The 288,358-nt window shown below is 52.6% G+C and overlaps 1 pseudogene across 1 annotated transcript; it reads right to left on the minus strand.

Annotated features, from left to right (window-relative positions):
* Window positions 1–78,089: 78,089 nt before the first annotated feature.
* On the minus strand, window positions 78,090–196,208 carry LOC147119896 (uncharacterized; annotated as a pseudogene). Its single transcript, XR_015078094.1, has 2 exons — window positions 196,108–196,208; window positions 78,090–81,089 (listed from the first exon to the last, which is right to left on the minus strand). The product of XR_015078094.1 is annotated as an uncharacterized LOC147119896 (transcript).
* Window positions 196,209–288,358: the final 92,150 nt, after the last annotated feature.

Genomic DNA, 288,358 nt, shown 5'->3' on the forward strand with positions numbered 1-288,358 from the left:
CACCAGCTTGGTTCGCGCACTCGGAGGCCCAATTCACCCTTCGCAGGGTTCAAGATGATGAAGAAAGGTACCTCCACGTAGTCTCAGCACTAGCAAGCTCTACCGCTGCCGAAGTTCTCGACCTGCTGGGGAACCCACCACAGACCGGCAAGTACTCAACCATTAAGGGCCGCTTGCTGCAGGCTTACGGCCTGTCCAGGGAGGTGAGGGCCCGCAGGCTTCTCTCACTACCAGGCCTCGGCGATTCTACCCCGACTCAGTTGATGAGCCGGATGCTTGCGCTCCTGGGCTCTGAACCGCAGTGCTTCTTGTTTCGGGCCCTTTTCCTCAGCCTGCTTCCTCAGCAGGTACAGACTGCCCTCGCGGGGTCCCCGATCACGGATTGCGTACAACTGGCAGCCGCCGCGGACAAAGTCTTCGCCGTCGCCCAACTCGACTGTGCAGCCGTGAGGCTCCCCGACACCACCGAGTGCGCGCCGCCACGCCAGGCCGCAGAACTATGCTACTACCATGCACGTTTCGGCCACAAGGCCCAACGCTGCAGAGCACCCTGCTCTTTCGATCAAACCAAGATGGCTGCCCGGCCCAACGCACCAGGCCCGCGCCGCCGCCTAGGCCTGCTCGACCGCACCCCCGCCGCCACGATGGCCATCGGCACCGCAGGTAAACTGCTGTACATAACCGACTCTCTTTCAGGGCGCAGATTCCTTTGCGACACCGGAGCCCAATGCAGCATAATTCCTGCCTCCCAGCTCGACATCCAGGCAGGCCGCAGCAGCCCACCCCTCGTGGCAGCAAATGGTGCAGCCATCGCTGCTTTCGGAAAGCGACGGGCCGAGGTTTGTTTCAACAGCCAGCGATTTACGTGGGATTTCGTGACGGCCTCGGTGGCACATCCCTTGCTGGGCGCCGATTTTCGTTGCGCCCACGGACTCCTGGTCGACGTCCGCGACAGGCGCCTGATCGACGCAGCAACTTTCGCTTCACTGGCCTGCCAGCAGAGCAACAGCCCGGCCCTCGTCGGGTCCTGCTCCGCCCTGGTGCATGACGACTACGCCCGCCTTCTCGCAGATTTCCCGAGGCTCACACAACCGACCTTCTCAGCTGCGGCAGCCAAGCATGGGGTCGAGCACCACATCACCACTACGGGACCACCAGTGTTCGCTCGAGCCAGACGCCTGGACCCAGCCAAGATGGTGGTGGCCAAGGAAGAATTCGCCACGATGGAAAAACTGGGCATCATCCGCCGCTCAAACAGCCCTTGGTCGTCCCCCCTCCACATTGTGCCCAAGCCGGGCGGTGGCTGGCGCCTCTGCGGCGACTACAGACAGCTCAACGATGCCACCACGCCCGATAGATACCCCATTCCGCACATCCAAGACTTCTCGGCACACCCAGCAGGAAAGTCTGTCTTTTCCAAGGTCGACCTGATTCGCGGCTACCATCAGGTCCCCGTCCACCACGCAGACGTCCAGAAGACGGCGGTCATCACCCCCTTCGGACTGTTCGAGTTCCTGCGCATGCCCTTCGGGCTTAAGAATGCCGCACAGGCCTTCCAACGGCTCATGGACTCCGTCCTACGGGACCTGAGCTTCCTGTTCGTCTATCTGGACGATATCCTCGTGGCCAGCACCAGCAAGGCCGAGCAAATCGCGCATTTGCACTCCCTTTTCCAGCGCCTCAGCCAACACGGGTTAATCGTCAACCCAGCCAAATGCCAGTTCGGAGCAGCCCAAATTGACTTTCTCGGCCACAGAATCTCGCCAAGGGGAGCCATTCCCCTACCATCCAAGGTGCAGGCGGTGGCGGACTTTCCCCAGCCCACCTCGATCAAGGCGCTGCAGGAATTTTTGGGGATGGTCAATTTCTATCACCGGTTCGTGCCCAAGGCCGCCGCACTCATGCGCCCCCTCTACGAAGCCACCAGGGGCAAAACGGGCAAAGAGCAACTCACTTGGTCCAGCGAGATGGCGACAGCCTTCCACCAGACCAAAAGCGCCTTGGCCAATGCCACACTACTGGCCCACCCCACCCCGGGCGCCAAGACCGCCCTCACCACGGACGCCTCGGATTACGCCGTCGGCGCCGTCCAGCAACAGTGGGTCGAAGGCGCATGGCAGCCACTGGCATTTTTCAGCCGACAGCTGCGCAAGAACGAGTAGGCCTACAGCACATTCGACAGAGTGCTCCTGGCCCTGTTCCTGGCAATCCGGCACTTCCATTTCCTCCTGGAAGGCTGGCCGTTCACCGCATTCGTGGACCACAAGCCGCTCACTTTCGCCATGGCCAAAGTAACCGAACCCTGGTCCGCGCGCCAACAGCGCCAACTCAACTTCATCTCGGAGTTCACCACGGACATCCGCCACGTCGCCGGCAAGGACAATTTGGTGGCCGACTGCCTCTCAAGACCCTCGATCCACGCAGTGTACCTGGGCGTCGACTACGCCAGCATGGCGAGAGACCAGGCTGCCGACGCGGAGATCCAGGCCCTCAGGACGTCAACTACCAGCCTCACCCTGGCCGACATCCACTTCCACGCAGCCGGCACAACCCTCTTGTGCGACGTCTCAGTCCCCTCGCCTAGGCCGGTCGTCCCATCCACCTGGCGCAAGCGAGTTTTCGACATCATCCACGGCCTCTCACATCCAGGGATGCGTGCGTCTCAGAAACTTATGTCCGCCAAGTTCGTCTGGCCTGGACTCCACAAGGATGTGAGAGACTGGACCAACACATGCGTGGCGTGTCAGTGCGCTAAGGTCCAGCAGCACACCAAGGCGCCATTGGAGTGTTTCCCGGTGCCCGAGAGGCATTTCGACCACGCCCACGTCGATCTGGTAGGCCCCTTGCCGCCGTCGCATGGTTTTACACACCTGCTCACGATCATCGACCGCACCACCAGATGGCCCGAGGTGGTTCCCCTCGCCTCCACCACCACGACCGACGTCGCGCCGACCAACATATCCTCGGACAGAGGCCCCCAGTTCACCTCCCACTTGTGGAATGCCATCATCGCCGGCCTCGGCACCAAGTTGCACAGGACAACAGCCTACCACCCGCAGGCCAACGGGCTCTGCGAGCGCTTTCATCGTTCTTTGAAAGCCTCCCTCCACGCCAGCCTGGCCGACACCAGCTGGATCGACAAACTACCCTGGCTTCTCCTGGGATTGCACACCGTGCCCAAAGAGGACCTCCGCGCCTCCGCGGCCGAGATGGTCTACGGCCAACCGCTCAGAGTACCAGGCGACTTCCTCCCCCTGACAACGGAGCCATGGTCGGCCGCCAGACAGCTTTCCCTGCACCAGGACGCAGCCCAGCAATTCCGTCCAGTGCCCACTTCGCAACACGGCCCGCAGCCGTCCTACGTGCCTCGAGACTCACGACATGCGGAGTTCATCTTCTTGCGCTGGGACGCGCACAGAGGCCCGCTGCAGGCACCATACACCGGCCCCTTCCCAGTATTGGAGACGGGGGACAAAGCTTTTCTTATCGACGTCGGCGGGAAGCCGGACCTTATTTCAGTAGACCGCCTCAAACCGGCGCACCTGGACCTCAGCTTCCCGTTTCGGCCAGCTCTTCCCCCACGGCGGGGCAGACCTCCTGCGTTGGCGGCGGCCTCACAAGAGGACCAAGACACGCCAGAACCTTACTTCCCGGCCGCCGCCCCACCTTCGCTGGCAGCCCGTCCAGCCAGCCCACCGCCAGACCAGCCACCAGACCAGCCGACGAACCAACCGGCCGACCTCCCAGACAGCCCTCCTCACACGCCAGATGGCTACTACAGCCGCTACGGCCGCTTGGTCAAACCTCCGCAGAGACTGACTTTTACAGTTAACGAAGATTCTGGGGGGGCGTATGTGGCGTTGCTGCATTGGGGAAACACTGTGTGTATGTAGATAAACCTGTATAATCCCCTTTTAACTGCTGTATTCCCCTCCCCCCGCAAGACAGTTGCAAGCTGAGAGGAATAAGGCACATTCAGACTTGCCTGCTGCTTAGAGAAGGAAAACCAATCAGGTTCCAGCAGGTGACCAATCCGTGAGTCATCACAGGTTCGCGGGCTTCACGAATTCAGTACTGTATTGTGAGAGTTGGAGTAAAGACCTATTTCTTGTAGCTCGCTGTGTTGCCTATTTCTTTACGCGGGAGACCGTAGTCCCCCACAGTACCACCAATGCTGCCTCTGCAAGATCCTGCAAATCCATTGGCAGGATAGGCGCACCAACGTCAGTGTTCTTGCTCAGGCCAACATCCCCAACATTGAAGCTTTGACCACGCTCGATCAGCTCCGATGGACGGGTCACATTGTCCGCATGCCCGATACGTGACTCCCAAAACAAGTGCTCTACTCGGAGCTCCGGCACGGCAAGAGAGCCCCATGTCGGCAGAGGAAATGCTTCAAGGACACCCTCAAAGGCTCCTTGAAAAAGTGTAACATCCCCACTGACACCTGGAAATCCCTGGCCCAAGACCACACAAAGTGGAGGAGAAGCATCCGGGAAAGCACCGAACACCTCGAGTCTCTTCGCTGGGAGCAAGCGGAAGCCAAGCGCAGGCAGCGCAAGGAGCACACGTCAACCCAAGCACCCCACCCACCTGCCCCTTCAACCACCGTCTGCCCCACCTGTGACAGTGACTGTAGGTCCCGCATTGGACTCATCAGTCACCTGCGAACTCATTTTTAATGTGGGAGCAAGTCATCCTCGGTTCCGAGGGACTGCCTAAGAAGCCTCTCATGGACAAGTCCCAGCTCCCCATACATTCCAGAGGGCCTCTCCTAGCCTTGGTATCCAGGGAAGGTCATAGAGTCATAGTCGGTAACCGAAGGTCTCGGTAACACGCCCGGGATCACTAAACACAAAACCCAGTCTGTTAATCACTTTCAGCTACTGGACTTAGCGTGTGTCCCACAGCATCTCTATCATCTTCGATGAGTGAATAGAGCATCACGCCTGCAAACCTGCTTTCAATTTAAATTTGAATCCACTCAGCAAGTGTATTTAAAAAAAATACGTACAAGCAAACAGATCACATCAAATAATTGGCAAAGGTTTAGAGTCAACAAGATGAACAAGTGAACACATCACGGACCAATACCCCAGCTCTATATTCACAGGAGAAAGTCTGTTATCGAACTCCTCGAGTGGACAGAATAGAGAAAGATCCTGACTCTAAGAACATCTAGAATCTGTTGTAAATATCTTTCAAATCCTGACTGGCCCAATCTGTCGGTTTCCTTTCAATTGAAGTGAATGGAAGATGAGAGGGGTGTTGGCATATGGACCTCGGTTAATTCAGCTTCTGAAAGGTGTTCATGTTTAGTTCATTCGATATCGGGGAAAATGTGGTTGGTATCGTTAGAGAGAGAGAGATTTCACTGAGCAACAGCTGGTGTTTGCAACCAACTGGCCTTGGATATTTTCATCACAGAATGTTTCGATCAGAAATATGATGTTTGGATAAGGAAAGTCGAGACTAGGGGCTGGATTTTCATTGAGGAGGTGGGTAGGAGGCGGGACTACAACTTTCGGGGTTGTAGTCCCGCCTCCATCGAGTTCTAGCCAACCCACGTGATTTTGACTTGATTGACCTTGTTGAGCTTGCCCAGCGGGCTCAGCAGGCCAATTAAGGGCCACCCGGCAACATGTGACATCACAGGTTGATATTTCATCTGTCAAGAGCTTTTGACAGATGAAATATCAGCCTTTGACAGCTGTTTGAAGCTGTCAAACACTGACAATCTGTACTCCAGGTTAATTCCTTCCTCTCAAGCTGATTTAGAGATCTCCCCGGAACAGAAAGCTGAATGCTGCGACTTTTGACAGCTCGTGGCCATTCTGCTTTCTGTGCTGGTGAGATGAGGGACTCCCGAGACCTGAAGGAAGGAAGGCTGTAAAGGTAAGTACATGTAAGTAAAACTTCTTTAAACACTTTACACACACCAAACACACTTACCTCTGCACTCATGCACCCATCACTCACCTGAACACCGGGCATCTCGACCCTTCCAAGCCCTTCATCCCGACGGCCCGCCTCGCTAACTTGGCGTGGTTTGGAGCTGTCGGGAATCCCACATTTCACCAAGAAAATAGGGATTAGACTAAAAACTGCCTGTTTACAGGCAGTTAATTGGCACTAATCCCCTTCCCGCCTCGGGGAGGCGGGTCCCAGTGCGGATCGGATACCCGTCTCCTTTGAAACTGGCATGGAGGCGGGTTGGGGGCGGGATGGGTTCGTGCCCCCTGATTTTGGGATTTTAAACCCCCACATGCCTCCAATCCTGCCTCCACGGCCCAATGAAAATCCTGCCCTCGTGGTTTGTGCTGCCCCAGGAAGGCCACAGTATTTTTACATGCTTCTAACGTTGTTGATGTGTGTTGAAGAAAATGCAGACTTGTGTCTCTGGACTGTGCAGTAGCCAGAGACGACCATATTAGGCAATGCCAGCTCCAGTTTGATAAGAGGTTGATGGCAGAGCAAGAGATCCAGCAGTTTTAAGAATTTATCTCCCGTTATCTACAGATATCGAATGTCGCAGCATGCTGACAAAATTGGACTTAGACTTTAACCTATTGGGTTAAATTATTGGGATTGATTGTTATAGAATTGAATTGTTATAGAATGGAAAAGTAGTGAAGTTATGCTAAACTTGTATCGAACCTTGGTTAGACCACACTTGGAGTACTGCGTACAATTCTGGTCACCATATTATAAAAAGGCTATAGAGGCACTGGAGAGGGTGCAGAGAAGATTTTCAAGGATGCTACCAGAAATGAGAGGGTAAACCTATCAGGAAAGGATGGACAGGCTGGGTCTCTTTTGAAAAAAGCAGGCTGAGTGGTGACCTAATAGAGGTCTTTTAAAATTATGAAAGGTTTTGATAGAGTAGATACAGAGAGAATGTTTCCACTTGTAGGGAAGAGCATAACTAGAGGCCATCAATATAAGATAGTCACCAAGAAATCAAACAGGGAATTCAGGAGAAACTTCTTTACCCAGAGAGTGGTGAGAACGTGGAACTCACTACCACAGGGAGTGGTTGAAGCGAATAGTATAGATACATTTAAGGGGAGGCTAGACAAGCATATGAGGGAGACGGGAATAGAGGGTTATGCTGATAGAGTTAGATGAGGAAAGATGGGAGGAGGCTCGAGTGGAGCATAAACGCCGGCATGGACTGGTTGGGCCGAATGGTGTGTTTCTGTGCCGTATATCCTGTGTAATCTTATTTTCCAAGACACATTGCTCGAAGAGGAGGATAAATGATTCACATCCAAATGCAATTGTTACTTTTGTCTTCTTTGTAAAATCACAAAGTCTGAGCATAATTTGTGAAATTAAAATTGATTATATGGACCAGAAGTAATTGAATCAGGAAATGTATTTTATAATGATGTGCGTTTTGAAATTGTACTTGGAACATCTCCTCCTTAAAGATCACCCATTGTTCCGTTACAGTTATTCCTGTCAGTCTTTGGTTCCATTTGACCCTGGCTAGATCCTTTCGCATCCCATTGATGTTACATAAGAACATAAGAAATAGGAGCAGGAGTAGGCCAATCGGCCCCTCGAGCCTGCTCCGCCATTCAATAAGATCATGGCTGATCTGATCCTATCCTCAAACCTCTCCATCCCACCCGAACCCATGTGATCTCCCGGGAGAGGCGAAAAACCAGATAAAAAACCCAATGGCCAATTTGGGAGAAAAAATCTGGGAAATTCCTCTCCGACCCATCTAGGTGATCGAAACTCGTCCAGGAGATCACTCTGTCCCTGTATTTCCTGCAGTACTTACCTTCTGTAAGAGGTGATCTCCACCCCAGCCAGGAACAGGCCCAGTTTACTCTTGAAGGACTCCTAGCTGGCAGCCTGTTCCCGAGGTCTCCACTAATCCCTGTGAATAGAACCATCTCCTGAAATCTAACACAGAATTAGAACACAAGAAGTAGGAGCAGGACCAGGCTACACGACCCCTGGGCCCGCTCCACCACCCACAGGGCCATGACCGATCCGAACCTAGACTCATGTCCAATTTCCTGCCCGCTCCCCGTAACCCCTAATTCCCTTTACTTCTAGGAAACTGTCTATTTCTGTTTTAAATTTATTTAATGATGTAGCTTCCACAGCTTTCTGGGGCAGCAAATTCCACAGACCTACAACCCTCTGAGTGAAGAAGTTTCTCCTCATCTCAGTTTTGAAAGAGCAGCCCCTTATTCTAAGATTATGCCTTAATCCAGTTTAGAAGTTCCACTCTAGATTGTTCCTTGCTCCTCTCCATTGCTAATCTAAATTTTATGATACGATGATCACTCATTGTGGTAAACCACTTTATCGTTACACTATAGTTATCACTGTTGTATTGTTATCACCGTTGTATCACGATACGAGGTCGCCTCTTGTCGCGCTGTTATACCTGGGCTGACCACCTCCGACTCCGCCCATGGCTCCACCTACCTGCCCAGGTATAAAGGTAGTCGACTGGCTGGTATTCCTCCTTGTTGGACCCGATCACCCACGAGGGTGGGCTCTGTTATTTAGTCAATAAAAACCTTTAGTTACGTTCCTAACTCGTCGCCTTTTATTGGACGAATTGATAGGTATATCAATTTTATTGACTAAATTTTAAAGATGTCTACTACTGGCCAGCCAGAAGCCCTCCCAGAAGCACAGCCACACCAGCCGGCTTGGCTGTAAGCCCTCAAACCACCGTACCTGGATCTAAACCCACAGGCAGCAAACGCAGCCCTCAACTTCAAACACTGGCTGGACTGCTTCGAATCCTACCTGGAAGAATCCGGCGCCCCGCAGAGATCCAAACTAAGACTTCTGAACGCCCAAGCGAGCCCGAGAGTATACGCACTCATACAGGACACGACTACGTACGAGGCCGCTATCAACCTACTGAAACAGCAGTACCGCAGCCCGGTAAATTACATGTACACCAGGCACCTCCTAAGATCCCGCCCGCAACAGCCAGGAGAGTCTGTAGCTGAATTTTTACGGGCGCTAAGAGCACTCGGCAGGAACTGTGACTTTAAAGCGGTGACGGCTGTTGAAAATACGGAAGATAATATCCGCGATGCCTTTGTGAAAGGCCTACGGTCCGACTACTCACGGCAAAGACTGCTTGAAGCTAAAGACCTCGACCTGGACAAAGCTGAAGCCCTCGCTCTCTCCCTGGAGGTGGCCCATCAGGACCAGGAGGCATTTTCCAGGTACTGCTCGCGACCCTGGGACTCGGGCCCGACCCCTACCGCAATACCCTTCGCAGCGCCGCCCCCGGGACCTACCTCAGCGTCGGCGTCCCGGACCCGACCGGGCCCGCCACCCCCGGTACCGGCTCCGACATCGGGCACCCGCGATCGGGCCGCCGGCTGCTTCTTTTGCGGCCAGGAGAAGCACCCGAGGTCGCGCTGCCCAGCCAGGAACTCTACCTGCACAACCTGCAGGAAGAAAGGCCATTTCTCTAAGGCCTGCAGGAGCGGATCTTCAGAGGCCAGCAGTGCCTCATGCGAACTGTGGGGGCGGCCATCTTCTTTCACGGCAACTGAGGCCAGTATCCCCACACGTGAGTCATGGGGCGGCCATCTTTGATCAAGGCAACCGACCCCAATAGTGCCTCATGTGAGTTATGGGGGCAGCCATCTTCTCCGCCATTTTGTCCTACCTCGTGGGAGACGCCATTTTACCCACCACGCCCGACTGCCACCGGGCCCCCGGACCCGACGACCGCCTCGCCCGCAGACGACAACGACTCGCTTACCTACACGCTAGCCTCCGTCACTCTGGATCAAGCCCGCCCACACCACCTGTCCAAGTCGATGATGGACATCAAAGTAAACGGCCACGCCACGACCTGCCTGTTCGACAGCGGAAGCACGGAGAGCTTCATCCACCCAGACACGGTGAGCCACTACTCCCTCCCTGTCCTGCCAACGCGCAACCGAATCTCGATGGCATCGAGGTCCCACGCCACGGACATTAGCGGCTACTGTGCTGTGACCTTGTCGGTTAAGGGTACAGAGTATAAAAACTTTAAACTCCTCGTCCTCCCCCAGCTCTGCGCTGCCGTCCTACTAGGGCTGGACTTCCAATCCCACCTCCAAAGTGTAACCCTAGCATACGGTGGACCCCTCCCCCCACTCACAGTCGACAACCAGCGAAGGTTAAACCGCCCACCGCGTAACACCTGCAGCCTATCCACCCTCAAGGTGCCGCCACCTTCCCTGTTCGCTAACCTCACCCCCGACTGCAAACCCGTCGCTACCAAGAGCAGGCGGTACAGCGCTGGGGACAGAGCTTTCATTTGCTCTGAGGTGCAGCGTCTCCTGAAGGAGGGCATCATCGAGGGGAGCAACAGCCCCTGGCGTGCCCAGGTCGTGGTCGTTAAGACCGGCGATAAAAATCGCCTGGTCATCGACTACAGCCAGACCATAAACAGATACACCCAGCTGGACGCATACCCCCTTCCCCGCATATCTGACATGGTCAATCAGATTGCACAATACCGCATATTCTCGACCATCGACCTTAAGTCGGCCTACCACCAACTCCCTATCCACCCCGAGGACCGCCAGTACACCGCCTTCGAGGCGAATGGGCGCCTATACCACTTCCTTAGGGTCCCCTTCGGTGTCACCAACGGGGTCTCGGTCTTCCAAAGGGAGATGGACCGGATGGTTGACCAGAACGGACTGCAGGCCACATTCCCCTACCTAGATAACGTCACCATCTGCGGCCGCGACCGGCAGGACCACGACGTGAATCTGGAGAAATTCCTCCGTACAGCCCAACGGCTGAACCTCACCTACAATAAGGAAAAATGTGTGTTTAACACCTCGCGCCTTGCCATCCTTGGCTGTGTAGTAGAGAACGGACTCATCGGCCCCGACCCCGAAAGAATGCGCCCCCTCATGGAGCTACCCCTCCCCCACTGCCCTAAGGCACTTAAGAGAACCCTGGGGCTCTTCGCCTACTATGCCCAATGGGTGCCCAATTATGCGGACAAAGCCAGACCCCTCATGAAGTCCACATCCTTCCCCCTTACGGAGGAAGCGTGCGCAGCCTTCTCCCTCATTAAGGGAGACATTGCCAAGGCCACTATGCACGCAGTGGATGAGTCCATCCCCTTCCAAGTCGAGAGCGATGCATCCGACTTCGCCCTAGCCGCCACCCTTAACCAGGAGGGGAGACCGGTGGCCTTCTTCTCAAGGACCCTACAGGGCCCTGAGATCCGACACTCGTCGGTCGAGAAGGAGGCCCAGGCGATTGTGGAGGCGGTACGACGCTGGAGGCACTACCTGGCAGGCAAACGATTTACCCTCCTTACCGACCAACGTTCGGTCGCTTTTATGTTTAATAACAAGCTGAGGGGCAAAATCAAGAATGACAAGATCTTGAGGTGGAGAATCGAGCTCTCCACCTACGATTATGATATCTTGTACCGGCCAGGTAAGCTGAACGAACCCCCCGATGCTCTGTCACGAATTACATGCGCCAGCGCGCAAAGTGATAGACTTCAGACCCTCCACAACGACCTCTGCCACCCCGGGGTCACCAGACTTTACCACTTCATTAAGGCCCGCAACCTGCCCTACTCCATCGAGGAGGTCAGGACCATAACCAGGAACTGCCAGACCTGCGCCGAGTGCAAACCGCACTTCTTTAGGCCGGACAGAGCAAGCCTGATCAAGGCCACCCGCCCCTTCGAGCGCCTGAGCATCGACTTTAAGGGGCCCCTCCCGTCCTCTGACCGTAATGTGTACTTCCTCAACATTGTTGATGAGTACTCCCGTTTCCCCTTTGCCTTCCCCTGCCCAGACATGACCAGTACCACGGTCATTAAATGCCTGAACGACCTCTTCGCCTTGTTCGGGTTCCCAAACTATATACATAGTGACCGGGGCTCCTCTTTCATGAGCGAGGAACTCCGTCAGTTCCTACTAGCGAGAGGTATTGCAGCAAGTAGGACCACCAGCTACAACCCCCAAGGGAACGGCCAGGTGGAAAGAGAGAATGCGACGGTATGGAAGGCCGTCCTCTTAGCCTTAAAGTCTAAGGGCCTCCCAACCTCCCGCTGGCAGGAAGTCCTCCCGACAGCGCTGCACTCCATCCGGTCACTACTTTGCACTGCCGTTAACGCCACCCCCCATGAACGAATGTTTGTTTTCCCCAGGAAGTCGACTACGGGAACCACTCTACCAACCTGGCTGACCTCTCCGGGGCCCGTCTTGCTGCGAAAGCACGTGAGGGCCCATAAAACAGACCCCCTGGTCGAAAGGGTGAACCTCCTGCACGCCAACCCCCAGTACGCCTACGTGGCTTACCCAGACGGGCGGGAGGACACTGTCTCCTTACGAGACCTCGCACCCTCGGGCACTCCGGAGACACCACCTTTACCCCCCCCCACCACCCCCCCAATTCCAGCCCAGGTAGACGGCATGCCGGAACCCCACGAGCCTTCGCCGACCACGCAGACACCAGCACTAACACCGGATAATGCAGCACCGCCGCTGCGACGATCGGAGAGGCTTACGAGGCCTCCGGACAGACTGACATACCAGAACTGGTAGTACACTTCACCCCGCCGGACTCAAATCTAAACAAGGGGTGAATGTGGTAAACCACTTTATCGTTACACTATAGTTATCACTGTTGTATTGTTATCACCGTTGTATCACGATACGAGGTCGCCTCTTGTCGCGCTGTTATACCTGGGCTGACCACCTCCGACTCCGCCCATGGCTCCACCTACCTGCCCAGGTATAAAGGTAGTCGACTGGCTGGTATTCCTCCTTGTTGGACCCGATCACCCACGAGGGTGGGCTCTGTTATTTAGTCAATAAAAACCTTTAGTTACGTTCCTAACTCGTCGCCTTTTATTGGACGAATTGATAGGTATATCACTCATACCCAAGTGTTCTCCCACAGACACTCGTTCGACCTGGCCCACCACATTCCCCAGCACCAGATCCAGCAATGCCTCCTTCCTAGTTAGGCCAAGAAAATACTGGTCAAGGAAATTCTCCTGAACACATTTCAGAAATTCCTCCCCCTCCTTTCCCTTTACCCTAGCATTATCCCAATCGATATTTGGTAATTAAAGTCCCCCAATATCACCACTCTTTAGCTCTTGCACATCTCTGCGATTTCCCTGCAGATTTGCTCCTCCACTTCCCTCTCACTATTTGGAGGCCTTTGGAATACCCCCAATAGCGTGATCGTACCCTTTTTGATCCTCAACTCTAACCAAATGGATTCTGTCCTTTTCCCCTTAAGAACATCCTCCCTTTCCAACACTACAATGTCTTCCTTAATCAGCACTGCCACCCCACCTCCCCTTTTTTCCTTCTCTATCCTTTCTGAACACCTTGTACCCTTGAATATTAAGTGCCCAGTCCTCACCGTTTTTAAGCCACGTTTCCGTTATTGCCACAACATCATATTGCCGCATGGCTAATTGTGCTTGTAGCTCACCAAACTTATTCACCACACTTTGTGCGTTTACGTACATGCATTCTAAACCCATTTTTGAATTTTTCAGTCTTTCTTAGTCTGCTCCTATCTAATATGGTACTACTTCCGCCTCTAGTACACAGGGTGTGTTTTTGCTGATCTTAGTATCCCCTATACCTGGGCTGGAGATTAATATTCTGTATCAATATTGAATAAAGCAGCTTTGTTTCAAACACAGTATATTGAATATTTGATTTCTCCATGATCAGAGGAGACTAATTGATGTCCTGTTACCGACTCTTCCATTTTTGGGCTTTTCTTACTCTTGATTATATCACTTCTCACCTAGGTCACCTTCTACCACATCTAACCCCAAGCTGGTTCCATTTGACTACATGGCTTGTGGGTGTCATAGACTGAACTACAGTGTCTCACTTTATACACATCTGAAATTCCTTTCAACCAACCCTTGAAAGAACTCTCTTGCTTCAGATTTGAAATCAGTTATTGTGTGCATGGTTTAACACTTCTTGGATGTGGTTAGTCCAACTCCTCCACAGGTCCTGCGTGTGACAGCCTTTGGAATGTTCTGATCTTTGTCATTGTCTTTGCTGATTGTGATGGTGTCCTTGATTTAATCTCCTGGAGCTAACATACCGTGCACTATTTCCTGCATCGAGATCATTGTTTCAAATACTGAGCTTGAGCACAGAGCTTGGAGACAGAGCCGGGAGATTCACAAACACAGTGATTCACAAGCAGAGTGGGCACAGGAATTGGTGGAGAGGGAGAAGGCGGTGGAGATGTCTGAGTGAAAAGGAGGAGTGGAGCCACAGAACCCAAGTTAATAGGCACGAGAGCGGAGCTGTGGGACAGTGAGAGGAGCGGCCGCAGATAAAGAAAGGCCCAAGAGCCCGGAGAGAGCGCCAGTGTCAGGGAGCGAGGTAAGTGACCTCAGCACAAGGGAAGGAGCAGATTGGGGAGGGATTGTTTTTAATCTCGAGTTTATTTCTGTTGTTTAACTTCTTTTTTTCAAGTAACTTAATAGTCGAATAATTAAAGGCACAGCAGGTCAACTGGGTCCAGCGGATGCACTTCCTGTGCCTTTCCACCATCTACAAGGCAGTGTGCAGTTTTGGTCACCTTACCTGAGGAAGGACGTTCTTGCCATGGAAGGAGTGCAGCGAAGATTCACCAGGCTGATACCTGGGATGGCAGGAATGACGTATGAGGAGAGATTGTGTCGATTGGGCTTATACTCACTGGAGTTTAGAAGATTGAGAGGGGATCTCATCGAAACCTATAAAATTCTGTCAGGTCTGGACAGACTAGATGCAGGAAGGATGTTTCGGATGGCCGGGGAGTCCAGAACCAGGGGTCATAGTCAAAGGATAAGGGGTAAGCCATTTAGGACTGAAATGAGGAGGAATTTCTTCACCCAGAGAGTGGTGAACCTGTGGAATTCTCTGCCACAGAGGGCGGTGGAGGCCAGTTCATTAAATATATTCAAGAAAGAGTTGGATATATTTCTTGAGGCTAAAGGGATCATGGGATATGGGGAGAAGGCAGGGACAGGGTACTGAATTTGGATGATCAGCCATGATCTCATTGAATGGCGGAGCAGGCTCGAAGGGCCGAATGGCCTACTCCTGCTCCTATCTTCTATGTTTCTATGTTTCTAGTCAGGAGTGTGATGGAATACTCTCCACTTGCCTGGATGAGTGCAGCTCCAACAACACTCAAGAAGCTCGACACTGTTGAATCCGTGAATCTTTTGGTAGTGTGTCCTTCAAATAATCGACAGAGACTGCAGAGGAACAATCAACAGGTGTTTACTGGATGAGGGTTGCTCTAAAACTAAACAGTACAGATCCCTACTCAGGGTTATATACAGGTGTGGTCACTGCCGGTACTACAATATACAGGAGCTGTAAAAAGTAGTTCTCCCCTTAAAGGCACATACACTACAGACACCATCCAGGACAAAGCAGCCCACTTGATTGGCACCCCATCCACCACCTTAAGCATTCACTCCCTCTACCACCGATGTACCGTGGCTGCAGTGTGTACCATCTACAAGATGCACTGCAGCAACTCACCAAGGCTTCTTCGGCAGCACCTCCCAAACCCATGACCTCGACCAGCTAGAAGGACAAGGGCAGCAGGCGCATGAGAACAGCACCACCTCCAAGTTCCCCTCCAAGTCACACACCATCCTGACTTAGAATTATATCACTATTCCTTCATCGTCGCTGGGTCAAAATCCTGGAACTCCCTCCCTAACAGCACTGTGGGAGTACCTTCACCACACGGACTGCAGCGGTTCAAGAAGGCAGCTCACCGCCACCTTCTCAAGGGCAATTAGGGATGGGCAATAAATGCTGGCCTTGCCAGCGCCGCCCAGATCCCATGAACGAATAAAAAAAATAGTGGGAACTCCAGGACGCTTCCCGTGTCCTGGACAACCACGTGTGCAGGAGGTGTCGTCAGCTGGAGGAGCTCGAGCTCCGGGTTTCAGAGCTTGAGCAGCAGCTGGTGTCACTGCGGTGCATCCGTGAGGCTGAGAGCTACGTGGATAGCACGTTTCAGGAGGTGGTCACCCTGCAGCTAATGAGTGCGCAGGCAGAGAGGGAATGGGTGACTGCCAGACAGAAGAGGAGGACCAGGCAGGTAGTGCAGGAGTCCCCGGAGTGCATCTCGCTCTCCAGCCAGTATTCTGTGCTGAGTACTGGTGAGGGTGATGGTTCCTCTGGGGAGTACAGCCAGAGCCAAGTCCATGGCACCACGGGTGGCTCAGCTGCACAGGGGTGGAGGAGGAAGACAGGGAAAGCAATAGTGGGAGGGGATTCAATAGCTAGGGGAGCAGACAGGTGTTTCTGCAGCTGCAGACCTGACTCCAGGATGGTATGTTGCCTCCCTGGTGCCAGGGTTAAGGATGTCACTGAGTGGCTGCAGAATATTCTGAGGGGGGGAGTGTGAACAGCCAGAGGCCATTGTCCATATCGGTACCAACACGGTAGGTAGAAAGAGAGATGAGGTCCTGCAGATAGATTTTAGGGAGCTGGGAAAGAGATTAAAAAGCAGGACCTCAAAGGTAGTAATCTCTGGATTACTCCTGGTGCCACGTGAGAGTGAGTATAGAAGTAGGAGGATAGAGCAGATGAATGTGTGGCTGGAGAGATGGTGCAGGAGGGAGGGCTTCAGATTCCTGGGGAATTGGGGCCAGTTCTGCGGGAGGTGGGACCTGTACAGGCCGGACGGGTTGCACCTCAACTGGGACTGCACATGGGGATTTGGACCCTGGGATTGTATATGGGGATTCCATATCTTCGCGGGGAGGTTTGCTCGTGCTGTTGGGGAGGGTTTAAACTAAGTTGGCAGGGGGATGGGCACCAGGATGTAACATTAGAAAGGGGAAATAAAGTGCTCAAAGGATTGGGAGAGGCAGAGAGCACTAAAGTAAGAAATAGTAATGTATTAGGTGGGGTCAAACTAAGAGAGAATACAGGATGGTCTAAGATAAGTTTACAGTGTATGTATGTGAATGCACGAAGCGTAGTAAACAAGGTAAGTGAGCTGCAGGCACAAATAGCCACATGGGAATATGATGTTGTGGCAATAACTGAAACCTGGCTCAAAAAATGGCAGGATTGGGTATTAAATATTCCTGGTTATAAAGTGTTCAGGAAAGGTAGGGAAGAAAAGATAGGAGGTGGTGTGGCAGTATTGGTTAAGGAGAATGTTACAGTGCTGGAGAGGGAGGATGTCCTGGAGGGGTCAAGGACAGAATCTATATGGCTAGAGTTAAGAAATAATAGAGGTGCCATTACACTACTGGGTGTATTCTATAGACCACCAAATAGTGGGAAAGATATGGAGGAGCAAATTTGCAGAGAAATTACAGAGAGGTGCAAGAACTATAGAGTAGTGATAATGGGGGACTTCAACTGTTCTAATGTAGACTGGGATAGTAATAGTGTTAAGGGCAGAGAAGGGGAAGAATTTCTGAAGTGTGTTCAGGAGAACTTTCTTGATCAGTACGTTTCTGGCCCAACGAGGGAGGAGGCATTGCTGGATCTGGTTCTGGGGAATGAGGTAGGTCAAGTGGAGCAAGTGTCAGTAGGTGAACATTTAGGGAACAGTGATCATAGCATCATAAGGTTTAGATTAGCTATGGAAAAGGACAGGGAGCGATCTAGAGTAATAATGTTTAGCTGGGGGAAGGCCGATTTCAGTGGGATGAGAACGGATCTGGCCCGGGTAAACTGGAATCAAAGATTAGCAGCAAAACTGTAATGGAACAATGGGCTGCCTTTAAAGAGGAAATAGTTCAGGTGCAGTTGAGGTACATTCCCACTAGGGGAAAGACAGGGCAACTAAAGTCAGGGCTCCCTGGATGATGAAAGAGATAGAGAATATGATGAAGCAGAAAAAGAGTGCGTATGACAGATGTCAGGTTGCAAATACATCTGAGAATCAGGCTAAATATAGAAAGGTCAGAGGAGGTGAAAAAGAAACTAAGAGGGGCAAAGAGAGGGAATGAGAATAGAATGGCAGACAACATAAAAGGTCATCCAAAAGTCTTCTATAGGCATATAAATAGTAAAAGGGTAGTAAGAGGAGGGGTGGGGCCGATTAGGGACCATAAAGGAGACCTACACATGGAGGTAGAGGGTATGGCTGGGGTACTAAACAAGTACTTTGCAACTGTCTTCACCAAGGAAGAAGATCCTGCCATAGACATAGTAAAGGAGGAGGTAGTGGAGATACTAGATAGGATAAAAATTGATGAAGAGAAAGTATTAGCAAGGCTGGCTGTACCTAAAGTAGATAAATCACCAGGAGTGGATGGGATGCACCCTAGGAAGCTGAGGGAATTGAGGGAGGAAATCGCGGAGGTACTGGCCATAATATTCCAGTCCTCCATAGATACAGGGGTGGTGCCAGAGGACTGGAGAATTGCAAATGTTACACCATGGTTCAAAAAATGTGTCAGGATAAATCCAGCAACTACAGGCCTGTCAGTTTAACCTCGGGCGTGGGGAAGCTTTTAGAAACAATAATCAGGGACAAAATTAAACCTGGATAGGTGTGGATTAATTTAGGAAAGCCAGCACAGATTTGTTAAAGGCAAATCATGTTTAACCAACTTGATCAAGTGTTTTGGAGAGGTAACAGAGAGGTTGATGAGGACAATGTGGTTGATGTGATGTACATGGATTTCCAAAAGGCATTTGACAAAGTGCCACATAATAGGCTTGCCAGCAAAGTTGAAGCCCATGGAATAAAAGGAACAGTGGCAGCATGGATACAAAATTGGCCAAGTGACAGGAAACAGAGAGTAGTGGTGAACGGTTGTTTTTCGGACTGGAGGAAGGTATAAAGTGGTGTTTCCCAGGGGTTGGTTCTAGGACCACTGCTTTTCTTGATATATATTAATGACTTGGACTTGGGTGTACAGAGCACAATTTCAAAATTTGCAGATGACACAAAACTTGGAAGTATAGTGAACAGTGAGGATAGTGATAGACTTCAGGATGACATAGACAGGCTGGTGAAATGGGCGGACACGTGGCAGATGAAATTTAATGCAGAAAAGTGTGAAGTGATTCATTTTGGTGGAAAGAATGAGGAGAGGACACGTAAACTAAATGGTACAATCCTAAAGTGGGTGCACGAACAGAGAGACCTGGGGGTATGTGTGCACAAATCCTTGAAGGTGGCAGGGCAGGTGAGAAAGCAGTTAAAAAGGCTTACGGGACCCTGGTCTTAATAAATAGAGGTATAGAGTACAAAAGTGTTGAATTTATGATGAAAAACTGGTTCGGCCCCAACTGGGTACTGTGTCCAATTCTGGGCACCACACCTCAGGACGGATGTGAAAGCCTTAGAGAAGGTGCAGAAAAGATTTACGAGAATGATTCCAGGAATGAGGGACTTCAGTTACATGGATAGACTGGAGAAGCTGGGGCTGTTCTCCTGGGAGCAGAGAAGATTGAGAGGAGATTTGATAGAGGTGTTCAAAATCATGAGGGGTCTGTACAGAGTAGATAGAAACTGTTCCCATTGGCGGAAGGGTCGAGAACCAGAGGACACAGATTTAAGGTGATTGGCAGAAGAAACAAAGGTGATATGGGGAAAGACTTTTCACGCAGTGAGTGGTTAGGATCGGGAATACACTGCCTGAAAGGGTGGTGGAGGCAGATTCACTCGTGGCTTTCAAAAGGGAATTGGATGAGTACCTGAAGGACAAAAATTTGCAGGTCTATGAGGGAAGGGTGGGGGAGTAGGACTAGCTGAAGTGTTCTTGCAGAGAGCCGGCATGGACTCACTGGGCCAAAAGGCCACCTTCTGTGCTGTAACCATTCTATGATTCTACGAACACGTTAAACCTTCATAGAATAATTACCAGCCATTTTTTAGACTGGAATCTTAACCCTGCCGTTTCACTTTCAGTCAGGTACAGATCGCAGTTTGACACCAATCTCTGATTTGACAGCACGTTTCCAGCATTCACCATTGTTCTTCCTGACTCTAAACACAGTTGTAAAGGAGCCTTCTGTTCCGTGCCCAGGAGCTCTGACCCATGGGAGAGCGCGGCTGGGACACATTCCTTACAGGCCTCAAGATTAACCTGCACGGGGACATTGCTGTCAGTGAAGAGAGGCGAGAAAGACCAAAGTGCCATTTGCCCCTCTCAGTGTGGCCCTGAAGGACTGTGTCCAGGCTGTAGTTCTGTTCCCGCCGTACGATCCTCCCCCCAGATTGTCCTTTCTGAGCTCCAGCCAGGTGATGCTAAACACTCAGGTGGGAACGACAAAAATCCACTACAATGTGTTTAAAGCAAACTTGTAGGGTTCTCAAAATTCCCACATTCCCCAATGTTATTAATAAAGGGACCCTGAAGAACAAGTTATTAGTAAGGGTACCTAAAGGAAATGGCTTCTGGACCTTGTGGCAGAAACCTGCAAGATTGAAAGCAGGACCCTGCAAAACAGCAGGTCAAATTCAAAAGGGCTTTGAAAAACCTGACATGCCCAGGCCTGTGGGAGACTTGTTATTTCTGAAGCCAGACAACTAGATGATGCAGAATACGCTTTCTTCATTTTGAAACAAATCAACTCAGGAAAGACTTAATCTTGAACCCATCAAACCGTTGCATAAATAATCGCTTACAGTTTAAACTGGCTACCAAGCCAGGAAGATACCGATTCACATTATGCATAACAAACACTGAGACATTAAAGGCCATTTAGCAACGGGGAAACCAGCCAAAAAACAGTTAAGGTGAACGACTATAATCACCTTAGACGAGCCCACCAAAATTAGACAAAGAACTAACCCTGATTTGGTGCGCAGATAACCACCTCCAAAAGAGTATAATTGTAGGCCCACCGATAAGCAGGCAAGCAAGGCGAGCAGAAGACAAACAGCAAGGAGACAAGCAAGCAGAGAAGGGCAGTGTGGTGAAGCATTGGGGACAAGCAGGCACACGCTCAGGTCCAGGTTACTCAAAACTCAAAGAAGCAGACAGGCACGGTGGGGCAGGCTTGACCAAAGACGACTAGGCCGCAGCCGCAGCCTTATGCAGAGACTGACCACGAGCACCACGGTAACAAAGGGCCAGGTAAACCATACCTTCAGATCATTACCACTGCACAGGTAGTGATCTAGGCCACCGCGACCGAGCTGACACCGAAGACCGCCAGCCAAACCCCACCCGCAACGAAACTCGATGACCAGACCACCACCAGAAGAACGAAACCCAAAGTTTTCCACTCTACAAGATAAAGTACCCAACAAAGACTTTACTCCCTATCTCTAACGGAGAAAAGAGGGTATTTTTACTCAGACAAATCCACCACCGCGCCCTGGGACCATGTGGCGATGGCAGGCCCCAAAGGACACAAAGAGCGAACCCCAAAACGCAACCGGCTTGATTGACAGCATTTGAACTGTAAAGAAACCCCTATTGGTGAGCATAATCCCTGGCTTTTGTAGTGCAATTTAGTTAGGTATTGGGGGTGGGACAAGGGTAGGGGGATAATTAATGTGATTTTCCCTCATTGTGCCGTGTGTTCCCCATTCTTAATTAAGTGTACTTTTATATGCCTGTAACTATTCCAGTAATTTTCAGTGTTGTAATTTTATTGTGCCTTTAATAAAATACAGTTTTCTTGCACCAAACCAGTTGTCTACTCCAATTTGTATCGCAGCCTGTATCTAAGTCCAGAGTCTAGAACCACAGGGGTGTGGGAGTGATTCGAACCACTCAAAACCAGTCAGGGGCAAGCTGACTGCGGACACCAAAACCCCCTACAGAAATGGCGACCGTGGCAGTACTCTGGCAACAGGGGTGCAATACAGTAGACACTGATTCAGAAGAGCAAACTGTAATGGAAGAGAGGATTTCTAATTATGTATTCAGTAAGGTGAATATCACTAAGAAGTGGATCACCAATCTGTTAAAAGCTGGGCGTCCGGTAGATGCTGCAGCTAAATGGACAGAAGGGAACGATCATAGGAAATCCATAGAAAAGGCAGTCTGGCTGATGTGCTTCAAGAAACAGATCCAGCTTTTGGACTGGCTTGTTGAAGCACAGGCAGCTGAGATACGGGAGTCAGCCCTGGAAATCCAAGACAGGACTCTAGCAGGGGAGAAGTTGCTGGTAGCATTGCAGGCTCTGAACCAAGAAAGGGTACAGTTAATGGGGGAGCATAAGGCCAGGCTGGAATATCTACAGTGTCAGGTCACCGAGGCCAAGAGCTGAGGTTGCGGGAAAAGAAAGCCCGCCTAGCGAGACAAGTAAGGGAGCAGGAGGAGAAAGTAACAGTCTATAAGTTAGCGAGCGAGCAGGGGTTTGAAGATGCTGATCATGGCCCCTGCCAGGAACAGATAGAGAATCTGAGCCTGGCCCTAAGGAAGGCAAATGGCATGTGTGTCTCATAAACCCGAAGGCAGCACAGGTGGATTTTACAGGGAACGAGGGGAGAACGGTTCAGACACCAGTGGTAGTGCCAGGGGACGACCCGGTTGAGGAACAGGAGGTCCCATGACCACCACCCGTAGCGCCAGGTTTCAGCGAGGTCTGGCAGCAGGGGTGGGTGGAGTTAGGGGTAGAAGCTGAGGTGGAAAACCCCCCGTGAGAGAGGCTGGGACCGGGGCCAATGTGCCCGGCCCGGCAGCGAAGGTTTGGCCCACCCGCTGAGGACGGAGAAGATGGACCCCTCCAAAACCAGTTCATAGTTCCCTACGGCACCCAACAGCTTAGGGCCATGGTAAGCCATATACAAAAGTTCACAGAGAAAGGGGACCCTCTCGGTCCACTTCAGGGAAGTGGAACAGGCAGCCAGCATCAACGAGTGCGATGATGCTGAACAGGCCAAAATGCTGCTATTTTCCCTGGAGAGTAAGCTCCTCCAGTCCCTCTCTGACCAGTGTAAGAAGGGACAGTGCGAGTACGGGGAGCTCAAGGAGGAAGTTCTGGAGGCCATGGGGATGAATCAGGGAAGTCCTTTCTCCCGGGTGGAGAAAACAGTGCAGCTCGCAGGAGAAACCCCACAGGCTTTCGCGGACAGGTTGTGGCCGGTGTATAGGAGTGCCTGTACTGGGGCACCTAACCGGGCTCACCTGGACCAGGATCAGCTGGCCCACCGGCTCCGTTGCCTGGTGGCAAACAGCTTGCCACAGGTCAGGGCCAAGGCAGAAATGTGGTTTGACCCAAAGCATCACCTGACTACCGAACTGACGGTGATCAGACAATTGACCCTAGCCTACAGGAATAGTAGGGGAACTGATGCACACCCACCTAAGGGGAAGGTGCATGAGGTAAAACCCGGCCAGGGTAGGAAGGGGTGGCATCAGGAAGGGAATAACCCTTCCAGCACAAAGCTTAACTGTTACGGGTGTGGGAAGGATGGTCACTGGAGGAAGGAGTGTAGAAATCCCTGGAAGGATAACAAGGGAAATAATTCCTCAGCCCCAGCCCAAAAGACAGAGACAGGAATTCCTCCCGCCACGGTCGAGTCATTTCTGGATGCGATGAGGACCCTATTGACTGGTCAAGGGAGGGTAGCAGCCACTACCGGTGCTCTGACCCCATCAGCCCCATCCAACCCACAGCTCTGACTAGAGCCAGCGCAGCCTGTTTACCTGTGTTCCCTCAAGTACGACTTATGGAAGAGACCCCTCGTGGAGATGGAGGTAGAAAAGGTGAAGGGGACCTATCTGTTGGACACGGGGGCATCATGCACCGTGATCCATTCAGCTAACCCCACCACCTCACCGCTATCTAACGGGGTCCCATACAGTCTGTCGGGATTCACAGGTAAAGAACAGGCTGGCTCATTTTCCATCCCGCTGTCCATTCATTTGGGAACACTCCGCTCTAAGTGGACCTGTGTCCTAATGAAGTGGGAATCGGAGGGTGGAAAAGGGATTCTGGGAGCCGACATTATTGTAGGCCATGGGGTCCTGGGGGATTTAAGGAATCGTTGCCTATGGGGGGCAAATACAGGAAAGGAAGGCAGAGTAGTAGTCATCCCAGCGAAACAGGGGAAGGGGACCCTGTGCACCATGAAGCCTAAAGAGGGTTATAACCTCGAGCTCATGGTCAGTAATACCCCAAGGGAGTTCCAGGCATTTGTGCGAGCCCAACTAGCCACATTTGCCACAAACAAGCACGATTGTGGGAGGGTCAACGGGTTCGAGGTCATTGTAGATGGGGACCCTATGGCCCGACCACAAAAGCAATACAACTTCCCCAGGGAAGCGGAGCCAGACGTGGAAGCAGCCATAATAACAACAGAAAATGCTGGAAAAACTCAGCAGGCCAGGCAACATCCATGAAGAGAAATTAGAGTTAACGTTTCAGGTCAAAACCCTTTTTCAAAACTGGAAAGGAAATAAAATAGATCGAAAGCAGGGCTGCGATAGAACAAAAGTAGTAAAAGAGACATTAAGAGGTATTCAAAACCAGACGAGATGGTAATAGGACAGTGGAGACAAAAGGCGGCTGAGATTTGGTGTGAAGTGTACTGGCAGGATGAGAGACAGCTGCCATGTGGGAGAGAGAAAAAAAAGGAAAGGGGGGGGAAGGGAAGACCTAAAACAAAGGGGTGGAAAAAAATATAAGTAAAAATGTAATAGGGGCCGAGGTTATGATCTGAAATTGTTGAACTCGATATTGAGTCCGAAAGGCTGCAAAGTGCCTAATCGGAAGATGAGGTGCTGTTCCTTGAGTTTACATTGAGCTTCCGTGGAACAATGCAAGAGGCCAAGGACGGTGAGGTCCAAGTGGGAATGGAGCGGTGAATTAAAATGACAGGCGACCGGAAGCTCGGGGTCACCCTTACAGACTGAACGGAGGTGTTCCGCAAAGCGGTCACCCAATCTGGGTTTGGTCTCCCCAATGTAGAGGAGACCGCATCGTGGCAGCGAATACAGTATACTAGATTGCAAGAAGTACAAGTAAATCGCTGTTTCACCTGGAAGGGGTGTTTGGTGCCCTGGACAGTGGGAAGGGGGGAGGTATAGGGGCAGGTGTTACATCTCCTGCGCTTGCACGGGAAGGTGCCAGGCTAAGGGGAAGGGCTGTTGGGGGTGATAGAGGAGTGGACTAGGGTGTCTTGGAGGGAGCGGTCCCTACGGAATGCTGAAAGGGGAGGGGGGGAAGATGTGTTTGGTGGTGGGATCACTTTGGAGGTAGCGGAAATGGCGGAGAATGATCCGTTGAATGTGGAGGCTGGTGGGGTGAAAGGTGAGGACAAGTGGAACCCTGTCGTGGTTCTGGGAGGGAGGGGCAGGGGTGAGGGCAGAAGTGCGGGAGATAGAACGGACACGGTCGAGGGCCGTGTCAACCACAGTAGAGGGGAATCCTCAGTTGCGGAAAAAGGAAGACATGTCGGAAGCACTGGTGTGGCAGGTGGCATCGTCGAAGCAGATACGGCGGAGACGGAGAAACTGGGAGAATGGAATAGAGTCCTTATAAGAGGCGGGGTGGGAGGAAGTGTAGTCCAGGTAGCTGTGGGAGTCAATGGGCTTGTAGTGAATATTGGTTGATAACCTATCCCCAGAGATGGAGACGGAGAAGTCGAGGAAGGGAAGGGAAGAGTCAGAGATGGACCATGTGAAGGTGAGGGAAGGGTGGTAATTGGAGGCAAAGTGAATGAAATTGTCTAGTTCGGGGCGAGAGCAGGAAACGGCACCGATACAGTCATCAATGTATCAGAAAAAGAGTTGAGGGAGGGGACCTGAGTAGGACTGGAACAAAGAGTGTTCCACATATCCCACAAAAAGGCAGGCATAGCTGGGAGCCATGCGGGTACCCATAGCAACCCCTTTGATTTGGAGGAAATGAGTGGAGTTAAAGGAAAAGTTGTTCAATGTGAGGACAAGTTCAGCCAGGTGGAGGAGGGTCGTGGTGGATGGGGACTGGTCGGGCCTCTGTTCAAGGAAGAAGTGGAGTGCCCTCAGGCCATCCGGGTGGGGGATGGAGGTGTAGAGGGATTGTACGTCCATGGTGAAAAGGAAGCGGTTGGGGCCAGGAAACTGGAAACTGTTAAAGTGGCGGAGGGCGTCCGAAGAGTCACGGATGTAGGTGGGAAGAGACTGGACAAGGGGAGAAAAGATAGAGTCGAGATAGGAAGAGATAAGTTCCATGGGGCAAGAACAGGCTGAAACGATGGGTCTACCAGGGCAGTCCTGTTTGTGGATCTTGGGAAGGAGGTAGAAGCGGGCTGTGCGGGGTTGGAGAACTATGAGGTTGGTGGCCGCGGGGGGAAGATCTCTAGAGGAGATGAGGTCAGTGACAGTCTTGGAAACGCTGCTTTGATGTTCGGTAGTGGGGTCATGGTCCAGGTGGAGGTAGGAGGAGGTGTCGGAGAGTTGGCGTTCAGCTTCCGCTAGGTAGAGGTCAGTTCGCCAAACAACAACAGCACCACCCTTGTCAGCGGGTTTAATGAAAATGTCAGGGTTGGATCTTAGAGAATGGAGTGCTGCAAGTTCAGAGGGAGGTCGGTTGGAGTGAGTGAGGGGAGCAGAGAAATGGAGACGGCCGATGTCACGGCGGCAGTTAGCGATGAAAAGATCTAGAGAGGGTAAGAGGCCAGAGGGAGGGGTCCAGGTAGAACGGGAATTCTGAAAGCGGGAGAAAGGGCCAGTCATGCGGGGGGAAGACTCCTGGCCAAAGAAGTGGGCACGGAGATGAAGGCGGCAGAAAAAGAGCTCAACATCGTGCCGAGCTCGAAATTCATTGAGGTGGGGGCGTAAGGGGATGAAGCTCAGGCATTTGCTGAGGACTGATCGTTCGGGGTCAGAGAATGGAAGGTCAGAGGGGAAAGTGAAAATGCGGCAGGGGGTGAGATTGGGAGAAGGGGGGTCAGAGGAAAGTGAAGGGGAAGAAGGTTCCGGAGGGGCATTGGTGTCCAAGAGTTGATGAAGCTTGCGATCCTTGACATCGGAAAGGATGGAAAAAAGTTTTTTGTTGAAGCGTCGGATGAGTCGAAGGATGAAATGGAACTGTGGACCCCGACAGCTTTGAGATAGAGTGCACCAGTGTTGCTGAAGAGAGAGGTCGAGAGTGTTCATGTGGCGCCGCATGGCGTTGAGCGTGGATCTCAAGATGCGGCGAGAGCAGTAGTTCGAGGAACGATGAATATCTTGGAGATATTTGTAATTTGGATATTTGGAGATACTGCTTTGTTCCAGTCCTACTCAGGTCCCCTCCCTCACCTCTTTTTCTGATACATTGATGACTGTATCGGTGCCGTTTCCTGCTCTCGCCCCGAACTAGACAATTTCATTCACTTTGCCTCTAATTTCCACCCTTCCCTCACCTTCACATGTTCCATTTCTGACTCTTCCCTTCCCTTCCTCGACTTCTCCGTCTCCATCTCTGGGGATAGGTTATCGACCAATATTCACTACAAGCCCACTGACTCCCTCAGCTACCTGGACTACACTTCCTCCCACCCCGCCTCCTGTAAGGACTCTATTCCATTCTCCCAGTTTCTCCGTCTCCGCCGTATCTGCTCCGACGATGCCACCTTCCACACCAGTGCTTCTGACATGTCTTCCTTTTTCCGCAACCGAGGATTCCCCTCTACCGTGGTTGACACGGCCCTCGACCGTGTCCGTTCTATCTCCCGCACTTCTGCCCTCACCCTTGCCCCTCCCTCCCGGAACCACAACAGTGTTCCCCTTGTCCTCACCTTTCACCCCACCAGCCTCCACATTCAACGGATCATCCTCCGCCATTTCCGCTACCTCCAACGTGATCCCACCACCAAACACATCTTCCCCCCCTCCCCTTTCAGCATTCCGTAGGGATCGCTCCCTCCAAGATACCCTAGTCCACTCCTCTATCACCCCCAACAGCCCTTCCCCTTCGCCTGGCACCTTCCCGTGCAAGCGCAGGAGATGTAACACCTGCCCCTATACCTCCCCCCTTCCCACTATCCAGGGCCCCAAACACCCCTTCCAGGTGAAACAGCGATTTACTTGTACTTCTTGCAATCTAGTATACTGTATTCACTGCTCACGATGCGGTCTCCTCTACATTGGGGAGACCAAAGGCAGATTGGGTGACCGCTTTGCAGGACACCTCCATTCAGCCTGTAAGGGTGACCCCGAGCTTCCGGTCGCCTGTCATTTTAATTCACCGCTACATTCCCACTCGGACCTCACCGTCCTTGGCCTCTTGCATTGTTCCGCGGAAGCTCAACGTAAACTCGAGGAACAGCACCTCATCTTCCGATTAGGCACTTTGCAGCCTTCCGGACTCAATATCGAGTTTAACAATTTCAGATCATAACCTCGGCCCCTATTACATTTTTACTTATATTTTTATCCACCCCTTTGTTTTGGGTCTTCCCTTCCCCCCCCCTTTCCTTTTTTTTCTCTCTCCCACATGGCAGCTGTCTCTCATCCTGCCAGTACATTTCACACCTAATCTCAGCCGCCTTTTGTCTCCACTGTCCTATTACCATCTCGTCTGGTTTTGAATACCTCTTAATGTCTCTTTTACTTCTTTTGTTCTATCGCAGCCCTGCCTTCGATCTATTATATTTCCTTTCCAGTTTTGAAAAAGGGTTTTGACCCGAAACGTCAACTCTAATTTCTCTCCACGGATGTTGCCTGGCCTGCTGAGTTTTTCCAGCATTTTCTGTTGTTATTTTGGATTTCCAGCATCTGCAGTATTTTGCTATTGATGGAAGCAGCCATGTCCTCCTTAGTGCAACAGGGGGTCCTGAGACCGATAGCCACCCATGTGAACTCTCCACTATGGCCGGTTAGAAAACCGGACAACTCCTGGAGGCCCACAGTGGACTATCGGGTGCTCAACAGTAACATCCCAGCCTGGGCACCCACAGTAGCAGCAGTTGCCGACCTGATAAGAAGTATCCCAGCATCCGCGACCACTTTCACGGTGCTGGATATTTCCAACGGGTTTTGGTCCATCCCTTTAAGGAGAGAGGATCAGTACAAGTTTGCCTTTACTTTTAAAGGGCAACAGAACACCTGGAACTGTTTGCCTCAGGGCTTCCACAATAGCCCTAGCATTTTCCATCAGTGCATGGCAAACAGTTTAAAGGGCTTCAGCCAGCCCAGGCAGCTGGTACAGTATGTGGGTGACCTGCTCCTATTCACGGATTCAAGAGAGGAGCACGGCCCACTGCTGGCCGAACTGCTGGAACTGCTCAGGCAGGAGGGTTTTAAAGTAAACCCAAAGAAAGTGCAGGTCGGCCAGCAGGAGGTGAAATTCCTGGGCCTGACCGTACCCGCTGGGGAAAGGGCCATAGACAAAGCGAGAAGGGAAGCGGTACAGGAGTTACCAGTCCCCAACACAGTCACGGGAGTGCGATCTTTTCTAGGGCTAACCGGGTACTGCAGAGACATTATTGAAGACTATGCAGCCACAGCAGCCCCTCTGCTCCGACTCCTACACAAGGGAGTGCAGTGGGTTTGGGATGAAGGTTGCCAGGCAGCATTTGTCAAGCTCAAGGAAGACCTGCAGACCGCACCAGCCCTAGGGGCCATAGATGGGGGGAAAGAGTTCTTCCTGGAGGTAGCAGCCAGCGGGGACAGCCTGAGTGCTGTGCTGCTCCAAGAGCGGCATGGCAGGCTGAGGCCGGTGGTCTACTCCTCCAGGATACTCACGGATGTGGAGAAGAGCTACTACAGTTGTGAGAGGCACCTCTTGGCCACACATTGGGCTGTGAAAAGATAGCTGATCTTCACAGGCACCTCTCCCATCACCCTCCTCACCCATCACACGCCCACCCAGATGCTCCTGGATGGGAGAATCAAGGATGGGACAGTGAGCAGTGCCCGCATTGCTCGCTGGACCCTGTTTCTCTCACAGATGGACCTGAAAGTAAAAGGGCTCTGCGAGCCAAAGCTCACAGCTAACTTGGTATATCCTGGAACAACCCACCGGTGTTCCATAGAAGGGGTTTGGGAAGTGAACGTAGGTTTGTGGGCTGGGATACACTCCACAGGCCGCGAAATCTATGTGGACGGCTCCAGCACAGTATCTGCTGGTGAGCGACTCACAGGGTGTGGAGTTTATGACCCAGCGGCAAACATTGCCCTGGCAATTAAGCTCCCCAGCACCATGAGCGCCCAGCAGGTGAACTGTCCGCGGTAGTATACGTTGTTACACACCCCGAGATCTTCCCCACCCCATACATGATTTGCTTGGACAGCATGTTCACGTGCAATTCGTGTACAGAGTACCTGGCCATCTGGTCCTGCCGCGGATACAGCTCCGCTGACGGGAGACCCCTCACAGTGAAACCCCTGCTGGAGAAAATCTTGGCAGCAGTGGGGGAGGAAGGGGAGGTTTTCATCCATAAGGTGAAAGCCCATTCCTCCACAGAACCCCGTGGTAAGGGCAACCAGCAGGCCGACGTGCTAGAATTATAGACCAGTAAGCCTGACATCGGTAGTGGGGAAAATGCTAGAGTCTATTATAAAAGATGTAATAGCAGAGCACTTGGAAAGCAGTGACAGGATCAGACAAAGTCAACATGGATTTACAAAAGGTAAATCATGCTTGACTAATCTACTGGAATTTTTTGAGGATGTAACTGGTAAAATAGATAAAGGAGAACCAGTGAATGTGGTGTATTTGGACTTTCAGAAGGCTTTCGATAAGGTCCCACATAAGAGATTAGCGTGCAAAGTTAAGGCACATGTGATTAGGGGCAAGGTATTGATTTGGATAGAGAACTGGTTGGCGGACAGAAAGCAAAGAGTTGGAATAAACGGGTCATTTTCTGAGTGGCAGGCAGTGGCTAGTGGGGTACCGCAAGGGTCGGTCCTAGGACCCCAGCTGTTCACAATATATATTAATGATCTGGACGAGGGAATTGGATGTAATATCTCCAAATTTGCAGATGACACAAAGCTGGGTGGGAGGGTAAACTGTGAGGAGGATGTCGTGAAACTCCAATATGATTTGGACAGGTTGGGTGATTGGGCAGAAACATGGCAAATGCACTATAATGTGGATAAATGTGAGGTTATCCACTTTGGTGGCAAAAACAGGAAGGCAGATTATTATTTGAATGGCAATAGATTGGGAGAAGGGGAAGTGCAAAGAGACCTGGGTGTTATTGTGCACCAGTCGCTGAAGGTAAGCATGCAGGTGCAGCAGGCGGTTAAGAAGGCAAATGGTATGTTGGCCTTCGTAGCAAGAGGGTTCGAGTACAGGAACAAGGATGTCTTGCTACAGCCTTGGTGAGACCGCACCTTGAGTATTGTGTGCAGTTTTGGTCACCTTACCTGAGGAAGGACATTCTTGCCATGGAGAGAGTGCAGCGAAGATTCACCAGGCTGATACCTGGGATGGCAGGAATGACGTATGAGGAGAGATTGTGTCGATTGGGCTTATACTCACTGGAGTTTAGAAGATTGAGAGGGGATCTCATCGAAACCTATAAAATTCTGACAGGTCTGGACAGACTAGATGCAGGAAGGATGTTTCTGATGGCCGGGGAGTCCAGAACCAGGGGTCATAGTCTAAGGATAAGGGGTAAGCCATTTAGGACTGAAATGAGGAGGAATTTCTTCACCCAGAGAGTGGTGAACCTGTGGAATTCTCTGCCACAGAGGGCGGTGGAGGCCGGTTCATTAAATATATTCAAAGAAGAATTGGACATATTTCTTGAGGCTAAAGGGATCAAGGGATATGGGGAGAAGGCAGGGACAGGGTACTGAATTTGGATGATCAGCCATGATCTCATTGAATGGCGGAGCAGGCTCGAAGGGCCAAATGGCCTACTCCTGCTCCTATCTTCTATGTTTCTATGTTTCTATGTTTCCAAGGAGGGTGCCCGCACACGCACTTTCTGGGACCCATATGGGCCCAGTCCTATAGCAGCAGTCAGGGGTAGGAATGGGACACAATGTATTGCAGGGGTAGCTTTAGCCCCGGACCTTAAGATGGTCCAAACCCACGACCGCATCCTCAAGGCAGTCCTCAGTGCAGTGACTGAGGGAAAAAGGGTAGAGGGCCCTTACGGCACTGCAGCCATCTCTGTGAAGGAAGGCATGCTGTTTAGGGGAGAACAATGGGTGGTACCACCGCAGCACAAGAGGGAATTCCTTCAACTGGCCCATGAGGGTCCAGGAGTGGGGCATCCCGGGCCTGAGACCACCTGGCAGCAGGTGGGATGGTGGCCAGGACTCAGGCAGAATGTCCGCGAGTTCTGTGCCAGCTGTCTGGTGTGTGCTGCTAACAACCCTGACCCCCACAAAGGAAGGTACCTATGGGACACATCAGGAGGGTAGAGGGACCATGGCAGTCGATCCAGGTCGACTACATCGGGCCCCTACCCACCGCTCAGGGAGGCTATAAGTACTGCCTAGTTTTGGTGGATGTGTTCATTAAGTCGGTAGAAGCCTTCCCCTGCTGAACAGCCACAGCTCTGGGTACAGCCAGGATCCTGGTCAGGGAGGTGTTCCCGCGATGGGGCTACCACAGTATCTGGAGTCCGACCAAGGGAGTCATTTTACTGGGCATGTAATGCAGAATACCCTTATGGTGCTCGGCATTGTGGGGAAGTGGCACGTTGCACACAACCCACAGTCCTCAGGGATTGTGGAGAGGATGAACAGGACCTTGAAGGAAAGGCTGAGGAAAGAGACGGTGGACTCACCTGGAAAATGGGCAGAGGTCCTACTGTTGGTCCTGATGGGGATCCGAGGCATCCAGTCAAAAAGCACGGGGTACTCCCCGCACGAGCTGATGACTGGCAGAGTTATGCGGAACCCCACCCATGTACTAGCCCCGGTGCTCACAGAAGGTCAGCTCAGGGACGTAAACCGGGACAGTTTTGCCAGGAACCTATTTGAGCACCTTAAACAGGTCCACGGGCAGGCGGCTGGGAACATGGGGAAGCAGCATCGTAGTAACCGATTGCTGTTAGAACCCCGAAAACACCACGAGTGGGAGATAGGGGATCAGGTTATGGTGAGGTATTTTGCTCGGGTAGGAAGTCTAGAACCGTTATACATGGGGCCCTACAGCATTGTAGACAAGGCAAGCCCCATGGTATATGCCATAAAGATGTCTCGGCACATCAAATGGTTCCATATTAACCAATGCAAATTGTTTAAGCCCGAGAAAAGAGTGCAGCCAGTTGGGGCAAGGTCTGAGGATAGAAATCTTCAGCCTGCAGCAGGAGCAAACTCAGACTGCACAGGCAGGTGCAGTGGCTTGTTTTAGGGGAGGGGCCATCCCACCCACCGTTTGGGACACACCCCCACTCCTCTGGGATTTAGATGAGGTGGGATGTGAGGGCGAAGACCCTGCCCTAGATTTAGACAAGGTGGGACCTGAGGGTGAGGACACTCAGCCTGCAGCACCAGGCTGCGAAGAGTTACCTGCCCCTAGCACAGGTTTAGGAGAGGTAAAGCCTGAGGATGAAAATCCCCAGCCAGCGGCAGTGGAAAGTTCACAGACCACACAGGAGGGGGCAGTGGCTCGTGTTAAAGACCCACCAGCCAGAAAACCCCCACCAGCCAAAGTCCCTAGAAGGTCCCCACGAATGCCGCAGCCAAAGAAACCGTGGTCACCAGCTCCCCAGTTTAAACGGGCAGCCTCTCAAGTCAGGGATTGGTCTGAGGACAGAGGTTCCCAGCCAGCAGCCGTAGGCTGCAAGGGACCAAAGGAACAGGACAGAGCAGCCCCACTGAAGGGAGTAGTGTGCTGCAGCCCGAACAGGGATTAGGCTGGCTGCCCGGAGATGGACGGCGGATGTACATAGTTTCTATTACTTAAGTTTGGGTGTTTTAGTTTAATTTTAAATAAGGTGATTGGTAGTTTAAATGTTATTGTTTCAAGAGTGTTTGTATTGAGTCGAGGTCGCAAGACTCAACTATGCTTTACCCAAGCCAGAGAATCTTCTCGGGACCTGGCTACGTGCTCTTGTGTCTCTTCACAGAAGGGATTTCGAGGTGAAGGGGGGCATACTCCTACTCGCCCTGATAGGAATGAACACTGGGAAGCGAGGTGATGTGAAGGACTCCCACATCTATGGGTGCTCAGGAGAGAGAGCACCGGTTGTGACTTCTGGGGGCGGCGAATAAGGCGTGGAGGAGCTCGCTATCTATTCCCATGAGGGAAGATGGCCAGGGTGGCTGGGATCTAACTCCACCCGGTACTCCAGCCAGGCCGGGTTCACCTACGGGGAGGCCTCCCTCCCCTGCCCCAGCATACAGGTGGTGGCCACACGGTTTGGGGTCACTGAGGGGCAGAGGACAGATTCCCCTGGGAAGGTGGTGGTGGCTCAGAAAGCTGAGCAGAGACATGGGGGACCGTACAGCTGATTGGGAATGAATGGGGAATGACACATACCAGACGGTCACAGGGACCCAAGGGGGAACTAGAGTGTGCTGGGATAAGTGGTGGGAGTCGGAACAGGGAATTTATGTCTGCATGTGGGGGTCACAAAGGGCCTGCCCCACAGGCATATCCATCATCTTCTCCGCATCATGGCAGGATAAGGGGAAGGGGTGGAATGGGATTCCCACCTACACACTTGCATAGTCCCACGCACCCCAGCCCCAGTTAAAGCCACTGAACTAGTGGCACATGCCTGAAAGCCCCTGCCCATGACCCAGGCAGCAAGGACACACAGGGAGGGGTGCCCTGCCACCACCAAGGGACCAGGGAATGGGCTGGTACTAGTGCCGACGGAAAAGGTGCTATACCAGGGGGTACATTACACGGTAGCTTCTGTGATTCTGAACCTTACTGAGGTACACTTATCTGAGTGGTGCCCCAAAGAGACAGAACAGCTATACCAGGCCCTGTTAAAAGAAATGTTTAGGAAATTCTACGAGTTCGATTTTGCCAATGTAGAACTGTACACTGCACACACTGAGTATTTTGGTAATGCGGGGAGACAAAGAAGGGGAACCTGGAATTATGTTTTCACAGCGTATAACTCTGTTATAAAGAGCCTGGATGACATAGAATTGCAGACACAGATAAACAGTTTGAAAGCACAATTGCGAAAAATCTTAATGGATGAAAATACAGTAGTAGGCTCAGAGTTACACGAGGACCAAGCTATGATGGTCCATTTAAAAGAGATCATTGCTGAGCTGGAGAAGCATGCAAAGACTGCAAATGCCCTTATAAGAGAGGACAGGAATGCTTCAGATCAGGCTGCACAGAATGAGGAGTGCGTACTGTACGGGGCATGGTTGCTAGGCGAGGGCCGCAGTAATCTGGAGGATTTAAAACAGGGTTTGGTCCCCTCCTGGATCAGCAACAAGCACCTCACAGCCCTCCACCCATTCGAGAATGCATTAAGCCCGTGTCAACTCTGTGGCTAGCTTCTGAGGCCTACCCTGTCCCAGTAGATTCACAGAAATCACAGAAACCCCACAGTGCAGATAGAGGCCATTTTGGCCCATCGAGCCTGCACCAACACATATCCCACCCAATCCCCGTCACCCCACGTATTTAATCCCCCTAACACTAAGGGTCAATTTATCATAGCCAATCAACCTAACCCGCACATCTTTGGACTGTGGGAGGAAACCGGAGCACCCGGAGGAAACCCACGCAAACACGGGGAGAATGTGCAAACTCCACACAGACAGTCGGCCGAGGCCGGATTCGAACCCGGGTCCCTGGCGCTGTGAGGCAACAGTGCTAACCACTATGCCACCGTGCTGCCCCTATGCCACCGTTCCAACCACACTATCATGGGGATAGTCAAGAGGATGCTGGTCATGGGTGGGACAGCCTGACCCGCACCAGTATACAGGGTAGAGAACATTGGAGTCATTCAAGGGGGTGCACACATCCATTTCACAGCGGTCCCACCTTATGTCAAAAAGTGGGAGCACGCTATGACAGGTACTGACCTCTCGGGGTGCCGGAGCCAGGGAGCACACATAATACTATGTCCCCAGCACTTGAATGCCTATTCAAAACCACAGTGTGGGTTTAAAGCTGCTGACGCAAAACCTATAAACTGTACCATGGAGGTAATGGCACAAGACCATGTTCCCACCACAGGTAGCATATATAGGAGGTGGGACATATTGTGTCACCACAGGTGCACCCCACTACCAGCATGGACAGCATAGCTGGTGTCCGGTAAGTGACAGCAGTTTCTGCTTTAAACCCGAGGCAGAAGTTCAAGTGGCCCAGGAACGAATTGGCCCCATTCCTGAACCCTCCACTGTTCACCTCACTGTAAAAGAGAATTTTACCAACCGGCTATGAAATACCCCCCCTCCCCACCAGAACATCTTACCAAGTTACTAAAAGCAGTAACCGTCTCACAAAAACATTTCTACACGTTAGAGCAGAAGACAGTAGAGATAGGGGCCAAGATATTGGACATTGTAGTTCCACCCTGGTGGGACATTTTTGAAAACATAGAGGTCCCTTCATGGGTTAGACTGGCTTCCCACATCCTCATGGTTTGCCAGCTGGGAATAGTACTGTACCTAGTGTGCACTCAGTGCAAGGGAAAAGGCCAAATACTAGAATTCCGAAACCAAAGGACTTGGAAGGAGCATTATGTTAAGGTGGAGGGCGATACACCTGTTTGAATCTTTTAATTTTATTTCTGAATAAAGATTGTTTTTTTGTGTTTTTGTCATTTTTAATAAAGATGTGTGTGTACCAAGCGGTGCAGGGGTGTTGGACTGCCTCCATGCTTGGAGGTGTGTATAAATTGTATTTTTCCTATGTATACTTATGTACACTACATCCTTAAAGAATGGGAAATGTGTGTGTCATGGGATTTTAGATAGGTAATTACAGGGAAGATTGGCTATGGAGGGTCGGGAATTTTGTTCACCTTTGTAAGTATGATACTTAAAGTGAGTTTTAGTATCAACAGAGGGGAGTGTAGGGTTCTCAAAATTCCCACATTCCCCAAAATTATTAATAAAGGGACCCTGAAGGACAAGTTATTAATAAGGGTACCCTAAAGGAAATGGCTTCTGAACCTTGTGACAGAAACCTGCAAGATTGAAAGCAGGACTCTGCAAAACAGCAGGTTAAATTCAAAAGGGCTTTGAAAAACCTGACATGCCTGGGCCTGTGGGAGACTTGTTATTTCTGAAGCCAGACAACTAGATGATGCAGAATACGCATTCTTCATTTTGAAACAAATCAACTCAGGAAAGACTTAATCTTGAACCCATCAAACCTTTGCATAAATAATCGCTTACAGTTTAAACTGGCTACCAAGCCAGGAAGATACCGATTCACATTATGCATAAACACTGAGGCATTAAAGACCATTTAGCAATGGGGCAACCACCCAAAAAACAGTTAAGGTGAACGACTATAATCACCTTAGACGAGCCCGCCAAAATGAGTCAAAGAACGAACCCTGATTTGGCACGCAGATAACAACCTCCAAAAGAGTATAATTGTAGGCCCACCGATAAGCAGGCAAGCATGGCGTGAAGAAGATGAATGGCAAGGAGACAAGCAAGCAGAGAAGGGCAGTGTGGTGAAGCACTGGGGACAAGCAGGCACACGCTCAGGTCCAGGTTACTCGAAATGCAAAGAAGCGTTGGGGGACAAGCAGGCACATGCTCAGGTCCAGGTTACTCAAAACTCAAAGAAGCGTTGGGGGATGAGCAGGCACACGCTCAGGTCCAGGTTACTCGAAACTCAAAGAAGCAGAAAGGCATGGTGGGGCAGGCTCGACCAAAGATGACTAGGCCGCAACCACAGCCTTACGCAGAGACCGACCATGAGCACGGGTAAACCACAGGTAGTGATCTAGGCCACCGTGGCCAAGCTGACACCGAAGACCGCCAGCCGAGCCCCAACTGCAACGAAACTCGACGACCAGACCACCACCAGAAGAACGAAACCCAAAGTTTTCCACTCTACAAGATAAAGTACCCAACAAAGACTTTACTCCCTATTTCTAATGGAGAAAAGAGGGTATTTCTACTCAGACAAATCCACCACTGCACCCTGGGACCACGTGGCAATGGCAGGCCCCAAAGGACACAAAGAGCGAACCCCAAAACACAACCGGCTTGATTGACAGCATTTGAACTGTCAAGAAACCCCTATTGATGAGCATAATCCCTGGCTCTTGTAGTGCAATTTAGTTAGGTATTGGGGGTGGGACAAGGGTAGGAGGATTATTAATGTGATTTTCCCACGTTGTGCCGTGTGTTCCCCATTCTTAATTAAGTGTACTTTTATATGCCTGTAACTATTCCAGTAATTTTCAGTGTTGTAATTTTATTGTGCCTTTAATAAAATACAGTTTTCTTGCACCAAACCAGTTGTCTACTCCAATTTGTATCGCAGCCTGTACCTAAGTCCGGAGTCTAGAACCACAGTGGTGTGGGAGCGATTCAAACCACTCAAAACCAGTCATGGGCAAGCTGACTGCGGACACCAAAACCCCCTATAAACTGGTTTATTTGACATGTATCCAGAATATTAAAGTCCAGCCCAGTTACAGGGGTTATTAACATCAGCAGAAACAAACCCGAACCATCAGAATGAACACGATTCAGTCCGGGATGTGATTAACAGCTGCAAAAACACCCAAATCCAACCTTTGCAGTCACGTGAACTCGCTGGTGTGTCAGCAGGCTGGATGACTGAGTGAATCCCTTCCCACACACGGAGCAGATGAACAGCCTCTCCCCAGTGTGAACTCGCTGGTGAAACAGCAGGCTGGATGACTAAGTGAATCCCTTCCCACACTTAGTGCAGGTGAACGGCCTCTCCCCGGTGTGAGTGTGCTGGTGTACAGTGAGTTCATATGATTGCCTGAACCCAGTCCTGCAGTGAGAGCACCTGAATGGCCTCTCGTCAGTGTGAACATGTTGATGGTACATCAGTTCCCGGAACATATAAAGCACTTCCCACAGTCCGGGCATTTAAAAGGTTTGTCGTCACGGTGAACTTGCTGGTGCTGCAGCAGATTGCATGACTGAGTGAATCCCTTCCCACACTCGGAGCAGGTGAACGGCCCCCTCCCCGGTGTGAACTCACTGGTGTGTCAGCAGTTTTGATGACTGAGTGAATCCCTTCCGACACTCGGAGCAGGTGAACAGCCTCTCCCCAGTGTGAACTCGCTGGTGTTCCAGCAGGTTGGATGAATACTTGAATCCCTTCCCACACTCGGAGCAGGTGAACGACTTCTCCCCGGTGTGAACTCGCTGGTGTGTCAGCACGTTGGCTGAAAGTGAATCCCTTCCCACACTCGGAGCAGGTGAACGGGCTCTCCCCAGTCTGAACTCGCTGGTGCGTCAGCAGGTGGGATGAATGAGTGAATGCCTTCCCACACTCGGAGCAGGTGAATGGCCTCTCCCCAGTGTGAACTCGCTGGTGTGTCAGCAGGTGGGATGAACGAGAACATGTGTACGGTTTCTCCCCGCTCTGAACGGTGCTTTCTGCTTCCATGCTCAAAGGTCCTGATGAATTGAGTGACTCTGTCAGATGTTGAAGTGATGTTTGGTTTGAGCTTCCTGTCTGCAAATCCTCCCCTTCTAATACCGTGCAAAATTAATTTAAAACAGGAAAAATCGAGGGTGAGTAAAGGGGTTAACAGGGTCAGTGCGAAATTGCTCTGCTTAAGAAAAACAACTGCGAAAAGGTCCGATGATTGAATTATGTGGAAGTGGTGACATGTGACCTCTGCAGTTTTGCAGATGATTGAACAATAACATGTCAAAGGGCTCACTTGATTGATACTGGCCATTAGGAGATAAGGAAAGTCACAAGATGAGCACCTGGTGGCTCCATTGTATAAACTTTGATGTAATTTAAAGAAAGGTCATGCGAAAGCATGACAAGATGAGCACCTGGTGGCTCCATTGTATAAACTTTGATGTAATTTGAAGAAAGGTCATGCGAAAGTATGAATCATTGTGGTTTGGAGTCATAAATACTGAGATTTGTAAGCATTCAGAGAGACAGCCAGGGACCAACTGCTGGAGCTCTAGCTGTTCTCCCTGATCAGCCATTAGATATCTCCGCAGACTGTTTGTATTGTACTGTTAAACAATTTTGTGTTTTAAATTGTACTGTTGAACAATTTTGTGTTTTAAATAAACTGCTCGGCTTTTCACCATTTACAGGCTAGTGTGCGGATTTAATTAATTTTATTTTCGCCACAACAGTGAGAACCCACAAAAACACAAAGGCAGTTTGTAAAATTGAGCTGAATGAATCTGGGAATTTGTGGGGACGGCACTAGATTAAAGTGACCATGAAAGCTGCCGCATTGTCGTAAAAACCCAGCTGGTTCACTAATGTCCTTCAGGGAAGGGAACCCGCCACCCAGTCTGGGCCTACACAAGACTCTGGCCTCTATGGGTGGAGAGAGAGTGAGGTGGGAGGGGGAGGAGTGAAGGAGTGACTTTATACATCTGCAACTCGACTAGAACTTTGACAGCACCTCCCAAACATGCGACCTCCACCACCTAGAAGGACAAGGACAGCAGATGCATGGGAACACCATCACCTCCCAGTTCCCCTCCAAGTCACACACTATCCTGACTTGGGCATATATCACCGTTCCTACATTGTCGCTGGGTGAAAATCCTGGACCTCCTCACCTAACAGCATTCTGAGAGTACCTTCACCACATGGACTGCAGAGGTTCAAGAAGAAGGCCCAGCATCACCTTCTCAACAGGCAACTGGGGACTGGCAATATAAGCTGGCTCTGCTAGTGACACCCACATCGAATGAATTTAAAAAATCTGTATATATAAAATGGATTGAAACCTTCTACAGGAATACTTGCTCCTAAAATGATAATCTATTACACTGTATGGACAGTGTCTGTTTAGTAACTTAATCTCCCCTAGAATCCACCTCCCTTCACAGACCCACATTGGAAATTGTTGGGTCCCACTGGGCTCAGAAGTATTGGGGGTTAAACCCAGCAGCTTCTCCCACTCTCCACTCCAGCTCAAACTGATGCAACAAGAAAGACCAACACAGGAGGCCAGGGACCGAGTTCCACATCCACCGCCCACCCTGATGCTAACCGGCTCTGAATTGCTGCCTCTGCTGTATAAATGCAAGTTGTTGTGTTTCTTGACTGGGGGAGGTGCTGCACCCTGGGGTTAATGGTGCCATCGTCCTGGCCACACGTCCGCCGGCTCTGACTCGGGGCCTGAAACCCACACTCGGTGTTGTCATCATCCGAGCGAGGGACCACAAGGACGTCCATATCACCCGCGCCATGACAGGAGTTGATGACTGCTGGACAGACCACCGCCTAATCCGCTCTGTCATCTCCATCAATGTAGCCCCAAAACAGCGGTGGCAACAGAAACAATGCCGCAGGAAAATTAACGCTGGAGCACTCAAAGACCTCGCTAAGAAAGCCCTATTCAGCCTGCACCTCACGAACAACCTGACGACTCCCAGTGATGCAGAGACACAGAGTGCCCACAGCGTCTGGTCTGCACTCAAGGCCTCCATAATCAGCACCTGTGAAGAGACGCTCAGTCACTCAACCAGGAAACACCAAGGTTGGTTCGACGAGAATGACCAGGAGATCCAGGAGCTAATAAGCCGCAAGTGCAAGGCATTTCTGATCTGGAAACAGCAACAGAACTCGAGAGCAAGAAAGCAGCTCTACAGAAGCCTGAAGGCTGAGGTCCAACAAAAACTTGCGACCTAAAGAGCAGATGGTGGGTGGAGAAAGCGCAGGAGATCCAGCAGCTAGCCGACAACCATGACGTGCGTGGATTCTTTAGCACAGTCAAGACCATCTACAGCCCAAGCACCCAAGGCCCTTCCCCACTGCGGGCCAAGAACGGAGAGGTACTCATCAAGGACAGGGAAGCAGTCAGTGCCCACTGGAAGGAGCACTTCGAAGATCTCCTTAACCACGACTCTGTCTTTGACACGATTATCCTCAACTCCATCCCACAGCATGCTACCCGCCACCATCTCAGCACAACCCCAGCCCGGCATGAGGTTGAAAAGGCCATCCGATAACTGAAGAACAACAAGGCCTCAGGAGCAGATGGAATCCCCGCTGAGGCACTAAAGCATGGCAGAGAAGCACTACTGGTGCGAATTCCTGAACTCATTTCTCTTATCTGGAAGGAGGAGAGCATGCCAGGGGATCTCAGAGATGCCGTAATTGTGACCATCTCCAAGAAAGGTGACAAGTCCGATTGCGGTAATTACAGAGGAGTTTCCCTGCTATCTGCCACAGGGAAAGCCATCGCAAGAATCCTCCTCAATCGCCTTCTCCCAGTGGCCGAAGAGCTCCTCCCAGAGTCGCAATGCAGATTCCACCCACTAAGGGGCACAAAGGACATGATCTTCACTGCACATCAATTACAAGAGAAATGCAGGGAACAGCACCAACCACTGTACATGGCCTTCTTTGATCTCACAAAGGCCTTTGACACTGTCAACCATGAGGGATTATGGCGTGTCCTCCTCAAATTCGGCTGCCCTCAAAAGTTTGTCTCTATCCTCCGCCTGCTTCACGACGACATGCAAGCTGTGATCCTGACCAACAGTTCCACCACAGACCCAATTCACATACGAACCGGGGTCAAGCAAGGCTGTGTCATCGCACCAACGCTCTTCTCAATCTTCCTTGCTGCAATGCTCCATCTCACCCTCAGTAAGCTCCCCACTGGAGTGGAGCTAATTTACAGGACAAATGGGAAACTGTTCAACCTCCGTCACCTCCAGTCCAGATCCAAGGTTGTCCCATCCTCTGTCATAGAATTACTGTATGCAGACGATGCTTGCGTCTGCGCTCACTCGGAGGTCGAACTCCAAACCATCGTAAACACCTTCACCGAAGCGTACAAGAGCATGGGCCTTACAATAAACATCCATAAGACAAAGGTCCTCTACCAACCTGCCCCTGCCCCCGCCACACAGTGCTGCCCCCGATTAGCAAAATCCAAGACAAGGCCTTGGACAACGTGGACCACTTTCCATACCTCGGGAGCCTACCGTCAACAAGGGCAGACGTCGACGACGAAGTCCAACACCGCCTTCAGTATGCCAGTGCAGCCTTTGGTCATCTGAGGAAGAGTGTGTTTGAAGACCAGGACCTCAAACCCGGCACTAGGCTCGTGGTCCACAGAGCAGCAGTGATACCTGCCCTGCTGTATGCCTCAGAGACATGGACCATGTACAGCAGGCACCTCAAAGCACTGGAGAGGTAGCACCAATGCTGCCTCCGCAAGATTCTGCAAATCCATTGGCAGGATAGGCATACCAACGTCAGTGTTCTTGCTTAGGCCAACATCCCCAGCATCGAAGCTCTGACCATGCTCAATCAACTCTGATGGACGGCTCACATTGTCTGCATGCCCGATACGAGACTCCCAAGAAAAGCGCTCTACTCGGAGCTCCGGCACGGCAAGAGAGCCCCAGGTGGGCAGAGGAAACGCTTCAAGGACACCCTCAAAGCCTCCTTGAAAAAGTGTAACATCCCCACTGACACCTGGGAATCCCTGGCCCAAGACCGCACAAAGTGAAGGAGAAGCATCCGGGAAGGCGACGAACACCTCGAGTCTCTTCACCGGGAGCAAACAGAAGCCAAGCGCAGGCAGCGCATGTCAACCCAAGCACCCCACCCACCCGTCCCCTCAGCCACCGTCTGCCCCACCTGTGACAGAGACTGTAGGTCCCGCATTGGACTCATCAGTCACCTGCGAACTCATTTTTAATGTGGAAGCAAGTCATCCTCAGTTCCGAGGGACTGCCTAAGAAGAAGATTTTTCTGTGGCAAATGTAGAGATGTGAAAGAAGGGAGGAAATCAGGCTTGGCACCAGAAAGAAGGTTCCTTGAATGAACAATTCATGAGGCTGTTTTCTGACTCATCTGCATGATGTTAAAACACCATGAAATGAAAGAGTACATGTCTAGTGACACTGGCATTGTCAATCGTGGTTTATATCCCGAATCACTATTTCATAGCCTAACATCCTAACCTGAACCCCAGCACCCTAACCAAGGATTACTGACAGGGATCAATGGAGGAGCTAAAGACCTGATAAAGGAAATATTAGGACAATTATCTTGCTTAAAGAAGTAGTGCAAGGTATGTTAATAACAAAAGATTATATCAAAGAGACCATCAAAATCAGCAATGACAATTACGAAGATCAGAACATGTCAAAGGATCACATGCAGTATGTGTGGAGGAGTTTTTACTAAATCTGATCCAAAAAGGGCTAACTGATACAGAAAATAGCAGACTTCAAATCTCATGCAAGATAGTTCTTTTAAGGGGTGGTTCAAAGAAATTTCAGATGAGTGTACCCTTTTGTATGGACCATAAACAAATAAACTGTAACATAAAAAACCATTAAATGAAACTTAACAATTAAATGAAAATTTGGTTGTCCAGGGTGATGATGCACTCCAATCCCTGCAGTACCCACCGGTCGCAGAAGGCCTCAAGCGTGCCGGCGAACAGAAGATTTGTCTCCTCTGATCATGGAGAAATCAAATATTCAATACACTGTGTGTTTGAAACAAAGTCGATTTATTCAATACTAGCAGGGGAGCCCGGCGTTGCCAGGGCAATTTTGGGGCGCGCGGTCTCCGTGCCCGTGTGTCCCCCCTCTCTGTCCCTCTCCCTGCCTCCCTCCCTCCCCCTCCCCTCACCTCCCCCTACCCCCCTCCCCCTCACCTCACCCTCCCCCCCTCCCCCTCCCCCTCACCTCCCCTCCCCCCCTCCCTCCCCTCACCTCCCCCTCCCCCTCCCCCTCACCTCCCACCATCCCCCCTCCGCCCCTCCCCCCCACCTCCCCTCCCCCTCCCCTCACCTCCCCCCAACCCACTCCCCTCACCTCCCCCACCCCCCTCCCCTCACCTCCCCCCACCCCCCTCCCCTCACCTCCCCCCACCTCCCCTCCCCCCCAACTCCCCCTCCCCCCCCTCCCCCCCAACTCCCCCTCCCCCCCAACTCCCCCCACCTCCCCCTCCCCCCCCTCCCCTCCCCTTCCCCTCCCCCCCTCCCCTCCCCTTCTGATAGCGGCCGTGCGGGGCCTAGCGCTTGAGGCGCGGCCGGGCTGTCGGGCGGAGACGGACCCGAGCTGAGCTCCCTCACGGATCGCGCGGCTGACGGGCGGCCGCTGCTGCTCCCCCGACCGCTGTGTGTGTCGGGCCGAGCGGTTGCGAGGCAAGGCCCGAGTGAGCCCAACTTACCTGCCGGTGCGGCGGGGCAGGAGCGGGATCAGGAGCCGCAATGTGAGGGTTGCTGTGGGGATGGAGCTCCCCCGCGGGCGGTGCGGTTGACGGTCGGCCGCTGCCGATGACCCGCCCGCTGCGTGGAAACTCACCTGCCGCTGCCGGAGTCAGAATGTGAGGGTTTGCTTGGCTGGTGGTGTCCCTGTGGGGATGAAAAAAATGGCGGCGAAGTTTAGGGAGACTGGAGCATTAGGTCCCGCCTGTGACACACCGATTGGTCAACCATCAGGTGAGTGAACTGTAGGATTGGTCAAGCAGCACTTCACTCAACGCTAATGAGAGGTAGGATTGGTCAAGCGCTAATGAGTGGAATTTTGAGTATTTTTGAACATTTTTTGTACACTGTGCAAACAATTTTTGTGTGACCAAAAAGTAAATACGCCTATAAGAGTCCTCTAATGATAAGATTTCTTTTGATATAACATATGTGTAGGTACGCTCTATAACTTTTGATTGTATAGCCGGAGAGACAGAAAGACAGACAGAGAGACATAGGCTTTTGCACCACTGGCCACACCTACCACGATATTTAGCGGGGCGCTAATGGCGGCGTTAGCCTGTAGCGCTGCGTCACCACCGATGACATCATCGGTGTGCGCAGCGGCCCGCTATCACCCCGATGACCATATTTGGTCACGCCCGCCTCTTCAGCGCCGGCCGCAAATAGCGACCGGTATACAGGGGCCTGTGGCGGTAGTGGCGCTAGTTAAAGTGGAGGTGTGGCCGGCCGCATTTTCGGCGGCCGCCTGGCCGCACCTCCATCTCTGGCCTCCTACACCACCCCCCCGCGGCATTGCCGGCTGTTTCCCGAGAGCCCGGCACTTCTCCTTGGTGCCGGGCTCATTTGCCGACACTCGCGCGCGGGGATCGCGCTGTAGCAGGCACTTCCCCCTTAACAGTGGGAGGAAGGCCTGCAGTACCACAGTGTGCCGTGCCGCAGCATGTGGCGCTGCGGCCCTTAGCGCGCCGATATTCAGTTTCAGCGCCCCAAGTGGGGCGCGGGAAGCCTCGTTTAACGGCCCGCTTCCATTTGGGGCGCAGAAACTGAATATCCAGATGGAGCAAGTGGCTCCGCTCGCAGCGGTAATTCCGGCGCCCAGGCGAGCTTGGCGCCCCAAACTGAATTTTTAGCCCATACTGTTTTATATATATAGATTTATACAGAATATTAATCTCCAGGGGTTATTAAGATCAACAAAAAGACACTCTAACTGCTAGAATGAACATGATTCAGTGTTCAATGCAATCCCAGTAATTCCTGTTCTATTCACGAATGTGGACTTTCAAAAGCGGGGCTTTTACCCAGCATTCCCCGCGGGGGAGAATGTGCCGAACCCATACTACAGGAGCCCAGTGCGTCGGCGCGGGACCGCCAGGATTTGGAGCATGCGCGGTGCGTGTAACAACGGAGGCACGTGATACAAACGGGTTCCGCACAGGATGTAAGAGACGAGCGGGCAGATGGGAGCTACGGTTCGGCGGGTGAGCGGGGAAGCTTCATAAGAAACTGGTGTAGGCCGTAAACTCCGAATAATAACCTGAAGGTCCCGCGTTTGTCACAGGCCCAGGAAAATGGCCGCCATTTTTGTGCAGGAGTAGCAAGGCGCATGCATAGCCATCTTCGTACAGGACCAAAGAGTGGGCGGGGCTTTAGTGTCTTCGCTCCCGGGTCCTGGTACCCGGGAGAGTAAATCATTCACTCAGTTATCTCCACATTTCGGATTTCTCAACATCCCTCCTGTAGTCACTGGTAAAAGCAAGAGCATACGGTTAACATCCCACACAATTGTAGCAGAAGAGCCCCAGAGCTGGGCCCCCCATGTACAGTCCCAGGGTTGGAATCCCCATGTACAGTCCCAGGGTTGGAATCCCCATGTACAGTCCCAGGGTTAGAATCCCCATGTACAGTTCCAGGGTTAGAATCCCCATGTACAGTCCCACGGTTAGAATCCCCATGCACAGTCCCAGGGTTGGAATCCCCATGTACAGTCCCAGGGTTGGAATCCCCATGTACAGACCCAGGGTCAGCATTCCCATGTACAATCCCAGGGTTAGAATCCCCGTGTACAGTCCCAGGTTTGGAATCCCCATGTACAGTCCCAGGGTTGGAATCCCCATGTACAGTCCCAGGGTTAGAATCCCCATGTACAGACCCATGGTTGGAATCCCCATGTACAGTCCCAGGGTTGGAATCCCCATGTACGGTCCCAGGGTTAGAATCCCCATGTAGAGTCCCAGGGTTGGAATCCCCATGTACAGTCCCGGGGTTAGAATCCCCATGTACAGTCCCAGGGTTAGAATCCCCATGTACGGTCCAAGGGTTGGAATCCCCATGTACAGTCCCAGGGTTAGACTCCCCATGTACGGTCCCAGGGTTGGAATCCACATGTACGGCCCAAGGTTGGAATCCCCATGTACGGTCCCAGGTTTGGAATCCCCATGTACAGTCCCAGCGTTGGAATCCCCATGCACAGTCCCAGGGTTTGAATCCCAATGTATGGTCCCAGGGCTGGAATCCCTCAGCAACGCCGAGTGCGGGTCTCAGGGTCGAGTCAGAGCCGGTGGACGTGCGGCCAGGACCCTGGCACCATTAACCCCAGGGTGCAGCACCTCCCCCAGTCAAAAAACACAACAACTTGCATTGACACAGCATAAGGACAAATTCAGAGCCGGTTAGCATCAGGGTAAGAGTTGGATGTGGAACTCGGTCCCTGGACTCCTGTGTTTTTCTTTCTTGTTGCATCAGTTTGAGCTGGAGTGGAGAGGGGGGAGAAGCTGCTGGGTTTAACCCCCAGTACTTCTGAGCCCAGTGGGACCCAGCAATTTCCAATGTGGGACTGTGAAGGGAGATGGATTCTAGGGGAGATTAAGTTACTAAACAGACACTGTCCGTACAGTGTAAAAGATTATCGTTTTAGGAACAAGTATTTCTGTCGAGGCTTTCAGTCCATTTTATATATACAGATTTTTAAAATTCATTTGATGTGGGTGTCACTAGCAATGCCAACAGATATTGGCAGTCCCCAGTTGCCCATTGAGAAGGTGGTGCTGGCCTTCTTCTTGAACCTCTGCAGTCCGTGTGGTGAAGGTACTCTCAGAATGCTGTTAGGTGAGGAGGTCCAGGATTTTCACCCAGCGACGATGTAGAAACTGTGATATATGCTCAAGTCAGGATAATGTGTGACTTGGAGGGGAACTGGGAGGTGATGGTTTTCCCATGCACCTGCTGCCCTTGTCCTTCTAGGTGGTGAAGGTCGCGTGTTTGGGAGGTGCTGTCAAAGTTCTAGTCGAGTTCCGGATGTATAAAGTCGCTCTCCTTCACCCCTCCCCCTCCTGTATTATATGTACCTTTAAGAAGAAGTATGTTTTTGAAGCCCCTGTATACTGTAGTACCAGTAGTGACCACTCAGGCATATAAGCCTGTGTAGCGTCTTGTGTAGTTAGTTCAACTCCAGACTTTGTTCAGTAAACACTTGTTAAATCAACTCCTGCATTCCGTGTCTCCATTAACACACGGATCTAACAGTGGCGACGAGTTAGAAACGAACTTACCTGCAATTCGGCAGCATCTCAAGGGGATCGATTCCTCAGACGAAGGTCGAAGCCAGAAGCAAGAAAAAAAAACAAAATTGTGGTTTCACCAGCTAAACAGGCTGGTGGCAGGTAGTGCACTGATCCTTCCTGGGCTGCGGTGGGCTAGAGCTCGATCGGGTGGCTCTGCAACGGGGCCGGGCAGCGAGTCAGGAAGCAGAAGCAAAGAGAGAGAGTGGGTGGAGCACTCAGAGCACGGCCAGTGCTGCAAAGCAGGTCGGCGTTCAGACCGAGCAGAGGGAGGGGAAAGTCCCAGAGGGTCCGCTCCACGACGGGAACGGTTCTCCAAGTAACGGAGAAACTATTGAAGAGATATACATTAAAAAAAAAATTTTTTTAAACAGAAATACTGCGAAAAGCTGCAGGTCGCAACGGGAACCGCGGAGAACAGCGTTGGCAGCAGCGGCAGCGGCGGGAAAGCGCAGGAGGCACCATCTTAACTTGGCGGGGAAGAAAGAAAAGCACGGGAGGCACCATTTTGATCTATCGGGGATGGAGGAAAAGCGCGGGAAGCGCCATTTTAGATTTTCAAGATGCCGAAGACTGGCAATATTACTGCTTTCGATAGTGATATAGAAGATTGGACCACATATGTGGAATGAGTGGAGGAATATTGCAAGGCGAATGAAGTAGTGGATGATAAAAAGGCATTGGTACTTCTAAATCTGATGGGCGCAAGGACATACGGGCTGTTACGAAACTTGATCACTCCAGCCAAACCGATGGACAAGAATTTTAAGGAGATTGTTGATACCTTACAGAAGCACTTAAACCCAACACCGCTGCTGATAGCGGAACGATTCAAATTCTTCAGGAGGAATCAGCACAAGAATGAAAGTAACGCTGATTACCTCACCGAATTAGGAAAGCTGTCAAAGCACTGCCAACTTGGGGCAGGACTGGCAGATTCTCTATGAGACAAATTCGTCTGCGGTCTCCTAAGCGAAGGAACACAGAAAAGACTACTTTCTGAGAAAGATTTGACACTGGACAAGGCTTTCAGTGTGGCTGTATCATACGAAGCAGCAGCAAGAGGAGCTGCAGAGATACAGCAAAAGCCACAGGACTTCGGCACCCATGAAATGACACGGGGTTTCGAGAGATGTTATCGCTGCGGCAGATCCACCCATGACCAGAAGGACTGCTGGTTCAAGGACAAAGCATGCAGGCAATGCGGAAAGATGGGACACATTGCACGTGTATGCAGATCTGGAAAAAAATCCGCTGACAGTAAAAAGGTCAATAAGGAAAAGTACAGAAAGGTACAAATGATGACGGACAGTAGCTCTGAAGACCAGAAGAGCGATAGCGACTCCGGAAACAAGAGACTAAGCTGTCTCAAATTACATAATGTAATTGCCAAAGAAGATTACCAGACCATTTGGGTTACCCTCACGATAGCGGTGTCCCCAGTCAAAATAGAGCTTGATACAGGATCAGCTCTGACCATCATGAGTCGATGGGATTCCGAGCGGCTATTTCTGCATATACCTTTGAAAGACACATCCATTATCTTGAAGACATATACGGGGCAGAAAGTATACCCCAGAGGGAAAATAAGGGTGCCTGTTGTATACAACGGCAAGGAAATACAGAAGTTGTATTTATACGTTCTGCAAGATGGTGGTCCACCGTTGTTGGGACGTGAATGGATCAGAAAGATACGTTTAGACTGGCACTCCATTCAGGCACTGACGGTGACCAGTAAGAAAAAAAATGATGATGACGTCATACCTGGACGATTAAAAGAAATCTTGGCTAACGCCAAAGAGGTGTTTCAACAGGAACTAGGAACCCTGAAAGGCGCCACCGCCTCAATTAAAGTGGAAGATGCGGCAATTCCCAAGTTTTTAAGGCAAGGCCGGTGCCATACGCAATTCGTCCAGCCATCGAGGCAGGGCTGGAGAATTTGGAAAAAGCAGGCGTGTTATCCAAGGTAGATTGGAGCGAGTGCACAACACCCATCGTCCCAGTCATGAAGAAAACATTGAATAATGATAAATCTGAAGAACAGAGAAAAATTCGCATCTGTGGGGACTTCAAGGTGACTGTAAACCCGGTTCTTCACACGGCACAGTATCCTCTTCCGAGGATAGAAGATATTTTCGCCTCACTATCCAGAGGGAAACGTTTCACCAAAATTGACTTAGCACAGGCATATCTACAGATGGAAGTTGAGGAGGCCTCTAAAAAGTATCTCATGATAAACACACACAAAGGCCTGTACCAGTACAATCGAATGGTTTTCGGACTGGCATCAGCTCCGACTATCTGGCAAAGAGCTATGGAGCAAGTCCTGCAAGGGATTCCGGGGACTCAATGCTACCTAGACGACATCCTTGTAACAGGAGAAAATGACAACGAGCACCTTGCCAACTTGGAGCAGGTGCTCACGAGGCTGAGAGAACGGGGCCTACGAGCAAATCGCCCCAATTGCGAATTTTTTCAGAAACAAATATCATATTGTGGCCATGTCATTAACGAAGAAGGGTTGCATAAGTCACCTGAAAAAATTGAAGCGGTCGTAAAGGCCCCAGCACCTGAAAATGTCTCACAATTACAGCCGTTCCTGGGATTAATAAATTACTATCATAAATTTTTACCAAACTTGTCGACGGTTCTGCACCCTCTTAACGCACTGCTACAAACGGGAGTAGTTTGGAAATGGAGCGAAGACTGTAAACGTGTCTTCCATAAATGCAAAGGCTTGATCACGTCCAGGGAAGTGTTGGCTCATTACAACCCATCACTGCCAATCAGACTGGCGTGCGATGCATCCCCTTACGGCGTGGGAGCAGTATTATCGCATAAATTCCCTGATGGCTCAGAGCGGCCGATAGCTTTTGCGTCACGCTCATTGAACTCAGCTGAGCGTAACTATGCCCAGATCGACAGGGAGGCACTCAGCCTGGTGTGGGGGGTGAAGAAATTCAACCATTACCTACATGGTCAAAAATTGACCTTGTTAACTGACCATCAACCCCTCGTCTCCATATTCAACCCTAAAAAGGGTGTTCCCATTATGACAGCGCAAAGGCTACAGAGGTGGTCCCTTTTCCTTGGGGCACACCAATATGACATAGAATACAAAGGAACAAAACAGCATGGGAATGCTGACAGGTTATCGTGCCTACCGTTGCCAACGGTAGAAGAGGCGCCTACAGTGGACCCAGTGGAGATGTTCCACTCGACCATAGTGGAATGTCTACCGGTGACAAATTCTACCATTGAAAAGGAAACGAGAAATGACCCGACTCTCTCACGAGTCTACGATTTAACGGTGAAGGGATGGCCAGCACATGGCGAACCACTGTTGCCAGCATTCTCGCAAAGAAGAGAACAGCTGTCAGTGTGCTGAGGAACCTTGATGTGTGGATCCAGAGTGGTGATTCCACCCAAACTCCAGGATAAAGTGCTAAAGGAGCTTCACGAGGGGCATCTGGGTGCAGTGAAAATGAAGAACTTAGCCAGAGCGTTTGTGTGGTGGCCAGGTATCGATGGAGACATCGAAGAAATGACCAAGAGCTGTCTAGGATGCCAGAAGGTCCAAAACGCCCCACCACAAGCCCCTCTACATCCATGGGAGTGGCCCTCATCTCCATGGCAAAGAGTACATATTGACTTTGCTGGTCCATTTATGGACTCAATGTTCTTAATCGCGGTGGATGCACACTCCAAGTGGCCGGAGGTAATAAAGATGTCCTCCATCACCACGGAAAAAACCATCACAGTATTAAGGACCATATTCGCCAGGAATGGGCTGCCTGAACAGATCTGTTCTGATAATGGACCGCAATTTGTATCCAAAGAATTCAGGAAGTTCTTAAAAAACAATGGGGTTAAGCACTACACATCCGCCCCATACCATCCCGCCACCAATGGATTAGCTGAAAGGTTTGTCCAGACCTTCAAGAAGGCCATAAAGGCCATGGGTAATGAAGACATAAATCTGCAACATAAGGTAGATAACATCTTGTTCGCGTATAGGAATGCAACACATGTGGTTACAAACCAAACCCCCGCCATGATGTTTTTCAATAGAAGACTAAGATGCCGGCTGGATTTGGTCAAGCCAAACGTCAGGAGGGACATAGAGAACTGGCAATTTCAAAGCATGAATGAAAGGCCAACTAGAACCTTTCAGATAGGTCAACCAGTTTTGGCCCGGGACTACCGTACCGAGAAATGGCAGCCTGGAACTATTTGCACACGACTAGGACTGCTGATGTATACTGTGGACATTGGAGAAAGCATAATAAGGCGCCATGCTGACCAGACCATAGAGTCATCCGAAAAAGGACAAACTACACCACAACTCTATACGCCTAGTGATGAAGCAGAGATACCCATTGTTGTGTCTGTGTGTTGATAGAGACACTGAAGACAGGAGTTGGTTTGATAGGTGTTTACTAAACAAAGTCTGGAGGGGAACTAACGGATACAACACAATACTCAGGCTTATATAGCCAAGTGGCCATTACCGGCATAACAGTACACATGGGGCTCTTAAAGGCACATGCACTACAATTCCTCCCCTTTTAGCTAACCCGTACATAATATTTTAAGTAATTATTAATTACATGTTAAAGAAAAATAATCTATACATTGCTGCAGTTAATTAATTATAAGTCAGTCTCTCTGGAGGCTTCCTGACTCGGTCCGGATAATGCCTCGGTGGCGTAGTAGTTTCTGGTGGTGTAGTAGGTTCTTTTGGCAAGGCTGATTCGGCTTGAATGCCAGTGTTGGGTTCATCGGGTTCCAGTATCACTGGATCGGAGGTAGATATGGGTATCACTACTTCATCGTTAGGCATATAGAGTTGTGGTGTAGGTTGTCCCTTTTTGGATGACTCTATGATTTGGTCAGCATGGCGCCTTATTATGCTTTCTCCGATGTCCACGGTATACATCAGCGGTCCTAGTTGTGTGCAGATAGTTCCAGGCTGCCATTTCTCGGTACGGTAGTCCCGGGCCAAAACTTGTTGACCTATCTGGAAGGTTCTAGTTGGCCTTTCATTCATGCCTTGAAATTGCCGGTTCTCCACGTCCCTTCTGATGTTGGGCTTGATCAAATCCAGCCGGCATCTTAGGCTTCTATTGAAGAACATCATGGCGGGAGTTTGGTTTGTAACCATATGTGTTGCATTCCAGTATGCGAACAAGAAGTTATCCACCTTGTGCTGAAGTTTTATGTCTTCATTACGCATGGCCTTTATGGCCTTCTTGAAGGTCTGGACAAACCTTTCAGCCAATCCATTGGTGGCGGGATGGTATGGGGCGGACGTGTAGTGCTTAACCCCATTGTTTTTTAAGAACTTCCTGAATTCTTCGGACACAAATTGCGGTCCATTATCAGAACAGATCTGATCCGGCAGCCCATTCCTGGCAAATATGGTCCTTAATACTGTGATGGTTTTTTCCGTGGTGGTGGAGGACATCTTTATTACCTCCGGCCACTTGGAGTGTGCATCAACTGCGATTAAGAACATTGAGTCCATAAATGGACCAGCAAAGTCGATGTGTACCTTTTGCCAAGGAGATGAGGGCCACTCCCATGGATGTAGAGGGGCTTGGGGTGGAGCGTTTTGGACCTTCTGGCATCCTAGGCAGCTCTTGGTCATTTCTTCGATGTCTCCATCGATACCTGGCCACCATACAAACGCTCTGGCTAGGTTCTTCATTTTCACTCCACCCAGATGCCCCTCGTGAAGCTCCTTTAGCACTTTATCCTGGAGTTTGGGTGCAATCACCACTCTGGATCCACACATCAAGGTTCCTCGGCACACTGACAGCTGTTCTCTTCTTTGCGAGAATGCTGGCAACAGTGGTTCACGATGTGCTGGCCATCCCTTCACCGTTAAGTCGTAGACTCGTGAGAGAGTCGGGTCATTTCTCGTTTCCTTTTCAATGGCAGAATTTGTTACTGGTAGACATTCCACTATGGTTGAGTGGAACATCTCCACTGGGTCTACTGTAGGTGCCTCTTCTACCATTGGCAACGGTAGGCGCGATAAACCATCAGCATTCCCATGCTGTTTTGACCCTTTGTATTCTATGTTGTATTGGTGTGCCCCTAGAAAAAGGGACCACCTCTGTAGCCTTTGCGCTGTCATAATGGGGACACCCTTTTTAGGGTTGAATATGGAGATGAGGGGTTAATGGTCAGTCAACAAGGTAAATTTTTGTCCGTGTAGGTAATGGTTGAATTTCTTCACTCCCCATATCAGGCCGAGTGCTCCCCTGTCGATTTGGGCATAGTTACGCTCAGCTGAGTTCAATGAGCGTGACGCAAAAGCCACCGGCCGTTCCGAGCCAGCAGGGAATTTATGTGATAATACTGCTCCTATGCCGTAAGGGGATGCATCGCACGCCAGTCTGATTGGCAGTGATGGGTTGTAATGAGCCAAAACTTCTTTGGACGTGATTAAGTCTTTGCATTTATGGAAGGCACGTTTACAGTCTTCGCTCCATTTCCAAATTACTCGTGTTTGTAGCAGTTCATTAAGAGGGTGTAGAAGAGTTGATAAGTTTGGTAAAAATTTATGATAGTAATTTATTAATCCCAGGAACGACCTTAATTGTGAAACATTTTCAGGTGCTGGGGCTTTTATGACCGCTTCAATTTTTTCAGGTGACTTATACAACCCTTCCTTATTAATTATGTGGCCACAATATATTTGATTTTGGAAAAATTCGCACTTGGGGCGATTTGCTCGTAGGCCCCGTTCTCTCAGCCTAGTGAGCACCTGCTCCAAATTGGCAAGGTGCTCGTTGTCGTTTTCTCCTGTTACAAGGATGTCATCTAGGTAGCATTGAGTCCCCGGAATCCCTTGCAGGACTTGCTCCATAGCTCTTTGCCAGATAGCTGGAGCGGATGCTACTCTGAAAACCAGTCGATTGTACTGGTACAGACCTTTGTGTGTATTTATCGTGAGATATTTTTTAGAGGCCTCTTCAACCTCCATCTGTAGATATGCCTGTGCCAAGTCAATTTTGGTGAAACGTTTCCCTCTGGATAGTGAGGCGAAAATATCTTCTATCCTCGGAAGAGGATACTGTACCATGTGAAGGACTGGGTTTACAGTCACATTGAAGTCTCCGCAGATGCAAATTTTTCTCATTCTTCAGATTTATCATTATTCAATGCTTTCTTCATGACTGGGATGATGGGTGTTGCCCACTCGCTCCAATCTATTTTAGATAATACGCCTGCCTTTTCCAAATTCTCCAGCTCTGCCTCGACTGCTGGACGAATTGCGTATGGCACCGGTCTTGCCTTAAAAAACTTGGGAATTGCTGCACCTTCCACTTTTATTGAGGCGCTGATGCCTTTCAAGGTTCCTAGTTTCTCTTGAAACACTTCCTTGGCGTTGGCCAAGATGTCTTTTAATCGTTCAGGTATGACGTCATCATAATTTTTTTCCTTACTGGTCACCGTCAGTGCCTGAATGGAGTGCCAGTCTAAACGTATTTTCCTGATCCATTCACGTCCCAACAGCAGTGGACCACCATCTTGTAGAATGTATAAATACAACTTCTGTATTTCCTTGCCGTTGTATACAACAGGCACCCTTATTTTTCCTTTGGGGTATACTTTCTGCCCCGTATATGTTTTCAAGATAATGGATGTGTCTTTTAAAGGTATAAGCGGAAATAGCCGCTTGTAATCCCGTCGATTTATGCTGGTCAGAGCTGATCCTGTATCTAGCTCCATTTTAACTGGGGACCCTGCTATTGTGAGGGTAACCCAAATGACCTGGTAATCTTCTTTGGCAATTACATTATGTAATTTGAGAGAGCTTAGTCTCTTGTTCCCGGAGTCGCTATCGCTCTTCTGGTCTTCGGAGCTACTGTCCGTCATCATTTGTACCTTTCTGTGCTTTTCCTTATTGACTTTTTTCCTGTTAGTGGACTTTTTGTTTCCAGATCGGCATACACGTGTAATGTGTCCCATCTTTCCACACTGCCTGCATGCTTTGTCCTTGAACCAGCAGTCCCTCTGGTCATGGGTGGATCTGCCACAGCGATAACATCTCTCGAAACCCCGTGTCATTTCATGGGTGCCGAAGTCTTGTGGCTTTTGCTGTATCTCTGCAGCTCCTCTTGCACTGAAAGCCTTGTCCAGTGTTAAATCTTTCTCAGAAAGTAGCCTTTTTTGTGTTCCTACACTTAGGAGACCGCAGACGAATTTGTCTCGTAGAGAATCTGACAGTCCTGCCTCGAATTGGCAGTGTAGGGTATCAACAATCTCCTTAAAATTCTTGTCCATCGGTTTGGCTGGAGTGATTAAGTTTTGTAACAGCTTGTATGTCTTTGCGCCCATTAGATTTAGAAGTACGGAAGCTTTTTTTTCATCTTCTATTCCATTTGCAGTGCAATATACCTCCACTCTTTCCACATATGTGGTCCAATCCTCTATCTTGTTATCAAAAGCATCAATATTGCCAGAATTAGGCATCTTAGAAAAGATATGGCGCTTCCCGCGCTTTCCCGCCGCTGCTGCCGATGACAACGCTGTTTCCCACGGTTTCCGTTCTTTTTTATTTATTTACAGTTGGAGACTCGTTCCCGCCGGACTCTCTCTCTAGGTCTGAACGCCGACCTGCTTGCAGCGCCGGCCATCTCCCGAGTGCTCCCTCCCTGTCTGTTACTGCTTGCCTCCGCTTTCGCTGCTTGGCCCAGCTGTAGAGCCAGCCGCTGGAGCCCCATCCTGATGCCCAGGAAGGATTACCACAGTACCTGCCACCAGCTTGGCCAGCTGGTGAAACAACAGCTTCTTTCACTTCTTGATTCTTCTGGACGCCAGAGGAATCGATGTCCTTGAGGTCCTGCTGAATTGCAGGTAAGTCCGTTTCCACTTCGTCGCCACTGTTGTGTCTGTGTGTTGCTAGAGACACTGAAGACAGGAGTTGGTTTGATAGGTGTTTACTAAACAAAGTCTGGAGGTGAACTAACCGATACAACACAATACTCAGGCTTATATAGCCGAGTGGCCATTACCGGCATTACAGTACACATGGGGCTCTTAAAGGCACATACACTACACCCGTAGTATCTACCTCCAATCCAGTGATACTGGAACCAGATGAACTCGACACTGGCATTGAAGCCGAATCGACCTTGCCAAAAGAACCTACTACACCACCGAAACCTACTACACCACCGAGGCGTTATCGGACCGAGTCAGGAAGCCTCCAGAGAGACTGAATTTGTAATTGATTAACTTCAGCAAATGTGTAGATTATTGTTCTTGTAAAAATGTTATTTAATGATTACTTAAAATGTTATGTACTATTTATCTAAAAGGGGAGGAATTGTAGTGTATGTACCTTTAAGAGGAACTATGTTTTGAAGCCCCTGTATACTGTAGTACCAGTAGTGACCACTCGGGTATATAAGCCTGTGTAGCGTCTTGTGTAGTTAGTTCACCTCCAGACTTTGTTCAGTAAACACTTGTTAAATCAACTCCTGCATTCTGTGTCTCCATAAACACATGGATCTAACACCTCCCACCTCGCTCTCTCTCCTCCCATAGAGGCCAGAGTCTTGTGTAGGCCCAGACTGTGTGGAGGATTCCCTTCCTTGAAGGACATAAGTGAACCAGTAGGGTTTTTACGACAATCCGGCAGCTTTCATGGTCACTTTTTTCTAGTGCCAGCCCGACAAATTCCCAGATTCATTCAGCTCAATTTCACAACCTGCCTTTGTGTTTTTGTGGGTTCTCTCTCACCTCCCCCTTCTTCCTGTTTTAAATTCATTTTGCAGGGTGTTTGAAGGGGAGGATCTGCAAACGGGAAGCTCAAATCAAACATCACTTCAAGATCTGACAGTCACTCAATTCATCAGGACCTTTGAGCATGGAAGCAGAAAGCACCGTTCAGAGCGGGGAGAAACCATACACGTGTTGTGTGTGGACGAGGCTTCAGCCGATCCTCTGACCTGTCATGTCATAAGCGCAGTCACACTGGGGAGAGGCCATTCTCCTGCACCGAGTGTGGGAAGGGATTCACTCAGTCTTGCAATCTGCTGCAGCACCAGCGAGTTCACACCGGGGAGAGGCCATTCACCTGCACTTAGTGTGGGAAGAGATACAAGTGTTCATCCCACCTGCTGGAACACACCGGGGAGAGGCCGTTCACCTGCTCTGAGTGTGGGAAGAGCTTCAGGTGTTCAGCCCACCTGCTGACACACCAGCGAGTTCACACCGGTGAGAGTTTGTTCACCTACTCCGAGTGTGGGAAGGGATTCACTCAGCCATCAAACCTGCTGACACACCAGCGAGTTGACACTGGGGAGAGGCCATTCACCTGCTCTGAGTGTGGGAAGGGATTCACGTGTTCATCCGACCTTCTGACACACCAGCGAGCTCACACCGGTGAGAGAACATTCACCTGCTCCAAGTGTGGGAAGGGATTCACTCAGTCATCAAACCTGCTGACACACCAGCGAGCTGACACCGGGGAGAGGCTGGTCACCTGCTCTGAGTGTGGAAAGGAACTATTTCCTCTTTAAAGGCAGCCCATTGTTCCATTACAGTTTTGCCCGCTAATCTTTGATTCCAGTTTACCCGGGCCAGATCTGTTCTCATCCCACTGAAATTGGCCTTCCCCCAGTTAAACATTTTTACTGTAGATTGCTCCCCATCCTTTTCCATAGCTAATCTAAACCTTATGATACTATGATTGCTATTCCCTAAATGTTCACCAACTGACACTTGCTCCACTTGACCCACCTCATTCCCCAGAATCAGATCCAGCAATGCCTCCTTCCTCGTTGGGCCAGAAATGTACTCCACCTAATACATTACTATTTCTTACTTTAGTGCTCTCTGCCTCTCCCAATCCTTTGAGCACATTATTTCCCCTTTCTAATGTTACATCCTGGTGCCCATCCACCTGCCAACTTAGTTTAAACCCTCCCCAACAGCACTAGCAAACCTCCCCGTGAGGATATTGGTCCCGGCTCTGTTGAGGTGCAACCCGTCCGGTCTGTACAGGTCCCATCTCCCCCAGAACCGGCCCCAATTCCCCAGGAATCAGAAGCCCTCCCTCCTGCACCATCTCTCCAGGACACAGTTATCTGCTCTATCCTACTATTTCTATATTCACTCATGCATGGCACCAGGAGTAATCCAGAGATTACTACCATTGAGGTCCTGCTTTGTATTCTCTTTCCTAGCTCCCTAAAATCTGTCTACAGGACCTCATCCCTCTTTCTGCCTATGTTGTTGGTACTGATATGGACAAGGACCTCTGGCTGCTCACACTCCCCCCATAGAATATTCTGCAGCCACTCAGTGACATCCTTAACCCTGGCACCAGGGAGGCAACATACCATCCTGGAGTCAGGTCTGCAGCTGCAGAAACGCGTCTGCTCCCCTAACTATTGAATCCCCTACCACTATTGCTTTCCCTGTCTTCCTCCTCCACCCCTATACAGCTGAGCCACCCGTGGTGCCATGGCCTTAGCTCTGGCTGTACTCCCCAGAGGAACCATCACCCTCACCAGTACTCAGCACAGAATACTGGTTGGCGAGTGAGATGCACTCCGGGGTCTCCTGCACTATCTGCCTGGTCCTCCTCTTCTGTCTGGCAGTCACCCATTCCCTTTCTGCCTGCGCACTCATTAGCTGCGGGGTGACCACCTCCTGAAACATGCTATCCACGTAGCTCTCAGCCTCACGGATGCACCGCAGTGACACCAGCTGCTGCTCAATCTCCAAAACCTGGAGCTCGAGCTCCTCCAGCTGATGACACCTCCTGTACACGTGGTTGTCCAGGACACGGGAAGCGTCCTGGAGTTCCCACAATTTTTAAAAATTCATTCATGGGATGTGTGTGTCGCTGGCAAGGCTAGCATTTATTGCCCATCCCTAATTGCCCTTCAGAAGGTGGTGGTGAGCCGCCTTCCTGAACCACTGCAGTCTGTGTGGTGAAGGTACTCCCACAGAGCTGTTAGGGATGGAGTTCTAGGATTTTGACCCAGCGACGATGAAGGATTGGCGATATACTTCTGAGTCAGGATAGTGTATGACTTGGAGGGGAACTTGGAGGTGGTGGAGTTCCCATGCGTCTGCTGCCCTTGCCCTTCTAGGTAGAAGAGGTCATGGGTTTGGGAGATGCTGCCAAAGAAGCCTTGGCGAGTTGCTGTGGTGCCTCTTGTAGATGGTACACACTGCAGCCACGGTACGCTGGTGGTGGAGGGAGTGAATGTTTAAGGTGGTGGATGGGGTGCCAGTCAAGCGGGCTGCTTTGTCCTGGATGGTGTCGAGCTTCTTGAGTGTTGTTGGAGCAGCACTCATCCAGGCAAGTGGAGAGTATTCCATCACACTCCTGACTTGTGCCTTGTAGATGGTGGAAAGGCACAGGATGTCCCTTTAATTATTCGACTATTAACTGACTTCTATGTTTTAAATGACTTAACAGAAATAAACTCGAGACTTAAAAACAACCCCTCCCCAATCTGCTCCTTCCCTTGTGCTGAGGTCACTTACCTCGCTCCCTGACACTGGCGCTCCCTCCGGGCTCTTGGGCCTGTCATTATCTGCGGCCGCTCCTCTCACTGTCCCACAGCTCCGCTCTCGTGCCTATTAATTTGGGTTCTGTGGCTCCACTCCTCCTTTTCACTCAGACGTCTCCACCGCCTTCTCCCTCTCCACCAATTCCTGCGTCCACTCTGCTTGTGAATCACTGTGTTTGTGAATCTCCCAGCTCTGTCTCCAAGCTCTGTGCTCAAGCTCAGTATTTGAAACAATGATCTCGATGCAGGAAATAGTGCACGGTGTGTTAGTTCCAGGAGATTAAATCAAGGACACCATCACAATCAGCAAAGACAATGACAAAGATCAGAACATTCCAAAGGCTGTCACACGCAGGACCTGTGGAGGAGTTGGACTAACCACATCCAAGAAGTGTTAAACCATGCACACAATAACTGATTTCAAATCTGAAGCAAGAGAGTTCTTTCAAGGGTTGGTTGAAAGGAATTTCAGATGAGTATAAAGTGAGAAACTGTAGTTCAGTCTATGACACCCACAAGCCATGTAGTCAACCGGAACCAGCTTGGGGTTAGATGTGGTAGACGGTGAACTAGGTGAGAAGTGATATAATCAAGAGTAAGAAAAGCCCAAAAATGGAACAGTCGGTAACAGGACATCAATTAGTTTCCTCTGATCATGCAGAAATCAAATATTCAATATACTGTGTTTGAAACAAAGCTGCTTTATTCACTATTTATACAGAATATTAATCTCCAGCCCAGGTATAGGGGTTATTAAGATCAGCAAAAACACACTCAGTCTGAGTGAGCGGACTTTCTGCGAGGGAGACAGTCGGCAAGAGACACAACAAAGGAGTGATGTCAGAATTCAAAGGTGTCGCTGGGACAAGGGAGCTGAGGGGTGAGTATCGGCTGAGTATTTGTGGTCAGTTTGTTTTTGTTCTGTTTTGAGTATATTTCTGCTATGTAGTTCATAGCCTATCTAATAGAGGGAAGTGCTGATTGGTGGGTATCTGTTGAGTGTTTCTTGTTAAGTTTATTTCTGTTAAATGACCTCCATAGCCTGGTAAATAGGGGCATGGCAGGGCAGCTCAGTCCTGTGATTTGCACATCTTGTGCCATGTGGGAAATCCCGGACACTTCTTGCGGCCTGGACGACCACGTGTGCTGGAAGTGTCGCCAACTACAGCAACTCGAGCTCCGGGTTTTGGAGCTTGAGCAGCAGCTGGAGCCAATACAGTGCATCCGCGAGGTTGAGAAATACTTGGAAAGCACTTTTCTAGAAGTGGTCACCCCGCAGCCTCAGAATATGCAGGCAGAGAGGGAATGGGTGAGTGCCAGACAGAGGAGGATGACCAGGCAGGTAGGGCAGGAATCCCCAGAGTACATCTCGCTCGCTAACCGGTTCACGGCTCTGGAAACTGGTGGGGGTGATGGTTCCTCTGGGAGAGCAGCCAGGGCCAAGGCCACAGCACCATGGGTGGCTCAGCTGCATAGGAGGTGAGGAAGAAGAGTGGAAGAGCAATAGTGATAGGGGACTCATTGGTTAGGGGAACAGGTAGGTGTTTCTGTGGATGCAGATGTGACTCCAGGATGGTATGTTGCCTCCCAGGTGCCAGGGTCAAGGATGTCACTGAGCGGCTGCATGACACTCTGAGGGGGGAGCGTGAACAGCCAGAGGTCATTGTCCATATTGGTACCAATGACACAGGCAGAAAGAGGGATGAGGTCCTGCAGCCAGACTATAGGGAGCTAGGAAAGAGATTAAAAAGCAGAACCGCAAAAGGTAGTAATCTCTGGATTACTCCCGGTGCCACGTGCTAGCGAGTACAGGAATAGGAGGATTGAACAGAGATGGTTCAGGAGGGAGGGATTTAGATTCCTGAGGCACTGGGACCATTTCTATGGAAGGTGAGACCTGTACAAGCTGGACGGGTTACACCTCAACAGAGCCGAGACCAATATTCTCGTGAGGAGGTTTGCTAGTGCTGTTGGGGAAGGTTTAAACCAGCTTGGCAGGGGGATGGGCATCAGCACAGGGAGTAGAAAAGAAGAATAAGGTGCATAAAAGAGTGAGTGTGTTGGATAGTACTCGAGAAGAAAGTAGTACTAGAGGCGGAAGTTGTACCATATTAGATCGGAGCAAACTAAGAAAGACTACGAAAATTCAAAAATGGGTTAAGAATGCATGTACATAAACGCACAAAGCGTGGTGAATAAGGTTGGTGAGCTACAAGCACAATTAACCGTGCGGCAATATGATGTGGCAACAACGGAAACGTGGCTTAAAAACAGTGAGGACTGGGCACTTAATATTCAAGGGTATAAGGTGTTCAGAAATCATAGGGAAGGGAAAAAGGGAGGTGGGGTGGCAGTGCTGATTAAAGAAGACATTGTAGTGTTGGAAAGGGAGGATGTTCTTGAGGGGACAAGGACAGAATCCATTTGGTTAGAGTTGAGGAGCAAAAAGGGTAAGATCATGCTATTGGAGGCCCCCAAATAGTGAGAGGGAGGTAGAGGAGCAAATCTGCAGGGAAATCACAGAGATATGCAAGAGCTATAGAGTGGTGATATTGGGCAACTTTAATTACCCAAATATCGATTGGAATAATGCTAGGGTAAAGGCAAAGGAGGGGGAGGAATTTCTGAAATGTGTTCAGGATAATTTCCTTGACCAGTATGTTCTTGGCCCAACTAGGAAGGAGGCATTGCTGGATCTGGTGCTGGGGAATGAGGTGGGTCAGATCGACCAAGTGTCTGTGGGAGAACACTTGGGTAAGAGTGATCATCATATCATAAGATTTAGATTAGCAATGGGGAGGAGCAAGGGACAATCTAGAGTGGAACTTCTAAACTGGAATAGGGCTAACTTCAATGGGATGTGAAAGGTTCTAGCCAGGGTAAAATGGAACCAAAGACTGACAGGAAAAACTGTAGTGGAACAATGGGTGATCTTTAAGGAGGAGATGTTCCAAGTACAGGCTAGGTACATTCCAACAAGAGGGAAGAGTAAGGGAACCAAAGCAAGGGCTCCTTGGATGATGAGGAAGATAGAGAAGATGTTGAAACAAAAAAAGAGGGTGTATGATGAATGTCAGGTGAATTCTTCAAGGGAGAACCAGACCAAATACAATAAGTTGAGAGGGGAAGTGAAGAGGAAAATAAGGTTGGCAAAGAGAGAATATGAAACTAGAATGGCATTAAAAGGGAACCCAAAAATCTTCTACTGGCATGTAAACAGTAAGTGGGTAGTAAGAGGTGGGGTGGGGCCTATTAGAGACAAAGAAGGTGATACATGCTTCGAAGCATAGGGAAAGGCTTGAATACTCAGTGAGTACTTTGTATCGGTGCTTACTAAGGAGCTGGATGCTGACAAAATATCGGTAGAAGTGGAAAAGGTAAAAGCAATGGAAGGGGTGAAAATTGATAGACAGGATGTACTAGAAAGGATGGGTATGCTTAGAGTGGACAAGTCGCCTGGTCAAGATGACTTGCATCCCCGGTTGCTAAGGGAATTGTGGGAGGAGACAGCAGAAGGGCTTGCCAATAATTTCCCAATCTTCCCCAGATGCGGGGGAGGTGCCTGAGGATTGGAAAGTGGCAAATGTGACACCATTGTTCAAGAAAGGGTGTAAGGACAATCCTAGTAACTACAGGCCAGTCAGTTTAACATCAGTGGTGGGTAAAGTTTTAGAAACAATAATCAAAGAAAAAATTAATGGGCACTTGGAGAGGTTTAAGCTAATTAAGGAGAGCGAACACAGATTTGTAAAAGGCAGATCGTGTTTGACTAATCTAATTGAATTTTTCGATGAAGTAACAGGGAGGATTGATGAAGGGAATGTTGTCTGCATGGATTTTCAGAAGACGTTTGACAAAGTATCACATAGAAGGCTGGTTAACAAAATTGAGGCTCATGGAATAGGTGGGTCAGTGGCAGCTTGGATAAGGAATTGGCTTAAGGACAGAAAACAGCGAGTTGTGGTAAATGGCTGTTTTTCAGACTGGAGGATGGTAGACAGTGGTGTTCCCCAAGGGTCAGTGCTGGGGCCACTGCTTTTTTAATATATATAAATGACCTGGATATTGGAATACAAAGTAGAATTTCTAAATTTGCCAATGACACCAAACTTGGGGGTGTGGCAAACAGTGAGGATGATACCAATCGACTGCAACAGGACATAGAAAGGCTAGCAGAATGGGCAGACAAGTGGCAGATGGAATTTAATACAGAGAAGTGTGAGGTGACGTATTTTGGTAGAAGGAACAGGGAGAGACAATATACTCTTAATGGCAAGTTTTAAAGAGTGTGCAGGGACAGAGGGACCTGGGAGTTAATGTGCATAGGTCCCTGAAGGTGGCAGGACATATTGAGAGAGTAGTTAGCAAAGCATGTGGGATCTTGGGCTTCATAAATAGAGGTATTGAGTACAAAAGTAGAGAAGTTATGCTCAACCTTTATAAAGTGCTGGTTAGGCCACAACTGGAGTATTGTGTCCAGTTCTGGTCACCTCACTTTAGAAAGGATGTGAATGCCCTTGAGAGGGAGCAGAGGAGATTTACCAGAATGGTTTCGGGGATGGGGGATCTTAGCAACAAGGGCAGGTTGGAGAAGCTGGATTTGTTTTCAATACAGCAAAGGAGGCTGAGGGTGATTTGATAGAGGTGTACAAGATTATGACGGGTTTGGATGGGCTAGATGGGGAAAGGCTGTTCCCACTAGTGGATGGTACAAGGACTAGGCAACATAGATTTAAGGTTTTGGGCAAGAGAAACAGGGGGGATGTGAGGAAAAACTTTTTTATGCAGCGAGTGGTGAGGACCTTGAACTCGCTGCTGATGGAAGTGGTGGAAGAGGACTCACTCATTGTTTTCAATTGGAGACTGGATAGGCACTTGAGGGAAATAAACTTGCAGGGCTACGGAGATAGAGCGGGGGAATGGGACTGACTGGATTGCTGTACAGAGAGCCGGCACGGACTCGATGGGCTGAATGGCCTCCTGTGTGCCGTCATGACTCTGGCTGGGTTCAATTCTACACTCACTGGTTCCCCTCCCTCTCCTCCCCTGAAGGTGCTGACTCTGGCTGGGTTCAGTTCTACACTCACTGGTTCCCTTCCCTCTCCTCCCCTGATGGTGCTGACTCTGGCTGGGTTCAGTTCTACACTCACTGGATCCCCTCCCTCTCCTCCCCTGAAGGTGCTGACTCTGGCTGGGTTCAGTTCTACACTCACTGGTTCCCCTCCCTCTCCTCCCCTGATGGTGCTGACTCTGGCTGGGTTCAGTTCTACACTCACTGGTTCCCCTCCCTCTCCTCCCCTGAAGGTGCTGACTCTGGCTGGGTTCAGTTCTACACTCACTGGTTCCCCTCCCTCTCCTCCCCTGATGGTGCTGACTCTGGCTGGGTTCAGTTCTACACTCACTGGTTCCCCTCCCTCTCCTCCCCTGCAGGTGCCGACTCTGGCTGGGTTCAGTTCTACACTCACTGGTTCCCCTCCCTCTCCTCCCCTGATGGTGCTGACTCTGGCTGGGTTCAGTTCTACACTCACTGGTTCCCCTCCCTCTCCTCCCCTGAAGGTGCTGACTCTGGCTGGGTTCAGTTCTACACTCACTGGTTCCCCTCTCTCTCCTCCCCTGCAGGTGCTGACTCTGGCTGGGTTCAGTTCTACACTCACTGGTTCCCCTCCCTCTCCTCCCCTGAAGGTGCTGACTCTGGCTGGGTTCAGTTCACTCACTGGTTCCCCTCCCTCTCCTCCCCTGAAGGTGCTGACTCTGGCTGGGTTCAGTTCTACACTCACTGGTTCCTCTCCCTCTCCTCCCCTGAAGGTGCTGACTCTGGCTGGGTTCAGTTCTACACTCACTGGTTCCCCTCCCTCTCCTCCCCAAAAGGTGCTGACTCTGGCTGGGTTCAGTTCCACACACACTGGTTCCCCTCTCTCTCCTCCCCTGAAGGTGCTGACTCTGGCTGGGTTCAGTTCTACACTCACTGGTTCCCCTCCCTCTCATCCTCGGAAGGTGCTGACTCTGGCTGGGTTCAGTTCACTCACTGGTTCCCCTCCCTCTCCTCCCTTGAAGGTGCTGACTCTGGCTGGGTTCAGGTCTACACTCACTGGTTCCGCTCCCTCTCCTCCCCTGAAGATGCTGACTCTGGCTGGGTTCAGTTCTACACTCACTGGTTCCCCCTCCCTCTCCTCCCCTGAAGGTACTGATTCTGGCTGGGTTCAGTTCTACACTCACTGGTTCCCCTCCCTCTCATCCTCGGAAGGTGCTAACTCTGTCTGGGCTCAGTTCACTCACTGGGATCCTGAAGCACCACCCACTATTGGTTCCTCTACAAAGATGGCCGCGCATTCGTTCTACAGCTCGCTGAAGCAAATTTTCAACACACACCTGCAGCTTTTCTTTACAAAAATGGCGGCCATTAACCTGGGCCTGTTACCGGGAAAAAGCCTCGGAGCTCCAAACCCGGAATCTGAGGTTCTCATTCGGGTCTTGCGACCTACACCAGGTGTTTATGAAGCTCACCCGCTGGCGGCGTTACCTCCCTGTGCCCCGCTGATTCGTAATCACCGCAAAAATCACTTTGCCCACCTTTGTCCGCTCTCTGCACTCACCTGGCTCAGATCACAGTGACACTGCGCATGCTCCAAATACTGGCGGGCACTGCGCCTGCGTACTGGGCTCCTCCAGTGTGAAGAGGGCACATTCTCCCCCGCGGGGCATGCTGGGGAACAACACCGCCATTGAAAGCCCCAATCAGTGAATTAAGAATGAGTTTCTGTGACCCCCATTGAGAGAGACTTCATCAATAATTCACATGCAAGTGCACGGGCACTCTGCCATGCTTCAGTCCTGAATGTTCCAGGGTACTCAACATTTAGGAAGGACAGACAAAAAGGAAAAGGAGGTGACGTAGCGCTGTTAATAAGGGATCATAATATGATAGAATTCTTCATTAAGATGCATAGTGAAGTAGTTGACTCAGAGACTAGGGTCCTGAATTTAAATAAAGGAAACTACGATGGTATGAGGCGTGAGTTGGGTAGGATTCATTGGGGAATGATACTTAAAGGGTTGATGGTGGATAGGGAATGGCAAACATTTAAAGATCACGTGGATGAACTACAGAATTTGTTCATCCCTGTTTGGCATAAAAATAAAACAGAAAAGGTGACTCAACCGTGGCTAACAAGGGGAATTAGGGATAGCATAAGATCCAAGGAGAGGACATATAAATTGGCCAGAAAATGCAGTAAACCTGAGGATTGGGAGCAGTTTAGGATTCAGCAAAGGACGACAAAGGGATTAATTAAGAGGGGGAAAATAGAGTATGAGAGTAAGCTTGCAGGGAACATAAAAACTGACTGTAAAAGCTTCTATAGATATGTGAAGAGAAAATGATTGGTGAAGTCAAGAGTAGGTCCCTTGCAGTCAGAATCAGGGGAATTTATAATGGGGAACAAAGAAATGCCAGACCAATTAAATACATACTTTGGTTCTGTTTTCACAAAGGAGGACACGAATAACCTTTCAGAGATGTCGGGGAACATAGGGTATAATGAGAGGGAGGAACTGAATGAAATCAGTATTTGTAGGGAAATGGTGTTAGGGAAATTGACGGGATTGAAGGCCAATAAATCCCCAGGGCCTGATAATCTACATCCTAGGGTACTTAAGGAAATGGTCCTAGAAATAATAGATGCATTGCTGGTCATCTTCCAAAATTCTATAGACTCTGGAACAGTTCCCATGGATTGGAGGGTAGCTAATGTTACCCCACTATTCAAAATAGGTGGTAGAGAGAAAACGGGTAGGTGGTAGAGAAAAAGCCTGACATCAGTAGTGGGGAAAATGCTAGAGTCCATTATAAAAGATGTAATAGCAGAGCACTTGGAAAACAGTGACAGGATCGGACAAAGCCAACATGGATTTACAAAAGGTAAATCGTGCCTGACTAATCTACTGGAATTTTTTGAGGATGTAACTGGTAGAATAGATAAGGGAGAACCAGTGGATGTGGTGTATTTGGACTTTCAGAAGGCTTTCGATAAGGTCCCTGTAGGGGTTCACAAACTCCCCTCAACCCCCGAAGATCAGGAAATATTGGTCCACATCATGGACGAAGACCTGTGTGATTTAAATTGTCTCTGGGTTGGACAATGTTTTAAAGCACACCCAGAACTGCAAAAAGGCTGCATCGAAAAGCTTATAGGCAGAGCGGCACTTGGACACTGGAATCAAAGAACTGTGTGAAAATCGCACACTTTGAGAGGAAAATCATTTTATTAAAAGATGGAGTTTTGGACTGTATTAATATTCCAGGGCTTAAAATGGCCATTGGACCGCATGGCAGGGGACAATAGCAGCTTGTCAGTGTGTCTGTGAAAAAGACCTGCCAATCAAAGGGGAGTTTCTGTTAGCATTTGAATGGAGCCGGGCTGTCAGCCACCCTTTAACATGGGCGGGTCCGGTCAGGGGGGGGGGGGGGGGGAGTTCCCCCGCCCTGCCAATACAATCGATGTGTTTGCAGAAACTGATCAAACCACTTGGAGCTGTCAATCAATTGTGGTTTCAGCCGACCACAGGAAATGGCTTTGTTTACTATTGCCTCCCAAGCTGTTTACATAATAATACAACTCCATTCAAAGCCATTCACAGACAAGGGGAATTGTTTAAAGGAATGGATAATTCATCCAAACCCATTCCAGACAATGGGAGCAGCTGGCCACTGGGAAATAGCCCATTTGAATCAGCCAATCATGGCTTTTCTCTTGTGTATTCAAACTTTTCGGCGCGAATTTGCACACAGACCTTTTCAGCGCCAAAACAGCAGGAGCTCCCAGGATATGAAGATAGCTTCTGAGAAGCATATCTCTCTCTCTCTTATGCCTTGGACTGCAGGTGAGCTCTTCTCTCTCTCACTCTTTGGACCACCGGTGAGCAGGTTTCTGACTCCTCAGCAAGGCAATGTAGTAAGGAGTTAGAGCGGTGGTAATTTAAGGGAAATTGCTAAGATTGTAAGACTTACATTGTAGCCATTTATCCCTCATTTTTGCCATCTGTCCTCCCCTATTGAAGTAATTTACTGTAATTACTGTGTTCGTGCGGTATAGTTTCTTTAGTTTAATAAAGTTTGACTTTCTTGCATTCAGATCATTTGTCCGTTTTTAATATACCATTAATTATAAGTTCCTCCAGTCAGAACTGGAAGGTGGGGTTTAGCGATTTGAAACTGCTGTTTAGAAATTGGTCAGAGTGCAGGCAAAAGCTGCTGACCAGGTAAATGACCGTAAACCAGGTAAAAGATGCCCCCCTACATCCCGCATAAGTGATTCGCATGTAAATTTAAGGCACATGGGATTGGTGGCCAGGTACTGACTTGGATAGAGAACTGGTTGGCAGATAGGGAGCAAAGAGTTGGAATAAATGGGTCTTTTTCTGAGTGGCAGGCAGTGACTAGTGGGGTACCGCAGGGATCAGTCCTAGGACCCCAGCTTTTCACAATATATATCAATGATTTAGACGAGGGAACTAGATGTAGTATCTCCAAGTTTGCAGATGACACAAAGCTGGGTGGGCGTGTGTGCTGTGAGGAGGATGCCGAGAAACTCCAGTATGATTTGAACAGGTTGGGTGATTGGGCAGATGCATGGCAGATGCAGTATAATGTGGATAAATGCGAGGTTATCCACTTTGGTGGCAAAAACAGAAAGGCAGATTATTATCTGAACGGCAATAGATTGGGAGCAGGGGAAGTGCAATGAGACCTGGGTGTCCTTGTGCACCAGCCGCTGAACGTAAGCATGCAGGTGCAGCAGGCGGTTAAGCTAAGCGATCTCACAACCATCGGATCAAATCAAAGCTCTGCAGTCCTGCCAGATCCAGTTGTGAGTGGTGGTGGACAATTAAACAGTTAACAGGAGGACGAGGCTCCAAAAATATCCCCATCCTCAATGATGGTGGAGCCCAGCATGTGAGTGCAAAAGACAAGGCTGAAGCATTTGCAACTATCTTCAGCCAGAAGTGCCGAGTGGATGATCCATCTCGGCCTCCTCCTGAGGTCCCCAGCATCACAGATGCTAGTCTTCAGCCCATTCAATTCACTCCACGTGATGTCAAGAAATGGCTGAAGACACTGGATACTGCAAAGGCTATGGGCCCTGACAACATTCTGGCAATAGTACTGAAGACTTGTGCTCCAGAACTAGCTGCGCCCCTAGCCAAGCTGTTCCAGTACAGCTACAACACTGGCATCTACCCGGCAATGTGGAAAATTGCCCAAGTATGTCCTGTCTACAAAAAGCAGGACAAATCCGACCTGGCCAATTACCATCCCATCAGTCTACTCTGAATCATCAGCAAAGTGATAGAAGGTGTCGTCGACAGTGCTAACAAGTGGCACTTACTCAGCAATAACCTGCTAACTGACGCCCAGTTTGGGTTCCGCCAGGGCCACTCAGCTCCTGACCTCATTACAGCCTTGGTCCAAACATGGACAAAAGAGCTGAACTCAAGAGGTGAGTGAGAGTGACTGCCCTTGACATCAAGGCAGCATTTGATCGAGTGTGGCATCAAGGAGCCCTAGCAAAACTGAAGTCAACGGGAATCAAGGGGAAAACTCTCCATTGGTTGGAATCATACCTAGCACAAAGGAAGTTGGCTGTGGTTGTTGGAGCTCATTCATCTCAATCACATGACATCACTGCAGGAGTTCCTCAGGGCAGTGTCCTAGGCCCAACCATCTTCAGCTGCTTCATCAATGACCTTCCCGCCATCATAAGGTCAGAAGTGGGGATGTTCACTGATGATTGCACACTGTTCAGCACCATTCAAGACTCGTCAGATACTGACGCAGTCCGTGTCCATATGCAGCAAGACCTGGACAACATTCAGACTTGGGCTGACAAGTGGCAAGTAACATTCGCACCACACAAGTGCCAGGCAATGATCATCTCCAACAAGCGAGACTCTAACCATCTCCCCTTGACATTCAATGGCATTACCATCGCTGAATCCCCCACTATCAACATCCTGGGGTTTACCATTGATCAGAAACTGAACTGGACCAGCCATATAAATACTGTGGCTACAAGAGCAGGCCAGAGGCTGGGAATTCTGCGGTGAGTGTCTCACCTCCTGACTCCCTAAAGCCTTTCCACCATCTACAAGGCACAAGTCAGGAGTGTGATGGAATACTCTCCACTTGCCTGGATGAGTGCAGCTCCAACAACACTCAAGAAGCTCGACACCATTCAGGATAAAGCAACCCGCTTGATTGGCACTCCATCCACCACCTTAAACATTCACTCCTTCCACCATTGGCGCACTGTGGCTGCAGTGTATACCATCTACAAGATGCACTGCAGCAACTCGCCAAAGCTCCTTCAACAGCACCTTCCAAACCCGCGACCTCTACCACTTAGAAGGACAAGGGCAGCAGACGCATGGGAACATCACCACCTACAAGTTCCCCTCCAAGCCACACACCATCCTGACTTGGACCTGTATCGCCGTTCCTTCACTGTCGCTGGGCCAAAATCCTGGAACTCCCTTCCTAACAGCATTGTGGGTGTACCTACACCATATGGACTGCAGCGGTTCAAGAAAGTGGCTCACCACCATCTTCTCAAGGGCAATTAGGGATGGGCACTAAATGCAGGCCTAGCCAGCCAGCGACACTCACATCCCATCAATGAATTAAAAAAAAAGGCAAATGGTATGTTGGCCTTCGTAGTGAGAGGGTTCGAGTACAGGAACAAGGATGTCTTGCTGCAGTTGTACAGGGCCTTGGTGAGACCACACCTTCAGTATTGTGTGCAGTTTTGGTCACCTTATCTGAGGAAGGATGTTCTTGCCATGGAAGGAGTGCAGCGAAGATTCACCAGACTAATACCTGGGATGGCAGGAATGATGTATGAGGAGAGATTGGGTCGATTGGGCTTATACTCGCTGGAGTTTAGAAGAATGAGAGGGGATCTCATTGAAACTTATAAAATTCTAACAGGACTAGACAGACTAGATGCAGTTAGGATGTTCCCGATGGCAGGGGAGTCCAGAACCAGGGGTCACAGTCTAAAGATAAGGGGTAAGCCAATTAGGACCGAGATGAGGAGGAATTTCTCCAACCAGAGAGTGGTGAACCTGTGGATTGAGGCCAATTCATTATATATATTCAAGAAGGAGTTAGATATATGTCTTAAGGCTAAAGGGGTCAAGGGATATGGGGAGAAGACAGGGACAGGGTACTGAGTTTGGATGATCAGCCATGATCTCATTGAATGGTGGAGTCGGCTCGAGGGGCCGAATGGCATACTCCTGCTCCTATCTGCTATGTTTCTATGTTTCTATCGTAGAGACAAAAGATCTTGGCTTGGCAGATCGTGATGCAGAACTGGAATCAGTTTGGGTGAAGCTAAGAAACAGCAAAGGGCAGAAAACATTGGTGGGAGTTGTATATAGGCCACCAAACAGTAGTGGTAATGTAGGGCACAGTATCAATCAAGAGATTAGAAGTGCATGTAACAAGGGCAATACAGTAATCATGGGGGACTTTAATCTACATATTGACTGGGCAAATCAAATTACCGCTAATGGTGTGGAGGACAAATTCTTGGAATGCATGCAAGATGGTTTCTTGGATCAGTATGTGGAGGAACCAACCAGGGAACAGGCTATTCTGGACCTGGTACTGTGTAATGAGAAAGGGCTAATCAATAATCTTGTGGTAAAGGGGCCTTTAGTGACAAGTGACTATAATATGATTGAATTTTATATTAAATTTGAGAGTGATGTAGTCCAATCTGAAACTAAGGTCTTCAATCTAAACAGAGGAAACTACAACGGTATGAGAGACAAGTTGGCCATGGTAGATTGGGAGACCACACTAAAAGGAATGAAGGTGGAGATACAATGGCTAACATTCAAGGAAATAATGCATAATTTGCAACAAACATATATTCCTCTAGGGCATAAAAACCCAAAAGAAAAAGTGATCCAACCATGACTAACAAAAGAAATTAAAGCTAGTATTACGTCAAAGGAGGAAGCTTATAAAGTTGCCAGAAAAAGTGGTCAGCCCAAGGATTGGGATGTTTTTAGAAATCAGCAAAGGAGGGCCAAGAAATTGATAAAGAAAGGGAAAATGGAATATGAGCACAAACTAGCGAAAAATATAAAAATGGATTGTAAAAGCTTTTACAGGTATGTGAAAAGGAAAAGAATGGTGAAGGTTAATGTAGGTCCTTTACAGTCAGAGATGGGATAATTAATAATGGGGAATGACGAAATGGCAGAGAAATTAAATAAATACTTTGTTTCTATCATCACGGAGGAAGACACAAAAAACCTCCCAGAAATACGAAAAAACCAAGGGTGTGGTGAGAATGAGAAACTTAAAGAAATTATTATTAGTAAAAAAAACAGTACTAGCAAAATTAATGGGACTAAAAGTCAATAAATCTCAAGGACCGGGATGACCTACATCCTAGGGTTTTGAAAAAGGTGGCCATTGGAAAGGCAGATAATTTCCTAAATGGTGAAAGATTGGGGAATGCAGATGCTCAAAGGGGCCTGGGTGTCCTTATACATGAGTCACTGAAAGTGAATGTTCAGGCACAGTAAGCCATTAGGAAGGCAAATGGTATGCTGGCCTTCATTACAAGAGGATTTCAGTACAGGAGTAAAGAAGTCTTACTCCAATTATATAGGGCCTTGGTGAGACCACACCTGGAGTACTGTGTACAATTTTGGTTTCCTTACCGAAGGAAGGATATACTTGCCATAGAGGGAGTGCAATGAAAGTTTGATTCCTGGGATGCCGGGACTGTCGTATGAGAAGAGATTGAGTAAACTAGGCCTGTATTCGCTTGAATTCAGAAGAATGAGAGGGGACCTCATTGAAGCATACAAAATTATTGCAGGGCTTGATAGGGTGGATGCTGGGAGAATGTGTTCCTTGGCTGGGGAGTCTAGAACCAGGGGCCACAGCCTCAGGATAAAGGGTAGGCCATTCAGGACTGAGATGAGAAGAAATTTCTTCACACAGAGGGTGGTGAATCTTTGGTATTCTCTACCCCAGAGGGCTGTGGAGGCTCAGTCATTGGGTATATTCAAAATAGAAGTCAATAGATTTCTGACTAGTAAGGGCATCAAGGGATATGGCGTTAGCGCCAGTGAATGGAGTTGAGGCAGATGATCAGCCATGATCTCATTGAATGGTGGAGCAGGCTCGAAGGGCCGAATGGCCTACACCTGCTCCTATTTCTTATGTTCTTATGGATGTGATTAATAACAGAATCCAAACCCCTGCAGTCACATGTGAACTCACTGGAGTCTCAGCAGGTGGGGTGAATTTCTTCCCACACACAGGATATTGAAACAGCCTCTCTCCAGTATCAATGTGCTGATCGTCCATCAGCTGCTTTGAACTTTGAAAGCTTTTCTCAGAGTCAGGGTGTTTAAAGCAACTGTTCGCAATGTGAACACTCTGGAGTGTCAACAGTTGGGACAACGGAGTGAATCCCTTCCCACACGTGAAGTATCTGAATTGGATATAGAAGGAAAAACACCAATCGTGGGGAGAGACAGGACACGTGCTCTGTGTCTCGATCCTCCTTCAACCAATCGTCTAGCCTGTGAGACTCGTGCACCCACCTGATTCAACAATGTAAATGTGGGGACAGTGGGAATGGATTCAGTTGCCCGTCTGAGGTGGCAACTCATGGATAGTCACACCGGGCAGAGGCCGTTCACCAACTCATAAGAACAGCAGGGAGGTTGTGCTTGAACTGTATCAAACACTAGTTAGGCCTCAGCTAGAGTACTGTGTGCAGTGCTGGTCATCACATTACAGGAAAGATGTGATTGCATTAGAGGGGGTACGGAGGAGATTTACGAGGATGTTGCCTGGACTGGAAAATTTTAGCTCAGAGGAAAGATTGGATAGGCTGGGTTTGTTTTCTTTGGAACAGAGGAGGCGGAGGGAAGACCTTATTGAGATGTGTAAAATTATGAGGAGCCTAGAGTGGATAGAAAGGACCTATTTCCCTTAGCAGAGGGGTCAAAAACCAGGGGGCATAGATTTAACGTAATTGGTTGGGGGTTTAGAGGAGATTTGAGGAGAAAGTTTGTCACCCAGAGGGTGGTGGGGGTCTGGAACTAACTGCCTGAAAGGGTGATAGAGGCAGGAACCGTCCCCACAATTAAAATGTACTTGGATGTACACTTGAAGTGCCGTAACCTACAGGGCTACGGACCAAGAGCTGGAAAGTGGGATTAGGCTGGACAGCTCTTTGTCAGCCAGCATGGACAAGATGGGCCAAATGGCCTCCTTCTGTGCTGTAAATTTCTTTCATTCTTCACACAGAGAGTTTTGAGGCTGTGGAATTCACTTCCAGGGTCAGTGGTTGGGGCACAACGTTCTGTGGAGACAAGTGGTCCTCATGTTTAATCCCAGACAGGCCTCAGAACAGTCACTTGCTCCAAATGTTGATGCAAGCTCAGAGTTGCCAGGGATCGGGAGCAGCAGTAGCAGGAAATCAAATCTAAATGTAAGTAAATACCGATATAGATTGTCTTCATCTATTTCTAGTTTAATAACTGTTGCTGAATGTGGCCCTCGCCAAGTGCCAGGGTATCGGGTCAGGCTCACCTTGGAAAATGAGTTTGGCTCCCCTGCGGTTGTTCTCCTTCGAGCAGAGAAGTCCAAGAGGATTTGAGAGAGGTGTTTCAAATCACAAAGAGTTTAGAGTAAATAAAGAGAAACTGTTTCCAGTGGCTGAAGGGTCGATAACCAGAGGGCACAGATTGAAGGTGATTGACAAAAGAACCAGAGGCGACATGAGGAAAAACCTTTACACAACGAGTGGTCAGGATTTGGAGTGCACTGCCTGATAGGGAGGTGGATACAGATTTAATAGTAGCATTCAAAAGGGAATTGGATAAATACTTGAAGGAGAAAACATTGCAGGGGTTTGGGGAATGAGCGGGGGAGTGGGACTAACTGGATTGCTGTTCGAAAGAGCTGGCACAGACTCGATGGGCCGAAAAGCCTCCTTCTGTGCGGTACCACTCGATGATTGTATGACGATCTTTCTATTTCAGTATTTATGAGGTTATTGTCGACAGCATATCCCACAGCTGGAATCTGAGCATCACCCACAGGAGTGTAGACTGATGTGAAACCATCTTTAACGGTCTACTGACTCCTGACAGAGCTGGAAAAGCTTTTGCTATTATTACCACAATTGGGCACCATCAGCTTTTCCAAAAATCTCTGATCTTCTCTAATGGCTGCTTTCGTCTCCCTCCATTGTGGGTGATATTTCTCCCTATTCTCCTGTAAGCTGAATCCATCTTGATCTGAACTGGGTTCAATGTGAGACAGTTCAGGGAGTCAGGTATCATTCGCCTCTAGACCTACACTGACAGGTTAAACACCAGACGGTTCCTTAGTTAGGATTCCTCTGGTTCCTCACCATATATTTGTCAGGATACTGAAACCCAGCTTTCTCACAGTCCACTCCTGGAGGCCCCACTCCGAGCCTACAACCCTCAGCCGGGTCAGTGCTGGAGTTCCGCAGCGGGAGTAATCCCAGAGCAACTGTCGGGATCGCACCCCGTGGATGTTCCAGGTAGTGTATTTTTTAGTTATCCTGGTGTCTAACACGCACACATCAATAAAACAGGGAATTCCTGGAAACACGCAGCAGGTCCTTCTTTATCTGGAGATCAAATGTCTGTTGTATAATTGTACCAGCAGTTAACAGGCTCCTGTGAACTCCTCCCTCTGCTATTTCAATGCAGACTTTAACCAATTTATTTTAAACGGGTTTATTTTAAATGAGTTAACACCTGCCTTAAAATGGTAGACTTGGGACTGTCACACACACATATTAAATCTTCGTGGAATAATTACCAGTCATTTTTAGACTGGAAACGTAACCCTGCCATTTCACTTTCAGTCAGGAACAGATCGCAGTTTGACACCAATCTTTGATTTGGCAGCACGTTTCCAGCATTCACCGTTGTTCTTCCGGACTCTAAACACAGTTGTAAAGGAACCTTCTCTTCCGTGCCTAGCTCTGACCCATGGAAGAGAGCGGCCTCAAGATTAAAGGGATATAGGTCTGCAAAGGGATATAGATAGACTAAGTGAGTGGGCAGTAAAGTGGCAGATGGAGTATAATGTAGGAAAATGTGAGATTATTCACTTTGGTAGGAAGAATAGAAAAACAGAATATTTGTTAAACGGTTAGAAATGTTGGTGTTCAGAGAGATTTGGGTGTCCTCGTGCAAAAAAACACAGAAAGCTAGCATGCAGGTGCAGCAAGCAATAAGGAAGGCAAATGGCATGTTGGCCTTTATTGCAAAGTGGTTGGAGTGTAAGAGTAAGGAAGTCAACTGTACAGGGCCTTGGTGAGACCACACCTGGAGTACGGTGCACAGTTTTGGTCTCCTTCTCTAAGGAAGGATATACATGCCTTGGAGGCGGTACAACGAATGTTCACTAGATTGATTCCTGGGATGAGAGGGCTGTCCTATGATGAGAGATTGTGTAGAATGGGCCTATACTCTCTGGAGTTTAGAAGAATGAGAGGTGATCTCACTGAAACATACGAGATTCTGAAGGGGATTGACAGGATAGATGCTGAGAGGTTGTTTCCCCTGGCTGGAGTGTCTAGAACTAGGGGGCATAGTCTCAGGATAAGGGGTTGGCCATTTAAGACTGAGATGAGGAAGAATTTCTTCACTCAGAGGGTTGTGAATCTTTGGAATTCTCTGCCCCAGAGGGCTGTGAATGCTGAGTCTTTGAGTATATTCAAGGCTGAGATAGATAGACTTTTGGACTCTAGGGGAATCAAGGGATATGGAGACCAGGTGGGAAAGTGGAGTTGAGGTGGATGATCAGCCATGATCTTGTTGAATGGCGGAGCAGGCTCGAGGGGCCGTGTGACTGACTCCTGCTCCTAATTCTTATGATCTTTTCTTATGTTCTTAATCTGCCCAGCAACTTTCCTTTCAGTGAAGAGAGACGAGAAAGACCAAAGTGCCGTTTGCCCCTCTCAGTGTGGCCCTGAAGGACTGTGTCCAGGCTGTAGTTCTGTCCCCGCTGTACGATCCTCCCCTCAGATTGTCCTTTCTGAGCTCTAGCCGGGTGATGCTAAACACTTAGGTGAGAATGACAAAAATCCACAACAATGTGTTTAAAGAAAACTGATTCATTTGACATATATCCAGAATATTAAACTCCAGCCCAGTAACAGGGGTTATTAACATCAGCAGAAACAAACCCGTTGTCAATGTGAACACGATTCAGTCCTGGATGTGATTAACAGCAGCAATAACATCAGAATCCAACCTCTGCTGTCACTTGTGAACTCGCTGGTGTCTCAACAGGTTGGATGACCGAGTGATTCCCTTCCCACACACAGAGCAGGTGAACGGCCTCTCCCCAGTGTGAACTCGCTGGTGTCTCAACAGGTTGGATGACCGAGTGAATCCCTTCCCACACACAGAGCAGGTGAACGGCCTCTCCCCAGTGTGAACTCGCTGGTGTCTCAACAGGTTGGATGACCGAGTGAATCCCTTCCCACACACAGAGCAGGTGAACAGCCTCTCCCCCGTGTGAACTCGCTGGTGTCTCAACAGGTTGGATGACTGAGTGAATCCCTTCCCACAGTCAGAACAGGTGAACGGCCTCTCCCTGGTATGAGTGCGCTGGTGTACAGTGAGGTGAGATGATCGCCTGAACTCAGTCCCGCAGTGAGAGCACCTGAACGGTCTCTCGTCAGTGTGTACACGCTTATGACACATCAGTTTCCCGGAACTTTTATAACACTTTCCACAGACCAGGCATTTAAAAGGTCCCTCATCAGTGTGAACTCGCTCGTGTTTCAGAAGGTCGGATGAACACGTGAATCCCTTCCCACACTCGAAGCAGGTGAATGGTCTCTCCCCAGTGTAAACTCACTGGTGTTTCAGAAGGTCGGATGAACTCGTGAATCCCTTCCCACACTCGAAGCAGGTGAATGGTCTCTCCCCAGTGTGAACTCGCTGGTGTGTCAGCAGGGTGGATGACTGAGTGAATCCCTTCCCACACTCGGAGCAGATGAACAGTCTCGCTCCAGTATGAACTCGCTGGTGTATCAGCAGGTTGGATGATCGAATGAATCCCCTTCCACACTCAGAGCAAGTGAACGGCCTCTCCCTGGTGTGAGTACGCTGGTGTGTCAACAGGTGGGATGAACACGTGAATCCCTTCCCACATTCGAAGCAGGTGAATGGTCTCTCCCCAGTGTGAACTCGCTGGTGTGTCAGCAGGCTGGATGACTGAGAGAATCCCTTCCCACACTCGGAGCAGGTGAACGGCCTCTCCCCAGTGTGAACTCGCTGGTGTCTCAGCAGGCTGGATGACTGAGTGAATCCCTTCCCACACTCGAAGCAGGTGAATGGCCTCTCCCCAGTGTGAACTCGCTGGTGTGTCAGCAGGTGCGATGACCGAGTGAATCCCTTCCCACACTCGGAACAGTTGAACGGCCACTCCCCAGTGTGAGCTTGCTGGTGTGTCAGCAGGTTGGATGACCGAGTGAATCCCTTCCCACACTCGGAGCAGGTGAATGGCCTCTCCCTGGTGTGACTGCACTTGTGACTCGACAGGCCAGAGGATCGGCTGAAGCCTCGTCCACACACAGAACACGTGTACGGTTTCTCTCCGCTCTGAACGATGCCATCTGCTTCCATGGTCAAAGGTCCGGATGAATCGAGTGACTCTGTCAGATATTGAAGTGATGTTTGGTTTGAGTTTCCCGTCTGCAAATCCTCCCCTTCTAACACCCTGCAAAATGAATTTGAAACAGGAAAAAGGGAGGGTGAGAGAGAACCCACAAAAACACAAAGGCAGGTTGTGAAATTGAGCTGAATGAATCTGGGAATTTGTCGGGCCGACAATAAAAAAAAGTGACCATGAAAGCTGCCGGATTGTCGTAAAAACCCAACTGGTTCACTAACGTCCTTCAGGGAAGGGAACCCGCCACCCGGTCTGGGTCTACACAAGACTCTGGCCTCTATGGGAGGAGAGAGAGTGAGGTGGGAGGGGGAGGGGTGAAGGAGAGCGACTTTATACATCTGCAACTCGACTAGAACTCTGACAGCACCTCCCAAACACGCAACCTCCACCACCCAGAAGGACAAGGACAGCAGGTGCATGGGAACACCATCACCTCCCAGTTCCCCTCCAAGTCACACACTATCCTGACTTGGGCATATATCGCCGTTCCGACATCGTCACTGGGTGAAAATCCTGGAACTCCTCACCTAACAGTATTCTGAGAGTACCTTCACCACACGGACTGCAGAGGTTCAATAAGAAGGCCCAGCATCACCTTCTCAATGGGCAACTGGGGACTGGCAATATATGCTGGCCTTGCTAATGACACCCACATCGAATGAATTTAAAAAATCTGTAAATATAAAATGGATTGAAAACCTCTACAGAAATAGTTGTTCCTAAAATGATAATCGTTTACACTGTACGGACAGTGTCTGTTTAGCAACTGAATCTCTCCTAGAAGCCACATCCCTTCGCAGTCTCACATTGGAAATTGTTGGGTCCCACTGGGCTCAGAGGTACTGAGGGTTAAACCCAGCAGCTTCTCCCCTCTCTCCACTCCAGCTCAAACTGATGGAACAAGAAAGCCCTACACAGGAGGCCAGGGACCGAGTTCCACATCCAACTCTCACCCTGATGCTAACCCGCACTAAATTGCTTCCTCTGCTGTAAAAATGCAAGTTGTTGTGTTTCTTGTCTGGGGGAGGCACTGCACCCTGGGGTTAATAGTGCCGGGGTCCTTGCCGCACGTCCGCCGGCTCTGACTCAGGGCCTGAAACCCGCACTCGGTGTTGCTGAAGGATTCCAGCCCTGGGACTGTACATGGGGATTCCAACCCTGGAACTGTACATGGGGATTCCAACCCTGGGACTGTACATGGGGATTCCAACCCTGGCACTGTACATGGGGAATCCAACCCTGGCACTGTACATGGGGAATCCAACCCTGGCACTGTACATGGGGATTCCAACCCTGGCACTGTACATGGGGATTCTACCCCTGGGACTGCATATGGGGATTCCAACCCTGGGACTGTACATGGGGATTCCAACCCTGGGACTGTACATGGGGATTCCAACCCTGGGACTGTACATGGGGATTCCAACCCTGGGACTGTACATGGGGATGCCAACCCTGGGACTGTACATGGGGATTCTAACACTGGAACTGTACATGGGGATTCCAACCCCAGGACTGTACATGGGGATTCTAACCCTGGGACGGTACATGGGGATTCCAACCCTGGGACTGTACATGGGGATTCCAACCCTGGCACTGTACATGGGGAATCCAACCCTGGCACTGTACATGGGGATTGCAACCCTGGGACTGTACATGGGGATTCCAACCCTGGGACTGTACATGGGGATTCTACCCCTGGGGCAGTACATGGGGATTCCAACACTGGGACTGTGCATGGGGATTCCAACCCTGGGACTGTACATGGGGATTCCAACCCTGGAATTGTACATGGGGATTCCAACCCTAGGAATCTACATGGGGATTCCAAACCTGCGACTGTACATGGGGATTCTAACACTGGGACTGTACATGGGGATTACAAACCTGGGACTGCACATGGATATTCCAACCCTGGGACTGTACATGGGGCTTCTAACCCTGGGACTCTTCATGGGGATTCTAACCCTGGGACTGTATATGGGGATTCCAACTCTGGGACTGTAAATGGTTATTCCAACCTTGGGACTGTAGAAGGGGATTCCAACCCTGGGACTGCGGAAGGGGATCCCAACCCTGGGACTGTAGAAGGGGATCCCAACCCTGGGACTGCACATGGAGATTCCAACCCTAGGACTGCACATGGGGATTCCAACCCCAGGACTGTACATGGGCATTCCAACCCTGGGACTGCACATGGGGCTTCCAACACTGGGATTGTACATGGGGATTCTAACCCTGGGACTGTACATGAGGATTCCAACCCTGGGACTCTACATGGGGATTCTAACACTGGGACTGTACATGGGGATTCCAACCCTGGGACTGTACATGAGGGTTGCAACACTGGGACTGTACATGGAGATTCCAACACTGGGAAGTACATGGGGATTCCAACCCTGGGACTGCACATGGGGATTCCAACCCTGGGACTGCACATGGGGATTCCAACCCTGGGACAGTACATGGGGATTCTAACCCTGGGACTGTACATGGGGGTTCCAACCCTGGAACTGTACATGGGGATTCCAACCCTAGGACTGCACATGGGGATTCCAACCCCAGGACTGTACATGTGAAGTCCAACCCCGGAACTGTACATGGGCAGTCCAACCCTGGGACTGCAGATGGGGCTTCCATCACTTGGATTGTACATGGAGATTCTAAGCCTGGGACGGTACATGGAGATTCCAACACTGGGAAATACATGGGGCTTCCAACCCTGGGACTGTACATGGGGATTCCAACCCTGAGACTGTACATGGGGATTACAACGCTGGGAATGCGCATGGGGATTCCAACCCTGGGACTGTACATGGGAATACGAACCCTGAGACTGTACATGGGGATTCCTACACTGGAACTGTAAATGTGGATTCTAACCCTGGGAGTGTACATGCGGATTCTAGCCCTGGGACTGTACATGGCATTTCCAACCCTGCGACTGTACATGTGGATTCTAACCCTGGGAATGTACATGGGGATTCTAACACTGGGACTGTACATGGGGATTACAACCCTGGGACTGGACATGGGGATTCTAACCCTGGGAATGTACATGGGGATTCTCACCCTGGGACTGTACATGGGGATTGCAAACCTGGGACTGTACATGGGGTTTCCAACCCTGGGATTGCACATGGGGATTCTAACCCTGGGACAGTACATGGGGATTCTAAACCTGGGACTGTACATGGGGATTCGAACCCTGGGACTGCACATGGGGTTTCCAACCCTGGGATTGCACATGGGGATTCTAACCCTGGAACTGTGCATGGGTATTCCAACACTGGGACTGTACATGGGGACTCTCACTCTGGGACTGTACATGGGGATTCCAAACCTGGAACTGTACATGGGGATTCCAACCCTGGGACTGGAAATGGGCATTCCAACCCTGGGACTGCACATGGGGATTCCAATCCTGGGACTGCACATGGGGATTCCAACCCTGAGACCGTACATGGGGATTCCAACCCTGGGACTGTACATGGGGATTCTAACCCTGGGACTGTACATGGGGATTCCAACACTGGGACTGTTGATGGGGATTCCAACCCTGGGATTGCACATGAGGATTCTAACCCTGGGACTGTACATGGGGATTCCAATGCTGGGAGTGCACATGGGGATTCTAACACTGGGAATGTACATGGAGATTACAACCCTGGGACTGTACATGGGGATTCCAACCCTGGGACTGTACATGGGGATTCCAACCCTGGGACTGTACATGGGGATTCTCATCCTGGGACTGTACGTGGGGATTCAAAGCCTGGGACTGTACATGGGGATACCAAACCTGACACTGTACATGGATATTACAACACTGGGACTGTACATGGGGATTCTAACCCTGGGACAGTACATGGGGATTCCAACCCTGAGACTGCACATGAGGATTCCAACCCTGGGACTGTACATGGGGATTCTAACCCTGGGACTGTACGTGGGGATTCCAACCCTGGGACTGTACATGGGGATTACAACCTTGGGACTGTACATGGGGATTCTAACCCTGGGACTGTACATGGGGATTCCAACCCTGGGACTGTACGTGGGATGCTCATCCTGGGGCTGTACGTGGGGATTCTAAGCCTGGGACTGTACATCGAGATTACAACACTGGGACTGTACATGGGGATTCTAACCCTAGGACAGTGCATGGGGATTCCAACCCTGGGACTGTACATGGGGATTCCAAACCTGGGACTGTACATGGGGATTACAACACTGGGACTGTACATGGGAATTCTAACCCGGGGACAGTACATGGGGATTCCAACCCTGGGACTGCACATGGGGATTCCAACCCTGAGACTGTACCTGGGGATTCTAACCCTGGGAATGTACATGGGGATTCTAACACTGGGACTGTACATGGGGATTACAACCTTGGGACTGTACATGGGGATTCTAACCCTGGGACTGTACATGGGGATTCTAAGCCTGCGACTACATGGGGATTCTAAACCTGGGACTGTACATGGGGATTCTAAGCTTGGGACTGTACATGGGGAGTCTCACGCTGGGACAGTACATGAGGATTCTAAGCTTGGAATGTACATGGGGAATACAAACCTGGGAATGCACATGGAGATTCAAACCCTGGGACTGTACATGGTGATTCTCACTCTGGGACTATACATGGGGATTCCAACCCTGGGACTGTACATCGGGATTCAAACCCTGGAACTGTACATGGGGATTCTAACCCTGGGACTGCACATGGGGATTCTAACCCTGGGACTGTACATGGGGATTCCAACACTGGGACTGTACATGGGGATTCCAATCCTGGGACTGTACATGGGGATTCCAACCCTGAGACCGTACATGGGGATTCCAACCCTGGGACTGTATATGGGGATTCCAACACCGGGACTGAACATGGGGATTCCAATCCTGGGACTGTACATGGGGATTCCAGCCCTGAGACCATACATGGGGATTCGAACCCTGGGACGGTACATGGGGATTTCAACACTGGGACTGTACATGGGGTTTCCAACCCTGGGACTGTACATGGGGATTCTCACCCTGGGACCGTACATGGGTATTCCAATCCTGGGACTGTACATGAGCATTCTCACCCTGGTCCTGAACATGGGGATTCTAAACCTGGGACTGTACATGGGGATTCCAATGCCAGGAGTGCATATGGGGAGTCTAACACTGGGAATGTACATGGAGTTTACAACCCTGGGACTGTACGTGGGGATTCTCATCCTGGGACTGTACATGGATATTACAACACTGGGACTGTACACGGGGATTCTAACCCTGGGACAGTACATGGGGATTCCAACCCTGGGACTGCACATGGGGATTCCAACTCTTCAACTGCACATGGGCACTCCAACCCTGGAACTGCACATGGGGCTTCCAACAGTGAGATTGTACATGGGGATTCCAACCCTGAGACTGCACATGGGGATTCCAACCCTGGGACTGCACATGGGGATTCCAACCCTGGGATAGTACATGGGGATTCTAACCCTGGGACTGTACATGGGGATTCCAACCCTGGAAATGTACATGGGGATTCCAAACATAGGACTGTACACGGGGATTCCAACCCTGGGACTGTACATGGGGATTCAAACCCTGGGACTGTACATGGCGATTCCAACCCTGGGACTGTACATGGGGATTCCAACCCTGGAACTGTACATGGGCACTCCAACCCTGGAACTGCACATGGGGCTTCCAACACTGGGATTGTACATGGGGATTCTAACCCTGGGACTGGACACGGGGATACGAACCCTGAGATTGTACATGGGGATTCCAACCCTGGAACTGTAAATGTGGATTCTAACCCTGCGACTGTACATGCGGATTCCAACCCTGGGACTGCACATGGGGATTCTAACCCTGGGACTGTACATGTGGATTCTAACCCTGTGAATGTACATGGGGATTCTAACACTGGGATTGTACATGGGGATTACAACCCTGGGACTGTACATGAGGATTCTAACCCTGGGACTGTACATGGGCATTCTCACCCTGGGACTGTACATGGGGATTCTAATCCTGGGACTGTACGTGGGGATTCCAATGCTGGGAGTGCATATGGGGATTCTAACACTGGGAATGTACATGGAGATTACAACCCTGGGACTGTACATGGGGATTCCAACCCTCGGACTGTATGTGGGGATCCTCATCCTGGGACTGTTCATGGGGATTCTAAGCCTGGGACTGTACATGGAGATTACAACACTGGGACGGTACATGGAGATTCCAACCCTGGGACTGTACATGGGGATTCCAAACCTGGGTGTGTACATGGAGATTACAACGCTGGGACTGTACATGGGGATTCCAACCCTGGGACAGTACATGGGGATTCCAATCCTGGGACAGTACATGGGGATTCCAACCCTGGGAATGTACATGGGGATTCTAACCCTGGGACAGTACATGGGGATTCCAACCCTGGGACTGTACATGGGGATTCTAAGCCTAGGACTGTACATGGGGAGTCTCACGCTGGGACAGTACATGAGAATTCTAAGCTTGGAATGTACATGGGGAATACAAACCTGGGAATGCACATGGAGATTCCAACCCTGGGACTGTACATGGTGATTCTCACTCTGGGACTATACATGGGGATTCCAACCCTGGGACTGTACATGAGGATTCTCACTCTGGAACTGTACATGGGGATTCCAAACCTGGAACTGTACACGGGGATTCAAACCCTGGAACTGTACATAGGGATTCTAACCCTGGGTCTGCACATGGGGATTCTAACCCTGGGACTGGACATGGGGATTCCAACACTGGGACTGTACATGGGGATTCCAATCCTGGGACTGTACATGGGGATTCCAACCCTGAGACCGTACATGGGGATTCCAACCCTGGGACTGTATATGGGGATTCCAACACTGGGGCTGTACATGGGGATTCCAATCCTGGGACTGTACATGGGGATTCTAACCCTGTGACTGTACATGGGCATTCCAACACTGGGACTGTACATGGGAATTCCAGCCCTGTGACTGTACATGGGTTTTCAAACATGGGACTGCAGATGGGGATTCTCACGCTGGGACTGTACATGGGGATTCCAACCCTGGGGCTGTACATGGGGATTCTAAACCTGGGACTGTACATGGGGATTCCAACCCTGGGACGGCACATGATGATTCTCACCCTGGGACTGTACATGGGGATTCTCATCCTGGGACTGCACATGGGGATTCTAACCCTGGGGCTGTACATGGGTATTCCAATCCTGGGACTGTACATGGGGATTCTAACCCTGGGACTGTACATGGGGATTCCAACCCTGGGACTGTACATGGGGATTCAAACCCTGGGACTGTACATGGGGATTCAAATCCTGGGACTGTACATGGAGATTCTAAACCTGGGACTGTACATGGGGATTCTAAGCTTGGAATGGACATGGGGATTCCAACCCCGGAACTGTACATGGGCATTCCAACCCTGGGACTGCACATGGGGCTTCCAACACTGGGACTGTACATGGAGATTCCAACACTGGGAAATACATGGGGATTCCAACCCTGGGACTGAACATGGGGTTCCCTACCCTGGGACTGTACATGGGTATTCCAACCCTGGGACAGTACATGGGGATTCTAACCCTGGAACTGTACATGGGGATTCCAACCCTGGGACTGTACATGGGGATTCCAACTATGGGACTGTACATGGGGATTCAAACCCTGGGACTGTACATGGCGATTCCAGCCCTGGGACTGTACATGGCGATTCCAGCCCTGGGACTGTACATGGGGTTTCCAACCCTGGGACTGTACATGGGGTTTCCAACCCTGGGATTGCACATGGGGATTCTCACCCTGGGACTGTACATGGGGATTCCAAACCCGGGACTGTACATGGGGATTCCAATGCTGGGAGTGCATATGGGAATTCCAACCCTGGGACTGTACATGGGGATGATAACCCTGGGACTGTACATGGGGATTCCAACCCTGGGACTGTACATGGGGATTCCAACCCTGGGACTGTACATGGGGATTCAAACCCTGGGACTATAAATGGAGATTCTAAACCTGGGACTGTACATGGGGATTCCAAACCTGGGACTGCACATGGGATTTCCAACCCTGCGAGTGTACATGTGGATTCTAACCCTGGGAATGTACATGGGGATTCAAACACTGGGACTGTACATTGGCATTCCAACCCTGGGACTGCACATGGGGCTTCCAACACTGGGACTGTACATGGAGATTCCAACACTGGTAAGTACATGGGGATTCCAACCCTGGAACTGTACATGTGGATTCTAACCCTGGGACTGTACATGCGGATTCCAACCCTGGGACTGGACATGGGATTTCCAACCCTGCGACTGTACATGGGGATTCCAACCCTGGGACTGTACATGGGGATTCCAACCCTGGGACTGTACATGGGGATTCCAACCCTGGGACTGTACATGGGGATTTCAACCCTGGGACTGTACATGGGGATTCCAACCCTGGGACTGTACATGGGATTTCCAACCCTGCGACTGTACATGTGGATTCTAACCCTGGGAATGTACATGGCGATTCTAACCCTGGGACTGTACATGGGTATTTCAATCCTGGGACTGCACCTGGGGATTGACTGTATATGGGGATTCTAACACTGGGACTGTACATGGGGATTACAACCCTGGGAATGTACATGGGGATTCTAAACCTGGGACCGTACATGGGGATTCTAACCCTGGGACTGTACACGGGGATTCTAACCCTGGGACTGTACACGGGGATTCTAACCCTGGGACTGTACATGGGAATTCTAAACCTGGGACTGTAGATGGGAATTCCAACCATGCGACTGTACATGGGGATTCCAACCCTGGGACTGTACATGGGGATTCCAACCCTGGGACTGTACATGAGGATTCTAATCCTGGGACTGTTGGTGGGGATTCTAACTCTGGGACTGTACATGGGGATTCCAACCTTGGGACTGCAGTAGGGGATTCCAACCCTGGGACTGTAGAAGGGGATCCCAACCCTGGGACTGTACATGGGGATTCCAACCCTGGGACTGTACATGGGGATTCTAAACCTGGGACTGTACATGGGGATTCCAACCCTGGGACGGCACATGAGGATTCTCACCCTGGGACTGTACATGGGGATTCTCATCCTGGGACTGCACATGGGGATTCTAACCCTGGGGCTGTACATGGGGATTCCAACCCTGGGACTGTACATTGGTATTCCAATCCTGGGACTGTACATGGGGATTCTAACCCTGGGACTGTACATGGGGATTCCAACCCTGGGACTGTACATGGGGATTCAAACCCTGGGACTGTACATGGGGATTCAAACCCTGGGACTGTACATGGAGATTCTAAACCTGGGACTGTACATGGGGATTCTAAGCTTGGAATGGACATGGGGATTCCAACCCCGGAACTGTACATGGGCATTCCAACCCTGGGACTGCACATGGGGCTTCCAACACTGGGACTGTACATGGAGATTCCAACACTGGGAAATACATGGGTATTCCAACCCTGGGACAGTACATGGGGATTCTAACCCTGGAACTGTACATGGGGATTCCAACCCTGGGACTGTACATGGGGATTCCAACTATGGGACTGTACATGGGGATTCAAACCCTGGGACTGTACATGGCGATTCCAGCCCTGGGACTGTACATGGCGATTCCAGCCCTGGGACTGTACATGGGGTTTCCAACCCTGGGACTGTACATGGGGTTTCCAACCCTGGGATTGCACATGGGGATTCTCACCCTGGGACTGTACATGGGGATTCCAAACCTGGGACTGTACATGGGGATTCCAATGCTGGGAGTGCATATGGGAATTCCAACCCTGGGACTGTACATGGGGATGATAACCCTGGGACTGTACATGGGGATTCCAACCCTGGGACTGTACATGGGGATTCCAACCCTGGGACTGTACATGGGGATTCAAACCCTGGGACTATAAATGGAGATTCTAAACCTGGGACTGTACATGGGGATTCCAAACCTGGGACTGCACATGGGATTTCCAACCCTGCGAGTGTACATGTGGATTCTAACCCTGGGAATGTACATGGGGATTCAAACACTGGGACTGTACATTGGCATTCCAACACTGGGACTGCACATGGGGCTTCCAACACTGGGACTGTACATGGAGATTCCAACACTGGGAAGTACATGGGGATTCCAACCCTGGAACTGTACATGTGGATTCTAACCCTGGGACTGTACATGCGGATTCCAACCCTGGGACTGGACATGGGATTTCCAACCCTGCGACTGTACATGGGGATTCCAACCCTGGGACTGTACATGGGGATTCCAACCCTGGGACTGTACATGGGGATTCCAACCCTGGGACTGTACATGGGGATTTCAACCCTGGGACTGTACATGGGGATTCCAACCCTGGGACTGTACATGGGATTTCCAACCCTGCGACTGTACATGTGGGTTCTAACCCTGGGAATGTACATGGCGATTCTAACCCTGGGACTGTACATGGGTATTTCAATCCTGGGACTGCACCTGGGGATTGACTGTATATGGGGATTCTAACACTGGGACTGTACATGGGGATTACAACCCTGGGAATGTACATGGGGATTCTAAACCTGGGACCGTACATGGGGATTCTAACCCTGGGACTGTACACGGGGATTCTAACCCTGGGACTGTACACGGGGATTCTAACCCTGGGACTGTACACGGGGATTCTAAACCTGGGACTGTAGATGGGAATTCCAACCATGCGACTGTACATGGGGATTCCAACCCTGGGACTGTACATGGGGATTCCAACCCTGGGACTGTACATGGGGATTCCAACCCTGGGACTGTACATGGGGATTCTAACCCTGGGACTGTACATGGGGATTCCAACCCTGGGATAGTGCATGGGGATTCCAACCCTGGGACTGTACATGGGGATTCCAACCCTGGGACTGTACATGAGGATTCTAATCCTGGGACTGTTCATGGGGATTCTAACACTGGGACTGTTCATGGGGATTCCAACTCTGGGACTGTACATGTGGATTCCAACCTTGGAACTGTACATGGGGATTCCAACCCTGGGACAGTACATGGGGATTCCAACCCTGGGACTGTACATGGGCACTCCAACCCTGGAACTGCACAGGGGGCTTCCAACACTGGGATTGTACATGGGGATTCTGACCCTGGGACTGTACATGGGGATTCCAACGCTGGGACTGTACATGGGGATACGAACCCTGAGACTGTACATGGGGCTTCCAACACTGGGATTGTGCATGGGGATTCTCACCCTGGGACTGTACATGGGGATTCTAAGCCTGCGACTACATGGGGATTCCAAACCTGGGACTGTCCATGGAGATTCAAACCCTGGGACTGTACCTGGGGATTCTAACCCTGGGACTGTACATGGGAATTTCAATCCTGGGACTGTACATGGGGATTCTAACCCTGGGACTGCACCTGGGGATTCTAACACTGGGACTGTATATGGGGATTCTAATACTGGGACCGTACATGGGGATTCCAACCCTGGGACTGTACATGGGGATTCTAAACCTGGGATTGTAGATGGGGATTCCAGTCCTTGGACTGGACATGGGGATTCCAACCCTGGGACAGTGTATGGGGATTCCAACCTTGGGACTGTACATGGGGATTCCAACCCTGGGACAGTACATGGGGATTCCAAACCTGGGACTGTACATGGGCACTCCAACCCTGGAACTGCACATGGGGCTTCCAACACTGTGATTGTAAATGGGGATTCTGACCCTGGGACTGTACATGGGGATTCCAATGCTGGGACTGTACATGGGGATACGAACCCTGAGACTGTACATGGGGATTCTAAACCTGGGACTGTACATGGGGATTCCAACTCTGGAACTGTACATGGGGCTTCCAACACTGGGATTGTACATGGGGATTCTCACCCTGGGACTGTACATGGGGATTCTAAGCCTGCGACGACATGGGGATTCCAAACCTGGGACTGTACATGGGGAGTCTCACGCTGGGACAGTACATGAGCAATCTTAGCTTGGAATGTACATGGGGATTCCAAACCTGGGACATTACTCAGGGATTCCAACCCTGGGACTGTACATGGGGATTCAAAACCTGGGACTGGACATGGGGATTCAAAACCTGGGACTGTACATGTGGATTCTAAACCTGGGACTGTACATGGGGATTCCAATCCTGGGACTACATGGGGATTCCAACCCTGGGACTGTACATGGGGATTCTCACTCTGGGACTTTACATTGGGATTCCAACCCTGGGACTGTACATGGGGATTCCAACCCTGGAACTGTACATGGGCACTCCAACCCTGGAACTGCACATGGGGCTTCCAACACTGGGATTGTACATGGGGATTCTAACCCTGGGACTGGACACGGGGATACGAACCCTGAGATTGTACATGGGGATTCCAACCCTGGAACTGTAAATGTGGATTCTAACCCTGCGACTGTACATGCGGATTCCAACCCTGGGACTGCACATGGGGATTCTAACCCTGGGACTCTACATGTGGATTCTAACCCTGTGAATGTACATGGGGATTCTAACACTGGGATTGTACATGGGGATTACAACCCTGGGACTGTACATGAGGATTCTAACCCTGGGACTGTACATGGGCATTCTCACCCTGGGACTGTACATGGGGATTCTAATCCTGGGACTGTACGTGGGGATTCCAATGCTGGGAGTGCATATGGGGATTCTAACACTGGGAATGTACATGGAGATTACAACCCTGGGACTGTACATGGGGATTCCAACCCTCGGACTGTATGTGGGGATCCTCATCCTGGGACTGTTCATGGGGATTCTAAGCCTGGGACTGTACATGGAGATTACAACACTGGGACGGTACATGGGGATTCTAACCCTGGGACAGTACATGGGGATTCCAACCCTGGGACTGTACATGGGGATTCCAAACCTGGGTGTGTACATGGAGATTACAACGCTGGGACTGTACATGGTGATTCCAACCCTGGGACAGTACATGGGGATTCCAATCCTGGGACAGTACATGGGGATTCCAACCCTGGGAATGTACATGGGGATTCTAACCCTGGGACAGTACATGGGGATTCCAACCCTGGGACTGTACATGGGGATTCTAAGCCTAGGACTGTACATGGGGAGTCTCACGCTGGGACAGTACATGAGAATTCTAAGCTTGGAATGTACATGGGGAATACAAACCTGGGAATGCACATGGAGATTCCAACCCTGGGACTGCACATGGTGATTCTCACTCTGGGACTATACATGGGGATTCCAACCCTGGGACTGTACATGAGGATTCTCACTCTGGAACTGTACATGGGGATTCCAAACCTGGAACTGTACACGGGGATTCAAACCCTGGAACTGTACATAGGGATTCTAACCCTGGGTCTGCACATGGGGATTCTAACCCTGGGACTGGACATGGGGATTCCAACACTGGGACTGTACATGGGGATTCCAATCCTGGGACTGTACATGGGGATTCCAACCCTGAGACCGTACATGGGGATTCCAACCCTGGGACTGTATATGGGGATTCCAACACTGGGGCTGTACATGGGGATTCCAATCCTGGGACTGTACATGGGGATTCTAACCCTGTGACTGTACATGGGCATTCCAACACTGGGACTGTACATGGGAATTCCAGCCCTGTGACTGTACATGGGGTTTCCAACCATGGGACTGCAGTTGAGGATTCTCACGCTGGGACTGTACATGGGGATTCCAACCCTGGGACTGTACATGGGGATTCAAACCCTGGGACTGTACATGGGGATTCAAACCCTGGGACTGTACATGGAGATTCTAAACCTGGGACTGTACATGGGGATTCTAAGCTTGGAATGGACATGGGGATTCTAACCCCGGAACTGTACATGGGCATTCCAACCCTGGGACTGCACATGGGGCTTCCAACACTGGGACTGTACATGGAGATTCCAACACTGGGAAATACATGGGGATTCCAACCCTGGGACTGAACATGGGGTTCCCTACCCTGGGACTGTACATGGGTATTCCAACCCTGGGACAGTACATGGGGATTCTAACCCTGGAACTGTACATGGGGATTCCAACCCTGGGACTGTACATGGGGATTCCAACTATGGGACTGTACATGGGGATTCAAACCCTGGGACTGTACATGGCGATTCCAGCCCTGCGACTGTACATGGGGATTCCAACCCTGGGACTGTACATGGGGATTCCAACCCTGGGACTGTACATGGGGATTCCAACCCTGGGACTGTACATGGGGATTTCAACCCTGGGACTGTACATGGGGATTCCAACCCTGGGACTGTACATGGGATTTCCAACCCTGCGACTGTACATGTGGATTCTAACCCTGGGAATGTACATGGCGATTCTAACACTGGGACTGTATATGGGGATTCTAATACTGGGACCGTACATGGGGATTCCAACCCTGGGACTGTACATGGGGATTCTAAACCTGGGATTGTAGATGGGGATTCCAGTCCTTGGACTGGACATGGGGATTCCAACCCTGGGACAGTGTATGGGGATTCCAACCTTGGGACTGTACATGGGGATTCCAACCCTGGGACAGTACATGGGGATTCCAAACCTGGGACTGTACATGGGCACTCCAACCCTGGAACTGCACATGGGGCTTCCAACACTGTGATTGTAAATGGGGATTCTGACCCTGGGACTGTACATGGGGATTCCAATGCTGGGACTGTACATGGGGATACGAACCCTGAGACTGTACATGGGGATTCTAAACCTGGGACTGTACATGGGGATTCCAACTCTGGAACTGTACATGGGGCTTCCAACACTGGGATTGTACATGGGGATTCTCACCCTGGGACTGTACATGGGGATTCTAAGCCTGCGACGACATGGGGATTCCAAACCTGGGACTGTACATGGGGAGTCTCACGCTGGGACAGTACATGAGCAATCTTAGCTTGGAATGTACATGGGGATTCCAAACCTGGGACATTACTCAGGGATTCCAACCCTGGGACTGTACATGGGGATTCAAAACCTGGGACTGGACATGGGGATTCAAAACCTGGGACTGTACATGTGGATTCTAAACCTGGGACTGTACATGGGGATTCCAATCCTGGGACTACATGGGGATTCCAACCCTGGGACTGTACATGGGGATTCTCACTCTGGGACTTTACATTGGGATTCCAACCCTGGGACTGTACATGGGGATTCCAACCCTGGAACTGTACATGGGCACTCCAACCCTGGAACTGCACATGGGGCTTCCAACACTGGGATTGTACATGGGGATTCTAACCCTGGGACTGGACACGGGGATACGAACCCTGAGATTGTACATGGGGATTCCAACCCTGGAACTGTAAATGTGGATTCTAACCCTGCGACTGTACATGCGGATTCCAACCCTGGGACTGCACATGGGGATTCTAACCCTGGGACTCTACATGTGGATTCTAACCCTGTGAATGTACATGGGGATTCTAACACTGGGATTGTACATGGGGATTACAACCCTGGGACTGTACATGAGGATTCCAACCCTGGGACAGTACATGGGGATTCTAACCCTGGAACTGTACATGGGGATTCCAACCCTGGGACTGTACATGGGGATTCCAACTATGGGACTGTACATGGGGATTCAAACCCTGGGACTGTACATGGCGATTCCAGCCCTGGGACTGTACATGGGGTTTCCAACCCTGGGACTGTACATGGGGTTTCCAACCCTGGGATTGCACATGGGGATTCTCACCCTGGGACTGTACATGGGGATTCCAAACCTGGGACTGTACATGGGGATTCCAATGCTGGGAGTGCATATGGGAATTCCAACCCTGGGACTGTACATGGGGATGATAACCCTGGGACTGTACATGGGGATTCCAACCCTGGGACTGTACATGGGGATTCCAACCCTGGGACTGTACATGGGGATTCAAACCCTGGGACTATAAATGGAGATTCTAAACCTGGGACTGTACATGGGGATTCCAAACCTGGGACTGCACATGGGATTTCCAACCCTGCGAGTGTACATGTGGATTCTAACCCTGGGAATGTACATGGGGATTCAAACACTGGGACTGTACATTGGCATTCCAACCCTGGGACTGCACATGGGGCTTCCAACACTGGGACTGTACATGGAGATTCCAACACTGGGAAGTACATGGGGATTCCAACCCTGGAACTGTACATGTGGATTCTAACCCTGGGACTGTACATGCGGATTCCAACCCTGGGACTGGACATGGGATTTCCAACCCTGCGACTGTACATGGGGATTCCAACCCTGGGACTGTACATGGGGATTCCAACCCTGGGACTGTACATGGGGATTCCAACCCTGGGACTGTACATGGGGATTTCAACCCTGGGACTGTACATGGGGATTCCAACCCTGGGACTGTACATGGGATTTCCAACCCTGCGACTGTACATGTGGATTCTAACCCTGGGAATGTACATGGCGATTCTAACCCTGGGACTGTACATGGGTATTTCAATCCCGGGAGTGAACATGGAGATTCTACCCCTGGGACTGTACATGGTGATTTCAATCCTGGGACTGCACCTGGGGATTGACTGTATATGGGGATTCTAACACTGGGACTGTACATGGGGATTACAACCCTGGGAATGTACATGGGGATTCTAAACCTGGGACCGTACATGGGGATTCTAACCCTGGGACTGTACACGGGGATTCTAACCCTGGGACTGTACACGGGGATTCTAACCCTGGGACTGTACATGGGCACTCCAACCCTGGAACTGCACAGGGGGCTTCCAACACTGGGATTGTACATGGGGATTCTGACCCTGGGACTGTACATGGGGATTCCAACGCTGGGACTGTACATGGGGATACAAACCCTGAGACTGTACATGGGGATTCCAACCCTGGAACTGTACATGGGGCTTCCAACACTGGGATTGTGCATGGGGATTCTCACCCTGGGACTGTACATGGGGATTCTAAGCCTGCGACTACATGGGGATTCCAAACCTGGGACTGTACATGGAGATTCAAACCCTGGGACTGTACCTGGGGATTCTAACCCTGGGACTGTACATGGGAATTTCAATCCTGGGACTGCACATGGGGATTCTAACCCTGGGACTGCACCTGGGGATTCTAACACTGGGACTGTATATGGGGATTCTAATACTGGGACCGTACATGGGGATTCCAACCCTGGGACTGTACATGCGGATTCTAAACCTGGGATTGTAGATGGGGATTCCAGTCCTTGGACTGGACATGGGGATTCCAACCCTGGGACAGTGTATGGGGATTCCAACCCTGGGACTGTACATGGGGATTCCAACCCTGGGACAGTACATGGGGATTCCAAACCTGGGACTGTACATGGGCACTCCAACCCTGGAACTGCACATGGGGCTTCCAACACTGTGATTGTAAATGGGGATTCTGACCCTGGGACTGTACATGGGGATTCCAACTCTGGAACTGTACATGGGGCTTCCAACACTGGGATTGTACATGGGGATTCTCACCCTGGGACTGTACATGGGGATTCTAAGCCTGCGACGACATGGGGATTCCAAACCTGGGACTGTACATGGGGAGTCTCACGCTGGGACAGTACATGAGCAATCTAAGCTTGGAATGTACATGGGGATTCCAAACCTGGGACATTACTCAGGGATTCCAACCCTGGGACTGTACATGGGGATTCAAAACCTGGGACTGTACATGGGGATTCAAAACCTGGGACTGTACATGTGGATTCTAAACCTGGGACTGTACATGGGGATTCCAATCCTGGGACTACATGGGGATTCCAACCCTGGGACTGCACGTGGGGATTCCAATCCTGGGACAGTACGTGGGGATTCCAACCCTGAGACTGCACATGGGGATTCCAACCCTGGGACTGTGCATGGGGATTCTAACCCTGGGACTGTGGATGGCGATTCCAACCCTGGGACTGTACATGGGGATTCAAACACTGTGACTGTACATGGGGATTCTAACCCTGGGACTGTACATGGGGATTCTAACCCTGGGACTGTACATGGGGATTCTAACCCTGGGACTGTACATGGGGATTGTAACCCTGGGACTGTACATGGGGATTGCAACCCTGGGACTGTACATGGGGATTCCAACCCTGGGACTGTACAACGGGATTCCAACCCTGGGACTGTACATGGCGATTCCAACCCTGGGACTGTACATGGGGATTCCAACCCTGGAACTGCACATGGGGATACGAACCCTGAGACTGTACCTGGGGATTCTAACCCTGGGACTGTACATGGGACTTCCATCCCTACGACTGTACATGTGGATTCTAACCCTGGGAATGTACATGGGGATTCTAACACTGGGACTGTACATGAGGATTACAACACTGGGACTGTACATGGAGATTCCAACACTGGGAAGTACATGGGGATTCCAACCCTGGGACTGTACATGGGATTTCCAACCCTGCGACTGTACATGGGGATTCTAACCCTGGGACTGTACATGGGATTTCCAACCCTACGAATGTACATGTGTATTCTAACCCTGGGAATGTACATGGGGATTCTAACAGTGGGACTGTACATGGGGATTCCAACCCTAGGACTGTACATGGGGATTTCAACCCTGGGACTGTACATGGGGATTCCAACCCTGGAAATGTACATGGGGATTCTAACACTGGGACTGTACATGGGGATTGCAACACTGGGACTGTCCATGGGGATTCTAACCCTGGGACTGTACATGGGGATTCTAAGCCTGCGACTACATGGGGATTCCAAACCTGGGACTGTACATGGAGATTCCAACCCTGGGACTGTACATGGGGATTCTACCACTGGGACTGTACATGGGGATTTCAATCCTGGGACTGTTTATGGGTGTTCCAATCCTGGGACTGTACATGGGGATTCTAACCCTGGGACTGTACATGGGGATTCCCACCCTGGGACTGTACATGTGGATTCTAACCCTGGGAATGTACATGGGGATTCTAACACTGGGACTGTACATGGGGATTACAACCCTGGGACTGTGCATGGGGATTCCAACCCTGCGACTGTACATGGGGATTCTCACGCTGGGACTGTACATGAGGATTCTAAGCTTGTAATGTACATGGGGATTCCAACCCCAGAACTGTACATGGGGATTCCAACCCTGGGACTGTACATGGGGATTCCAACCCTGGAACTGGACATGTGGATTCTAACCCTGGGACTGTACATGTGGATTCCAACCCTGGGACTGTACATGTGGGTTCTAATCCTGGGACTGTATATGGGGATCACAACCCTGGGAATGTACATGGGGATTCTGACCCTGGGACTGTACATGGGGATTCCAACGCTGGGACTGTACATGGGGATTCCAACCCTAAGACTGTGGATGGGGATTCCAACCCTGGGACTGTACATGGGGATTCAAACACTGTGACTGTACATGGGGATTCTAACCCTGGGACTGTACATGGGGATTCTAACCCTGGGACTGTACATGGGGATTCCAACGCTGGGACTGTACATGGGGATACGAATCCTGAGACTGTACATGGGGATTCCAACCCTGGAACTGTACATGGGGCTTCCAACACTGGGATTGTACATGGGGATTCTCACCCTGGGACTGTACATGGGGATTCTAAGCCTGCGACTACATGGGGATTCCAAACCTGGGACTGTACATGGAGATTCAAACCCTGGGACTGTACCTGGGGATTCTAACCCTGGGACTGTACATGGGAATTTCAATCCTGGGACTGTACATGGGGATTCTAACCCTGGGACTGCACCTGGGGATTCTAACACTGGGACTGTATATGGGGATTCTAATACTGGGACCGTACATGGGGATTCCAACCCTGGGACTGTACATGGGGTTTCTCACCCTGGGACTGTACATGGGGATTCTAACCCTGGGACTGTACACGGGGATTCTAACCCTGGGACTGTACATGGGGATTCTAAACCTGGGACTGTAGATGGGGAATCAAGTCCTTGGACTGGACATGGGGATTACAACCCTGCGACTGTACATGGAGATTCCAAACCTGTGATTGTACATGAATATTCCAACCCTGGGACTGTACATGGGGATTCTAAACCTGGGACTGTAGATGGGGATTCCCACCCTGGGACAGTGTATGGGGATTCCAACCCTGGGACTGTACATGGGGATTCCAACACTGTGATTGTAAATGGGGATTCTGACCCTGGGACTGTACATGGGGATTCCAATGCTGGGACTGTACATGGGGATACGAACCCTGAGACTGTACATGGGGATTCTAAACCTGGGACTGTACATGGGGATTCCAACTCTGGAACTGTACATGGGGCTTCCAACACTGGGATTGTACATGGGGATTCTCACCCTGGGACTGTACATGGGGAGTCTCACGCTGGGACAGTACATGAGGAATCTAAGCTTGGAATGTACATGGGGATTCCAAACCTGGGACTTTACTCAGGGATTCCAACCCTGGGACTGTACATGGGGATTCAAAACCTGGGACTGTACATGGGGATTCAAAACCTGGGACTGTACATGGGGATTCTAAACCTGGGACTGTACATGGGGATTCCAATCCTGGGACTGTACATGGGGATTCCAACCTTGGGACTGTACATGGGGATTCCAACCCTGGGACTGTACATGGGGATTCCAACCCTGGGACTGCACATGGGGATTCCAATCCTGGGACAGTATGTGGGGATTCCAACCCTGAGACTGCACATGGGGATTCCAACCCTGGGACTGTGCATGGGGATTCTAACCCTGGGACTGTGCATGGGGATTCCAACCCTGGGACTGTACATGGGGATTCCAACCCTGGAACTGGACATGTGGATTCTAACCCTGGGACTGTACATGTGGATTCCAACCCTGGGACTGTACATGTGGGTTCTAATCCTGGGACTGTATATGGGGATCACAACCCTGGGAATGTACATGGGGATTCTGACCCTGGGACTGTACATGGGGATTCCAACGCTGGGACTGTACATGGGGATTCCAACCCTAAGACTGTGGATGGGGATTCCAACCCTGGGACTGTACATGGGGATTCAAACACTGTGACTGTACATGGGGATTCTAACCCTGGGACTGTACATGGGGATTCTAACCCTGGGACTGTACATGGGGATTCCAACGCTGGGACTGTACATGGGGATACGAATCCTGAGACTGTACATGGGGATTCCAACCCTGGAACTGTACATGGGGCTTCCAACACTGGGATTGTACATGGGGATTCTCACCCTGGGACTGTACATGGGGATTCTAAGCCTGCGACTACATGGGGATTCCAAACCTGGGACTGTACATGGAGATTCAAACCCTGGGACTGTACCTGGGGATTCTAACCCTGGGACTGTACATGGGAATTTCAATCCTGGGACTGTACATGGGGATTCTAACCCTGGGACTGCACCTGGGGATTCTAACACTGGGACTGTATATGGGGATTCTAATACTGGGACCGTACATGGGGATTCCAACCCTGGGACTGTACATGGGGTTTCTCACCCTGGGACTGTACATGGGGATTCTAACCCTGGGACTGTACACGGGGATTCTAACCCTGGGACTGTACATGGGGATTCTAAACCTGGGACTGTAGATGGGGAATCAAGTCCTTGGACTGGACATGGGGATTACAACCCTGCGACTGTACATGGAGATTCCAAACCTGTGATTGTACATGAATATTCCAACCCTGGGACTGTACATGGGGATTCTAAACCTGGGACTGTAGATGGGGATTCCCACCCTGGGACAGTGTATGGGGATTCCAACCCTGGGACTGTACATGGGGATTCCAACACTGTGATTGTAAATGGGGATTCTGACCCTGGGACTGTACATGGGGATTCCAATGCTGGGACTGTACATGGGGATACGAACCCTGAGACTGTACATGGGGATTCTAAACCTGGGACTGTACATGGGGATTCCAACTCTGGAACTGTACATGGGGCTTCCAACACTGGGATTGTACATGGGGATTCTCACCCTGGGACTGTACATGGGGAGTCTCACGCTGGGACAGTACATGAGGAATCTAAGCTTGGAATGTACATGGGGATTCCAAACCTGGGACTTTACTCAGGGATTCCAACCCTGGGACTGTACATGGGGATTCAAAACCTGGGACTGTACATGGGGATTCAAAACCTGGGACTGTACATGGGGATTCTAAACCTGGGACTGTACATGGGGATTCCAATCCTGGGACTGTACATGGGGATTCCAACCTTGGGACTGTACATGGGGATTCCAACCCTGGGACTGTACATGGGGATTCCAACCCTGGGACTGCACATGGGGATTCCAATCCTGGGACAGTATGTGGGGATTCCAACCCTGAGACTGCACATGGGGATTCCAACCCTGGGACTGTGCATGGGGATTCTAACCCTGGGACTGTGCATGGGGATTCCAACCCTGGAACTGTACATGGGGATTCCAACCCTAAGACTGTGGATGGGGATTCCAACCCTGGGACTGTACATGGGGATTCAAACACTGTGACTGTACATGGGGATTCTAACCCTGGGACTGTACATGGGGATTCTAACCCTGGGACTGTACATGGGGATTCTAACCCTGGGACTGTACATGGGGATTCTAAGCCTGCGACTACATGGGGATTCCAACCCTGGAACTGCACATGGGGATACGAACCCTGAGACTGTACCTGGGGATTCTAACCCTGGGACTGTACATGGGATTTCCAACCCTACGACTGTACATGTGGATTCTAACCCTGGGACTGTACATGGGGATTCTAACCCTGGGACAGTACATGGGGATTCCAACCCTGAGACTGCACATGAGGATTCCAACCCTGGGACTGTACATGGGGATTCTAACCCTGGGACTGTACATGGGGATTCCAACCCTGGGACTGTACATGGGGATTCCAACCCTGGGACTGTACGTGGGGATGCTCATCCTGGGGCTGTACGTGGGGATTCTAAGCCTGGGACTGTACATCGAGATTACAACCCTGGGACTGTACATGGGGATTCCAACCCTCGGACTGTATGTGGGGATCCTCATCCTGGGACTGTTCATGGGGATTCTAAGCCTGGGACTGTACATGGAGATTACAACACTGGGACTGTACATGGGGATTCTAACCCTGGGACTGCACATGGGGATTCCAACCCTGGGACTGTGCATGGGGATACGAACCCTGAGACTGTACCTGGGGATTCTAACCCTGGGACTGCACATGGGATTTCCAACCCTACGACTGTACATGTGGATTCTAACCCTGGGAATGTACATGGGGATTCTAACACTGGGACTGTACATGAGGGTTGCAACACTGGGACTGTACATGGAGATTCCAACACTGGGAAGTACATGGGGATTCCAACCCTGGGACTGCACATGGGGATTCCAACCCTGGGACTGCACATGGGGATTCCAACCCTGGGACAGTACATGGGGATTCTAACCCTGGGACTGTACATGGGGGTTCCAACCCTGGAACTGTACATGGGGATTCCAACCCTAGGACTGCACATGGGGATTCCAACCCCAGGACTGTACATGTGAAGTCCAACCCCGGAACTGTACATGGGCAGTCCAACCCTGGGACTGCAGATGGGGCTTCCATCACTTGGATTGTACATGGAGATTCTAAGCCTGGGACGGTACATGGAGATTCCAACACTGGGAAATACATGGGGCTTCCAACCCTGGGACTGTACATGGGGATTCCAACCCTGAGACTGTACATGGGGATTACAACGCTGGGAATGCGCATGGGGATTCCAACCCTGGGACTGTACATGGGAATACGAACCCTGAGACTGTACATGGGGATTCCTACACTGGAACTGTAAATGTGGATTCTAACCCTGGGAGTGTACATGGGGATTCTAGCCCTGGGACTGTACATGGGGATTGCAAACCTGGGACTGTACATGGGGTTTCCAACCCTGGGATTGCAGATGGGGATTCTAACCCTGGGACAGTACATGGGGATTCTAAACCTGGGACTGTACAGGGAGATTCTAAACCTGGGACTGTACATGGGGATTCGAACCCTGGGACTGCACATGGGGTTTCCAACCCTGGGATTGCACATGGGGATTCTAACCCTGGAACTGTGCATGGGTATTCCAACCCTGGGACTGGACATGGGGACTCTCACTCTGGGACTGTACATGGGGATTCCAAACCTGGAACTGTACATGGGGATTCCAACCCTGGGACTGGAAATGGGCATTCCAACCCTGGGACTGCACATGGGGATTCCAATCCTGGGACTGCACATGGGGATTCCAATCCTGAGACCGTACATGGGGATTCCAACCCTGGGACTGTACATGGGGATTCTAACCCTGGGACTGTACATGGGGATTCCAACACTGGGACTGTTCATGGGGATTCCAACCCTGGGATTGCACATGGGGATTCTAACCCTGGGACTGTACATGGGGATTCCAATGCTGGGAGTGCACATGGGGATTCTAACACTGGGACTGTACATGGGGATTCCAACCCTGGGACTGTACATGGGGATTCCAACCCTGGGACTGTACATGGGGATTCTCATCCTGGGACTGTACGTGGGGATTCAAAGCCTGGGACTGTACATGGGGATACCAAACCTGACACTGTACATGGATATTACAACACTGGGACTGTACATGGGGATTCTAACCCTGGGACAGTACATGGGGATTCCAACCCTGAGACTGCACATGAGGATTCCAACCCTGGGACTGTACATGGGGATTCTAACCCTGGGACTGTACGTGGGGATTCCAACCCTGGGACTGTACATGGGGATTACAACCTTGGGACTGTACATGGGGATTCTAACCCTGGGACTGTACATGGGGATTCCAACCCTGGGACTGTACATGGGGATGCTCATCCTGGGGCTGTACGTGGGGATTCTAAGCCTGGGACTGTACATCGAGATTACAACACTGGGACTGTACATGGGGATTCTAACCCTAGGACAGTACATGGGGATTCCAACCCTGGGACTGTACATGGGGATTCCAAACCTGGGACTGTACATGGGGATTACAACACTGGGACTGTACATGGGAATTCTAACCCTGGGACAGTACATGGGGATTCCAACCCTGGGACTGCACATGGGGATTCCAACCCTGAGACTGTACCTGGGGATTCTAACCCTGGGACTGTACATGTGGATTCGAACCCTGTGAATGTAAATGGGGATTCTAACACTGGGATTGTACATGGGGATTACAACCCTGGGACTGTACATGAGGATTCTAACCCTGGGACTGTACATGGGCATTCTCACCCTGGGACTGTACATGGGGATTCTAATCCTGGGACTGTACGTGGGGATTCCAAACCTGGGAGTGCATATGGGGATTCTAACACTGGGAATGTACATGGGAATTCCAATGCTGGGAGTGCATATGGGGATTCTAACACTGGGAATGTACATGGAGATTACAACCCTGGGACTGTACATGGGGATTCCAACCCTCGGACTGTATGTGGGGATCCTCATCCTGGGACTGTACATGGGGATTCCAACCCTCGGACTGTATGTGGGGATCCTCATCCTGGGACTGTTCATGGGGATTCTAAGCCTGGGACTGTACATGGAGATTACAACACTGGGACTGTACATGGGGATTCTAACCCTGGGACTGCACATGGGGATTCCAACCCTGGGACTGTGCATGGGGATTCCAACCCTGGGACTGTACATGGCGATTCCAACCCTGGGACTGTACATGGCGATTCCAACCCTGGGACTGTACATGGGGATTCCAACCCTGGGACTGTACATGGGGATTCGAACCCTGGAACAGTACATGTGGATTCTAACCCTGGGACTGTACATGCGGATTCCAACCCTGGGACTGGACATGGGGTTCCCTACCCTGGGACTGTACATGGGGGTTCTAACCCTGGGACTGCACATGGGGATACGAACCCTGAGACTATACCTGGGGATACTAACCCTGGGACTGTACATGGGATTTCCAACCCTACGACTGTACACGTGGATTCTAACCCTGGGAATGTACATGGGGATTCTAACACTGGGACTGTACAGGAGGATTACAACACTGGGACTGTACATGGAGATTCCAACACTGGGACTGTACATGGGGATTCTAACCCTGGGACTGTACATGGGGACTCCAACCCTTGGACTGTACATGGGGATTCTAACACTGGGACTGTACATGGGGATTCCAACCCTTGGACTGTACATGGGGATTCTAACACTGGGACTGTACATGGGGATTCCAACCCCGGCACTGTGCATGGGGATTCTAACCCTGGGACTGTACATGGGGATTCCAACCCTGGAACTGGACATGGGGATTCCAACCCTGGGACTGCACATGGGGATTCCAACCCTGGGACTGTACGTGGAGATTCCAATCCTGGGACAGTACGTGGGGATTCCAACCCTGGGACTGTGCATGGGCATTCTAACCCTGGGACTGTACATGGGGATTCTAACCCTGGGACTGTACATGGGGATTCCAACCCTGCGACTGTACATGGGGATTCTAACCCTGGGACTGTACATGGGGATTCTAACCCTGTGACTGTACATGGGGATTCTAACCCTGGGACTGTACATGGGGATTCTAACCCTGGGACTGTACATGGGGATTCCAACCCTGGGACTGTACATGGGGATTCCAACCCTGGGACTGTACATGGGGATTCCAACCCTGGGACTGTACATGGGGATTCCAACCCTGGGACTGTAGATGGGGATTCCAACCCTGGGACTGTACATGGCTATTCCAACTCTGGGACTGTACATGGGGATTCCAACCCTGGAACTGCACATGGGGATACGAACACTGAGACGGTACCTGGGGATTCTAACCCTGGGACTGTACATGGGATTTCCAACCCTGCGACTGTACATTTGGATTCTAACCCTGGGAATGTACATGGGGATTCTAACACTGAGACTGTACATGAGGATTACAACCCTGGGACTGTACATGGGGATTCTACCCCTGGCACTGTACATGGGGATTTCAATCCTGCGACTGTACATGGAGATTCCAACACTGGGTAGTACATGGGGATTCCAACCCTGGGATTGTACATGCGGATTCCAACACGGGGAAGTACATGGGGATTCTAAACCTGGGACCGTACATGGGGATTCCAACCCTGGGACTGTACATGAGGATTCCAACCTTGGGACTGCAGTAGGGGATTCCAACCCTGGAAATGTACATGGGGATTCTAACACTGGAACTGTACATGGGGATTACAACACTGGGACTGTCCATGGGGATTCTAACCCTGGGACTGTACATGGGGATTCTAAGCCTGCGACTACATGGGGATTCCAAACCTGGGACTGTACATGGAGATTTCAATCCTGGGAGTGAACATGGGGATTCTCATCCTGGGACTGTACATGGGGATTCTAACCCTGGGACTGTACATGGAGATTCCCACCCTGGGACTGTACATGGGGACTCAAACCCTGGGACTGTACATGGGATTTCCAACCCTGCGACTGTACATGTGGATTCTAACCCTGGGAATGTACATGGGGATTCTCACGCTGGGACTGTACATGAGGATTCTAAGCTTGTAATGTACATGGGGATTCCAACCCCAGAACTGTACATGGGCATTCCAACCCTGGGACTGTACATGGGGATTCCAACCCTGGAGCTGGACATGTGGATTCTAACCCTGGGACTGTACATGTGGATTCCAACCCTGGGACTGTACATGCGGATTCAAACCCTGATACAATACATGGGGTTCCCTACTCTGGAACTGTACATGGGATTTCCAACCCTGCGACTGAACATGGGGATTCCAAACCTGGTACTGTACATGGATATTCCAACCCTGGGACTGTACATGGGGTTTCTAACCCTGGGACTGTACATGGGGATTCCAACCCTGGGACTGTACATGAGGATTCTAATCCTGGGACTGTACATGGGGATTCCAACCCTGGGACTGTACATGGGGATTCTCACTCTGGGACTGTACATGGGGCTTCAAAAGCTGGAACTGTACATGGGGATTCAAACCCTGAACTGTACATGGGGATTCAAACCCTGGAACTGTACATGGGGATTCCAACCCCAGGATTGTACATGGGGATTCTAACCCTGGGATTGTGTAGTGTATGTACCCGTCTACCTTTAAGGGAACTATTGAATGTAACCGTTCACCTTTAAGAGGACTACTTTTGGGTGGCACTATTTGTTTGGCTTCTGTATATACTGTAATACCGATAGTGACCACACCAGCATATAAGTGTTGTGGCATGATTGCTGGGGCAGATTCGCCCGGACCTTCGAATAGTAAAGACCTGTTTGTTTGTTACTTCTGAAGTCTGTGTATTTATTAACTGCACAACCCACAGACTTTACAGTGGCGACGAGTCCGATCGTACCCTGCGGCAAGACTACCAAAAGCAACGAAGAGCGTCGAAGAGAGACAACCGCCCTCGTCGTGCTACCAAAAGAAAACACGAGGCTGCAACAACAGAAAGCAGGAAGACTAACAACAAAAGCTGTATCAGCAACAGGCACTGACTACCCTTCTGCCACGGTGCGGAGTGAGCCGACCAGCAAGAAACAAGGCGGCCGAAGAGACTGTGAGTAGGGGAAGGTGTAGAAGTATCCAGAGGATAAGGGCAGAGCACTCGACCTCGGTCGAGGGGGAGCTGTGCCGGCCAAAAGTCGGGTCCAACGGCGTCGGGTGACAGCCGGACCGCGATCGGCGGGAAAAATCCGGGCAGCGACCGCAGCCACGAAGCGCTGAGCCTGCGAGTAGGCGCGGGAAGAGAAACCCAGCCGCAGCTGGGGAGGGAAACACCGGTCTGCGAGAGGGCTGGGGAGGCGAACGGGAACCATGCGGGTGAGAGCCGGGTGCGGAGAGAGAGACTGCGAGGAGCCAGTCCAGCGGCTGAGCTGTTCTCCACCAACGGGGTACTCAGAGCCAGCAAAACCGAACGTGCGGGAGTGGGAGAGAGACACAGCCGAAAACGGGGTGAGAGACTGCGCGAGAGCCAGTCCAGCGGCTGAACTGTCCTCCGTTAACGGGGTGTACCCAGCGCCGGTAGAGCCGTGCGGGCGGGAGGAAAAGACAGAGCCGAGTAAGGGGAGCTGTGCGGAAGCCAGCCCAGCGGCTGAACCTGTCCGCTGTGGGGAAAGCGTACCCCTTCCACCAGGGAAGAAACGCGGGAAGCCGCCATTAGGCGGGGAAGACGATTGAAGTGGGCGGGGCGAGAAGGAAAGAGCGGGAAACCGCCATTTTCGCGGGAAAACCGCCATCTTAGAAATAAACAAATAAATAAGAATACTTGAAGAAATACTTGTGTTGTACCCAAGGAAAGAATGATGCCTAAGCGGGCGGACATCAACGAGTTCAATTCGGAGATAGAAGACTGGGCCACGTACGTAGAACGTATTGAGATACATTGTAAGGCTAACAAAATAGCTAAGGAGGAAAAAGCTTTAACCTTACTTAACATGATGGGTGCGAAAACATTCGGGGTGTTGAAGAATCTTCTCTCACCAGCTAAACCGGCAGATCAGACTTTCGATGATATTGTAGCAGTGCTGAAGGATCACTTGAACCCCACACCGTTGATGCTGGCTGAACGATTCAAATTCTACGCAAGAACGCAGAGGAAAGACGAAAGCAATGCGGAATACTTGGTCGAACTGTGTAGGATAGCGAAATACTGCCAGTTTGGAGGGAATCTGACAGAGGCACTGCGGGACAAGTTCGTATGCGGATTGTCCAAAGAAGGAACGCAGAAGCGACTACTGGAAGAAAATGACCTCACACTGGACAGGGCTGTCCTCATAGCTGCATCGCATGAAGCCGCAGCGAAAGGAACGGCGGAAATGCAGCTAAAGGCGGCGGCACTAGGGGTGGACCAAATTACTTTAAGCACAACAAAATGCTACCGTTGTGGGAAGACAACACACGACCAGAATCAATGCTGGGGTAAAAACCAAGAATGCAGGAAATGTGGCAAGATCGGGCACATAGCTAAGGTATGCCGGTCAGGAGCAACGTACAACAATAAGAAGTCACCACAAAAATGGTACGGAAAGGTGCAAGAGGTGACCAAGAAGAGTCTGAGGGAACAGAAGTCGGTCTCACACTCCAAATGCAAAGGACTGGACAGTCTGAGAATTCACAACGTGAGCAATGAAGCTGACCGACAAACTATCTGGATAACGCTACAGATTGCAAAGGTCCAAGTAAAAATGGAAGTGGACACCGGATCGGCGTTGACGGTCATGAATAAGCATGACTATAAGAAATTTTTCAAGCATATTCCACTACGGGATACGGAACTAGTACTACAGACATACACGGGGCACAAAGTATTCCCCATCGGAATGATAGAAGTCAAGGTGAGATACAAGGATAAAGATCATCACCGGTTGGACCTGTATGTATTGCCTGAGGGAGGACCACCACTTCTGGGACGGGAGTGGATCCGAAAAATAAAATTGGACTGGCAGTCACTAAACACCATGACGGTGGATTCCGAAAAAGAGGATGTCAAACCTGAACGGTTGTCCAGAATATTGGACGAAGCTAAGGAGGTATTCCAGCAAGGACTGGGAACACTGCGAGGTATTAAAGCAAAGGTTAAGATTGCAGAAAATGCAAGCCCAAAGTTTTTTAAGGCCAGATCAGTACCTTACGCAATACGACCAGCTGTGGAGGCAGAACTGGAAGAACTTGAACGATCAGGGGTTCTGTCAAAAGTGGACTGGAGTGAGTGGGCCACGCCCATTGTTCCCGTCATGAAGTCCTCACCGAGTAATAAGCCAGGGGGACCGGGGAAGGTCCGTATCTGCGGAGATTTCAAGATTACTGTGAATCCGGTGCTTCACACGGTACAATACCCGCTTCCGCGGATTGAAGATATCTTTGCTTCGTTGGCTGGAGGGAAACATTTCACGAAAATAGATCTGGCTCAAGCATATCTACAGATGGAGGTCGAGGAAGAGTCACGCCAGTACCTCACCATCAACACTCAGAGGCTTGTATCGCTACAATAGACTGGTCTTTGGGGTAGCTTCGGCGCCAGCAATTTGGCAGAGGGCCATGGAACAGGTGTTACAAGGAATTCCAAGCACGCAGTGCTACTTAGATGACATTTTAATCACGGGAAAAGATGAGGAAGAACACCTCACGAATTTGAAACTGGTACTCACCAGGTTGAAGGAGTATGGCCTTCGGGTTAATCGCAAGAAGTGCGAGTTCTTCCAAAAACGGATCTCATACTGCGGTCATGTCATTGACCGAGAGGGACTGCATAAGTCACCCGAAAAGATAGAGGCGGTTGTGAAGGCCCCCGCTCCAGGAAACGTATCACAGTTAAGATCATTCTTGGGGTTGATTAATTACTATCACAAGTTTCTGCCAAATTTATCCACGGTACTGCATCCGCTGAATGACCTGTTGTGGAAAGAAACACCATGGAAGTGGAGTGAAGAATGCAAAAAGGCTTTTCGCAGAAGCAAGGAGTTGATTACCTCTGAAGAAGTGTTGGCTCATTTCAACCCAGCATTACCCCTTCGTCTAGCTTGCGATGCTTCCCCGTACGGAATTGGGGCAGTACTCTCGCACAGGCTACCAAATGGCTCGGAAAGGCCAGTGGCTTTCGCGTCCCGATCATTGACACCCGCGGAGCGAAATTACGCCCAAATAGATAGGGAGGCCCTCAGTCTTGTGTGGGGCGTGAAGAAATTCAACCATTACCTACAATGTAAAAAGTTCACATTGCTGACAGACCACCAGCCGTTGGTGTCCATATTCAACCCAAATAAGGCCGTTTCCACCATGACAGCACAAAGGTTACAAAGGTGGTCCGTGTTACTTGGGGCACACCAATACGAAATTGAGTACAAAAGGTCTAAACAGCATGGAAATGCTGATGGGTTGTCACGCTTGCCATTGCCGATGGTAGAAGAAGCGAGTATAGTGGACCCAGTAGAGTTGTTCCACTCATCCATAGTGGAGTGTCTACCGATAACAAACTCAATGATTGAGAATGAGACAAGGAATGACCCGACTCTTTCACGAGTCTATGATGTAACGGTGGAGGGATGGCCAGCACAGAGCGAACCAACACTGCAAGCATTTGCACAGAGGAAAGAACAACTGTCAGTGTGTCGAGGAACCCTGATGTGTGGATCTAGAGTGGTGATTCCACCCAAACTCCAAAAGAAGGTGCTAAAGGAGCTGCACGAAGGACATCTGGGGGGAGTAAAGATGAAAAATCTAGCGAGAGCGTTTGTGTGGTGGCCAGGCATTGATGGAGACATAGAGGAGATCACGAAGAACTGCCTAGGATGTCAGAGGGTTCAGAACGCGCCACCCCAGGCTCCTCTGCATCCATGGGAGTGGCCCTCATCGCCTTGGCAAAGAGTACACATCGACTTTGCTGGTCCATTTATGGACTCGATGTTTCTAATAGCGGTGGATGCCCACTCCAAGTGGCCGGAAGTAATTAAGATGACCACCACCACGACGGAAAAAACCATCGCAGTGTTAAGGACTATGTTTGCTCGGAATGGCCTGCCGGAACAGATCTGTTCTGATAATGGACCACAATTTGTGTCCGAAGAATTCAAGAAATTCTTAAAGAGCAATGGGGTTAAACATTACACGTCAGCCCCATACCATCCCGCCTCCAATGGATTGGCTGAAAGGTTTGTCCAGACCTTCAAGAAGGCCGTAAAGGCCATGAGTAATGAAAATATAAGTCTGCAACATAAGGTGGATAGCTTTTTGTTGGCATACCGAAATGCGACACATGCGGTCACAAATCAAACTCCCGCAATGATGTTCTGTAATAGACGCCTAAGATGCCGGCTGGATTTACTAAGACCAAATGTCAGAAGAGACGTAGAGAACCGGCAATTCCAGGGCATGAACGACAGGGTCACTAGATCTTTCCAGATCGGTCAACGAGTTTTGGCCCGGGACTACCGTACTGAGAAATGGCAGCCTGGAACTATTGGGAAAAGGCTGGGGCCATTGATGTACACCGTGGACATTGGAGACAATATAATAAGGCGCCATGTTGACCAAATCATAGGGTCCGCCACAAATGGGCCACCGACTTCACCACCTTATCCGGGTAATGTTGAAACTGAGATACCCAGAACACCTACTTCCGATCTAGTGATACTGGAGTCAGCTGAACCTGACACGGCTTTTCAAGCCGAATCGACCTTGCCAGAAGCACCTCCTAGCCCGCCTGAAATGACGACACCACTGCGGCGTTATCCTGACAGAATCCGGAAACCCCCGGAAAGACTGAATCTATGAACTGTCTTACATAAACCTGTATATATGTTAGAATGTATGTTCACTATGGACTTAGTAAGTAATAAGCTAAAAAGGGAGGATTGTAGTGTATGTACCCGTCTACCTTTAAGGGAACTATTGAATGTAACCGTTCACCTTTAAGAGGACTACTTTCGGGTGGCACTATTTGTTTGGCTTCTGTATACTGTAATACCGATAGTGACCACACCAGTATATAAGTGTTGTGGCATGATTGCTGGGGCAGATTCGCCCGGACCTTCGAATAGTAAAGACCTGTTTGTTTGTTACTTCTGAAGTCTGTGTATTTATTAACTGCACAACCCACAGACTTTACAGATTGCACATGGGGATTCCAACCCTGAGACTGCAGATGGGGATTCCAACCCTGGGACTGTACATGGGGATTCCAATCCTGGGACTGCACATGGGGATTCTAACCCTGAAACATGACATGAGGATTCCAACCCTGGGACTGCACGTGGAGATTCCAACCCTAGGACTGTGCAGGGGGATTCCAACCCTGGGACTGTACATGGCGATTCCAACCCTGGGACTGTACATGGCGATTCCAACCCTGGGACTGTACATGGGGATTCCAACCCTGGGACTGTACATGGCGATTCCAACCCTGGGACTGAACATGGGGATTCCAACCCTGGGACTGTACATGGGGATTCCAACCCTGGGACTGTACATGGCGATTCTAACCCTGGGACTGTGCAGGGGGATTCCAACCCTGGGACTGTACATGGCGATTCCAACCCTGGGACTGTACATGGCGATTCCAACCCTGGGACTGTACATGGGGATTCCAACCCTGGGACTGTACATGGCGATTCCAACCCTGGGACTGAACATGGGGATTCCAACCCTGGGACTGTACATGGGGATTCCAACCCTGGGACTGTACATGGGGATTCCAACCCTGGGACTGGACATGGTGTTCCCTACCCTGGGTCTGTACATGGGGATTCTAACCCTGGGACTGCACATGGGGATACGAACCCTGAGACTATACCTGGGTATTCTAACCCTGGGACTGTACATGGGATTTCCAACCCTACGACTGTACATGTGGATTCCACCCCTGGGAATGTACATGGGGATTCTAACACTGGGACTGTACATGATGATTACAACACTGGGACGGTACATGGGGATTCCAACACTGGGAAGTACATGGGGATTCCAACCCTGGGACTGTACATGGGGATTCTAACCCTGGGACTGTACATGGGGATTCCAACCCTGAGACTGTACATGGGGATTACAACGCTGGGAATGCGCATGGGGATTCCAACCCTGGGACTGTACATGGGAATACGAACCCTGAGACTGTACATGGGGATTCCTACACTGGAACTGTAAATGTGGATTCTAACCCTGGGAGTGTACATGGGGATTCTAGCCCTGGGACTGTACATGGGGATTGCAAACCTGGGACTGTACATGGGGTTTCCAACCCTGGGATTGCAGATGGGGATTCTAACCCTGGGACAGTACATGGGGATTCTAAACCTGGGACTGTACAGGGAGATTCTAAACCTGGGACTGTACATGGGGATTCGAACCCTGGGACTGCACATGGGGTTTCCAACCCTGGGATTGCACATGGGGATTCTAACCCTGGAACTGTGCATGGGTATTCCAACCCTGGGACTGGACATGGGGACTCTCACTCTGGGACTGTACATGGGGATTCCAAACCTGGAACTGTACATGGGGATTCCAACCCTGGGACTGGAAATGGGCATTCCAACCCTGGGACTGCACATGGGGATTCCAATCCTGGGACTGCACATGGGGATTCCAACCCTGAGACCGTACATGGGGATTCCAACCCTGGGACTGTACATGGGGATTCTAACCCTGGGACTGTACATGGGGATTCCAACACTGGGACTGTTCATGGGGATTCCAACCCTGGGATTGCACATGGGGATTCTAACCCTGGGACTGTACATGGGGATTCCAATGCTGGGAGTGCACATGGGGATTCTAACACTGGGAATGTACATGGAGATTACAACCCTGGGACTGTACATGGGGATTCCAACCCTGGGACTGTACATGGGGATTCCAACCCTGGGACTGTACATGGGGATTCTCATCCTGGGACTGTACGTGGGGATTCAAAGCCTGGGACTGTACATGGGGATACCAAACCTGACACTGTACATGGATATTACAACACTGGGACTGTACATGGGGATTCTAACCCTGGGACAGTACATGGGGATTCCAACCCTGAGACTGCACATGAGGATTCCAACCCTGGGACTGTACATGGGGATTCTAACCCTGGGACTGTACGTGGGGATTCCAACCCTGGGACTGTACATGGGGATTACAACCTTGGGACTGTACATGGGGATTCTAACCCTGGGACTGTACATGGGGATTCCAACCCTGGGACTGTACATGGGGATGCTCATCCTGGGGCTGTACGTGGGGATTCTAAGCCTGGGACTGTACATCGAGATTACAACACTGGGACTGTACATGGGGATTCTAACCCTAGGACAGTACATGGGGATTCCAACCCTGGGACTGTACATGGGGATTCCAAACCTGGGACTGTACATGGGGATTACAACACTGGGACTGTACATGGGAATTCTAACCCTGGGACAGTACATGGGGATTCCAACCCTGGGACTGCACATGGGGATTCCAACCCTGAGACTGTACCTGGGGATTCTAACCCTGGGACTGTACATGTGGATTCGAACCCTGTGAATGTAAATGGGGATTCTAACACTGGGATTGTACATGGGGATTACAACCCTGGGACTGTACATGAGGATTCTAACCCTGGGACTGTACATGGGCATTCTCACCCTGGGACTGTACATGGGGATTCTAATCCTGGGACTGTACGTGGGGATTCCAAACCTGGGAGTGCATATGGGGATTCTAACACTGGGAATGTACATGGGAATTCCAATGCTGGGAGTGCATATGGGGATTCTAACACTGGGAATGTACATGGAGATTACAACCCTGGGACTGTACATGGGGATTCCAACCCTCGGACTGTATGTGGGGATCCTCATCCTGGGACTGTACATGGGGATTCCAACCCTCGGACTGTATGTGGGGATCCTCATCCTGGGACTGTTCATGGGGATTCTAAGCCTGGGACTGTACATGGAGATTACAACACTGGGACTGTACATGGGGATTCTAACCCTGGGACTGCACATGGGGATTCCAACCCTGGGACTGTGCATGGGGATTCCAACCCTGGGACTGTACATGGCGATTCCAACCCTGGGACTGTACATGGCGATTCCAACCCTGGGACTGTACATGGGGATTCCAACCCTGGGACTGTACATGGGGATTCGAACCCTGGAACAGTACATGTGGATTCTAACCCTGGGACTGTACATGCGGATTCCAACCCTGGGACTGGACATGGGGTTCCCTACCCTGGGACTGTACATGGGGATTCTAACCCTGGGACTGCACATGGGGATACGAACCCTGAGACTATACCTGGGGATACTAACCCTGGGACTGTACATGGGATTTCCAACCCTACGACTGTACACGTGGATTCTAACCCTGGGAATGTACATGGGGATTCTAACACTGGGACTGTACAGGAGGATTACAACACTGGGACTGTACATGGAGATTCCAACACTGGGACTGTACATGGGGATTCTAACCCTGGGACTGTACATGGGGACTCCAACCCTTGGACTGTACATGGGGATTCTAACACTGGGACTGTACATGGGGATTCCAACCCTTGGACTGTACATGGGGATTCTAACACTGGGACTGTACATGGGGATTCCAACCCCGGCACTGTGCATGGGGATTCTAACCCTGGGACTGTACATGGGGATTCCAACCCTGGAACTGGACATGGGGATTCCAACCCTGGGACTGCACATGGGGATTCCAACCCTGGGACTGTACGTGGAGATTCCAATCCTGGGACAGTACGTGGGGATTCCAACCCTGGGACTGTGCATGGGCATTCTAACCCTGGGACTGTACATGGGGATTCTAACCCTGGGACTGTACATGGGGATTCCAACCCTGCGACTGTACATGGGGATTCTAACCCTGGGACTGTACATGGGGATTCTAACCCTGTGACTGTACATGGGGATTCTAACCCTGGGACTGTACATGGGGATTCTAACCCTGGGACTGTACATGGGGATTCCAACCCTGGGACTGTACATGGGGATTCCAACCCTGGGACTGTACATGGGGATTCCAACCCTGGGACTGTACATGGGGATTCCAACCCTGGGACTGTAGATGGGGATTCCAACCCTGGGACTGTACATGGCTATTCCAACTCTGGGACTGTACATGGGGATTCCAACCCTGGAACTGCACATGGGGATACGAACACTGAGACGGTACCTGGGGATTCTAACCCTGGGACTGTACATGGGATTTCCAACCCTGCGACTGTACATTTGGATTCTAACCCTGGGAATGTACATGGGGATTCTAACACTGAGACTGTACATGAGGATTACAACCCTGGGACTGTACATGGGGATTCTACCCCTGGCACTGTACATGGGGATTTCAATCCTGCGACTGTACATGGAGATTCCAACACTGGGTAGTACATGGGGATTCCAACCCTGGGACTGTACATGCGGATTCCAACACGGGGAAGTACATGGGGATTCTAAACCTGGGACCGTACATGGGGATTCCAACCCTGGGACTGTACATGAGGATTCCAACCTTGGGACTGCAGTAGGGGATTCCAACCCTGGAAATGTACATGGGGATTCTAACACTGGAACTGTACATGGGGATTACAACACTGGGACTGTCCATGGGGATTCTAACCCTGGGACTGTACATGGGGATTCTAAGCCTGCGACTACATGGGGATTCCAAACCTGGGACTGTACATGGAGATTTCAATCCTGGGAGTGAACATGGGGATTCTCATCCTGGGACTGTACATGGGGATTCTAACCCTGGGACTGTACATGGAGATTCCCACCCTGGGACTGTACATGGGGACTCAAACCCTGGGACTGTACATGGGATTTCCAACCCTGCGACTGTACATGTGGATTCTAACCCTGGGAATGTACATGGGGATTCTCACGCTGGGACTGTACATGAGGATTCTAAGCTTGTAATGTACATGGGGATTCCAACCCCAGAACTGTACATGGGCATTCCAACCCTGGGACTGTACATGGGGATTCCAACCCTGGAGCTGGACATGTGGATTCTAACCCTGGGACTGTACATGTGGATTCCAACCCTGGGACTGTACATGCGGATTCAAACCCTGATACAATACATGGGGTTCCCTACTCTGGAACTGTACATGGGATTTCCAACCCTGCGACTGAACATGGGGATTCCAAACCTGGTACTGTACATGGATATTCCAACCCTGGGACTGTACATGGGGTTTCTAACCCTGGGACTGTACATGGGGATTCCAACCCTGGGACTGTACATGAGGATTCTAATCCTGGGACTGTACATGGGGATTCCAACCCTGGGACTGTACATGGGGATTCTCACTCTGGGACTGTACATGGGGCTTCAAAAGCTGGAACTGTACATGGGGATTCAAACCCTGAACTGTACATGGGGATTCAAACCCTGGAACTGTACATGGGGATTCCAACCCCAGGATTGTACATGGGGATTCTAACCCTGGGATTGTGTAGTGTATGTACCCGTCTACCTTTAAGGGAACTATTGAATGTAACCGTTCACCTTTAAGAGGACTACTTTTGGGTGGCACTATTTGTTTGGCTTCTGTATATACTGTAATACCGATAGTGACCACACCAGCATATAAGTGTTGTGGCATGATTGCTGGGGCAGATTCGCCCGGACCTTCGAATAGTAAAGACCTGTTTGTTTGTTACTTCTGAAGTCTGTGTATTTATTAACTGCACAACCCACAGACTTTACAGTGGCGACGAGTCCGATCGTACCCTGCGGCAAGACTACCAAAAGCAACGAAGAGCGTCGAAGAGAGACAACCGCCCTCGTCGTGCTACCAAAAGAAAACACGAGGCTGCAACAACAGAAAGCAGGAAGACTAACAACAAAAGCTGTATCAGCAACAGGCACTGACTACCCTTCTGCCACGGTGCGGAGTGAGCCGACCAGCAAGAAACAAGGCGGCCGAAGAGACTGTGAGTAGGGGAAGGTGTAGAAGTATCCAGAGGATAAGGGCAGAGCACTCGACCTCGGTCGAGGGGGAGCTGTGCCGGCCAAAAGTCGGGTCCAACGGCGTCGGGTGACAGCCGGACCGCGATCGGCGGGAAAAATCCGGGCAGCGACCGCAGCCACGAAGCGCTGAGCCTGCGAGTAGGCGCGGGAAGAGAAACCCAGCCGCAGCTGGGGAGGGAAACACCGGTCTGCGAGAGGGCTGGGGAGGCGAACGGGAACCGTGCGGGTGAGAGCCGGGTGCGGAGAGAGAGACTGCGAGGAGCCAGTCCAGCGGCTGAGCTGTTCTCCACCAACGGGGTACTCAGAGCCAGCAAAACCGAACGTGCGGGAGTGGGAGAGAGACACAGCCGAAAACGGGGTGAGAGACTGCGCGAGAGCCAGTCCAGCGGCTGAACTGTCCTCCGTTAACGGGGTGTACCCAGCGCCGGTAGAGCCGTGCGGGCGGGAGGAAAAGACAGAGCCGAGTAAGGGGAGCTGTGCGGAAGCCAGCCCAGCGGCTGAACCTGTCCGCTGTGGGGAAAGCGTACCCCTTCCACCAGGGAAGAAACGCGGGAAGCCGCCATTAGGCGGGGAAGACGATTGAAGTGGGCGGGGCGAGAAGGAAAGAGCGGGAAACCGCCATTTTCGCGGGAAAACCGCCATCTTAGAAATAAACAAATAAATAAGAATACTTGAAGAAATACTTGTGTTGTACCCAAGGAAAGAATGATGCCTAAGCGGGCGGACATCAACGAGTTCAATTCGGAGATAGAAGACTGGGCCACGTACGTAGAACGTATTGAGATACATTGTAAGGCTAACAAAATAGCTAAGGAGGAAAAAGCTTTAACCTTACTTAACATGATGGGTGCGAAAACATTCGGGGTGTTGAAGAATCTTCTCTCACCAGCTAAACCGGCAGATCAGACTTTCGATGATATTGTAGCAGTGCTGAAGGATCACTTGAACCCCACACCGTTGATGCTGGCTGAACGATTCAAATTCTACGCAAGAACGCAGAGGAAAGACGAAAGCAATGCGGAATACTTGGTCGAACTGTGTAGGATAGCGAAATACTGCCAGTTTGGAGGGAATCTGACAGAGGCACTGCGGGACAAGTTCGTATGCGGATTGTCCAAAGAAGGAACGCAGAAGCGACTACTGGAAGAAAATGACCTCACACTGGACAGGGCTGTCCTCATAGCTGCATCGCATGAAGCCGCAGCGAAAGGAACGGCGGAAATGCAGCTAAAGGCGGCGGCACTAGGGGTGGACCAAATTACTTTAAGCACAACAAAATGCTACCGTTGTGGGAAGACAACACACGACCAGAATCAATGCTGGGGTAAAAACCAAGAATGCAGGAAATGTGGCAAGATCGGGCACATAGCTAAGGTATGCCGGTCAGGAGCAACGTACAACAATAAGAAGTCACCACAAAAATGGTACGGAAAGGTGCAAGAGGTGACCAAGAAGAGTCTGAGGGAACAGAAGTCGGTCTCACACTCCAAATGCAAAGGACTGGACAGTCTGAGAATTCACAACGTGAGCAATGAAGCTGACCGACAAACTATCTGGATAACGCTACAGATTGCAAAGGTCCAAGTAAAAATGGAAGTGGACACCGGATCGGCGTTGACGGTCATGAATAAGCATGACTATAAGAAATTTTTCAAGCATATTCCACTACGGGATACGGAACTAGTACTACAGACATACACGGGGCACAAAGTATTCCCCATCGGAATGATAGAAGTCAAGGTGAGATACAAGGATAAAGATCATCACCGGTTGGACCTGTATGTATTGCCTGAGGGAGGACCACCACTTCTGGGACGGGAGTGGATCCGAAAAATAAAATTGGACTGGCAGTCACTAAACACCATGACGGTGGATTCCGAAAAAGAGGATGTCAAACCTGAACGGTTGTCCAGAATATTGGACGAAGCTAAGGAGGTATTCCAGCAAGGACTGGGAACACTGCGAGGTATTAAAGCAAAGGTTAAGATTGCAGAAAATGCAAGCCCAAAGTTTTTTAAGGCCAGATCAGTACCTTACGCAATACGACCAGCTGTGGAGGCAGAACTGGAAGAACTTGAACGATCAGGGGTTCTGTCAAAAGTGGACTGGAGTGAGTGGGCCACGCCCATTGTTCCCGTCATGAAGTCCTCACCGAGTAATAAGCCAGGGGGACCGGGGAAGGTCCGTATCTGCGGAGATTTCAAGATTACTGTGAATCCGGTGCTTCACACGGTACAATACCCGCTTCCGCGGATTGAAGATATCTTTGCTTCGTTGGCTGGAGGGAAACATTTCACGAAAATAGATCTGGCTCAAGCATATCTACAGATGGAGGTCGAGGAAGAGTCACGCCAGTACCTCACCATCAACACTCAGAGGCTTGTATCGCTACAATAGACTGGTCTTTGGGGTAGCTTCGGCGCCAGCAATTTGGCAGAGGGCCATGGAACAGGTGTTACAAGGAATTCCAAGCACGCAGTGCTACTTAGATGACATTTTAATCACGGGAAAAGATGAGGAAGAACACCTCACGAATTTGAAACTGGTACTCACCAGGTTGAAGGAGTATGGCCTTCGGGTTAATCGCAAGAAGTGCGAGTTCTTCCAAAAACGGATCTCATACTGCGGTCATGTCATTGACCGAGAGGGACTGCATAAGTCACCCGAAAAGATAGAGGCGGTTGTGAAGGCCCCCGCTCCAGGAAACGTATCACAGTTAAGATCATTCTTGGGGTTGATTAATTACTATCACAAGTTTCTGCCAAATTTATCCACGGTACTGCATCCGCTGAATGACCTGTTGTGGAAAGAAACACCATGGAAGTGGAGTGAAGAATGCAAAAAGGCTTTTCGCAGAAGCAAGGAGTTGATTACCTCTGAAGAAGTGTTGGCTCATTTCAACCCAGCATTACCCCTTCGTCTAGCTTGCGATGCTTCCCCGTACGGAATTGGGGCAGTACTCTCGCACAGGCTACCAAATGGCTCGGAAAGGCCAGTGGCTTTCGCGTCCCGATCATTGACACCCGCGGAGCGAAATTACGCCCAAATAGATAGGGAGGCCCTCAGTCTTGTGTGGGGCGTGAAGAAATTCAACCATTACCTACAATGTAAAAAGTTCACATTGCTGACAGACCACCAGCCGTTGGTGTCCATATTCAACCCAAATAAGGCCGTTTCCACCATGACAGCACAAAGGTTACAAAGGTGGTCCGTGTTACTTGGGGCACACCAATACGAAATTGAGTACAAAAGGTCTAAACAGCATGGAAATGCTGATGGGTTGTCACGCTTGCCATTGCCGATGGTAGAAGAAGCGAGTATAGTGGACCCAGTAGAGTTGTTCCACTCATCCATAGTGGAGTGTCTACCGATAACAAACTCAATGATTGAGAATGAGACAAGGAATGACCCGACTCTTTCACGAGTCTATGATGTAACGGTGGAGGGATGGCCAGCACAGAGCGAACCAACACTGCAAGCATTTGCACAGAGGAAAGAACAACTGTCAGTGTGTCGAGGAACCCTGATGTGTGGATCTAGAGTGGTGATTCCACCCAAACTCCAAAAGAAGGTGCTAAAGGAGCTGCACGAAGGACATCTGGGGGGAGTAAAGATGAAAAATCTAGCGAGAGCGTTTGTGTGGTGGCCAGGCATTGATGGAGACATAGAGGAGATCACGAAGAACTGCCTAGGATGTCAGAGGGTTCAGAACGCGCCACCCCAGGCTCCTCTGCATCCATGGGAGTGGCCCTCATCGCCTTGGCAAAGAGTACACATCGACTTTGCTGGTCCATTTATGGACTCGATGTTTCTAATAGCGGTGGATGCCCACTCCAAGTGGCCGGAAGTAATTAAGATGACCACCACCACGACGGAAAAAACCATCGCAGTGTTAAGGACTATGTTTGCTCGGAATGGCCTGCCGGAACAGATCTGTTCTGATAATGGACCACAATTTGTGTCCGAAGAATTCAAGAAATTCTTAAAGAGCAATGGGGTTAAACATTACACGTCAGCCCCATACCATCCCGCCTCCAATGGATTGGCTGAAAGGTTTGTCCAGACCTTCAAGAAGGCCGTAAAGGCCATGAGTAATGAAAATATAAGTCTGCAACATAAGGTGGATAGCTTTTTGTTGGCATACCGAAATGCGACACATGCGGTCACAAATCAAACTCCCGCAATGATGTTCTGTAATAGACGCCTAAGATGCCGGCTGGATTTACTAAGACCAAATGTCAGAAGAGACGTAGAGAACCGGCAATTCCAGGGCATGAACGACAGGGTCACTAGATCTTTCCAGATCGGTCAACGAGTTTTGGCCCGGGACTACCGTACTGAGAAATGGCAGCCTGGAACTATTGGGAAAAGGCTGGGGCCATTGATGTACACCGTGGACATTGGAGACAATATAATAAGGCGCCATGTTGACCAAATCATAGGGTCCGCCACAAATGGGCCACCGACTTCACCACCTTATCCGGGTAATGTTGAAACTGAGATACCCAGAACACCTACTTCCGATCTAGTGATACTGGAGTCAGCTGAACCTGACACGGCTTTTCAAGCCGAATCGACCTTGCCAGAAGCACCTCCTAGCCCGCCTGAAATGACGACACCACTGCGGCGTTATCCTGACAGAATCCGGAAACCCCCGGAAAGACTGAATCTATGAACTGTCTTACATAAACCTGTATATATGTTAGAATGTATGTTCACTATGGACTTAGTAAGTAATAAGCTAAAAAGGGAGGATTGTAGTGTATGTACCCGTCTACCTTTAAGGGAACTATTGAATGTAACCGTTCACCTTTAAGAGGACTACTTTCGGGTGGCACTATTTGTTTGGCTTCTGTATACTGTAATACCGATAGTGACCACACCAGTATATAAGTGTTGTGGCATGATTGCTGGGGCAGATTCGCCCGGACCTTCGAATAGTAAAGACCAGTTTGTTTGTTACTTCTGAAGTCTGTGTATTTATTAACTGCACAACCCACAGACTTTACAGATTGCACATGGGGATTCCAACCCTGAGACTGCAGATGGGGATTCCAACCCTGGGACTGTACATGGGGATTCCAATCCTGGGACTGCACATGGGGATTCTAACCCTGAAACATGACATGAGGATTCCAACCCTGGGACTGCACGTGGAGATTCCAACCCTAGGACTGTGCAGGGGGATTCCAACCCTGGGACTGTACATGGCGATTCCAACCCTGGGACTGTACATGGCGATTCCAACCCTGGGACTGTACATGGGGATTCCAACCCTGGGACTGTACATGGCGATTCCAACCCTGGGACTGAACATGGGGATTCCAACCCTGGGACTGTACATGGGGATTCCAACCCTGGGACTGTACATGGCGATTCTAACCCTGGGACTGTACATGGGGATTCCAACCCTGGGACTGTACATGGCGATTCCAACCCTGGGACTGTACATGGGGATTCCAACCCTGGGACTGTACATGGGGATTCCAACCCTGGGACTGGACATGGTGTTCCCTACCCTGGGTCTGTACATGGGGATTCTAACCCTGGGACTGCACATGGGGATACGAACCCTGAGACTATACCTGGGTATTCTAACCCTGGGACTGTACATGGGATTTCCAACCCTACGACTGTACATGTGGATTCCACCCCTGGGAATGTACATGGGGATTCTAACACTGGGACTGTACATGATGATTACAACACTGGGACGGTACATGGGGATTCCAACACTGGGAAGTACATGGGGATTCCAACCCTGGGACTGTACATGGGGATTCTAACCCTGGGACTGTACATGGGGATTCTAACCCTGGGACTGTACATGGGGATTCTAACCCTGGGACTGTACATGGGGATTCCAACCCTGGGACTGTAAATGAGGATTCCAACCCTGGGACAGTACATGGGGATGACAACCCTGAGACTGCACAAGGGGCTTCCGACCCTAGGACTGTACATGGGGATTCCAACCCTGGAACTGGACATGGGGATTCCAACCCTAGGACTGTACATGGGGATTCCAACCCTAGGACTGTACTTGGGGATTCCAACCCTAGGACTGTATATGGGGGTTCTAACCCTGGGACAGTACATGGGGATTCCAACCCTGGGACTGCACATGGAGCTTCCAACACTGGGATTGTAAATGGGAATTCTGACCCTGGGACTGTACATGGGGATTCAAACCCTGGGACTGTACATGGGGATTCAAACCCTGGGACTGCACATGGAGATTCTAAACCTGGGACTGTACATGGGGATTCCAATCCTGGGACTGCACAAGGGGTTTCGAACCCTGGAACTGTACATGGGGATTCTCACTCTGGGACTTTACATTGGGATTCCAACCCTGGGACTGCACATGGGGATTCTCACTCTGGGACTGTACATGGGGATTCCAAACCTGGAACTGTACATGGGGATTCAAACCCTGGAACTGTACATGGGGATTCTAACCCTGGGACTGTACATGGGGATTACAACACTGGGACTGTACATGGGGATTCTAACACTGGGACTGTACATGGGGATTCTAAGCCTGCAACTACATGGGGATTCCAACCCTGGGACTGTACATGGGGATTCAACCACTGGGACTGTACATGGGGATTTCAATCCTGGGAGTGAACATGGAGATTCTAACCCTGGGACAGTACATGGGGATTCCAACCCTGCGACTGTACATGGACATTCCAACACTGGGAAGTACAAGCGGATTCCAACACTGGGACTGTATATGGGGATTCTAACCCTGGGACTGCACCTGGGGATTCTAACACTGGGACTGTATACGGGGATTCCTACACTGAGACTGTACATGGGGGTTACAACCCTGGGAATGTACATGGGGTTTCTCACCCTGCGACTGTACATGGGGATTCTAACCCTGGGACTGTACACGGGGATTCTAACCCTGGGACTGTACATGGGGATTCTCACTCTGGGACTGTACATCAGGATTCTAATCCTGGGACTGTTGATGGGGATTCTAACTCTGGGACTGTACATGGGGATTCCAACCATGGGACTGCAGTAGGGGATCCCAACCCTGGGACTGTACATGGGGATTCTAACACTGGGACTGTACATGGGGATTCCAACCCTGGGACTGTACATGGGGATTCTAACACTGGGACTGTAAATGGGGATTCCAATCCTGGGACTGTAAATGGGAATTCCAACCCTGGGACTGCACATGGGGATTCCAACCCTGGGACTGTAAATGAGGTGTCCAACCCTGGGACAGTACATGGGGATTACAACCCTGAGACTGCACATGGGGATTCCGATCCTAGGACTGTACATGGGGATTCTAACCCTGGGACAGTGTATGGGGATTCCAACCCTGGGACTGTACATGGGGATTCCAACCCTAGGACTGTACATGGGGCTTCCAACACTGGGATTGTACATGGGGATTCTGACCCTGGACCTGTACATGGGGATTCCAACCCTGGAACTGTACATGGGGCTTCCAACACTGGGATTATACATGGGGATTCTCACCCTGGGGCTGTACATGGGGATTCTAAGCCTGCGAGTACATGGGGATTCCAAACCTGGGAATGTACATGGGGATTCTACACCTGGGACTGTACATGGGGATTCCAATCCTGGGACTGTACATGGGGATTCTAAGCCTGTGAGTGAACATGGGGATTCCAACGCTGGGACTGTACATGGGGATTCTCACTCTGGGACTGTACATGGGGATTCCAAACCTGGAACTGTACATGGGGATTCAAACCCTGGAACTGTACATGGGGATTCCAACCCCCGGACTGTACATGGGGATTCCAACCCTGGGATTGTACATGGATATTCGAAACCTGGGACTGTACATGGGGTTTCTAACCCTGGGACTGCAGTAGGGGATCCCAACGCTGGGACTGTACATGGGGATTCCAACCCTGGGACTGTACATGGGGATTCTAACACTGGGACTGTACATAGGGATTCCAATCCTGGGACTGTACATGGGGATTCCAACCCTGGGACTGCACATGGGGATTCCAACCCTGGGACAGTACATGGGGATTACAACTCTGAGACTGCACATGGGGATTCCGACCCTAGGACTGTACATGGGGATTCCGACCCAAGGACTGTACATGGGGATTCCAACCCTGGTACTGGACATGGGGATTCCAACCCTAGGACTGTATATGGGGATTCTAACCCTGGGACTGTACATGGGGATTCCAACCCTGGGACAGTGCATGGGGATTCCAACTCTGGGACTGTACATGGATCTTCCAACACTGGAACTGCACATGGATCTTCCAACACTGGGATTGTAAATGGGAATTCTGACCCTGGGACTGTACATGGGGATTCCAACGCTGGGACTGAACATGGGGATACGAACCCTGAGGCTGTACATGGAGATTCCAACCCTGGGATTGTATGTGGAGATTCTAAACCTGGGACTGTACATGGCGATTCCAATCCTGGGACTGTACATGGGGATTCGAACCCTGGAACTGTACATGGGGATTCTCACTCTGGGACTTTACATTGGGATTCCAACCCTGGGACAGGACATGGGGATTCTAAGCCTGGGACTGTACATGGGGATTCCAACCCTGGGACTGTACATGGGGATTCCAACCCTGGGACTGTACATGGGGATTCTCACTCTGGGACTGTACATGGGGATTCCAAACCTGGAACTGTACATGGGGATTCAAACCCTGGAACTGTACATGGGGATTCCAACCCCAGGACTGTACATGGGGATTCTAATCCTGGGACAGTACATGGGGATTCTAACCCTGGGACGGTACATGGGGATTCCAACCCTAGGACGGTACATGGGGATTCTAACTCTGGGACAGTACATGGGGATTCTAATCCTGGGACGGTACATGGGGATTCCAAACCTGAGACTGCACATGGGGATTCCAACACTAGGACTGTACATGGGGATTCCAACCCTGAGACTGCACATGGGGATTCTAACCCTGGAACTGTACATGGGGATTCCAACCCTGGGACAGTGCATGGGGATTCCAACCCTGAGACTGCAGATGGGGATTCCAACCCTTGGACTGTACATGGGGATTCTAATCCTGGGACTGTACAGGGGGATTCAAACCCTGAAACTGTACATGGGGATTCCAACCCCAGGACTGTACATGGGGATTCTAACCCTGGGACTGTACATGGGGATTGCAACCCTGGGACTGTACATGGGGATTCGAACCCTAGGGCTGTACATGGGGATTCTAACCCTGGGACTGTACATGGGGATTCCAACCCTGGGACTGTACATGGGGATTCTAACCCTGGGACGGTACATGGGGATTCCAACCCTGAGACTGCACATGGGGATTCCAACCCTGGGACTGTACATGGGGATTCCAACCCTGGGACAGTACATGGGGATTCCAACCCGAGGACTGTACATGGGGAGTCTAACCCTGGGACAGTACATGGGGATTCCAACCCTAGGACTGTACATGGGGATTCCAACCCTAGGACTGTACATGGGGATTCTAACCCTGGGACTGTACATGGGCATTCAAACCCTGGAACTGTATATGGGGATTCCAACCCTGAGACTGCACATGGGGATTCCAACCCTGGGACTGCACATGGGGATTCCAACCCTGGGACTGAACATGGGGATTCCAACCCTGGGACAGTACATGGGGGTTCCAACCCGAGGACTGTACATGGGGAGTCTAACCCTGGGACAGTACATGGGGATTCCAACCCTAGGACTGTACATGGGGATTCCAACCCTGGGACAGGACATGGGGATTCTAAGCCTGGGACTGTACATGGGGATTCCAACCCTGGGACTGTACATGGGGATTCCAACCCTGGGACTGTACATGGGGATTCTCACTCTGGGACTGTACATGGGGATTCCAAACCTGGAACTGTACATGGGGATTCAAACCCTGTAACTGTACATGGGGATTCTAACCCTGGGACTGCACATGGGGATTCCAACCCTGAGACTGCACATGGGGATTCCAACCCTGGGACTGTACATGGCGATTCTAACCCTGGCACAGTACATGGGGATTCCAACCCTGAGACTGTACATGGGGATTCTAATCCTGGGACAGTACATGGGGATTCTAACCCTGGGACGGTACATGGGGATTCCAACCCTAGGACTGTACATGGGGATTCCAAACCTGAGACTGCACATGGGGATTCCAACCCTAGGACTGTACATGGGGATTCTAACCCTGGGACTGTACATGGGCATTCAAAGCCTGGAACTGTATATGGGGATTCTAACCCCAGGACTGTACATGGGGATTCTAACCCTGGGACTGCACATAGGGATCCCAACCCTGGGACTGCACACGGGGATTCCAACCCTGGGACGGTACATGGGGATTCCAACCCTGGGACTGTACATGTGGATTTTAACCCTGGGAATGTACATGGGAATTCTAACACTGGGACTGTACATGGGGATTACAACACTGGGACTGTACATGGGGATTCTAACACTGGGACTGTACATGGGGATTCTAAGCCTGCGACTACATGGGGATTCCAAACCTGGGACTGTACACGCAGATTCCAACCCTGGGACTGTACATGGGGATTCTACCACTGGGACTGTACATGGGAATCTAACCCTGGGACTGCACCTGGGGATTCTAACACTGGGACTGTATATGGGGATTCTAACACTGGGACCGTACATGGGGATTCCAACCCTGGGACTGTACATGGGATTTCTCACCCTGGGACTGTACATGGGGATTCTAACCCTGGGACTGTACACGGGGATTCTAACCCTGGGACTGTGCATGGGGATTCTAAACCTAGGACTGTACATGGGGATTCTAGTCCTTCGACTGCACATGGGGATTCCAACCCTGCGACTGAACATGGGGATTCCAACCCTGGGACTGTACATGGAGATTCCAAACCTGGGATTGTACATGGATATTCCAACCCTGGGACTGTACACGGGGTTTCTAACCCTGGGACCGTACATGGGGATTCCAACCCTGGGAATGTACATGCGAATTCCAACACTGGGAAGTACATGCGGATTCTAACCCTCGGACTGCACCTGGGGATTCTAACACTGGGACTGTATATGGGGATTCTAACACTGGGACTGTACATGGGGATTACAACCCTGGGAATGTACATGGGGATTCTAAACCTGGGACCGTACATGGGGATTCCAACCCTGGGACTGTACACGGGGATTCTAACCCTGGGACTGTACACGGGGATTCTAAACCTGGGACTGTAAATGGGGATTCCAGTCCTTGGACAGTACATGGGGATTCCAACCCTCCAACTGTACATGGGGATTCCAACCCTGGGACTGTACATGGAGATTCCAAACCTGGGATTGTACATGGATATTCCAACCCTGGGACTGTACATGGGGTTTCTAACCCTGGGACTGTACATGGGATTTTCAACCCTGCGACTGTACATGTGGATTATAACCCTGGGAATGTACATGGGGATTCTAACACTGGGACTGTAAATGGGGATTACAACACTGGGACTGTACATGGGGATTCTAACACTGGGACTGTACATGGGGATTCTAAGCCTGCGACTACATGGTGATTCCAACCCTGGGACTGTACATGGGGATTCTACCACTGGGACTGTACATGGGGATTCTAATCCTGGGACTGTACAGGGGGATTCAAACCCTGAAACTGTACATGGGGATTCCAACCCCAGGACTGTACATGGGGATTCCAACCCTGGGACTGTACATGGGGATTCCAACCCTGGGACTGTACATGGGGATTCTCACTCTGGGACTGTACATGGGGATTCCAAACCTGGAACTGTACATGGGGATTCAAACCCTGGAACTGTACATGGGGATTCCAACCCCAGGACTGTACATGGGGATTCTAATCCTGGGACAGTACATGGGGATTCTAACCCTGGGACGGTACATGGGGATTCCAACCCTAGGACGGTACATGGGGATTCTAACTCTGGGACAGTACATGGGGATTCTAATCCTGGGACAGTACATGGGGATTCCAAACCTGAGACTGCACATGGGGATTCCAACACTAGGACTGTACATGGGGATTCTAACTCTGGGACAGTACATGGGGATTCTAATCCTGGGACAGTACATGGGGATTCCAACCCTGAGACTGCACATGGGGATTCTAACCCTGGAACTGTACATGGGGATTCCAACCCTGGGACAGTGCATGGGGATTCCAACCCTGAGACTGCAGATGGGGATTCCAACCCTTGGACTGTACATGGGGATTCTAATCCTGGGACTGTACAGGGGGATTCAAACCCTGAAACTGTACATGGGGATTCCAACCCCAGGACTGTACATGGGGATTCTAACCCTGGGACTGTACATGGGGATTGCAACCCTGGGACTGTACATGGGGATTCGAACCCTAGGGCTGTACATGGGGATTCTAACCCTGGGACTGTACATGGGGATTCCAACCCTGGGACTGTACATGGGGATTCTAACCCTGGGACGGTACATGGGGATTCCAACCCTGAGACTGCACATGGGGATTCCAACCCTGGGACTGTACATGGGGATTCCAACCCTGGGACAGTACATGGGGATTCCAACCCGAGGACTGTACATGGGGAGTCTAACCCTGGGACAGTACATGGGGATTCCAACTCTCGGACTGTACATGGGGATTCTAACCCTGGGACTGTACATGGGCATTCAAACCCTGGAACTGTATATGGGGATTCCAACCCTGAGACTGCACATGGGGATTCCAACCCTGGGACTGCACATGGGGATTCCAACCCTGGGACTGGACATGGGGATTCCAACCCTGGGACAGTACATGGGGGTTCCAACCCGAGGACTGTACATGGGGAGTCTAACCCTGGGACAGTACATGGGGATTCCAACCCTAGGACTGTACATGGGGATTCCAACCCTGCGACAGGACATGGGGATTCTAAGCCTGGGACTGTACATGGGGATTCCAACCCTGGGACTGTACATGGGGATTCCAACCCTGGGACTGTACATGGGGATTCTCACTCTGGGACTGTACATGGGGATTCCAAACCTGGAACTGTACATGGGGATTCAAACCCTGGAACTGTACATGGGGATTCTAACCCTGGGACTGCACATGGGGATTCCAACCCTGAGACTGCACATGGGGATTCCAACCCTGGGACTGTACATGGCGATTCTAACCGTGGCACAGTACATGGGGATTCCAACCCTGAGACTGTACATGGGGATTCTAATCCTGGGACAGTACATGGGGATTCTAACCCTGGGACGGTACATGGGGATTCCAACCCTAGGATGGTACATGGGGATTCTAACTCTGGGACAGTACATGGGGATTCTAATCCTGGGACGGTACATGGGGATTCCAAACCTGAGACTGCACATGGGGATTCCAACACTCGGACTGTACATGGGGATTCCAACCCTGGGACAGTGCATGGGGATTCCAACCCTGAGACTGCAGATGGGGATTCCAACCCTTGGACTGTACATGGGGATTCTAATCCTGGGACTGTACAGGGGGATTCAAACCCTGAAACTGTACATGGGGATTCCAACCCCAGGACTGTACATGGGGATTCTAACCCTGGGACTGTACATGGGGATTGCAACCCTGGGACTGTCCATGGGGATTCGAACCCTAGGACTGTACATGGGGATTCTAACCCTGGGACTGTACATGGGGATTCCAACCCTGGGACTGTACATGGGGATTCTAACCCTGGGACGGTACATGGGGATTCCAACCCTGAGACTGCACATGGGGATTCCAACCCTGGGACTGTACATGGGGATTCCAACCCTGGGACAGTACATGGGGATTCCAACCCGAGGACTGTACATGGGGAGTCTAACCCTGGGACAGTACATGGGGATTCCAACCCTAGGACTGTACATGGGGATTCCAAACCTGAGACTGCACATGGGGATTCCAACCCTAGGACTGTACATGGGGATTCTAACCCTGGGACTGTACATGGGGATTCCAACCCTGGGACTGTACATGGGGATTCTAACCCTGGGACGGTACATGGGGATTCCAACCCTGAGACTGCACATGGGGATTCCAACCCTGGGACTGTACATGGGGATTCCAACCCTGGGACAGTACATGGGGATTCCAACCCGAGGACTGTACATGGGGAGTCTAACCCTGGGACAGTACATGGGGATTCCAACCCTAGGACTGTACATGGGGATTCCAAACCTGAGACTGCACATGGGGATTCCAACCCTAGGACTGTACATGGGGATTCTAACCCTGGGACTGTACATGGGCATTCAAACCCTGGAACTGTATATGGGGATTCCAACCCCAGGACTGTACATGGGGATTCTAACCCTGGGACTGCACACGGGGATTCCAACCCTGGGACGGTACATGGGGATTCCAACCCTGGGACTGTACATGTGGATTTTAACCCTGGGAATGTACATGGGAATTCTAACACTGGGACTGTACATGGGGATTACAACACTGGGACTGTACATGGGGATTCTAACACTGGGACTGTACATGGGGATTCTAAGCCTGCGACTACATGGGGATTCCAAACCTGGGACTGTACACGCAGATTCCAACCCTGGGACTGTACATGGGGATTCTACCACTGGGACTGTACATGGGGATTCTAACCCTGGGACTGCACCTGGGGATTCTAACACTGGGACTGTATATGGGGATTCTAACACTGGGACCGTACATGGGGATTCCAACCCTGGGACTGTACATGGGATTTCTCACCCTGGGACTGTACATGGGGATTCTAACCCTGGGACTGTACACGGGGATTCTAACCCTGGGACTGTGCATGGGGATTCTAAACCTAGGACTGTACATGGGGATTCCAGTCCTTCGACTGCACATGGGGATTCCAACCCTGCGACTGTACATGGGGATTCCAACCCTGGGACTGTACATGGAGATTCCAAACCTGGGATTGTACATGGATATTCCAACCCTGGGACTGTACACGGGGTTTCTAACCCTGGGACCGTACATGGGGATTCCAACCCTGGGAATGTACATGCGAATTCCAACACTGGGAAGTACATGCGGATTCTAACCCTCGGACTGCACCTGGGGATTCTAACACTGGGACTGTATATGGGGATTCTAACACTGGGACTGTACATGGGGATTACAACCCTGGGAATGTACATGGGGATTCTAAACCTGGGACCGTACATGGGGATTCCAACCCTGGGACTGTACATGGGGTTTCTCACCCTGGGACTGTACATGGGGATTCTAACCCTGGGACTGTACACGGGGATTCTAACCCTGGGACTGTACACGGGGATTCTAAACCTGGGACTGTAAATGGGGATTCCAGTCCTTGGACAGTACATGGGGATTCCAACCCTCCAACTGTACATGGGGATTCCAACCCTGGGACTGTACATGGAGATTCCAAACCTGGGATTGTACATGGATATTCCAACCCTGGGACTGTACATGGGGTTTCTAACCCTGGGACTGTACATGGGATTTTCAACCCTGCGACTGTACATGTGGATTATAACCCTGGGAATGTACATGGGGATTCTAACACTGGGACTGTAAATGGGGATTACAACACTGGGACTGTACATGGTGATTCCAACCCTGGGACTGTACATGGGGATTCTACCACTGGGACTGTACATGGGGATTTCAATCCTGGGGGTGAACATGCAGATTCCAACACTGGGAAGTACATGGGGATTCCAAACCGGAGACTGTACATGCGGATTCCAACACTGGGACTGTACATGGGGATTCTAACCCTGGGACTGCACCTGGGGATTCTAACACTGGGACTGTATATGGGGATTTTAACACTGGGACTGGACATGGGGATTACAACCCTGGGAATGCACATGGGGATTCTAAAACTGGGACCATACATGGGGATTCCAACCCCAGGACTGTACATGGGGATTCTAACCCTGGGACTGTACATGGGGATTGCAACCCTGGGACTGTACATGGGGATTCGAACCCTAGGGCTGTACATGGGGATTCTAACCCTGGGACTGTACATGGGGATTCCAACCCTGGGACTGTACATGGGGATTCTAACCCTGGGACGGTACATGGGGATTCCAACCCTGAGACTGCACATGGGGATTCCAACCCTGGGACTGTACATGGGGATTCCAACCCTGGGACAGTACATGGGGATTCCAACTCTCGGACTGTACATGGGGAGTCTAACCCTGGGACTGTACATGGGCATTCAAACCCTGGAACTGTATATGGGGATTCCAACCCTGAGACTGCACATGGGGATTCCAACCCTGGGACTGCACATGGGGATTCCAACCCTGGGACTGGACATGGGGATTCCAACCCTGGGACAGTACATGGGGGTTCCAACCCGAGGACTGTACATGGGGAGTCTAACCCTGGGACAGTACATGGGGATTCCAACCCTAGGACTGTACATGGGGATTCCAACCCTGGGACAGCACATGGGGATTCTAAGCCTGGGACTGTACATGGGGATTCCAACCCTGGGACTGTACATGGGGATTCCAACCCTGGGACTGTACATGGGGATTCTCACTCTGGGACTGTACATGGGGATTCCAAACCTGGAACTGTACATGGGGATTCAAACCCTGGAACTGTACATGGGGATTCTAACCCTGGGACTGCACATGGGGATTCCAACCCTGAGACTGCACATGGGGATTCCAACCCTGGGACTGTACATGGCGATTCTAACCGTGGCACAGTACATGGGGATTCCAACCCTGAGACTGTACATGGGGATTCTAATCCTGGGACAGTACATGGGGATTCTAACCCTGGGACGGTACATGGGGATTCCAACCCTAGGACGGTACATGGGGATTCTAACTCTGGGACAGTACATGGGGATTCTAATCCTGGGACGGTACATGGGGATTCCAAACCTGAGACTGCACATGGGGATTCCAACACTCGGACTGTACATGGGGATTCCAACCCTGGGACAGTGCATGGGGATTCCAACCCTGAGACTGCAGATGGGGATTCCAACCCTTGGACTGTACATGGGGATTCTAATCCTGGGACTGTACAGGGGGATTCAAACCCTGAAACTGTACATGGGGATTCCAACCCCAGGACTGTACATGGGGATTCTAACCCTGGGACTGTACATGGGGATTGCAACCCTGGGACTGTCCATGGGGATTCGAACCCTAGGACTGTACATGGGGATTCTAACCCTGGGACTGTACATGGGGATTCCAACCCTGGGACTGTACATGGGGATTCTAACCCTGGGACGGTACATGGGGATTCCAACCCTGAGACTGCACATGGGGATTCCAACCCTGGGACTGTACATGGGGATTCCAACCCTGGGACAGTACATGGGGATTCCAACCCGAGGACTGTACATGGGGAGTCTAACCCTGGGACAGTACATGGGGATTCCAACCCTAGGACTGTACATGGGGATTCCAAACCTGAGACTGCACATGGGGATTCCAACCCTAGGACTGTACATGGGGATTCTAACCCTGGGACTGTACATGGGGATTCCAACCCTGGGACTGTACATGGGGATTCTAACCCTGGGACGGTACATGGGGATTCCAACCCTGAGACTGCACATGGGGATTCCAACCCTGGGACTGTACATGGGGATTCCAACCCTGGGACAGTACATGGGGAATCCAACCCGAGGACTGTACATGGGGAGTCTAACCCTGGGACAGTACATGGGGATTCCAACCCTAGGACTGTACATGGGGATTCCAAACCTGAGACTGCACATGGGGATTCCAACCCTAGGACTGTACATGGGGATTCTAACCCTGGGACTGTACATGGGCATTCAAACCCTGGAACTGTATATGGGGATTCCAACCCCAGGACTGTACATGGGGATTCTAACCCTGGGACTGCACACGGGGATTCCAACCCTGGGACGGTACATGGGGATTCCAACCCTGGGACTGTACATGTGGATTTTAACCCTGGGAATGTACATGGGAATTCTAACACTGGGACTGTACATGGGGATTACAACACTGGGACTGTACATGGGGATTCTAACACTGGGACTGTACATGGGGATTCTAAGCCTGCGACTACATGGGGATTCCAAACCTGGGACTGTACACGCAGATTCCAACCCTGGGACTGTACATGGGGATTCTACCACTGGGACTGTACATGGGGATTCTAACCCTGGGACTGCACCTGGGGATTCTAACACTGGGACTGTATATGGGGATTCTAACACTGGGACCGTACATGGGGATTCCAACCCTGGGACTGTACATGGGATTTCTCACCCTGGGACTGTACATGGGGATTCTAACCCTGGGACTGTACACGGGGATTCTAACCCTGGGACTGTGCATGGGGATTCTAAACCTAGGACTGTACATGGGGATTCCAGTCCTTCGACTGCACATGGGGATTCCAACCCTGCGACTGTACATGGGGATTCCAACCCTGGGACTGTACATGGAGATTCCAAACCTGGGATTGTACATGGATATTCCAACCCTGGGACTGTACACGGGGTTTCTAACCCTGGGACCGTACATGGGGATTCCAACCCTGGGAATGTACATGCGAATTCCAACACTGGGAAGTACATGCGGATTCTAACCCTCGGACTGCACCTGGGGATTCTAACACTGGGACTGTATATGGGGATTCTAACACTGGGACTGTACATGGGGATTACAACCCTGGGAATGTACATGGGGATTCTAAACCTGGGACCGTACATGGGGATTCCAACCCTGGGACTGTACATGGGGTTTCTCACCCTGGGACTGTACATGGGGATTCTAACCCTGGGACTGTACACGGGGATTCTAACCCTGGGACTGTACACGGGGATTCTAAACCTGGGACTGTAAATGGGGATTCCAGTCCTTGGACAGTACATGGGGATTCCAACCCTCCAACTGTACATGGGGATTCCAACCCTGGGACTGTACATGGAGATTCCAAACCTGGGATTGTACATGGATATTCCAACCCTGGGACTGTACATGGGGTTTCTAACCCTGGGACTGTACATGGGATTTTCAACCCTGCGACTGTACATGTGGATTATAACCCTGGGAATGTACATGGGGATTCTAACACTGGGACTGTAAATGGGGATTACAACACTGGGACTGTACATGGGGATTCTAACACTGGGACTGTACATGGGGATTCTAAGCCTGCGACTACATGGTGATTCCAACCCTGGGACTGTACATGGGGATTCTACCACTGGGACTGTACATGGGGATTTCAATCCTGGGGGTGAACATGCAGATTCCAACACTGGGAAGTACATGGGGATTCCAAACCGGAGACTGTACATGCGGATTCCAACACTGGGACTGTACATGGGGATTCTAACCCTGGGACTGCACCTGGGGATTCTAACACTGGGACTGTATATGGGGATTTTAACACTGGGACTGTATATGGGGATTTTAACACTGGGACTGGACATGGGGATTACAACCCTGGGAATGCACATGGGGATTCTAAAACTGGGACCATACATGGGGATTCCAACTCTGGGACTGTACATGTGGTTCTCACCCTGGGACTGTACATGGGGATTCTAACACTGGGACTGTACACGGGGATTCTAAACCTGTGACTGTAGATGGGGATTCCAGTCCTTGGACAGTACATGGGGATTCCAACCCTGCGACTGTATATGGGGATTCCAACACTGGGACTGTACATGAAGATTCCAAACCTGGGATTGTACATGGATATTCCAACCCTGGGACTGTACATGGGGTTTCTAACCCTGGGACTGTACATGGGGATTCCAACCCTGGGACTGTACATGAGGATTCTAATCCTGGGGCTGTTCATGGGGATTCTAACTCTGGGACTGTACATGGGGATTCCAACCTCGGGACTGCAGTAGGGGATTCCAACCCTGGGACTGTACATAGGGATTCCAACCCTGGGACTGTACATGGGGATTCTAACACTGGGACTGTGCATGGGGAGTCCAACCCTGGGACTGTACATGGGGATTCTAACACTGGGACTGTAACTGCGGATTCCAATCCTGGGTCTGTACATGGGAATTCCAACCCTGGGACTGCACATGGGGATTCCAACCCTGGGACTGTAAATCAGGTGTCCAACCCTGGGACAGTACATGGGGATTACAACCCTGAGACTGCACATGGGTTTTCCGACCCTAGGACTGTACATGGGGATTCGAACCCTGGGACAGAGCATGGGGATTCTAACCCTGGGACTGTACATGGGGATTCTAACCCTGGGACAGTACATGGGGATTCTAACCCTGGGACTGCACATGGGGATTCCAACCCTGGGAATATACACGGGGATTCTAACCCTGCGACGTTACATGGGGATTCCAAACCTGAGATTGTACATGGATATTCGAACCCTGGGACTGTACATGGGGTTTCTAACCCTGGGACTGTACATGGGGATTCCAACCCTGGGACTGTACATGAGGATTCTAATCCTGGGACTGCAGTAGGGGATTCCAACCGTGGGAATGTAGAAGGGGATCCCAACGCTGGGACTGTACATGGGGATTCCAACCCTGGGACTGTACATGGGGATTCTAACACTGGGACTGTACATGGGGATTCCAACCCTGGGGCTGCACATGGGGATTCCAACCCTGGGACTGTAAATGAGGATTCCAACCCTGGGACTGTACATGGGGATTCCAACCCTGGGACTGTACATGGGGATTCTAACACTGGGACTGTACATGGGGATTCCGACCCGAGGACTGCACATGGGGATTCCAACCCTGGAACTGGACATGGGGATTCCAACCCTGGGACTGTACATGGGGATTCCAAACCGAGGACTGTACATGGGGATTCCAACCCTGGGACAGTGCATGGGGATTCCAACCCTAGGACTGTACATGGGGATTCTAACCCTGGCACAGTACATGGGGATTCCAACCCTGAGACTGTACATGGGGATTCTAATCCTGGGACAGTACATGGGGATTCTAACCCTGGGACGGTACATGGGGATTCCAACCCTAGGACGGTACATGGGGATTCTAACCCTGGGACAGTACATGGGGATTCTAATCCTGGGACGGTACATGGGGATTCCAAACCTGAGACTGCACATGGGGATTCCAACACTAGGACTGTACATGGGGATTCCAACCCTGAGACTGCACATGGGGATTCTAACCCTGGGACTGTACATGGGGATTCCAACCCTGGGACAGTACATGGGGATTCCAACCCTGAGACTGCACATGGGGATTCCAACCCTAGGACTGTACATGGGGATTCTAACCCTGGGACTGTACATGGGTACTCCAACCCTGGAACTGCACATGGGGTTCCAACACTGGGATTGTACATGGGGATTCTGACCCTGGGACTGTACATGGGGATTCCAACGCTGGGACTGTACATGGGGATACGAACCCTGAGAGTGTACATGGGGATTCTAACCCTGGGACTGTACATGGGGATTCCAACCCTGGAATTGTACATGGGGCTTCCAACACTGGGATTGTACATGGGGATTCTCACCCTGGGACTATACATGGGGATTCTAAGCCTGCGACTACATGGGGATTCCAAACCTGGGACTGTACATGGCGATTCAAACCCTGGGACTGTACCTGGGGATTCCAACCCTGGGACTGTACATGGGATTTCCAACCCTGCGACTGTACATGTGGATTCTAACCCTGGGAATGTAAATGGGGATTCTACCACTGGGACTGTACATGGGGATTTCAATCCTGGGAGAGAACATGGAGATTCTAACCCTGGGACAGTACATGGGGATTCCAACCTTGCGACTGCACATGGGGATTCTAACCCTGGGACTGCACCTGGGGATTCTAACACTGGGACTGTGTATGGGGATTCTAACACTGGGACCGTACATGGGGTTTCCAACCCTGGGACTGTACATGGGGTTTCTCACCCTGGGACTGTACATGGGGATTCTAACCCTGGGACTGTACACGGGGATTCTAACCCTGGGACTGTACATGGGGATTCTAAACCTGGGACTGTACATGGGGATTCCAGTCCTTGGACTGTACATGGGGATTCCAACCCTGCGACTGTACATGGGGATTCCAACCCTGGGACTGCACATGGGGATTCCAACCCTGGGACTGTACATGAGGATTCTAATCCTGGGACCGTTCATGGGGATTCTAACCCTGGGACTGTTCATGGGGATTCCAACTCTGGGACTGTACATTGGGATTCCAACCTTGGGACTGCAGTAGGGGATTCCAACCCGGGAACTGTAGAAGAGGATCCCAACCGTGGAACTGTACATGGGGATTCCAACCGTGGAACTGTACCTGGGGATTCCAACCCTAGGACTGGACATGGAGATTCCAACACTGGGACTGTACATGGGGATTCCAACCCTAGGACTGTACATGGGGATTCTAACCCTGGGACTGTACATGGGGATTCCAACCCTGGGACTGTACATGGGGCTTCCAACAATGGGATTGTAAATGGGGATTCTGACCCTGGGACTGTACATGGGGATTCCAACGCTGGGACTGTACATGGGGATACGAACCCTGAGACTGTACATGGGGATTCCAACCCGGAGACTGTACATGGGGATTCTAATCCTGGGACAGTACATGGGGATTCTAACCCTGGGACGGTACATGGGGATTCCAACCCTAGGACGGTACATGGGGATTCTAACCTTGGGACAGTACATGGGGATTCTAATCCTGGGACGGTACATGGGGATTCCAAACCTGAGACTGCACATGGGGATTCCAACACTAGGACTGTACATGGGGATTCCAACCCTGAGACTGCACATGGGGATTCTAACCCTGGGACTGTACATGGGGATTCCAACCCTGGGACAGTACATGGGGATTCCAACCCTGAGACTGCACATGGGGATTCCAACCCTAGGACTGTACATGGGGATTCCAACCCCGAGACTGCACATGGGGATTCTAACCCTGGGACTGTACATGGGGATTCCAACCCTGGGACAGTACATGGGGATTCCAACCCTGAGACTGCACATGGGGATTCCAACCCTAGGACTGTACATGGGGATTCTAACTCTGGGACTGCACATGGGGATTCAAACCCTGAAACTGTACATGGGGATTGCAACCCCAGGACTGTACATGGGGATTCTAACCCAGGTTCTGCACATGGGGATTCCAACCCTGGGACTGCACATGGGGATTCTAACCCTGGGACGGTAGATGGGGATTCCAACCCTGGAACCGTACATGGGGATTCCAACCCAAGAGCTGTACATGGGGATTCCAACCCTGGGACTGTACATGGGGATTCCAACCCTGGGACTGAACATGGGGATTGTAACCCTGGGACGGTACATGGGGATTCCAACCCTCGGACTGTACATGGGGATTCTAACACTGGGACTGTACATGGGGATTGCAACCCTGGGACTGTACATGGGGATTCGAACCCTAGGACTGTACATGGGGATTCTAATCCTGGGACTGCAGTAGGGGATTCCAACCGTGGGAATGTAGAAGGGGATCCCAACGCTGGGACTGTACATGGGGATTCCAACCCTGGGACTGTACATGGGGATTCTAACACTGGGACTGTACATGGGGATTCCAATCCTGGGACTGTACATGGGGATTCCAACCCTGGGACTGCACATGGGGATTCCAACCCTGGGACTGCACATGGGGATTCCAACCCTGGGACTGTACATGGGGATTCCAACCCTGGAACTGGACATGGGGATTCCAACCCTGGGACTGTACATGGGGATTCCAAACCTAGGACTGTACATGGGGATTCCAACCCTGGGACAGTGCATGGGGATTCCAACCCCAGGACTGTACATGGGGATTCTAACCCTGGCACAGTACATGGGGATTCCAACCCGGAGACTGTACATGGGGATTCTAATCCTGGGACAGTACATGGGGATTCTAACCCTGGGACGGTACATGGGGATTCCAACCCTAGGACGGTACATGGGGATTCTAACCCTGGGACAGTACATGGGGATTCTAATCCTGGGACGGTACATGGGGATTCCAAACCTGAGACTGCACATGGGGATTCTAACCCTGGGACTGTACATGGGGATTCCAACCCTGGGACAGTACATGGGGATTCCAACCCTGAGACTGCACATGGGGATTCCAACCCTAGGACTGTACATGGGGATTCCAACCCCGAGACTGCACATGGGGATTCTAACCCTGGGACTGTACATGGGGATTCCAACACTAGGACTGTACATGGGGATTCCAACCCTGAGACTGCACATGGGGATTCTAACCCTGGGACTGTACATGGGGATTCCAACCCTGGGACAGTACATGGGGATTCCAACCCTGAGACTGCACATGGGGATTCCAACCCTAGGACTGTACATGGGGATTCCAACCCCGAGACTGCACATGGGGATTCTAACCCTGGGACTGTACATGGGGATTCCAACCCTGGGACAGTACATGGGGATTCCAACCCTGAGACTGCACATGGGGATTCCAACCCTAGGACTGTACATGGGGATTCTAACCCTGGGACTGTACATGGGGATTCAAACCCTGAAACTGTACATGGGGATTGCAACCCCAGGACTGTACATGGGGATTCTAACCCAGGTTCTGCACATGGGGATTCCAACCCTGGGACTGCACATGGGGATTCTAACCCTGGGACGGTAGATGGGGATTCCAACCCTGGAACCGTACATGGGGATTCCAACCCAAGAGCTGTACATGGGGATTCCAACCCTGGGACTGTACATGGGGATTCCAACCCTGGGACTGTACATGGGGATTGTAACCCTGGGACGGTACATGGGGATTCCAACCCTCGGACTGTACATGGGGATTCTAACACTGGGACTGTACATGGGGATTGCAACCCTGGGACTGTACATGGGGATTCGAACCCTAGGACTGTACATGGGGATTCTAACCCTGGGACTGTACATGGGGATTCCAACCCTGGGACTGTACATGGGGATTCTAACCCTGGGACGGTACATGGGGATTCCAACCCTGAGACTGCACATGGGGATTCCAACCCTGGGACTGTACATGGGGATTCCAACCCTGAGACTGCACATGGGGATTCCAACCCTGGGACAGTACATGGGGATTCCAACCCGAGGACTGTACATGGGGATTCTAACCCTGGGACAGTACATGGGGATTCCAACTCTGAGACTGCACATGGGGATTCCAACGCTAGGACTGTACATGGGGATTCCAAACCTGAGACTGCACATGGGGATTCCAACCCAAGGACTGTACACGGGGATTCTAACACTGTGACGGTACATGGGGATTCCAACCCTGGAACTGTGCATGGGGATTCCAACCCTAGGACTGTACATGGGCATTCCAACCCTGGGACTGTACATGAGGATTCTAATCCTGGGACTGTAGTTGGGGATCCCAACCCTGGGACTGTACATGGGGATTCTAACCCTGGGACGGTACATGGGGATTCCAACCCTAGAACTGTACATGGGGATTCTAACCCTGGGACTGTACATGGGGATTCCGACTCTGGGACTGTACATGGGGATTCCAACCTTGGGACTGTAGTAGGGGATTCCAACCCTGGGACAGTAAATGGGGATTCCAACCCTGGGACTGTACATGGGCACTCCAACCCTAGGACTGTACATGGGGATTCTAACCCTGGGACTGTACATGGGATTCCAACCCTGGGACAGTGCATGGGGATTCTAATCCTGGGACTGTTCATGGGGATTCTAACCCTGGGACTGTTCATGCGATTCCAACTCTGGGACTGTACATGAGGATTCCAACCTTGGGACTGCAGTAGGGGATTCCAACCCTGGGACTGTACATGGGGATTCCAACCCTGAGACAGTACATGGGGATTCCAACCCTGGGACTGTACATGGGTATTCCAACCCTGGGACTGTACATGGGGATTCCAACCCTGGGACAGTAAATGGGGATTCCAACCCTGGGACTGTACATGGGCACTCCAACCCTGGAACTGCACATGGGGCTTCCAACACTGGGATTGTAAATGGGGATTCTGACCCTGAGACTGTACATGGGGCTTCCAACACTGGGATTGTACATGGGGATTCTCACCCTGGGACTGTACATAGGGATTCTAAGCCGGCGACGACATGGGGATTCCAAACCTGGGACTGTACATGGAGATTCCAACCCTGGGACAGGGCATGGGGATTCTACCCCTGGGACAGTACATGGGGATTCCAGCCCTGCGACTGTACATGGGGAGTCTCACGCTGGGACAGTACATGAGGATTCTAAGCTTGGAATGTACACGGGGATTCCAAACCTGGGAATGTACATGGAGATTCAAACCCTGGGACTGTACATGGAGATTCTAAACCTGGGATTGTACATGGAGATTCTAACCCTGGGACGGTACATGGGGATTCCAACCCTGGAACTGTACATGGGGATTCCAACCCTAGGACTGTACATGGGCATTCCAACCCTGGGACTGTAGAAGGGGATCCCATCCCTGGGACTGTACATGGGGATTCTAACCCTGGGATGGTACATGGGGATTCCAACCCTAGAACTGTACATGGGGATTCTAAACCTGGGACTGTACATGGGGATTCCAATCCTGGGACTGTACATGGGGATTCGAACCCTGGAACTGTACATGGGGATTCTCACTCTGGGACTTTACATTGGGATTCCAACCCTGGGACTGTACATGGGGATTCGAAGCCTGGGACTGTGCATGGGGATTCCAACCCTGGGACTGTACATGGGGATTCCAACCCTGGGACTGTACATGGGGATTCTCACTCTGGGACTGTACATGGGGATTCCAAACCTGGAACTGTACATGGGGATTCAAACCCTGGAACTGTACATGGGGATTCTAACCCTGGGACTGCACATGGGGATTCCAACCCTGGGACTGCACATGGGGATTCTAACCCTGGGACGGTACATGGGGATTCGAACCCTGAGACTGCACATGGGGATTCCAACCCTGGGACTGTACATGGGGATTCCAACCCTGGGACAGTACATGGGGATTCCAACCCTGAGACTGCACATGGGGATTCCAACCCTAGGACTGTACATGGGGATTCTAATCCTGGGACAGTACATGGGGATTCTAACCCTAGGACTGTGCATGGGGATTCTAACTCTGGGACAGTACATGGGGATTCTAATCCTGGGACGGTACATGGGGTTTCCAAACCTGAGACTGCACATGGGGATACCAACACTAGGACTGTACATGGGGATTCCAACCCTGAGACTGAACATGGGGATTCTAACCCTGGGACTGTACATGGGGATTCCAACCCTGGGACAGTACATGGGGATTCCGACTCTGGGACTGTACATGGGGATTCCAACCTTGGAACTGTAGTAGGCGATTCCAACCCTGGGACTGTAGAAGGGAATCCCAACCCTGGGACTGTACATGGGGATTCCAACCCTGAGACTGCACATGGGGATTCCAACCCTGGGACTGTACATGGGGATTCTAAACCTAGGACTGTCGATGGGGATTCCAGTCCTTGGACTGTACATGGGGATTCCAACCCTGCGACTGTACATGGGGATTCTAAAACTGGGACTGTACATGGAGATTCCAATCATGGGACTGTACATGGGGATTCCAACCCTGAGACTGAACATGCGGATTCTAATCCTGGGACTGTAGTTGGGGATTGCAACTCTGGGGCTGTAGAAGGGGATCCCAACCCTGGGACTGTACATGGGGATTCTAACCCTGGGACGGTACATGGGGATTCCAACCCTAGGACTATACATGGGGATTCGAACCCTGGGACTGCACATGGGGATTCCGACTCTGGGACTGTACATGGGGATTCCAACCTTGGAACTGTAGTAGGCGATTCCAACCCTGGGACTGTAGAAGGGAATCCCAACCCTGGGACTGTACATGGGGATTCCAACCCTGAGACTGCACATGGGGATTCCAACCCTGGGACTGTACATGGGGATTCTAAACCTAGGACTGTCGATGGGGATTCCAGTCCTTGGACTGTACATGGGGATTCCAACCCTGCGACTGTACATGGGGATTCCAACCCTGGGACTGCACATGGGGATTCCGACCCTAGGACTGTACATGGGGATTCTAACCCTGGCACAGTGCATGGGGATTCTAACCATGGGACTGTACATGGGAATTCCAACCCTGGAACTGGACATGGGGATTCCAACCCTAGGACTGTACATTGGGATTCCAACCCGAGGACTGTATATGGGGATTCTAACCCTGGGACTGTACATGGGGATTCCAACCCTGGGACAGTGCATGGGGATTCCAACCCTGGGACTGTACATGAGGATTCTAACCCTGGGACTGTTCATGGGGATTCTGACCCTGGGACGGTTCATGGGGATTCCAACTCTGGGACTGTACATGAGGATTCCAACCTTGGGACTGCAGTAGGGGATTCCAACCCTGGGACTGTACATGGGGATTCCAACCCTGGAACTGCACATGGAGCGTACAACACTGGGATTGTAAATGGGAATTCTAACCCTGGCACAGTACATGGGGATTCTAACCCTGAGACTGTATATGGGGATTCTAATCCTGGGACAGTACATGGGGATTCTAACCCTGGGACGGTACATGGGGATTACAACCCTAGGACTGTACATGGGGATTCTAACCCTGGGACAGTACATGGGGATTCTAACCCTGGGACGGAACATGGGGATTCCAACCCTGAGACTGCACATGGGGATTCCAACCCTGAGACTGCACATGGGGATTCTAACCCTGGGACTGTACATGGGGATTCCAACCCTGGGACTGCACATGGGGATTCCAACCCTGGGGCTGCACATGGGGATTCCAACCCTGGGACTGCACATGGGGATTCAAACCCTGGGACGGTACATGGGGATTCCAACCCTGGGACCGTACATGGGGATTCCAACCCTGGGACTGGACATGGGGATTCCAACCCTGGGACTGTACATGGGGATTCCAACCCTGGGACTGTACATGAGGATTCTAATCCTGGGACTGTAGTAGGGGATTGCAACCCTGGGACTGCACATGGGGATTCCAACCCTCGGACTGTACATGGGGATTCCAACCCTGGGACAGTGCATGGGGATTCTAATCCTGGGACTGTTCATGGGGATTCTAACCCTGGGACTGTTCATGGGGATTCCAACTCTGGGACAGTAAATGGGGATTCCAACCCTGGGACTGTACATGGGCACTCCAACCCTGGAACTGCACATGGGGCTTCCAACACTGGGATTGTAAATGGGGATTCTGACCCTGAGACTGTACATGGGGATTCCAACCCTGGAACTGCACATGGGGATTCCAACCCTGCGACTGTACATGGGGAGTCTGACGCTGGGACAGTACATGAGGATTCTAAGCTTGGAATGTACATGGGGATTCCAAACCTGGGACTTTACTCAGGGATTCCAATCCTGGGACTTTACATGGGGATTCCAACCCTGGGACTGTACATGGGGATTCTAACCCTGGGACGGTACATGGGGATTCCAACCCTGGGACTGTACATGGGGATTCCAACCCTAGGACTGTACATGGGGATTCCAACCCTAGGACTGTACATGGGGATTGTAACCCTGGGACGGTACATGGGGATTCTAACCCTGGGACTGTACATGGGGATTCTCACTCTGGGACTGTACATGGGGATTCCAACCCTGGGACTGCACATGGGGATTCTCACTCTGGGACTGTACATGGGGATTCCAAACCTGGAACTGTACATGGGGATTCAAACCCTGAACTGTACATGGGGATTCCAACCCCAGGACTGCACATGGGGATTCTAACCCTGGGAGGGTACATGGGGATTCAAACCCTGGAACTCTACATGGGGATTCCAACCCTGGGACTGTACATGGGCATTCTAACCCTGGGACGGTACATGGGGATTCCAACCCTGGGACTGTACATGGGGATTCTAACCCTGGGACTGCACCTGGGGATTCTAACACTGGGACTGTATATGGGGATTCTAACACTGGGACCGTACATGGGGATTCCAACCCTGAGGCTGCACATGGGGATTCCAACCCTAGGACTGTACATGGGGATTCTAACCCTGGCACAGTACATGGGGATTCCAACCCTGAGACTGTACATGAGGAATCTAATCCTGGGACAGTACATGGGGATTCTAACCCTGGGACGGTACATGGGAATTCCAACCCTGAGACTGCACATGGGGATTCCAACCCTAGGACTGTACATGGGGATTCCAACCCTGAGACTGCACATGGGGATTCTAACCCTGGGACTGTACATGGGGATTCCAACCCTGGGACAATACATGGGGATTCCAACCCTGGGACGGGACATGGGGATTCCAACCCTAGGACTGTACATGGGGATTCTAACCCTGGGACTGTACATGGGGATTCCGACTCTGGGACTGTACATGGAGATTCTAACCTTGGGACTGTAGTAGGGGATTCCAACCCTGGGATTGTACATGGGGATTCTAACACTGGGACTGTACATGGGGATTGCAACCCTGGGACTGTACATGGGGATTCCAACCCTTGGACTGTACATGGGGATTCTAATCCTGGGACTGTTCATGGGGATTCTAACCCTGGGACTGTTCATGGGGATTCTAATCCTGGGACTGTTCATGGGGATTCTAATCCTGGGACTGTTCATGGGGATTCTAATCCTGGGACTGTTCATGGGGATTCCAACCCTGGGACTGTACATGGGGATTCCAACCCTGGGACAGTACATGGGGATTCCAACCCTGGGACAGTACATGGGGATTCCAACCCTGGGACAGTACATGGGCACTCCAACCCTGGAACTGCACATGGGGCTTCCAACACTGGGATTGTAAATGGGGATTCTGACCCTGAGACTGTACATGGGGCTTCCAACACTGGGATTGTACATGGGGATTCTCACCCTGGGACTGTACATGGGGATTCTAAGCCTGTGACGACATGGGGATTCCAAACCTGGGACTCTACATGGAGATTCAAACCCTGGGGCTGTACATGGAGATTCCAACCCTGGGACAGGACAGGGGGATTCTAAGCTTGGAATGTCCATGGGGATTCCAAACCTGTGACTGTCCATGGGGATTCGAACCCTGGAACTGTACACGGGGATTCTCACTCTGGGACTGTACATGGGGATTCCAACCCTCGGAATGTACATGGGGATTCCAACCCTGGGACGGTACGTGGGGATTCCAACCCTAGGACTGTACATGGGGATTCTAACCCTGGGACTGCACATGGGGATTCTCACTCAGGGACTGTACATGGGGATTCCAAACCTGGAACTGTACATGGGGAGTCAAACCCTGAACTGTACATGGGGATTCAAACCCTGGAACTCTACATGGGGATTCCAACCCCAGGACTGTACATGGGGATTCTAACACTGGGACGGTACATGGGGATTCCAAACCTGGAACTGTACATGGGGATTCAAACCCTGAACTGTACATGGGGATTCAAACCCTGGAACTCTACATGGGGATTCCAACCCCAGGACTGTACATGGGGATTCTAGCACTGGGACTGTACATGGGGATTCCAACCCTTAGACAATACATGGGGATTCCAACCCTGGGACTGTACATGGGCATTCTAACCCTGGGACTGTACATGCGGATTCCAACCCTGGGACTGTACATGGGGATTCTAACCCTGGGACTGCACCTGGGGATTCTAACACTGGGACTGTATATGGGGATTCGAACACTGGAACCGTACATGGGGATTCCAACCCTGAGGCTACACATGGGGATTCCAACCCTGAGGCTGCACATGGGGATTCCAACCCTGGGACTGTACATGGGGATTCTAACCCTGGCACAGTACATGGGGATTCCAACCCTGAGACTGTACATGAGGAATCTAATCCTGGGACAGTGCATGGGGATTCTAACCCTGGGACGGTACATGGGGATTCCAACCCTAGGACTGTACATGGGGATTCTAACCCTGGGACAGTACATGGGGATTCTAACCCTGGGACGGTACATGGGAATTCCAACCCTAGGACTGTACATGGGGATTCTAACCCTAGGACTGTACATGGGGATTCTAACCCTGGGACTGTACATGGGAATTCCAACCCTAGGACTGTACATGGGGATTCTAACCCTAGGACAGTACATGGGGATTCCAACCCTAGGACTGTACATGGGGATTCTAACCCTAGGACTGTACATGGGGATTCTAACCCTGGGACTGTACATGGGAATTCCAACCCTGAGACTGCACATGGGAATTCCAACCCTGAGACTGCACATGGGGATTCCAACCCTGAGACTGCATATGGGGATTCTAACCCTGGGACTGTACATGGGAATTCCAACCCTGGGACTGTACATGGGGATTCCAACCCTGAGACTGCACATGGGGATTCTAACCCTGGGACTGTACATGGGGATTCCAACCCTGGGACAGTACATGGGGATTCCAACCCTGAGACAGCACATGGGGATTCCAACCCTTGGACTGTACATGGGGATTCCAACCCTGCGACTGTACATGGGGAGTCTCACGCTGGGACAGTACATGAGGATTCTAAGCTTGGAATGTACATGGGGATTCCAAACCTGGGAATGTACATGGAGATTCAAACCCTGGGACTGTACATGAAGATTCTAAACCTGGGACTTTACTCAGGGATTCCAACCCTGGGACTGTACATGGGGATTCCCACTCTGGGACTGTACATGGGGATTCCAATCCTGGGACTGTACATGGGGATTCGAACCCTGGAACTGTACATGGGGATTCTCACTCTGGGACTTCACATTGGGATTCCAACCGTGGGACTGTACATGGGTATTCTAAGCCTGGGACTGTACATGGGGATTCCAACCCTGGGACTGTACATGGGGTTTCTAACCCTGGGACTGTCCATGGGGATTCCAACCCTGGGGCTGTACATGGGGATTCAAACCCTGGGACTGTACATGGGGATTCCAATCCTGGAACTGTACATGGGGATTCCAACCCTGGGACTGTACATGGGGAATCCAACCCTGAGACTGCACATGGGGATTCCAACCCTGGGACTGTACATGGAGATTCTAACCCTGGGACAGTACATGGGGATTCCAACCCCGCGAATGTACATGGGGATTCCAACCCTGAGACTGCACATGGGGATTCCAACCCTGGGACTGTACATGGGGATTCCAACCCTGGGACTGAACATGGGGATTCCAACCCTGGGACTGTACATGGGGATTCCAACCCTGGGACTGGACATGGGGATTCCAACCCTGGGACTGTACATGGGGATTCTAACCCTCGGACTGTACATGGGGATTGCAGCCCTGGGACTGTACATGGGGATTCTAAACCTGGGACTGTACATGGGGATTCCAATCCTGGGACTGTGCATGGGGATTCTAACTATGGGACTTTACATGGGGATTCCAACCCTGGGACTGTACATGGGGATTCTAAGCCTGGGACTGTACATGGGGATTCCAACCCTGGGACTGTACATGGGGATTCTCACTCTGGGACTGCACATGGGGATTCCAAACCTGAAACTGTACATGGGAAATCTAACCCTGGGACTGTACATGGGGATTCCAAGCCTGGGACTGTACATGGGGATTCCAACCCTGGGACTGTACATGGGGATTTCAAACCTGGGACTGTACATGGGGATTCCAACTCTGGGACTGCACATGGGGATTCCAACCCTGGGACTGTGCATGGGGATTCCAACCCTGGGATGGTACATGGGGATTCCAACCCTGGGACGGTACATGGGGATTCCAATCCTGGGACTGTACATGGCGATTCGAACCCTGAGACCGGACATGGGGATTCCAACCCTGGGACTGTACATGGGGATTACAACCCTGACACCGTACATGGGGATTCCAACCCTGGGACTGTACATGGGGATTCCAACCCTGGGACTGTACAAGGGGTTTCCAACCCTGGGACTGTACATGGAGTTTCCAACCCTGAGACTGTACATGGGGATTCTAACCCTGGGACAGTACATGGGGATTCTAAGCCAGGGACTGTACATGGAGATTCTAAACCTGGGACTGCACATGGGGATTCTAAACCTGGGACGGTACATGGGGATTACAATCCTGGGACTGTGGTTGGGGATTCTCACTCTGGGACTGTACATGGGGATTCCAACACTGGCACTGTACATGGGGATTCCAACCCTGGGATGGTACATGGGGATTCCAACCCTGGGACGGTCCATGGGGATAACAATCCTGGGACTGTACATGGGGATTCGAACCCTGAGACTGCACATGGGGTTTCCAATCCTGGGACTGTACATGGGGATTCCAACCCTGGGACTGTACATGGGGATTCCAAACCTGAGAACGTCCATGGGGATTCCAACCCTAGGACTGTACATGGGATTCTAACCCTGGGACTGTACATGGGGATTCCAACCCTGGGACTGTACATGGGGTTTTCAACCCTGGGATTGCACATGGGGATTCTAACGCTGGGACAGTACGTGGGGATTCCAACCGTGGGACTGTACATGGGGATTCTCACCCTGGGACTGTACATGGGGATTCTAAGCTTGGGACTGTACGTGGGAATTCCAACCCTGGGACTGTACATAGGGAATCCAACCCTGAGACTGCACATGGGGATTCTCATCCTGGGATTGTACATGTGGATTCCAACCCTGGGACCGTACATGGGGATTCCAACCCTGGGCTTGTACATGGGGATTCCAACCCTGGGACTGTACATGGGGATTCCAACCCTGGGACTGCACATGATGATTCTAATCCAGGGACTGCTCATAGGAATTCTAACCCTGGGACTGTACATGGGGATTCCAGCCTTGGGACTGTAGAAGGGGATTCCAACCCTGGGGCTGTAGAAGGGGATCCCAACCCTGCGACTGTACATGGGGATTCTAACACTGGGACTGTACATGGGGATTTCAACCCCGGGACTGTACATGGGGATTCCAACCCCGGGACTGCACATGTGGATTCTAACCCTGGGACTGTACATGGGGATTCCAACCCTGGGACTGCTCATGGGGGTTCTAACCCTGGGACTGTCCATGGGGATTCCAACCCTGGGACTGCACATGGGGATTCAAACCCTGGGAGTGTACATGGGGATTCCAACCCTGGAACTGTACATGGGGATTCCAACCCTAGGACTGGACATGGGAATTCCAACCCTGGGACTGTACATGGGGATTCCAACCCCGCGACTGTACATGGGGATTCCAACCCCGGGACTGTACATGGGGATTCAAACCCTGGGACTGTACATGGGGATTCCAACCCTGGAACTGTACATGGGGATTCCAACCCTGGGACTGTACATGGGGAATCCAACCCTGAGACTGCACATGGGGATTCCAACCCTGGGACTGTACATGGAGATTCTAACCCTGGGACAGTACATGGGGATTCCAACCCCGCGAATGTACATGGGGATTCCAACCCTGAGACTGCACATGGGGATTCCAACCCTGGGACTGTACATGGGGATTCCAACCCTGGGACTGAACATGGGGATTCCAACCCTGGGACTGTACATGTGGATTCCAACCCTGGGACTGTACATGGGGATTCCAACCCTGGGACTGTACATGGGGATTCTAAGCCTGGGACTGTACATGGGGATTCCAACCCTGGGACTGTACATGGGGATTCTCACTCTGCGACTGCACATGGGGATTCCAAACCTGAAACTGTACATGGGAAATCTAACCCTGGGACTGTACATGGGGATTCCAAGCCTGGGACTGTACATGGTGATTCCAACCCTGGGACTGTACATGGGGATTCCAAACCTGGGACTGTACATGGGGATTCCAACTCTGGGACTGCACATGGGGATTCCAACCCTGGGACTGTGCATGGGGATTCCAACCCTGGGATGGTACATGGGAATTCCAACCCTGGGACGGTACATGGGGATTCCAATCCTGGGACTGTACATGGCGATTCGAACCCTGAGACCGTACATGGGGATTCCAACCCTGGGACTGTACATGGGGATTACAACCCTGACACCGTACATGGGGATTCCAACCCTAGAACTGTACATGGGGATTCTAACCCTGGGACTGTACATGGGGATTCCGACTCTGGGACTGTACATGGGGATTCCAACCTTGGGATTGTAGTAGGGGATTCCAACCCTGGGACAGTAAATGGGGATTCCAACCCTGGGACTGTACATGGGCACTCCAACCCTAGGACTGTACATGGGGATTCTAACCCTGGGACTGTACATGGGATTCCAACCCTGGGACAGTGCATGGGGATTCTAATCCTGGGACTGTTCATGGGGATTCCAACCCTGGGACTGCACATGGGGATTCCGACCCTAGGACTGTACATGGGGATTCTAACCCTGGCACAGTGCATGGGGATTCTAACCATGGGACTGTACATGGGAATTCCAACCCTGGAACTGGACATGGGGATTCCAACCCTAGGACTGTACATTGGGATTCCAACCCGAGGACTGTATATGGGGATTCCAACCCTGGGACAGTAAATGGGGATTCCAACCCTGGGACTGTACATGGGCACTCCAACCCTGGAACTGCACATGGGGCTTCCAACACTGGGATTGTAAATGGGGATTCTGACCCTGAGACTGTACATGGGGCTTCCAACACTGGGATTGTACATGGGGATTCTCACCCTGGGACTGTACATAGGGATTCTAAGCCGGCGACGACATGGGGATTCCAAACCTGGGACTGTACATGGAGATTCCAACCCTGGGACAGGGCATGGGGATTCTACCCCTGGGACAGTACATGGGGATTCCAGCCCTGCGACTGTACATGGGGAGTCTCACGCTGGGACAGTACATGAGGATTCTAAGCTTGGAATGTACACGGGGATTCCAAACCTGGGAATGTACATGGAGATTCAAACCCTGGGACTGTACATGGAGATTCTAAACCTGGGATTGTACATGGAGATTCTAACCCTGGGACGGTACATGGGGATTCCAACCCTGGAACTGTACATGGGGATTCCAACCCTAGGACTGTACATGGGCATTCCAACCCTGGGACTGTAGAAGGGGATCCCATCCCTGGGACTGTACATGGGGATTCTAACCCTGGGATGGTACATGGGGATTCCAACCCTAGAACTGTACATGGGGATTCTAAACCTGGGACTGTACATGGGGATTCCAATCCTGGGACTGTACATGGGGATTCGAACCCTGGAACTGTACATGGGGATTCTCACTCTGGGACTTTACATTGGGATTCCAACCCTGGGACTGTACATGGGGATTCGAAGCCTGGGACTGTGCATGGGGATTCCAACCCTGGGACTGTACATGGGGATTCCAACCCTGGGACTGTACATGGGGATTCTCACTCTGGGACTGTACATGGGGATTCCAAACCTGGAACTGTACATGGGAATTCAAACCCTGGAACTGTACATGGGGATTCTAACCCTGGGACTGCACATGGGGATTCCAACCCTGGGACTGCACATGGGGATTCTAACCCTGGGACGGTACATGGGGATTCGAACCCTGAGACTGCACATGGGGATTCCAACCCTGGGACTGTACATGGGGATTCCAACCCTGGGACAGTACATGGGGATTCCAACCCTGAGACTGCACATGGGGATTCCAAACCTAGGACTGTACATGGGGATTCTAACCCTGGCATAGTACATGGGGATTCCAACCCTGAGACTGTACATGGGGATTCTAATCCTGGGACAGTACATGGGGATTCTAACCCTAGGACTGTGCATGGGGATTCTAACTCTGGGACAGTACATGGGGATTCTAATCCTGGGACGGTACATGGGGTTTCCAAACCTGAGACTGCACATGGGGATACCAACACTAGGACTGTACATGGGGATTCCAACCCTGAGACTGAACATGGGGATTCTAACCCTGGGACTGTACATGGGGATTCCAACCCTGGGACAGTACATGGGGATTCCGACTCTGGGACTGTACATGGGGATTCCAACCTTGGAACTGTAGTAGGCGATTCCAACCCTGGGACTGTAGAAGGGATTCCCAACCCTGGGACTGTACATGGGGATTCCAACCCTGAGACTGCACATGGGGATTCCAACCCTGGGACTGTACATGGGGATTCTAAACCTAGGACTGTCGATGGGGATTCCAGTCCTTGGACTGTACATGGGGATTCCAACCCTGCGACTGTACATGGGGATTCTAAAACTGGGACTGTACATGGAGATTCCAATCATGGGACTGTACATGGGGATTCCAACCCTGAGACTGAACATGCGGATTCTAATCCTGGGACTGTAGTTGGGGATTGCAACTCTGGGGCTGTAGAAGGGGATCCCAACCCTGGGACTGTACATGGGGATTCTAACCCTGGGACGGTACATGGGGATTCCAACCCTAGGACTATACATGGGGATTCGAACCCTGGGACTGCACATGGGGATTCCGACTCTGGGACTGAACATGGGGATTCCAACCTTGGAACTGTAGTAGGCGATTCCAACCCTGGGACTGTAGAAGGGAATCCCAACCCTGGGACTGTACATGGGGATTCCAACCCTGAGACTGCACATGGGGATTCCAACCCTGGGACTGTACATGGGGATTCTAAACCTAGGACTGTCGATGGGGATTCCAGTCCTTGGACTGTACATGGGGATTCCAACCCTGCGACTGTACATGGGGATTCTAAAACTGGGACAGTACATGGAGATTCCAATCATGGGACTGTACATGGGGATTCCAACCCTGGGACTGCACATGGGGATTCCGACCCTAGGACTGTACATGGGGATTCTAACCCTGGCACAGTGCATGGGGATTCTAACCATGGGACTGTACATGGGAATTCCAACCCTGGAACTGGACATGGGGATTCCAACCCTAGGACTGTACATTGGGATTCCAACCCGAGGACTGTATATGGGGATTCTAACCCTGGGACTGTACATGGGGATTCCAACCCTGGGACAGTGCATGGGGATTCCAACCCTGGGACTGTACATGAGGATTCTAACCCTGGGACTGTTCATGGGGATTCTGACCCTGGGACGGTTCATGGGGATTCCAACTCTGGGACTGTACATGAGGATTCCAACCTTGGGACTGCAGTAGGGGATTCCAACCCTGGGACTGTACATGGGGATTCCAACCCTGGAACTGCACATGGAGCGTACAACACTGGGATTGTAAATGGGAATTCTAACCCTGGCACAGTACATGGGGATTCTAACCCTGAGACTGTATATGGGGATTCTAATCCTGGGACAGTACATGGGGATTCTAACCCTGGGACGGTACATGGGGATTACAACCCTAGGACTGTACATGGGGATTCTAACCCTGGGACAGTACATGGGGATTCTAACCCTGGGACGGAACATGGGGATTCCAACCCTGAGACTGCACATGGGGATTCCAACCCTGAGACTGCACATGGGGATTCCAACCCTGAGACTGTACATGGGGATTCCAACCCTGGGACTGCACATGGGGATTCCAACCCTGGGGCTGCACATGGGGATTCCAACCCTGGGACTGCACATGGGGATTCAAACCCTGGGACGGTACATGGGGATTCCAACCCTGGGACCGTACATGGGGATTCCAACCCTGGGACTGGACATGGGGATTCCAACCCTGGGACTGTACATGGGGATTCCAACCCTGGGACTGTACATGGGGATTCCAACCCTGGGACAGTGCATGGGGATTCTAATCCTGGGACTGTTCATGGGGATTCTAACCCTGGGACTGTAGTAGGGGATTGCAACCCTGGGACTGCACATGGGGATTCCAACCCTCGGACTGTACATGGGGATTCCAACCCTGGGACAGTGCATGGGGATTCTAATCCTGGGACTGTTCATGGGGATTCTAACCCTGGGACTGTTCATGGGGATTCCAACTCTGGGACAGTAAATGGGGATTCCAACCCTGGGACTGTACATGGGCACTCCAACCCTGGAACTGCACATGGGGCTTCCAACACTGGGATTGTAAATGGGGATTCTGACCCTGAGACTGTACATGGGGATTCCAACCCTGGAACTGCACATGGGGATTCCAACCCTGCGACTGTACATGGGGAGTCTGACGCTGGGACAGTACATGAGGATTCTAAGCTTGGAATGTACATGGGGATTCCAAACCTGGGACTTTACTCAGGGATTCCAATCCTGGGACTTTACATGGGGATTCCAACCCTGGGACTGTACATGGGGATTCTAACCCTGGGACGGTACATGGGGATTCCAACCCTGGGACTGTACATGGGGATTCCAACCCTAGGACTGTACATGGGGATTCCAACCCTAGGACTGTACATGGGGATTGTAACCCTGGGACGGTACATGGGGATTCTAACCCTGGGACTGTACATGGGGATTCTCACTCTGGGACTGTACATGGGGATTCCAACCCTGGGACTGCACATGGGGATTCTCACTCTGGGACTGTACATGGGGATTCCAAACCTGGAACTGTACATGGGGATTCAAACCCTGAACTGTACATGGGGATTCCAACCCCAGGACTGCACATGGGGATTCTAACCCTGGGAGGGTACATGGGGATTCAAACCCTGGAACTCTACATGGGGATTCCAACCCTGGGACTGTACATGGGCATTCTAACCCTGGGACGGTACATGGGGATTCCAACCCTGGGACTGTACATGGGGATTCCAACCCTGGGACTGCACCTGGGGATTCTAACACTGGGACTGTATATGGGGATTCTAACACTGGGACCGTACATGGGGATTCCAACCCTGAGGCTGCACATGGGGATTCCAACCCTAGGACTGTACATGGGGATTCTAACCCTGGCACAGTACATGGGGATTCCAACCCTGAGACTGTACATGAGGAATCTAATCCTGGGACAGTACATGGGGATTCTAACCCTGGGACGGTACATGGGGATTCCAACCCTAGGACTGTACATGGGGATTCTAACCCTGGGACAGTACATGGGGATTCTAACCCTGGGACGGTACATGGGAATTCCAACCCTGAGACTGCACATGGGGATTCCAACCCTAGGACTGTACATGGGGATTCCAACCCTGAGACTGCACATGGGGATTCTAACCCTGGGACTGTACATGGGGATTCCAACCCTGGGACAATACATGGGGATTCCAACCCTGGGACGGTACATGGGGATTCCAACCCTGGGACCGTACATGGGGTTTCCAACCATAGGACTGTACATGGGGATTCCAACCCTGGGACTGTACATGGGGATCCCAACGTTGGGACTGGACATGGGGATTCCAACCCTAGGACTGTACATGGGGATTCCAACCCTGGGACGGGACATGGGGATTCCAACCCTAGGACTGTACATGGGGATTCTAACCCTGGGACTGTACATGGGGATTCCGACTCTGGGACTGTACATGGAGATTCTAACCTTGGGACTGTAGTAGGGGATTCCAACCCTGGGATTGTACATGGGGATTCTAACACTGGGACTGTACATGGGGATTGCAACCCTGGGACTGTACATGGGGATTCCAACCCTTGGACTGTACATGGGGATTCTAATCCTGGGACTGTTCATGGGGATTCTAACCCTGGGACTGTTCATGGGGATTCTAATCCTGGGACTGTTCATGGGGATTCTAATCCTGGGACTGTTCATGGGGATTCTAATCCTGGGACTGTTCATGGGGATTCCAACCCTGGGACTGTACATGGGGATTCCAACCCTGGGACAGTACATGGGGATTCCAACCCTGGGACAGTACATGGGCACTCCAACCCTGGAACTGCACATGGGGCTTCCAACACTGGGATTGTAAATGGGGATTCTGACCCTGAGACTGTACATGGGGCTTCCAACACTGGGATTGTACATGGGGATTCTCACCCTGGGACTGTACATGGGGATTCTAAGCCTGTGACGACATGGGGATTCCAAACCTGGGACTCTACATGGAGATTCAAACCCTGGGGCTGTACATGGAGATTCCAACCCTGGGACAGGACAGGGGGATTCTAAGCTTGGAATGTCCATGGGGATTCCAAACCTGTGACTGTCCATGGGGATTCGAACCCTGGAACTGTACACGGGGATTCTCACTCTGGGACTGTACATGGGGATTCCAACCCTCGGAATGTACATGGGGATTCCAACCCTGGGACGGTACGTGGGGATTCCAACCCTAGGACTGTACATGGGGATTCTAACCCTGGGACTGCACATGGGGATTCTCACTCAGGGACTGTACATGGGGATTCCAAACCTGGAACTGTACATGGGGATTCAAACCCTGAACTGTACATGGGGATTCAAACCCTGGAACTCTACATGGGGATTCCAACCCCAGGACTGTACATGGGGATTCTAACACTGGGACGGTACATGGGGATTCCAAACCTGGAACTGTACATGGGGATTCAAACCCTGAACTGTACATGGGGATTCAAACCCTGGAACTCTACATGGGGATTCCAACCCCAGGACTGTACATGGGGATTCTAGCACTGGGACTGTACATGGGGATTCCAACCCTTAGACAATACATGGGGATTCCAACCCTGGGACTGTACATGGGCATTCTAACCCTGGGACTGTACATGCGGATTCCAACCCTGGGACTGTACATGGGGATTCTAACCCTGGGACTGCACCTGGGGATTCTAACACTGGGACTGTATATGGGGATTCGAACACTGGAACCGTACATGGGGATTCCAACCCTGAGGCTACACATGGGGATTCCAACCCTGAGGCTGCACATGGGGATTCCAACCCTGGGACTGTACATGGGGATTCTAACCCTGGCACAGTACATGGGGATTCCAACCCTGAGACTGTACATGAGGAATCTAATCCTGGGACAGTGCATGGGGATTCTAACCCTGGGACGGTACATGGGGATTCCAACCCTAGGACTGTACATGGGGATTCTAACCCTGGGACAGTACATGGGGATTCTAACCCTGGGACGGTACATGGGAATTCCAACCCTGAGACTGCACATGGGAATTCCAACCCTGAGACTGCACATGGGGATTCCAACCCGAGGACTGTACATGGGGATTCCAACCCTGAGACTGCACATGGGGATTCTAACCCTGGGACTGTACATGGGGATTCCAACCCTGGGACAGTACATGGGGATTCCAACCCTGAGACAGCACATGGGGATTCCAACCCTTGGACTGTACATGGGGATTCCAACCCTGCGACTGTACATGGGGAGTCTCACGCTGGGACAGTACATGAGGATTCTAAGCTTGGAATGTACATGGGGATTCCAAACCTGGGAATGTACATGGAGATTCAAACCCTGGGACTGTACATGAAGATTCTAAACCTGGGACTTTACTCAGGGATTCCAACCCTGGGACTGTACATGGGGATTCCCACTCTGGGACTGTACATGGGGATTCCAATCCTGGGACTGTACATGGGGATTCGAACCCTGGAACTGTACATGGGGATTCTCACTCTGGGACTTCACATTGGGATTCCAACCGTGGGACTGTACATGGGTATTCTAAGCCTGGGACTGTACATGGGGATTCCAACCCTGGGACTGTACATGGGGTTTCTAACCCTGGGACTGTCCATGGGGATTCCAACCCTGGGGCTGTACATGGGGATTCAAACCCTGGGACTGTACATGGGGATTCCAACCCTGGAACTGTACATGGGGATTCCAACCCTGGGACTGTACATGGGGAATCCAACCCTGAGACTGCACATGGGGATTCCAACCCTGGGACTGTACATGGGGATTCCAACCCTGGGACGGGACATGGGGATTCCAACCCTAGGACTGTACATGGGGATTCTAACCCTGGGACTGTACATGGGGATTCCGACTCTGGGACTGTACATGGAGATTCTAACCTTGGGACTGTAGTAGGGGATTCCAACCCTGGGATTGTACATGGGGATTCTAACACTGGGACTGTACATGGGGATTGCAACCCTGGGACTGTACATGGGGATTCCAACCCTTGGACTGTACATGGGGATTCTAATCCTGGGACTGTTCATGGGGATTCTAACCCTGGGACTGTTCATGGGGATTCTAATCCTGGGACTGTTCATGGGGATTCTAATCCTGGGACTGTTCATGGGGATTCTAATCCTGGGACTGTTCATGGGGATTCCAACCCTGGGACTGTACATGGGGATTCCAACCCTGGGACAGTACATGGGGATTCCAACCCTGGGACAGTACATGGGCACTCCAACCCTGGAACTGCACATGGGGCTTCCAACACTGGGATTGTAAATGGGGATTCTGACCCTGAGACTGTACATGGGGCTTCCAACACTGGGATTGTACATGGGGATTCTCACCCTGGGACTGTACATGGGGATTCTAAGCCTGTGACGACATGGGGATTCCAAACCTGGGACTCTACATGGAGATTCAAACCCTGGGGCTGTACATGGAGATTCCAACCCTGGGACAGGACAGGGGGATTCTAAGCTTGGAATGTCCATGGGGATTCCAAACCTGTGACTGTCCATGGGGATTCGAACCCTGGAACTGTACACGGGGATTCTCACTCTGGGACTGTACATGGGGATTCCAACCCTCGGAATGTACATGGGGATTCCAACCCTGGGACGGTACGTGGGGATTCCAACCCTAGGACTGTACATGGGGATTCTAACCCTGGGACTGCACATGGGGATTCTCACTCAGGGACTGTACATGGGGATTCCAAACCTGGAACTGTACATGGGGATTCAAACCCTGAACTGTACATGGGGATTCAAACCCTGGAACTCTACATGGGGATTCCAACCCCAGGACTGTACATGGGGATTCTAACACTGGGACGGTACATGGGGATTCCAAACCTGGAACTGTACATGGGGATTCAAACCCTGAACTGTACATGGGGATTCAAACCCTGGAACTCTACATGGGGATTCCAACCCCAGGACTGTACATGGGGATTCTAGCACTGGGACTGTACATGGGGATTCCAACCCTTAGACAATACATGGGGATTCCAACCCTGGGACTGTACATGGGCATTCTAACCCTGGGACTGTACATGCGGATTCCAACCCTGGGACTGTACATGGGGATTCTAACCCTGGGACTGCACCTGGGGATTCTAACACTGGGACTGTATATGGGGATTCGAACACTGGAACCGTACATGGGGATTCCAACCCTGAGGCTACACATGGGGATTCCAACCCTGAGGCTGCACATGGGGATTCCAACCCTGGGACTGTACATGGGGATTCTAACCCTGGCACAGTACATGGGGATTCCAACCCTGAGACTGTACATGAGGAATCTAATCCTGGGACAGTGCATGGGGATTCTAACCCTGGGACGGTACATGGGGATTCCAACCCTAGGACTGTACATGGGGATTCTAACCCTGGGACAGTACATGGGGATTCTAACCCTGGGACGGTACATGGGAATTCCAACCCTGAGACTGCACATGGGAATTCCAACCCTGAGACTGCACATGGGGATTCCAACCCGAGGACTGTACATGGGGATTCCAACCCTGAGACTGCACATGGGGATTCTAACCCTGGGACTGTACATGGGGATTCCAACCCTGGGACAGTACATGGGGATTCCAACCCTGAGACAGCACATGGGGATTCCAACCCTTGGACTGTACATGGGGATTCCAACCCTGCGACTGTACATGGGGAGTCTCACGCTGGGACAGTACATGAGGATTCTAAGCTTGGAATGTACATGGGGATTCCAAACCTGGGAATGTACATGGAGATTCAAACCCTGGGACTGTACATGAAGATTCTAAACCTGGGACTTTACTCAGGGATTCCAACCCTGGGACTGTACATGGGGATTCCCACTCTGGGACTGTACATGGGGATTCCAATCCTGGGACTGTACATGGGGATTCGAACCCTGGAACTGTACATGGGGATTCTCACTCTGGGACTTCACATTGGGATTCCAACCGTGGGACTGTACATGGGTATTCTAAGCCTGGGACTGTACATGGGGATTCCAACCCTGGGACTGTACATGGGGTTTCTAACCCTGGGACTGTCCATGGGGATTCCAACCCTGGGGCTGTACATGGGGATTCAAACCCTGGGACTGTACATGGGGATTCCAACCCTGGAACTGTACATGGGGATTCCAACCCTGGGACTGTACATGGGGAATCCAACCCTGAGACTGCACATGGGGATTCCAACCCTGGGACTGTACATGGAGATTCTAACCCTGGGACAGTACATGGGGATTCCAACCCCGCGAATGTACATGGGGATTCCAACCCTGAGACTGCACATGGGGATTCCAACCCTGGGACTGTACATGGGGATTCCAACCCTGGGACTGAACATGGGGATTCCAACCCTGGGACTGTACATGGGGATTCCAACCCTGGGACTGGACATGGGGATTCCAACCCTGGGACTGTACATGGGGATTCTAACCCTCGGACTGTACATGGGGATTGCAGCCCTGGGACTGTACATGGGGATTCTAAACCTGGGACTGTACATGGGGATTCCAATCCTGGGACTGTGCATGGGGATTCTAAGCCTGGGACTGTACATGGGGATTCCAACCCTGGGACTGTACATGGGGATTCTCACTCTGGGACTGCACATGGGGATTCCAAACCTGAAACTGTACATGGGAAATCTAACCCTGGGACTGTACATGGGGATTCCAAGCCTGGGACTGTACATGGGGATTCCAACCCTGGGACTGTACATGGGGATTCCAAACCTGGGACTGTACATGGGGATTCCAACTCTGGGACTGCACATGGGGATTCCAACCCTGGGACTGTGCATGGGGATTCCAACCCTGGGATGGTACATGGGGATTCCAACCCTGGGACGGTACATGGGGATTCCAATCCTGGGACTGTACATGGCGATTCGAACCCTGAGACCGGACATGGGGATTCCAACCCTGGGACTGTACATGGGGATTACAACCCTGACACCGTACATGGGGATTCCAACCCTGGGACTGTACATGGGGATTCCAACCCTGGGACTGTACATGGGGATTCCAACCCTGGGACTGTACAAGGGGTTTCCAACCCTGGGACTGTACATGGAGTTTCCAACCCTGAGACTGTACATGGGGATTCTAACCCTGGGACAGTACATGGGGATTCTAAGCCAGGGACTGTACATGGCGATTCTAAACCTGGGACTGCACATGGGGATTCTAAACCTGGGACGGTACATGGGGATTACAATCCTGGGACTGTGGTTGGGGATTCTCACTCTGGGACTGTACATGGGGATTCCAACACTGGCACTGTACATGGGGATTCCAACCCTGGGATGGTACATGGGGATTCCAACCCTGGGACGGTCCATGGGGATAACAATCCTGGGACTGTACATGGGGATTCGAACCCTGAGACTGCACATGGGGTTTCCAATCCTGGGACTGTACATGGGGATTCCAACCCTGGGACTGTACATGGGGATTCCAAACCTGAGAACGTCCATGGGGATTCCAACCCTGGGACTGTACATGGGATTCTAACCCTGGGACTGTACATGGGGATTCCAACCCTGGGACTGTACATGGGGTTTTCAACCCTGGGATTGCACATGGGGATTCTAACGCTGGGACAGTACGTGGGGATTCCAACCGTGGGACTGTACATGGGGATTCTCACCCTGGGACTGTACATGGGGATTCTAAGCTTGGGACTGTACGTGGGAATTCCAACCCTGGGACTGTACATAGGGAATCCAACCCTGAGACTGCACATGGGGATTCTCATCCTGGGATTGTACATGTGGATTCCAACCCTGGGACCGTACATGGGGATTCCAACCCTGGGCTTGTACATGGGGATTCCAACCCTGGGACTGTACATGGGGATTCCAACCCTGGGACTGCACATGATGATTCTAATCCAGGGACTGCTCATAGGAATTCTAACCCTGGGACTGTACATGGGGATTCCAGCCTTGAGACTGTAGAAGGGGATTCCAACCCTGGGGCTGTAGAAGGGGATCCCAACCCTGCGACTGGAGATGGGGATTCTAACACTGGGACTGTACATGGGGATTTCAACCCCGGGACTGTACATGGGGATTCCAACCCCGGGACTGCACATGTGGATTCTAACCCTGGGACTGTACATGGGGATTCCAACCCTGGGACTGCTCATGGGGGTTCTAACCCTGGGACTGTCCATGGGGATTCCAACCCTGGGACTGCACATGGGGATTCAAACCCTGGGAGTGTACATGGGGATTCCAACCCTGGAACTGTACATGGGGATTCCAACCCTAGGACTGGACATGGGAATTCCAACCCTGGGACTGTACATGGGGATTCCAACCCCGCGACTGTACATGGGGATTCCAACCCCGGGACTGTACATGGGGATTCAAACCCTGGGACTGTACATGGGGATTCCAACCCTGGAACTGTACATGGGGATTCCAACCCTGGGACTGTACATGGGGAATCCAACCCTGAGACTGCACATGGGGATTCCAACCCTGGGACTGTACATGGAGATTCTAACCCTGGGACAGTACATGGGGATTCCAACCCCGCGAATGTACATGGGGATTCCAACCCTGAGACTGCACATGGGGATTCCAACCCTGGGACTGTACATGGGGATTCCAACCCTGGGACTGAACATGGGGATTCCAACCCTGGGACTGTACATGTGGATTCCAACCCTGGGACTGTACATGGGGATTCCAACCCTGGGACTGTACATGGGGATTCTAAGCCTGGGACTGTACATGGGGATTCCAACCCTGGGACTGTACATGGGGATTCTCACTCTGCGACTGCACATGGGGATTCCAAACCTGAAACTGTACATGGGAAATCTAACCCTGGGACTGTACATGGGGATTCCAAGCCTGGGACTGTACATGGGGATTCCAACCCTGGGACTGTACATGGGGATTCCAAACCTGGGACTGTACATGGGGATTCCAACTCTGGGACTGCACATGGGGATTCCAACCCTGGGACTGTGCATGGGGATTCCAACCCTGGGATGGTACATGGGAATTCCAACCCTGGGACGGTACATGGGGATTCCAATCCTGGGACTGTACATGGCGATTCGAACCCTGAGACCGTACATGGGGATTCCAACCCTGGGACTGTACATGGGGATTACAACCCTGACACCGTACATGGGGATTCCAACCCTGGGACTGTACATGGGGATTCCAACCCTGGGACTGTACAAGGGGTTTCCAACCCTGGGACTGTACATGGAGTTTCCAACCCTGAGACTGTACATGGGGATTCTAACCCTGGGACAGTACATGGGGATTCTAAGCCAGGGACTGTACATGGAGATTCTAAACCTGGGACTGCACATGGGGATTCTAAACCTGGGACGGTACATGGGGATTACAATCCTGGGACTGTGGTTGGGGATTCTCACTCTGGGACTTTACAAGGCGATTCCAAACCTGGAACTGTACATGGGGAATCTAACCCTGGGACTGTACATGGGGATTCTAAGCCTGGGACTGTACATGGGGGTTCCAAACCTGGGACTGTACATGGGGATTCCAACCCTGGGACTGTAAATGGGGATTCTAACCCTGGGACTGTACATGGGGATTCCAACCCTGGGACTGTACATGGGGATTCCAACACTGGCACTGTACATGGGGATTCCAACACTGGGACTGTACATGGGGATTCCAACCCTGGGATGGTACATGGGGATTCCAACCCTGGGATGGTACATGTGGATTCCAACCCTGGGACGGTCCATGGGGATAACAATCCTGGGACTGTACATGGGGATTCGAACCCTGAGACTGTACATGGGGTTTCCAATCCTGGGACTGTACATGGGGATTCCAACCCTGGGACTGTACATGGGGATTCCAAACCTGAGAACGTCCATGGGGATTCCAACCCTGGGACTGTACATGGGATTCTAACCCTGGGACTGTACATGGGGATTCCAACCCTGGGACTGTACATGGGGTTTTCAACCCTGGGATTGCACATGGGGATTCTAATGCTGGGACAGTACGTGGGGATTCCAACCGTGGGACTGTACATGGGGATTCTCACCCTGGGACTGGACATGGGGATTCTAAGCTTGGGACTGTACGTGGGAATTCCAACCCTGGGACTGTACATAGGGAATCCAACCCTGAGACTGCACATGGGGATTCTCATCCTGGGATTGTACATGTGGATTCCAACCCTGGGACTGTACATGGGGATTCCAACCCTGGGCTTGTACATGGGGATTCCAACCCTGGGACTGTACATGGGGTTTCTAACCCTGGGACTGTATATGGGGATTCCAACCCTGGGACTGTACATGATGATTCTAATCCAGGGACTGCTCATAGGAATTCTAACCCTGGGACTGTACATGGGGATTCCAGCCTTGGGACTGTAGAAGGGGATTCCAACCCTGGGGCTGTAGAAGGGGATCCCAACCCTGCGACTGTACATGGGGATTCTAACACTGGGACTGTACATGGGGATTTCAACCTCGGGACTGTACATGGGGATTCCAACCCCGGGACTGCACATGTGGATTCTAACCCTGGGACTGTACATGGGGATTCCAACCCTGGGACTGCTCATGGGGGTTCTAACCCTGGGACTGTCCATGGGGATTCCAACCCTGGGACTGCACATGGGGATTCAAACCCTGGGAGTGTACATGGGGATTCCAACCCTGGAACTGAACATGGGGATTCCACCCCTAGAACTGTACATGGGGATTCCAACCCTAGGACTGGACATGGGAATTCCAACCCTGGGACTGTACATGGCGGTTCCAACCCTGGGACTGTACATGGGGATTCCAACCCCGCGACTGTACATGGGGATTCCAACCCCGGGACTGTACATGGGGATTCCAACCCTGGGACTGTACATGGAGATTCTAACCCTGGGACAGTACATGGGGATTCTAACCCTGGGACTGTACATGGGGATTGCAGCCCTGGGACTGTACATGGGGATTCAAAACCTGGGACTGTACATGGAGATTCTAAACCTGGGACTGCACATGGGGATTCTAAACCTGGGACTGTACATGGGGATTCCAATCCTGGGACTGTGCATGGGGATTCTCACTATTTGACTTTGCATGGGGATTCCAACCCTGGGACTGTACATGGGGATTCTAAGCCTGGGACTGTACATGGGGATTCCAACCCTGGGACTGCACATGGGGATTCTAACTCTGGGACTGCACATGGGGATTCCAAACCTGGAACTGTAAATGGGGATTCTAACCCTGGGACTGTACATGGGGATTCCAAACCTGGGACTGTACATGGGGATTCCAACCCTGGGATTGTACATGAGGATTCCAACTCTGGGACTGTACATGGGGATTCCAACCCTGGGACTGTACATGGGGATTCCAACCCTGGGATGGTACATGGGGATTCCAACCCTGGGACGGTACATGGGGATTCCAATCCTGGGACTGTACATGGGGATTCGAACCCTGAGACCGTACATGGGGATTCCAACCCTGGGACTGTACATGGGGATTCCAACCCTGAGACCGTACATGGGGATTCCAACCCTGGGACTGTACATGGGCATTCTAACCCTGGGATGGTACATGGGGGTTCCAACCCTGGGACTGTACATGGGGATTCCAACCCTGCGACTGTACATGGGGTTTCCAACCCTGGGACTGTACATGGGGTTTCCAACCCTGGGACTGTACATGGGGATTCTAACCCTGGGACAGTACATGGGGATTCCAAGCCTGGGACTATACATGGGGATTCCAAACCTGGAACTGCACATGGGGATTTCAATCCAGGGAGTTTACATGGAGATTCAAACTCTGGGACTCTACATGGAGATTCTAAACCTGGGACTGTAAATGGGGATTCTAAACCTGGGACTGTACATGGAGATTCCAATCCTGGGACTTACATGGGGATTCGAACCCTGGAACTGTACATGGGGATTCTCACTCTGGGACTTCACATGGGGATTCCAACCCTGGGACTGGACATGGGGATTCTAAACCTGGGACTGTACATGGGGATTCCAATACTGTGACTGTATATGGGGATTCCAACGCTGGGCCTGTACATGGGGTTTTCAACCCTGGGATTGCACATGGGGATTCGAACGCTGGGACAGTACGTGGGGATTCCAACCCTGGGACTGTACATGGGGATTCTCACCCTGGGACTGTACATGGGGATTCTAAGCTTGGGACTGTACGTGGGAATTCCAACCCTGGGACTGTACATGGGGAATCCAACCCTGAGACTGCACATGGGGATTCTCATCCTGGGATTGTACATGTGGATTCCAACCCTGGGACTGTACATGGGGATTCTCATCCTGGGACTGTACATGGGGATTCTAACCCTGGGACTGTACATGGGGATTCCAACCCTGGGAATGGACATGGGGATTCCAACACTGGAACAGTACATGGGGATTCCAACCCTGAGACTGCACATGGGGATTCCAACCCGAGGACTGTACATGGGGATTCTAACCCTGGGACTGTACATGGGGATTCCAACCTTGGGACTGTACATGGGGACTCCAACCCTGAGACCGTACATGGGGATTCCAACCCTGGGACTGTACATGGGCAGTCTAACCCTGGGACGGCACATGGTGATTCTCACCCTGGGACTGTACATGGGGATTCGAACCCTGGAACTGGCCATGGGGATTCCAACCCCAGGACTGTACATGGGGATTCTAACCCTGGGACTGCACATGGGGATTCCAACTCTGGGACTGTACATGGGGATTCCAACCCTGTGACTGTAGAAGGGGATTCCAACCCCGGGACTGTACGTGTGGATTCTAACCCTGGGACTGTACATGGGGATTCCAACCCTGGGACTGCACATGGGGATTCCAACCCTGGGACTGCACATGGGGATTCCAACCCTGAGACTGTACATGTGGATTCTAACCCTGGGACTGTACATGGGGATTCCAACCCTGGAACTGGACATGGGGATTCCACCCCTGGGACTGTACATGGAGATTCTAACCCTGGGACAGTACATGGGGATTCTAACCCTGGGACTGTACATGGGGATTCCAGCCCTGGGACTGTACATGGGGATTCTAAACCTGGGACTGCACATGGGGATTCCAAACCTGGGACTGTACATGGGGATTCCAATCCTGGGACTGTGCATGGGGATTCTCACTCTGGGACTGCACATGGGGATTCCAAACCTGGAACTGTACATGGGGAATCTAACCCTGGGACTGTACATGGGGATTCGAAGCCTGGGACTGTACATGGGGATTCCAAACCTGGGACTATACATGGGGATTCCAAACCTGGGACTGTACATGGGGATTACAACACTGGGACTGTACATGGGGATTCTAACCATGGGACAGTATATAGGCATTCCGACTCTGGGACTGTACATGTGGATTCTCACCCTGGGACTGTACACAGGGATTCAAACACTGGGACTGTACATGGGGATTCTAACCCTGCGACTGTGCATGGGGATTCCAAACCTGGGACTGTACATGGATATTCCAACCCTGGGACTGTACATGGGGTTTCCAACCCTGGGACTGTCCATGGGGATTCCAACCCTGGGACTGTGCATGGGGATTCAAACCCTGGGACTGTACATGGGGATTCCAACCCTGGAACTGTACATGGGGATTCCAACCCTGGGACTGTACATGGGGAATCCAACCCTGAGACTGCACATGGGGATTCCAACCCTGGGACTGTACATGGAGATTCTAACCCTGGGACAGTACATGGGGATTCCAACCCCGCGAATGTACATGGGGATTCCAACCCTGAGACTACACATGGGGATTCCAACCCTGGGACTGTACATGGGGATTCCAACCCTGGGACTGAACATGGGGATTCCAACCCCACGAATGTACATGGGGATTCCAACCCTGAGACTGCACATGGGGATTCCAACCCTGGGACTGTACATGGGGATTCCAACCCTGGGACTGTACATGGGGATTCTAACCCTCGGACTGAACATGGGGATTGCAGCCCTGGGACTGTACATGGGGATTCTAAACCTGGGACTGTACATGGGGATTCCAATCCTGGGACTGTGCATGGGGATTCTAACTATGGGACTTTACATGGGGATTCCAACCCTGGGACTGTACATGGGGATTCTAAGCCTGGGACTGTGCATGGGGATTCCAACCCTGGGACTGTACATGGGGATTCTCACTCTGGGACTGCACATGGGGATTCCAAACCTGAAACTGTACATGGGAAATCTAACCCTGGGACTGTACATGGGGATTCCAAGCCTGGGACTGTACATGGGGATTCCAACCCTGGGACTGTACATGGGGATTCCAAACCTGGGACTGTACATGGGGATTCCAACTCTGGGACTGTACATGGGGATTCCAACTCTGGGACTGCGCATGGGGATTCCAACCCTGGGACTGTGCATGGGGATTCCAACCCTGGGATGGTACATGGGGATTCCAACCCTGGGACGGTACATGGGGATTCCAATCCTGGGACTGTACATGGGGATTCGAACCCTGAGACCGTACATGGGGATTCCAACCCTGGGACTGTACATGGGGATTACAACCCTGACACCGTACATGGGGATTCCAACCCTGGGACTGTACATGGGCATTCTAACCCTGGGACAGCACATGGTGATTCTAACCCTGGGACTGTACATGGGGATTCCAACCCTGGGACTGTGCATGGGGATTCCAACCCTGGGACTGTACAAGGGGTTTCCAACCCTGGGACTGTACATGGGGATTCTAACCCTGGGACAGTACATGGGGATTCTGAGCCAGGGACTGTACATGGAGATTCTAAACCTGGGACTGCACATGGGGATTCTAAACCTGGGACGGTACATGGGGATTACAATCCTGGGACTGTGGTTGGGGATTCTCACTCTGGGACTTTACAAGGCGATTCCAACCCTGAGACTGTACATGGGGATTCTCACTCTGGGACTGCACATGGGGATTCCAAACCTGGAACTGTACATGGGGAATCTAACCCTGGGACTGTACATGGGGATTCTAAGCCTGGGACTGTACATGGGGATTCCAAACCTGGGACTGTACATGGGGATTCCAACCCTGGGACTGTAAATGGGGATTCTAACCCTGGGACTGTACATGGGATTCCAACCCTGGGACTGTACATGGGGATTCCAACACTGGCACTGTACATGGGGATTCCAACACTGGCACTGTACATGGGGATTCCAACCCTGGGATGGTACATGGGGATTCCAACCCTGGGACGGTCCATGGGGATAACAATCCTGGGACTGTACATGGGGATTCGAACCCTGAGACTGTACATGGGGTTTCCAATCCTGGGACTGTACATGGGGATTCCAACCCTGGGACTGTACATGGGGATTCCAAACCTGAGAACGTCCATGGGGATTCCAACCCTGGGACTGTACATGGGATTCTAACCCTGGGACTGTACATGGGGATTCCAACCCTGGTACTGTACATGGGGTTTTCAACCCTGGGATTGCACATTGGGATTCTAACGCTGGGACAGTACGTGGGGATTCCAACCGTGGGACTGTACATGGGGATTCTCACCCTGGGACTGTACATGGGGATTCTAAGCTTGGGACTGTACGTGGGAATTCCAACCCTGGGACTGTACATAGGGAATCCAACCCTGAGACTGCACATGGGGATTCTCATCCTGGGATTGTACATGTGGATTCCAACCCTGGGACTGTACATGGGGATTCCAACCCTGGGCTTGTACATGGGGATTCCAACCCTGGGACTGTACATGGGGTTTCTAACCCTGGGACTGTACATGGGGATTCCAACCCTGGGACTGTACATGATGATTCTAATCCAGGGACTGCTCATAGGAATTCTAACCCTGGGACTGTACATGGGGATTCCAGCCTTGGGACTGTAGAAGGGGATTCCAACCCTGGGGCTGTAGAAGGGGATCCCAACCCTGCGACTGTACATGGGGATTCTAACACTGGGACTGTACATGGGGATTTCAACCCCGGGACTGTACATGGGGATTCCAACCCCGGGACTGCACATGTGGATTCTAACCCTGGGACTGTCCATGGGGATTCAAACCCTGGGACTGTACATGGGGATTCTAACCCTGGGACAGTACATGGGGATTCTGAGCCAGGGACTGTACATGGAGATTCTAAACCTGGGACTGCACATGGGGATTCTAAACCTGGGACGGTACATGGGGATTACAATCCTGGGACTGTGGTTGGGGATTCTCACTCTGGGACTTTACAAGGCGATTCCAACCCTGAGACTGTACATGGGGATTCTCACTCTGGGACTGCACATGGGGATTCCAAACCTGGAACTGTACATGGGGAATCTAACCCTGGGACTGTACATGGGGATTCTAAGCCTGGGACTGTACATGGGGATTCCAAACCTGGGACTGTACATGGGGATTCCAACCCTGGGACTGTAAATGGGGATTCTAACCCTGGGACTGTACATGGGATTCCAACCCTGGGACTGTACATGGGGATTCCAACACTGGCACTGTACATGGGGATTCCAACACTGGCACTGTACATGGGGATTCCAACCCTGGGATGGTACATGGGGATTCCAACCCTGGGACGGTCCATGGGGATAACAATCCTGGGACTGTACATGGGGATTCGAACCCTGAGACTGTACATGGGGTTTCCAATCCTGGGACTGTACATGGGGATTCCAACCCTGGGACTGTACATGGGGATTCCAAACCTGAGAACGTCCATGGGGATTCCAACCCTGGGACTGTACATGGGATTCTAACCCTGGGACTGTACATGGGGATTCCAACCCTGGGACTGTACATGGGGTTTTCAACCCTGGGATTGCACATGGGGATTCTAACGCTGGGACAGTACGTGGGGATTCCAACCGTGGGACTGTACATGGGGATTCTCACCCTGGGACTGTACATGGGGATTCTAAGCTTGGGACTGTACGTGGGAATTCCAACCCTGGGACTGTACATAGGGAATCCAACCCTGAGACTGCACATGGGGATTCTCATCCTGGGATTGTACATGTGGATTCCAACCCTGGGACTGTACATGGGGATTCCAACCCTGGGCTTGTACATGGGGATTCCAACCCTGGGACTGTACATGGGGTTTCTAACCCTGGGACTGCACATGGGGATTCCAACCCTGCGACTGTACATGATGATTCTAATCCAGGGACTGCTCATAGGAATTCTAACCCTGGGACTGTACATGGGGATTCCAGCCTTGGGACTGTAGAAGGGGATTCCAACCCTGGGGCTGTAGAAGGGGATCCCAACCCTGCGACTGTACATGGGGATTCTAACACTGGGACTGTACATGGGGATTTCAACCCCGGGACTGTACATGGGGATTCCAACCCCGGGACTGCACATGTGGATTCTAACCCTGGGACTGTCCATGGGGATTCCAACCCTGGGACTGCACATGGGGATTCAAACCCTGGGAGTGTACATGGGGATTCCAACCCTGGAACTGTACATGGGGATTCCACCCCTAGAACTGTACATGGGGATTCCAACCCTAGGACTGGACATGGGAATTCCAACCCTGGGACTGTACATGGCGGTTCCAACCCTGGGACTGTACATGGGGATTCCAACCCCGCGACTGTACATGGGGATTCCAACCCTGGGACTGTACATGGGGATTCCAACCCTGGGACTGTACATGGGGAATCCAACCCTGAGACTGCACATGGGGATTCCAACCCTGGGACTGTACATGGAGATTCTAACCCTGGGACAGTACATGGGGATTCCAACCCCGCGAATGTACATGGGGATTCCAACCCTGAGACTGCACATGGGGATTCCAACCCTGGGACTGTACATGGGGATTCCAACCCTGGGACTGAACATGGGGATTCCAACCCTGGGACTGTACATGGGGATTCCAACCCTGGGACTGTACATGGGGATTCCAACCCTGGGACTGTACATGGGGATTCTAACCCTCGGACTGTACATGGGGATTGCAGCCCTGGGACTGTACATGGGGATTCTAAACCTGGGACTGTACATGGGGATTCCAATCCTGGGACTGTGCATGGGGATTCTAACTATGGGACTTGACATGGGGATTCCAACCCTGGGACTGTACATGGGGATTCTAAGCCTGGGACTGTACATGGGGATTCCAACCCTGGGACTGTACATGGGGATTCTCACTCTGGGACTGCACATGGGGATTCCAAACCTGAAACTGTACATGGGAAATCTAACCCTGGGACTGTACATGGGGATTCCAAGCCTGGGACTGTACATGGGGATTCCAACCCTGGGACTGTACATGGGGATTCCAAACCTGGGACTGTACATGGGGATTCCAACTCTGGGACTGCACATGGGGATTCCAACCCTGGGACTGTGCATGGGGATTCCAACCCTGGGATGGTACATGGGAATTCCAACCCTGGGACGGTACATGGGGATTCCAATCCTGGGACTGTACATGGCGATTCGAACCCTGAGACCGTACATGGGGATTCCAACCCTGGGACTGTACATGGGGATTACAACCCTGACACCGTACATGGGGATTCCAACCCTGGGACTGTACATGGGGATTCCAACCCTGGGACTGTAAAAGGGGTTTCCAACCCTGGGACTGTACATGGAGTTTCCAACCCTGAGACTGTACATGGGGATTCTAACCCTGGGACAGTACATGGGGATTCTAAGCCAGGGACTGTACATGGAGATTCTAAACCTGGGACTGCACATGGGGATTCTAAACCTGGGACGGTACATGGGGATTACAATCCTGGGACTGTGGTTGGGGATTCTCACTCTGGGACTTGACAAGGCGATTCCAACCCTGGGACTGAACATGGGGATTCCAACCCTGGGACTGCACATGGGGATTCCAACCCTGGGACTGTACATGGGGATTCCAACCCTGGGACTGCACATGGGGATTCTAACCCTCGGACTGAACATGGGGATTGCAGCCCTGGGACTGTACATGGGGATTCTAAACCTGGGACTGTACATGGGGATTCCAATCCTGGGACTGTGCATGGGGATTCTAACTATGGGACTTTACATGGGGATTCCAACCCTGGGACTGTACATGGGGATTCTAAGCCTGGGACTGTACATGGGGATTCCAAACCTGGGACTGTACATGGATATTCCAACCCTGGGACTGTACATGGGGTTTCCAACCCTGGGACTGTCCATGGGGATTCCAACCCTGGGACTGTGCATGGGGATTCAAACCCTGGGACTGTACATGGGGATTCCAACCCTGGAACTGTACATGGGGATTCCAACCCTGGGACTGTACATGGGGAATCCAACCCTGAGACTGCACATGGGGATTCCAACCCTGGGACTGTACATGGAGATTCTAACCCTGGGACAGTACATGGGGATTCCAACCCCGCGAATGTACATGGGGATTCCAACCCTGAGACTACACATGGGGATTCCAACCCTGGGACTGTACATGGGGATTCCAACCCTGGGACTGAACATGGGGATTCCAACCCCACGAATGTACATGGGGATTCCAACCCTGAGACTGCACATGGGGATTCCAACCCTGGGACTGTACATGGGGATTCCAACCCTGGGACTGTACATGGGGATTCTAACCCTCGGACTGAACATGGGGATTGCAGCCCTGGGACTGTACATGGGGATTCTAAACCTGGGACTGTACATGGGGATTCCAATCCTGGGACTGTGCATGGGGATTCTAACTATGGGACTTTACATGGGGATTCCAACCCTGGGACTGTACATGGGGATTCTAAGCCTGGGACTGTGCATGGGGATTCCAACCCTGGGACTGTACATGGGGATTCTCACTCTGGGACTGCACATGGGGATTCCAAACCTGAAACTGTACATGGGAAATCTAACCCTGGGACTGTACATGGGGATTCCAAGCCTGGGACTGTACATGGGGATTCCAACCCTGGGACTGTACATGGGGATTCCAAACCTGGGACTGTACATGGGGATTCCAACTCTGGGACTGTACATGGGGATTCCAACTCTGGGACTGCGCATGGGGATTCCAACCCTGGGACTGTGCATGGGGATTCCAACCCTGGGATGGTACATGGGGATTCCAACCCTGGGACGGTACATGGGGATTCCAATCCTGGGACTGTACATGGGGATTCGAACCCTGAGACCGTACATGGGGATTCCAACCCTGGGACTGTACATGGGGATTACAACCCTGACACCGTACATGGGGATTCCAACCCTGGGACTGTACATGGGCATTCTAACCCTGGGACAGCACATGGTGATTCTAACCCTGGGACTGTACATGGGGATTCCAACCCTGGGACTGTGCATGGGGATTCCAACCCTGGGACTGTACAAGGGGTTTCCAACCCTGGGACTGTACATGGGGATTCTAACCCTGGGACAGTACATGGGGATTCTGAGCCAGGGACTGTACATGGAGATTCTAAACCTGGGACTGCACATGGGGATTCTAAACCTGGGACGGTACATGGGGATTACAATCCTGGGACTGTGGTTGGGGATTCTCACTCTGGGACTTTACAAGGCGATTCCAACCCTGAGACTGTACATGGGGATTCTCACTCTGGGACTGCACATGGGGATTCCAAACCTGGAACTGTACATGGGGAATCTAACCCTGGGACTGTACATGGGGATTCTAAGCCTGGGACTGTACATGGGGATTCCAAACCTGGGACTGTACATGGGGATTCCAACCCTGGGACTGTAAATGGGGATTCTAACCCTGGGACTGTACATGGGATTCCAACCCTGGGACTGTACATGGGGATTCCAACACTGGCACTGTACATGGGGATTCCAACACTGGCACTGTACATGGGGATTCCAACCCTGGGATGGTACATGGGGATTCCAACCCTGGGACGGTCCATGGGGATAACAATCCTGGGACTGTACATGGGGATTCGAACCCTGAGACTGTACATGGGGTTTCCAATCCTGGGACTGTACATGGGGATTCCAACCCTGGGACTGTACATGGGGATTCCAAACCTGAGAACGTCCATGGGGATTCCAACCCTGGGACTGTACATGGGATTCTAACCCTGGGACTGTACATGGGGATTCCAACCCTGGTACTGTACATGGGGTTTTCAACCCTGGGATTGCACATTGGGATTCTAACGCTGGGACAGTACGTGGGGATTCCAACCGTGGGACTGTACATGGGGATTCTCACCCTGGGACTGTACATGGGGATTCTAAGCTTGGGACTGTACGTGGGAATTCCAACCCTGGGACTGTACATAGGGAATCCAACCCTGAGACTGCACATGGGGATTCTCATCCTGGGATTGTACATGTGGATTCCAACCCTGGGACTGTACATGGGGATTCCAACCCTGGGCTTGTACATGGGGATTCCAACCCTGGGACTGTACATGGGGTTTCTAACCCTGGGACTGTACATGGGGATTCCAACCCTGGGACTGTACATGATGATTCTAATCCAGGGACTGCTCATAGGAATTCTAACCCTGGGACTGTACATGGGGATTCCAGCCTTGGGACTGTAGAAGGGGATTCCAACCCTGGGGCTGTAGAAGGGGATCCCAACCCTGCGACTGTACATGGGGATTCTAACACTGGGACTGTACATGGGGATTTCAACCCCGGGACTGTACATGGGGATTCCAACCCCGGGACTGCACATGTGGATTCTAACCCTGGGACTGTCCATGGGGATTCCAACCCTGGGACTGCACATGGGGATTCAAACCCTGGGACTGTACATGGGGATTCTAACCCTGGGACAGTACATGGGGATTCTGAGCCAGGGACTGTACATGGAGATTCTAAACCTGGGACTGCACATGGGGATTCTAAACCTAGGACGGTACATGGGGATTACAATCCTGGGACTGTGGTTGGGGATTCTCACTCTGGGACTTTACAAGGCGATTCCAACCCTGAGACTGTACATGGGGATTCTCACTCTGGGACTGCACATGGGGATTCCAAACCTGGAACTGTACATGGGGAATCTAACCCTGGGACTGTACATGGGGATTCTAAGCCTGGGACTGTACATGGGGATTCCAAACCTGGGACTGTACATGGGGATTCCAACCCTGGGACTGTAAATGGGGATTCTAACCCTGGGACTGTACATGGGATTCCAACCCTGGGACTGTACATGGGGATTCCAACACTGGCACTGTACATGGGGATTCCAACACTGGCACTGTACATGGGGATTCCAACCCTGGGATGGTACATGGGGATTCCAACCCTGGGACGGTCCATGGGGATAACAAGCCTGGGACTGTACATGGGGATTCGAACCCTGAGACTGTACATGGGGTTTCCAATCCTGGGACTGTACATGGGGATTCCAACCCTGGGACTGTACATGGGGATTCCAAACCTGAGAACGTCCATGGGGATTCCAACCCTGGGACTGTACATGGGATTCTAACCCTGGGACTGTACATGGGGATTCCAACCCTGGGACTGTACATGGGGTTTTCAACCCTGGGATTGCACATGGGGATTCTAACGCTGGGACAGTACGTGGGGATTCCAACCGTGGGACTGTACATGGGGATTCTCACCCTGGGACTGTACATGGGGATTCTAAGCTTGGGACTGTACGTGGGAATTCCAACCCTGGGACTGTACATAGGGAATCCAACCCTGAGACTGCACATGGGGATTCTCATCCTGGGATTGTACATGTGGATTCCAACCCTGGGACTGTACATGGGGATTCCAACCCTGGGCTTGTACATGGGGATTCCAACCCTGGGACTGTACATGGGGTTTCTAACCCTGGGACTGTACATGGGGATTCCAACCCTGCGACTGTACATGATGATTCTAATCCAGGGACTGCTCATAGGAATTCTAACCCTGGGACTGTACATGGGGATTCCAGCCTTGGGACTGTAGAAGGGGATTCCAACCCTGGGGCTGTAGAAGGGGATCCCAACCCTGCGACTGTACATGGGGATTCTAACACTGGGACTGTACATGGGGATTTCAACCCCGGGACTGTACATGGGGATTCCAACCCCGGGACTGCACATGTGGATTCTAACCCTGGGACTGTCCATGGGGATTCCAACCCTGGGACTGCACATGGGGATTCAAACCCTGGGAGTGTACATGGGGATTCCAACCCTGGAACTGTACATGGGGATTCCACCCCTAGAACTGTACATGGGGATTCCAACCCTAGGACTGGACATGGGAATTCCAACCCTGGGACTGTACATGGCGGTTCCAACCCTGGGACTGTACATGGGGATTCCAACCCCGCGACTGTACATGGGGATTCCAACCCTGGGACTGTACATGGGGATTCCAACCCTGGGACTGTACATGGGGAATCCAACCCTGAGACTGCACATGGGGATTCCAACCCTGGGACTGTACATGGAGATTCTAACCCTGGGACAGTACATGGGGATTCCAACCCCGCGAATGTACATGGGGATTCCAACCCTGAGACTGCACATGGGGATTCCAACCCTGGGACTGTACATGGGGATTCCAACCCTGGGACTGAACATGGGGATTCCAACCCTGGGACTGTACATGGGGATTCCAACCCTGGGACTGTACATGGGGATTCCAACCCTGGGACTGTACATGGGGATTCTAACCCTCGGACTGTACATGGGGATTGCAGCCCTGGGACTGTACATGGGGATTCTAAACCTGGGACTGTACATGGGGATTCCAATCCTGGGACTGTGCATGGGGATTCTAACTATGGGACTTGACATGGGGATTCCAACCCTGGGACTGTACATGGGGATTCTAAGCCTGGGACTGTACATGGGGATTCCAACCCTGGGACTGTACATGGGGATTCTCACTCTGGGACTGCACATGGGGATTCCAAACCTGAAACTGTACATGGGAAATCTAACCCTGGGACTGTACATGGGGATTCCAAGCCTGGGACTGTACATGGGGATTCCAACCCTGGGACTGTACATGGGGATTCCAAACCTGGGACTGTACATGGGGATTCCAACTCTGGGACTGCACATGGGGATTCCAACCCTGGGACTGTGCATGGGGATTCCAACCCTGGGATGGTACATGGGAATTCCAACCCTGGGACGGTACATGGGGATTCCAATCCTGGGACTGTACATGGCGATTCGAACCCTGAGACCGTACATGGGGATTCCAACCCTGGGACTGTACATGGGGATTACAACCCTGACACCGTACATGGGGATTCCAACCCTGGGACTGTACATGGGGATTCCAACCCTGGGACTGTAAAAGGGGTTTCCAACCCTGGGACTGTACATGGAGTTTCCAACCCTGAGACTGTACATGGGGATTCTAACCCTGGGACAGTACATGGGGATTCTAAGCCAGGGACTGTACATGGAGATTCTAAACCTGGGACTGCACATGGGGATTCTAAACCTGGGACGGTACATGGGGATTACAATCCTGGGACTGTGGTTGGGGATTCTCACTCTGGGACTTGACAAGGCGATTCCAACCCTGGGACTGAACATGGGGATTCCAACCCTGGGACTGCACATGGGGATTCCAACCCTGGGACTGTACATGGGGATTCCAACCCTGGGACTGCACATGGGGATTCTAACCCTCGGACTGAACATGGGGATTGCAGCCCTGGGACTGTACATGGGGATTCTAAACCTGGGACTGTACATGGGGATTCCAATCCTGGGACTGTGCATGGGGATTCTAACTATGGGACTTTACATGGGGATTCCAACCCTGGGACTGTACATGGGGATTCTAAGCCTGGGACTGTACATGGGGATTCCAACCCTGGGACTGTACATGGGGATTCTCACTCTGGGACTGCACATGGGGATTCCAAAACTGAAACTGTACATGGGAAATCCAACCCTGGGACTGTACATGGGGATTCCAAGCCTGGGACTGTACATGGGGATTCCAACCCTGGGACTGTACATGGGGATTCCAAACCTGGGACTGTACATGGGGATTCCAACTCTGGGACTGTACATGGGGATTCCAACTCTGGGACTGCGCATGGGGATTCCAACCCTGGGACTGTGCATGGGGATTCCAACCCTGGGATGGTACATGGGGATTCCAACCCTGGGACGGTACATGGGGATTCCAATCCTGGGACTGTACATGGCGATTCGAACCCTGAGACCGTACATGGGGATTCCAACCCTGGGACTGTACATGGGGATTACAACCCTGACACCGTACATGGGGATTCCAACCCTGGGACTGTACATGGGCATTCTAACCCTGGGACGGCACATGGTGATTCTAACCCTGGGACTGTACATGGGGATTCCAACCCTGGGACTGTACATGGGGATTCCAACCCTGGGACTGTACAAGGGGTTTCCAACCCTGGGACTGTACATGGGGTTTCCAACCCTGAGACTGTACATGGGGATTCTAACCCTGGGACAGTACATGGGGATTCTAAGCCAGGGACTGTACATGGAGATTCTAAACCTGGGACTGCACATGGGGATTCTAAACCTGGGACGGTACATGGGGATTACAATCCTGGGACTGTGGTTGGGGATTCTCACTCTGGGACTTTACAAGGCGATTCCAACCCTGAGACTGTACATGGGGATTCTCACTCTGGGACTGCACATGGGGATTCCAAACCTGGAACTGTACATGGGGAATCTAACCCTGGGACTGTACATGGGGATTCTAAGCCTGGGACTGTACATGGGATTCCAACCCTGGGACTGTACATGGGGATTCCAACACTGGCACTGTACATGGGGATTCCAACACTGGCACTGTACATGGGGATTCCAACCCTGGGATGGTACATGGGGATTCCAACCCTGGGACGGTCCATGGGGATAACAATCCTGGGACTGTACATGGGGATTCGAACCCTGAGACTGTACATGGGGTTTCCAATCCTGGGACTGTACATGGGGATTCCAACCCTGGGACTGTACATGGGGATTCCAAACCTGAGAACGTCCATGGGGATTCCAACCCTGGGACTGTACATGGGATTCTAACCCTGGGACTGTACATGGGGATTCCAACCCTGGGACTGTACATGGGATTCTAACGCTGGGACAGTACGTGGGGATTCCAAACGTGGGACTGTACATGGGGATTCTCACCCTGGGACTGTACATGGGGATTCTAAGCTTGGGACTGTACGTGGGAATTCCAACCCTGGGACTGTACATAGGGAATCCAACCCTGAGACTGCACATGGGGATTCTCATCCTGGGATTGTACATGTGGATTCCAACCCTGGGACTGTACATGGGGATTCCAACCCTGGGCTTGTACATGGGGATTCCAACCCTGGGACTGTACATGGGGTTTCTAACCCTGGGACTGTACATGGGGATTCCAACCCTGGGACTGTACATGATGATTCTAATCCAGGGACTGCTCATAGGAATTCTAACCCTGGGACTGTACATGGGGATTCCAGCCTTGGGACTGTAGAAGGGGATTCCAACCCTGGGGCTGTAGAAGGGGATCCCAACCCTGCGACTGTACATGGGGATTCAAAACCTGGGACTGTACATGGAGATTCTAAACCTGGGACTGCACATGGGGATTCTAAACCTGGGACTGTACATGGGGATTCCAATCCTGGGACTGTGCATGGGGATTCTCACTATTTGACTTTGCATGGGGATTCCAACCCTGGGACTGTAGATGGGGATTCTAAGCCTGGGACTGTACATGGGGATTCCAACCCTGGGACTGCACATGGGGATTCTAACTCTGGGACTGCACATGGGGATTCCAACCCCGCGACTGTACATGGGGATTCCAACCCCGGGACTGTACATGGGGATTCCAACCCTGGGACTGTACATGGGGAAACCAACCCTGAGACTGCACATGGGGATTCCAACCCTGGGACTGTACATGGAGATTCTCATCCTGGGACTGTACATGGGGATTCTAACCCTGGGACTGTACATGGGGATTGCAACCCTGGGACTGTACATGGGGATTACAATCCTGGGACTGTACATGGGGATTCTAACCCTGGGACTGTACATGGGGATTCCAAACCTGGGACTGCACATGGGGATGCTCATCCTGGGATTGTACATGTGGATTCTAAACCTGGGACTGTACATGGAGATTCTAACCCTGTGACTGTACATAGGGATGCTAACACTGGGACTGTACATGGGGATTACAACACTGGGACTGTACATGGGGATTACAACCCTGAGACTGTACATGGGGATTCTAACCGTGGGACAGTATGTCGGCATTCCAACTCTGGGACTGTACATGTGGATTCTTACCCTGGGACTGTACACAGGGATTCTAACACTGGGACTGTACATGGGGATTCTAACCCTGCGACTGTACATGGGGATTCCAAACCTGGGACTGTACATGGATATTCCAACCCTGGGACTGTACATGGGGTTTCTAACCCTGGGGCTGTACATGGGGATTCCAACCCTGGGACTGTAGAAGGGGATTCCAACCCTGGGACTGTAGAAGGGGATCCCAACCATGGGACTGCACATGGGGATTCTAAACCTGGGACTGTACATGGGGATTCCAATCCTGGGACTGTGCATGGGGATTCTCACTCTGGGACTTCACATGGCGATTCCAACCCTGAGACTGTACATGGGGATTCTCACTCTGGGACTGCACATGGGGATTCCAAACCTGGAACTGTACATGGGGAATCTAACCCTGGGACTGTACATGGGGATTCTAAGGTTGGGGCTGTACATGGGGATTCCAAACCTGGGACTGCACATGGGGATTCCAACCCTGGGACTGTAGAAGGGGATTCCAACCCTGGGACTGTAGAAGGGGATCCCAACCATGGGACTGCACATGGGGATTCTAAACCTGGGACTGTACATGGGGATTCCAATCCTGGGACTGTGCATGGGGATTCTCACTCTGGGACTTGACATGGCGATTCCAACCCTGAGACTGTACATGGGGATTCTCACTCTGGGACTGCACATGGGGATTCCAAACCTGGAACTGTACATGGGGAATCTAACCCTGGGACTGTACATGGGGATTCTAAGGTTGGGGCTGTACATGGGGATTCCAAACCTGGGACTGCACATGGGGATTCTAAACCTGGGACTGCACATGGGGATTCTAAACCTGGGACTGTACATGGGGATTCCAATCCTGGGACTGTGCATGGGGATTCTCACTATTGGACTTTACATGGGGATTCCAACCCTGGGACTGTACATGGGGATTCTAAGCCTGGGACTGTACATGGGGATTCCAACCCTGGGACTGCACATGGGGATTCTAACTCTGGGACTGCACATGGGGATTCTAAACCTGGGACTGTACATGGGGATTCCAACCCTGGGACTGTTAATGGGGATTCTAACCCTGGGACTGTACATGGGGATTCCAACGCTGGGACTATACATGGGGATTCCAACCCTGGGACTGTACATGAGGATTCCAACCCTGGGACTGTACATGGGGATTCCAACCCTGGGATGGTACATGGGGATTCCAACCCTGGGATGGTACATGGGGATTCCAACCCTGAGACCGTACACGGGGATGCCAACCCTGGGACTGTACATGGGGATTACAACCCTGAGAACGTACATGGGGATTCCAACCCTGGGACTGTACATGGGCATTCTAACCCTGGGACTGTACATGGGGATTCTAACCCTGGGACAGTACATGGGGATTCTAAGCCTGGGACTATTCATGGGGATTCCAAACCTGGAACTGCACATGGGGATTTCAATCCAGGGAGTTTACATGGAGATTCAAACTCTGGGACTCTACATGGAGATTCCAATCCTGGGACTTACATGGGGATTCGAACCCTGGAACTGTACATGGGGATTCTCACTCTGGGACTTCACATGGGGATTCCAACCCTGGGACTGTACATGGGAGATTCTAAATCTGGGACTGTACATGGGGATTCTAAACCTGGGACTGTACATGGGGATTCCAATACTGGGACTGTATATGGGGATTCCAACCCTGAGACTGTACATGGCGATTCCAACCCTGGGACTGTACATGGGGATTCCAACCCTGGGGCTGTGCATGGGGTTTCCAATCCTGGGACTGTACATGAGGATTCCAACTCTGAGACCGTACATGGGGATTCCAACCCTGGGACTGTACATGGGGATTCCAAACCTGAGAACGTCCATGGGGATTCCAACCCTGGGACTGTACATGGGATTCTAACCCTGGGACTGTACATGGGGATTCCAACCCTGGGACTGTACATGGGATTGCAACCCTGGGACTGTACATGGGGTTTCAAACCCTGGAACTGTACATGTGGTTTTCAACCCTGGGATTGCACATGGGGATTCTAACGCTGGGACAGTACGTGGGGATTCCAACCCTGGGACTGTACATGGGGATTCTCATCCTGGGACTGTATATGGGGATTCTAACCATGGGACTGTACATGGGGATTGCAATCCTGGGACTGTACATGGGGATTCTAACCCTGGGACTGTACATGGGGATTCCAAACCTGGGACTGTACATGGGGATTCTAAACCTGGGACTGTACATGGGGATTCCAACCCTGGGACTGTACATGGAGATTCGAACGCTGTGACTGTACATAGGGATGCTAACACTGGGACTGTACATGGGGATTACAACTCTGGGACTGTACATGGGGATTACAACCCTGAGACTGTACATGGGGATTCTAACCGTGGGACAGTATATAGGCATTCCAACTCTGGGACTGTACATGTGGATTCTCACCCTGGGACTGTACACAGGGATTCTAACACTGGGACTGTACATGGGGATTCTAACCCTGTGACTGTCGATGGGGATTCCAGTCCTGGGACTGTACATGGGGATTCCAACCCTGCGACTGTACATGGGGATTCCAAACCTGGGACTGTACATGGATATTCCAACCCTGGGACTGTACATGGGGTTTCTAACCCTGGGGCTGTACATGGGGATTCCAACCCTGGGACTGTACATGGGGATTCTAATCCTGGGACTGTTCATGGGGATTCTAACCCTAGGACTGTACATGGGGATTACAACTCTGGGACTGTACATGGGGATTCCAACCTTGGGACTGTAGAAGGGGATTCCAACCCTGGGACTGTAGAAGGGGATCCCAACCCTGGGACTGTACATGGGGATTCAAACACTGGGACTGTACATGGGGATTCCAACCCTGGGACTGTAGAAGGGGATTCTAAACCTGGGACTGTACATGGGGATTCCAACCCCGGGACTGTATATGTGGATTCTAACCCTGGGACTGTACATGGGGATTCCAACCCTGGAACTGTACATGGGGATTCCACGCCTAGAACTGTACATGGGGATTCCAACCCTGGGATTGTACATGGGGATTCCAGCCCTGGGACTTTACATGGGGCTTGTAACCCTGGGACTGTATATGGTGATTCCAATCCTGGGACTCTATATGGGGATTCAATCCCATCGACTGTACATGGGGATTCCAACCCTGGCAGTGTACATGGCGATTCTAATGTAGAAACATAGAAGATAGGAGCAGGAGTAGGCCTTTCGGCCCTTCGAGCCTGCTCTACCATTCAATGAGATCATGGCTGATCATCCAAATTCAGTACCCTGTCCCTGCCTTCTCCCCATATCCCTTGATCCCTTTAGCCTTAAGAAATATATCCAACTCTTTCTTTAATGTATTTAATGAACTGGCCTCCACCACCCTCTGTGGCAGAGAATTCCACAGGTTCACCACTCTCTGGGTGAAGAAATTCCTCCTCATTTCAGTCCTAAATGTCCTACCCCTTATCCTTATACTATGACCCCTGGTTCTGGACTCCCCGACCATCGGGAACATCCTTCCAGCATCTAGTCTGTCCAGGCCTGACAGAATTTTATAGGTTTCGATGAGATCCCCTCTCAATCTTCTAAACTCCAGTGAGTATAAGCCCAATTGACACAATCTCTCCTCATACGTCATTCCTGCCATCCCAGGTATCAGCCTGGTGAATCTTCGCTCCACTCCTTCCATGGCAAGAACGTCCTTCCTCAGATAAGGCAACCAAAACTGCACACAATATTCATGATGCGGTCTCACCAAGGCCCTGTACAACTGTAGCAAGACATCCTTGTTCCTGTACTCGAACCCTCTTGCTACGAAGGGCAACATACCATTTGCCTTCTTAACCGCCTGCTGCACCTGAATGCTTACCTTCAGCGACTGGTGCACAAGAACACCCAGGTCTCTTTGCACTTCCCCTTCTCCCAATCTATTGCCATTGATATAATAATCTGCCTTCCTGTTTTTGCCACCAAAGTGGCTAACCTCACATTTATCCACATTATAGTGCATTTGCCATGTTTCTGCCCAATCACCTAACCTGTCCAAATCGTACTGGAGTTTCATGACATCCTCCTCACAGCATACCCTCCCACCCAGCTTTGTGTTGTCTGCAAATTTGGAGATATTACATCCAATTCCCTTGTCCAGATCATTAATATATATTGTGAACAGCTTGGGTCCTAGGACCGATCCTTGCGGTACCCCACTAGTCACTGCCTGCCACTCGGAAAATGACCCGTTTATTCCAACTCTTTGCTTTCTGTCCGCCAACCAGTTCTCTATCCAAGTCAATACCTTGCCCCCAATCCTATGTGCCTTAATTTTGCACGCTAATCTCTTATGTGGGACCTTATCGAAAGCCTTCTGAAAGTCCAAATACACCACATCCACTGGTTCTCCCTTATCTATTTTACCAGTACATCCTCAAAAAATTCTAGTAGATTAGTCAAGCATGATTTACCTTTTGTAAATCCATGTTGACTTTGTCCGATCCTGTCACTGCTTTCCAAGTGCTCTGCTATTACATCTTTTATAATAGACTCTAGCATTTTCCCCACTACCGATGTCAGGCTTACCGGTCTATAATTCCACGCTTTTTCTCTGCCACCTTTTTTGAATAGTGGGGTAACATTAGCTACCCTCCAATCCATGGGTACTGTTCCAGAGTCTATTGAGCTCTGGAAGATGACCAGCAATGCATCTACTATTTCTAGGGCCACTTCCTTAAGTACCCTGGGATGTAGATTATCAGGCCCTGGGGATTTATCGGCCTTCAGTCCCATCAATTTTCCTAACACCATTTCCCTACAAATACTGATTTATTTCAGTTCCACCCTTTCATCAGACCCAATGTTCCCCGGTATTTCTGGGAGGTTATTTGTGTCCTCCTTTGTGAAGACAGAACCAAAGGATGTATTTAGTTGGTCTGCCATTTTTTTGTTCCCCATTATAAATTCCCCCGATTCTGACTGCAAGGGACCTACGCTTGACTTCACCAATCTTTTTCTTTTCACATATCTATAAAAGCTTTGAGAGTCAGTTTTTATGTTCCCTGCAAGCTTACTCTCATTCTATTTTCCCTTTCTTAATTAATCCCTTTGTCCTCCTTTGTTGAATCCTAAACTGTTAGCCACGGTTGATTCACCTTTTTTGTTTTATTTTTATGCCAAACTGGGATGAACAACTTCTGTAGTTCATCCATTCGGTCTTTGAATGTTTGCCATTGCCTATCCACCGTCAACCCTTTGAGTGCCATTCCCCAATCAATCCTACCCAACTCGCTCCTCAGACCATCGTAGTTTCCTTTATTTAAATTGAGGACCCTGGACTGTACATGGGGATTCCAACCCTGGGACTGTACATGGGGATTCTAACCCTGGGACTGTACATGGGGATTCTAACCCTGGGACTGTACATGGGGATTCTAACCCTGGGACTGTACATGGGGATTCGAATCCTGTGATTCTACACAGTGATTCCAACCCTTGGACTGTACACGGGGAGCCCAGCTCTGGGGCTCTTCTGTTAAAATTGTGTGGGATGTTAATCGTATGCTCTGCTTTTACCAGCACCTTCAGGAGAGATGGTAAGAGATCCGAAGTGTGGAGAGTTTGAATCAAATACCAGGTGGCTTGCATCCGTGGTTGCTAAGGGAATTGGGGAAGGAGATAGCGGAAGGGCTTGCCATAATTTTCCAAACTTCCCTAGATGCGGGAGAAGTGCCTGAGGATTGGAAAGTGGCAAATGTGCCACCATTGTTCAAGAAAGTGTTTAAGGAAAATCCATGTAACTACAGGTCGGTCAGTTTAACATCAGTGGTGGGTAAAGCTTTAGAAACAATAATCAAGGAAAAAAATTAACGGGCAGTTGGAGAGGTTTAAACTAATTAAGGAGAGCTAACATGGATTTGTAAATGGCAGATCATTTTTGACAAAAATAACTGAATGTTTTGATGAAGTAACAGAGGATTGATGAAGGGAATGCAACGGATGTTGTTTACATGGTTTTTCGGAAGGTGTTTGACAAAGTACCACATAGAAGGCTGGTTACCAAAATTGAGGCTCAAGGAATAGGTGGGTCAGTGACAGCTTGGATAAGGAATTGGCTTAAGGACCGAAAACAGCGAGTTGTGGTAAAAGGCTGTTTTTCAGACTGGAGAATGGTAGACAGTGCATACATATTACTGACCTGGATATTGGAATACAGAGTAGAATTTCTAAATTGGCCGATGGCACCAAACCTGGGGGTGTGGCAAACAGTGATGATGATGTCAATCGACTGCAACAGGACATAGAAAGGCTAGCAGAATGGGCAGATGGAATTTAATACAGAGAAGTGTGAGGTGATGCATTTTGGCAGAAGGAACAGGGAGAGGCAATATACACTTAATGGCACAGTTTTAAAGAGTGTGTAGGGACAGAGGGACCTCGGAGTTACATAGAAACATAGAAGATAGGAGCAGGAGTATGCCATTTGGCCCCTCGAGCCTGCTCCACCATTCAATGAGATCATGGTTGATCATCCAAATTCAGAGTTAATGTGCATAGGTCCCTGAAGGTGGCAGGACATATTGAGAGAGTGGTTAACAAAGCATATGGGATCTTGGGCTTCATAAGTAGAGATATGGAGTACAAAAGTAGAGAAGTTATGCTGAACCTTTATAAAGCACTGGTTAGCCCACAGCTGGAGTATTGCATCCAGTTCTGGTCACCACACTTTAGGAAGGATGTGAAGGCCCTCGAGAGGGTGCAGAGGAGATTTACCAGAATGGTTCCGGGGATGGGGGATCTTAGCTACAAAGATAGGTTGGAGAAGCTGGATTTGTTTTCATTACCGCAAAGGAGGTTGAGGGGTGATTTGATAGGAGGTGTACAAGATTAAGACAGGTTTGGATAGGCTAGACGGGGATAGGCTGTTCCCACCAGTGGATGGTACAAGGACTAGAGGACACAGATTTTAGGTTTTGGGCAAGAGATACAGAGGGGACGTGAGGAAAAACATTTTTACGCAGCGAGTGGTGAGGGCCTGGAAATCGCTGCCGACGGAAGTGATGGAAGCAGAGACACTCAATGTTTTCAATGAGAGACTGGATAGGCATTTGAGGGAAATAAACTTGCAGGGCTACAGGGATAGAGCAGCGGAATGGGACTGAATGGATTGTTCTACAGAGAGCTAGCACAGACTCGATTGGCTGAATGGCCTCCTCTGCGCCGTCATCACTCCTCCCCTGAAGGTGCTGACTCTGGCTGGGTTCAGTTCTACAGTCATTGGTTCCCTTCTCTCTCCTCTCCTGAAGGTGCTGACTCTGGCTGGGTTCAGTTCCACACTCACTGGTTCCCCTCCCTCTCCTCCCCTGAAGGTGCTGACTCTGGCTGGGTTCAGTTCTACACTCACTGGTTCCGCTCTCTCTCCTCCCCTGAAGGTGCTGACTCTGGCTGGGTTCAGTTCTACACTCACTGGTTCCCCTCCCTCTCCTCCCCTGAAGGTGCTGACTCTGGCTGGGTTCAGTTCTACACTCACTGGTTCCCCTCCCTCTCCTCCCCTGAAGGTGCCGACTCTGGCTGGGTTCAGTTCTACACTCACTGGTTCCGCTCTCTCTCCTCCCCTGAAGGTGCTGACTCTGGCTGGGTTCAGTTCTACACTCACTGGTTCCCCTCCCTCTCCTCCCCTGAAGGTGCCGACTCTGGCTGGGTTCAGTTCCACACTCACTGGTTCCCCTCCCTCTCCTCCCCTGAAGGTGCTGACTCTGGCTGGGTTCAGTTCTACACTCACTGGTTCCCCTCCCTCTCCTCCCCTGAAGGTGCCGACTCTGGCTGGGTTCAGTTCTACACTCACTGGTTCTCCTCCCCTGACAGTGCTGACTCTGGCTGGGTTCAGTTCTACACTCACTGGTTCCCCTCCCTCTCCTCCCCTGAAGGTGCTGACTCTGGCTGGGTTCAGTTCTACACTCACTGGTTCTCCTCCCCTGACAGTGTTGACTCTGGCTGGGTTCAGTTAAACACTCACTGGGACCCTGAAGCCCCGCCCATTAGCGGGTTCTTGACAAACATGGCGGCGCATGCGCTCTACTGCTCGATGAAGCAAGCTGGCGGCGCACAAACCCTAAGTTTTCTTTTACAAAGATGGCCGCCGTTAACCTGGGCCTGTTCCCGGGAAAAAGCCTCCGAGCTGCAAACGCGGAACCCGTAGGTTCTCATTCGGGACTTGCGGCCTACACCAGATGTTTATGAAGCTCACCCGCCGGGTAAATTACGTTCCTGCGCTCCGCCGATTCATAATCGGCATAAAACCTCATCTGCGACCTTTGTCAGCTTTTCGCACTCGCCCGGCTGATCACAATGACACTGCGCATGCCCGCAATACAGGCGGTTACTGCGCCTGCGCACTGGGCTCCGCAAGAGTGAATAGGTCACATTCTCGCCCGCGGGCCATGCTGGGCAACAGCCCCGCCATTGAAAGCCCTAATTAGTGACTGGAAAATGACTTTCTGTGATCCCGTTGAGAGACAATTCATCAATAAATCACACAGAAACCCAAGTGCACGGGCACTCCGCCATGGTTCAGTCCTGGATGTGATGTATAACAGAATCGAAACCCCTGCAGTCACATGTGAACTCACTGGAGTCTCAACAGGTGTGGTGAACTTCTTCCCACACACAGGATATTGAAACAACCTCTCTCCAGTATCAATGCGCTGATCGTTCATCAGCTGCTTTGACCTTTGGAAGCTTTTCTCGCCGTCAGAGTATTTAAAGGCAACTGTATTCAATGTGGACACTCTGGAGTGTCAACAGTTGGGACAACGGAGTGAATCCCTTCCCACGCGTGAAGTCTCTAAACAGTCTCTCTCGGGTGTGACTGTGCTGGTGTGTCAGTGAATGAGATGATTGATTAAATCCCTTTCCACATTCAGAGCAGTGAATGGATTCTCCCCATTACAAACATGTTCGTGTGGTAATAGATGAGATAAGCGAGTGACTCTCTTGCCACACTCAGCTGGTGAACAGACTCTTCCCAGTGAGACTGTGTCCATAAGTTTCCACCTCAGACGGGCAACTGAATTCCCACAGTCCCCACATTTACACTGTTGATTCAGGTGGGTGCACGAGTCTCACAGGCTGGACGATTTGTCAAGGGTGGATCCACACACTGTGATTGGTGTTTTTTTCCTTCTGTATTCAAAGGCCGATGATATTCAGGTCCTGATGAATCCAGTGAATCTGTCAGATCTTGAAGCGATGGTTGGTTTGAGTTTCCATCTGCAGATCCTCCCCTTCTAATACCCTACAACAGAATAGGAATTCAGAACAGACAAATCTAGTTTCTACAGACATTTTTTCCCTCCAGTCTCCCCTAAGCTGCAAATTCTCCATTCCACACACTCTCCTTCCATTCTTACTGTCTAAAAACAACACTCATCACACCATCTGTGATTTTGTTTCTCCCCTTCTCTCCAGAAGGTGCTGAATCTGGCTGGGTGCAACAACAACAACAACAGCAACTTGTATTTATATAACACCTTTAACGTAGTAAAACATCCCAAGGTGTTGCACAGGAGTATTATAAGACAACAAATTTGACATCGAGCCACATAAGGAGAAATTAGGGCTGATGTATGTCAGACAAGCAGTCTGACAATTTAGAGACCATGGAGGGGTCAAGAGAAGAGGTAGAGCTGGGTATCATCGGTGTACATGTGGTGTAGTGGCGCTTCTTAGTTTCCAAACAGGCAGCCACTGAGCTGTGGGGCTTTTAACAATAAGTAGACGCGTGTCGAAATAAAACGTTCCCAAACGTAGTTTTGTCTTTTAAACTGTTTACTATAACACTTCACAAACGGAATTACAAAGCAAACACGTATAAACGAATACGGTCAAAAACTGTATTGCTCCAAACCTCACAACTTCTGCCTCCTTCAGCCACGTGGAGTTTAAACTGTAAAATGGCTGCATACCATGTGTGGCTTAAGGACTGTACCATTGTGGCAAGAATGAAGGGGGTGTCTCGGACTATACTACTGGAGCAAGAAAATAGGGGGTTTCTTAATACAATAAGTCAATCAGGTAAATTAACTGTATTATGCTATTTAACCAATATTTTAAAGTATTTTCTTAAGCTTTTATGGCTCTTACATGTGGAAACTGACGCTGTTTTCAGATGATGTTGCCAAGTAGCAAAATGTAAATGATAATTAGGAGGAGGCTAAGGATAGATCCTTGGGGGGACACCAGAGGTAATGATGCATGAGCAGGAAGAGAGGCCATTGCAGGTGATTCTTTGGCTATGATTAGCTAGATAAGAATGGAACCAGGTGAGTGCAGCCCCACCCAGCTGGACGATGATGCAATTAGTTCACCTCTACATTTTGGAAGGAAGAACGAGGAGAGGCAATATAAACTAAAGGGTGCAATTCTAAAGTGGGTGCAGGAACAGAGAGATCTGGGGTTTTAGGTGCAAAAATCGTTGAAGGTGGCAGGGCAGGTTGAGAAAGCGTATGGGATCCTGGGCTTTATAAGTAGAGGCATAGAGTACAAAAGCAAGGAAGCTATGATGAAGCTTTAGAAAACATTGGTTCGGCCTCAACTGGAGTATTGTGTCCAATTCTGGGGATCGCAGTTTAGAAAGGATGTGAAGGCCTGAGAGAGGGTGCCGGAAAGATTTACAAGAATGGTTCCAGGGATGAGGGACTTCAGTTACGTGGATAGACTGGAAAAGCTAAACTGCAGAAAGATATCAATGGACTGGTCAGGTGGAATGGAATTCAATCCAGATAAGTGTGAGGTAATGCATTTGGAGAGGGCTAACAAGGCAAGGGAATACACAATAAATGACAGGACACTGAGAAGGGCAGAGGATCAGAAGGACCTTGGAGTGCATGTCCACAGATCCCTGAAGGTAGCAGAACAGGTAGATAAGGTGGCTAAGAAGGCATATGGGATACTTGTCTTTATTAGCCGAGGCATAGAATAGGCAGGGAGGTTATGCATGAACTGTATAAAACACTAGTTAGGCCACAGCTAGAATACTGCGTGCAGTTCTGGTCACCACATTACAGGAAGGATGTGATTGCACTAGAGGGGGTGCAGAGGAGATTTACGAGGATGTTGCCTGGGCTGGGGAATTTTTGCCATGAGGAAAGATTGGATAGGCTGGGGTTATTTTCTTTGGAACAGAGGAGGCTGAGGGGAGGCCTACTTGAGGTGTATAAAATTATGAGGGGCCTAGATAGAGTGGATAGGAAGGGCATATTTCCCTTATTAGAAAGGTCAAAAACCAGGGGACATATATTTAAAGTAATTGGTCAGAAGTTTAGAGGGGTTTTGAGGAGAATGTCTTTCACCCAGAGGGTGGTGGGGGTCTGGAGCTCACTGCCTGAAACGGTGGTAGAGGCAGAGATCCTCATCACATTTAAAAAGTACTTGGATATGCACTTGAAGTGCCGTAACCTACAAAGCTACGGACCAAGAGCTGGAAAGTGGGATTAGGGTGGATAGCTCTTTATCGGCCAGCACGGGCAAGGTGGGCCAAATGGCCTCCTTCTGTGCTGTAAATTTCTATGATTCTAAGCTGGGATTGTTCTCCTTAGAGGAGAGAATTTTGAGAGATTTGATTGAGGTGTTCAGAATCATGAGGGGTCCAGACAGAATAGAGAGAAATTCAGAAGAATGAGAGAGGATCTCATTGAAGCATACAAAATTATTACAGGGCTAGATAGGGTGAATGCTGGTAGAATGGTTCCCTTGGCTGGGGAGTCGAGAACCAGGGGCCACAGCCTCAAGATAAAGGGTAGGCCATTCAGCACTAAGATGAGAAGAAATGTCTTCACACAGAGGGTGGTGAATCTTTGGAATTCTCTACCCCAGAGGGCTGTGGAGGCTCAGTCATTGGGTATATTCAAAACAGAAGTCGATAGATTTCTGACTAGTAAGGACATGAAGGGATATGGTGATAGGGCCGGTGAATGGAGTTGAGGCAGAAGATCAGCCATGATTTCATTGAATGGTGGAGCAGGCTCAAAGGGCCGAATGGCTGACTCCTGTTCCTATTTCTTACGTTCTTAAAGTGTTCCCATTGGCGGAAGGGTCGAGAACCAGAGGTCACAGATTTAAGGTGATTGGTAGAAGAACCAAAGGCGACATGAGGGAAACCTTTTTACGGAGTGAGTGGTTATGATCTGGAATGCACTGCCTGAAATGATGATGGAGGCAGATTCAATCGTGGCTTTAAAAAGGGAATTGGATAAGTACCTGAAGGAACAAAATAGCAGGGCTCTGGGGAAAGGGCGGGGGAGTGGGACTAGCTGAGGTGCTCTTGCAGAGAGCTGGCACGGGCTCGATGGGCCGAATGGCCACATTCTGTGCTGTAACCATTCTATGATTCTAAGTATCGATATAGTTTACCTTCATTTATTCCTATTTTAATAACTTTTGCTGAATGTGGCCCTCGCCAAGGGCCAGGATATTGGATTTGGCCCACCTTGGAAAATGAGATTGACTCCCCTGAGGTAGACAATGTCAACCGGATTCCCTTCATCCCCCCAATCCAGCAACTTCTTCACAAAACTCAAGCAAGTTGGCCTTGTTTTCTGGAAGCCATGTTGAATATCTCTAATGGCTCCTCCCCTTTCCCCGTGATCGAAAACAGCATCTCTTAGGATCCCTTCAGGCACCTTCCCTGTGATCGATATCACACTGATGGGCCTCTAGTTCTCTTAGGATTGCTTCAGGCACCTTCCCTGTGATCGATATCACACTGATGGGCCTCTAGTTCTCTTAGAATCCCTTCAGGCACCTTCCTTGTGATCGATATCACACTGATGGGCCTCTAGTTCTCTTAGGATCCCTTCAGGCACCTTCCCTGTGATCGATATCACACTGATGGGCCTCTAGTTCTCTTAGGATCCCTTCAGGCACCTTCCCTGTGATCGATATCACACTGATGGGCCTCTAGTTCTCTTAGGATTGCTTCAGGCACCTTCCCTGTGATCGAAATCACACTGATGGGCCTCTAGTTCCCTGGCTCTGATTTGTCCCCAATTTGGAAAATGGGAACTACGTGAGCTACCTTCCAATCTCAGGGAGCAATCCCTGACTCTACTGAGCTGAAGACATGGGCAAGGGGCTCACAGAGCACCCGACCGATCTCTTTAAACACCCTTGGGTGGAAATCATCTGGACCTTACAGGCCTCAAGATTAACCCACACAGCGACTTTGGTTTCAGTGAAGAGAGACGAGAAAGTCCAAAGTGACATTTGCCCCTCTCAGTGTGGCCCTGAAGGACTGTGTCCAGGCTGTAGTTCTGTTCCCGCCGTACGATCCTCCCCCAGATTGTCCTTTCTGAGCTTCAGCCAGGTGATGCTAAACACTCAGGTGGGAACGACAAAAATCCACAACAATGTGTTTAATGCAAACTGATTTATTTGACATATATCCAGAATATTAAACTCCAGCCCCATTACAGGGGTTATTAACATCAGCAGAAACAAACCCCAACTGTCAGAATGAACACAATTCAGTCCGGGATGAAATTAACAGCAGCAATAACATCAGAATCCAACCTCTCCAGTCACTTGTGAACTCGCTGGTGTCTCAGCAGGTTGGATGACCGAGTGAATCCCTTCCCACACATGGAGCAGGTGAACGGTCTCTCCCCGGTATGAACTCGCTGATGTTTCAGCATGTCGGATGACTGAGCAAATTCTTTCCCACACACGGAGCAGGTGAACGACCTCACCCCAGTGTGAACTCACTGGTGTCTCAGCAGGGAGGATGAACACGTGAATACCTTCCCACACTCGGAGCAGGTGAACTGCCTCTCCCCAGTGTGAACTCATCGATGAGTTTCCAGCTCAAATGTGTAGTTGAATCACTTCCCACAGTCCCCACATTTACATGGTTTTGCCCCGGTGAGACTGTGCTTGTGTCTCGACAGGCCAGAGGATCAGCTGAAGCCTCATCCACACACCGAACACGTGTATGGTTTCTCCCCACTCTGAACGGTGCATTCTGCTTCCATGCTCAAAGGTCCTGATGAATCGAGCGACTCTGTCAAATCTTGAAGTTGTGGTGGAGCCACTAAAGGACTCAGATTGTTTGTATATAATTCCCTTTAACAATTTGTTAGCTACAGACTGAATCTGTACCTTTGTTTATATTGTTTGCTTGTACAGAGCGCGGTCCCTTTAAGAGCGCGACCAAACGCGATGACGTCATCACGTTGATCACGTGATCCCCCAGCGGCGGGAAAACGTGATGATGTCATGATGTCGGCCCGGGGACCTCCCAGTCAGCCCTCGTGGAGCCTCTGAACTGAATAGACCTACATTCGATGTTCTCCTGTCGTTACTTGTTTAAACCTTCCATTAAACTTCATTTTGTTTGATCGCCTGAGTGGACCTCAGTCTTTTGGATAGGAACTAGGAGTTCCTACATTGGTGACCCCGACTTTTGCGGACGGTTTTCGCAGAAGATTCTCAACATGGAAACGAACACCGTTACCTTGAAACTACCACTGTTCTGGGAGCAGCAACCAGCCGCGTGGTTCATCCAGGCTGAAGCCCAGTTCGCCATCAGGGACATCGTTGTGGATCAGACCCATTATTATTACGTGGTCTCTGCCCTCGACAGCGCCACAGCCTCGCGGATTGTCAGCTTACTTGGTAGTCCACCTACTGATCGCAAGTATGATACGTTAAAGGCACGGTTGCTACAGGTCTTCTGGCTCACGAAGTCGGAGCGCGCCCGCCAGCTGCTCGCTATGCCTGGCCTCAGGGACTCCAAGCCGTCCAAGCTCATGAGCCAAACGCTCACGCTCCTAGGCTCCAAACTGGAATGCTTCCTCTTCAGGGAGTTATTCCTCAGCCAGCTACCGGAGCCCGTTCAGGCTGCACTAGCCAGGTCCGAAGTCACCGACTGCACAGAGCTTGCTGCCGAAGCGGACAAGATTTTCGCGGTGACACAGCAGTACTGCGCTGCAGCGAGGCGCCCCTCCCCCACAGACGCGGCTTCAGCTCCTCAAGCAGTGGGGTTGTGCTTCTACCATGCCCGTTTTGGTGCGAAAGCCAGATGCTGCTGCCCTCCCTGCAGTTTAAACCCACCAACAGCAACCCTGGTGAAAGAGGACCGGGTGTAATGAGCGCCCTGCGGCTGCGATGGCCATTGGAAATTCGGGAAAGCTCCTTTTCATCACCGACTCCCTGTCTGGTCGACGTTTCCTTTGCGACACCGGGGCGCAGTGTAGCATCCTCCCTGCGTCAAACCTCAATATACTAGCTGGAGGCCATGGCCCCTCCCGCGAGGCGGCTAATGGCAGGGCCATTTGGACCTTCGGAAGGCGGCGGGTCCAGGTGTGTTTCGGCGACCAGCGTTATCACTGGGAATTCATCACGGCCAAAGTCTCGCAGGCCATCCTCGGGGTGGATTTTTTGTGCGCCAACGGCCTCCTGGTCGATGTCAGGCATTGCCGGCTGATCAATGTGGCCATGTTCCACTCCTTCCCATGCCACCGCAGTAACGCCGTGCCGTGCACTGTCTCCTGTGCGTTCCCACCTCCAGATGACTTCACTCGCCTCCTCGGAGAGTTCCCAGATCTGACCAGGCCCACTTTCTCCTCCTCGGCCACGAACCATGGTGTCGAACATCACATCACCACTACTGGCTCCCCGGTTTATGCACGGGCCAGACGACTCGAGCCCGGCAAGCTCGCGGCTGCGAAAGCGGAGTTCCACATGATGGAGCGGCTGGGGACTATTCGCCGGTCGAATAGTCCCTGGACTTCGCCTCTCCACATTGTTCCAAAACCTGGCGGTGGATGGCGGCCATGCGTCGACTACTGACGCCTGAATGACGCCACTACTCCTGATCGGTACCCGATCCCGCATATTCAGGATTTCTCGGCCCATTTGTCGGGCAATACTTTTTTTTCAAAGGTCGACCTCGTCCGCGGTTACCACAAGGTCCCTGTGCACCCGCAAGATGTCCCGAAAACTGCAGTCATCACCCCATTCGGCCTATTTGAATTTCTGCAGATGTTGTTTAGCTTGAAGAACGCTGCTCAGGCTTTCCAACGCTTGATGGACTCCATGCTTCGAGATCTATAATTCCTCTTCGTCTACCTCGATGACATCCTTGTCGCCAGCCCTAGCAAGGAGGAGCACATCTGCCATTTATGCACCCTCTTCATGCGCCTCAGTCAGCATGGTTTGATCATCAACCCGGCCAAGTGCCAGTTCGGCCTGCAGCGGATTGATTTCTTGGGCCATCGTATCACATCAGATGGCGCAATTCCCTTACAGACAAAGGTGGAGGCTGTTACATCGTTCCTGCGACCGCAGACCGTCAAGGCCCTACAAGAGTTCCTCGGGATGATCAACTTTTATCACCGGTTCATCCCTAAGGCGGCGCTACTCATGCAACCCTTGTACGAGGCCCTCAAGGGTAAGGATCCAATCAGCTGGACGGCCGAGATGGACCGGGCATTCGTTGACACCAAGGACGCCTTGGCCAACGCAACCATGCTGGCACACCCTCTTCCAGGTGCCACCATCGCCCTTACCACCGATGCATCAGACTACGCCATCGGCGCAGTACAGGAGCAGTGGGTAAACGGGACATGGCAACCACTGGCATTTTTCAGCCATCAACTACGGTGAAAAGAAAGGAAGTACAGCACTTTCGGCTGGGAGTTGCTGGCTCTTTTTCTAGCCATCCACCATTTCCGGTTCTTACTCGAGGGATGTCCATTCACGGCTTTAGTCGATCACAAGCCACTAACGTTCACCATGGCCAAGACCGCCGAACTGTGGTCAGCTCGGCAGCAACGTCACCTGACGTTCATTTCGGAATTCACCACGGACATTCAGTACATGTCCAACTCGGAATCAACTATGCCCTCATGGCTGCGGATCAAGCCTCGGATCCAGAGGTCCAATCATACAGAACCAGCCCCTCTAGCTTCCAAGTGGCCGACGTCAGATTCCATTCCGCAGGCACCACGCTACTTTGCGACGTCTCCATGGGAGCTCCCCGCCCTATCGTACCAGTTGCCTGGCGCCGAACAGTTTTCGACGCCATACACGGGTTGTCACACCCTGGCATGAAGGCTGATGTCGTCAAAGTTCGCCTGGAAAGGGATGCACATGGATGTCCGTGACTGGGCCAACACCTGCGTGGTCTGCCAAAAGGCCAAGGTACAGCGGCATGTAAAAGCTCCTTTGACCACTTTCGCTGTTCCGGAATGTCATTTTGACCATGTAAATGTGGATCTCATGGGGCCGCTTCCGCCTTCTCAAGGTTTCACTCATATCCTCACAATGGTAGACTGCACCACTAGATGGCCAGGGGCAGTTCCTTTGGTTTCCACCACTTCGGCAGACATAGCCAGAGCTTTCATCTCCTCGTGGGTTGCTCGTTTCGGGGTACCAGCGGACATCTCTTCCGATCGTGGGCTGCAGTTCTCCTCGGAGCTCTGGAACGCTGTGGCTCAGGGGCTCAGCACCAAACTTCATCGCACCACCGCCTACCATCCACAGGCGAATGGTCTGTGTGAGCGATTCCTCAGGTCGCTCAAAAGCTGCTCTGCGGGCCAGTCTTCAAGGCGCGGGATGGGTGAACAGACTTCCATGGGTCCTTTTGTGTCTTCGGACGGTGCCCAAAGAAGATCTGCAATCGTCCTCAGTGGAACTTGTATATGGCCAGCCGCTATGAGTACATGGGGATTTCCTCCCGTCTCCAACAGAGCCACGGTCTGCAACCCAGCAACTCGTCAGCCACCAGGAGGCAGCCAGATGTTTCACTCCAGTGCCTACGTCGCATCACGGTTTGCCGAGCTCCCACGTTCCAACTGAACTGAAGAGCACCGAGTACATCTTTATCCGCCACGACGCTCACCGAGATCCGCTCAAGCCTCCTTACACTGGCCCTTTCTGCGTCATCGAACCGGGAGACAAAACCTTTGCGGTCGATATCGGAGCTAAACCGGACCACATTTCGGTTGACCGGTTGAAGCCGGCACACTTGGACCTGGACCGCCCCGTCGAGATCGCTCAGCTACCTAAACGTGGCCGACCGCCCACAGTCACCGTACCAGATCAACCCCAAATGCCCGCCAGCTCGACCACCGCCCATCAGCTTCCACTTCAGGGTTACAGAAGTCGCTCGGACAGGCTTGTCAGGCCTCCTCGCCGTTTCACTTTTGCTGTTAAAGACAATTCTGGTGGGGCGCATGTGGCGGAGCCACTAAAGGACTCAGATCATTTGTATATAATTCCCTTTAACAATTTGTTAGCTACAGACTGAATCTGTACCTTTGTTTATATTGTTTGCTTGTACAGAGCGCAGTCCCTTTAAGAGTGCTACCAAACGCGATGACGCCATCACGTTGATCACGTGATATCCAGCGGCGGGAAAAACGTGATGACGTCATGACGTTGGCCCGGGGACCTCCCAGTCAGTCCTCGTGGAGCCTCTGAACTGAATAGACCTACATTCGATGTTCTCCTGTAGTTACTTGTTTAAACCTGTTAGTTTCCATTAAACTTCATTTTGTTTGATCGCCTGAGTGGACCTCAGTCTTTTGGATAGGAACTAGGAGTTCCTACAAAGTGATGTTTGGTTTGAGCTTCCCCTCTGCAAATCCTCCCCTTCGAACACCATGTAAATTGAATTTAAAACAGGAAAAAGGGAGGGCGAGAGAGAGCCCACAAAAACACAAAGGCAGGTTGTGAAATTGAGCTGAATGAATCTGGGAATTTGTGGGGCCGGCATTAGAAAAAAGTGACCATGAAAGCTGCCGGATTGTCGTAAAAACCTAACTGGTTCACTAATGTCCTTCAGGGAAGGGAACCCGCCACCCGGTCTGGGCCTACACAAGACTCTGGCCTCTAGAGGAGGAGAGAGAGTGAGGTGGGAGGGGGAGGGATGAAGGAGAACGACTTTATACATCTGCAACTCGACTAGAACTTTGATAGCACCTCCCAAACGCATGACCTCCACCACCTACAAGGACAAGGACAGCAGGTGCATGGGAACACCATCACCTCCCAGTTCCCCTCCAAGTCACACACTATCCTGACTTGGGCATGTATCACCGTTCTTACATCGTCGCTGGGTGAAAATCCTGGAACTCCTCACCTAACAGCATTCTGAGTGTACCTTCACCACACGGACTGCAGAGGTTCAAGAAGAAGGCCCAGCATCACCTTCTCAACGGGCAACTGGGGACTGGCAATATCTGCTGGCCTTGCTAGTGACACCCACATCAAATGAATTTTAAAAATCTGTATATATAAAATGGATTGAAAGCCTCTACAGAAATACTTGTTCCTAAAATAATAATCTTTTACACTGTACGGACAGTGTCTGTTTAGCAACTTAATCTCCCCTAGAATCCACCTGCCTTCACAGTCCCATATTGGAAATTGTTGGGTCCCACTAGGCTCAGAAGTACTGGGGGTTAAACCCAGCAGCTTCTCCCCCCTCTCCACTCCAGCTCAAACTGATGCAACAAGAAAGCCCTACACAGGAGGCCAGGGACCGGGTTCCACATCCACCGCCCACCCTGATGCTAACCAGCTCTGAATTGGTCCACTGCGCTCCACAGCCCATTCTACCCGTGAGTTGTACACAGGGTATGCCAATAAATTTGCATCTTTATGGTGAGCTGGGAGGAGTGGAGGTGACAACTCAAAGTTAGTGAAGTAGTGCAAACATACAGAATGACTTTCCTGCATGTTTACAATCAGTGACATTCAGCTATTGACCAGCACACTACACCTAAAGCACTACTGGAAGATTATCTTAATGGCAAAACAAATTAAAACTCCTTTTGGATTTAATAGGAGTGGATTTAAAGCTTGCCTCGTCCGTTGATAGTGAATGCAATAGTTGCACTTTGCTTGTGAAAATGTTACACCTCCCCCTGTATTAGTGTCACCCCTCCGTGCCACTGTGAGATTCATACCCCCTGCATGCCCCCCCACCGGGTGCAATGTATATGTTACCCTTTCCTTGTGTATTCAGTTGTCCTCGCATAGAATCATAGAAAGTTACGGCACAGAAGGAGGCCATTCGGCCCATTATGTCTGCCGGCAAAAATAGAGCTGTCCAGGCTAATCCCACTTTCCAGCTCTTGGTCCATAGCCCTGTAGGTAACGGTACTTCAAGTGCAGATCCAAGTACTTTTTAAATGTGATGAGGGTTTCTGCCTCAACACCCTTTCAGGCAGTGAGTTCCAGACCCCCACCACCCTCTGGGTGAAAAAAATTCTACTCAACTCCCCTCTCATCTTCCTACGAATTACTTTAAATCTATGCCCTCTGGTTATTGACCTTTCTGCTGAGGGAATTAGATCCTTCCTATCCACTCTATCTAGGCTCCTCATAATTTTGTACACCTCAATTAAGCCTGCCCTCAGCGCCAAAGAAAACAACCCCAGCCTATCCAATCTTTCCTCATAGCTAAAATGATCGAGTTGTGGCCACATCCTCGTAAATCTCCTCTGCACCCCCTCTAGAGCAATCACATCCTGCCTGTAATGTGGTGACCAGAACTGCACGCAGTATTCTAGCTGTGGCCTAACTAGTGTTTTATACAGTTCATGCATAACCTCCCTGCCCTTGTATTCTAAGCCTCGACTATTAATGGTGGGGTTTTCCTTTACATCTACTATAAAACAACCAGCGGGAATAACATTGGAAAAAACTTAAAAGATTACATTGCTTAGTGTTGAGTAGGGCTGGAGGAGGTCACAGAGATAGGGAGGGCAAAGCCTTAGAGTGATTTGAAAAAGATGATGAGAATTTCAAAGGCTGAAGCCACCAGCCGTCTCCCCCAGTACAGAAGGTGACTCACTACTAATAGGAAGGATGTTTCTTTAACTACAAAAGGTGCAGAAAGGTGAGACATTGTCCCTCTAAATATTACAAACATATGCATAATGAGGGGAATCAATCTCTGGACCTTTAACTAACAGTGACGTGGAAAGAGGGAAGTGAATGACCTTTAAACACCTGGTCCATATGGCACTGAAGTGTCTGAAACTCAGAACAGGAACTCCAGGGAAACAAAATACTGACAAATGTTAAACTGTTTAGTCAGAGCCGCTGGGCCCGGGGCAACACCGAGTGTGGGTCTCCCCGAGTCAGAGCCCCCGGGCCCGGGACAACACCGAGTGTGGGTCTCAGAGCCCGAGTCAGAGCCCCCGGGCCTGGGACAACACCGAGTGTGGGTCTCCCTGAGTCAGAGCCCCCGGGCCCGGGACAACACCGAGTGTGGGTCTCCCCGAGTCAGAGCCCCCGGGCCCGGGACAACACCGAGTGTGGGTCTCCCCGAGTCAGAGCCCCCGGGCCCGGGACAACACCGAGTGTGGGTCTCTGGGCCCGAGTCAGAGCCGCTGGGCGCGGGGCAACACCGAGTGTGGGTCTCCCCGAGTCAGAGCCCCCGGGCCCGGGACAACACCGAGTGTGGGTCTCAGGGCCCGAGTCAGAGCCCCCGGGCCCGGGACAACACTGAGTGTGGGTCTCAGGGCCCGAGTCAGAGCCCCTGGGCCCGGGACAACACCGAGTGTGGGTCTCAGGGCCCCGAGTCAGAGCCCCCGGGCCTGGGACAACACCGAGTGTGGGTCTCCCTGAGTCAGAGCCCCCGGGCCCGGGACAACACCGAGTGTGGGTCTCCCCGAGTCAGAGCCCCCGGGCCCGGGACAACACCGAGTGTGGGTCTCCCCGAGTCAGAGCCCCCGGGCCCGGGACAACACCGAGTGTGGGTCTCCCCGAGTCAGAGCCCCCGGGCCTGGGACAGCACCGAGTGTGGGTCTCCCCGAGTCAGAGCCCCCGGGCCCGGGACAACACCGAGTGTGGGTCTCAGGGCCCGAGTCAGAGCCCCCGGGCCCGGGACAACACCGAGTGTGGGTCTCCCCAAGAAAGAGCCCCCGGGCCCGGGACAACACCGAGTGTGGGTCTCAGGGCCCGAGTCAGAGCCCCCGGGCCCGGGACAACACCGAGTGTGGGTCTGAGGGCCCCGAGTCAGAGCCCCCGGGCCCGGGACAACACCGAGTGTGGGTCTCAGGGCCCGAGTCAGAGCCCCCGGGCCCGGGACAACACCGAGTGTGGGTCTCAGTGCCCGAGTCAGAGCCCCCGGGCCCGGGACAACACCGAGTGTGGGTCTCGCCGAGTCAGTGCCCCCGGGCCCGGGACAACACCGAGTGTGGGTCTCCCCGAGTCAGTGCCCCCGGGCCCGGGACAACACCGAGTGTGGGTCTCAGTCCCCGAGTCAGTGCCCCCGGGCCCGGGACAACACCGAGTGTGGGTCTGAGGGCCCCGAGTCAGAGCCCCCGGGCCCGGGACAACACCGAGTGTGGGTCTCCCCGAGTCAGAGCCCCCGGGCCCGGGACAACACCGAGTGTGGGTCTCCCCGAGTCAGTGCCCCCGGGCCCGGGACAACACCGAGTGTGGGTCTCAGGGCCCGAGTCAGAGCCCACGGGCCCGGGACAACACCGAGTGTGGGTCTCAGGGCCCGAGTCAGAGCCCCCGGGCCCGGGACAACACCGAGTGTGGGTCTCAGGCCCCGAGTCAGAGCCCCCGGGCCCGGGACATCACCGAGTATGGGTCTGAGGCCCGAGTCAGTGCCCCCGGGCCTGGGACAACACCGAGTGTGGGTCTCAGGGCCCGAGTCAGTGCCCCCGGGCCCGGGACAACACCGAGTGTGGGTCTCCCCGAGTCAATGCCCCCGGGCCCAGGACAACACCGAGTGTGGGACTCAGGGCCCGAGTCAGTGCCCCCGGGCCCGGGACAACACCGAGTATGGGTCTCAGGGCCCGAGTCAGAGCCCCCGGGCCCGGGACAACACCGAGTGAGGGTCTCCCCGAGTCAGAGCCCCCGGGCCCGGGACAACACCGAGTGTGGGTCTCCCCGAGTCAGAGCCCCTGGGCCCGGGACAACACCGAGTGTGGGTCTCCCCGAGTCAGTGCCCCTGGGCCCGGGACAACACCGAGTGTGGGTCTCAGGGCCCGAGTCAGAGCCCCCGGGCCTGGGACAGCACCGAGTGTGGGTCTCCCCGAGTCAGAGCCCCCGGGCCCGGGACAACACCGAGTGTGGGTCTCAGGGCCCGAGTCAGTGCCCCCGGGCCCGGGACAACACCGAGTGTGGGTCTCCCCGAGTCAGAGCCCCCGGGCCCGGGACAACACCGAATGTGGGTCTCAGGGCCCGAGTCAGTGCCCCCGGGCCCGGGACAACACCGAGTGTGGGTCTCAGGGCCCCGAGTCAGAGCCCCCGGGCCCGGGACAACACCGAGTGTGGGTCTCAGGGCCCGAGTCAGAGCCCCCGGGCCCGGGACAACACCGAGTGTGGGTCTCACCGAGTCAGAGCCCCCGGGCTCGGGACAAGACCGAGTGTGGGTCTCAGGCCCTGAGTCAGAGCCCCCGGGCACGGGACAACACCGAGTGTGGGTTTCCCCGAGTCAGTGCCCCCGGGCCCGGGACAATACCGAGTGTGGGTCTCAGGGCCCGAGTCGGTGCCCCCGGGCCCGGGACAACACCGAGTGTGGGTCTCCCCGAGTCAGAGACCCCGGGCCAGGGACAACACCGAGTGTGGGTCTCCCCGAGTCAGTGCCCCCGGGCCCGGGACAACACCGAGTGTGGGTCTCCCGGAGTCAGTGCCCCCGGGCCCGGGACAACACCGAGTGTGGGTCTCCCCGAGTCAGTGCCCCCAGGCCCGGGACAACACCGAGTGTGGGTCTCCCCGAGTCAGTGCCCCCGGGCCCAGGACAACACCGAGTGTGGGTCTCCCCGAGTCAGAGCCCCCGGGCCCGGGACAACACCGAGTGTGGGTCTCAGGGCCCGAGTCAGTGCCCCCGGGACAACACCGAGTGTGGGTCTCAGGGCCCCGAGTCAGAGCCCCCGGGAACGGGACAACACCGAGTGTGGGTCTCAGGGCCCGAGTCAGAGCCCCCGGGCCCGGGACAACACCGAGTGTGGGTCTCACCGAGTCAGAGCCCCCGGGCTCGGGGCAACACCGAGTGTGGGTCTCAGAGCCCGAGTCAGAGCCCCCGGGCCTGGGACAACACCGAGTGTGGGTCTCCCTGAGTCAGAGCCCCCGGGCCCGGGACAACACCGAGTGTGGGTCTCTGGGCCCGAGTCAGAGCCGCTGGGCGCGGGGCAACACCGAGTGTGGGTCTCCCCGAGTCAGAGCCCCCGGGCCCGGGACAACACCGAGTGTGGGTCTCAGGGCCCGAGTCAGAGCCCCCGGGCCCGGGACAACACTGAGTGTGGGTCTCAGGGCCCGAGTCAGAGCCCCTGGGCCCGGGACAACACCGAGTGTGGGTCTCAGGGCCCCGAGTCAGAGCCCCCGGGCCTGGGACAACACCGAGTGTGGGTCTCCCTGAGTCAGAGCCCCCGGGCCCGGGACAACACCGAGTGTGGGTCTCCCCGAGTCAGAGCCCCCGGGCCCGGGACAACACCGAGTGTGGGTCTCCCCGAGTCAGAGCCCCCGGGCCCGGGACAACACCGAGTGTGGGTCTCCCCGAGTCAGAGCCCCCGGGCCTGGGACAGCACCGAGTGTGGGTCTCCCCGAGTCAGAGCCCCCGGGCCCGGGACAACACCGAGTGTGGGTCTCAGGGCCCGAGTCAGAGCCCCCGGGCCCGGGACAACACCGAGTGTGGGTCTCCCCAAGAAAGAGCCCCCGGGCCCGGGACAACACCGAGTGTGGGTCTCAGGGCCCGAGTCAGAGCCCCCGGGCCCGGGACAACACCGAGTGTGGGTCTGAGGGCCCCGAGTCAGAGCCCCCGGGCCCGGGACAACACCGAGTGTGGGTCTCAGGGCCCGAGTCAGAGCCCCCGGGCCCGGGACAACACCGAGTGTGGGTCTCAGTGCCCGAGTCAGAGCCCCCGGGCCCGGGACAACACCGAGTGTGGGTCTCGCCGAGTCAGTGCCCCCGGGCCCGGGACAACACCGAGTGTGGGTCTCCCCGAGTCAGTGCCCCCGGGCCCGGGACAACACCGAGTGTGGGTCTCAGTCCCCGAGTCAGTGCCCCCGGGCCCGGGACAACACCGAGTGTGGGTCTGAGGGCCCCGAGTCAGAGCCCCCGGGCCCGGGACAACACCGAGTGTGGGTCTCCCCGAGTCAGAGCCCCCGGGCCCGGGACAACACCGAGTGTGGGTCTCCCCGAGTCAGTGCCCCCGGGCCCGGGACAACACCGAGTGTGGGTCTCAGGGCCCGAGTCAGAGCCCACGGGCCCGGGACAACACCGAGTGTGGGTCTCAGGGCCCGAGTCAGAGCCCCCGGGCCCGGGACAACACCGAGTGTGGGTCTCAGGCCCCGAGTCAGAGCCCCCGGGCCCGGGACATCACCGAGTATGGGTCTGAGGCCCGAGTCAGTGCCCCCGGGCCTGGGACAACACCGAGTGTGGGTCTCAGGGCCCGAGTCAGTGCCCCCGGGCCCGGGACAACACCGAGTGTGGGTCTCCCCGAGTCAATGCCCCCGGGCCCAGGACAACACCGAGTGTGGGACTCAGGGCCCGAGTCAGTGCCCCCGGGCCCGGGACAACACCGAGTATGGGTCTCAGGGCCCGAGTCAGAGCCCCCGGGCCCGGGACAACACCGAGTGAGGGTCTCCCCGAGTCAGAGCCCCCGGGCCCGGGACAACACCGAGTGTGGGTCTCCCCGAGTCAGAGCCCCTGGGCCCGGGACAACACCGAGTGTGGGTCTCCCCGAGTCAGTGCCCCTGGGCCCGGGACAACACCGAGTGTGGGTCTCAGGGCCCGAGTCAGAGCCCCCGGGCCTGGGACAGCACCGAGTGTGGGTCTCCCCGAGTCAGAGCCCCCGGGCCCGGGACAACACCGAGTGTGGGTCTCAGGGCCCGAGTCAGTGCCCCCGGGCCCGGGACAACACCGAGTGTGGGTCTCCCCGAGTCAGAGCCCCCGGGCCCGGGACAACACCGAATGTGGGTCTCAGGGCCCGAGTCAGTGCCCCCGGGCCCGGGACAACACCGAGTGTGGGTCTCAGGGCCCCGAGTCAGAGCCCCCGGGCCCGGGACAACACCGAGTGTGGGTCTCAGGGCCCGAGTCAGAGCCCCCGGGCCCGGGACAACACCGAGTGTGGGTCTCACCGAGTCAGAGCCCCCGGGCTCGGGACAAGACCGAGTGTGGGTCTCAGGCCCTGAGTCAGAGCCCCCGGGCACGGGACAACACCGAGTGTGGGTTTCCCCGAGTCAGTGCCCCCGGGCCCGGGACAATACCGAGTGTGGGTCTCAGGGCCCGAGTCGGTGCCCCCGGGCCCGGGACAACACCGAGTGTGGGTCTCCCCGAGTCAGAGACCCCGGGCCAGGGACAACACCGAGTGTGGGTCTCCCCGAGTCAGTGCCCCCGGGCCCGGGACAACACCGAGTGTGGGTCTCCCGGAGTCAGTGCCCCCGGGCCCGGGACAACACCGAGTGTGGGTCTCCCCGAGTCAGTGCCCCCAGGCCCGGGACAACACCGAGTGTGGGTCTCCCCGAGTCAGTGCCCCCGGGCCCAGGACAACACCGAGTGTGGGTCTCCCCGAGTCAGAGCCCCCGGGCCCGGGACAACACCGAGTGTGGGTCTCAGGGCCCGAGTCAGTGCCCCCGGGACAACACCGAGTGTGGGTCTCAGGGCCCCGAGTCAGAGCCCCCGGGAACGGGACAACACCGAGTGTGGGTCTCAGGGCCCGAGTCAGAGCCCCCGGGCCCGGGACAACACCGAGTGTGGGTCTCACCGAGTCAGAGCCCCCGGGCTCGGGGCAACACCGAGTGTGGGTCTCAGAGCCCGAGTCAGAGCCCCCGGGCCTGGGACAACACCGAGTGTGGGTCTCCCTGAGTCAGAGCCCCCGGGCCCGGGACAACACCGAGTGTGGGTCTCCCCGAGTCAGAGCCCCCGGGCCCGGGACAACACCGAGTGTGGGTCTCCCCGAGTCAGAGCCCCCGGGCCCGGGACAACACCGAGTGTGGGTCTCTGGGCCCGAGTCAGAGCCGCTGGGCCCGGGGCAACACCGAGTGTGGGTCTCCCCGAGTCAGAGCCCCCGGGCCCGGGACAACACTGAGTGTGGGTCTCAGGGCCCGAGTCAGAGCCCCCGGGCCCGGGACAACACTGAGTTTGGGTCTCAGGGCCCGAGTCAGAGCCCCTGGGCCCGGGACAACACCGAGTGTGGGTCTCAGGGCCCCGAGTCAGAGCCCCCGGGCCTGGGACAACACCGAGTGTGGGTCTCCCTGAGTCAGAGCCCCCGGGCCCGGGACAACACCGAGTGTGGGTCTCCCCGAGTCAGAGCCCCCGGGCCTGGGTCAACACCGAGTGTGGGTCTCCCCGAGTCAGAGCCCCCGGGCCCGGGACAACACCGAGTGTGGGTCTCAGGGCCCGAGTCAGAGCCCCCGGGCCCGGGACAACAGCGAGTGTGGGTCTCCCCGAGAAAGAGCCCCCGGGCCCGGGACAACACCGAGTATGGGTCTCAGGGCCCGAGTCAGAGCCCCCGGGCCCGGGACAACACCGAGTGTGGGTCTGAGGGCCCCGAGTCAGAGCCCCCGGGCCCGGGACAACACCGAGTGTGGGTCTCAGGGCCCGAGTCAGAGCCCCCGGGCCCGGGACAACACCGAGTGTGGGTCTCAGTGCCCGAGTCAGAGCCCCCGGGCCCGGGACAACACCGAGTGTGGGTCTCGCCGAGTCAGTGCCCCCGGGCCCGGGACAACACCGAGTGTGGGTCTCCCCGAGTCAGTGCCCCCGGGCCCGGGAGAACACCGAGTGTGGGTCTCAGTCCCCGAGTCAGTGCCCCCGGGCCCGGGACAACACCGAGTGTGGGTCTGAGGGCCCCGAGTCAGAGCCCCCGGGCCCGGGACAACACCGAGTGTGGGTCTCCCCGAGTCAGAGCCCCCGGGCCCGGGACAACACCGAGTGTGGGTCTCCCCGAGTCAGTGCCCCCGGGCCCGGGACAACACCGAGTGTGGGTCTCAGGGCCCGAGTCAGAGCCCACGGGCCCGGGACAACACCGAGTGTGGGTCTCAGGGCCCGAGTCAGAGCCCCCGGGCCCGGGACAACACCGAGTGTGGGTCTCAGGCCCCGAGTCAGAGCCCCCGGGCCCGGGACATCACCGAGTGTGGGTCTGAGGCCCGAGTCAGTGCCCTCGGGCCTGGGACAACACCGAGTGTGGGTCTCAGGGCCCGAGTCAGTGCCCCCGGGCCCGGGACAACACCGAGTGTGGGCCTCCCCGAGTCAGTGCCCCCGGGCCCAGGACAACACCGAGTGTGGGACTCAGGGCCCGAGTCAGTGCCCCCGGGCCCGGGACAACACCGAGTATGGGTCTCAGGGCCCGAGTCAGAGCCCCCGGGCCCGGGACAACACCGAGTGTGGGTCTCCCCGAGTCAGAGCCCCCGGGCCCGGGACAACACCGAGTGTGGGTCTCCCCGTGTCAGAGCCCCTGGGCCCGGGACAACACCGAGTGTGGGTCTCCCCGAGTCAGTGCCCCTGGGCCCGGGACAACACCGAGTGTGGGTCTCAGGGCCCGAGTCAGAGCCCCCGGGCCTGGGACAGCACCGAGTGTGGGTCTCCCTGAGTCAGAGCCCCCGGGCCCGGGACAACACCGAGTGTGGGTCTCAGGGCCCGAGTCAGTGCCCCCGGGCCCGGGACAACACCGAGTGTGGGTCTCCCCGAGTCAGAGCCCCCGGGCCCGGGACAACACCGAGTGTGGGTCTCAGGGCCCGAGTCAGTGCCCCCGGGCCCGGGACAACACCGAGTGTGGGTCTCAGGGCCCCGAGTCAGAGCCCCCGGGCCCGGGACAACACCGAGTGTGGGTCTCACCGAGTCAGAGCCCCCGGGCTCGGGACAAGACCGAGTGTGGGTCTCAGGGCCCGAGTCAGAGCCCCCGGGCCTGCGACAACACCGAGTGTGGGTCTCCCCGAGTCAGAGCCCCCGGGCCCGGGACAACACCGAGTGTGGGTCTCAGGGCCCGAGTCAGAGCCCCCGGGCCTGGGACAACACCGCGTGTGGGTCTCAGGGCCCGAGTCAGAGCCCCCGGGCCCGGGACAACACCGAGTGTGGATCTCCCCGAGTCAGAGCCCCCGGGCCCGTGACAACACCGAGTGTGGGTCTCCCCGAGTCCGAGCCCCCGGGCCCGGGACAACACCGAGTGTGGGTCTCCCCGTGTCAGAGCCCCCGGGCCCGGGACAACACCGAGTGTGGGTCTCAGGGCCCGAGTCAGTGCCCCCGGGCCCGGGACAACACCGAGTGTGGGTCTCCCCGAGTCAGTGCCACCGGGCCTGGGACAACACCGAGTGTGGGTCTCAGGGCCCGAGTCAGTGCCCCCGGGCCCGGGACAACACCGAGTGTGGGTCTCCCCGAGTCAGTGCCCCCGGGCCCGGGACAACACCGAGTGTGGGTCTCAGGGCCCGAGTCAGTGCCCCCGGGCCCGGGACAACACCGAGTATGGGTCTCAGGGCCCGAGTCAGAGCCCCCGGGCCCGGGACAACACCGAGTGTGGGTCTCCCCGAGTCAGAGCCCCCGGGCCCGTTACAACACCGAGTGTGGGTCTCCCCGAGTCAGAGCCCCCGGGCCCGGGACAACACCGCGTGTGGGTCTCCCCGAGTCAGACCCCTGGGCCCGGGACAACACCGAGTGTGGGTCTCCCTGAGTCAGTGCCCCTGGGCCCGGGACAACACCGAGTGTGGGTCTCAGGGCCCGAGTCAGTGCCCCCGGGCCCGGGACAACACCGAGTGTGGGTCTCCCCGAGTCAGAGCCCCCGGGCCCGGGGCAACACCGAGTGTGGGTCTCAGGGCCCGAGTCAGTGCCCCCGGGCCCGGGACAACACCGAGTGTGGGTCTCAGGGCCCCGAGTCAGAGCCCCCGGGCCCGGGACAACACCGAGTGTGGGTCTCAGGGCCCGAGTCAGAGCCCCCGGGCCCGGGACAACAACGAGTGTGGGTCTCACCGAGTCAGAGCCCCCGGGCTCGGGACAACACCGAGTGTGGGTCTCAGGGCCCGAGTCAGTGCCCCCGGGCCTGCGACAACACCGAGTGTGGGTCTCAGGCCCTGAGTCAGAGCCCCCGGGCCCGGGACAACACCGAGTGTGGGTTTCCCCGAGTCAGTGCCCCCGGGCCCGGGACAATACCGAGTGTGGGTCTCAGGGCCCGAGTCAGTGCCCCCGGGCCCGGGACAACACCGAGTGTGGGTCTCCCCGAGTCAGTGCCCCCGGGCCCGGGACAACACCGAGTGTGGGTCTCAGGGCCCGAGTCAGTGCCCCCGGGCCCGGGACAACACCGAGTGTGGGTCTCCCCGAGTCAGAGCCCCCGGGCCAGGGACAACACCGAGTGTGGGTCTCCCCGAGTCAGTGCCCCCAGGCCCAGGACATCTCCGAGTGTGGGTCTCCCCGAGTCAGTGCCCCCGGGCCTGCGACAACACCGAGTGTGGGTCTCAGGCCCTGAGACAGAGCCCCCGGGCCCGGGACAACACCGAGTGTGGGTTTCCCCGAGTCAGTGCCCCCGGGCCCGGGACAATACCGAGTGTGGGTCTCAGGGCCCGAGTCAGTGCCCCCGGGCCCGGGACAACACCGAGTGTGGGTCTCCCCGAGTCAGTGCCCCCGGGCCCGGGACAACACCGAGTGTGGGTCTCAGGGCCCGAGTCAGTGCCCCCGGGCCCGGGACAACACCGAGTGTGGGTCTCCCCGAGTCAGAGCCCCCGGGCCAGGGACAACACCGAGTGTGGGTCTCCCCGAGTCAGTGCCCCCAGGCCCAGGACATCACCGAGTGTGGGTCTCCCCGAGTCAGTGCCCCCGGGCCCGGGACAACACCGAGTGTGGGTCTCCCCGAGTCAGAGCCCCCGGGCCCGGGACAACACCGAGTGTGGGTCTCAGGGCCCGAGTCAGAGCCCCCGGGCCTGGGACAACACCGCGTGTGGGTCTCAGGGCCCGAGTCAGAGCCCCCGGGCCCGGGACAACACCGAGTGTGGATCTCCCCGAGTCAGAGCCCCCGGGCCCGTGACAACACCGAGTGTGGGTCTCCCCGAGTCAGTGCCCCCGTGCGCGGGACAACACCGAGTGTGGGTCTCAGGGCCCGAGTCAGAGCCCCCGGGCCCGGGACAACACCGAGTGTGGGTCTCAGGGCCCCGTGTCAGTGCCCCCGGGCCCGGGACAACACTGAGTGTGGGTCTCCCCGAGTCAGAGCCCCCGGGCCCGGGACAACACCGAGTGTGGGTCTTAGGGCCCGAGTCAGTGCCCCCGGGCCCGGGACAACACCGAGTGTGGGTCTCCAGGAGTCAGTGCCCCCAGGCCCGGGACAACACCGAGTGTGAGTCTCAGGGCCCGAGTCAGAGCCCCCGGGCCCGGGACAACACCGAGTGTGAGTCTCAGGGTCCGAGTCAGTGCCCCCGGGCCTGGGACAACACCGAGTGTGGGTCTCAGGGCCCCGAGTCAGTGCCCCCGGGCCCGGGACATCACCGAGTGTGGGTCTGAGGCCCGAGTCAGTGCCCCCGGGCCTGGGACATCACCGAGTGTAGGTCTGAGGCCCGAGTCAGAGCCCCCGGGCCCGGGACAACACCGAGTGTGGGTCTCAGGGCCCGAGTCAGTGCCCCCGGGCCCGGGACACCGAGTGTGGGTCTCCCCAAGTCAGTGCCCCCGGGCCCGGGACAACACCGAGTGTGGGCCTCAGGGCCCGAGTCAGAGCCCCCGGGCCCGGGACAACACCGAGTGTGGGTCTCAGGGCCCGAGTCAGAGCCCCCGGGCCCGGGACAACACCGAGTGTGGGTCTCCCCGAGTCAGAGCCCCCGGGCCCGGGACAATACCGAGTGTGGGTCTCCCCGAGTCAGAGCCCCCAGGCCCGGGACAACACCGAGTGTGGGTCTCAGGGCCCGAGACAGTGCCCCCGGGCCCGGGACAACACCGAGTGTGGGTCTCCCCGAGTCCGAGCCCCCGGGCCCGGGACAACACCGAGTGTGGGTCTCCCCGAGTCAGAGCCCCCGGGCCCGGGACAACACCGAGTGTGTGTCTCCCCGAGTCAGTGCCCCTGGGCCCGGGACAACACCGAGTGTGGGTCTCAGGGCCCGAGTCAGAGCCCCCGGGCCCGGGACAGCACCGAGTGTGGGTCTCCCCGAGTCAGAGCCCCCGGGCCCGGGACAACACCGAGTGTGGGTCTCAGGGCCCGAGTCAGTGCCCCCGGGCCCGGGACAACACAGAGTGTGGGTCTCCCCGAGTCAGAGCCCCCGGGCCCGGGACAACACCGAGTGTGGGTCTCAGGGCCCGAGTCAGTGCCCCCGGGCCCGGGACAACACCGAGTGTGGGTCTCAGGGCACCGAGTCAGAGCCCCCGGGCCCGGGACAACACCGAGTGTGGGTCTCAGGGCCCGCGTCAGAGCCCCCGGGCCCGGGACAAGACCGAGTGTGGGTCTCACCGAGTCAGAGCCCCCGGGCCCGGGACATCACCGAGTGTGGGACTCAGGGCCCGGGTCAGAGCCCCCGGGCCTGGGACAACACCGAGTGTGGGTCTCAGGACACGAGTCAGAGCCCCCGGGCCTGGGACAACACCGAGTGTGGGTCTCACCGAGTCAGAGCCCCCGGGCCCGGGACAGCACCGAGTGTGGGTCTCAGAGCCCGAGTCAGAGACCCCGGGCCTGGGACTACACCGAGTGTGGGTCTCAGGGCCCCGAGTCAGAGCCCCCGGGCCCGGGACAACACCGAGTGTGGGTCTCACCGAGTCAGAGCCCCCGGGCCCGGGACAACACCGAGTGTGGGTCTCAGGGCCCGAGTCAGAGCCCCCGGGCCAGGGACAACACCGAGTGTGGGTCTCAGGGCCCGAGTCAGAGCCCCCGGGCCCGGGACAGCACCGAGTGTGGGTCTCCCCGAGTCAGAGCCCCCGGGCGCGGGACAACACCGAGTGTGGGTCTCAGGGCCCGAGTCAGTGCCCCCGGGCCCGGGACAACACCGAGTGTTGTTCTCCCCGAGTCAGAGCCCCCGGGCCCGGGACAACACCGAGTGTGGGTCTCAGGGCCCGAGTCAGTGCCCTCGGGCCCGGGACAACACCGAGTGTGGGTCTCAGGGCCCCGAGTCAGAGCCCCCGGGCCCGGGACAACACCGAGTGTGGGTCTCAGGGCCAGATTCAGAGCCCCCGGGCCCGGGACAACACCGAGTGTGGGTCTCACCGAGTCAGAGCCCCCGGGCCCGGGACAACACCGAGTGTGGGTCTCAGAGCACGAGTCAGAGCCCCCGGGCCTGGGACAACACCGAGTGTGGGTCTCAGGGCCCTGAGTCGGAGCCCCCGGGCCTGGGACAACACCGAGTGTGGGTCTCAGGGCCCGAGTCAGAGCCCCCGGGCCCGGGACAATGCCGAGTGTGGGTCTCCCCGAGTCAGAGCCCCCGGGCCCGGGACAACACCGAGTGTGGGTCTCAGAGCCCGTGTCAGTGCCCCCGGGCCCGGGACAACACCGAGTGTGGGTCTCAGGGCCCCGAGTCAGAGCCCCCGGGCCCGGGACAACACCGAGTGTGGGTCTCAGGGCCCCGAGTCAGAGCCCCCGGGCCCGGGACAACACCGAGTGTGGGTCTCAGGGCCCCGAGTCAGAGCCCCCGGGCCCGGGACAACACCGAGTGGGGGTCTCAGGGCCCGAGTCAGAGCCCCCGGGCCCGGGACAACACCGAGTGTGGGCCTCAGGCCCTGAGTCAGTGCCCCCAGGCCCGGGACAACACCGATTGTGGGTCTCCCCGAGTCAGAGCCCCCGGGCCCGGGACAACACCGAGTGTGGGTCTCCCCGAGTCAGAGCCCCCGGGCCCGGGACAACACCGAGTCTGGGTCTCCCTGAGTCAGAGCCCCCGGGCCCGGGACAACACCGAGTGTGGGTCTCAGGGCCCGAGTCAGAGCCCCCGGGCCCGGGACAACACCGAGTGTGGGTCTCAGGGTCCGAGTCAGTGCCCCCGGGCCCGGGACAACACCGAGTGTGGGTCTCAGGGCCCCGAGTCAGAGCTCCCGGGCCCGGGACAACACCGAGTGTGGGTCTCCCTGAGTCATTGCTCCCGGGCCCGGGACAACACCGAGTGTGGGTCTCAGGGCCCGAGTCAGTGCCCCCGGGCCCGGGGCAACACCGAGTGTGGGTCTCCCCGAGTCAGTGCCCCCGGGCCCGGGACAACACCGAGTGTGGGTCTCCCCGAGTCAGAGCCCCCGGGCCCGGGACAACACCGAGTGTGGGTCTCCCCGAGTCAGAGCCCCCGGGCCCGGGACAACACCGAGTGTGGGTCTCCCCGAGTCAGAGCCCCCGGGCCCGGGGCAACACCGAGTATGGGTCTCAGGGCCCGAGTCAGTGCCCCCGGGCCCGGCACATCACCGAGTGTGGGTCTCAGGGCCCGAGTCAGTGCCCCCGGGCCCGGGACAACACCGAGTGTGGGTCTCCCCGAGTCAGTGCCCCCGGGCCCGGGACAACACCGAGTGTGGGTCTCAGGGCCCAAGTCAGTGCCCCCGGGCCCGGGACAACACCGAGTTTGGGTCTCACGGCCCGAGTCAGAGCCCCCGGGCCTGGGACAACACTGAGTGTGGGTCTCCCCGAGTCAGAGCCCCCGGGCCCGGGACAACACCGAGTGTGGGTCTCCCCGAGTCAATGCCCCCGGGCCCGGGACAACACCGAGTGTGGGTCTCAGGGCCCGAGTCAGAGCCCCCGGGCCCGGGAGAGCACCGAGTGTGGGTCTCCCCGAGTCAGAGCCCGCGGGCCCGGGACAACACCGAGTGTGGGTCTCAGGGCCCGAGTCAGTGCCTCCGGGCCCGGGACAACACCGAGTGTGGGTCTCCCCGAGTCAGAGCCCCCGGGCCCGGGACAACACCGAGTCTGGGTCTCAGGGCCCCGAGTCAGAGCCCCCGGGCCCGGGACAACACCGAGTGTGGGTCTCAGGGCCCGATTCAGAGCCCCCGGGCACGGGACAACACCGAGTGTGGGTCTCCCTGAGTCAGAGCCCCCGGGCCCGGGACAACACCGAGTGTGGGTCTCAGGGCCCCGAGTCAGTGCCCCCGGGCCCGGGACAACACTGAGTGTGGGTCTCAGGGCCCGAGTCAGTGCCCCCGGGCCGGGGACAACACCGAGTGTGGGTCTCCCCGAGTCAGAGCCCCCGGGCCCGGGACAACACCGAGTGTTGGTCTCCCCGAGTCAGAGCCCCCGGGCCCGGGACAACACCGAGTGTGGGTCTCAGGGCCCGAGTCAGAGCCCCCGGGCCCGGGACAACACCGAGTGTGGGTCTCCCCGAGTCAGAGCCCCCGGGCCCGGGACAACATCGAGTGTGGGTCTCAGGGCCCCGAGTCAGAGCCCCCGGGCCCGGGACAACACCGAGTGTCGGTCTCAGGGCCCCGAGTCTGAGCCCCCGGGCCCGGGACAACACCGAGTGGTGGTCTCAGGGCCCGAATCAGAGCCCCCGGGCCCGGGACAACACCGAGTGTGGGCCTCAGGCCCCGAGTCAGTGCCCCCGGGCCCGGGACAACACCGATTGTGGGTCTCCCCGAGTCAGAGCCCCCGGGCCCGGGACAACACCGAGTGTGGGTTTCCCCGAGTCAGTGCCCCCGGGCCCGGGACAACACCGAGTGTGGGTCTCCCCGAGTCAGAGCCCCCGGGCCCGGGACAACACCGAGTGTGGGTCTCCCTGAGTCAGAGCCCCCGGGCCCGGGACAACACCGAGTGTGGGTCTCAGGGCCCGAGTCAGAGACCCCGGGCCCGGGACAACACCGAGTGTGGGTCTCAGGTTCCGAGTCAGTGCCCCCGGGCCCGGGACAACACCGAGTGTGGGTCTCAGGGCCCCGAGTCAGAGCTCCCGGGCCCGGGACAACACCGAGTGTGGGTCTCCCCGAGTCATTGCCCCCGGGCCCGGGACAACACCGAGTGTGTGTCTCAGGGCCCGAGTCAGTGCCCCCGGGCCCGGGGCAACACCGAGTGTGGGTCTCCCCGAGTCAGTGCCCCCGGGCCCGGGACAACACCGAGTGTGGGTCTCCCCGAGTCAGAGCCCCCGGGCCCGGGACAACACCGAGTGTGGGTCTCCCCGAGTCAGAGCCCCCGGGCCCAGGACAACACCGAGTGTGGGTCTCCCCGAGTCAGAGCCCCCGGGCCCGGGGCAACACCGAGTGTGGGTCTCAGGGCCCGAGTCAGTGCCCCCGGGCCCGGGACAACACCGAGTGTGGGTCTCAGGGCCCGAGTCAGTGCCCCCGGGCCTGGGACAACACCGAGTGTGGGTCACCCCGGGTCAGTGCCCCCGGGACCGGGACAACACCGAGTGTGGGTCTCAGGGCCCAAGTCAGTGCCCCCGGGCCCGGGACAACACCGAGTTTGGGTCTCAGGGGCCGAGTCAGAGCCCCCGGGCCCGGGACAACACTGAGTGTGGGTCTCCCCGAGTCAATGCCCCCGGGCCCGGGACAACACCGAGTGTGGGTCTCAGGGCCCGAGTCAGAGCCCCCGGGCCCGGGAGAGCACCGAGTGTGGGTCTCCCCGAGTCAGAGCCCCCGGGCCCGGGACAACACCGAGTGTGGGTCTCAGGGCCCGAGTCAGTGCCTCCGGGCCCGGGACAACACCGAGTGTGGGTCTCCCTGAGTCAGAGCCCCCGGGCCCGGGACAGCACCGAGTGTGGGTCTCAGGGCCCCGAGTCAGTGCCCCCGGGCCCGGGACAACACTGAGTGTGGGTCTCAGGGCCCGAGTCAGTGCCCCCGGGCCCGGGACAACACCGAGTGTGGGTCTCCCCGAGTCAGAGCCCCCGGGCCCGGGACAACACCGAGTGTTGGTCTCCCCGAGTCAGAGCCCCCGGGCCCGGGACAACACCGAGTGTGGGTCTCAGGGCCCGAGTCAGAGCCCCCGGGCCCGGGACAACACCGAGTGTGGGTCTCCCCGAGTCAGAGCCCCCGGGCCCGGGACAACATCGAGTGTGGGTCTCAGGGCCCCGAGTCAGAGCCCCCGGGCCCGGGACAACACCGAGTGTGGGTCTCAGGGCCCCGAGTCTGAGCCCCCGGGCCCGGGACAACACCGAGTGGTGGTCTCAGGGCCCGAATCAGAGCCCCCGGGACTGGGACAACACCGAGTGTGGGCCTCAGGCCCCGAGTCAGTGCCCCCGGGCCCGGGACAACACCGATTGTGGGTCTCCCCGAGTCAGAGCCCCCGGGCCCGGGACAACACCGAGTGTGGGTTTCCCCGAGTCAGTGCCCCCGGGCCCGGGACAACACCGAGTGTGGGTCTCCCCGAGTCGTAGCCCCCGGGCCCGGGACAACACCGAGTGTGGGTCTCCCTGAGTCAGAGCCCCCGGGCCCGGGACAACACCGAGTGTGGGTCTCAGGGCCCGAGTCAGAGACCCCGGGCCCGGGACAACACCGAGTGTGGGTCTCAGGTTCCGAGTCAGTGCCCCCGGGCCCGGGACAACACCGAGTGTGGGTCTCAGGGCCCCGAGTCAGAGCTCCCGGGCCCGGGACAACACCGAGTGTGGGTCTCCCCGAGTCATTGCCCCCGGGCCCGGGACAACACCGAGTGTGTGTCTCAGGGCCCGAGTCAGTGCCCCCGGGCCCGGGGCAACACCGAGTGTGGGTCTCCCCGAGTCAGTGCCCCCGGGCCCGGGACAACACCGAGTGTGGGTCTCCCCGAGTCAGAGCCCCCGGGCCCGGGACAACACCGAGTGTGGGTCTCCCCGAGTCAGAGCCCCCGGGCCCAGGACAACACCGAGTGTGGGTCTCCCCGAGTCAGAGCCCCCGGGCCCGGGGCAACACCGAGTGTGGGTCTCAGGGCCCGAGTCAGTGCCCCCGGGCCCGGGACAACACCGAGTGTGGGTCTCAGGGCCCGAGTCAGTGCCCCCGGGCCTGGGACAACACCGAGTGTGGGTCACCCCGAGTCAGTGCCCCCGGGACCGGGACAACACCGAGTGTGGGTCTCAGGGCCCAAGTCAGTGCCCCCGGGCCCGGGACAACACCGAGTTTGGGTCTCAGGGGCCGAGTCAGAGCCCCCGGGCCCGGGACAACACTGAGTGTGGGTCTCCCCGAGTCAGAGCCCCCGGGCCCGGGACAACACCGAGTGTGGGTCTCCCCGAGTCAATGCCCCCGGGACCGGGACAACACCGAGTGTGGGTCTCAGGGCCCGAGTCAGAGCCCCCGGGCCCGGGAGAGCACCGAGTGTGGGTCTCCCCGAGTCAGAGCCCCCGGGCCCGGGACAACACCGAGTGTGGGTCTCAGGGCCCGAGTCAGTGCCTCCGGGCCCGGGACAACACCGAGTGTGGGTCTCCCCGAGTCAGAGCCCCCGGGCCCGGGACAACACCGAGTCTGGGTCTCAGGGCCCCGAGTCAGAGCCCGCGGGCCCGGGACAACACCGAGTGTGGGTCTCAGGGCCCGAGTCAGAGCCCCCGGGCACGGGACAACTCCGAGTGTGGGTCTCCCTGAGTCAGAGCCCCCGGGCCCGGGACAACACCGAGTGTGGGTCTCAGGGCCCCGAGTCAGTGCCCCCGGGCCCGGGACAACACTGAGTGTGGGTCTCAGGGCCCGAGTCAGTGCCCCCGGGCCCGGGACAACACCGAGTGTGGGTCTCCCCGAGTCAGAGCCCCCGGGCCCGGGACAACACCGAGTGTTGGTCTCCCCGAGTCAGAGCCCCCGGGCCCGGGACAACACCGAGTGTGGGTCTCCCTGAGTCTGTGCCCCCGGGCCCGGGACAACACCGAGTGTGGGTCTCCCCGAGTCAGAGCCCCCGGGCCCGGGACAACATCGAGTGTGGGTCTCCCCGAGTCAGAGCCCCCGGGCCCGGGACAACACCGAGTGTGGGTCTCCCCGAGTCAGAGCCCCCGGGCCCGGGGCAACACCGAGTGTGGGTCTCAGGGCCCGAGTCAGTGCCCCCGGGCCCGGGACAACACCGAGTGTTGGTCTCAGGGCCCGAGTCAGTGCCCCCGGGCTCGGGACAACACCGAGTGTGGGTCTCCCCGAGTCAGTGCCCCCGGGCCCGGGACAACACCGAGTGTGGGTCTCAGGGCCCAAGTCAGTGCCCCTGGGCCCGGGACAACACCGAGTTTGGGTCTCAGGGCCCGAGGCAGAGCCCCCGGGCCCGGGACAACACTGAGTGTGGGTCTCCCCGAGTCAGAGCCCCCGGGCCCGGGACAACACCGAGTGTGGGTCTCCCCGAGTCAATGCCCCCGAGCCCGGGACAACACCGAGTGTGGGTCTCAGGGCCCGAGTCAGAGCCCCCGGGCCCGGGAGAGCACCGAGTGTGGGTCTCCCCGAGTCAGAGCCCCCGGGCCCGGGACAACACCGAGTCTGGGTCTCAGGGCCCCGAGTCAGAGCCCCCGGGCCCGGGACAACACCGAGTGTGGGTCTCAGGGCCCGAGTCAGAGCCCCCGGGCACGGGACAACACCGAGTGTGGATCTCCCTGAGTCAGAGCCCCCGGGCCCGGGACAACACCGAGTGTGGGTCTCAGGGCCCCGAGTCAGTGCCCCCGGGCCCGGGACAACACTGAGTGTGGGTCTCAGGGCCCGAGTCAGTGCCCCCGGGCCCGGAACAACACCGAGTGTGGGTCTCCCCGAGTCAGAGCCCCCGGGCCCGGGACAACACCGAGTGTTGGTCTCCCCGAGTCAGAGCCCCCGGGCCCGGGACAACACCGAGTGTGGGTCTCAGGGCCCGAGTCAGAGCGCCCGGGCCCGGGACAACACCGAGTGTGGGTCTCCCCGAGTCAGAGCCCCCGGGCCCGGGACAACATCGAGTGTGGGTCTCAGGGCCCCGAGTCAGAGCCCCCGGGCCCGGGACAACACCGAGTGTGGGTCTCAGGGCCCCGAGTCAGAGCCCCCGGGCCCAGGACAACACCGAGTGGGGGTCTCAGGGCCCGAATCAGAGCCCCCGGGCCCGGGACAACACCGAGTGTGGGCCTCAGGCCCCGAGTCAGTGCCCCCGGGCCCGGGACAACACCGAGTGTGGGTCTCCCCGAGTCAGTGCCCCCGGGCCCGGGACAACACCGAGTGTGGGTCACCCCGAGTCAGTGCCCCCGGGCCCGCGACAACACCGAGTGTGGGTCTCAGGGCCCAAGTCAGTGCCCCCCGGGCCCGGGACAACACCGAGTTTGGGTCTCAGGGCCCGAGTCAGAGCCCCCGGGCCCGGGACAACATTGAGTGTGGGTCTCCCCGAGTCCGAGCCCCCGGGCCCGGGACAACACCGAGTGTGGGTCTCCCCGAGTCAATGCCCCCGGGCCCGGGACAACACCGAGTGTGGGTCTCAGGGCCCGAGTCAGAGCCCCCGGGCCCGGGAGAGCACCGAGTGTGGGTCTCCCCGAGTCAGAGCCCCCGGGCCCGGGACAACACCGAGTCTGGGTCTCAGGGCCCCGAGTCGGAGCCCCCGGGCCCGGGACAACACCGAGTGTGGGTCTCAGGGCCCGAGTCAGAGCCCCCGGGCACGGGACAACACCGAGTGTGGGTCTCCCTGAGTCAGAGCCCCCGGGCCCGGGACAACACCGAGTGTGGGTCTCAGGGCCCCGAGTCAGAGCTCCCGGGCCCGGGACAACACCGAGTGTGGGTCTCCCCGAGTCATTGCCCCCGGGCCCGGGACAACACCGAGTGTGTGTCTCAGGGCCCGAGTCAGTGCCCCCGGGCCCGGGGCAACACCGAGTGTGGGTCTCCCCGAGTCAGTGCCCCCGGGCCCGGGACAACACCGAGTGTGGGTCTCCCCGAGTCAGAGCCCCCGGGCCCGGGACAACACCGAGTGTGGGTCTCCCCGAGTCAGAGCCCCCGGGCCCAGGACAACACCGAGTGTGGGTCTCCCCGAGTCAGAGCCCCCGGGCCCGGGGCAACACCGAGTGTGGGTCTCAGGGCCCGAGTCAGTGCCCCCGGGCCCGGGACAACACCGAGTGTGGGTCTCAGGGCCCGAGTCAGTGCCCCCGGGCCTGGGACAACACCGAGTGTGGGTCACCCCGGGTCAGTGCCCCCGGGACCGGGACAACACCGAGTGTGGGTCTCAGGGCCCAAGTCAGTGCCCCCGGGCCCGGGACAACACCGAGTTTGGGTCTCAGGGGCCGAGTCAGAGCCCCCGGGCCCGGGACAACACTGAGTGTGGGTCTCCCCGAGTCAATGCCCCCGGGCCCGGGACAACACCGAGTGTGGGTCTCAGGGCCCGAGTCAGAGCCCCCGGGCCCGGGAGAGCACCGAGTGTGGGTCTCCCCGAGTCAGAGCCCCCGGGCCCGGGACAACACCGAGTGTGGGTCTCAGGGCCCGAGTCAGTGCCTCCGGGCCCGGGACAACACCGAGTGTGGGTCTCCCTGAGTCAGAGCCCCCGGGCCCGGGACAGCACCGAGTGTGGGTCTCAGGGCCCCGAGTCAGTGCCCCCGGGCCCGGGACAACACTGAGTGTGGGTCTCAGGGCCCGAGTCAGTGCCCCCCGGGCCCGGGACAACACCGAGTGTGGGTCTCCCCGAGTCAGAGCCCCCGGGCCCGGGACAACACCGAGTGTTGGTCTCCCCGAGTCAGAGCCCCCGGGCCCGGGACAACACCGAGTGTGGGTCTCAGGGCCCGAGTCAGAGCCCCCGGGCCCGGGACAACACCGAGTGTGGGTCTCCCCGAGTCAGAGCCCCCGGGCCCGGGACAACATCGAGTGTGGGTCTCAGGGCCCCGAGTCAGAGCCCCCGGGCCCGGGACAACACCGAGTGTGGGTCTCAGGGCCCCGAGTCTGAGCCCCCGGGCCCGGGACAACACCGAGTGGTGGTCTCAGGGCCCGAATCAGAGCCCCCGGGCCTGGGACAACACCGAGTGTGGGCCTCAGGCCCCGAGTCAGTGCCCCCGGGCCCGGGACAACACCGATTGTGGGTCTCCCCGAGTCAGAGCCCCCGGGCCCGGGACAACACCGAGTGTGGGTTTCCCCGAGTCAGTGCCCCCGGGCCCGGGACAACACCGAGTGTGGGTCTCCCCGAGTCGTAGCCCCCGGGCCCGGGACAACACCGAGTGTGGGTCTCCCTGAGTCAGAGCCCCCGGGCCCGGGACAACACCGAGTGTGGGTCTCAGGGCCCGAGTCAGAGACCCCGGGCCCGGGACAACACCGAGTGTGGGTCTCAGGTTCCGAGTCAGTGCCCCCGGGCCCGGGACAACACCGAGTGTGGGTCTCAGGGCCCCGAGTCAGAGCTCCCGGGCCCGGGACAACACCGAGTGTGGGTCTCCCCGAGTCATTGCCCCCGGGCCCGGGACAACACCGAGTGTGTGTCTCAGGGCCCGAGTCAGTGCCCCCGGGCCCGGGGCAACACCGAGTGTGGGTCTCCCCGAGTCAGTGCCCCCGGGCCCGGGACAACACCGAGTGTGGGTCTCCCCGAGTCAGAGCCCCCGGGCCCGGGACAACACCGAGTGTGGGTCTCCCCGAGTCAGAGCCCCCGGGCCCAGGACAACACCGAGTGTGGGTCTCCCCGAGTCAGAGCCCCCGGGCCCGGGGCAACACCGAGTGTGGGTCTCAGGGCCCGAGTCAGTGCCCCCGGGCCCGGGACAACACCGAGTGTGGGTCTCAGGGCCCGAGTCAGTGCCCCCGGGCCTGGGACAACACCGAGTGTGGGTCACCCCGAGTCAGTGCCCCCGGGACCGGGACAACACCGAGTGTGGGTCTCAGGGCCCAAGTCAGTGCCCCCGGGCCCGGGACAACACCGAGTTTGGGTCTCAGGGGCCGAGTCAGAGCCCCCGGGCCCGGGACAACACTGAGTGTGGGTCTCCCCGAGTCAGAGCCCCCGGGCCCGGGACAACACCGAGTGTGGGTCTCCCCGAGTCAATGCCCCCGGGACCGGGACAACACCGAGTGTGGGTCTCAGGGCCCGAGTCAGAGCCCCCGGGCCCGGGAGAGCACCGAGTGTGGGTCTCCCCGAGTCAGAGCCCCCGGGCCCGGGACAACACCGAGTGTGGGTCTCAGGGCCCGAGTCAGTGCCTCCGGGCCCGGGACAACACCGAGTGTGGGTCTCCCCGAGTCAGAGCCCCCGGGCCCGGGACAACACCGAGTCTGGGTCTCAGGGCCCCGAGTCAGAGCCCGCGGGCCCGGGACAACACCGAGTGTGGGTCTCAGGGCCCGAGTCAGAGCCCCCGGGCACGGGACAACTCCGAGTGTGGGTCTCCCTGAGTCAGAGCCCCCGGGCCCGGGACAACACCGAGTGTGGGTCTCAGGGCCCCGAGTCAGTGCCCCCGGGCCCGGGACAACACTGAGTGTGGGTCTCAGGGCCCGAGTCAGTGCCCCCGGGCCCGGGACAACACCGAGTGTGGGTCTCCCCGAGTCAGAGCCCCCGGGCCCGGGACAACACCGAGTGTTGGTCTCCCCGAGTCAGAGCCCCCGGGCCCGGGACAACACCGAGTGTGGGTCTCCCTGAGTCTGTGCCCCCGGGCCCGGGACAACACCGAGTGTGGGTCTCCCCGAGTCAGAGCCCCCGGGCCCGGGACAACATCGAGTGTGGGTCTCCCCGAGTCAGAGCCCCCGGGCCCGGGACAACACCGAGTGTGGGTCTCCCCGAGTCAGAGCCCCCGGGCCCGGGGCAACACCGAGTGTGGGTCTCAGGGCCCGAGTCAGTGCCCCCGGGCCCGGGACAACACCGAGTGTGGGTCTCAGGGCCCGAGTCAGTGCCCCCGGGCTCGGGACAACACCGAGTGTGGGTCTCCCCGAGTCAGTGCCCCCGGGCCCGGGACAACACCGAGTGTGGGTCTCAGGGCCCAAGTCAGTGCCCCTGGGCCCGGGACAACACCGAGTTTGGGTCTCAGGGCCCGAGGCAGAGCCCCCGGGCCCGGGACAACACTGAGTGTGGGTCTCCCCGAGTCAGAGCCCCCGGGCCCGGGACAACACCGAGTGTGGGTCTCCCCGAGTCAATGCCCCCGAGCCCGGGACAACACCGAGTGTGGGTCTCAGGGCCCGAGTCAGAGCCCCCGGGCCCGGGAGAGCACCGAGTGTGGGTCTCCCCGAGTCAGAGCCCCCGGGCCCGGGACAACACCGAGTCTGGGTCTCAGGGCCCCGAGTCAGAGCCCCCGGGCCCGGGACAACACCGAGTGTGGGTCTCAGGGCCCGAGTCAGAGCCCCCGGGCACGGGACAACACCGAGTGTGGATCTCCCTGAGTCAGAGCCCCCGGGCCCGGGACAACACCGAGTGTGGGTCTCAGGGCCCCGAGTCAGTGCCCCCGGGCCCGGGACAACACTGAGTGTGGGTCTCAGGGCCCGAGTCAGTGCCCCCGGGCCCGGAACAACACCGAGTGTGGGTCTCCCCGAGTCAGAGCCCCCGGGCCCGGGACAACACCGAGTGTTGGTCTCCCCGAGTCAGAGCCCCCGGGCCCGGGACAACACCGAGTGTGGGTCTCAGGGCCCGAGTCAGAGCGCCCGGGCCCGGGACAACACCGAGTGTGGGTCTCCCCGAGTCAGAGCCCCCGGGCCCGGGACAACATCGAGTGTGGGTCTCAGGGCCCCGAGTCAGAGCCCCTGGGCCCGGGACAACACCGAGTGTGGGTCTCAGGGCCCCGAGTCAGAGCCCCCGGGCCCAGGACAACACCGAGTGGGGGTCTCAGGGCCCGAATCAGAGCCCCCGGGCCCGGGACAACACCGAGTGTGGGCCTCAGGCCCCGAGTCAGTGCCCCCCGGGCCCGGGACAACACCGAGTGTGGGTCTCCCCGAGTCAGTGCCCCCGGGCCCGGGACAACACCGAGTGTGGGTCACCCCGAGTCAGTGCCCCCGGGCCCGCGACAACACCGAGTGTGGGTCTCAGGGCCCAAGTCAGTGCCCCCGGGCCCGGGACAACACCGAGTTTGGGTCTCAGGGCCCGAGTCAGAGCCCCCGGGCCCGGGACAACATTGAGTGTGGGTCTCCCCGAGTCCGAGCCCCCGGGCCCGGGACAACACCGAGTGTGGGTCTCCCCGAGTCAATGCCCCCGGGCCCGGGACAACACCGAGTGTGGGTCTCAGGGCCCGAGTCAGAGCCCCCGGGCCCGGGAGAGCACCGAGTGTGGGTCTCCCCGAGTCAGAGCCCCCGGGCCCGGGACAACACCGAGTCTGGGTCTCAGGGCCCCGAGTCGGAGCCCCCGGGCCCGGGACAACACCGAGTGTGGGTCTCAGGGCCCGAGTCAGAGCCCCCGGGCACGGGACAACACCGAGTGTGGGTCTCCCTGAGTCAGAGCCCCCGGGCCCGGGACAACACCGAGTGTGGGTCTCAGGGCCCCGAGTCAGTGCCCCCCGGGCCCGGGACAACACTGAGTGTGGGTCTCAGGGCCCGAGTCAGTGCCCCCGGGCCCGGGACAACACCGAGTGTGGGTCTCCCCGAGTCAGAGCCCCCGGGCCCGGGACAACACCGAGTGTTGGTCTCCCCAAGTCAGAGACCCCGGGCCCGGGACAACACCGAGTGTGGGTCTCCCTGAGTCTGTGCCCCCGGGCCCGGGACAACACCGAGTGTGGGTCTCCCCGAGTCAGAGCCCCCGGGCCCGGGACAACACCGAGTGTGGGTCTCAGGGCCCGAGTCAGAGCCCCCGGGCCCGGGACAACACCGAGTGCGGGTCTCCCGGAGTCAGAGCCCCCGGGCCCGGGACAACACCGAGTGTGGGTCTCAGGGCCCGAGTCAGTGCCCCCGGGCCCGGGACAACACCGAGTGTGGGTCTCCCCGAGTCAGTGCCCCCGGGCCCTGGACAACACCGAGCGTGGGTCTCAGGGCCCTGATTCAGAGCCCCCGGGCCCGGGACAACACCGAGTGTGGGTCTCAGGGCCCCGAGTCAGAGCCCCCGGGCCCGGGACAACACCGAGTGTGGGTCTCAGGGCCCGAGTCAGTACCCCCGGGCCCGGGACAACACCGAGTGTGGGTCTCAGGGTCCGAGTCAGAGCCCCCGGGCCCGGGACAACACCGAGTGTGGGTCTCCCCGAGTCAGAGCCCCCGGGCCCGGGACAACACCGAGTGTGGGTCTCAGGGCCCGAGTCAGTGCCCCCGGGCCCGGGAGAGCACTGAGTGTGGGTCTCCCCGAGTCAGAGCCCCCGGGCCCGGGACAACACCGAGTGTGGGTCTCAGGGCCCGAGTCAGTGCCTCCGGGCCCGGGACAACACCGAGTGTGGGTCTCCCCGAGTCAGAGCCCCCGGGCCCGGGACAACACCGAGTGTGGGTCTCAGGGCCCGAGTCAGAGCCCCCAGGCATGGGACAACACCGAGTGTGGGTCTCCCTGAGTCAGAGCCCCCGGGCCCGGGACAACACCGAGTCTGGGTCTCAGGGCCCCGAGTCAGTGCCCCCGGGCCCGGGACAACACTGAGTGTGGGTCTCAGGGCCCGAGTCAGTGCCCCCGGGCCCGGGACAACACCGAGTGTGTGTCTCCCCGAGTGAGAGCCCCCGGGCCCGGGACAACACCGAGTGTTGTTCTCCCCGAGTCAGAGCCCCCGGGCCCGGGACAACACCGAGTGTGGGTCTCCCCGAGTCAGTGCCCCCGGGCCCTGGACAACACCGAGCGTGGGTCTCAGGGCCCCGAGTCAGAGCCCCCGGGCCCGGGACAACACCGAGTGTGGGTCTCGGGGCCCCGAGTCAGAGCCCCCGGGCCCGGGACAACACCGAGTGTGGGTGTCAGGGCCCCGAGTCAGTGCCCCCGGGCCCGGGACAACACCGAGTGTGGGTCTCAGGGCCCGAGTCACTGCCCCCGGGCCCGGGACAACACCGAGTGTGGGTCTCAGGGCCCGAGTCAGTACCCCCGGGCTCGGGACAACACCGAGTGTGGGTCTCAGGGCCCGAGTCAGTGCCCCCGGGCCCGGGACAACACCGAGTGTGGGTCTCAGGGCCCGAGTCAGAGCCCCCGGGCCCGGGACAACACCGAGTGTGGGTCTCCCCGAGTCAGAGCCCCCGGGCCCGGGACAACACCGAGTGTGCGTCTCCCCGAGTCAGTGCCCTCGGGCCCGGGAGAACACCGAGTGTGGGTCTCCCCGAGTCAGAGCCCCCGGGCCCGGGACAACACCGAGTGTGGGTCTCCCTGAGTCAGTGCCCCCGGGCCCGGGACAACACCGAGTGTGGGTCTCCCCGAGTCAGAGCCCCCGGGCCCGGGACAACACCGAGTGTGGGTCTCAGGGCCCGAGTCAGAGCCCCCGGGCCCGGGACAACACCGAGTGTGGGTCTCCCGGAGTCAGAGCCCCCGGGCCCGGAACAACACCGAGTGTGGGTCTCAGGGCCCGAGTCAGAGCCCCCGTGCCCGGGACAACACCGAGTGTGGGTCTCCCCGAGTCAGTGCCCCCGGGCCCGGGACAACACCGAGTGTGGGTCTCAGGGCCCCGAGTCAGAGCCCCCGGGCCCGGGACAACACCGAGTGTGGGTCTCAGGGCCCCGAGTCAGTGCCCCCGGGCCCGGGACAACACCGAGTGTGGGTCTCAGGGCCCGAGTCACTGCCCCCGGGCCCGGGACCACACCGAGTGTGGGTCTCAGGGCCCGAGTCAGTGCCCCCGGGCCCGAGACAACACCGAGTGTGGGTCTCAGGGTCCGAGTCAGAGCCCCCGGGCCCGGGACAACACCGAGTGTGGGTCTCCCCGAGTCAGAGCCCCCGGGCCCGGGACAACACCGAGTGTGGGTCTCAGGGCCCCGAGTCAGAGTCCCCGGGCCCGGGACAACACCGAGTGTGGGTCTCCCTGAGTCAGTGCCCCCGGGCCCGGGACAACACCGAGTGTGGGTCTCCCCGAGTCAGTGCCCCCGGGCCCGGGACAACACCGAGTGTGGGTCTCCCCGAGTCAGTGCCCCCGGGCCCGGGACAACACCGAGTGTGGGTCTCCCCGAGTCAGAGCCCCCGGGCCCGGGACAACACCGAGTGTGGGTCTCCCCGAGTCAGTGCCCCCGGGCCCGGGACAACACCGAGTGTGGGTCTCAGGGCCCCGAGTCAGAGCCCCCGGTCCCGGGACAACACCGAGTGTGGGTCTCCCCGAGTCAGAGCCCCCGGGCCCGGGACAACACCGAGTGCAGATCTCAGGCCCCGAGTCAGTGCCGGTGGACGTGTGGCCTGGACCCCGGCACCATTAACCCCAGGGTGCAGCGCCTCCCCCAGACTAGAAACACAACAACTTGCATTTATACAGCAGAGGGACCATAAGAACATATAAGAACATAAGAAATATGTTTCAATGAGATCACCTCTCATTCTTCTAAACTCTAGGGAATATAGGCCTAGTCTACTCAATCTCCCCTCACAGGACAATCCCCCCGTCCCAGTAATCAGTCTGGTGAACCTGCATTGCACTCCCTCTAAGACAAGTATATCCTTCCTTAGGAAAGGAGACCAAAACTGTCCACGGTACTCCAGGTGTGGTCTCACCAAGGCCCGATATAATTGCAGTAAGACTTATTTACTCTTATACCCCAATGCATTTGTAATAAAGGCTAACTTACCATTTGCTTGCTGTATCTGCATGTTAACTTTCTGTGATTCGTGTACAAGGACACGCAGGTCCCTCTGAATACCAACATTTCCGAGTCTCTCACCACTTAAAAAAGATTCTGCTTTTCTATTTTTCCCACCAAAGTGGATAACTTCACATTTCTCCACATTATATTCCATCTGCCACGTTCTTGCCCACTCACTTAACCTGTCTATATCCCTTTGCAGGCTCTTTGTGTCCTCCTCACAGCTTACTGTCCCACCTGGCTTTGTATCGTCAGCAAACTTGGATACATTGCACTCGGTCCCCTCATCGAAGTCATTGATATAGATTGTAAATAGCTGAGGCCCAAGCACTGATCCTTGCTGTACCCAACTAGTTACAGCCTGCCAGCCCGAAAGTGACCCATTTATCCCGACTCTCTGTTTTCTGCCCATTTATTAATGCCTCTGCTATCTCTTCCCTAGCTTCTTTTAAAATGCATCTTTGCAATCCATCCAGCCCAGGGGTTTTATCCTCTTTGAGTTTGATAAGTTTGTTTAATATATTCCCTCTTTTTATTTTAAATGCACTTATCTCATTACTAATCTCATCACCCAATGTCATGTCCACCTGTTCTATCTCCCTGGTAAATACTGAAGTAAAATAACTATTTAATATTTCTGCCATCTCTCTATTGTAACCTGTGGTATTATCCTGACTATCCCTTAATGGCCCTATTTCCATCCCAACCTTCCTTTTTTGAATGATGTAAAATATTTTACTATTATGTTTTATGTTCCTTGATAACTTAATTTCATAGTTCCTCTTTGCCTCCCTAATTGTCTTTTTGACTTCTCTCCTACTCTTTTCGTATTCTCTCTTATCATGCACTCCTCTGTTGTCTATGTGCTTAATGTATGCCTCTTTGCTTACCCTCAATTGTTCCCTTATGGCTTTAATCATCCATGGAGCCTCATTATTTTTTAGTTTATTCTTTCCTTTTAGCAGAATATATTTTTCCTGCACTCTGTTGAACATCATTTTAAATGTTTCCAATTGCTTTTCTACATCGTTGTTTGCCAATATTGTTGCCCATTTTTTTCTCCAAGTTCCGTTCCCAGCCTCTCAAAATCAGCTTTTCTCCAGTCTATTAACCTGGTTTTCGTCATACATATGTCCTTCTCAATTATCATCTTAAAGTGTATTATATTATGGTCACTACTGCCTATATGTTCCCCTTTACTTCTCTTATCTGCTCTGGTTCATTCCCCATTACTAGATCCAATAACGAATCCTCCCTTGCTGGGCTTTTTACACATTGGGTTAGAAAGGAGTCCTGTACACATTGTAGAAACTCCATTCCCTTATCCCCTTTACCTACCTCTTCTGTCCAATTAATACCGGGGTAGTTGAAATCCCCCATGACTATTATTCTGTTTTTTTACTAATTTCCCTAATTTGTCTGCATATTTCTTCCTCCATCTCCCCACTATTAGGTGGTCTGTAGACTACGCCTATTAGTGTGATTGATCCTTTATTATCTTTTATCTCTATCCATATGAGGTGAGGTCAGAGAGCTTGGACCTGTGGGAGAGCAGCAGTGCGACCGGCGGCACTTAAAACCGGCGGATTCAGCAGAGGCGAGGTCAGAGAGCTTGGACCTGTGGGAGGGCAGCAGTGCGACCGGCGGCACTTAAAACCGACGGATTCAGCAGAGGCGAGGTCAGAGAGCTTGGACCTGTGGGAGAGCAGCAGTGCGACCGGCGGCACTTAAAACCGGCGGATTCAGCAGAGGCGAGGTCAGAGAGCTTGGACCTGTGGGAGAGCAGCAGTGCGACCGGCGGCACTTAAAACCGGCGGGTTCAGCAGAGGCGAGGTCAGAGAGCTTGGACCAATTCAACAGCAGAGGAAAGAGGTAAAAAGTAATCCAAGTGTGACGTCACCAGGAAGCAGGTAAGTGATTGGTTGGTGAGTATTTATTTTATTACAAGCTTAAATTCTGCGGTTTATATTTTCTTGGGTCTCTGTGGTGTAGTGGGGACAGTTGGTAAATAAGCGCCCTAGAGTATATCTTTAACTGGTGGTATTGAATTGATTTAAATTAATTAAAGGGGTAAGTCATGCCAGGAGAGCCCAGCCCCGTGTTATGCTCCTCTTGCTCTATGTGGGAATTCAGGGACGCTGCCAGTGTCCCTGATGACCACGTGTGCCAGAAATGCATCCAGCTGCAGCTACTAACGGGCCGCATGGAGGCACTGGAGCTGCGGATGGATGGGTTGTGGAGCATTCACGATGCTGAGAGGGTCGTGGATTACACATTTGATGAGTTGGTCACGCCACAGGGTAGGGCTGCACAGGCAGAAGGGAAATGGGTGACCACCAGGCGGAGCAGTAGAAGCAGGCAGGTAGTGCAGGAGACCCCTGTGGCCATCCCCCTTTCAAACAGGTATACCAATTTGGATACTGTTGAGGGGGATGACTTACCAGAGGAAGGCAGCAGCAGCCAACTTCCTGGCACCAGGGACGCTTCTGCTGCTCAGGAAGGGAGGAAAAAGAGTGGGAGAGCAATAGTGGTAGGGGATTCTATCGTAAGTGGAACAGATAGACGGTTCTGTGGCCATAGACGTGACTCCAGGATGGTTTGTTGCCTCCCTGGTGCCAGGGTCAAGGATGTCACTGAATGGCTGCAGGGCATTCTCAAGGGGGAGGGTGAACAGGCAGAGGTCGTGGTTCACATTGGGACCAATGACATAGGTAGGAAGAGGGATGAGGTCCTGCAACAAGAATTTAGGGAGCTAGGTAGCAGATTAAAGAGCAGGACCTCAAAGGTTGTAATCTCTGGATTACTCCCGGTGCCACATGCTAGTGAGTATAGGAATAGTAGGATAGAGCAGATGAATGCGTGGCTAACGAGTTGGTGCAGGAGGGAGGGCTTTAGTTTCCTGGATCACTGGGCCTGCTTCTGGGAAAGGTGGGACTTGTACAATTCAGACAGGTTGCACCTGAACCAGAGCGGGACAAATATCCTTGCGGGGAGGTTTGCTAGCACTGTTCGGGGGGGTTTAAACTAAAATGGCAGGGGGTTGGGAACCTGAGCAGGGAGACAGAGGAAAGGAAAACAGGGATAAAAGCAAAAGATAGGAAGGAGAAAAACAAATGTGGCAGTCAGACAAATCAACGATTTAAATCAAACGTGGCCACAGTAAATAATAATTCTAATAAGTTTAAGAGCGTTAAAAAAACAAGCCTGAAGGCTTTGTGTCTTAATGCGAGGAGCATTTGTAATAAGGTGGATGAATAGGTTGCGCAAATAGAGGTAAACGAATACGATTTGGTTGGGATTACGGAAACGTGGCTCAAAGATGGCCAAGACTGGGAACTCAACATCCAGGGGTATTCGATATTCAGGAAAGATAGGCAAAAAGGAAAGGGAGGTGGGGTAGCATTACTGGTTAAAGAAGGGATTAATACAATTGTAATGAAGGATATTAGCTCTGATGATGTGGAATCTGTATGGGTAGAATTGAGAAATATTAAGGGGAAAAAAACATTGGTGGGAGTGGTATATAGACCTCCAAACAGTAAGGTGGAGGTTGGGGATGGCATTAAAAGGGAAATTAAAGAAGCGTGCAATAAGGGCACAGCAATCATCATGGGTGACTTTAATCTACATATAGATTGGGCTAACCAAATTAGTAACAATACTGTGGAGGAGGAATTCCTGGAGTGTTTACGGGATGGTTTCCTGGGACAATATGTCGAGGAACCAACCAGAGATCAGGCCATCTTAGACTGGGTATTATGTAACGAGAAAGGATTAATTAGCAATCTTGTTGTACGAGGCCCCTTGGGTCAGAGCGATCATAATATGATCGAATTCTTCATTAAGATGGAGAATGAAGTAGTTGACTCAGAGACAAGGGTCCTCAATTTAAATAAAGGAAACTACGATGGTCTGAGGAGCGAGTTGGGTAGGATTGATTGGGGAATGGCACTCAAAGGGTTCACGGTGGATAGGCAATGGCAAACATTCAAAGACCAAATGGATGAGCTACAGAATTTGTTCATCCCAGTTTGGCGTAAAAATAAAACAAAAAAGGTGACTCAACCGTGGCTAACAAGGGGAATTAGGTATAGCATAAGATCCAAGGAGAGGGCATATAAATTGGCTAGAAAAAGCAATAATCCTGAGGATTGGGAGCAGTTTAGGAGTCAACAAAGGAGGACAAAGGGATTAATTAAGGAAGGGAAAATAGAATATGAGAGTAAGCTAGCAAGGAACATAAAAGCTGACTGTAAAAGCTTTTATAAATATGTGAAGAGAAAAAGATTAGTGAAGTCAAGCGTAGGTCCCTTACAGTCAGAATCAGGGGAATTTATAATGGGAAACAAGGAAATGGCAGACAAACTAAATGTATACTTTGGTTCTGTCTTCACAAAAGAGGACACAAATAACCTCCCAGAGGTGCCGGGGAACATAGGGTCTGATGAAAGCGAGGAACTGAAAGAAATCAGTATTTGTAGGAAAATGGTGTTAGGAAAATTGATGGGACTGAAGGCTGATAAATCCCCAGGGCCTGATGGTCTACATCCCAGGGTACTTAAGGAAGTGGCCCTAGAGATAGTAGATGCATTACTGATCATCTTCCAGAACTCGGTAGACTCTGGAACAGAACCCATGGATTGGAGGGTAGCTAATGTTACCCCACTATTCAAAAAAGGTGGTAGAGAAAAAGCAGGGAATTATAGACCGGTAAGCCTGACATCGGTAGTGGGGAAAATGCTAGAGTCTATTATAAAAGATGTAATAGCAGAGCACTTGGAAAGCAGTGACAGGATCGGACAAAGTCAACATGGATTTACAAAAGGTAAATCATGCTTAACTAATCTACTGGAATTTTTTGAGGATGTAACTGGTAAAATAGATAAGGGAGAACCAGTGGATGTGGTGTATTTGGACTTTCAGAAGGCTTTCGATAAGGTCCCACACAAGAGATGAGCATGCAAAATTAAGGCACATGGGATTGGGGGCAAGGTATTGACTTGGATAGAGAACTGGTTGGCGGACAGAAAGCAAAGAGTTGGAATAAACGGGTCATTTTCCGAGTGGCAGGCAGTGACTAGTGGGGTACCGCAAGGATCGGTCCTAGGACCCCAGCTGTTCACAATATATATTAATGATCTGGACGAGGGAATTGGATGTAATATCTCCAAATTTGCAGATGACACAAAGCTGGGCGGGAGGGTAAGCTGCGAGGAGGATGTCGGGAAACTCCAGTACGATTTGGACAGGTTGGGTGATTGGGCAGAAACATGGCAAATGCACTATAATGTGGATAAATGTGAGGTTATCCACTTTGGTGGCAAAAACAGGAAGGCAGATTATTATTTGAATGGCAATAGATTGGGAGAAGGGGAAGTGCAAAGAGACCTGGGGGTCCTTGTGCACCAGCCGCTGAAGGTAAGCATGCAGGTGCAGCAGGCGGTTAAGAAGGCAAATGGTATGTTGGCCTTCGTAGCAAGCGGGTTCGAGTACAGGAACAAGGATGTCTTGCTACAGTTGTACAGGGCCTTGGTGAGACCGCACCTTGAGTATTGTGTGCAGTTTTGGTCACCTTACCTGAGGAAGGACGTTCTTGCCATGGAGGGAGTGCAGCGAAGATTCACCAGGCTGATACCTGGGATGGCAGGAATGACGTATGAGGAGAGATTGTGTCGATTGGGCTTATACTCACTGGAGTTTAGAAGATTGACAGGGGATCTCATCGAAACCTATAAAATTCTGTCAGGTCTGGACAGACTAGATGCAGGAAGGATGTTTCTGATGGCCGGGGAGTCCAGAACCAGGGGTCATAGTCTAAGGATAAGGGGTAAGAACCAGGGGTCATAGTCTAAGGATAAGGGGTAAGCCATTTAGGACTGAAATGAGGAGGAATTTCTTCACCCAGTGAGAGGTGAACCTGTGGAATTCTCTGCCACAGAGGGCGGTGGAGGCCAGTTCATTAAATATATTCAAGAAAGAGTTGGATATATTTCTTGAGGCTAAAGGGATCAAGGGATATGGGGAAAAGACAGGGACAGGGTACTGAATTGGATGATCAGCCATGATCACATTGAATGGCGGAGCAGGCTCGAAGGGCCGAATGGCCTACTCCTGCTCCTATCTTCTATGTTTCTATGTTTCTATTTCAGCATCACTTTTTTAAACTGCCATTATGTAAGTACAGCTACTCCACCTCCTCTTTTTCCCTCCCTATCTTTTCTAAGTATGTTATACCCTGCAATGTTTAATTCTCAATCCCGATTTTTCTGCAGCCACATCTCAGTAATCCCTACTATGGGATGACAGTGCCATCGCAACAAAGCCTTAGGGTCACACGTGGATCCGCCTGTTCTTGTCACAAAATCCCAAAGTCTAATGTCCTCGAGGAATTTTTCTGTGGGAATGTAGAGATGTGAAAGAAGGGAGGAAATCATGCTCGGGTCAGAAAGAAGGTTCCTTGAATTAACAATTCATGAGGCTGTTTAGCGATTTGCCTGCATGAGGTTAAAGAACATGAAATGAAAAAGCAACAGAAAATGCTGGAAAAACTCAGCAGGTCAGGCAACATCCATGGAGAGAAATTTGAGTTGATGTTTTGGGTCGAAACCCTTTTTCAAAACTGGAAAGGAAATAAAATAGATTGAAGGCAGGGCTGCGATCGAACAAAAGAAGTAAAAGAGACATTAAAAGGTATTCAAACCCAGACGAGATGGTAATGGGCCAGTGGAGACAAAAGACGGCTGAGATTAGGTGTGAAGTGTACTGGCAGGAGATGTAACACCTGCCCCTATACCTCGGAAGATGAGATGCTGTTCCTCGAGTTTACGTTGAGCTTCAGTGGAACAGTGCAAGAGGCTGAGGACGGTGACGTCTGAGTGGGAGTGAAGCAGATAATTAAAGTGACAGGCGACCGGAAGCTCGGGGTCCCCCTTACGGACTGAACGGAGGTGTTCTGCAAAGCGGTTACCCAATCTGTGTTTGGTCTCCCCAATGTAGAGGAGACCGCATCATGAGCAGCGAATATAGTGTGCTAAATTGCAAGAAGTACAAGTAACTCTCTGTTTCACCTGGAAGGGGTGTTTGGGGCCCTGGACAGTGGGAAGGGGGGAGGTATAAGGGCATGTGTTGCATCTCCTGCACTTGCAAGGGAGGGTGCCGGGCGAAGGGGAAGGGGTGTTGCATTTGATAAAAGATTGGACCAGGGTGTCGTGGAGGGAGTGGTCCCTTTGGAATGTTGAAACAGGAGGTGAGGGGAAGATGTGTTTGGTGATGGGATCACACTGGAGGTGGCGGAAATGGCAGAGGATGATCTGTTGAATGTGGAGGCTGGTGGGGTGAAAGGTGAGGACAAGGGGAACCCTGTCGTGGTTCCGGGAAGGAGTGGCAGGGGTGAGGGCAGAAGTGTGGGAGATAGAACAGACACGGTCAAGGGCTGTGTAGACCACAGCAGAGGGGGATCCTCGGTTGAGGAATAAGAAAGACATGTTGGAAGCACTGGTGTGGAAGGTGGCATCGTCGGAGCAGATACGGCGGAGACGGAGAAACTGGGAGAATGGAATAGAGTCCTTACAGGAAGTGGGGTGGGAGGAAGTGTAGTCCAGGTAGCTGTGGGAGTCAGTAGGCTTGTAGTAAATTTTTGTCAATAATCTATCCCCAGAGATGGAGACAGAGAAGTCGAGGAAAGGAAGAGTCAGAGATGGACCAGGTGAAGGTGAGGGAATGGTGGAAATTGGAAGCAAATTGGAAGGGTCCTAGTGCCCAGGAGTGTAAATCATTGACTCAGTTATTTGATTCAGACTCTCCACACTTCGGATTTCACACCACCTCTGCTGAAGGCGCTGGTAAAAGCAGAGCATACAGTTACCATCCCATACAATTGTAACAGAAGAGCCCCAGGGCTGGGCCCCCCTTGTACAATCCCAAGGTTAGAATCCCCATGTACAGTCCCAGGGTTGGAATCCCCATGTACATTCCCAGGGTTAGAATCCCCATGTACAGTCCCAGGGTTGGAATCCCCATGTACAGTCCCAGGGCGGGAATCCGCATGTACAGTCCCAGGGTTAGAATCCCCATGTACAGTCCCAGGGTTAGAATCCCCATGTACAGTCCCAGGGTTAGAATCCCCATGTACAGTCCCAGGGTTAGAATCCCCATGTACATTCCCAGGGATAGAATCGCCATGTACAGTCCCAGGGTTGGAATCCCCATGTACATTCCCAGGGATAGAATCGCCATGTACAGTCCCAGGGTTGGAATCCCCATGTGCAGTCCCAGGGTTAGAATCCCCATGTACAGTCCCAGGGTTAGAATCCCCATGTACAGTCCCAGGGTTAGAATCCCCATGTACAGTCCCAGGGTTAGAATCCCCATGTACAGTCCCAGGGTTGGAATCCCCATGTACAGTCCCAGGGTTGGAATCCCCATGTGCAGTCCCAGGGTTGTAGGATTCGCAAAATTGAACTTTATATTATAAAGAGTCAAATGGCAGAAGAGGCCTTGATTTTAAAGACTGTTTTAAAAGAAGCCCAGAAAAAGGGGCATACAAAATGGCCACCATACCACGTGACCAGCTTATTGGGACATTTTTAAATGGTTCCTGCGAATCCTCAGACAGCTTTTTGGATTCAACCCACAGTAAGTTCTGGAAGCCGTTTCTGAGAAAACGAAACCAGACCCCCACATATGCATATGGATTAGATGCAGATCCAGTCAAGATCAGCCTGGAGACAGAGCCCATCTAAATGTTGACCAGGACAAAAGGGGACAATTTCATATTCATGAGAACAGCAAACAAGGACTAGATAACGAGATCAGCAGGACATTAAAAACAATGAAGGTCATTCCAGACCAGAGATGGGCCTTTACCAGCCATCTAAAATATTTTAAAATATAATAACTACCCCGCTGTGCTCCCAGCCCGCCAAAAGTTAAACAAAGACTAACCTGATTTTGGGCGGGAAGTGGAAGCTTCTGAAGGAAAAGTATAATTGGAAGAGGTTGGAGTGGAGTTGGGTCAGTGGAATTCGAGGGGTCGAATTCGGCGGTTGTTGAGTCGAGTTGTAGTGGAGTTGGAGCTTCTTCGGAGCGGTGGGGTGAGCCTCAGCTTTTCGAGCTCAGCCCTGGAGCATTGGCAGCCGGTCCAGCTTTTGAGCCGGGTAAAGAGGAGCTGGTTTGGGAGAAGATCAGCGAAATCCTCTCCACCATCGGAGGAAGAAGAAGAAGACTAAGCCGCCATCAAGAAGACCATTCGAGCTGACGTCCCGCCCCGGGGTCAAACATCGGGAGATCATCGACCAACCCCGGGCCGTTGACGAAAACGAGAGGCCCTCTCCCAGCTCGGGAGAAGAGACAAAAACAAATGACAGAACCAGCCGGTGTCCAACCGCCCCCGACCCCCACCTCAGGCTCGCTGGGGCTCCACGATCCACGTGGAGACGGAATGCCTGAAAGGATCAAACGCAGACTGGTTCAAAACCTTGCACTTCCTAGTTGGATTGGTGAGCACGTTTCTGGCCCTTCACAATCAGATCTAGATAGGTTTAAGGGGTGGTTTTAAGGGTACAATTAACATGAGTTGTTGTCCCTCGATGTTCCGTGTGCTTCCTTATTTCATGATGATGTTTGTAGCATATAAGATGCCTGTATTTGCCTTAGTTAGTATTGTGTTGTTATGATTTGTTTGTGTACTTCCCTCCCATGTACTCTCTTATCTGCTTGCATTTGATTTGTTCTTCCATATGCAATAAAATTTCATTTTGTTTCATCAAACTTGGTCTACAAGAGTTTTCTCTACATTGTAGTTCCTGCCCCAAAGTCCAGAGTATAGAATCTAAGGGGCGAGTGGGTCAAACCACTCAAGGTTTTACTGTGCAAGAGAGAGAGGCCTCTAGAGAGAGAAACCTCTGCGACCTAAAACCCCTTACAGAAAATGGCGACCGCGGCAGGACTCTGGCAGCAGGATTGCAATGTAGTAGATCCGAGTTTGAATGGTCGAAATGCAATGGATGAGAGGATAGCGGATTATGGGGGAGAAATTGGGTGAGTAGCGCCACCTGTTAGCGCCTAAAGAGACAGTCAGTGGCTGTAGCACCACTGGCTGCGTCTCCCGCAATATTCAGTAGGGGCGCTAATGGTGGCGTTAGGCATTTGCGCTGCGTCACCACCGATGATGTCATTGGTGTGCGCAGCACCCCATTCGTGATATTTGGTAGCGAACGGCGCAGTTGCGCCGTTCGCTACCCGCACCCGGTTCACGGGGCCTTACTGTGCCGGCAGCGGCGTAAGTTAAGGTGGAGGTGCGGGGCGGCCACTTTTTCAGCGGCCGCCTGCCAGCACCTCCGTCCCCGGCCTCCTAACCCCCGCCCCGCGGCATTGCCAGCTGTTTCCCGAGAGCCCGGCACTTCTCCTTGGTGCCAGGCTCATTTGCCGGCACTCGCGAGCGGGGATCATGCTGTTGCAGGCATCTCCCCCTTAACAGTGGGAGGAAGGCCTGCAGTACCGCAGTGCTCAGGTGACTTTTGCGCACTTTGACGCCCCAACCCAATTTCTAGGCCTATGTCTTTGGCAAGGTAAATCTCACTAAGCAGTAGATTTCCAATCACTTACTGGATGGGAGTCCGGTGGATGCAGCCATCAGGTGGACAGAGAGCAAAGAGCATAAGAAGTCAGTGGAGAAGGCAGTGTGGCTGATGTGTTACAAGCAGCAGGTCCAGATTTTGGACTGGGTCGTTGCATCACAGGCAGCCAGTTTGGGTGGAGGTAAGGAATAATAAGGGAAAAAAACACTAGTGGGCGTAGTCTATAGGCCTCCGAACAGTTGCAACTCTGTTGGACGGAGTATCAATCAGGAAATAGTTGAGGCTTGTAATAAGGGAACATCTATAATTATGGAGGATTTTAACTATCATATTAATTGGACAAATCAAATTGGGCAGGGCTGCCTTGAGGATGAGTTCATTGAGTGTATTAGGGATGGGTTTCTTGAGCAGTATGTAACTGAACCGACCAGGGGGCAAGCAACCTTAGATCTGGTCCTGTGTAACGAGACAGGATTAATTAAAAATGTCCTAGTAAAGGACCCCCTTGGAATGAGTGACCATAACGTGGTTGAATTCCATATTCAATTAGAGGGTGAGAAGGTTGGATCTCAAACAAGCGTGTTAAGCTTGAATAAAGGAGACTATGAAGGTATGAGAGCGGAATTGAGTAGAATGGATTGGGAAAATAGATTAAAGGGTAAGACGATACATGATCAGTGGTGTACATTTAAGGAGTTATTTTACAACTTCCAAAAAATATATATTCCACTGAGAAGAAAAGGGTGTAAAAGAAAAGACAGCCATCCGTGGCTAAGCAAAGAAATTAAGGATAGTATTCGACTAAAAACAAGGGCATATAAGGTAGCCAAATCTAGTGGGAGGATAGAGGATTGGGAAAACTTTAAAAGACAGCAAAAAATAACAAAAAGATTGATTAAGAAAGGGAAGATAGATTATGAAAGTAAATTAGCAAAAAATATTAAAAAAACAGATAGTAAGAGTTTTTATAGTTATATAAAAAGAAAAAGGGTGGCTAAAGTAAATGTTGGTCCCTTAGAGGATGAGACCAGGAAATTAATGGTGGGAAATATGGAGATGGCAAAAACACTGAATGAATATTTTGTATCAGTCTTTACAGTAGAGGACACTAAGAATATCCCAACACTGGACAAACAGGGGGCTATAGGGGGGGAGGAGCTAAACACGATCAAAATCACTAAGGAAGTGGTACTCGGTAAAATAATGGGACTCAAGGCGGATAAATCACCTGGACCTGATGGCTTACATCCTAGGGTCTTGAGGGAAGTGACGGTAGGGATTGTGGATGCATTGGTAATAATTTTCCAAAACTCCCTGGACTCAGCAAAGGTCCCGGCAGACTGGAAAACTGCTAATGTAACACCCTTATTTAAAAAGGGCAGTAGACAGAAGGCTGGAAACTATAGACCGGTTAGCCTAACATCTGTGGTAGGTAAAATTTTGGAGTCCATTATTAAGGAGACAGTAACAGGACATTTGGATAATCATAATTTAATAGGATAAAGTCAGCATGGTTTTATGAAGGGGAAGTCATGTTTGACAAATTTGCTGGAGTTCTTTGAGGAAGTAACATATAGGGTGGATAAAGGGGAACCAGTGGACATAGTGTATTTAGACTTCCAAAAGGCATTTGACAAGGTGCCACACAAAAGATTATTGCTTAAGATAAAAAATCACGGGATTGGGGGTAATATTCTGGCATGGATAGAGGATTGGCTATCTAACAGAAGGCAGAGTGTTGGGATAAATGGTTCATTCTCAGGCTGGCAATCAGTAACTAGTGGTGTTACGCAGGGGCCAGTGCTGGGTCCCCAACTCTTTACAATCTATATTAACGATTTGGAGGAGGGGACCGAGTGTAACATATCAAAGTTTGCAGATGATACTAAGATGGGAGGGAAAGTAGTGAGTGAGGAGGACATAAAAAACCTGCAAGGGGACATAGACAGACTAAGTAAGTGGGCAGAGATTTGGCAGATGGAATACAATACTGGAAAGTCACAGAAGTCACAGAAACACCACAGTGCAGATAGAGGCCATTTCGGCCCATCGAGCCTGCACCGACACATATCCCACCCGATCCCCGTAACCCCTACACCAACACATATCCCACCCTATCCCTGTAACCCCACGTATTTAATCCCCCTAACACTAAGGGTCAATTTATCATAGCCAATCATCCTAACCCGCACACCTTTGGACACAAAGTGTGAGGTTATGCACTTTGGCAGGAAAAATCGTAGAGCAAGTTATTATCTTAATGGCAAGAAACTGGAAAGTACTGAAGTACAAAGGGATCTGGGGGTCCTGGTGTACAAAACTCAAAAGGTTAGTATGCAGGTGCAGCAAGTGATTAAGAAGGCCAATGGAATGTTGGCTTTCATTGCTAGGGGGATAGAATATAATAATAGGGAGGTATTGCTTCAGTTGTACAAGGTATTGGTGAGACCGCACCTGGAATACTGCATACAGTTTTGGTGTCCATACTTAAGAAAAGACATACTTGCTCTCGAGTCAGTACAAAGAAGGTTCACTCGGTTAATCCCGGGGATGAGGGGATGGACATATGAGGAGAGGTTGAGTAGATTGGGACTCTACTCATTGGAGTTCAGAAGAATGAGAGGCGATCTTATTGAAACATATAAGATTGTGAAGGGGTTGGATCGGGTGGATGCGGGGAGGATGTTCCCGATGATGGGTGAAACTAGAGCTAGGGGGCATAGTCTTAGAATAAGGGGCTGCTCTTTCAAATCTGAGATGAGGAGGAACTACTTCACTCAGAGAGTGGTAGGTCCATGGAATATGCTGCCCCAAAAAGCTGTAGAAGCTACATCATTACATAAATTTAAAACAGAAATAGACAGTTTCCTAGAAGTAATGGGAATTAAGGGTTTCGGGGAGCGGGCAGGAATTTGGACATGAGTCCAGGTTCGGATCGGACATGGCCCTGTGGGTAGCGGAGCGGGCCCAGGGGCCGCGTAGCCTGATCCTGCTGCTATTTCATGTGTCTAATTCTGTTAGATTCAGGAGATGGTTCTGTGATAGTAGATTGGCGGTTAGGATCAGATCAGCCATGATCTTATTGAATGGCGGAGCAGGCTCGATGGGCCGATTGGCCTACTCCTGCTCCTATTTCTTATGTTCTTATGTTCTTTTGATCACCACCCAGGCAGCAGAGATAGAGGAAAAGGCCATGGGTGGGGAAAAACTCATCACAGCACTTCAAGCACTAAATCAGGAACGCCATGTGGTAGCTAGTCAACATCAGCTAGGATAGAGTACCTAGAGTGCCAGGTTACTGAGGCAAAGATCAGTGAAACGAGGATACGGGAGAAAAACGCCCGCCTCGCACAACAGCTAAGAGCGCAGGAGGAGAGAATAGTGGAGTTTAAGGCGGCTTACAGGCTAGCCCTCGAGCATGGGTTTGAGAGCACAGACCACGGCCCCTGCCAAAAGACCAAAGAGGACCTAAGGACGGCCCTGGTTAAGGCAAAAGGCATGGTGTGTCTCGTCAGCCCGAAAGCCAGTCACATGGACTTTTTAAATGACTCAAAACAGCCGATTCCAGCTGAAGTAGTTGTGGTACCAGCCACCGAGCCCTCAGCACCGCCGAGCTATAGTGAGACTTGGCCGGAAAAACAGGGGGTGGTAAAAGAGGAGGTAGCCGAGGTGGAATGTGAGAAAGAACAACCACTGGTAGCAAAGCCGGGACCGGCACCAATGTGTCCCACTCGGCACCAGAGGTTCGGTCCCAACGCCGCCAATGGCGATGTCGGACCCCACCAGAACCAGCTCGTGGTGCCCTACACTGCCCCGCAATTAAGGTCCATGGTGAGCCACCTCACATGACTCACAGTAAAGGGAGATCCCTCGATTCATTTCAGGGAGATAGAGGAAACAGCAGCCATTAATGACTGTGATGAACAGGAACAGGTGAAACTGTTGCTTTTCTCCCTGGATTGCACAATCCTTCAGTGCCTCTCAGATGAGAGTAAGAGGGGACGGGAAGGGTATACGGATCTCAGGGAGGAAGTTTTAGAAGTGATGGGAGTGGACGACGGTAGTCCGTTCGACCGTATCTGGAGAACCCCCACGGGTTTTCGCAGAAAGGCTGTGGCCAGTGTATCGACGCAGCTGTCTGGGTATGCCTGAATGGGCTGCAATGAGCGACGAACAGTGGGTTCATTGGCTCCGTTGCTTGGTTACCAACAGTTTGCCAGAGATACGGGCCCTAGCCAGGTCTTGGTTTGATCCCCAAGGTCCCGGTGTCACGGAGGAGACAGTGCTCCGTCAGCTAAATGTTGTGTACAAAAATTGTAGAGGTCAGGAAACACCTCCCCAGAACAGAAAGGTGCATGAGGCAAAACCCACAGCCCCAAGCAAGAAGGAGTGGCATCAGGAGGGGAATCGCCCTGTCCAAGCCAAGCTCAATTGCTACGGGTGTGGGAAGGATGGACATTGGCGCAAGGACTGTAGAAATCCGTGGAAGGATAATAAAGGGAGATTTCCCGCAGCCCAAGCCCAAGCCCAGACCGCTGCCCCAGCACCAGCCCAAACCCAAGCCATAGCTCCTGCCCCAGCACAAGGAGCTGGTGCAGTTATGGATCCCGCTGCGATTGAATCAATCATAGAGACAATGCGGTCTCTAATGATTTCACAGGGGAAAATAGCCGTTACCACCGGTCTTGTCGTGCCCGAAACCCCGACCGTTGTGCCCAATTGACTACAGCCAGCGCAGCCTGTCGACCTGTGTCCTCTAGAAAGACATGCACAGGAAGAGACCTCCTGTGAAATGGAGGAATACCTGCGGTGCCAGGTTGTGGAGGCTAAGCTAGTTGAGCAGGCTTTAAGGGAGGAGAACGCTAGGTTAACAGCGAGGGCTGGCAGTTTAGAGGGTCAGCTAAGGGCTTGTAAATGGTTTCACATCAATCAGTGCAAACTGTTTAAACCGGGTGCAAGAGTGTCAGCAACCAAAGCCAGGTCTGAGGGTAAAGATCCTCAGCCTGAGGCATGCGATGAGTCACAGACCACACAAGCTGGCGTTGTAACCTGCTTGGAAGGAGAAGCTGTCCCGCCCACCTGGGGGGAGGCTTCCCCTATGGCCTGGGACTAGGACGAGGAGGGGCCCGAACAACAAGGTCCCGCCCTCGACACGATTCTGGAGGAGGTGGAGTCGGAGGACGGAGGTCCCGCCCTCGACTCGAGCGTGGGGGAGGTAGAAATTGGGGGCGGGGGTCCTCCACCTGTAGGGACAGGTGAGGAGGAGTCATCTGCCACAGACCCAAATCCCAAAGGGGCAGAGCCTGAGGGGAGGGAGCCGAAGCCCACAGTTGTGGAAGAGCCATGGGCTGTGAGTGCTAAAGTCCCACCCGAAGGTCCACTCGCCAAGGGAGCCTGCCCGAATCCCAAAGGGCCGGAGCCTGAGGGGAGGGAGCTGAAGCCCACAGTCGTGGAAGAGCCACAGGCTGTGAAAGCTAAGGTCCCACCCGATGGTCCACTCGCTAAGGGAGCCACGCCAAAAGTACCTTTTCGCAGGTCGACTCGAATGCCTCAGCCAGTAAAACCTTGGCCCGAGTCCCCCACTCCCAGTAAACGCCGACTTGAGAAATCCTTGACAAAACGCGGTCCCCGATTAACAGCAAAAGGCTGCGGGGAACCCAAGCCACAGGTCACTGCAGCCCCGCCACAGGGAGCGGCGAGCTGCAGTCCAATCAGGGATTAGGCAAGCCGCCCGGGGACGGGCGGCACTGTACGTAAGCTAAATTTAAGTTTAAGCTGTGTAAATATTAAGGTGATTAGAGTTTAAGTAGTTTTGAAATCTGCCCAGTATGTGTGTAGTTTTGGATCGAGGTCGAAAGACCCGATCATGCCGTCACCTAAGCCAGAATCTCTCGGGAGCCTGGCTATATTGTTTGATCTGTTACAGGAGCCAGAAAGGATGAGAGGGATCCTCATCACGTTCATGACGATCGGATGGAGCTGGGCATATCGGGGCCGCACCAAGGACTCCACAATTTACGGGTGCTCTGGCAACAGAGGCCCCGTCGCGACTGATGGAACCGGCCCACGGGACGCTGAAGAGACTGCTGTCTACTTCCATGAAGGAAGATGGCCAGGCTGGCTGGGGTCGAACTCTACTGAATACTCCAGCCAGACGGGGTTTGCATACAGAGAAATGTCTCTGATGTGCCCCAGGGTGAGGGTCATCGCACCCAGGATCAGCGTCACTGCTGAGAGGAAGATTTGCCTTGTTTGCCACGGACGGGTACCTTTGAGTCGTTGGTGGTGGCTGCGCAAGTTGAGCAGCACCATGAAGAACTCCACTGTGGAGTGGGAGAGACTGGGTAACAGCACCCATCGGACTATTACAGGAACTCATGGGGGGTTGAGTGTCTGCTGGGACAAATTGTGGGAACCAGATGAGGGGATCTACATCTGTATGTGGGGTTCAGAACGCGCTTGCCCCACAGGCTTCTCCATTTTCTTCCGAAGACAGTGGCAGGATGCTGGACATGAAATGAGGTGGGACGTCAGCACATGGGTGTGCGGAGTCCCATACTCTCAGATCCCAGTAAACGCCACTGAGCTCATCACCCGACCCCGCAAGCCCCTGCCCACGATTCTGGTAGCTAAAGCCCTCAAGGAAGGGTGCCCCACCACTACAAAGGGACCCGGGAACGGATTGGTATTGCTACCCACAGGTCAGGTGCTGTACCAAGGGGTGCACTACGCGGTGGCTTCGGTGATTTTAAACCTCACGATTGCCAGAGTGGTGCCCCAGGGAAACGGAGCAATTATACCAGGTCCTGTTAGCAAACATGTTTAAACAGTTTTACGAATTCGACTTTGCCGATGTCGACAGAGCCGAATTGTACACCATACCACATGAGGTCTTGGACAGAATAGGGAGACAAAGAAGGGGTGCAGTAAATGATATTTTCACAGCTTTTAATACAGGAACTTCCGTCATCAACACACTGGATGACGTGGAGCTGCAAACCCAGATCAATGGTTTGAAAACACAGTTGAGAAAGATACTGACTGACGAGAATAAGGTAGTGGGTTCTGAGTTACATGAGGACCAGGCCATGACACTACACTTAAAAGAGATAATAGCTGAGCTGGAGAAACACGCCAGAATGGTAAATGCTCTCATCAGGGAGGATCGGAACGCGTCCGATCAGGCTGCGCAGAATGAAGCTTGTGTGCTATATGGGGCGTGGTTACTGGGCGAGGACCGCAGTAACCTGGAGGATTTAAAACAAGGTTTAGTCCCCTCCTGGATCAGCAACAAGCACCTCGCAGCCCTCCACCCTTTTGAGAATGCATTGAGTCCATGCCAGCTCAGACTAGCCTCAGAGGCCTACCCAGTCCCAGTGGACTGTGGACGGTCTAATAACACCATTATGGGTATAGTGGTAAGAATGCCGGTGATGGGAAAGACAGCCAAACCCGCCCCGGTATACAGGGTGGAGAACATTGGAGTCATTCAGGGGGGTGCGCACATTCGCTACACAGGGGTCCCACCTTACGTCATTCGATGTGAGCATGCAATGATGGGTACCGACCTCTCGGGGTGCCGGAGCCGGGGAGCACACATCATCCTGTGTCCCCAGCACTTGAATGCCCATTCAAAGCCACAGTGCGGGTTCAGAACTGCTGGCGCAAAGCCTATAAATTGCACCATGGAGGCAATGGCACAAGGCCATGTGCCCCTGCAGGTGGCATATATAGGAGGTGGGACATACTGTGTCACCACTGCAGTGCCCCACTACCAGCATGGACAGCACGGCTGGTGTCCGGTCAGTGACAGCAGCTTCTGTTTCAAGCCCAGGGCAGAAGTTCAAGTGGCCCAGGAGCGAATTGTCTCCATCCCTGAACCTTCCACTGTTCACATCACTGTTAAAGAGAATTTCACCGATCTGCAGCGATTCATTGCACATTTTGAGTATATCATTCCCCCTCTCCCTGAACACCTCACCAAGATATTAAAAGCTGTTGTTGTTTCACAGAAACACTTCTACACACTGGAGCAGAAGACTTTAGAGATAGGGGCAGACATATTGGACATAGTGACCCCACTGTGGTGGGACCTGTTCACTAATATAGAAGTCCCTTCTTGGATTAGGATAGCCCCCCACATTCTTGTAGTGTGCCAGGTTGTCATTGTAGTTTATTTACTGTTTGTACACTGTAAAAGGGTCAAACATTCACAAAAGTACGAGAATAGAGGGGAATGGAGGAAGCATTATGTGCGGGTAGAATAAGAGACACCCGTTTAGATTTTTGATGCTGTGTATAAGGTTAAAGTTTTCCCTCCCTCCTCTGTATTATTTTTGACATGCATTCATGTGCATTTTGATTTTTTCGTGTGTGTATTTTATTTTTTCTTATTGCATTTGAATTAGATGTGTTGTTGTTATTAAAGGATAACGTGTATGCACTAGGTGATGTAGGGGTATAAGGTCCCGTCCACGCCTGGAAGTAGGTTGTTAGATTTTAACTCCAAGGTATTGCCATCTGTAGATGCTCAATGTACACTAGATTTTTCTGAAATGGGAAATGCATGTGTCGTGGGGTCATAGATATGTAAATACTGGGGATGGTTTGATTGTGGAAAGTCAGAAAATTTTGCTCACCCAGAATTATGATACTTCAAGCAAGTTACAGTATCATCAGGGGGGAGTGTAGGATTCGCAAATTTGAACTTTATATTATAAAGGGTCAAATGGCAGAAGAAGCCATGATTTTAAAGACTATTTTTAAAAAAAGCCCAGAAAAAGGGGCATACAAAATGGCCGCCATACCACATGACTGGCTTATTGGGACATTTTAAAATGGTTCCTGCGAATCCTCAGACAGCTTTGTGGATTCAACCCACAGTTAGTTCTGGAAGCCGTTTCTGAGAGAACGAAACCAGACCCCCACATATACATATGGATTAGATGCAGATCCAGTCAAGATCGGCCTGGAGACAGAGGCCATCTAAATGTTGACCCAGACAAAAGGGGACAATTTCATATTCATGAGAACAGCACCAAGGACTAGATAATGAGATCAGCAGGACATTAAAAACAATGAAGGTCATTCCAGACCAGAGATGGGCATTTACTGGCCATCTAAAATATTTTAAAATATAATAACTACCCCGCTGTGCTCCCAGCCCGCCAAAAGTTAAACAAAGACTAACCTGGTTTTGGGCGGGAAGTGGAAGCTTCTGAAGGAAAAGTATAATTGGAAGAGGTTGGAGTGGAGTTGGGTCAGTGGAATTCGAGGGGTCGAATTCGGCGGTTGTTGAGTCGAGTTGTAGTGGAGTCGGAGCTTCTTCGGAGCGGTGGGGTGAGCCTCAGCTTTTCGAGCTCAGCCCTGGAGTGTTGGCAGCCGGTCCAGCTTTTGAGCCGGGTAAAGAGGAGCTGGTTTGGGAGAAGATCAGCGAACTCCTCTCCACCATCGGAGGAAGAAGAAGAAGACTAAGCCACCATCAAGAAGACCGTTCGAGCCGGCGTCCCGCCCCGGGGTCAAACATCGGGAGATCATCGACCAACCCCGGGCCGTTGACGAAAACGAGAGGCCCTCTCCCAGCTCGGGAGAAGAGACAAAAACAAACGACAGAACTAGCCGGTGTCCAACCGCCCCTGACCCCCACCTCAGGCTCGCTGGGGCTCCACGATACACATGGAGACGGAACGCCTGAAAGGATCAAACGCAGACTGGTTCAAAACCTTGCACTTCCTAGTTGGATTGGTGAACATGTTTCTGGCCCTTCACAATCAGATCTAGATAGGTTTAAGGGCGTCGTTTTAAGGGTACAATTAACATGAGTTGTTGTCCCTCGATGTTCCGTGTGTTTCCTTATTTCATGATGATTTTTGTAGAGTATAAGATGCCTGTATTTGCCTTAGTTAGTATTGTGTCATTATGATTTGTTTGTGTTTTTCCCTCCCATGTACTCTCTTATCTGCTTGCATTTGATTTGTTCTTCCATATGCAATAAAATTTCATTTCATTTCATCAAACTTGGTCTACAAGAGTTTTCTCTACATTGTAGTTCCTGCCCCAAAGTCCAGAGTACAGAATCTAAGGGGCGAGTGGGTCGAACCACTCAAGGTTTTACTGTGCAAGAGAGAGAGGCCTCTAGAGAGAGAAACCTCTGTGACCTAAAACCCCTTACAGGGTTAGAATCCCCATGTACAGTCGCAGGATTGGAATCCCCATGTACAGTACCAGGGTTGGAATCCCCGTGTACAGTCCCAGGGTTGGAATCCCCATGTACAGTCCCAGGGTTAGAATCCCCATGTACAGTCTCAGCATTGGAATCCCCATGTACAGTCCCAGGGTTGGATTCCCCTTGTACAGTCCCAGGTTTGTATCCCCATGTACAGTCCCAGGTTTAGAATCCCCATGTACAGTCCTAGGGTTTGTATCCCCATGTACAGTCCCAGGATTGGAATCCCCATGTACAGTCCCAGGGCTGGAATCCCCATGTACAGTCCCAGGGTTGGAATTCCCATGTACAATCCCAGGGTTGGAATCCTCATTTACTGTCCCAGGTTTGGAATTCTCATGTACAGTCTCAGGCTTGGAATCCCCATGTACAGTCCCAGGGTTTGAATCCCCTTGTACAGTCCCAGGGTTGGAATCCCCATGTCCAGTCCCAGGGTTGGAATCCCCTTGTACAGTCCCAGGGTTGGAATCCCCTTGTACAGTCCCAGAGTTGGAATCCCCATGTACAGTCACAGGGTTGGAATCCCCATGTACAGTCCCAGGGTTGTTATCCCCATGTACAGTCCCAGGTTGGAATCCCCATGCACAGTCCCAGGGTTAGAATCCCCATGTACATTCCCAGGGCTAGAATCCCCATGTACAGTCCCAGGGTTAGAATCCCCATGCACATTCCCATGGTTCGAATCCCCCTGTACAGTCCCAGGGCTGGAATCCCCACCTACAATGCCAGGGTAAGAAGCCCCATGCAGTGGACACAATATTTGGAAGTATAATGAACAGTGACAAGGACAGTGACAGACTTCATGAAGACATGGACAGGCTGATGAAATGGACGGATGCGTGGCAGATGAAATTTACTGCAGAAAAGTGCGATGTTATATATTTTGGTAGGAAGAACCAGCGATGGCAGTTTAAACTAAAGGGTATAATCCTAAAGTGGGGTGCATGAACAGAGAACCTGGTTAAAAAAGCATACTGTGTCCTGGGCTACATAAATAGAGGCAGAATACAAAAGACTGGAAGTTATAATGAACCTTTATAAAATACTGGTTCTGCCTCAACTGGAGTATTGTGTCCAATTCTGGGCACTGCACTTTAGGAAGGATATGAATGCCATAGAGCGGGTGTGGAAAATGTTTACCAGAATGATTCCAGGGATGAGAGACTTCAGTTACGTGGATAGCTGGGGTTTTTCTCCTTCGAGCAGAGAAGGTAGAGAGGAGATTTGATAGATGTGTTCAAAATCCTGAGTGCACTTGAGGGACACGCGACCTGGGCCCACAGTCTGATTGACAGGAGCCCCAACCAATGGGGAGCGAGTGGGGTGGGACTGGAGGGGGAGCCGGCCGAAGGTCCTCCAATCAATCGGCGAGCCTAAGGGGCGAGACTTGCACCGGCTGATTGGTAAGGGGGCGGGGTGGTCCTAACAACAACTTGTATTTATATAGCGCCTTTAACATAGTAAAATGTCCCAAGGCACTTCACAAGAACGTTATAAGATAAACATTGGACACCGAGCCGAATAAGAAGAAATTAGGGCAATGACCAAAAGCTGTTATGTTCATAAATAAATAGATGTTTTTATTATGAACAGCTAGCTTGTGCTAGTTATTTATTCAGCCATGTTGACTTGTATACAGTAGCCATGTTGACTCCCTCCACCAGTGCCTCGTGTTAAACAAGACAACCCATATAGATGTAGCCCACTACTAAAACATACAGCTACACCTAGTGTACCATTCTAGAATGACATGTTACTGCATATCATTACATCCCCCTTCCTTTGAGGTTAAACAAAATCAATATCAATCAACTTTCAAGAAAAACGATAAAGATGATATCAGTAACACTTTTGCTAGTGCTCTATAAACCTTCGAATGAACTTGTTTTTTTTACCTAATGACACAAACTTTTTTTTTAAACATCTTCACAACAGTCAACACATCTTCAAAGCTTTACTTTATGAACTCTAAGCTTTTCATTCTTTTATTATAGTTTTCTTTGTACTCAAAGATTAAGTCTATCAGGCTTTTTTACTTCATGTGTGGAGCTTCTCAGCACAGGTAAGTCTGATGTGTTTTCATGAGAGCCTGTATGTGTGTTTGTGTTCGATTGTTCTGGTGGTGAGTGACAAGATTCAGTTGCGGCATTGTCATCGATTTGCTCTTGGATAGTTTCTTGTGTTTTCAGGAGGGAACGGCGGTTCCTCCTGAGAATCTGTCCTTCCTCAGTTCTAACAGTGTATGACCTTGGTCGTACTTCCTCAACAACTGTAGCTTTCCTGTTCCATGCATCTGGATCCTCAATCCTGACAACATCATCCCTTGTCAATGGTTTCATAGTTTTGGATGACTTGTCATAGTGTGATTTCTGTTTCAGCTTTAACTGTTGAAGTCTCTGTCTCAGTTCCTTACTCTGCTTTTCTTTTGCACAGCAGGGTAGCGTGGTGCACAAGTTGTGACCCATTAGTAGTTCAGCAGGTGAAGAACCACAGTCTAAAGGGGAGGCTCGGTAGCTCAGCAGGGCGAGATAAGGATCAGACTTGCTTTCTGTTGCTTTCTTCAGTAGCTGTTTGAGAACTTGAACACCTTTCTCTGCCATACATAGAGATAGGAACAGGAGTAGGCCATTCGGCCCTTCGAGCCTGCTCCGCCATTCAATGAGATCATGGCTGAGCATACAGAGGACTGGATGTGATGTGCTGAATGTCATAATGCACTGCAAACTGTTGCCATTCCTTACAGTTGAAGCACGGACCATTGTCGCTAACGGCAATCCTGGGAATCCCATGGCTGGCGAAGATGGGTTTAGCATACATTATGACACTGCTTGCTGATGTGCTTGAGAGCAGCGCCCTCTCAGGATAGTTAGAATAGTAGTCAATCACTAAAAGATAGTCTTTACCATTCAAATGAAAAAGGTCCATACCAACCTTTTGCCATGGTGCTGTTGGTAAGTCAGCTACTATCATTGGTTCCTTTGCTTGTTTGTTTTGGTGTTTCTGACATGTCTCACATTTGCCTGTCATGTTCTCAATGTCCTTATTTATGCCAGGCCAATAAACAGTGTCTCTTGCTCTCCTTTTGCATTTTTCAATTCCGAGGTGTCCCTCATGAATCCTTTTGAGCATGTCTCGATATAGAGCCTGTGGAATGACTATTCTGTTCTGTCTGAGTAATAGGCCACTTGCGACACTCAACTCTGACCTGATGTGATAGTACTTTGGACAGGAACCTTTTGGCCAACCATGATGAATGTTCTCTATTACGGTTTGTAACACTGTATTTTTTACTGTTTCTTCTGCTATTTGCTTTGATTTTGTGTCTGACACAGGCTGCGCAGCAGTGACCATACTCACATGAACATCCACGTTTTCCACAGTAGAGCTCACATGACTCATTATGGGTGCTCGGGATAGTGCATCTGCTAACACTATGGCCTAGAAATTCAGTCTGGACACTTTTGGGGCGCTAAAGTCGGGCGCTCGCTAAAGTTAGCGGCCACCGGAAAGTGTAGGCCACATCGCCGAAATTCAGTAGAGTTGGCCCTAAGTTTGGCCGAGCGCTGAAACTGGCGTTGAAATGCTGTGTTCCGGCGCTAAGCCGGCGATGCGGCCTAATAACGCCGAAGCCGGGCGCAGCGCAGGTGCAGTCATGTTTTGATTGACAGCAGACACCCTGACGCCGGCCAGCTCTTAAAGGGGGAAGGGTCAACTTTGACTGCTGCCACGCCCTGCATACTGGAGCCCTGCAGCTAGGCCTCAGCACTACTGGTGTGCCAAAATAGCGCCTGGAGCAATGGAGAGGGCCCGTGAGCAAGCGCAGCGCTTCTCAGAGCATGCTCTGAGTGTGCTCATTCATGGTGTGGAGAAGAGAAGAGAGATCCTGTGCCCGGACAGTGGCAGGAAGGCTCCCAGGAGCCAGTACAGGAGAGCCTGGGGCAAAATCGCCCGCAGGGTGTCATCCACCTGTGATGTCCCCAGGAGTGCAGACCAATGCCGCAAGAAGTTCAACGACCTCACTCGGATGGTGAAGGTGAGTACCCTTTCCAGTGTCCTCCTCATCCTTGCATGTGCACCTCACATTATGGGCAAAAGGACCTCAAAGGCCTAATGGGCAGCCCTCCTCCCGCAGCAATGGCACTTGCATGTTCATCAATAGCACTTTCTGCACTTAACACACTGGCCAAGCTATTCGACCATGGGAGGCAGTGCACCCAGCAACAGGGCACCACACTGGCCAAGCTATTCGACCATGGGAGGCAGTGCACCCAGCGACAGGGCACCACACTGGCCAAGCTATTCCACCATGGGAGGCAGTGCACACAGTGACAGGGCACCACACTGTACTTAGAGGCCGTCCTTTCTCTTGCAGGCCAAGCTGGCGAGCAATGTAAGGAGCCAGGCTGTCACTGGTGGAGGCCGTCCCGAGTACCAGGCGCTCACTGATCTGGAGGAGAGCGTGGCACGACTCATGCATGGCCGGGTGACTGGCCCTGTCGCGATCGGTGAGGCGGACCCTGTACTGGTACCCACTGGTAAGGACATGACCGATTGCACCTCTCTCATTGCCCTCACGCTTCAGATCTACATCCTTTCCCACTGACCGACAAATGCGCATAATGCACCACTCAGGCCTCCCTCGCTGACGGCCTGCCCTCACTCTAAAGCTACTCTTGTGCCTTCCTGCTTTCAGCTGGTGAGGAGGAGGTGGTCCCTGAAGCGCAGAGAGCCAGGCCCTTGGAGGAGGAGGACGTCGAGGACCAGGAGGAAGGCGGCACATCGGGGGAACCCTCCTCCGCGCCAGGGGATGGCAATGGAGGGGAGACGTCTGGCCTGCAGGAGAGCCAGGGGGAGGTGTTGGAGGGGAGGGCCGAAGCTGGTCCCAGTAGGGTGGACGCACGCGGGAAGGCTCCGGCAGCACGCCGGCCTTCTGCCCAGAGGGGGGAGGTGTTGGAGGGGAGGGCAGAACCTGGCCCAAGTGGGGTCGATGCACGCGGGAAGGGTCGGCCAGCTCGGCGGCCTTCTCCCCGGAGGGAGAGTCTGCCCTCCAGTCCGGACACGGTCCTCGCCCAGGAGGTGCGCGTCCTCGATGAGATGTCGGCGGCGTCTGAGCGGCGCCACCAAGAGTTCATGGGGGTGGTCGAACAGATGCCTCACGCCATTGAGTCCCTGGCTCAGAGTGTGGTGGCTTTCGGGGAATCACAGGCCAGGGGGTTCGAACAACTCACGGCAGCGCACGACAGGGGTGTCCAGCAACTGGCCGCAGCGCACGACAGGGGTGTGCAGCAACTCGCGGCAGCGCAGGACGCGGGTGTGCAGCAACTGGCGGCAGCGCAGGACACGACTCGCGAGATGAGTGGTGCCGTCCACACACTGGCAGAGCTGATGCGGGCACATACCAGGGCAGTTCGGGCACTCACTTCTGCCACACTCGCTGTGGCACAGAGGCATCGCCATGGCAGCCGCCGCCCTGCTGCAGCACAGCGGTCTGGCCTCCCCCAGATTGCTGCGCTTGCTGCACTGCCAGCCCGGCCGAGTGCCAGTGTCTCTGGCGAGCAGCGCGCACCTGCCATCAGCCAGCTTGCCCCCAATGGTGCTGCCGACACTGCCACTCCCCCAGCCAAGGTGCGACGAGCTGCTGCTAAGACTGATGCTGCCCAGCCACAGCTGCAGCAGTCAGCAGCCGGCCCCTCCCGGGCCAGGCCTCATCTAGGCCGACCCCCAAGGGCATCTGCCGACACGCTTTGTGGCCCTCATGAGCCTTCCCCCAGCCTCGCCACACCCGCAGGGCCCAGGTTGAGGCGGAGCAGCAGGTCGGCCAGGGGCCGGAGAAGCCTGTCTAAGGACTCGCCCTCTCGGCACACCCATTAGAGTGTGGTGAGAGCGGTTTCTTTTATATTGGGGGGCTTGTGTTGTGGGGGGCATTATTTTGTTAAGGCCGAGTGTTAAATCTGTGAGTTGTTCAAGTAATTAATACTCAGACTTAATCAGTAACAATAAAACAGGTCTTTACTGGTTGGAGGTAGGGACTATACGTAGGTCTTTACTTCATGCCCACAGGCGGGAACTGAGGGGAGATCAGTACCCACAGTACTATTTATACCCCTATGGCCAGGAGTGGTACTGCGTATCACTACGCCCAACAAGTAGTGCAGTCCTGTCCATAGGTTCAAGTAGCACACATATTACATACACAACATTCCTCCCTTCCTAGCTTTACAGTCATCTCCCCATTTAACATAACGTAATAACATATATACATATATAACTTCAGGTTTACATAACAGAATAACATAGATACATAGATAACTTCATGTCAAAACAGATCACAGATTCAGTCTCTGCGGAAAACAGTTCACGTTGCTGGAGTGACTCATTCAATAGTCCTTCCATGGATTTAACAGTTTGAACTTCCGAACTGAATTGGCTCCGTTTGGAGGGACCACGTGTGTGATCTGGTAGAGGTAATAATGGTTCAGATGGGTCATCTTCTGTTTCGACTTTTCCTTTTCTGCTTCTTGGAGACTCTCTGGGCTCCACTGTCAGCTGCCAGCTGCATGCGCAGTTCCTCCTTCTCTCCCTCCTTTTTCCGTAGTAGAGCCACCTTCTCCCGATGTTCCGTAGACTTTCGGTGCTCCTCCATGATTTCTGTATGGTGGGAGTCGAAGTTACAAGTTGGGCAGGACAGGACATAGTAATATTCGGTGTCGTCCTGATCTAGGCCAGTGAGAGGGTCTTCTATTTCCTCCATACCCAGCTGGGCGTTAGCCAGCTTTTGTTCCAAGTCCAGACATCTTTCCTGAAGAGACTTCTTCATGCGTACCTCTTCATCCAGCTTTTTCTGGGCTTTCAGCAAGTCGTTTACTAATGACCTCATTTGAGATTTTACTACTTCAACTTCTTTTGGAGGTTGATTGATCGGACTATTCAATCCCTCTACCGGAGCAGCTGTTTCAGCGGTCTGTTGTTCTACGTTGACGTGAGTCAGCGTACTTTTGGCATCCAAGGGCTGCTCTGTTGCAGTCATCTCAGTCTGTGTTGCCACCTCAGCTCTTCCAATAACCTTTGAGAGCTCCGAACCCCTTTCGTTTGAATATTGAAGTTCGTGTTCAAGTTTTTCCCATTTCAGAGTCCTGTCCTTCAGCATATGCAGGAGTTGGCTGACCGTTAACTCCTCTGACATCAGACGTTTTGTGTGCTCCTGCTCCATTTTCTCCATCAGCTGCTTCTGTTGTCTTTCCAGATTCTCCAACTCTATATCAAAGAACTCTTTCGTTGCATTCAACTCTTGCTCACAACGGCGAAGCATTTGTTCTAATTGCTGTTGTAGTTTGAAATGGAGTTGAGTTCGAGCCCGGTGTCCCTCAGAAATGGGCACATCAGTAGACTTGCCAGACTCAGAATCCACAGTTAAACTATGTTGTTGTTGCTCAGTGGAATTCTGTGCTGAAACTTTGTCTTTTGCACCTGAGTTGGGCTTACCATCATCCGTTCCAGAGTCTGGGCCGACTATCTTCACCGAGTTCTCACTCGTTATTGTTTGTAGGAAATGCCAGTCCATATTCATTTTCCTAATCCACTCCCGTCCTAGTAGTGGAGGACCTCCTTCAGATATCACATATAAGTCCATTATTTGACTGTCTTCGCCCTTGTGGACCACTGCAACCTCTATTTTCCCGATGGGGTACACTCTTTGCCCCGTGTATGTTTCCAATATAATCCCCGTATCCTGTAGGGGAATATGTTGGAATAACTTTCCGTAATCTTTCTTATTTATGACCGTCAATGCCGATCCAGTGTCCAATTCCAGTTTTACTTGGACTCCTTCTATCTGAAGAGTGACCCAAATTGTCTGGAGGTCTGCACCCTTACCAGCATTGAGTACTCTTAAGCTAGCCAGTTCATTACTGCTAGCGTCTGAATCGGACTCCTGTTCGGTCACCTTGTGTACCTTTGCGTATTTTCCTTGCGGTGACTTCTTGTTGCTGGTCTTCTTCGCTGACCTGCATACTCTAGCTATATGTCCAAGCCTACCACAAGTTCTACATTCTTGGTTTTTAAACCAACACTGGTTCTGATCATGCGTTGTCTTTCCACAACGATAACATTTGCCAGAACTCACACCCAATTTGTGTGCACTGAGCTCCGGTGACCGTAGCTGCATTACTGCCGTGCCTCTCGCTGCGGCTTCGTGTGCTGCTGCCATAGTGACCGCCTTCTCAAGCGTCAGCTCATTCTCCTCGAGCAGTCGCTTTTATGTATCCTGTTTAAATAAACCACACACAAATTTGTCTCGAAGTGCCTCTGTCAGTCCCGTTCCAAACTGGCAATATTTCGCTAATTTACGCAATTCCAGCAAATAATCAGCATTGCTTTCATGCTGTAGCTGCCTTCTGTCGTAAAATTTAAATCGTTCCGCTAGCATCAGCGGCGTGGGGTTTAGATGATCTTTCAGGACAGTAACAATCTCATCGAACGTCTTATCCGCCGGTTCATCTGGTGATAACAGGTGTTTCAATTGCCCGTATGTCTTCGCACCCATTAAATTTAATAATGTTAGAGCTTTATCTTGGTCACGAATTTTATTGGCCTTACAATAATTTTTTACTCTTTCAACATATATGGCCCAACCTTCGAGGTCACTATCAAAGGTGCTAATATTCCCGTGTTTAGGCATTGTAGATTTGCAATTTCTCAGATTTTTTTTTTTTTACTGCTATCCAAGATGGCGGCTTCCCGCTCTTGCCATCGTCCTCCGCCCACAAAATGGCGGTTTTCCCGCGCTTGGCGGTCTTCACCCGTCCCCCAACGCCGTCTCCCTTCAGCCCCCGAGTGCGGCCCTTATCTTCGCCGCGATCGCCCGAGTGCGGCCCTTATCAGCGGATGCGATCGCTGGATCGCGAAGCGGCTCTCGGCTCTTATCAGGAGATGCGATCGCTCTGTTGAAACGCCTCCCGCTCGAAGCGGCTCTCGCGCCCTATTCCTCCAGCTCCCCCAGCCCCGTTCGTGCGGCCAACGCGGTCGACTGCCTGTCGCGTCGCTGCCCGGCTCAGACAACGGCTTACCCACCACCAAGCTGGAGAAGAAGCTGACGGTCGCCGATGGAGGCTCCGAGGTCAGGATGTCTTCCAGTGGGGTGGAGAGGGTGGAAACCTCTCTGCAACGTCCTGGCTGTGGACGAAGCTGCCGTGGAGTGACTGCCGCAGGGTCCGAATCAAACTCGTCGCCAGTGTTAAATCTGTGAGTTGTTCAAGTAATCAATACTCAGACTTAATCAGTAACAATAAAACAGGTCTTTACTGGTTGGAGGTAGGGACTATACGTAGGTCTTTACTTCATGCCCACAGGCAGGAACTGAGGGGAGATCAGTACCCACAGTACTATTTATACCCCTATGGCCAGGAGTGGTACTGCGTATCACTACGCCCAACAAGTAGTGCAGTCCTGTCCATAGGTTCAAGTAGCACACATATTACATACACAACACCGAGGATCAAGGCATTTTTTGTTTTCATGGGGGTGTCTCTGTTGTGGGGGGGGGGCTTATTTTTGTAAGGCCGCTGTTGAAGGCCTTTTGGATGGGCAAGTTTTGTTAGTCCTCCCCAGGTTTTGGGAGTGACAGATGTTTTTGACTGTTTTTTGGGGGTTTTGTCTGTTTTTCTGTTTCATGTGGGAAGGGCCCTGAGTTTGTGAAATAAAGCTTTTGATTTATTCAGCATGTCCAGGTGTCATGTTTGAAGTGGTTGTTGCGTTAACCGGCTGAGGGCTTGCGGAGCGGCTGCCTCAGGTGCGTTCATTGCCACAGGCCATTCCCTGACAGGGGGCCTAGAAGTGTCGATCAATAAGCCCCCGGCGGACGGCCCTTGGCCCTTGTCGCTCCCTCCTGGGCTGGTCCTCCTCCTCCTCCTCCTCCTCCTCCTCCTGCTCGTCCTCCTGAGGTGGTGGTGCAATGCCAGGTGGCAGTGCCTGAGTCCTGCGGATAGCCAGGTTGTGCAGCATGCAGCACACGATGACGAACTGGGAGACTCTATCCGGCGAATACTGAAGAGATCCTCCGGAACGATCGAGGCAGCGGAACCGTTGCTTGAGGACGCCTATCGTTTGCTCGATGATGTTCCTTGTGGCTTGATGGCTTTCGTTGTATGCCTCCTCCGCTGGGGTCCTGGGCGCGCGGAGCGGGGTCATGAGCCATGTACACAAAGGGCAGCCCTTGTCCCCGATAAGCCATCCCCTTGGTGGAGGCTGTGCCTCGAACATGTCAGCCACAGTAGTCTGGCGCAGGATAAATGCATCGTGGCTGCTTCCTGGGAAGCGGGCATTGACAGCTAGGATGCGCTGCCTGTGGTCACACACCAGCTGTACATTTAGGGAATGGTAGCCCTTCCAGTTGCGGTAATCCTCGGCATTGTGGATAGGTGCCCGCATAGCCACATGCGTGCAGTCAATGGCGCCCTGCACCATGGGGAAGCCCGCGATCCTGCCAAATCCGACTGCACACTGCTCCTGCCTCTGTCGGGTCATGGGGAAGGAGATGAATTGGTGTCTCCTCGCGTAAAGTGCATCGGTGACCTGCCGGATGCAGCGATGTGCGGCGAACTGGGAGATGTTCGCTATGTCCGCAGCAGCGGCTTGGAAGGAGCCGCTTGCATAATAGTTCAGAGCCACCGTGACCTTCACTTCCACCGAGAGAGACGTCCTGCACATCAGCTGTGGACGCAGATCTGTGTGAAGCAGCTGGCAGATCTCTGCAACCACCTCCCTTCTGAAGCGCAGCCTCTTCACACAATGCGCCGCAGTCATGGTGAGATAGGACACCTGCTGCCGGTATTGCCTGAGTGGGTAAGGCCTACGTTGCCGACGCCTGATGGCCCCTCTGCGTCTAGGCATGGCTGGCCCTCTCTCACAGCGTCTGCGAGCCCTTCGCACATAATGCTGCAACTGAGGGTTGGCCCCCCATACAGCCCCCATAATAAAGTTGAGAACAGATAAATCACAATGAATCAAATGTCAAAGCACTGGCCAGAAGCCAAAAATATCTCTCCTATGTTGTCCCAAATCTGTAACCTCTGTCCCTTGGTCTCTGTCCAGAAATCCAAAGCAGTAAAGTCATTGCAGCAAAATGGCTGGGCTTTATAGGTCAGTGTAAGTGCCCTTTAATTTGTGCTCCCCGAGGCCCACAGGGCCTCTTTTGCGTTCCACCTCACAGTTCTTAGCAGCGCCACACCCACATTGGGCGGGCGCCACTGAATTTCCGGTTTGGGGCGCACAAACAGCGTTGCGCGACGATATGACGTCAAATGCTGCGCGCGCACCTGAGCGGGCACAAACACTTTGCGCCGGCGCTAAATGTCAACTGAATTTGGGCGTCGGCGCAGATCGGACTGCGTTCAGGCGCTAAGTGTCTAGCGCCGGGAATATAGCCCTTTTATGGCGTTAGCGGCTGGCGCAACCCACTGAATTTCTAGGCCTATGTGTTTGCCTGGTGTGTAGATCAGTTCAAAGTCATATCTTTGCAGCTTCATCATGAGTCGTTGAATCCTTGGAGACATCTCATTCAGGTTTTTTTTTACGATGGCAACCAATGGGCAGTGGTCTGTCTCAACTGTGAAGGTGGGAAGTCCATATATGTAGCCATGGAACTTTTCGAGTCCAACTACCAAGCCTAGACATTCCTTTTCAATCTGGGCGTATCGACACTCAGAATCAGTCATAGACCTGGAGGCATAGGCAACAGGCTTCCAATCTTCACCCTCTGCTTGTAGCAAGACCGCACCTAGGCCTTCTTTTGATGCATCCGTTGACACTTTGATTCTCTTTGTTGGGTCAAAGAAGGTGAGTACAGGTGTGGTTGTCAGCACTGTTTTGAGGTTCATCCACTCTTGGTCATGTCTTTCTGTCCATGCAAACTCATTTGTTTTATGTAGCAGGTCGCGCAGACAGGCTGTCTTGGCTGACAAGTTAGGAATATACTTTCCAATGAAGTTTATCATCCCCATGATGCGTAGCACTCCTTTTTTGTCAGTGGGTCAGGGCATGTTGAGTATGGCATTTACTTTTTCCATATCTGGCTCTATTCCTTTGCCAGATAGATTATCTCCTAGGAAAGTGACTTCCTGGATGCCAAACTGACACTTGGCTTTGTTGAGCTTCAGTCCATTCCGGCGTATGCTCTGTAGCACTTTAGTCAGTCTCTCATTGTGTTCTTTCAGTGTGGAGCCCCAGATGATGATGTCATCAACATAGACCCGAACCCCTTCCAGACCTTCAATTATGTGTTCCATCGCTCTATGAAAGATTTCAGATGCAGATATTATCCCGAAGGGCATTCTGAGGAAACAATACCTGCCAAATGGTGTGTTGAAGGTACAGTATTTGGTGCTCTCTTCACCCAGTTTTAGTTGCCAAAATCCTTGTGAGGCATCGAGCTTTTTGAAGTATCTGGCACCTGACATTTCACTGGTGATTTCTTCTCGCTTGGGAATCTGGTAGTGTTCACGTTTTAAGTTTGCATTTAAGTCCTTTGGATCCATGCATACTCTTAGATCATTGTTCTTTTTCTTTACACATACCATGGAGTTAACCCAGCCTGTTGGCTCCTTGACTTTCCTGATGACTCCTAGTGTGGTCATTCTGTCCAGTTCTTTCTTGAGCCAGTCACGCAGGGGTGCTGGAACTCTCCGTGGAGCATATACCACTGGCTGAGCATCCTCCTTTAGCTGGATCTTGTAAGTGAATGGTAGAACTCCAAATCCTTTGAACACATCCTGGAAATTACTCACTACAGAATCCACTGAGTCATCTGGTCTGCTTATGGCACAGTTTATACGGTAGACTCTCTTGACCAGTTCTAAGTCCTCACAAGCTTTGTCACCTAGTAGTGAATTAAGTCCTTCTGCCACAACAGAAAACATGAGATGATGCACTTTGTCTTTGACTGTCACTTTAAGTCTGCATACACCTAAGCTATCTATTTTCTGTCCATTATAGTTCTTCAGTAGTACTGACTTTTTCTGTATTTTGGGCTTTTCTTTCATATTTTTAATGTCACTCATACTGATTAAGTTTGCTTTTGCCCCAGTGTCTAGTTTCAATGTAACTAATGCTCCATTTACCTGCAGTGGCATCATCCATTTGTCCTCCTTTACTGCATTAACTTTATGTTCAGTATTGTCCATTCCTGAGGGCTGGACATTTTCTGTATCCTTTTCTATATTGTCACATGACACCATTCCTACAAAAAATGTCTCACTTAAATCAGTGTCCTCTTTTACTGCATTAACTTTATGTTCTTTCTTTGTTTTTACTTTTGAAAAGCATTGTTTGACAAAGTGATTCTTTCCATTACATTTTGTGCACATTTTCCCAAACGCTGGGCAGTGTCTTGACTGGTGCTGGTAACCACAGCGTTTACAATTGAAAGTTCCATCCTCCGATTGCTTTGCATTCCTGTTCAGCCCACGTTTCTTCCCCTTGCAGGACACAGCACCGACAGCTGCACTGTCACTCACTACAGTCGCACCATTATTAATTTCACTGAAAGTCTTTGCGTGCTGCTGAGCTAGCTCACTGGCATGGCATATTTTCACAGCATCCTCCAATGTTAGTTCGGTTTCTCTCAACAGATGTTCCCTGACCTTTTTATCATGAATACCAAACACAATCTGGTCACGAATCATGGATGATTTCAGTTCAGAGAAATTACATGTCTGTGCTTTCAGTTTCAGATCAGTCACAAAGCTATCAAAAGTCTCATTTTGCTGCTGTGTCCGTGAGTGTCGGTGGGATCAACGAGCGGGAAGATTGCAAAGGCTTCAGAGACCAAGGTAAGGCCACAGACCGTGGGTGTTGGCGGGAGGCGCGAGTGGGAAGCTTGAAAAAGCTTCAGAGACCCAGGTAAGGCCTCAGACCACGGGTGTCGGCGGGAGGCATGAGCGGGTAGATTGAAAAGGCTTCAGAGACCCAGGTAAGGCCTCAGACCGTGGGTGTCGGCGGGAGGCGCGAGCAGGAAGATTGAAAAGGCTTCAGAGACCAGGTAGGCCTCAGACCGTGGGTGTCGGCGGGAGGCGGAAGCGGGAAGATTGAAAAGGATTCAGAGACCAGGTAAGGCCTCAGACCGCGGGTGTCAGCAGGAGGCGCAAGCGGGAAGATTGAAAAGGATTCAGAGACCCAGGTAAGGCCTCAGACTGCAGGTGTCAGCGGGAGGCATGAGCGGGAAGATTGAAAAGGCTTCAGAAACCAGATAAGGCCTCAGACCACGGGTGTCGGCGGGAGGCGCGAGCGGGAAGATTTTAAAGGCTTCAGAGACCAGGTAAGGCCCCAGACCGTGGGTGTCGGCAGGAGGCGTCAGCGGGAAGATTGAAAAGGCTTCAGAGACCAGGTAAGGCCTCAGACCGCGGGTGTCAGCGGGAGGCGCGAGCGGGAAGCTTGAAAAAGCTTCAGAGACCAGATAAGGCCTCAGACCGTGGGTGTCGGCGGGAGGCGCGAGCGGGAAGCTTTAAAAAGCTTCAGAGACCAGGTAAGGCCTCAAACCGCAGGTGTCGGCGGGAGGCGCGAGCGGGAAGCTTGAAAAAGCTTCGGAGACCCAGGTAGGTTTACTAGTCTCCAGTCTCGGACCTCAGAGGGAAGGAGAGAGGTAAAAAGTAATCCAAGCGTGACATCACCAGAAAGCGGGTAAGTGATTGGTTGGTGAGTATTTCTCTCTTTTGAAGCTTAAACTCTGTGGTTTATAGTTTCTAAGGTGCGATATTCATCATCTAGAATCGGGGCAGAGGGTATTTAAGAATAATAATAAATTTAATTAATTACATAGAATGGGAGATCAGGTGATGTGATGCTGCTGCAATATGTGGGAGCTGGTGGACACCATTGATGCTCACGGTAATCACATTTGCAGTAAGTGTTGGCTGCTCGAGGAATTTCGGCTCCGTATTGAAGAGCTGGAGTCCAAGCTTCAAACACTGAGACACATCAGGGAGGGGGAGAGTTACCTGGACTCTGTGTATCAGGAGGTAGTCACAGCAATTAGATTAATTAATTCAGATGTAGTCCGTGGCCAGGGTCAGGATGGTATGACTAGAAGTGAGGCAGGTACGGGGATCCAGGAGGTAGTGTTGGAGGAGCCGCAGCCCTTGCTCTTGTCCAACAGGTTTGAGGCTCTTACTCCCTGTGAGAATGGGAATGGGGACTGCGGGGAGGATGAGCAACCCGGCCACAGCACCGTGGAGCGGGGGGCCATTCAAGTGGGGGGAGATAAAAGAAATGTTGTCGTGGTAGGGGATAGTATTGTTAGGGGGATAGATAGAGTTCTTTGCAGCCGAGAGCGAGAGTCCCGAAGGCTGTGTTGCCTGCCCGGTGCCAGGGTTAAGGACTTCTCCTCTGGGCTGGAGAGAAACTTGGAGTGGGAGGGGGAGGATCCAGTTGTCGTGGTCCATGTTGGTACCAATGACATAGATAGGACAAGGAATCACAGAATCACAGATACCCCACAGTGCAGATAGAGGCCATTTCGGCCCATCGAGCCTGCACCGACACATATCACACCCGATCCCCGTAACCCCTACACCAACACATATCCCACCCTATCCCTGTAACCCCACGTATTTAATCCCCCTAACACTAAGGGTCAATTTATCATAGCCAATCAACCTAACCCGCACATCTTTGGACTGTGGGGGGAAACCGGAGCACCCGGAGGAAAACCACGCAAACACAGGGAGAATGAGCAAACTACACACAGACAGTCGTCCGAGGCTGGATTCGAACCCAGGTCCCTGGTGCTGTGAGGCAACAGTGCTAACCACTATGCTGAGAGAGTTTGAGCAGCTAGGGGCCAAATTAAAAAGCAGAACCACAAGGGTAATATATTACCTGAGCCACGAGCGAATTTGGCTAGGGTAAATAAAATTAGAGAGTTAAATGTGTGGCTCAAAGCCTGGTGTGGGAGAAATGGGTTTTGCTTCCTGGGACACTGGCATCAGTATTGGGACAGGAGAGAGCTGTTCCGTTGGGATGGACTTCACTTGGCCAGTGCTGGGACTAGAGTCCTGGCGAATCGAATAACTAGGGCTGTAGAGAGGGCTTTAAACTAATTAGTGGCGGGGGGGGGGGGAGGTTTTAAGAGAGCGAAAAATAAAAATGACAGCGGAGAAGGCAATAGAGCAAGGTAGCAGAGGGGGAATTAAAGACCAGAGCGTGTCAGGAAGGGACAGAATGTATAATGATAAAGGTAAAGTAGTAAAAGGGGTAAAAGCAGGAATAAATTGTCAGAAAACTTGGAGAGGCAAGGATTAATCGGGGATAGTCAGCATGGCTTTGTCAAGGGTAAATCATGTCTGACAAATCTGATTGAATTTTTCAAGGGGGTGACTAGGGGGGTGGATGAGGGAAATGCTGTGGATGTGGTTTACATGGACTTCAGTAAAGCTTTTGACAAAGTCCCGCATAGGAGACTGGTCAAGAAGGTAAGAGCCCATGGGATCCAGGGTGCCTTGGCGCGTTGGATCCTAAACTGGCTGAGTGGCAGGAGGCAGAGGATGATGGTCGAAGGATGCTTTTGTGACTGGAAGCCTGTGTCCAGTGGGGTACCTCAGGGATTGGTGCTGGGTCCCTTGTTGTTTGTGATCTACATAAATGATTTGGATGAGAATGTAAAAGGTATGATCAGTAAGTTCGCAGATGACACGAAAATTGGTGGGGTGGTAAATTGCGAGGAGGAAAGCCTCAGGCTACAGGACGATATAAACGGGTTGGTCAGATGGGCGGAAAAGTGGCAAATGGAATTTAACCCTGAAAAGTGCGAGGTGATGCATTTTGGACGGACAAATAAGGCAAGGGAATACACAATGAGTGGTAGGACCCTAGGAAGTACAGAGGGTCAGAGGGACCTTGGTGTACATGTACATGTATCTCTGAAGGCAGCGGAACAGGTAGATAAGGTGGTTAAAAAGGCATATGGGATACTTGCCTTCATTAGCCGAGGCAAAGAATATAAGAGCAGGGAGGTTATGATGGAGCTGTACAAAACGCTGGTGAGGCCACAGCTGGAGTATTGTGTGCAGTTCTGGTTGCCTCACTATAGGAAGGATGTGATTGCTTTGGAGAGGGTGCAGAGAAGATTCACCAGGATGTTGCCTGGGATGGAGCGCCTCAGCTATGAAGAAAGACTAAACAGGCTGGGGTTGTTTTCCTTGGAGCAAAGAAGGCTGAGGGGGGACCTGATTGAGGTGTACAAAATGATGAGGGGCATAGATAGGGTAGATAAAGAGGAACTTTTCCCCTTAGTAGGGGGGTCAATAACAAGGGGGCATAGATTCAGGGTAAGGGGCAGGAGATTTAGAGGGGATTTGAGGAGGAACTTTTTCACCCAGAGGGTGGTTGGAATCTGGAACTCACTGCCTGAAAGGGTGGTAGAGGCAGGAACCCTCACAACATTCAAGAAGCATTTGGATGAGCACTTGAAATGCCATTGCATACAAGGCTATGGACAAAATGCTGGAAAATGGGATTAGACAGGACAGGGGTGGATGGGCGGCGTGGACACGATGGGCCGAAGGGCCTCTTTCTGTGCTGTAAAACTCTATGACTCTATGACTAAAACATATTTGAAAGTTCTTTATCTGAATGCACACAGCATTCGTAACAAAATTGACGAGTTGACGGTACAAATAACTACACATGGGTATGATCTGGTGGCTATTATGGAAACATGGCTGCAAGATAATCATGACTGGGAACTAAACATACAAGGGTATTTGACAATTAGGAAGGACAGACAGGAAGGAAAGGGAGGTGGGGTTGCTATGTTAATCAAGGATGGAATCACTGCAATAGTCAGAAATGATATTGGGTCAAAGGATCAGGATAGTGAAATAGTTTGGGTGGAGATAAGGAATAAGACGGTACAAGAGCAGTGGTCTACATTCAAGGAGATATTTCACATCTTTCAGGAGAAATATATTCCACTGAGGAAAAAGGGGAGTAAAAGAAAAGACAGCCATCCGTGGCTTAGTAAAGTAATAAAGGATAGTATTCGACTGAAAACAAGGGCATATAAATTAGCCAAATCTAGTGGGAGGATAGAAGATTGGGAAGCATTTAAAAGCCAGCAAACAATAACTAAAAGATTAATTAAGAAAGGGAAGATAGATTATGAAAGTAAACTAGCAAAAAATATAAAAACAGATAGCAAGAGTTTCTACAGCTATATAAAAAGAAAAAGGGTGGCTAAAGTGAATGTTGGTCCCTTGGAGGATGGGACCGGAAAACTAGTCGTGGGGAACATGGAGATGGCAAAGACGCTGAACAAATATTTTTTATCAGTCTTTACAGTAGAGGACACTAAAAATATCCCAACACTGGACAAACAGGGGGCAATGGGGGGGGGGGAGGAGATAAGGACGATTAAAATCACTAAGGAGATGATACTGAGTAAAATAATGGGACTTAATGCAGATAAATCCCCCGGACCTGATGGCCTACATCCTAGGGTCTTGAGAGACGTGGCAGGAGGGATTGTGGATGCATTGGTGATTATTTTCCAGAACTCCCTGGACTCAGGAAAGGTCCCGGCAGATTGGAAAACTGCTAATATAACACCCTTACTTAAGAAGGGAAGTAGACAAAAAGCTGGAAACTATTGGCCAGTTAGCCTAACATCTGTGGTTGGCAAAATGTTGGAGTCCATTATTAAGGAAACAGTAACAGAGCATTTGGATAAACATAATTTAATAGGACAGAGTCAGGATGGTTTTATGAAGGGGAAGTCATGTTTGACAAATTTGCTCGAATTCTTTGAGGATGTAACATACAGGGTGGATAAAGGGGAACCAGTGGATGTAGTGTATTTGGACTTCCAAAAGGCATTTGACAAGGTTCCACACAAAAGATTACTGATCAAGATAAGAAATCACGGGATTGGGGGTAATATACTGGCATGGGTGGAAGATTGGCTATCTAACAGGAAACAAAGAGTTGGGATAAATGGTTCATTCTCGGGCTGGCAATGAGTAACTAGTGGTGTTCTGCAGGGGTCAGTGCTGGGACCCCAACTCTTTACAATCTATATTAACGATTTGGAGGAAAGGACCGAGCGCATCATTGCTGATGATACAAAGATGGGAGGGAAAGCAATGAGTGAGGAGGACATAAAAAACCTGCAAAAGGACGTAGACAGGCTAAGTGAGTGGGCAGAGATTTGGCAGATGCAATATAATGTTGGAAAGTGTGAGGTTATGCACTTTGGCAGAAAAAATCAAAGAGCAAGTTATTATCTAAATGGAGAGAAACTGCAAAGTGCTACAATACAAAGGGATCTGGGGGTCCTGGTGCATGAAACACAAAAAGTTAGTATGCAGGTGCAGCAGGTGATCAGGAAGGCCAATGGAATCTTGGCTTTTATTGCGAGGGGGATGGAGTATAAAAACAGGGAAGTCTTGCTGCAGTTATACAGGGTATTGGTGAGGCCACACCTGGAATACTGCGTGCAGTTTTGGTTTCCATATTTAAGAAAAGATATACTGCTCACGAGGCGGTTCAGAGAAGTTTCACTCGGTTGATTTCAGAGATGAGGGTGTTGATGTATGAGGAAAGGTTGAGTAGGCTGGGACTCTACTCATTGGAGTTCAGAAGAATGAGAGGCGATCTTATCGAAACATACAAGATTGTGAGGGGGCTTGATCGGGTGGATGCGGGGAGGATGTTTCCACTGATTGGTGAGATTAGAACTAGGGGGCATAATCTAAGAATAAGGGGCTGCCCTTTCAAAACTGAGATGAGGAGAAACTTCTTCACTCAGAGGGTAGTAAATCTATGGAATTTGCTACCCCAGAGAGCTGTGGAAGTTGCAACATTAAATAAATTTAAAATGGAGATAGACAGTTTCCTAGCAGATAAGGGAATTAGGGGTTACGGGGAGAGGGCAGGGAAGTGGACGTGAGTCTGGATTCATATCAGCCATGATCCTATTGAATGGCGGAGCAGGACCGAGGGGCCGTATGGCCTACTCCTGCTACTACTTCTTATGTTATTATGTACGTACCTCTCATCGGTCTCGTTCTTTTTGGGAGAACAATGTGTATCAAACTTCTTTAGCACATCGTCCATTTTTTCTCTGTCTTCCTCTTGATCAAATACAAATGTATTAAATACCTCTATCGCCTGCAGGCCTGCAACCGTGAGCAGCAATGCTATTTTCCTTGTGTCTGGCTTTGTACCGAACCCGATGGCGGCAATGTAGAGTTTGAATTGGGTAGGATTGAGTGGGGAATGACGCTCAAAGGGTTGACGGTGGATAGGCAATGGGAAACATTCAAAGACTGAATGGATGAGCTACAGAATTTGTTCATCCCAGTTTGGCATGAAAATAAAACAAAAAAGGTGACTCAACCGTGGCTAACAAGGGAAATTAGGGATAGCATAAGATCCAAGGAGAGGACATATAAATTGGCTAGAAAAAGCAATAATCCTGAGGATTGGGAGCAGTTTAGGAGTCAACAAAGGAGGACAAAGGGATTAATTAAGAAAGGGAAAATAGAATATGAGTGTAAGCTAGCAGGGAACATAAAAACTGACTGTAAAAGCTTTTATAGATATGTGAAGAGAAAAAGATTAGTGAAGTCAAGCGTAGGTCCTTACAGTCAGAATCAGGGGAATTTATCATGGGAAACAAGGAAATGGCAGACCAACTAAATACATACTTTGGTTCTGTCTTCACAAAGGAGGACACAAATAACCTCCCATAGATGCCGGGGAACATAGGGTCTGATGAAAGAGAGGAACTGAAAGAAATCAGTATTTGTAGGTAAATGGTGTTAGGAAAATTGATGGGACTGAAGGCCGATAAATCCCCAGGGCCTGATGGTCTACATCCCAGGGTACTTAAGGAAGTGGCCCTAGAGACAGTAGATGCATTACTGGTCATCTTCCAGAACTCGATAGACTTTGGAACAGTACCCATGGATTGGAGGGTAGCTAATGTTGCCCCACTATTCAAAAAAGGTGGTAGAGAAAAAGCGGGGAATTATAGACCGGTAAGCCTGACATCGGTAGTGGGGAAAATGCTAGAGTCTATTATAAAAGATGTAATAGCAGAGCACTTGGAAAGCAGTGACAGGATCGGACAAAGTCAACATGGATTTACAAAAGGTAAATCATGCTTGACTAATCTACTGGAATTTTTTGAGGATGTAACTGGTAAAATAGATAAGGGAGAACCAGTGGATGTGGTGTATTTTGACTTTCAGAAGGCTTTCGATAAGGTCCCACACAAGAGATTAGCGTGCAAAATTAAGGCACATGGGATTGGGGGCAAGGTATTGACTTGGATAGAGAACTGGTTGGCGGACAGAAGGCAAAGAGTTGGAATAAACGGGTCATTTTCCGAGTGGCAGGCAGTGACTAGTGGGGTACCGCAAGGATCAGTCCTAGGACCCCAGCTATTCACAATATATATTAATGATCTGCACGAGGGAATTGGATGTAATATCTCCAAATTTGCAGACGACACAAAGCTGGGTGGGAGGGTATGCTGCGAGGAGGATGTCGGGAAACTCCAGTACGATTTGGACAGGTTGGGTGATTGGGCAGAAACATGGCAAATGCACTATAATGTGGATAAATGTGAGGTTATCCACTTTGGTGGCAAAAACAGTGTAATGAAATCTGTTTGTCTTGCCTGTATTCGTTTTGCACTCATGTATATTACCCTCCCCCACACGGTGTATAGTTTCACTTCCTCTTCCCTGACTAACCTGGAAGGTTCCAGGTCTTGGCTCTTGGCTCCACCCCTGACCTCTCTTACGTAAAGATCCCAGGATCTGTATGACTCATTCCTGTGAGCCAGTCAGTGTGTTGAGATGTTAGCTCTGATCTTAGTGATTAAAAGCCAACTTGTTAAAGTCTATAACTTCTAGTTTTGTGGTTATTGAAGGCACATCAATTTTAATCACTAAAGAATACTAGGATGGATCAACTCCTAAAACCAGAGCGTCTGGACTTGGATCCACATTCTGCTGAAGCATCAAATTAATTTGGACACTGGATCAAATGCTTCGAACACTTCGCGAGGGCCTCATCCGCTAGCAAGGTAGATAAACTGAGTGTGGTAAACCACGTTCACTATTGTATCACTGTTAGTAGTTAGCACTGTTCACCACTGTTCGTTATAACTGTATCACTGACCACTATTGTATCACGGTACGAGGTCGCCTCTTGCCACACTGCTATACCTGGGATGACCACTGCCGACTCCGCCTTGGCTCCACCCACCAGGCCAGGTATAAAGGTGAGCGACTGGCTGGTATTCCTCCTGCTTGGATCGGATCACCCACGAGAGTGGGCTCTGTTATTTAGTCAATAAAAACCTTTAGTCACCTTCGTAACTCTTCGCCTTTTATTGGAGGAATTGATAGGTATATCAATTTTATTGACTAAATTTAATGATGTCCAACAACGAGTCACAACCGGCGGAGGAGCCACCAGCGCAGCTCCCAGGAGCACAGCCACACCAGCCAGCTTGGCTGCGAGCCCTCAGACCGCCGTACCTGGACCTGAACCCACGAGCAGCAAACTCAGCCGCAGACTTTAAACACTGGCTGGTCTGCTTCGAATCATACCTGAGAGAATCCAGCGTCCCTCGGGCATCCAAACTAAGTGTCCTGCAGGCACAACTGAGCCCGAGAGTATACACTCTCATCGAGGACATGACTACCTACGAGACCGCCATCAACCTGCTGAAACAGAAGTACCGGACCCCGGTAAACTACATGTACGCTAGGCACCTCCTAAGATCACGGCCGCAACAGCCAGGAGAATCAGTAGCCGAATTCTCACAGGCGCTATATGCACTCGCCAGGAACTGTGAGTTTAAATCGGTGTCGGCAGCCGAAAATACTGAAGATAATATCCGCGACGCATTCCTGAAAGGCCTACGGTCCGAGTACTCACGGCAAAGACTGCTGGAAGCTAAAGACCTCAGCATGGAAAAAGCTGAAGCCCTCGCTATCTCCCTGGAAGTGGCCCACCAAGATCAGGAAGCATTCACCAGGTACTGCTCGCGACCCTGGGACTCGGGCCCGACCCCTACCACAGCACCCTTCCCAGCGCCGCCCCCGGGACCTACCTCTGCGTCGGCGTCCCGGACCCGACCGGCCCCGCCACCCCCGGCACCGGCCCCGACATCGGGCATCCGCGATCGGGCCGCCGGCTGTTTTTTTTGTGGCCAGGAGAAGCACCCGAGGTCGCGCTGCCCAGCCAAGAACTCCATATGTAAAACCTGCCTGAAGAAAGGCCACTTCTCCAAGGCCTGCAGGAGCGGATCCTCAGAGGCCAGCAGTGCCGCATGCGAACTATGGGGGCGGCCATCTTCGTTTAGGGCAACTGAGGCCAGCATCCCCACACATGAGTCATGGGGGCGGCCATCTTTGTTTAGGGCAACTGAGGCCAGCATCCCCACACATGAGTCATGGGGGCGGCCATCTTTGATTAAGGCAACCGACCCCAATAGTGCCTCATGGGGCCCTACCTCGTGGGAGACGCCATTTTACTCACCACGCCCGACCGCCTCGCCCGCAGATGACAACGACTCGCTCGGCTACACACTAGCTTCCGTCACCCTGGACCAAGCCCGCCCGCACCATCTGTCCAAGTCAATGATGGACATCAAAGTGAACGGCCACGCCACGACCTGCCTGTTCGACAGCGGAAGCACGGAGAGCTTCATCCACCCAGACACGGTGAGCCACTACTCCCTCTCTGTCCTACCAACGCGCAGCCGAATCTCGATGGCATCGAGGTCCCACGCCACGGACATCAGCGGCTACTGTGTCGTGACCCTGTCGGTTAAGGGCACGGAGTATAAAAACTTTAAACTCCTCGTCCTCCCCCATCTCTGCGCTGCCGTCCTACTAGGGCTGGACTTCCAATCCCACCTCCAAAGCGTAACCCTAGCATACGGTGGACCCCTCCCCCCACTCACAGTCAACAACCAGCAAACGTTAAACCGCCCACCGCGTAACACCTGCAGCCTCTCCACCCTCAAGGTCCCGCCACCCTCTCTGTTTGCTAACCTTACCCCTGACTGCAAACCCGTCGCTACCAAAAGCAGGCGGTATAGCGCCGGGGACAGAGCCTTCATTAGCTCTGAGGTGCGGCGCCTCCTGAAAGAGGGCATTATCGAGGGGAGCAGCAGCCCCTGGCGTGCCCAGGTCGTAGTCGTAAAGACCGGCGATAAAAACCGCCTGGTCATCGACTACAGCCAGACCATAAACAGATATACCCAGCTGGACGCATACCCCCTCCCCCGCATATCTGACATGGTCAATCAGATTGCACAGTATAAAGTATTCTCGACCATCGACCTGAAGTCGGCCTACCACCAACTCCCTATCCACCCTGAGGACCGCCAGTATACCGCCTTCGAGGCGAATGGGCGCCTATACCACTTCCTTAGGGTCCCCTTCGGTGTCACTAATGGGGTCTCGGTCTTCCAAAGGGAGATGGACCAGATGGTTGACCAGAACGAGCTGCAGGCTACATTCCCCTACCTAGATAACGTCACTATCTGCGGCCGCGACCGGCAGGAACATGACGCGAATCTGGAGAAATTCCTCCGTACGGCCCAACGGCTGAACCTCACCTACAATAAGGAGAAATGCGTGTTTAACACCTTGCCATCCTCGGCTGCGTAGTGGAGAACGGAATCATCGGCCCCGACCCAGAAAGAATGCGCCCCCTCATGGAGCTACCCCTCCCCCACTGCCCTAAAGCACTTAGGAGAACCCTGGGGCTTTTCGCCTACTATGCCCAATGGGTACCCAATTACGCGGACAAAGCCAGACCCCTCCTGAAAGCCACTTCCTTCCCCCTCACGGAGGAGGCGTGCGCGGCCTTCTCCCTCATTAAGGGAGACATAGCCAAGGCCACGGTGCACGCAGTGGACGAGTCCATCCCCTTTCAGGTGGAGAGCGACGCATCCGACTTCGCCTTAGCCGCCACCCTAAACCAGGAGGGGAGGCCAGTGGCCTTCTTCTCAAGGACCCTACAGGGCCCCGAGATCCGACATTCGTCGGTCGAGAAAGAGGCCCAGGCGATCGTGGAGGCAGTACGGCGCTGGAGGCACTACCTGGCAGGCAAACGATTTACCCTCCTCACCGACCAGCGTTCGGTGGCTTTCATGTTTAATAACAAGCTGAAGGGCAAAATCAAGAATGACAAGATTTTGAGATGGAGAATCGAGCTCTCCACCTACGATTATGAGATCTTGTACCGGCCAGGCAAGCTGAACGAATCCCCTGATGCCCTTTCACGAATGACATGCGCCAGCGCGCATATCGATAGGCTTCAGACCCTCCACGACCAGCTCTGCCACCCCGGAGTCACCAGACTCTACCATTTCATTAAGGCCCGCAACCTGACCTACTCCATCGAGGAGGTCAGGACCATGACCAGGAACTGCCAGACCTGTGCGGAGTGCAAACCGCACTTCTATAGGCCGGACCGAGCAAGCCTGATCAAGGCCACCCGCCCCTTCGAGCGCCTGAGCATCGACTTTAAGGGGCCCCTCCCGTCCTCTGACCGTAATGTGTACTTCCTCAACATCGTTGATGAGTACTCCCGTTTCCCCTTTGCCTTCCCCTGCCCCGACATGACCAGTAGCACGGTCATTAAGTGCCTGAATGCCCTCTTCGCCTTGTTCGGGTTCCCGAACTATATACACAGCGACCGGGGCTCCTCCTTCATGAGCGAGGAACTCCGGCAATTCCTCCTAGAGAGAGGTATTGCAGCAAGCAGGACCACCAGCTACAACCCCAGAGGTAACGGTCAGGTGGAAAGAGAGAACGCGACGGTATGGAAGGCCGTCCTCTTAGCCTTAAAGTCTAAGGGCCTCCCAACCTCCCGCTGGCAAGAAGTCCTCCCGACAGCGCTGCACTCCATCCGGTCATTACTTTGCACGGCCACTAACACCACCCCCCATGAACGAATGTTCGTTTTCCCCAGGAAGTCGACTACGGGAACCACTCTACCAACCTGGCTGACCGCCCCGGGGCCGGTCTGGCTGCGGAAACACGTGAGGACCCATAAAACGGACCCCCTGGTCGAGAGGGTGAACCTCCTGCACGCCAACCCCCAGTACGCCTACGTGGCGTACCCAGACGGGCGGGAGGACACTGTCTCCCTACGAGACCTCGCACCCTCAGCCGATCCGGAAACACCGCCACCACCCCCCCCAACCTCAGTCCAGGTAGACGGCATGCCGGAACCCCACGAGCCCTCGCCGACCACGCAAACACCAGCATCAACACCGGATAAGGCACCAGCACCGGATAAGGCAACACCACCGCTGCGGCGATCGGAGAGGCTTACGAAGCCTCCGGACAGACTGACCTACCAGAATTGGTAGTACACTTCACCCCGCCGGACTTAATTCTAAACAAGGGGTGAATGTGGTAAACCACGTTCACTATTGTATCACTGTTAGTAGTTAGCACTGTTCACCACTGTTCGTTATAACTGTATCACTGACCACTATTGTATCACGGTACGAGGTCGCCTCTTGCCACACTGCTATACCTGGGATGACCACTGCCGACTCCGCCTTGGCTCCACCCACCAGGCCAGGTATAAAGGTGAGCGACTGGCTGGTATTCCTCCTGCTTGGATCGGATCACCCACGAGAGTGGGCTCTGTTATTTAGTCAATAAAAACCTTTAGTCACCTTCGTAACTCTTCGCCTTTTATTGGAGGAATTGATAGGTATATCACTGAGTCTACTGACTACTCGCGTTAATCATCGGATTTATTCGTTCATCCGGGACGCCACCTCTTACACGGAGGCCATCACTCTCCTGAAGGCCCAATACCAGAGGCCAGTAAACGAAGTGTACGCCAGACATCTGCTGGCTACACGCAGGCAGCGACCTGAGGAATCAATGGACGATTTCTTACAGGGCCTAAAGGACTTGGTCCAGGACTGTAACTGCAAGGCCGTGACGGCCAACGTGTACTCTGACGAATTGGTCCGCGATTCCTTCATCACGGGCCTCAAATCGAATTATATCCGGCAGAGACTGCTGGAGAAGGAGGTCCTGGACTTAAAAAAGGCAGTGGCCACTGCGCGATCGCTGGACGTGGCCCAGAAAAACTCTGACTCTTATTCTTCCGGCCATGCGGCCCTCACCGCCTCGTGCGCGCCGAGCGGGCCGCCATCTTGGAATCAGCCATCTTCCCCATCCAGGTCTCAGGCCAGCTCTACACCACCGGAGTCCCCACACAGAAGTTCACCCAGGAGTCCTACTACAGCGGCAATGTCTCGAGGCCCGAAATGCTACTTCTGCGGCCAGGCCAAGCACCCCAGACAACGATCCCCAGCGAAGGACGCTACATGCTTCAAATGTAAGAAAAAGGGGCATTTTAGCAAAGTCTGCAGGGGGAATCCGATTTCCAACTCCGTCACCGCCTCGTGCGTGCCGTGCGGGCCGCCATCTTGGGATCCGCCATCTTTTCCCGACTCAACGGCCGCCCAGGGCCCAACAGTGGCTTCGGTCACGGTGGATCAATCCAGGCCACACCCATTGACAAAATCTATGATGGACATACAGATAAACGGGAATTTAACGAAATGTTTAATTGACTGTGGGAGTACCGAGAGTTTTATCCACCCTAGCCTGGTACGGCGGCACTCATTAACGGTAACCCCTACACGGAGCAGAATTGCTATGGCTGCTAAGCCCCACACTTCGGACATTTTGGGCTACTGTGTGGTAACACTGACTATAAAAGGCACGGACTACAAGGATTTTAAACTCCTCGTGATGCCAGAACTCTGTGTTAATGTAATCTTGGGCCTGGACTTCCAGTGCCACCACGAAAGTGTCACGCTAGCATATGGCGGGTCCCAGCCGCCACTCACAGTCTGTGGCCTATCAACCTTAAAAATCAGCCCGCCCTCTTTATTCGCTAATCTCGCTCCGAACTGTAGGCCCATAGCGACCAAAAGTAGACGGTACAGTCTGGAAGACAGACACTTTATCAAGGCGGAAGTGGACAGACTCCTGCGGGAAGGCATTATTGAATGCAGTACCAGTCCATGGCATGCCCAAGTAGTCATAGTTAAAAATAGCGAAAAGAAACAGATGGTAATTGACTACAGCCAGACTGTTAATATTTATACCCAGCTGGACGCCGACCCTTTACCCCGCATATCAGAAATGGTCAACCAGATTGCGCAATACCAAGTCTTCTCGACTATTGACCTCAAATCCGCATATCACCAGCTCCCCATTAGAACGGAGGACTGCCCATACACCGCCTTTGAGGCGAACGGACACCTCTACCATTTTCTCAGAGTGCCCTTCGGGGTAACAAATGGGGTCTCGGTCTTCCAACGTGAGATGGACCGCATGGTTGATGAGAATAAACTGCAAGCTACCTACCCCTATCTGGACAATGTCACTATCTGCGGGCACAACCAGCAAGACCACGATCTAAATCTTGCGAGATATTTAAAAACTGCCCTAAAGCTGAATCGAACCTACAACGAAGACAAATGTGTCTTCAACACAACCTGTCTCTGTATCCTCGGCTGTGTGGTGGAAGATGGGGTAATTGGACCGGACCCTGACCGATTACGCCCCCTAAAGGAACTGCCCCTGCCACACAATCTCAAAGCTTTAAAAAGGTGCCTGGGATTTTTTTCGTATTATGCCCAATGGGTGCCCAATTACTCTGATAAGGCCTGACCCCTCATTAAATCGACGTCCTTCCCACTATCAGCTGAAGCTCGGGAGGCTTTCACCAGTATCAAACAGGACATTGAAAGGGCTGCACTGTGTGCAGTGGATGAAAGCATTCCCTTTCAAGTCGAAAGCGATGCGTCAGACTTTGCCTTAGCTGTGACCCTCAATCAGGCTGGAAGACCTGTGGCCTTCTTCTCCCGAACCCTTCAGGGACCTGAAATCAGGCACTCTTCTGTCGAGAAGGAGGCACAGGCTATAGTGGAGGCAGTGCGGCACTGGAGACACTACCTAGCCGGCAAATGTTTCACCCTGCTCACCGACCAGCGGTCGGTGGCTTTCATGTTTAATAACAAACAAAGGGGGAAAATCAAGAATGACAAAATACTCAGGTGGAGGATCGAACTATCCACGTTCGACTATGATATTATGTACAGGCCGGGAGCCCTTAATGAACCCCCAGACGCCCTATCGTGGTGAATGTGTGCCAGCATTCATACGGACAAATTACAGGGTCTCCACAACGACCTCTGTCACCCAGGGGTCACCCGACTATACCATTTTATAAAGTCCCGCAATCTGCCCCACTCCATCGAGGAGGTCAGGGCAATGACCAGAGCCTGCCGCATCTGTGCGGAATGCAAGCCTCGTTTCTACAGGCCTGACCGTGCACACCTTATCAAAGCCACACGGCCATTCGAGCGCCTAAGTCTGGACTTCAAGGGACCCCTTCCCTCTGCCGACCGTAACGTATACTTCCTCAATATCATCGATGAATATTCCCACTTCCCCTTCACCATTCCCTGCCCAGACATGACCAGTGCCACGGTCATCAAGTGTCTCTGTAATCTATTCTGCATGTTTGGCATGCCGAACTACATACACAGCGATAGGGGGATGTCATTTATGAGTGACGAACTGCACCAGTCCTTGCTCTCAAAGGGGATAGCCACTAGCAGAACCACTAGCTACAACCCCCGGGATAATGGGCAAGTGGAAAGGGAGAATGCTACTGTTTGGAAGGCTGTCACGTTAGCCTTAAAGTCAAAAGGCCTTCCGACCTCCCGCTGGCAGGAAGTCCTCCCAGACGTGCTCCACTCCATAAGGTCTCTGTTATGTACAGCCACTAACGCTACCCCTCACGAAAAGATGTTCGTTTTCCCCCGGAAATTCACCTCGGGCATATCTCTACCCGCGTGGCTGACGTCTCCAGGGACAGTACTATTGCGGAAGCACGTGAGAGGCCATAAAACGGACCCCCTTGTGGAAAAGGTACAGCTCCTCCATGCAAACCCTCAGTACGCCTATATCGGATACTCTGACGGGCGAGAGGACACTGTTTCCATAAAAGACCTCGCTCCCTTGGGGAGCGGAGAGAACGATGAGAGACTACCCGAGGAAGACCTACACCAAAAAGAGACAGGACGCCCAGAGGTATCAATACCCAACTTTAACCTGGAGGACACTGCAGATAACCCGGAAGACACTGCGGAGGCCCGGACAGCGGAGGAACCAGAATCCACTCCCCTAGAGGCACCCCAACCGGCTTTGCACCGATCTCTGAGAACCGCAAAACCTCCTGACAGACTCACTTATACCAACTTTTAAGAAACATCACCCCGATGGACTAAATCTAAAGAAGGGGTGAATGTAATGAAATCTGTTTGTCTTCCCTGTGTTCGTTTTGCACTCATGTATATTACCCTCCCCCACACGGTGTATAGTTTTACTTCCTCTTCCCTGACTAACCTGGAAGGTTCCAGGTCTTGGCTCTTGGCTCCGCCCCTGACCTCTCATACTTAAAGATCCCAGTATCTGTATGACTCATTCCTGTGAGCCAGTCAGTGTGTTGAGATGTTAGCTCTGATCTTAGTGATTAAAAGCCAACTTGTTAAAGTCTATAACTTCTAGTTTTGTGGTTATTGAAGGCACATCAAACAGGAAGGCAGATTATTATTTGAATGGCAATAGATTGGGAGAAGGGGAAGTGCAAAGAGACCTGGGTGTCCTTGTGCACCAGTCGCTGAAGGTAAGCATGCAAGTGCAGCAGGCGGTTAAGAAGGCAAATGGTATGTTGGCCTTCGTAGCAAGAGGGTTCGAGTACAGGAACAAGGATGTCTTGCTACAGTTGTACAGGGCCTTGGTGAGACCGCACCTTGAGTATTGTGTGCAGTTTTGGTCACCTTATCTGAGGAAGGACATTCTTGCCATGGAGGGAGTGCAGCGAAGATTCACCAGGCTGATACCTGGGATGGCAGGAATGACGTATGAGGAGAGATTGTGTCGATTGGGCTTATACTCACTGGAGTCTAGAAGATTGAGAGGGGATCTCATCGAAACATATAAAATTCTGTCAGGTCTGGACAGACTAGATGCAGGAAGGATGTTTCTGATGGCCGGGGAGTCCAGAACCAGGGGTCATAGTCTAAGGATAAGGGGTAAGCCATTTAGGACTGAAATGAGGAGGAATTTCTTCACCCAGAGAGTGGTGAACCTGTGGAATTCTCTGCCACAGAGGGCGGTGGAGGCTAGTTCATTAAATATATTCAAGAAAGAGTTGGATATATTTCTTGAGGTTAAAGGGATCAAGGGATATGGGGAAAAGGCAGTGACAGGGTACTGAATTTGGATGATCAGCCATGATCACATTGAATGGCGGAGCAGGCTCAAAGGGCCGAATGGCCTACTCCTGCT

The sequence above is a fragment of the Somniosus microcephalus genome, chromosome 4 (genome assembly GCF_052327205.1).
Source record: "Somniosus microcephalus isolate GS21.2 chromosome 4, FLI_Smic_1.0, whole genome shotgun sequence".
NCBI lineage: Eukaryota > Metazoa > Chordata > Chondrichthyes > Squaliformes > Somniosidae > Somniosus > Somniosus microcephalus.